This window comes from Pseudorasbora parva, chromosome 22, assembly GCF_024679245.1.
Source record: "Pseudorasbora parva isolate DD20220531a chromosome 22, ASM2467924v1, whole genome shotgun sequence".
Taxonomy (NCBI): Eukaryota; Metazoa; Chordata; class Actinopteri; order Cypriniformes; family Gobionidae; genus Pseudorasbora; species Pseudorasbora parva.
This window is the reverse complement of record NC_090193.1, coordinates 12,733,915-13,008,345: the sequence shown is the minus strand read 5'-3', so window position 1 is coordinate 13,008,345 and position 274,431 is coordinate 12,733,915. Positions and strand designations below refer to the sequence as shown.

Sequence of the window (274,431 nt, the reverse complement as noted above, 5' to 3'; positions counted from 1 at the left end):
TGTGCCATTCTGTTAAGTTAACTGAACAATAAGCTAGTAGTTATGTTTAATTACTGCTGATTTTGCCATTATAAATGGCTAAAATAGTGTAATAAAGCAAATTTGACCCCCTATTCTATAGTGAAAGCTTTATCCTCATCAATTATGGCACTTATTGAGTGATATTCAAGTTCACTAACCAGAATAAGCCAATAATTAAGCCTAACTACCATTAATACATACCAATAAAGGCAATTTATATTTTATTTTATACAATTCCCAGGGAAAGCAAGACTTGACAAAAATGTAAAATGTGTACCTTGAATACAATGTAAGTCGCTTTGGATAAAAGTGTCTGCCAAATGCATAAATGTAAATGTAAATGTAATTTGACCCCCTATACTAAAGTGAAAGTTTTATCCTCCTCAATTATAGCACTTATTGAGTGATATTCAAGTTTACTAACCAGAATAAACCATTAAGCCTAACTACCATTAATACAGTACTAATAAAGGCAATTTGACCCCCTATACTAAAGTGAAAGCTTTATCCTCATCAATTATGCCACTTATTGAGTGATATTCAAGTGTACTAACCAGAATAAGCCAATAATTAAGCCTAACTACCATAAGATAAGTTCTTATTGTTTTGCAGTTATGCGTATTTTTATGTAAAGTGTGGTTCATGAATATAATACGTACAACATTAAAAGGAATAAACATTCTACTGCACACTCGGTTCAAATGATTTACATTAAACAAACTACACCTTAAAACCCTAAAATGAGTAAGATTTCTGTAATCATTTAACAATTATTTATCATGTAATACTTATTTTGCTTGCCATGGGACACAATGCCTAAAAAGTACACCAAAATGCAACATAAATTCACAAAAGACACTAATTTAATTCGTTAGGTGTAATCCACATCTTTAGGATTCATAAGAGGAACTTCTTTATCCAGCGTTCTTCATCTTTGTCTTCAACAGCGACCGTAAACAATTTTTAATTATTTTTTTATTTTTTTATTATTAATGCCATAACCAGAACAATACAATAAGACATATACATTCAAATCAAAAATACAGAGTGATAAAGTAAAATAAAAATAAAAACAGTGCCAGAGGACAAGAACAAAATTATAATAAACAAAAGGACAAGGGTGCTATTTTATACAATGTCATACCTGCTTGCCAAGTTATGAGTTCTGATTAACTTTTTACTTAATTAGGCAATTACACAAAATCAAACAATAAAGCTTGAATTCATTTTTAAAACAAGAAAAGTTAGGTTTGGAGTCCGACCATTTCATTTTATGAATGTGAAATTTTCCCATTAATATTAATAATTGTATGAAGTATGCCTTATCTTTCTCAATCCCATAATCATTTAAGTATATTAATATGTCAAATCCACTCAGCTGCAAATTAATATTCATTTTTTTAAATTAAATGCTCCACATCAATTCAAAATATTTTTGTATATATGCAATGGAAAAATAAATGAAAAATTGTTTCCTTTTCACCATTACAGAAATTACAAAAGAGTAATCAATATCTAATTTAAAGGGAGGGTGAAACACTCAGTTTCAGTCAGTGTCATGTCAATCTTGAGTACCTATAGAGTAGCATTGCATCCTGCATATCTCCGAAAAGTCTTTATTTTTTTTATAATTATATAAGAAAGATGCGCTGTTCCGAGTCTTTCCGAAAAAAGCAGAGCGGGTGGGGGCGTGTCGTGTGAGCGGAGCTAAATAATGACGTGTGCACGCTGCTGCTATTGTGTTGAGTCGAGTGCGTCGTAAAGCTGTGTCATCCCTAACAGCGGGAAAAAAACTTTATTCAAAATAAAAATATGGCTTTTAATCAGATACAGCCATACATCTATGATCCGGAATCAGACCCAGAGGCTGCAGTTGAACAGGAGCAGCAGCAAAAACGACTAGAGCAGGACGTCTCTATGTGGTACAAGTTATACACTAACTATATAATATGCTTAGCGGCTTGTGTTATTTACATATTTATACTTGAATTATATTGTCGTATTTTTGTCTTTGAAGGTGTACATGTGGGAAGTGCAGTTGTGGACGTGTGTTTGTGTGTTTACGCGTGATTTGTGTAGACAATTGTAACGTTATTAAGCGGACTGGTTTTGCACGGCAGGCTAAGTTAGTGTTTACATAGAAAGACACGGAATAGTAGCGCATTTGAATGAAGAAGCGCGCTTATTTAGTTCAACATATTTCCCCCCTCTTTGTGTATTGTTGTTTGGATTGCTTTTACAATACACAAACATAAAGTTACACAAATAGTGGCCAGCTAAACAAATGTACACGCACTACACATCGCATGCTCCATTGATCAATTAACTATACGTGATCATGTTTAGGCTACTTGATGAGCATAGGCAAAAACACAGACATTTGAAGCAGTCTTACTCACCGCCTGCGGTTCTAACGTTGGGACCTTTATCGTTGGGACCCTCCATCCTTCAGCATTAGGCGATCGGAAAATCCTGTGTCGAGCTGGGCCTTGTTTATGAAACAGTCGGCACCGAAATGCAGCGAACAGATATAAACATTCGCGCAACTCAGTTGCTGATCCGGAAAAGCAAATTATATCCACTGTTGCCTTAACGCGGGGTTTTTGGGGAATCTGTGCAGGACTGTCTTGGTCTGGCAACCAAAAACGCACTTTTTTGGTGACATTGTAATTGTGCACATCACCTGTGCAGCAGCCTACGAGCCAGCGCTTTGATGGGCGTAGCCTGTTACTTTCACTCTCTCTCTCTCTCTCTCTCTCTCTCTCTCTCTCTCTCTCTCTCTCTCTCTCTCTCTCTCTCTCTCTCTCTCTCACGCTCTTCCGGTAAAATTGTCCGTAAGGCCCATACAAGGAAATTCCGCCCCCATTAACGTCAAGGGGACGCATGATCGCAAAAAACTTGCCGAAACTTATGACTAACCGGAAGTAGTATTTTTGACAAAGAAATACTCCCATCAAACGTCCACCTTAACTTTTGAAACTTTGTCCATGTTTAGTATGGGAATCCAAGTCTTTAACAGTGTAAAAAGATCAGTATGCATGAAACAGCATTTCACCCCCCCTTTAAAGCGTTCCAGCACATGTTTTACTGGATATATTCTATGCATTATTTTAAAAGACACTTCTTTTACTTTATTATTAATACAGAATTTATCTACTGTTCGCCAGGCTTTATGCCAATTCACATCTCCAAATCACAGAAGACCAGAAAAATCTAGCCGGAGTATAAACAATATTATTAAGTATGTTTCTAATATAATTATTTGAGACTCTACCTTGTAAAATATTTTTATTACCAATAAATATTTTATCCTTGATATCATTAAAATGTAGATCTTCCTGTGATGTATTCCTCAGAAGGATCAAAACTTTTCTGGGGATTGCAACCATTATAACAGCAAATTCTTTGGGTCTGACTGGTATTTTAAATTTATTTAAAAATTCTTTATATGTTAATAAAATACCATCATTATCTAAAAGCTGACTAACTAAAATAATATTGTTCTTGACCCAATAATCAAAAAAGAGAGATTTATTTTTGTATAGGATGTCTTTGTTGTTCCAAATATAGTATCTCCTAGGTGAAAAGTTATGTTTGTAGGCCAGTGTCCACGCCATGAGAGCTTGTTTATGAAATTTTGCAAGCTTAATTGGTATTTTGTCAATTGAATAATTCCACTTCAATAAAAATGAGAGGTCGCCTAATTGCTTGAATAGGTAGTTGGGAAAGGAATTCCAAATACTGTCTTTACTCGCTGTACTCGCCCCTGAATTGACAAATCCCTTTGTAACCACATATTAAACCTCTTATTGGTTTTGTTAATAATTGGATTGAAGTTTAAATTATTATGCAGATATTCATCTTTACATATAACAACTCCCAGATATGTTACTTGATTTGCAATTGGAATATTACAGAAGCTAGTTAAACCACATTCTTTGAGAGGAAACAGAACTGATTTATTTAAATTCATTCTTAGCCCTGATACATTGGAGAATTCTTTTATACATTTCACTGCTTTAATAATTTCATTCCTATCTTTCAAAAATAAGGCAGTGTCATCTGCAAACTGACACAACTTAGATGTTTTCCCTAATGCTGTAATTCCTTGAACATTTCCAGTTTTAATGTGAAGGGCCATTATTTGTGTTGCTAATAAAAACAAAAAGGGGGAGATCGGACATCCCTGTCTAATCCTTCTACTATTTCAAATCTGCCAGAAGTCCCCCTTGCTAATTTTACTGAACTGGTACATCCTTTGTATAAGGTTTTAATAGCGTTTTGAAAATAAATACCAAACCCAAAAAATTCAATTGCTTTAAATAAAAAGGTGTGTCCTATATGGTGTCAAATGCCTTGTGAAAATCAATAGATAAAATAAAACTATCATCTAAAACATATTCATTGTAGTCTACCATATCTAGTATCAATCTAATATTATTACTAATGTGCCTTCCTTTCTAATCCTTTTTTCAGTCTTTTGGCAAAGATTAAAGCAAATAATTTGGCATCATTATTTAATAGACTAATGGGTCTCCAATTCTCTAAATGAAGAATATTTTTGTTCGGCTTTGGAATTAATGTAATAACACCTTGTCTTAGAGAAGAGGGCAGTTCCCCCTTTTCAATAGATTCTATAAATACTGCTAGCAAAAATGGAGCCAACTTATCCCGAAACATTTTATAAAATTCACTAACAAGTCCATCATTACCTGGAGAATGATTATCTTTAAGGTTGCCAATACATTCTTTAACTTCCTCCAATTTCAAATCATTATCACAAAACAATTTCAAATCTTCAATAATTTTGGCCTTATCTTAATTGTCTAGGAAGTTATTCAGATCAGAAGATATACAATTGGAAGTGTATAGGTCTTTGTAAAAGTAACAAACTGTGATATCTTTTTATCATCCTCAATGACTGTATTATTAATTAACAATTTACTAATGGAGGTCAGTTCACCATTTCTTTTCTCCCTGTTCCAACCATTTATATCTTGATCTAATAAATGCACCTTCTGCTTTTTCTTGATAAATTGTATCCAGTTGTACTTGTAACAATGATAAATCCATTAATTCCTGTGTATTCAAATTACCTTGTTGTGGCAAAATGCAAATCTTGGTATAACCATATGTTTACCTTCCCATGTTGTGAGATATGCAGTACATGACATACATGTACTATGAGCTATACATGGGCTACGTGGCATCCTGACTTAAACAACGGCCTGTATGGAAATGTACTGATAGGGGAGGATGCTGCCAACAGTATAAGAGATTGTGATTTCTGTTATGACTTCAGTGTATGCTTGGTGTGGCCTTGTGGTTGCATCAACCGTGCCTCTTTCTTGCAAGAAACTTTTTTATTAAATAAACCTTTATAATTATAATTGGCTAATGTTTGTCTCTTATTCAGTGAAGCGACGGAGTTAATTATTTTGCCATTACAACCTTTACTGGACAGGCGCATTATTTCTTCAATAACACTATATTAATTTTGTCTTTTAACTGAAGCAATCGATTTCCCCATTGAAATAGCTAGATTCCTAATTGTGTACTTCATTATTTCCCAATGTTCACCATAACAATGTGTTATTTTAGCCTGAAACCAGTGCTTGTCAATTAACTTTGATACCATCATTTTAAACTTATGATTATCTGGACACTGTTCCAGTTCATCTGATATTATTATTTCAGAAATATTAATGTAGACTACATTGCATCTGCTGCGTGACCCACTGGACAGCGAAAGATATATACATTCTAGCGAAGCGACGACCAGTATCAATTTAAGTGTAGGCTAAATATGCTGCAGTGCAGTCATATCTATTATTTTAGACAGCACACTGAGTTTTGGACAAGGGATGAAGCTTAAGCTTACTATCTCAGCGCATCTGCTGTTTTGGTTGTTATTCTCTTAGTTTTTTTGTTTTTTGTTGTTGTTTGTTTGTTTTTAGATAATATAGCTTTATATTTTTTTTAGGGCAATAATTTTATATAAATAAAGGCAAGAATTTTAATATTTTTTAAAATATACTTGTCCTCTTTTTATGAATTCTGAAGTGGCATTTAAACCTATTTGCAAACTGTTTTAATGCTGCTCGGAAGATTAATACATAATTACAATTACATATAGTGTTATGAGATTAAAGATTTAAATATAATATTTTGAATAGGCCTAATCTTTTGAAATGCTTTTTATTTATTTATGAAACTATACTTAGATTATGAGAGTTATTAAGACCCCAGTAGGTGGCAGCACATCACTGTCTTAATAATAGGCCTAGTGAGTCAGTGAGTCATTCATTCAACCGATTCGATTAAAACGCTGAATCAGGAATGAAGCAAGTGGATATCAATGGGACATTGAATCATTCACTCAACCAATTTGTTTAAAGAATCAGATTTATTCATGAACAGCACAACAGTTCTGTGGCTTTATTTTGCAATAGCATTAATTAATTAGACTTTAACTTCATCCCTTGTTTAAAACTCAGTGTACTGTCTGACATAAAAGTTGTGCCTACTGCATAGTTACATTTAAATACTGATGCACTTAGCTACCTGTAACTGCATCTGCGTGGGTCATGCAGCTTTTGCCACACAGATATTGATAGTTGGACTCACTCAACAACACCAGTGGTGTGCCAGAGAAGTAAGCCGATGGGTAATGTGGGTGCAGATGAGAGGTAGCCTACATTAATATTTCTGAAATAATAAATGCAGCTAATATTTCTCTTGCACGTTGGTACACGTCAGCGTAACTACACTGTCACTGCAGCTGCAGACGCGCGAGAGTATTGACACTGGAAGCGTTTTTACAGCATCACAGCAGCAGCTCCCACACTAGAGTAGCTAGGCCTACATACTAAACTAAAAGAAAATGTTCATATTCATCATATTTTCTGGCTAGTTTACTTTATTTTTTATAATCATAACCATACCTTCACCCAACTGAATAATTACTGTTTTTTTTTTTATATTCGCTTTGGTACTATTTTCACAAGTAAGGTGTACATTTTCAAAACTCTTAGTACAAAAATCCATGATCACACTTGTTACACAGCTAGTCATTCTTTCAAACCCTGATGTAATGCTTTCATTCAGTTACACATATTTTTACTCCACATAATCATTGTTTCAAACACCAAATTAATTATAATATGTAATTAGAATATTTGGTTTAATCACCGAAACACAATTGTATGATCTTCTTTCAATTTAGTACTTTTAACAATCCGTTCATCCAACAGCAAACAGTGCAAGATACGTTTCATATTGCAGTACTACAGATGCCACATAAGAAAATATGTTTGCTTTACCTAACTTATGCAAATTAATCCATAATATTTGTTATAGTATCTATTTAGTGTGTTATCAAAAGGTGTGATAAAGTTATGACACAGCCATGAGGTTCTAGGTTCTAGTAATCTGTTTACAGTATCACATGGCATACATACTGTAATGTATAATGCTGTATTTGATTCCATCCGTCTTATCCATCCCTTATACTCTATTCTGCATATGTTCCCTCGCACACACAGACTGTTTCCTCATAGAAAGCAAAACATGTCCCCGCAAGGACAAGGATTTAGGATATTCCCATCTTTATTATTGTCCCCATAATGTAGAGTTTTGTGTATTGTACTATACAATTGAAAATATGCTGAAATGTTTGACATTTTTTTTTACTTTGATGATCTGTTGTGGAATTAGTACTATGCGTTTTGAAAATGTACACCTTGCTTGTGAAAATAGTACCAAAGCAAATAAAAAAACAAAACACTGTAAAACAAGTTTAAATGGATACATCTTCTACGGATATTTTGTATTCTTCGTTTTCTTTAATGACATAGGGCCTACTCCAGTTATTGTTAAAACACACCACACGTGCTTCTTGTGTGCATTCTGAGCGCTTTTTGTGTGATATTCTGTTTATTTGTCCATCAAAATTGTGATTTCACTTTACACCGACTGCAGCTGCAGATAGGCTATAGCTACATATTCTTGTTACATACTAAACTAAAAGAAAGTTTATCATATTTTCTGGCTCTTTTGCTTTATATTTTATAATCATAACCATACTTTCACCCAAACATAATAATTAAAACAAGTTTAAATGGGTAAATCTTCTACAGATATTTGTTATTCTTCGTTTTCGTTTTTGACACACTCGTTATTGTTAAAATACACTACACGTGTTTCTTGTGTGCATTTTAAGCACTTTTCGTGTGAAATCATATTTATTTTGTTCCTTAAAAGTGTGCTTTCACTTTAATTGAGCGTCAGCAGCACAACAAAAATAGGCTCGCCGCCGAAACCCCCGCTTCACTGTTGCTCGCGCGCTGCTCCTGCTCCCGGTGTGAATGCACTCATTGATTAACATGGGCGCCAGAAAAATACGCGCTGCTCACGCGCCGCTCACGCTTGCGGTGTGAAAAAGCCTTTATTCTGACCGGATCTGTGGAAACACTGAAAGCGGCACGGGCTGATCTTTGGTTGCCCAATCAGAGGAAAGAGGCGTTATGCCAGCCCACACTTTCGATTCCATTCAAGTTTCATTCCATATATTTAGACATTCATTCCATATATTCAGACTTTCATTCAATATATTCAAGTTTCATTCCATATATTCAAGTTTCATTCCATATTCAGACTTTCATTCAATATATTCAAGTTTCATTCCATATATTCAAGTTTAATTCCATATATTCAAGTTTCATTCAATATATTCAAGTTTCATTCCATATATTCAAGTTTAATTCCATATATTCAGACTTTCATTCAATATATTCAAGTTTCATTCCATATATTCAAGTTTCATTCCATATATTCAGACATTCATTCCATATATTCAGACTTTCATTCCATATATTCAGACTTTCATTCAATATATTCAAGTTTCATTCCATATATTCAGACTTTCATTCAATATATACAACCAATCATATTATAAATACTATAATTTCCTGAACGGCATGCCATAATATATATATATATATATATATATATATATATATATATATATATATATATATATATATATATATATATATGTGTGTGTGTGTGTGTGTGTGTGTGTGTGTGTGTGTGTGTGTGTGTGTGTGTGTGTGTGTGTGTGTGTGTGTGTGTGTTTGTATGTTACGCCTCTGTAAAAGAAAAACATGGACACGATGTAGCTTCAGTCAATCCAATGTTGTAATGTATTCATCATGAACAGCATAACATATATCACACTTAAAACACTTATTAGAGCAAACACTTATTAGCGTACCCACTTTGGGGGAGGCATGTGCCATCGCAGAAAGATTTGACCGGACCCACTCCATTCCTTAAATCATAGGTAAAAATATGTCCTGCTCATTTGTCTTGATAATTTCAGTGCAGTTTTCTAAAAGTAGGCTAAGGGCCCTATCTTGCACCCAGCGCAATTGACTTTGTACACCGCCGCATGTGTCATTCCTATTTTGCACCCGCGCAAAGCGCGCTTTTCCCTCCACAGAAGCACGTCGCTTAACTAGTGAATGAACTTGCGCTCCCTGGGCGGTTCAGCGAAAAAAAGGAGGCGTGTTCCGGCGCAAACAATCACTGGTGCTATTTTGCTGTTCCATTAAACAGTTGCGCCACTGACCAGAAAAAACCTGGTCTAAAGTCAGCGGCGCGTTGCGCGTTGTTCATTATGCTATTTTAAGGGCGCATGCTTGACCAAAATGTATAGCGTGCACAACGCGCATACACTTTGCTCATGAAATCTACACAGATGCAACAGTTATTTTTGCAAATCATAAATTGTTACAAAATATATATATATATATATATATATATATATATATATATATATATATATATATATATATATATATATATATATATATATATATATATATATATATATTAACACATTTTGGTGTGCCACGAAGATATATGAAAAAATAGGCATAAATCTAGCTTACAAATTATTCAGGCTTATTGTAGTAATTAAGGATCAGACCTGTTTGCCCAATAGTGGCAAATATATATATATATATATATATATATATATATATATATATATATATATATATATATATATATATATATATATATATATATATATATAGGGACATCTATATACAAATTGGTATATCCGTCAAGAACCAGGAAAAAAAATCGACTGAAAAAATAAAAAACTTTAACGTTTAAAGTTTAACCGACGCTATTTTGGGTGGGTTTCTCCCATCCCCATACAACACAACTTCTCTGTCTTTCTCTCCCTTACGAAAGAAAAATATATTTACCCATATTACTTGAAATATATTTTAATATATAGTAAATATATGGAATAATATATTGATGGTATTATAAAATTTATTATATATTCATGTAATATATTGCAAAATATACAAATGATTGCCGCTTTCAATATATTGCAATATATTGAAATATATAAATATTAATTCCCATATATGTTAATATATTTCCTAATGTATTGCATGAAATTTTCCAATATACTACGGTGGCCGAGACAGCTCAACACGCAGCAAATGAAGAAAGCACCAGCAAATAAAGAAAACATCTTCATCAGTTTGACAACACGCGCGCTGCAAATGTTCACAACGCATGCAAAAACAAAAACGCGCAGCAAATCCTCACAACGCATGCAAATTCAAAAACGCGCTGCAAAAGTTCACAACACATACACATACAAAACGCGCTGCAAATCCTCATAACACATGCAAATACAAAAACGCCCTGCAAATAACGCAGACCACAACGGAAATGTTTTAAGGGGACTCCTTTGAGTGACGAACCCCTACGGGACCTGCTTACTCGCCTGTCACTGTTGTTGTCACTGACCAGCTGAAAGGTGAGTTTGTTTGTTTTGTTTATTTAAACATCCTGAATGTATGATTGCATGGTCTTTTTTATACAGTGTAACAATATATTTAGGCCAACAATATCCAAACGACAAAGCAATTATACAATCACGATATAAAAGTAAACAAAAAAACCTCACCTTTCAGGTCAGTTTTTGAATTTGCCTGTGTTGTAATTTTTTTGCTGCGCGTTTTTAAATTTGCATGTGTTGTGAGGATTTGCAGTGCGTTTTTGTATTTGCATGTGTTGTGAGGATTTGCAGCGCGTTTTTAAATTTGCATGTGTTGTGAGGATTTGCAGCGTTTTTAAATTTGCATGTGTTGTGAGGATTTGCAGCGTTTTTAAATTTGCATGTGTTGTGAGGATTTGCAGCGCGTTTTTGTATTTGTATGTGTTGTTAACTTTTGCAGCACGCGTGTTGTCAAACTGATGAAGATGTTTTCTTTATTTGCTGGTGCTTTCTTCATTTGCAGCGTGTTGAGCTGTCTCGGCCACCGTAATATACTGCAATATATTTTTGTTTCGTAAGGGCTGCTCTTACAAGAACATCAGTCACGTCGGCTGTGAACCGCTACTGGCGTGTGCCTGGTAAATACGCCATAATAATAGCAATCCATAATGGAACTTGCGCAGCTGCTTTTAAAGGGAATGTTGGATGCCGCTCTGATTGGTTTATTCACGTTACGCCCAAACCACACCTATGAATAATGAAGCTACTTCAGACCAACCCATTTTAGATTTGCGCCGGGCGCAAGAGCCATTTATCCCGCCGGGAAAATAGCAACAGCGCCGAGACCCGCCCACAAAGTTACTTGCGCTCCGCGCTTTGACACTTGCATTTCAGATCGTTAAAATAGGGCCCTAAATGTGAACTGTACTATGCGTGTAGGCTACACTGCTGTGTGTAAACATCATAGACTGTGTGGATGGAAGTCACATCCCTTGTTTCCCTTGTTTGCCTCCAAGTGATGGCTACAGGAACTTCATGAATAGGAAGGGATGGCCCTCCTATATCCTCCAGGGAGTCTGTGATGACAAATACTGGTAAGTGTTTTGCCATTCCCAGCTTTTATATTTAAGTTTATGATGATAATAATTTGTATAATGTTGACAGACATACTCCACTAAGCTATAATAGAACCCCTCCTTAGCATCTATTGAATGTTTTACAAAGTTTTTGAAATTGGAGTTCAAGGAGGTCCACTGTTAAAAAGAAAAATAGAAGTTAAAAAAAAAAAATCACATGCTTCATGTTCAAATTGTTATGATCTGATTATTGACCTGAAAGAATTGGGATTATAATTTTTGCCATAATCAAGCAGCCCCAATTACACTTTAATTCACTGTGATAATTTTTCCATAGCTTCTGGAATGTGAGCTGCAAAATGCCTGGTTCTGCGCATGACGCCAATGCACTCAGGCAGTCCCATCTGTTCCAGAATGCCCACTCCTTCCCAAAGGTAGGTAATGCATGAAAACGTCTCGGTTACGTATGTAACCCTAGTTCCCTGAGGGAACGAGACGCTGCGTCGAAACGCTGTGAGAACGCCTCTGCGTTAATGCGTCGTGAAGCGCCTGTATAACCATTCCATCGGAAAAAAGATCGATCGTCGGCATGATGACGTCATCGACCGGAAGCTATAAAGCGTCCGTGAAAACAAACAGGAACTAACTTCTGATAAAGCCTGAAGTAAGTGATCACGGACACGCCGGGAGTATGGCAGAGCGACGCAGCGTCTCGTTCCCTGAGGGAACTAGGGTTACATACGTAATTTTTCTGCCTTCCCATAAACCTTCCATAGGAGCTCCACCACCTCTGGGTGGAGTCTCCATTCCACGGGCCTCGGCCCCTGCCTCGACAGGCTGTCTGCTTCCTGATTCAGGACCCCCGGGATATATACTGCCCTGATTGACAGCAATCTCCCTTGGGCCCACAGGAGGATCCGATGCGCCAATTTGTCCAGCGGACGGGACCTCAGACCCCCCTGATGATTTATATAGGCGACCACCGATGTGTTGTCTGACCTGACTAACACATGGTGGCCCCTGAGGTCGGGCAGGAACTGTTTCAATGCCAGAAACACTGCGAGCATCTCTAGCCGATTTATGTGCCAGTGCCGCTGATGTTCCTGCCATAGACCCTGGGATGTGGGCCCCCCAGCCCGTGAGAGAGGCGTCTGTCGTTAGCGTTACGCGACGAACATGAGCCCCTAACACGGGACCCTGAGATAGAAACCCCGGGTTTTCCCACATGACCAGAGCACGTAGGCATCGCCGCGTGACTTTGATCGTGCGGAGCGGATTTCCCCTCGGGGAGAATCCCTTAGTTTTGAGCCACCACTGCAGTGGCCTCATGTACAGTAGGCCAAAAGGTATCACGTTGGACGCTGCTGCCATGAGACCTAACAGTTTCTGGAACTGTTTCATAGTGACGGCCCGGCCTAGCTTCTGTTCTTTGACTGCTGCCAGGATCGATGTTATGCGTGTTGGCGATAATTGCGCCCGCATAATTACCGAATCCCAGTTCACGCCTAGAAAAGTGGTTCTCTGACCCGGAGAAAGCACACTCTTCTTGGCGTTCAGCCTCAACCCCAGCTTCGACATATGCGCGAGAACAGCATCTCGATGCTGAACCGCCATCTGTTCTGTAGTCGCTAGAATCAGCCAGTCGTCGATATAATTCAGTATGCGGATGCCCTGCAGACGCAACGGCGCCAGAGCTGCATCCACACACTTGGTGAATGTGCGGGGTGATAGTGCTAGACCGAAGGGAAGTACCCGATATTGGTATGCCTCTCCCCCGAAGGCAAACCTCAGGAACTTCCTGTGATGTGGAAGGATGGAGACATGAAAATACGCATCTTTGAAGTCTATGGTGACAAACCAATCCTCCGACTTGATCTGCGATACAATCTGTCTGAGTGTAAGCATCTTGAATTTGAGCTTGGCCACCGAGCGATTCAATAGCCGCAGATCTAATATCGGGCGTAAGCCCCCATCCTTCTTTGGCACGATGAAGTAACGGCTGTAAAACCCAGACTCCCTGCTGGGAGGGGGAACCCTTTCTATAGCCCCTTTTTGCAGGAGTGTCTCTACTTCCTGTGCCATCACCAGAGCCTGCTCCGGGCCCACCTCTGTAGGTAGGACACCGCTGAAAGGAGGTGGCCGCCTTTTGAATTGAATGGCGTACCCCCTTTCGATTATCTGCAGGACCCAACGAGATATATTTGACAGATGTTTCCATTCGTCTAGAAAATCTACTAAGGGAACCAGCCTCTCGAGGCTGGCCTCTGGTGTACTTTGAACAGCCAGCACAGCGCCCTGAAGCGGCGGACCGGCAGGGAACAACTGACTTGACTGCTCGGGAGCCCCCCGAGGGGGGCGCGGACCACCCTCGGGTGGCCCGCGGAGACCGACTGCTCCCGGCATTGCGGCGGGGTTGGCAGCGCGGCCCCCAGAGGGTGCCGCAAGGAAACGGGTGCCGTTGGCAGGGGTAAACACCGTTTCCCTACGGGGGGAACCACCCTCAGTGTCCTGATGCTTCTGGCGTCAGGAACGCTTCGACGAGGCCTTCTTGGCGATCAGGACTGTCCTCAGATCAGCCCTGCCCCGCGAAGGCCTCGCCTGAGAGCGCCGCCCCTCGTCCCCGCGCTGAGGGGGAGTTCGGGTGGCGACGCTCTGCTTTTGTTGCGTCCTGTGAGCGGAGCTCGTACTCGGCTTGGGCTGCCTGATGTCAGCGGCAGCCCCAGGGACCTGGACCCGGAGAGGGAGAAACTGCTTTAGCGCCGCAGCTTGCTTCTTTGACTCCTGGAACCTCTCGGCGACAGTGTGTACTGCGTCACCAAAGAGGCCGCCAGGAGACAGCGGCGCGTCAAGCAGGAAGCTTTTCTCCCTCTCCTTGATTTCGGTAGGGTTGAGCCACAGATGCCTCTCCGTAGCCACCAAGGCTGCCATAGAGCGGCCCACACATCTGGCCGTCTCCTTGGTGGCCCGGAGAGCAAGATCTGCTGATGTTCTGAGCTCATTAATGATATCACCCCCCACCTCATCACGTCCATCAAGGTCCCTGAGCAGGTCAGCCTGATATGCCTGCATTATTGCCATCGTGTGCAGGCATGCAGCAGCCTGACCTGCCGCCGAGTACGCTTTGCCCACCAGTGCCGACGTTGTTTTTAATGGTTTGGTGGGTAAAGTCGGGGCCTTCAGGGATGATGCCGAGGAAGGCGAGAGATGGCTCACAAGCGTCTCTTCTACCTTTGGCATCGCCCCATAACCGTAGTGCTTCAGCCCGATGATGTTGCTATAGACCGAAGTCTGTGGGCTGAACACACGGTATGACGCCGGTCTCTTCCATGACTTTGCCACCTTAATATGATATTATATTATATTATATTATGATATGATATTATGACTTAATATGATTTCCGAACTGTAAGGTTGCCAGAATAATAATCTTACACGGTGTGTTAATAGGCCAGAGGAGAACTGGCACCTCGACTGAGTCTGGTTTCTCCCAAGGTTTATTTTTCTCCATCACGCCCTGATGGAGTTTTGGTTCCTTGCCACTGTCGCCTTTGGCTTGGCTTGCTCAGTTGGGGACACTAAAAATATGATTAAAGTTATTCAACTTATTATACAAATAAAATGTATGAATTAGGTCTTATTTAATTCTATAAACTATAATACTGATCTGCCAACATTGTCGCTATATGATAAATTAAAATAAGCTGATAACATCACTGTTTTCTCCAGTACGACTGTACAGCCAAATCTAATTTTGTCGCAATATTATCCTGTTTGACACTGTGAAGCTGCTTTGACACAATCGTGATTGTAAAAGCGCTATATAAATAAAGTTGATTGATTGATTGATTGATTGACTATGCTCTAACCAGTTATGCCTTAGTAATACTATTTAGAAATACTACCAGGAGTAGCTGCAGTTGGATTTGATGGCTGTGTAGACTGAGGAGGTGCAGTGGCATCCGATGGAGCATGTGGACCTCCTACACAACCATTCTCTGCATCTGGCCAAAAAAGACACCAAAAACAAGCAAAACGTTAAAGCTTGATGTTAGAAAAGTGGGGAAGGCAATTGTTTGGTGACTTTTCCTATTAAGCTAACCGCTTACCTGTGTTATCATCCACACCATCATCATCCTCTTCTTCAAGATCTAGTGAGCCACTTCCACTTGTTACGTTGCTTGCTGCGTCTGTCAGTTCAAACGTTGCATCACTCTCTGCAAAATAGAAAAAATACTATGTGTCTAAAATTAACAAAAAACAAGAGATGTCTTTTTACCCATCATCATTAGGAGACCGCAAAATAGAAATTGACACTGCCTTACACTGACGTAACTTTACATTAATTTGACGTTTATTTTACTTATTTATCAGGCACAGTGCATTTTACCCATACGCAAAAGAAATATATTTGCAATATATTTTCAGTATATATTTTGGAATATATGCAAATATTTGAAATTGGCCCAATATATTTCACACTTAACATCATATATTTTTGTTATATTTCAGATTATAATTTCAATGTATTTGGAATATATGCCACATATATTTTGACAGTTTTGGGGACCCAAAAATATTTATTGGGCCAATGTCAAATATTTGCATATATTCCAAAATATATACTGAAAATATATTTCAAATATATTTCTTTTGTGTATGGGTTGGCAGCAGGGTAACACTTTATTTTGATAGTCCATTCGTTGAGACTACTAATTATTAGGAGCCATTCAGTATCTTGTCAACAGTGCATCAGTTGACATTCAACAAAACTGTTTCAACAGACAAGTAACATACATTCAACTAACTGCCTATAGACTATAAGGTAAATTTCAAGTGTTAATCTACAGATTTTACAAAAAGTGCCTGTTGACTGTCAGTGTTATTTTGCAAAAGGTTATTTACCAATTGTCAACTAGCATTCTGTAGATTGAGTCACCATCTTCTAAGCTGTCCACCAACAACTTGTCTACCAACAACTCAACATCAATCTGTCAGTTGAAAGTCAACAGTCATGTCAGCATATGATCCGTTTATGATAATGTATATCTTACTCAAGGGGTCTCAAATGCATCAAATTAATGATTATTAAAACTGATTAAAAACTTAATTCTTAGAAAAAAATCTTTAGTTTAGCATTTGTTGATAATCTGTTGATAGTCAACTAAAGATTACTTGCTTATCTGTTGTCTGTCAACAAATATATTGTTTACGATCAGTAGACTGTTAATAGACATTCTCCACTAAGGGTTAGTAGACATCTTTTAGGACTATCTAATTAAAGTGAAAAACAGTTGATATCAGTAGAAAGTCTATAACCTATCAACAGATTGCATACAGGTTTCCATTAATTATATGCAACATATTTACCATTTAAAATGAGTTTTGCAAATCTGACTGAAGTAGAACAAACACTATAGGCAGCATATCAGAGGGAGAGAAAAAAATCACTTTTATTAAGTAGATACAAAAAAAAAATTAAAGCTGCAAGCAGCATTTGAGCGGGGTTCAAGCTTTTAAGGCCTTTTAAGCACATAGGCATTAAAGACATTACGTTTTATTTAGCAAGATTTTAAACACTGAAATAATAGATGGAAAAGTCCATTCACAGCCAATATAGGCATATTACCATAGGAAATGCATGGTTTTTAAAGCTTTTTAACAGTTATAGCGCCACCTATAGTCCGATGTCTTTAAAACGTTGCATGCTTCATCAGCATGTCATGCCACATATACCCAACAATTTTCGTGAATTTTTGAGCTTCCCTTTTGGGTTAGCGCCAACTAGTGGCCGATTTCTTTCAAAATTCTTACAGACCTCTAGGACCATGAGTCAAACATGTCCACTGAGTTTCGTTCCGATCGACCTCCGTTAACCCCATCTAATAGGTGCTCAAAATTCATTGGCTGATGGCGGCCATGTTTTTTGAGATACACCAATGTCCTCATAGACTTATATAGTAACTTGGGCCAAGACACTGCATATCAATTTTCAGGTCAATCGGACAAGCGGTCATTGTTTTTTTCACATTATAGCGCCACCAACTGGTCAAACGTCGCAATTTTTTTATCGAGACCAATAATTGAGCCCATACACATGTGTTCCAAGTTTGGTGTAGATATCTCATTTCCTTCTTAAGTTATAGTCTTTTTAGTAAAATAGGCTCCGCCCACAACTATCTTTTTCCACCCCTTAGCAACCGTAAATTGAAATTTCAACTTTTTCTCAATGAATATTGATATTCAGACTACAGAGAACATTTTGGCACTAGTTTGGTTCCGATTGGGCAAAAAACCAGGGACTAGTTCGCAAAAGTAAGTTTTTAACATAATTGCAAATATTGAATTAATGATTTGACTGACAGCAATGGTTCTAGAGGCAAAGTTGTTCAGTATGAGGAGATCTATCACATGATATGCATATTTTGTGGATGGGTGCCACACCACGTGATTACAGAGCCATACAAATCTTTAGCGCCAACTAGTGGCCGATTTCTTTCAAAATTCTTACAGACCTCTAGGGCCATGAGTCAAACATGCCCATCAAGTTTTGTTCCGATCAGCCTCCGTTAACCTTGTCTTATAGGTGCTCAAACTTCATTGGCCGATAGCGGCCATGTTTTTTGAGATACGCCGATGTTCTCATAGACATACATGGGGCCTTGGAGCAAGACACTGCTTTCCCATTTTCAAGTCAATAAGACTAACAGTCAGGTGGTTATACCCCTTTTTATGTTTTTTTCATGTTATAGCGCCACCATGTGGCCAATCGTCGCGATCTTTTTATCGTGACCAAGGACTGAGCCCATAAATATGTGTACCAAGTTTGGTGACGATATCTCATTTCCTTCTTGAGTTATAGCCTTATTAGTAAAATAGGCTCCGCCCTGAACATCCATTTTGACGCCCTTTAGCAAACATGAATCGAAATTTCAACTTTTTTTCAATGAATATTGATATTCAGTCTCCAGGAAACATTTCTGCACTGGTTTGGTTCCGATTGGTCAAAAAACCAGGGACTAGTTCGCAAAAGTAGATTTTCGACAAAATTCAAAATGGCGGAAAAATTTTCATGACGGAAATGAAATCGGAGATATACGTTTTGTTCGTCATGGTCTCAGCTTTCCAATGATATAAGACACTTGAGTGTGGACCAAACGGTTTAGGAGTTATGAGCCCTTTCGCGCTTTTGGTTGCTATAGCGCCACCTATGGGCCAATCCGGCTCATAATTTGATAACCTCTCCTCGATTTTTGGACTACCTGTTGACAAAGTTTGAAGTCTCTAGCATTTACGGTTTGGTCTGCACGATCGCTTTTACGGCAGAAGAATAATAATAATAATAATAATTAAAGCTGCAAGCAGCATTTAGCGGGGTTCAAGCATTTAAGGCCTTTAAACAGTTAAGGTCTTTTGTATTTAAGGCCTTAAAGCATTAAATTAATTAAAACTGAGATAAAATGAAGATCTGAGCATTCATTGAGGATTTATTAAAGGGTTTCGGGGACACTTGGTCAAGGCCACATATTGAAATGACCCAATTATAGCCATCCAAATGCAAATGCCAGTCATTTTGGATAATTATTGACCTGTCAGAATGAGCAGATCTAACAAATCATTTGAACATTATACGATAATAGATACAAAAGACCATTTACAACAATTACAGGAAATTTACCATAGCAAACGCATCAAAGCTTTTATAGTTATAGCGCCACCTATAGACCAATCTCCATAAAAGTTTGAATGCTTGTTTAGAGTCACTTGTCACATTTACTTTCTCAAACTATTTTTGAGAAGATCTAAACATTTATTGAGGAGTTAAAGGTTTAGGTACACTTGGTCAAAGTCACATTTTGATATGACCCTATTATAGCTATCCAAATGCAAAAGTAATTTTTTTGGATAATTATTGAGAATGAGGACATATGTCATGGTAGCTTGCTGTCACGTGACGAATTGGGCGGTGTCTGAGCCCGTCCACCATTTTGGGATCCTACGCTATCGGTTGCCAGGGGCAACATTGTAAGAGCGATACAGAGATCGGAACAGGAAAGACGGCTTGAGGAATTATCATCACCGCGTTTAAACGGAGAAATGGAGGCCTCTTACAGGGAGAAACTTACTACCAGCGCCAGGCAGAGGTAATTAAGCTGGCTGAGATCAAAAACGTCGACCCATACGAGCTGCCTGCAGCACAATGGAACAGAGACCTAATGTTAGACACTTTACTACCTTCCTGAAATGTTTCTATACATATATTTTCTGTGCATTCTGAATAATAAATAAATAAATCTCCCCACTATCCTGCAGCAGTCCAGTGCTCGTCCTCTCAGTAAGAGTTTTTCTTGTACTGATCATATTTAATACCTGTTGAGTTTTGATTTCTAAATGAATTTGACTAATAAAAAGGATCGCTTGTGTGTGCTGGTGCTTTTAGTCCAGCCTTCTTAAGTAGAATAAATGCTCTGTACGTGCCTTAAATTAATGTAACGTTAGAGGAAAATTTGTCAACTATAGGCCTACTTTGAATATTAATTAAGCGTTTTGGGCATAAACATGTAAATTACATACAGTAAAATGATTGATGGTGAAAATGACAGAATAGTGATCAAAATGTTTAATACAAATAAATAAAGGATCGTATTCATCAGGTGTTACACACTTCAGCTTCGCGGTCACGAGTTTAGACGATGACTGACACCCTGTGGTGAATTATAGCGTATGTTTATCAGCAGCTGCTTTCTCAGCTCGGCTTGGGTGGATTAAAACTTCATGTTACATTGAGTTTAGAAAATGTTGTACTTAATAATCATCAGAATATCTCTTCTCCAGTCTCTGTCCGAATCCACTAAGGCGAGTACTATCCTCCCAAAATGGCAGAAGGGGGAGGATTCCGTGATCTCTATGGGCGGGGCACTGTGTCGTGACGACATCTCATTCTCAATTGATCTAGAGAGTCAGAATGAGCAGATCTAACAAATGATTTGAACATTATATGATAACAGATGGAAAAGGCCATTTACAGCCAATAAAGGGAATTTACCATAGGAAATGCATGGTTTTAAAGCTTTTTAACAGTATAGCGCCACCTATGGTATGATCTCCATAAAACTTTGCATGCTTCTTCAACATGTTATGCCACATATACCCAACAATTGTCGTGAAGTTTTGAGTTTTCCCTTAGTATTTATAGGCTTTTGAATGTATTTTGCCACACCTCTTTTCTAAATGTCCCTGTTATGGCCATCCAAATGCAAAAGTTCAACTTTTTTTTCAAAGATGATTGCTTTAGAGAGTCCAGAGGATTGTCCTAGACTGGTTTGGTTCCAATCGGGTAAAAAACCAGGGACTAGTTTGCAAAAGTAGGTTTTTAACATAATTGCAAATATTTAATGAACGATTTGATTGACAGCAATGGCTCTAGAGGCAAAGTTATTTAACATGAGGAGATCTATCAATTGATATGCATATGGTGTGGATATGTCAAACACCACGTGATTACAGAGCCATAAAACTCGTTAGCGCCAACTAGTGGTTGATTTCTTTCAAAATTCTTACAGACCTCTAGGGCCATGAGTCAAACATGCCCATCAAGTTTCGTTCTGATTGGCCTCCGTTAACCTTGTCTTATAGGTATCAACTTCATTGGCCGATGGCGGCCATGTTGATTGAGATACGCTGATGTCCTCATATACATACATGGGGCCTTGGACCAAGATACTGCATACCAATTTTCAAGTCAATCAGACTAACAGTCAGGTGGTTATAGCCGTTTTTATGTTTTTTTAACATTATAGCGCCACCTAGAGGCAATTCATCGCGATTTTTTTATCGTGACCAAAGATTGAGCCCATACATAAGTGCACCAAGTTTGGTGATGATATCTCATTTCTTTCTTGAGTTATAGCCTTATTAATAAAATAGGCTCCGCCTTGAACGTCCATTTTGACGCCCCTTCGCAAAATTGAATCAAAGTTTCAACTTTTTTTCAATGATTATTGATAATCTGACTCCAGAGAATATTTCTGCACTGGTTTGGTTCCGATAGGTCAAAAAACCAGGCACCAGTTTGCAAAAGTAGGTTTTTCAAAAAACCCAAAATATCTCAAAATTGGCGCCTGAAGAGCGAGCCAATCCGAGGCATGCGTCTGGTCCGTCTCGAGCCAAGGATTCCAACGATATAAGGCACTTGAGGCTACGGCCAACGGTCTAGGAGTTATGAGCAGTTTTGCGCAATTGATCGCTATAGCGCCACCTATGGGCCAATCTGGCTCATAATTTGATAACCTCTCCTCGATTTTTGTACTACCTATTGGGCAAGTTTCAAGTCTCTAGCCCTTATGGTTTGGTCTGCACGATGCGTTTTACGGCAGAATAATAAACCGGCACAAATACAATAGGTTTTCAAGCACTTCGTGCTTGAACCCCTAATAACAGAGGCGTAAAAGGGCCTAAAAAGGCTTATAAAAAAAAAACTATAGGGTCTCAGCGCCTGATTTTTGAGCTGCTGGTTACAAAAACTTTATCAAGCGTTCTGACATGGCCGGCAGAGAGGAACACGGTAGATTTTTGCATTTTCAGCTCATTTATCTTGGAAATGATTTTTATTTTTTATTTAAATTTTTTCCCTTTTAAACTTTAATACCTCTACCGACGGCCCGATCTCCATAAAAGTTTGCACGCTGCTTTACAATAATAGGGTGCACATGCTCAGCTAATTTGGTGAAGTTCTGCGCAGAACAGACATTTTTTAGTCATTTAAATGTCATTTTGCATAGGATAATGTAGTTGACCTTTCTAACAGTTAAAGCGCCACCAAGAGGCCAGTTGCCACGTCCTTTTTCGGGTGACCACAGAATGAGCTCTTACATAGCTGTGCTGAGTCTGGTGAAAATATCTCGTTCCGTTGACGAGCTATAGCCAATTAAGTCGAAAGGGGCTCCTCCCACCTCAAACTTGGCGGCCCTTAGGAACCCTGAACCCAAATTTCCACTTTTTTTCAATGATTATTGACATTCAGACTCCAGAGAATCTGCCTGCACTGGTTTGGTCCCGGTTTGGCCAAAAACCAGGGACTAGTTCGCAAAAGTAGGTTTTTGGAAAAAGCCAAAATAGCCGGACATTTTCCCAGGTCACGAGCCAATCCGAGGCATGCGTCTGGTCCGTCTCGAGCCAAGGATTCCAACGATATAAGGCACTTGAGGCTACGGCCAACGGTCTAGGAGTTATGAGCAGTTTTGCGCAATTGATCGCTATAGCGCCACCTATGGGCCAATCTGGCTCATAATTTGATAACCTCTCCTCGATTTTTGTACTACCTATTGGGCAAGTTTCAAGTCTCTAGCCCTTATGGTTTGGTCTGCACGATGCGTTTTACGGCAGAATAATAAACCGGCACAAATACAATAGGTTTTCAAGCACTTCGTGCTTGAACCCCTAATAACAGAGGCGTAAAAGGGCCTAAAAAGGCTTATAAAAAAAAAACTATAGGGTCTCAGCGCCTGATTTTTGAGCTGCTGGTTACAAAAACTTTATCAAGCGTTCTGACATGGCCGGCAGAGAGGAACACGGTAGATTTTTGCATTTTCAGCTCATTTATCTTGGAAATGATTTTTATTTTTTATTTAAATTTTTTCCCTTTTAAACTTTAATACCTCTACCGACGGCCCGATCTCCATAAAAGTTTGCACGCTGCTTTACAATAATAGGGTGCACATGCTCAGCTAATTTGGTGAAGTTCTGCGCAGAACAGACATTTTTTAGTCATTTAAATGTCATTTTGCATAGGATAATGTAGTTGACCTTTCTAACAGTTAAAGCGCCACCAAGAGGCCAGTTGCCACGTCCTTTTTCGGGTGACCACAGAATGAGCTCTTACATAGCTGTGCTGAGTCTGGTGAAAATATCTCGTTCCGTTGACGAGCTATAGCCAATTAAGTCGAAAGGGGCTCCTCCCACCTCAAACTTGGCGGCCCTTAGGAACCCTGAACCCAAATTTCCACTTTTTTTCAATGATTATTGACATTCAGACTCCAGAGAATCTGCCTGCACTGGTTTGGTCCCGGTTTGGCCAAAAACCAGGGACTAGTTCGCAAAAGTAGGTTTTTGGAAAAAGCCAAAATAGCCGGACATTTTCCCAGGTCACGAGCCAATCCGAGGCATGCGTCTGGTCCGTCTCGAGCCAAGGATTCCAACGATATAAGGCACTTGAGGCTACGGCCAACGGTCTAGGAGTTATGAGCAGTTTTGCGCAATTGATCGCTATAGCGCCACCTATGGGCCAATCTGGCTCATAATTTGATAACCTCTCCTCGATTTTTGTACTACCTATTGGGCAAGTTTCAAGTCTCTAGCCCTTATGGTTTGGTCTGCACGATGCGTTTTACGGCAGAATAATAAACCGGCACAAATACAATAGGTTTTCAAGCACTTCGTGCTTGAACCCCTAATAACAGAGGCGTAAAAGGGCCTAAAAAGGCTTATAAAAAAAAAACTATAGGGTCTCAGCGCCTGATTTTTGAGCTGCTGGTTACAAAAACTTTATCAAGCGTTCTGACATGGCCGGCAGAGAGGAACACGGTAGATTTTTGCATTTTCAGCTCATTTATCTTGGAAATGATTTTTATTTTTTATTTAAATTTTTTCCCTTTTAAACTTTAATACCTCTACCGACGGCCCGATCTCCATAAAAGTTTGCACGCTGCTTTACAATAATAGGGTGCACATGCTCAGCTAATTTGGTGAAGTTCTGCGCAGAACAGACATTTTTTAGTCATTTAAATGTCATTTTGCATAGGATAATGTAGTTGACCTTTCTAACAGTTAAAGCGCCACCAAGAGGCCAGTTGCCACGTCCTTTTTCGGGTGACCACAGAATGAGCTCTTACATAGCTGTGCTGAGTCTGGTGAAAATATCTCGTTCCGTTGACGAGCTATAGCCAATTAAGTCGAAAGGGGCTCCTCCCACCTCAAACTTGGCGGCCCTTAGGAACCCTGAACCCAAATTTCCACTTTTTTTCAATGATTATTGACATTCAGACTCCAGAGAATCTGCCTGCACTGGTTTGGTCCCGGTTTGGCCAAAAACCAGGGACTAGTTCGCAAAAGTAGGTTTTTGGAAAAAGCCAAAATAGCCGGACATTTTCCCAGGTCACGAGCCAATCCGAGGCATGCGTCTGGTCCGTCTCGAGCCAAGGATTCCAACGATATAAGGCACTTGAGGCTACGGCCAACGGTCTAGGAGTTATGAGCAGTTTTGCGCAATTGATCGCTATAGCGCCACCTATGGGCCAATCTGGCTCATAATTTGATAACCTCTCCTCGATTTTTGTACTACCTATTGGGCAAGTTTCAAGTCTCTAGCCCTTATGGTTTGGTCTGCACGATGCGTTTTACGGCAGAATAATAAACCGGCACAAATACAATAGGTTTTCAAGCACTTCGTGCTTGAACCCCTAATAACAGAGGCGTAAAAGGGCCTAAAAAGGCTTATAAAAAAAAAACTATAGGGTCTCAGCGCCTGATTTTTGAGCTGCTGGTTACAAAAACTTTATCAAGCGTTCTGACATGGCCGGCAGAGAGGAACACGGTAGATTTTTGCATTTTCAGCTCATTTATCTTGGAAATGATTTTTATTTTTTATTTAAATTTTTTCCCTTTTAAACTTTAATACCTCTACCGACGGCCCGATCTCCATAAAAGTTTGCACGCTGCTTTACAATAATAGGGTGCACATGCTCAGCTAATTTGGTGAAGTTCTGCGCAGAACAGACATTTTTTAGTCATTTAAATGTCATTTTGCATAGGATAATGTAGTTGACCTTTCTAACAGTTAAAGCGCCACCAAGAGGCCAGTTGCCACGTCCTTTTTCGGGTGACCACAGAATGAGCTCTTACATAGCTGTGCTGAGTCTGGTGAAAATATCTCGTTCCGTTGACGAGCTATAGCCAATTAAGTCGAAAGGGGCTCCTCCCACCTCAAACTTGGCGGCCCTTAGGAACCCTGAACCCAAATTTCCACTTTTTTTCAATGATTATTGACATTCAGACTCCAGAGAATCTGCCTGCACTGGTTTGGTCCCGGTTTGGCCAAAAACCAGGGACTAGTTCGCAAAAGTAGGTTTTTGGAAAAAGCCAAAATAGCCGGACATTTTCCCAGGTCACGAGCCAATCCGAGGCATGCGTCTGGTCCGTCTCGAGCCAAGGATTCCAACGATATAAGGCACTTGAGGCTACGGCCAACGGTCTAGGAGTTATGAGCAGTTTTGCGCAATTGATCGCTATAGCGCCACCTATGGGCCAATCTGGCTCATAATTTGATAACCTCTCCTCGATTTTTGTACTACCTATTGGGCAAGTTTCAAGTCTCTAGCCCTTATGGTTTGGTCTGCACGATGCGTTTTACGGCAGAATAATAAACCGGCACAAATACAATAGGTTTTCAAGCACTTCGTGCTTGAACCCCTAATAACAGAGGCGTAAAAGGGCCTAAAAAGGCTTATAAAAAAAAAACTATAGGGTCTCAGCGCCTGATTTTTGAGCTGCTGGTTACAAAAACTTTATCAAGCGTTCTGACATGGCCGGCAGAGAGGAACACGGTAGATTTTTGCATTTTCAGCTCATTTATCTTGGAAATGATTTTTATTTTTTATTTAAATTTTTTCCCTTTTAAACTTTAATACCTCTACCGACGGCCCGATCTCCATAAAAGTTTGCACGCTGCTTTACAATAATAGGGTGCACATGCTCAGCTAATTTGGTGAAGTTCTGCGCAGAACAGACATTTTTTAGTCATTTAAATGTCATTTTGCATAGGATAATGTAGTTGACCTTTCTAACAGTTAAAGCGCCACCAAGAGGCCAGTTGCCACGTCCTTTTTCGGGTGACCACAGAATGAGCTCTTACATAGCTGTGCTGAGTCTGGTGAAAATATCTCGTTCCGTTGACGAGCTATAGCCAATTAAGTCGAAAGGGGCTCCTCCCACCTCAAACTTGGCGGCCCTTAGGAACCCTGAACCCAAATTTCCACTTTTTTTCAATGATTATTGACATTCAGACTCCAGAGAATCTGCCTGCACTGGTTTGGTCCCGGTTTGGCCAAAAACCAGGGACTAGTTCGCAAAAGTAGGTTTTTGGAAAAAGCCAAAATAGCCGGACATTTTCCCAGGTCACGAGCCAATCCGAGGCATGCGTCTGGTCCGTCTCGAGCCAAGGATTCCAACGATATAAGGCACTTGAGGCTACGGCCAACGGTCTAGGAGTTATGAGCAGTTTTGCGCAATTGATCGCTATAGCGCCACCTATGGGCCAATCTGGCTCATAATTTGATAACCTCTCCTCGATTTTTGTACTACCTATTGGGCAAGTTTCAAGTCTCTAGCCCTTATGGTTTGGTCTGCACGATGCGTTTTACGGCAGAATAATAAACCGGCACAAATACAATAGGTTTTCAAGCACTTCGTGCTTGAACCCCTAATAACAGAGGCGTAAAAGGGCCTAAAAAGGCTTATAAAAAAAAAACTATAGGGTCTCAGCGCCTGATTTTTGAGCTGCTGGTTACAAAAACTTTATCAAGCGTTCTGACATGGCCGGCAGAGAGGAACACGGTAGATTTTTGCATTTTCAGCTCATTTATCTTGGAAATGATTTTTATTTTTTATTTAAATTTTTTCCCTTTTAAACTTTAATACCTCTACCGACGGCCCGATCTCCATAAAAGTTTGCACGCTGCTTTACAATAATAGGGTGCACATGCTCAGCTAATTTGGTGAAGTTCTGCGCAGAACAGACATTTTTTAGTCATTTAAATGTCATTTTGCATAGGATAATGTAGTTGACCTTTCTAACAGTTAAAGCGCCACCAAGAGGCCAGTTGCCACGTCCTTTTTCGGGTGACCACAGAATGAGCTCTTACATAGCTGTGCTGAGTCTGGTGAAAATATCTCGTTCCGTTGACGAGCTATAGCCAATTAAGTCGAAAGGGGCTCCTCCCACCTCAAACTTGGCGGCCCTTAGGAACCCTGAACCCAAATTTCCACTTTTTTTCAATGATTATTGACATTCAGACTCCAGAGAATCTGCCTGCACTGGTTTGGTCCCGGTTTGGCCAAAAACCAGGGACTAGTTCGCAAAAGTAGGTTTTTGGAAAAAGCCAAAATAGCCGGACATTTTCCCAGGTCACGAGCCAATCCGAGGCATGCGTCTGGTCCGTCTCGAGCCAAGGATTCCAACGATATAAGGCACTTGAGGCTACGGCCAACGGTCTAGGAGTTATGAGCAGTTTTGCGCAATTGATCGCTATAGCGCCACCTATGGGCCAATCTGGCTCATAATTTGATAACCTCTCCTCGATTTTTGTACTACCTATTGGGCAAGTTTCAAGTCTCTAGCCCTTATGGTTTGGTCTGCACGATGCGTTTTACGGCAGAATAATAAACCGGCACAAATACAATAGGTTTTCAAGCACTTCGTGCTTGAACCCCTAATAATTAAAGCTGCGAGCAGCATTTAGCGGGGTTCAAGCCATTTAAGGTCTTTAAGCATTTGACGCCTTTTGCATGAAAGGTTTTTAAGCACTGAATGAATTTGAGAGATATCAGGTGAAATGAAGTGATAAACTGACAAAATGTGATTTTAAATATTATAGTAGTGACTTTATAAAGTCTAAATATGAATTATAGAACAATATTAATCAATAGTATGACAAAATTACTATTTTACTTTGCTAACATGATAAACATGTTGCTAGGTGGTTGCTAGGTTGTTCTTGATGGTTGTTATGGTGTTGCTAGGCAGTTGTTAGCTGTCACAGATGGTTACTATAATGTTTATAGAGTTCTTACTATGTTCTTTGCCTGATTAACACTTAGCTAATCACTGCTAGCATGTGTAGCATGTTGGAAGTGCTGTTTGCTAGCATGACAGACAGACACACACACACACACACACACACACACACACACACACACACACACACACACACACACACACCACCTATTTTTGTGAAGTTTTGAGTTTTCGTTCAGGATTAATATGCTTTTGAGCATGTTTTACCACACCTATTCTCTAAATAATCCTGTTATAGCTACCCAAAGTGTAAAGTTCAACATGTTTTTGATAACTATTGATCAGGAGAGTCCAGAGAATCATACTGCTGTGGTTTGGTTCCGATCAGGCAAAAAAACAAAGGACTAGTTTGCAAAACGAGGTTTTTTACATAATTGTGAATTTTTAAATACAGATTTGATTGACAGTATTGGTTATAGAGGCAAAGTTGTTCAGTATGAGAAGATCTATCATAATATATGCATATTATGTGGCTGTTTTACCCCCACCTGATTAACGAGATGGAAAATACCATTTACAGCCAATACAGGCAATTCACCATAGGGAATACATGGTTTTCAAAGCTTTTTAACACTTATAGCGCCACCTATACTCCGATCTCCATAAAACTTTGCATGTGTCTTCAACATGTTATGCTACATATACCCAACAATTTTCGTGAAGTTTTGAGTTTCCCCTTAGGATTTATAGGCTTTTGAGTGTATTTTGCCACGCCTCTTTTCTAAATGGCCCTGTTATAGCCATCCAAATGCAAAGATTCAACTTTTTTTTGATAATTATTGACCTAGAGAGTATATAGAATTGTCCTAGACTGGTTTGGTTCCAATTGGGTAAAAAACCAGGGACTAGTTCGCAAAAGTAGGTTTTTAACATAATTATGAAAATGTTATTAATGATTTGATTGACAGCAATGGTTCTAGAGGCAAAGTTGTTCATCATGAGGAGATCTATCATATGATATGCATATTTCATGGATATGTGCAACACCACGTGATTTCAGAGCCATAAAACTCGTTAGCGCCAACTAGTGGCCGATTTTTTTCAAAATTCTTACAGACCTCTAGGACCATGAGTCAAACATGCCCACTGAGTTTTGTTCCGATCAACCTCCATTAACCTTGTCTAATAGGTGCTCAAAATTCATTGGTCTATGGCCGCCATGTTTTTTGAGATACACCAATGTCCTCATACACAAACATGATAGCTTGGGCCAAGACACGGCATACCAATTTTCAGGTCAATCGGACTAGCGGTCGCGTGGTTATAGCTAATTTCATGTTTTTTCCACATTATAGCGCCACCAAGTGGTCAATCTTCACATTTTTTATATCCTGACCTCAGAATGAGCCCATACACATGTGTACCAAGTTTGGTGAAGATATCTCATTTCCTTCTTGAGTTATAGCCTCTTTAGTAAAATAGGCTCCGCCTTAAATGTACATTTCCACGCCCCTTTTCGTCCATGAGTCAAAATTTCAACTTTTTTTTGATAATTATTGATATTCAGACTAGAGAGAACATTTTGGCACTGGTTTGGTTCTGATATGTCAAAAAACCAGGGACTAGTTCGCAAAAGTAGGTTTTTGACAAAATTCAAAATGGCGGAAAAATTTGCATACCGGAAATGAAATCGGAGATATACGTTTTGTTCGCCAAGGTCTCAGCTTTCCAATGATATAAGACACTTGACCCTTAGGAGCAACGTTTTAGGAGTTATGAGACATTTCGCGTTTTTGGTTGCTATAGCGCCACCTATTGGCCAATCTGGCTCATAATTTGATAACCTCTCCTCGATTTTTGGACTACCTATTGACAAAGTTTGAAGTCTCTAGCATTTACGGTTTGGTCTGCACGATGAGTTTTACGGCAGAATAATAATAATAATAATTAAAGCTGCGAGCAGCATTTAGCGGGGTTCAAGCCATTTAAGGTCTTTAAGCATTTGACACCTTTTGCATGAAAGGCTTTTAAGCACTGAATGAATTTGAGAGATATCAGGTGAAATGAAGTGATAAACTGACAAAATGTGATTTTAAATATTATAGTAGTGACTTTATAAAGTCTAAATATGAATTGATCAGGAGAGTGCAGAGAATCATACTGCTGTGGTTTGGTTCCGATCAGGCAAAAAACCTAGGACTAGTTTGCAAAACGAGGTTTTTAACATAATTGTGAATATTTAAATAAAGATTTGATTGACAGTATTGGTTATAGAGGCAAAGTTGTTCAGTATGAGAAGATCTATCATAATATATGCATATTATGTGGCTGTTTTAACCCCACCTGATTACAGAGATGGAAAATACAATTTACAGGCAATTCACCATAGGGAATACATGGTTTTCAAAGCTTTTTAACACTTATAGCGCCCCCTATTCTCCGATCGCCATAAAACTTTGCATGTGTCTTCAACATGTTATGCCACATATACCCAACAATTTTTGTGAAGTTTTGAGTTTCCCCTTAGGATTTTTAGGCTTTTGAGTGTATTTTGCCACGCCTCTTTTCTAAATGGCCCTGTTATAGCCATCCAAATGCAAAAAATCAACTTTTTTTTGATAATTATTGATCTAGAGAGTCCAGAGAATTGTCCTAGACTGGTTTGGTTCTGATTGGGCAAAAAACCAGGGACTAGTTCGCAAAAGTAGGTTTTTAACATTATTGCAAATATTTATTTAACGATTTAATTGCCAAAAATGGTTCCAGAGGCAAAGTTGTTCAGCATGAGGAGATCTATCATATGATATGCATATTTTGCCGATGTGTGCAACACCACGTGATTGCAGAGCCATAAAACTCGTTAGCGCCAACTAGTGGCCGATTTCTTTAAAAACTCTTACAGACCTCTAGGACCATGAGTCAAACATGCCCACTGAGTTTTGTTCCGATCGACCTCCGTTAACCCTGTCTAATAGGTGCTCAAATTTCATTGGCCGATGGCGGCCATGTTTTTTGAGATACGCCAATGTCCTCATAGACAGACATGGTACCTTGGGCCAAGACATTGCATACCAATTTTCCAGTCAATCGGACTAGCGGTCACGTGGTTATAGCCCTTTTTGTGTTTTTTCCATGTTATAGCGCCACCAAGTGGCCAATCGTCGCGATTTTTTTATCGTGACCAAAGACTGAGCCCATACACATGTGTACCAAGTTTGGTGAAGATATCTCATTTCTTGCTGTAGTTATAGCCTCTTTAGTAAAATAGGCTCCGCCTTAAATGTACATTTCCACGCCCCTTTTCGTTCATGAGTCAAAATTTCAACTTTTTTTTGATAATTATTGATATTCAGACTAGAGAGAACATTTTGGCACTGGTTTGGTTCTGATATGTCAAAAAACCAGGGACTAGTTCGCAAAAGTAGGTTTTTGACAAAATTCAAAATGGCGGAAAAATTTGCATACCGGAAATGAAATCGGAGATATACGTTTTGTTCGTCATGGTCTCAGCTTTCCAATGATATAAGACACTTGACCCTTAGGATGAACGGTTTAGGAGTTATGAGCCATTTCGCGTTTTTGGTTGCTGTAGCGCCACCTATTGGCCAATCTGGCTCATAATTTGATAACCTCTCCTCGATTTTTGGACTACCTATTGACAAAGTTTGAAGTCTCTAGCATTTACGGTTTGGTCTGCACGATGAGTTTTACGGCAGAATAATAATAATAATAATAATAATTAAAGCTGCGAGCAGCATTTAGCGGGGTTCAAGCCATTTAAGGTTTTTAAGCATTTGACGCCTTTTGCATGAAAGGTTTTTAAGCACTGAATGAATTTGAGAGATATCAGGTGAAATGAAGTGATAAACTGACAAAATGTGATTTTAAATATTATAATAGTGACTTTATAAAGTCTAAATATGAATTGATCAGGAGAGTGCAGATAATCATACTGCTGTGGTTTGGTTCCGATCAGGCAAAAAACCTAGGACTAGTTTAGAGGCAAAGTTGTTCAGTATAAGAAGATCTATCATAATATATGCATATTATGTGGCTGTTTTAACCCCACCTGATTACAGAGATGGAAAATACCATTTACAGGCAATTCACCATAGGGAATACATGGTTTTCAAAGCTTTTTAACACTTATAGCGCCCCCTATACTCCGATCTCCATAAAACATTGCATGTGTCTTCAACATGTTATGCCACATATACCCAACAATTTTCGTGAAGTTTTGAGTTTCCTCTTAGGATTTATAGGCTTTTGAGTGTATTTTGCCACGCCTCTTTTCTAAATGGCTCTTTTATAGCCATGCAAATGCAAGAAATCAACTTTTTTTTGATAATTATTGATCTAGAGAGTCCAGAGAATTGTCCTAGACTGGTTTGGTTCTGATTGCGCAAAAAACCAGGGACTAGTTCGCAAAAGTAGGTTTTTAACATTATTGCAAATATTTATTTAACAATTTGATTGACCAAAATGGTTTTAGAGGCAAAGTTGTTCAACATGAGGAGATCTATCATATGATATGCATATTTTGCCGATGTGTGCAACACCACGTGATTGCAGAGCCATAAAACTCGTTAGCGCCAACTAGTGGCCGATTTCTTTCAAAATTCTTACAGACCTCTAGGACCATGAGTCAAACATGCCTACTGAGTTTCGTTCTGGTCGACCTCCGTTAACCCTGTCTAATAGGTGCTCAAATTTCATTGGCCGATGGCGGCCATGTTTTTTTAGATACGCCAATGTTCTCATAGACAGACATGGTACCTTGGGCCAAGACACTGCTTACCAATTTTCAAGTCAATCAGACTAGCGGTCGCGTGGTTATAGCCCTTTTTGTGTTTTGTCCATGTTATAGCGCCACCAAGTGGCCAATCGTCGCGATTTTTTTATCGTGACCAAAAACTGAGCCCATAAACATGTGTAGCAAGTTTGGTGAAGATATCTCATTTCTTGCTGGAGTTATAGCCTCTTTAGTAAAATAGGCTCCGCCTTAAATGTACATTTCCACGCCCCTTTTCGTTCATGAGTCAAAATTTCAACTTTTTTTTGATAATTATTGATACTCAGTCTAAAGAGAACATTTTGGCACTGGTTTGGTTCTGATATGTCAAAAAACCAGGGACTAGTTTGCAAAAGTAGGTTTTTGACAAAATTCAAAATGGCGGAAAAATTTGCATACCGGAAATGAAATCGGAGATATACGTTTTGTTCGCCAAGGTCTCAGCTTTCCAATGATATAAGACACTTGACCCTTAGGATGAACGGTTTAGGAGTTATGAGCCATTTCGCGTTTTTGGTTGCTGTAGCGCCACCTATTGGCCAATCTGGCTCATAATTTGATAACCTCTCCTCGATTTTTGGACTACCTATTGACAAAGTTTGAAGTCTCTAGCATTTACGGTTTGGTCTGCACGATGAGTTTTACGGCAGAATAATAATAATAATAATAATAATAATTAAAGCTGCGAGCAGCATTTATCGGGGTTCAAGCCATTTAAGGTTTTTAAGCAATTGACACCTTTTGCATGAAAGGCTTTTAAGCACTGAATGAATTCGAGAGATATCAGGTGAAATGAAGTGATAAACTGACAAAATGTGATTTTAAATATTATAATAATGACTTTATAAAGTCTAAATATGAATTGATCAGGAGAGTGCAGAGAATCATACTGCTGTGGTTTGGTTCCGATCAGGCAAAAAACCTAGGACTAGTTTGCAAAACGAGGTTTTTAACATAATTGTGAATATTTAAATAAAGATTTGATTGACAGTATTGGTTATAGAGGCAAAGTTGTTCAGTATGAGAAGATCTATCATAATATATGCATATTATGTGGCTGTTTTAACCCCACCTGATTACAGAGATTCACCATAGGGAATACATGGTTTTCAAAGCTTTTTAACACTTATAGCGCCCCCTATTCTCCGATCTCCATAAAACTTTGCATGTGTCTTCAACATGTTATGCCACATATACCCAACAATTTCCGTGAAGTTTTGAGTTTTCCCTTAGGATTTATAGGCTTTTGAGTGTATTTTGCCACGCCTCTTTTCTAAATGGCCCTGTTATAGCCATCCAAATGCAAAAAATCAACTTTTTTTTGATAATTATTGATCTAGAGAGTCCAGAGAATTGTCCTAGACTGGTTTGGTTCTGATTGGGCAAAAAACCAGGGACTAGTTCGCAAAAGTAGGTTTTTAACATAATTGCAAATATTTATTTAATGATTTGATTGACAGCAATGGTTCTGGAGGCAAAGTTGTTCAACATGAGGAGATCTATCATATGATATGCATATTTTGCCGATGTGTGCAACGCCACGTGATTGCAGAGCCATAAAACTCGTTAGCGCCAGCTAGTGGCCGATTTCTTTCAAATTTCTTACAGACCTCTAGGACCATGAGTTAAACATGCCCACTGAGTTTTTTTCCGATCAACCTCCGTTAACCCTGTCTAATAGGTGCTCAAATTTCATTGGCCGATGGCGGCCATGTTTTTTGAGATACGCCAATGTTCTCATAGACAGACATGGTACCTTGGGCCAAGACATTGCATACCAATTTTCCAGTCAATCGGACTAGCGGTCGCGTGGTTATAGCCCTTTTTGTGTTTTTTCCATGTTATAGCGCCACCAAGTGGCCAATCGTCGCGATTTTTTTATCGTGACCAAAGACTGAGCCCATAAACATGTGTACCAAGTTTGGTGAAGATATCTCATTTCTTGCTGTAGTTATAGCCTCTTTAGTAAAATAGGCTCCGCCTTAAATGTACATTTCCACGCCCCTTTTCGTTCATGAGTCAAAATTTCAACTTTTTTTTGATAATTATTGATATTGAGACTAGAGAGAACATTTTGGCACTGGTTTGGTTCTGATATGTCAAAAAACCAGGGACTAGTTCGCAAAAGTAGGTTTTTGACAAAATTCAAAATGGCGGAAAAATTTGCATACCGGAAATGAAATCGGAGATATACGTTTTGTTCGTCATGATCTCAGCTTTCCAATGATATAAGATACTTGACCTTTAGGATGAACGGTTTAGGAGTTATGAGCCATTTCGCGTTTTTGGTTGCTGTAGCGCCACCTATTGGCCAATCTGGCTCATAATTTGATAACCTCTCCTCGATTTTTGGACTACCTATTGACAAAGTTTGAAGTCTCTAGCATTTACGGTTTGGTCTGCACGATGAGTTTTACGGCAGAATAATAATAATAATAATAATAATAATAAAAATCAGCACAAATACAATAGGTGTTCAGCACTTCGTGCTTGAACCCCTAATAATAATAAAAATCAGCACAAATACAATAGGTGTTCAGCACTTCGTGCTTGAACCCCTAATAATAATAATAAAAATCAGCACAAATACAATAGGTGTTCAGCACTTCGTGCTTGAACCCCTAATAATAATTAAAGCTGCAAGCAGCATTTGAGCGGGGTTCAAGCATTTAAGGGCGTTTAAGCACTGAGGCATTAAAGACATTAAGTTTTATTTAGCAAGATTTTAAACACTGAAGTAATAAATGGAAAAGTCCATTCACAGCCAATATAGGCAATTTACCATAGGAAATGCATGGTTTTTAAAGCTTTTTAACAGTTATAGCGCCACCTATAGTCCGATCTCTTTAAAACTTTGCATGCTTCATCAGCATGTCATGCCACATATACCCAACAATTTTCGTGAATTTTTGAGCTTCCCTTTTGGGTTAGCGCCAACTAGTGGCCGATTTCTTTCAAAATTCTTACAGACCTCTAGGACCATGAGTCAAACATGCCCACTGAGTTTCGTTCCGATCGACCTCCGTTAACCCCATCTAATAGGTGCTCAAAATTCATTGGCTGATGGCGGCCATGTTTTTTGAGATACACCAATGTCCTCATAGACTTATATAGTAACTTGGGCCAAGACACTGCATACCAAATTTCAGGTCAATCGGACTAGCGGTCGTTGTTTTTTTCACATTATAGCGCCACCAACTGGTCAAACGTCGCGATTTTTTTTTATCGAGACCAAAAAATGAGCCCATACACATGTGTACCAAGTTTGGTGAAGATATCTCATTTCCTTCTTAAGTTATAGCCTTTTTAGTAAAATAGGCTCCGCCCACAACATTCTTTTTCCACCCCTTAGCAACCGTAAATCGAAATTTCAACTTTTTCTCAATGAATATTGATATTCAGACTACAGAGAACATTTTGGCACTGGTTTGGTTCCAATTGGGCAAAAAACCAGGGACTAGTTTGCAAAAGTAGGTATTTAACATAATTGCAAATATTGAATTAATGATTTGACTGACAGCAATGGTTCTAGAGGCAAAGTTGTTCAGTATGAGGAGATCTATCACATGATATGCATATTTTGTGGATGGGTGCCACACCACGTGATTACAGAGCCATACAAATCTTTAGCGCCAACTAGTGGCCGATTTCTTTCAAAATTCTTACAGACCTCTAGGGCCATGAGTCAAACATGCCCATCAAGTTTTGTTCCGATCAGCCTCCGTTAACCTTGTCTTATAGGTGCTCAAACTTCATTGGCCGATAGCGGCCATGTTTTTTGAGATACGCCGATGTTCTCATAGACGTACATGGGGCCTTGGACCAAGACACTTCTTTCCCATTTTCAAGTCAATAAGACTAACGGTCAGGTGGTTATACCCCTTTTTATGTTTTTTTCATGTTATAGCGCCACCATGTGGCCAATCGTCGCGATCTTTTTAACGTGACTAAGGACTGAGCCCATAAATATGTGTACCAAGTTTGGTGACGATATCTCATTTCCTTCTTGAGTTATAGCCTTATTAGTAAAATAGGCTCCGCCCTGAACGTCCATTTTGAGGCCCTTTAGCAAACATGAATCGAAATTTCAACTTTTTTTCAATGAATATTGATATTCAGTCTCCAGAGAACATTTCTGCACTGGTTTGGTTCCGATTGGTCAAAAAACCAGGGACTAGTTCGCAAAAGTAGATTTTCGACAAAATTCAAAATGGCGGGAAAATTTGCATACCGGAAATGAATTCGGAGATATACGTTTTGTTCGTCATGGTCTCAGCTTTCCAATGATATAAGACACTTGACCCTTAGGAGCAACGGTTTAGGAGTTATGAGCCCTTTCGCGCTTTTGGTTGCTATAGCGCCACCTATGGGCCAATCTGGCTCATAATTTGATAACCTCTCCTCGATTTTTGGACTACCTGTTGACAAAGTTTGAAGTCTCTAGCATTTACGGTTTGGTCTGCACGATCGCTTTTACGGCAGAAGAATAATAATAATAATAATAATAAAAATCAATACAATTACAATAGGGTTTCAGCACTTCGTGCTTGAACCCCTAATAATAATAATAAAAATCAATACAATTACAATAGGGTTTCAGCACTTCGTGCTTGAACCCCTAAAAACACTCCAAATAATACAACCCATTATTTACTATGGTATCAGGTTCACATCGGGTTATGTGACAAAATATATTGAGTTTTTTCAAAATGAAAACTCAATACATGACAAAAAAAAAATGTTGCACTGCCCTAGACCAAGCTAAAACATTATAAAGTTTACAACCACTAAAAACAAAAACAAACAAACTTGCATTTAGTTAACAGCAACCCACTTAACTTATGGGTAACATTTTCTTGCCCACATTCAGTCTTTCCTGACAGAAAAGGGGATGAGCTGTTTGTTGGTTTTCATTTCAATGATCTTTTCTGCAAGTTCACCAACAATTTTTTTCTGACACAGTTGTGCTAGTTGCAAAAGTGTGTATTTACCCTTGATCTGTTCTAGGACACTTTTGTCTACAATGTAAATCTCTGCAATTGCTGCAGTGTCTTTCACAGCATTTCTAGAAACACACGCTTTCTTGAAAGCTGCGGGTCATCCTGAAGCCTCTTTGCACAAGTTTGAGGACACGCCGATATCTTTTCACCACATCTGCAATTGAGGCAACTGAAAAAACAAACAAACAATAATGTAAATAAAATCACCAATAAATGTGGTTGTGTCTTGTGTAGTTTCTTAGGCACAAGGTGAGCCACAATGTTTCCCACATGTTTTCTTTATAAAATGGAGGCTACAACTTGGATAAAGGTGTATGGCTTATTCTATGATTAAAGGTGCACTATGTAGTATTTTTGCAGTAAAATATCCAAAAACCACTAGGCCGGTGTTATATATTTTGTTCAGTTGAGTACCTACAATATCCCAAATGTTTGCAACTATTTTGTAAATTGTGAGAAAAAATAGCTATTTTAACCAAGGTCCGGGACGTTTCAGCATTGCATTTGAGGGAGTCGCCTGTCAATTGCGTCATATCTGCGCTACCTTCGGTTTCGGCTTTTATTTGGCAGGAGCTCTTTACTCTTAGCAGTGTGAACAAGTGAACGCACAGAGTAACGTCATAACATCGTTTTAAACACACTTAAATGTATCTAATATGATAAACAGAGCTGCTTTACCTCAAAATCATAACTGCGACTGTGTCCTGTCCCGTCATAATAAAAGTCCCGGTATTCGCGAGGCGGGTATTTGTTTAACAATCGCTCCAGCAGCTGTGCTCAGGTCCACAACACTCGGTCCTGCTCTGCTTTGGACTACAGTAACGTTAATAACCGCATGCATGAACGTGATTTCTGCCTGAGTCCTATTTTCCACCGGCTGTGAGGTGAAGACCACATCTCCCAAGATGCTGCGCTCACACTTTGTGTCATCAAATTACGCATTTGTTTTGAATAGGCGCGCTCCAGTGGACGGAAAGCTGCATAGTGCACCTTTAAGAACGTTTAATAGTCGGTAGTGTGAGGGCAGTGTGCCAATAAAGTATTTGATGAGTATTGCTATAAAACACTGAGGTAAACACTGTTCAGAACATTCTTTATTTTTAATTATTGATTACCATAATAGGTAAGCACATATTGTGTTGACTTAATTACTTACATAATCTCTAAGAAAGCTGTAGTAAAAATACAAGTTGGATACAGATCATCACTGATATTCATTGAGAATTCCCAGACAATGTAACATAACAGTTAAGCTTTTGACATGTTGATTTTGTGTCATTCGAAAAAGAGATGACAAGACAGATGATGATTGGGTTGTGGGAAAGTGTGACTGTGCACTATGCAACAAATTAAGTATAAAGCACTAAAATAAAAATAATCAGCTAAATACTTCATACCTAACTAAATAGAGTGTGTCCATACCTTGCTCTCCTTTTCCGTTTGACTTCTTCACCTTCTTGTTTTCCTTCTTTCTTTTTTTTTGCTTTTCTTCTTGCCATTCTTCTTTTTACGCTTTGTAAGTGCTGTTGTGCAAAGTTATGTGTATTCGTTTCATAATTCATTCATAATTTCATGTTTTTGATTTATTTCATGTATTCACCTATCTGAGGTACAGTTTACAATTGTGATGTATGTGATAAATACATTCATGGCTCTTTAAGACGTAAGGCTCGCGATAATGCGTCACTATTGCGGAAATGATGAACTGCGTTGCCCCCTGATGGACTGACGATGAGCAGACGCTCACGAGGCTCTGCAAGTTGCATTAAGTTTAAAAGGAGTGTTTTCACAAGTCATACGGACTGTAAAGAGCAAAACGAAAGACTCAAGGATCTCTTTTCATAACAAGCAGCCAACGAGGTATTTGTTTCACTTGTTAAGTGTTTTGTAAGCATAATTTGTATCTCTTTTCCTTTAAGACTATGCATTGTATAATTTTCTGATATGTTTGTGCTATGCTCATTTACAAATACAGTTCTCACGGCGTAAAGATGAGCCAAAGAATTAAACGCCCGTTTCAAAGAACCAACCTGTGTCTGTGTTGTTGTGGAGAGAGCTACAGTGAGAACTCGCCTGCTCGACGACGCGGGTAGGAGAGACAACGAGATCGTCGTGGGTGTCGACCGGATGAAAGGCCATCGTATCAGATAAGCAAAACCCATAACCGATCGTCGTTACAACGATCGCAAGCAACAGTGATTAGACTTTGAAAGTGCAACATATCAAGCTAAAATCAAGAAGTGCTCTGCTACAAGGAAGCTATAGGTGGCATGAGAAGTGATTTAACTTGAAAATTGCGTCAAGGACAAGTCTATTTATTCTGCATACTGTGTTTGGGACAATTTAAAAGATCTGAAAATTTAATATCATTACAACTGAAATCAAGATTTTCCAATTTTGTGCTTATGAGAATGAAACAAGCTTTAAGTGCAATTTAAGTGAATCTTAAAGGGAAAGTGACATTTATTTTGTGGAAAATAATTTACTACGTTTTGAGTTACTTTATCTCCATTTAAAGTTTATAAATTGCCATATACACTGTGAAGAGTAATTTCTAATCATTTGTTTTTCTAGTTCTAAAATTCAAGTCATTTACAAGTAGAGAGGTTTGAACTGATGCAGTATTTTAGTCTGTATTTAAAATTTCTGTCTGTTAGTTCACATTCAGGCCACTGTAGTTTACATTCACATATAACCAAGCTTAATTCAACTGTAGCTCAGTGGTCACATACATTTTACAGTAATTTCAAGATGTCTGACTCAAATGCCGAAGTCTCCCGTAAAAATGCCAAATCACCTTTTCAAGATAAAGATACAGATCAAGAATGTGCAGAAGAGGTGGAAAGGCTGCGAAGAAGTGAAAGAACCCGAACTCTCACAGAAAAGGAAAGAGAACTTCAAGAAAAAAGGGTGAAAGGTGTACAACGGCGGTACAGAATCATCTATGAAAAATGGAGGTATAATGCAAGATTAGGCAAGGAACTATTGTCTGATGAAGCCTCCCAAGACGAATTAAATGAGCTAATTGAGAACATTGAAAGCACCAGCTCTGAAGTAAAGTTAATTTACGAAGAAATGCATCGAGTACAAACTCCTGAACCAGATCTCCGACGTAAGGTTGATACATGCCTATCTCTTTCAGAATTCATAATTCAAAGGGCTCGTAGCCAACTCGAAGGACATGTAGAAAATGAGGAGGAAGAACCTTGGCCTGATGTTGGATCAATCTTAAACTCAACAGGTTCATTATCAAGACCACTGTCTCCATCAAAATGTGGTTCAACCCACTCTAGTATCCACTCAGCCAAAAGAAATGAAGCTGTGGCTGAAGCTGCTGCATCACAGGAAGTTTTAGCAGTATTGGAGGAACAAGAAAGGGAAGTAGCAGAACTTCAGAGGCTAGAGGTCGAAAGTCGACAATGTTTGGCACGTTTTGAGTCTAAGGACATGGTTAGACAACAAGCAATGCAGGACAAGCGCAGGAGGCTTGAGCGTTTAGAAGAATTGAAAAAGCTGAATGCTGCAAAGGCTCGAGTGAAGGTATATGATCAAGTTGAAGGAAATTTTAAAGTAATTGATTTGCTGCATACTGAGACAGAAGGAGAACATCAAGTTCCTAACTTCACAAATCCTTCAGCCATTCCCCAATCTCTACCTGTCATAGCCCAAGTCCTCCAAGCCTCAAGCCCTCCATTTATTCCCCAAAATCTGCCAGTCACAACACGAACCCTCCAGGCCTCAAACCCCTCATTTGTTCCTCAATCTTTCATCTTACCCAGTCGCAAGTCAAGGTCTTAATCTCCAATCTCCGCAATGGTCATCTCAAGCTCCACCACCTTCAATGTATATGCCTCAAATGCAAAACAACTCTGATTTGGTCAGTGCTCTAACAGAAGCTATGAGTGCCAACCGTCTTCCAACGCCAGAACCTGCAGTATTTGTGGGAGACCCTCTGAAATTCAAAGACTGGCAGCTCTCTTTCGAAACATTAATTGACAGGAAAAACATTCCAAAGAACGAAAAGCTGTATTACCTCAGAAAGTACTTGGGTGGTGCTGCAAGGAAAACTGTCGAAGGATTCTTCCTACTAGGCACAGAAGCAGCATATGACTCTGCCTGGCAGCTGTTGGAAAAACGTTTTGGAGACCCATTCATAATTGGAAAGTCCTTCAGAGATAAGCTGCATGCATGGCCAAAGATAAGTTCTAAAGATGGTTGTGAATTAAGAGAGTTTACTGACTTCCTTAAGAGCTGTGAAGCTGCAATGCCCCACCTTAATACATTGGATGTTCTCAATGACTGCAATGAGAATCAAAAAATCCTGCTGAAGTTGCCAGATTGGTTAGTATCCAGGTGGAACCGCAAGGTGATGGAAGCCAGAGAAGCAAATGCTGGTTACCCAAAATTCAAAGAGTTTGTAGACTTTCTATCAAAGGAAGCAGATCTCGCTTGTGATCCTATATCTTCAATACAAGCACTTAAGAGCATGGAAAGTGGGAAACTTAGATATTTACGAAGCCAAACCATTCAAGCAAAGACATTGTACACAAGCACTGCACAGAGTAATGTCTCAACATGCGTTTTTTGTAAAAGGACGGGACATGTCTTGGCTAAGTGCAGAAAGTTTGGAGAGAAGACCGTTCAAGAGTGTGTTAAGTTTGTGCGTTCAGAGAAACTCTGCTTTGGATGTTTGCAGACTGGTCATCATTCAAGAAGATGTGAGAATAAGAGTACATGTGAAAGGTGCCAGAAAAGACATCCTACATGTTTGCATGACGACAGGTTCAGAGAATATCGAAGGCCTTCTTCTTTGAAGGAAGAAGATTGTTCAAAGGACAAAACTGACAGCAAAGAAATAGCTGCGGCAGCAATCACCAATGCAGTCAGACAAGAAGGCTTAAACACACAAACTTCCACAATCATACCAGTTTGGGTCTCCTCTACAAAATGGCCAGATCAAGAAATCCTTGTCTATACGCTCTTAGACACGCAGAGTGACACAACCTTTATCCTAGATGAAGTAGCTCAAGCACTCGATACAAACAAGGAGAGTGTCAGTTTGCAGCTATCTACAATGTCAGCAAGGTCAACAGTCATACCTTGTCAGAAACTGACAAATCTGCAAGTGAGAGGATACAACTCTGAGAAAAGGATTACATTGCCTGTGGTTTTCACACGAGAATTTATTCCGCCGAACAGGTCGCATATCCCAACATCAGAAACTGCTCAAAAATGGCCTCATCTGGAACAATTGGCAGACAAGATTCCACCCCCATTGGATTGCAAAGTAGGCCTTTTGATAGGTTATAATTGTCAACAAGCCCTTCTTTCAAAGGAGATCCTGTCTGGGGAAGAAAATCAGCCATACGCACAACGAACTGACCTTGGCTGAAGTATTGTCGGCTGCTCGTACACATCGAGTGATTTTGATGATGTAATAGGAGTCAGTCACAGAACCTTGGTGCGACGAGTGATGCCAGAAGTGAAGCCATCAGTTGAGCTAAAGAAGGAAGTGCATTTCGTGTGCAGAACTCGCATGAAGGAAATCATTCCAACAGATGTCATAAAGGCACTTGAATTTGACTTCAAAGATCACAGTGCAGATGATAACCCAGTTTCTCAGGAAGACATGCTCTTCTTATCCAAGGTGAGAGAAGGTATAATGCAGAAGGAAGATGGCCACTATGAACTTCCACTTCCTTTCAAGACAGACAAACCTAGTCTCCCGGATAATAAACAATCTGCTGTTCATAGACTAATCTCATTGGAGCGGAGAATGAGAAGAGACAAACAGTATCACAAAGACTATGTCAATTTCATGAATGACATAATAGCCCGAAAGGATGCTGAGAAGGTTCCAAAGTCTGAACTGAATAACCAACCTCCATGGTATATCCCCCACCACGGAGTCTACCACCCCCACAAACCAGGCAAGATCCGGGTGGTTTTCGATTGTTCAGCACGCTTCCAGGAAACCTCTCTGAACGATCACCTCTTGACTGGTCCAGACCTGACCAACACATTAGTTGGAGTGCTTTGTCGATTTAGGAAGGGCCCAATAGCCATAATGTGCGACGTTGAAAGGATGTTCCATCAATTTCATGTTGTGATGGAACACCAAGACTACCTGAGATTCCTCTGGTGGGATGACGGCAATCTGGATTCCAAACCCTCTGTGTATAGGATGAAGGTACACCTGTTTGGAGCCGCTTCATCCCCCGGCTGCTCCAACTTTGGGTTCAAGTATCTGGCATCACAGGGTCATGGAAAGTTCAGTGAAGAGTCCATCAAGTTTATCCAGAGAAGCTTTTACGTCGATGATGGCTTAACAAGCGTATGGTCACCTGCTGAAGCTGTGCATCTTGTGAAGGAGGCAAGAGCCTTATGCAAAACAGGAAATCTCAGACTACACAAATTTGTGTCGAATAACAAGGAAGTAACTGCCACAATACCTCCTGAAGAATGTGCTGAAACTAAAGATCTAGACATGGCTTTAGGAGAACTTCACATCGAGCGAGCACTTGGAGTTCAGTGGTGTGTCGAAGCAGATGAATTCCAGTTCAGGGTTGTAGTCAGGAAAAATCCACTGACAAGGAGAGGAGTTCTCTCAACAGTAGCCTCTGTCTATGATCCACTAGGATTTGTTGCTCCATTCTTGCTAGTTGGCAAACAGATACTTCAGGCGCTATGCAGGGAAAAGGTAAGCTGGGATGAAGATCTACCCGAGCACATTCTGCCACAATGGGAGTCATGGCTCAGAGACTTGCCAGCATTGGCAGTCCTGAAAATCCCAAGAAGCTACCATCCATCAAACTTCGACAAGGTTGCGCTGTCCGAGCTTCACAATTTTTCAGATGCAAGTTTCAATGGATATGGTGCATGTTCGTATCTCCGTGCAGTAAGTGAATCAGGGCAGGTTAGTTGCTCACTTGTCATGGGGAAAGCAAGAGTAGCCCCTACCAAGCAAACGACTATCCCTAGGCTCGAATTATCCTCAGCTGTGACTTCAGTCCGTAATGGTGACGTCATCAGAAGGGAACTTGAAGTTGAAAACCTTCAAGAGTATTACTGGACTGATTCGATGGTGGTCATTGGCTATGTGAATAACGATGCCAAAAGATTTCACACATTTGTGGCCAACCGAATTCAACGTATAAAATCCAGTACACATCCTGAACAATGGCGTCATGTCAGCTCTGAAAACAACCCTGCTGACCATGCCTCAAGGGGGCTGAGTGCCATTCGGCTGAAAGAGTCTAACTGGCTGAAGGGACCCGACTTTCTGTGGCAGATAAATCTCCCACACAAGGAAGAAACGGTGGGAGAAATAGAAATAACTGACCCTGAGCTTCGGAAAGCCCACATTTGCACAGTCAAGACAAAGGAAGTGAATTCAATGGTGAACCGCTTTATTAAATTCTCAGACTGGTCCAGGGCAGTAAGGGCTGTAGCCAGGCTCAAGAGGTTCATCAGAGAGTTTAAGAGAGTTCAGTTAAGAACGAATAAAGCAACTACTCTTGAAGAAAGAAAAGAAGCAGAAATCACCATCATCAAGCTGGTGCAAGAAGACACCTTCACTGAAGATATCCAAAAGATTAAGCTCCAGAAAGAAAGTACCCTGAACAAGCACAGCAATTTACGTCGGTTAAGTGCCTTCTTGGACCATAATGGTGTCCTCAGGGTGGGAGGACGGCTATCACAATCGTCTTTGCATCATGATGTAAAGTATCCTGTAATACTTCCGAAGAAATCTCACTTGTCAGCCTTGCTCGTCAAACATCATCATGAGCGTGTACACCACCAAGGAAGAGGCATGACAATGAATGAGTTGCGTGCAAACGGAATATGGATCTTAGGATGTGGGAATTTGGTTTCTTCGCACATCTACAAGTGTGTAAAATGCAGAAGGTACAGAAGAGCAACTGAGGTTCAACGAATGGCGGATCTACCGGAAGAGAGAACCGAGACATCACCTCCATTTACTTTCTGTGGCATAGATTGTTTTGGCCCATTCATTGTAAAGGAAGGAAGGAAGGAATTAAAGCGATACGGATTGCTGTTTACCTGCTTGTGCTCTAGAGCTGTACACATAGAGACATTAGATGATCTGACAACAGACGCTTTCATGAATGCGCTTCGTGTGTTCATAGCCATCAGAGGACCTGTACGCCAGCTAAGATGTGATCAGGGAACTAATTTCATGGGCGCTAGAAGAGAGTTTTCTGAGTTGCTCAAGGGGATGGATCAAGAACGTCTGCGAGCAATCAGTTGTGAATTTGTAGTGAATGTTCCCTCAGCAAGCCACATGGGCGGAGTCTGGGAGCGCCATATTCGAACGATCCGAAGCATCTTGACTGCCATGCTTGACAAGTCTGCAAGTAGACTTGATACCACAACCTTGAGGACATTCCTTTACGAGACAATGGCCATAATCAACAGCAGACCACTTAGTGTTGAGCATCTTCACGATCCTACCGGTCCAGAACCACTCACTCCCAATCACATATTAACCATGAAATCTGCAGTCATTCTGCCTCCTCCAGGACAGTTTGGCAAAGGAGACCTCTATCTGCGTAAAAGGTGGAGAAGAGTGCAGTTCTTGGCAAATGAATTCTGGCAAAGGTGGAAACGTGAATATCTGCTGAATCTCCAACAACGTCAAAAATGGCAGAAGACATCTCGAAATTCACAAGTAGACGACATTGTGATTCTACAAGATGACAACGCTCAAAGAAATGAATGGAAGCTCGCCAGAGTTGTTGAAGTTCACCCTAGTTCAGATGGCATTGTGCGAAAGGTGAAGCTACTAGTCAGTGACATTACATTTGTTAAGGGAAAACCACAGACTAGACTAGTTTACTTAGAAAGGCCTATTCACAAGGTAGTTACTTTACTTGAATCCAAATAAGTCACACACACAACACTCACTTAGGGCTAAAGTACATTTATCATATTCTTTTCACATTATTTGTTCTAAGGAAAATCCTACATTTTGAGCAAATTAATGATTTTGGTGGGAGTGTAAGTGCTGTTGTGCAAAGTTATGTGTATTCGTTTCATAATTCATTCATAATTTCATGTTTTTGATTTATTTCATGTATTCACCTATCTGAGGTACAGTTTACAATTGTGATGTATGTGATAAATACATTCATGGCTCTTTAAGACGTAAGGCTCGCGATAATGCGTCACTATGCGGAAATGATGAACTGCGTTGCCCCCTGATGGACTGACGATGAGCAGACGCTCACGAGGCTCTGCAAGTTGCATTAAGTTTAAAAGGAGTGTTTTCACAAGTCATACGGACTGTAAAGAGCAAAACGAAAGACTCAAGGATCTCTTTTCATAACAAGCAGCCAACGAGGTATTTGTTTCACTTGTTAAGTGTTTTGTAAGCATAATTTGTATCTCTTTTCCTTTAAGACTATGCATTGTATAATTTTCTGATATGTTTGTGCTATGCTCATTTACAAATACAGTTCTCACGGCGTAAAGATGAGCCAAAGAATTAAACGCCCGTTTCAAAGAACCAACCTGTGTCTGTGTTGTTGTTATACACGCTTCTTTTTCTTCTTTTCTTCATCTGAAGAGTCAGAGATAGAGCTGGACTCAGAGCTTGAGTCAGTGCTGGAATCACTGGTAGTGTCAGTGCTGGAGTCCAAAATCATGGCCTGTGGCTCCTCACTTCCAGTGGCCATTATCTCCAAGTTCCCATCTGCAATATAAACGTATAATGTAAACCTATACCCACTGTAAAATCAAGGTGCTTTTTGAAGAACTTTACTGTAACTATTTGAGTATTTCAGTGAATTCTACTAAAAAAACAATGCTAATGTTGTCTACAGCCACTGCTGTAAATGGAAATCCAATGTGCTATGGCAAGGCAGCAGTCTACAGGCTATACACAAGTGAAGTCAGTTCAATCCTTACAAATGGCAGTAAATAACAGCTAAAGCTCTAAATGTTGTCACCTAAATAAGAGACTATTTGTAATGTAATTATAATATGACTATAATTACTATAATACTATTACTATAATGTAATTTTTTGGTCACACTTTAAATTAGGTGTCCTTAACTACTATGTACTTACATAAAAAATAAGTACAATGTACTTATTGTGCTCATATTGTATTGCAAAACACTGCTGCTTTTGAGGAGGGATACGGGAAAGGTTAGGGACAGGTTTGATGGTATGGATAGGTTTAAGGGTGAGTTAGGATGCACTCACAGTAGGCACAATTGCACAGCGCAATTGACTTAGAATTTGCCGCTTTAATCGCAAACTACATTTCCTGTTCATCAATAAGGTGAGAACCAGACCCCGTTATAAACCTAAACATACTCAAATTAAATGAAAAATGAAGTACATTACAGAATGTAATTACAGAAATTAAGTACAGATGTAATTACATGCAGATATTTTTAAAATATAAGTACAATGTTAAAGCATGTATGTACACAATAAGTGCACTGTATCAAAGTATTATTTAAAATTTTAGTGCATAGTAGTTAGAGACACAATATAGAGTGGGACCAATTTTTTTTAATATATATATTTTTTATCTGATTTTTAATTTTAAAAATACACTAAAAAATAAAAACAAACAATTTAATATCAATTACAAAAACTCCAAACCCTAGCAAGAGAAAACTTTGAGTAGATACCTATAAATGGAAAAACTACATACCTACTGTAGGAAATCATTTTTAGTTGCAATTTAACAGGTGTCCAAAAAGCAGCAGCATTTAGTTTTAAATGCAAATGTTTTCACAAATAACTCTATGGGCCCTATTTTAACGATCTGAAACGCAAGTGTCAAAGCGCAGAGCGCAAGTAACTTTGTGGGCGGGTCTCGACGCTGTTGCTATTTTCCCGGCGGGATAAATGGCTCTTGCGCCCGGCGCAAATCTAAAATGGGTTGGTCTGAAGTAGCTTATTCACAGATGTGGTTTGGGCGTAACGTGAATAAACCAATCAGAGCGGCATCCAACATTCCCTTTAAAAGCAGGTGCGCAAGTTCCCTTATGGATTGCTATTATTATGGCGTATTTACCTGGCGCACTCCATGAGCGGTTCACAGCCGACGTGACTGATGTTCTTGTAAGAGCAGCCCTTACGAAACAAAAATATATTGCAGTATATTGGAAAATTTCATGCAATACATTAGGAAATATATTAACATATATGGGAATTAATATTTATATCTTTCAATATATTGCAATATATTGAAAGCGGCAATCATTTGTATATTTTGCAATATATTACATGAATATATAATATATTTTATAATACCATCAATATATTATTCCATATATTTACAATATTTTAAAATATATTTCAACTGATATATTGGTAAATATATTTTCCTTTTGTAATGGAGTGAAAGACAGAGAAGTTGTGTTGTATGGAGATGGGAGAAACCCACCCAAAATAGCGTCGGTTAAACAGTTTTTTTATTTTTTCAGTCGATTTTTTTTCCTGGTTCTTGAAGGACAAACCAATTTGTCAGATGTCCTTATATATATATATATATATATATATATATATATATATATATATATATATATATATATATATATATATATATATATATGTCTCGCCACTATTGGGCAAACAGGTCTGATCCTTAATTACTACAATTAGCCTAAATAATTTGTAAGCTAGATTTATGCCTATTTTTTCACATCTTCGTGGCACACCACAATGTGTTAATATTTTTTTTTTTAGTGTAACAATTTATGATTTGCAAAAATAACTGTTGTATATAACAAACAGAAAATATGACCATATCACACCCATCCTTCACTCGCTCCATTGGCTCCCTGTTTCATACAGGATTAATTATAAAATCATCTTACTTACCCATCAATGCATCCACGGAAACGCACCCCCCTACTTAAAGGAACTACTCGTCGCAACACAAAACTCTTCACGCAACCTCCGTTCTGGAAATAAAGCCCTTCTTCAACCATCCACAACTAAGCTCCGCACTATGGGGGATCGAGCCTTCTGCTCACCGCGTCTTTGGAATTCCCTTCCAGAAAACCTAAGGGCTCCTCAAGCCATAGACTCTTTTAAGAAAGAACTAAAAACCTTTCTTTTTAAACAAGCATTTTTTACTTTTTGCTAATTCAATTTTTTTTTTTTTTTTTTTTTTTTTTTTTTTTTTTATGTGTAGCACTTTGGGATTGTTTTTAACTATGAAAAGGGCTTTACAAATAAAATATATCATTATTATTATTATTATTATCTGTGTAGATTTCATGAGCAAAGTGTATGCGCGTTGTGCCCGCCCTTAAAATAGCATAATGAACAACGCGCAACGCGCCACTGACTTTAGACCAGGTTTTTTCTGGTCAGTGGCGCAACTGTTTAATGGAACAGCAAACTAGCACCAGGGATTGTTTGCGTCGGAACACGCCTCCTTTTTTGTGCTGAACCGCCCAGGGAGCGCAAGTTCATTCACTAGTTTAGCGACGTGCTTCTGTGGAGGGAAAAGTGCGCTTTGCGCAGGTGCAAAATAGGAATGACACATGCGTCGGTGTACAAAGTCAATTGCGCTGGGTGCAAGATAGTGTGCTATATCTCTCTATTTTTAATTCCACTTTGAGGGTTATCTGCTTTAGAGATCTTACACATTGTCCACCTAAATGTATGCATGTGCTAAATATAATCTAAAAATCAAAAACCTAAAGCAGGTACAAAATAATATTGAAAGGTCAGCAACAATATTGTCAAGCATGAAATATGTGCAGTAATGCTATAGCATTATTCTTCAAAAGCCCATAGAGGTTCCGGAGAGCCATGTGCTCTACCTGTACAAACCTTGTTCTGGTGCAGACTTTTCTTCAAGCTGCTTCTTGAGTAAGTCATTTTCCTCCTCCAGCTCGTTCACCCGAGACTGGAGCATCTCCGCCTTCTTTTTCCAGAGAATATGTTGTTTCACAGGCTTGAGATTGTCCATCCTACTAACTGCAAAATATGACATGAAAAAATAGGAATGCATGTCAGTGGGGTAGAGTGGCTAAACTTTGTAAGAACATTGTCAAAAGTTTTTTTACATTATGTAATTACATCCACAAGACACAACAGGTTTATTTGGTCTCCATTATTGTTATAAATTATCAGATGATAACTTAAGACAGAGGGTAATAAACTTAAGCTAACAAACCAGTAAAACTAATTACTGTACTGTACTGTAAAGTATTATAATATGAAATACTTCAATTGGCAGCACAAAGCGCGCATGCGCTAATGCACATCCCGTGCGCAGAATTATGTGCTTGAATAGCGCGCAGCCATGCACACGTGCAGAGGCAACGCTTCCGCTTCACAACAAGCACAAAGGATGCGTACCGTAGGCCTAATATAGCTTATCTATGCAATAGTTTGTTAAGCCTTTTCTGTAAACTATTTTAAGTATAATTACAGGAATATTGAATCTTCATCGTGTTGACTGTCATAACGCGATGGAGGGAAGAGTTTAATTGAACTTGAATTTATCGACTTCAATATTCATCTGTATCGTTACCTCACATTAAACTATGAAAAAGCTTCCGATAAATGTGTGTAAAGGCTTGAACTTTCATGTACATATTCATGTAATTTCACCATTTCATTAGGGCTGTACTAGAATAATCGAATATTCGAATATTCGTTCGGTGAGGTGGCATTCGATTTTCAGTTTTGAGATTCGAATATTCGTTTTTTTTTTTTTCAACACGTGACTTCCGCCGCGGACTCATTCTCACTCATGCTTGAAATAATAATAATACATTTAAAAAAACACCGCAACATGCTTTCAATAAAAGCATCGCGCATTTTAAAGATTTAAATTAACAAAAAGTCAGAATAAGACAAAATAAATCCCTTATTTAGAATAAAACTAATTGTAATAGATATTACATTTTGTGTGATTTTAAAAACAATTCATTTATTCTTATTCAACTGTTTATAAGCATGCAGTTCATTGAAATCACTGTGTGTTACTAATTTAATTTCTGTTTTGGGATTCATTTGTTTTAAAGAAAGGTTCGTTATTAATACCTTATTAAAGTTCTTGCTCTCAACAGACTTTGTGTTTTGTATCACTTGTGCACTGTCCGTTTTCGGAGCATAAACCTGCCCGTGTAATGCGTACCGAAATGAATGGGAGTCAATGGGATGCTAACAGCAGGTGATGGCTTGGTTAGCAATGGCAGCCCCTATGGGTGGAATGCTTTCCGAGCGCTAGATTACCCCCTTGCTTACGATCCACTGTTAATGAATAATGACAATACTTATTGTGTTTTGTAATGTAATGTAGATTGTAAGAGTGCCAAATTTATCACGATTGTATTTCTATTTTATCTAATCAGTTTGAATAAGCAGCTGGAAGATAAAACAGATATTTCAAGTATCAGCACAATAATCAGTCAATTTATAAAAGATAAATACATCTAATATTTCTCAACATCACACACGTGTGTGTGTGTGTGTGTGTGTGTGTGTGTGTGTGTGTGTGTGTGTGTGTGTGTGTGTGTGTGTGTGTGTGTGTGTGTGTGTGTGTGTGTGTGTGTGTGTGCGTGTGTGTGTGTGCGTGTGTGTGTCCAAGACATTATGTTAAACATTTAAACTTATCATATAATCTTATGTCCTGAAACTTCCAGGGAGTGTCGACGTAAAAGATGTGGACGGCTGAGAAGAAGTGTTCGGACAAACTCACTTTGCAGTCTGTTCACATGGATGAAGTATATACATAGGTAAGCAATGCAAATATATTACATAGTATTTGACATATTACACTATATGTATGGTGTTTTTTGAGTCCACAGAACACAACTACATTACAGCACGTTATAGTTTTTGGTGGCATACAAAAATATGATAGTCAATCTAATAGCATAGCATATTCTATTGCAAAAGCATTTCATGTAATACTGTATATCTCACCCAAAGACACATATGGTGACATATTCATTTTTGTTTGTTTTAATTATTTTTCAGCCAAAAATGTTCGGGATGTCATTTCTCGATACAGAAGACTCCTGAAACTCACACAACGTGGAGCAACCATGACAAAAGCTTTCAGGAAAGAGGGCGTCTCCAGGAATGCAGTGGCCCAGCTCGCTCCAATTGCAGAGCTGTACTTTGCGGACAGGGTCCAATTCAATGACATCAGCTTCACCCCAGGGAAGCTAGCCGAATTTGCGGAGAAGTGCAAAGAACACATTGTGGGGGAGGTTAAAAAAAAAGTGCTATCGATGAAAATGAAAGGTTCACTTTTGCCTTTTTGTTTAAATAAGTGAGTTAAGAAAAGAAAAAATGTGGGTAACACTTTAGAATAATAGTCCGTTATTAATAGATTACTATGCAGGAAGTAATGCAGGACTAAAGAGTAGCACTACATTAACACTTCAGCTACTACTATTAACTAATATTGAAACAAGCTGAACTAATCAGTAAGTAATATTGAATTCAGGACTAAGATAGTTCCTTATTATGTAATTAATAGTTACTGAGTGAGACTGGCGTCACTAATAACTAATTGGTAACAAGGAAAAATTATAAAGAATTACTAAATCATTACTAATCACAACATTAACATGTCTGAGATGTGAGAAATTATCTTTTTTTTACTCTCAATGTGGTCATAAAATGCATCACTAATTACTTAAGTGTTACCCAGTAATTATGCAGGAACTTCTAGTGATCTGGAGCATTATTTTAAAGTGGAAAAAATTGTTAGATCACTAGTAGTTCTTAAAAAATTGTCCTTTGTTACTCTGAATAAAGTAATAAAATGCATTACTAATTACTCAAGAACCCAATCACTCTTCAAGGACTACTGGTGATCTGGACCATTATTTTAAAGTGAAAAAAATATTTTCCACTTTAAAATAATGGTCCAGATAACTAGTAGCTCCTGCATAATGACTAGTTAACACTTAAGTAATTAGTGATGTATTTTATGACTTTATTCAGAGTAAAGAATATGATTAATTACATGTCAGACACAATAATGTGATAATTGGTCGGTTAGTTAATAGTTATTAATGAGGCTAATCTCAGTCAGTCATTATTGATGACTTAATAAGGAACTATCTTAGTCCTGAATTCAATATTACTTACTGATTAGTTCAGCTTGTTTCTATATTAGTTAATAGTAGTAGCTGAAGTGTTAATGTAGTGCTACTCTTTAGTCCTGCATTACTTTCTGTTTAGTTATCTATTAATAACGGACCATTATTCTAAAGTGTTACCAAATGTTTTTTTTTGTTTTGTTTTTTTTTACCAAAATGAGTTTGTTTTCTATGTTTAAATGTCTTTGTTAACTTTTATTTGTAACAGTGTTTGAACCGAAGGAAACAAAAACGTACAAATACTTTATTTTATTTATTTTTGTGTCATTCTAGGCTAAGCAGTTTTCTTAACAAAAAACAATACGTTTTTATTTCCATGCTTAGCTCTTTGTTGTGTTCAAATTTAACGCTGTGCTCCTTTTTTATACAGCAGTTCATTAAAAGCAGTTGGCTGGACAAACTAATGACTCTGGTATTTATTTAGCAGTTGGCAGATATGTACTTGTAGCCTACTGTGGTACTTGTGGTTATTTTCTTAAAGGTTCAGTGTGTAGTATTTATGAGGATCTATTGACAGAAATGCAATATAATATAACTATGATTTCAGTGGTGAATAAATTAATGTACTAAATGTACTGCAAAGTTTTTATTATTTAGAATGAGACATTTCTATCTACATACACCGTGGGCTCCTACAGTGAAGTCACCATTTTGCATCGTCATGTAGCCCTAAACGGACAAACTTCTGTACAATGCGCTAGCCACTCTCTGCTCTCTCCTATGACGACATATTTGTCCCGTGTCGGCCACCGTAGCTTCTCTATGTGCTTTGAAAGGGAGGGGTGAGCGGTGGGTGGTGCAATTCACAACCTCACCACTAGATGTCGCTAAAATGTACACACTGCACCTTTAATATTAAACCCAATAGTTATCAGTGTCGTTAATGTTTGTTGTATCTATTGACTGTCTGCTGAAAAACTACTGACTAGTAGCCTATGATGCGGGCCTGTAAGAGTCTTTCAACAGCATTTCTTTGTTTTTCACTTCATTTTGATGGGCCTAGTGTGGCAACAGAGGAATATATGACTTGAACTCACAGTAAACTGATAGTCTACTGAAAGGTAATTTATATGCAACAAACGGTCAGTAGAGTACTCCTGAAAATCCTTACGAAAGCAGGAGATCAAGTGTAAGTAATATGATATATTCTTAAAGTTCATTTGAAATTATGTTGTGTTGCTACTTATAGACAACTGAATGTTTACTGAAAGTATGTTGATACATTGGTTAATAGTTACATACTGACTACTTAAAAGCTCTTATTTGTGGTACTTAAAGTACTGAGACCTTATTGAGGATTTGTTGCATGTCTGCTAATATGCTGTTGAACATCTACTTATAGACAACTGAATGTTTACTGAAAATATGTTGATACACTGGTTAATAGCTACATACTGACTACTTAAAAGCTCTTATTTGTGGTACTTAAAGTACTGAGACCTTATTGAGGATTTGTTGCATGTCTGCTAATATGCTGTTGAACATCTACTTATAGACAACTGAATGTTTACTGAAAGTATGTTGATACATTGGTTAATAGCTACATACTGACTACTTAAAAGCTCTTACTTTGCGGTACTTAAAGTACTGAGACCTTATTGAGGATTTGTTGCATGTCTACTAATGCGTTGTTGAACATCTACAACCTAAATGGATAACACATTGGTAACACTTTACTGATAGAATGTTTAATAGCTGTTTACACTTTGCATACAGTGTAATTATTGTTATAAAACATTTAATAGACAATCTACAGATTATACCCTGATGAGAGTAAGTAGATATGTACTTGTAAAATAACTTATAGTCAGTAGACTGTCTGTAGACTATCTGTAGGGGGACCATCAAAATAAAGTGTTACCAACGTGGTAACACTTTACTTGAAGGGGTGTGCATAAGACTGACATGACACCTTCATAATCATGACATGACACGTGTCATGAATATGAAGGAGTTTTTGTGCATGTTTATGAAAACTGTCATTAAGTGTCATTCGCTTAATTATGTCATTTTTAATGCAATGATGACATTTCGGAGTTGTCTTTGTTATGACAACTTGACATAAACCAATACATCATAACCTGTCAGTGTCTTTGTCATGACAACTTGACATTACCAAGACAACATAACCTGTCATAAACATGACATAACAGATTATCAAATTTAAGAAACTTACTTAGCTTATAGGGTTAACCTTAAACTGTTATGTGGTTGGTTTTGATGTTGACTGAGGCCATTATAATGTCATACATTTTTTTCAGTGGCACAAGTTTAATTTGTCATTAAAATGTAATTAGGTGTTAATACGCTGTCAAATTATTTTTTAATAACAGCATCATTAATATTTTTCAGTTCATAATGTTTTATTTTATTTTTTAAGTTTAAAAATAAAACCAGCAGCTTCAACAGAAGGTTAGATAATAGACAATTTCAAATGTCTTAAAAATATGAAAAGGAGTTCGAGAAATAAAATCAATCATTTAATTTTTAAGACCTGCCCTCTCACAGAACTGACTCTTAAAAACACAAGATATGAATTTATACACAGGTGACCAGCACCAATTAACGCAAAAAGGGGAAAACACGTACACAAATAATGGCCATTACACAAAATAAACATGTATATATCAACATCATATGCACACATAAACAAACACAGAAAAATAACACTTTGTCAAATGACTTCACTTTATAAATTATCTTCCGATGTATAAAAATAAGAGGAATAGTCTTTAGAGCCCCACCCCGGGCTGAACAAGGAATGGTTACACCAAGGGGGTAATCTAGCACTCGGAAAGCGTTCCACCCATAGGGGCTGCCATTGCTAACCAAGCCATCACCTGCTGTTAGCATCCCATTGACTCCCATTCATTTTTGAGTCACTTTGACAGTGAATAACTTTACATCTGAGACGTTTAAAGACTCCATTTGTCCATTGTTTATTTATAAAGAAACACGACAATGCATAAAAGACTCCATTACCTTGTATCTTACACTATCGGCCCGCAGAAGCTGTTTTTGTAAAAATAGGCTAACGATTGCGTCATAACCAACGCGACTCTGTCGCACAGTTGAGAAATTACCGTATAGACCTGAGGAGACGCTCGCAGGCAATCTTTTACTGTCTATGAGGCAGTCGGGGGGACGCGGAGACATAAAGTCTGATAAAGTCAAGGGGGAAGAATGGGGAGAAGCCCATAGTGAGCCAAAAGCAACGGGAGAAAGTATTTAAACAACGTGATTCAGCTTTCACTTTCCACATCTACTAGAAGACCTACAGCTGTCAAACAGGAGGCTCACGTCACATCTACGTCGTCAAGCTCAGTCTGAGCCTGCGCAGTTCGCTCAGCCATCAGGAAGTGAGTGCTCCTATACTGACATCACTTAATGCCGTAGAAGTCAATGGGAACGCTCCGTCCATTTCTTTTACTGTCTATGGGTTACACTAGATCCTATGCCGGAACATTATATATAGGACCAACGTTTTTGCCCGAACCCCTTTTGACGGTGCACCAGCACACGGGACTCCGCCATAACAAACAGACAAACAAAGAAATGGTAAGAATAAACTCAAACTATTCGTTAAAGAGTGAGCGAAAGTTTAAATAAAGTATATTAAACCCAAAATAACGTTGTTGTGAATTGTTTTTACTTACTGCAAACTAAATTGACATTAAACACCTAAACAAACTAACCTGACTGAGGCTCTGTCAACAACCGTTACAGCGTACACATAACCAGTGGTGCCACCATAGACATCATCATATAGGTGTATGTCTATGCCACTCTATCATTTTGAGTTATATTAATAGTTTTTAATGACTCTGTACGATTTCCTCCATGATGCCTTATTTCAGGTCAAGCTAAATATTCATGACACTGTTATAAAATAATTTGACAGAGTATTGACACTTAATGACATGTTAATGACAAATTCAACTCGTACCACTGTAGTTTAGGTCAAGAAATATATTCATGACAATGTTATGAAATAATTTGACACGGTATTGACACTTAATGACATGTTAATGACAAATTCAACTTGTACCACTAGTTTAGGTTAAGAAATATATTCATGACAATGTTATAAAATAATCTGACACAGTATTGACACTTAATGACATGTTAATGACAAATTCAACTTGTACCACTGTAGTTTAGGTCAAGAAATATATTCATGACAATGTTATGAAATAATTTGACACAGTATTGACACTTAATGACATGTTAATGACAAATTCAACTCGTACCACTGTAGTTTAGGTCAAGAAATATATTCATGACAATGTTATGAAATAATTTGACACGGTATTGACACTTAATGACATGTTAATGACAAATTCAACTTGTACCACTGTAGTTTAGGTTAAGAAATATATTCATGACAATGTTATAAAATAATCTGACACAGTATTGACACTTAATGACATGTTAATGTCAAATTCAACTTGTACCACTAGTTTAGGTTAAGAAATATATTCATGACAATGTTATAAAATAATCTGACACAGTATTGACACTTAATGACATGTTAATGACAAATTCAACTTGTACCACTGTAGTTTAGGTCAAGAAATATATTCATGACAATGTTATGAAATAATCTGACACAGTATTGACACTTAATGACATGTTAATGACAAATTCAACTTGTACAATTGTAGTTTAGGTCAGGAAATATATTCATGACAATGTTATGAAATAATTCGACACAGTATTGACACTTAATGACATGTTAATGACAAATTCAACTTGTACCACTGTAGTTTAGGTTAAGAAATATATTCATGACAATGTTATAAAATAATCTGACACAGTATTGACACTTAATGACATGTTAATGTCAAATTCAACTTGTACCACTAGTTTAGGTTAAGAAATATATTCATGACAATGTTATAAAATAATCTGACACAGTATTGACACTTAATGACATGTTAATGACAAATTCAACTTGTACCACTGTAGTTTAGGTCAAGAAATATATTCATGACAATGTTATGAAATAATCTGACACAGTATTGACACTTAATGACATGTTAATGACAAATTCAACTTGTACAATTGTAGTTTAGGTCAGGAAATATATTCATGACAATGTTATGAAATAATTCGACACAGTATTGACACTTAATGACATGTTAATGACAAATTCAACTTGTACCACTGTAGTTTAGGTCAATAAATATATTCATTACAATGTTATAAAATAATTTGACAGAGTATTGACACTTAATGACATGTAAATGACAAATTAAATTTGTAAAAAAATCATGACATAATAGCCTAATGACAGCCAACGTCAAAACCAACCACATGACAGTTTAATAATAATAATAATAATAATAATAGATTTTATTTATAACGCACTTTTCATTCCGAAGAATCTCAAAGTGCAACAAAGGGAAAAAATAACAATACATGAATAACAAGTAAAAATTACATCTCAACATCATGCCGGACGCTGATGCCTGGTGCAAACCTGGTGCAAGCCTGGTGCAAACTTCAGCCACCATGCAGTTCAAGCCCGAGGGAGACCACCAGTAAGCAGCCAACACCCAGAAGAGAGAGCAGCCGCAGCGAGCAACATCAAATGTCCTTCAAACCAAAACCAACCACAAATTCAAACAAAAACAGAAGAAAAGCGGTGAAAAAACGGTAAACAACTTCCTCTCAGTGGCTGCCAGCAATCAGCAAAAGTCCCAATTGTAGCTCTGACTGTTAGACTAGTCACAAAAATAAGAAAATAAAATCTAAATTTAATAGTAAAGTTAACATGATTTGTGGGTTGAGAAGCGGCGAACAGACAATGCCAGCGTCCTCTCCCCCACGTTGCCTAGCAACTAGTGTAATGTAAACCCAAAAAGCTAAGTAGTTTCTTAAATTTGATAATTAATCTGCTATGTCATTTCATGTCTGTTTATGACAGGTTATGTTGTCTTGGTAATGTCAAGTTGTCATGACAAAGACACTGACAGGTTATGATGTATTGGTTTATGTCAAGTTGTCATAACAAAGACAACTCTGAAATGTCATAATTGCATTAAAAATGACATAATTAAGCGAATGACACTTAATGACAGTTGTTATAAACATGCATAAAAACTCCTTCATATTCATGACACATGTCATGATTATGAAGGTGTCATGTCAGTCTTATGCACACCCCTTCAAGTAAAGTGTTACCGAAGGGGGCAATACTACTCTGTACTACTACTGCTACTCAAGATTGACATGAGATTGACTGAAACTGAGTGTTTCACCCCCCCCCCCCCCCCCCTTAAAAAAGGAGAAGTCTAAAATTTAGAACTGAATGACACTTTAAGCAGAACATCTCAAATGGAGAATGGTGGAAATCCACTTTGAGACGCGACTGAAGCGATGCTTTGAAGCTTCCCATCATTTCTGCATTCAAATCGGTTCAAATGCAGCGCTGCCTTCCCGGAATGCTGTGCTGAAGCGTTGAAGTCGCTCGACGTCACCCATAGGAATAAAGTGGAGCGCGGCGCGCGACATAAGTCTTCACGGAGGACTGGATCTGCTGTTTACGGCGTGCATTTCCTCTCTCTCTCTCTCTCTCTCTCTCTCTCTCTCTCTCTCTCTCTCTAGTCACGCGCGCATGCACCCTACCGGGAGAAGAGCCCGTAAGGCCCATACAAGGACCTTCCGTTCTATTAACGTCAAGTAGACCCATACTCGAAAAAAACTCTCCGAAACTTTTGAGAAATCGGAAGGAGTATTTTTGACACAGAAATACTCTATCAAACGTCCAACATTAGTTTTTGAAACTTTGTCTATGTTTAGGATGGGAATCCAAGTCTTTAACAGTGTAAAAAGCTCAGTATGCATGAAAAAGCATTTCACCCCCCCTTTAAATAAGCCACATACCCTCTATGTAGATATCAGAGAACGATTTAACATATTGTTTCAAATCATTCTAGGGCACCTTTAAGAATGGTTACCTTGTCTGTAGGGTTCATTATCTTGAATGACACCCATCTACTGCTCCACATCGGTGTGATGACTCTCCCTATGATCACATTCTTTGGATGTAATTTAAAGAGGGCTGGTTCAAAAATGACTGCTCAAAAACATCAGAAAAAGCAGCTGTTGACTCAGGAAGCTGAGCCCAAGCAAGACGTTCATGGTGCGGTTCTAAAGTGATCCTCTCCTTCTATCTTAGCAGTGCCCACTTTGTCAGGCATTCTCCACCCTTCCATCGTTCTACATTTGAAGGAAGAGACAGGAATTTTTGACATTCAACATCATCAGAAGTATCTGGATTGGACACAAATCTCCAGTATCCATCGTTATGTTTCATTTTTTAAATCAGCCACTTGATAGCGTTGCTGCCCAGAATCAAATCGTTGGTTTGGCCTGGGACATCTAAAACTGCAACGACCATCTTGCAGGCATAAACTGGGAGCTCAAGTTCATACATCCCTTTTGGAGTAACACGCTGTCCTCCACAACAAATTATGACAACATCACTAGCAGTAAACTTTGGTAAATTTGGCTTGTGCTGCAACAAGCAACGTTCAGCAGCTTCACTCAAGATGCATGCCATGGAGCCGCTGTCAACCATAGCTTTCAGTTGAAGGTCGCCCTATACTGTCACTGGTGTGTAAAAGAGAGTATAAATTCCCTGTACTCAGTGTGTGTTCTGAAAAATGACTGTATTCCCTGCAGGCTCAACAGAATTAGAAAAACTATAAACTGATGCAGGGTCATTCATACAACACTGGTTGGGAGGAATGTCCTCATGAGCTACACTGTCCTTCCTCGAGTGCAGATCTTCTAGTTTCCTAGCCCATGAGAAAAAGGGAATTTCACTCTCTCAGGAGAAACAAAACGGGAATGGTCAGAAGAGTGACACTGCAAGTATAACTTTTTCTCAAGGCAATGTGTGAGGCCAGACTGATTAGGGCTCGAACAGACAGTGCATGGCAGGTCATTGAGGCCTTTTACTCAGGGTAGACTGATTTTAGGCTTTGCACGTGGACTTGCCTCTTTGCTGGTGGACTCTTTCAGCAGGACTTTTTCAAACAGGCACATGACTCGCTCTAACATAGAAGCTTCCAGAGACCTGGACTGCTGGACATCAAAAGTTGGAAGAGCTGCAGATGACAGTTCCACTTCAATTCTGTTCACAGGAATTTTAGTGGGTGCTGCATGTATCAGTTGTTTTAGATTGAAAAGTAATGGCAAGCTCTTTGCAAGGAGAATGTCGGATGAACATTCCTGGACAATCCAGTACTTTACCCTGTTCTTTCAAACACTCCGCAGTGAGGTCAACTGCACGGTTTAACCTGAGCCAGTACTCGTAAGCATCCTCATCTAATCTGGGTAAGGTGGTATAAAAGTCATCCAGTGGAAGAGGAGAGCAAGGAGCAGTTTCAAAGTGTTTCCTGAGAATACTAAAAATAGCATCAGGGTTATGCACAATGTCAGTGTCACAGTTTCCGATGCCAAATTTGGCCACGTCCCTCCCCTTGCTTTCTAATTTATCTAATTCTCCTCTGCTTGCTGCTCTTTTCTCAGATTATTCAGTTTTATGTAGTCTCTCATGCAGTGGCGTAACTTACTAATGACGGGCCCCAGTGTAGGCTATGGGCCCCCTGGGCTGCACCCTAACCTAGCCTATGTAACATTTTAGGTTTAGGTTTCATTTCTATATCAGGATATCGGTTGTTTATTATTATTTACAAATCAAATATTAATGGCGTATTCTGTGTCACCATAATGTAGGGCCTACATCCGTTAATCATAAAAAAGCCACTCTTTTATAATCAGTAAGATTCCAAATGTGAGTTATTTAGGGGGGTTCGGGGGCATGCTCCCCCGAGAAAATTTAGATTTCTAGGATCTACATATGTGCATTTTTTAAGATGTTCTGAAGGCCAAAAAAGTAGATAACAATATTACTAGAGACTCATCAAGATGGACATGTTGACAAACGCAAGACTTGAAAGAGAACTCAATATTTGCGCGCTGTGAGACTGGGCGCTTTCGGATGAGTGCACAGAGACAGATGTTCTCATTCGCGTCTTCTGGCACTACACGCGGGTGATGATGGTGAAAATGACTGTCCATATTCGAACCTAAGGCAGCACTCGCATGCATTGAACAAAGTTTATAAAGAGAGACCGTTTTGCCCACGTTTTTCTTTTATAATCGCTGCAGTGTATCACTAAGGAGCCAGTGCGTGTATCCATCAAGAGAAACATAAACAAAGTATTATTTACAAGTTACAACCCTATGGTTACAACCCATAGATGCATCATCAGATGTGAGATGAACCACATCTTTAGACAAGCACGCAGGTCGTGGTTTCTGTTTGCGTCATCACATTTCTGACGTATTGTTTCGGTGATGAAAGTCTTTCAGCCAAGAATGCACCGAGAATGCACATGGTACATTTCCGGCCGAATATTTGATGCATCCCTAATTAAAATAATGAATAATAATAATAATAATAATAATAATAATAATAATAATAATAATAATAAATGATATTATGGGCTATTATTTAAACATAAATATGAAACTAAATAGGCTACGGTTTCTTTAACCCTCTGGCTGAAGGACGCACCGGCGAGTTCTGATGTTTTTTTCCCCTCACGAGTCATGATGGGGGATATAACTCGCAATACTCCGTAATTTTTGGCCATCAAAATAAATGTGAGACATAAGTATAAACTATTAATTGTCTACTTTTATTTGTGTACACTCACATAACAACAAAACTTCGTGCTTTAGTAAAATAAATAAAAAAAGGTGCGCTTTCTATCTGCTAGAATCTGAAACTCGGTGAATACATGACATAAACATGAAACATACGTCTAAAGAAAGCTTGAAATCACTAGATTTAAATCAAATAATTCACATTTTATAGTGAATTGTGGAGCTCATTGGCATAGAGCGGAATATCTAGCGAAGCGTCACGCAACTGTGCTCTGCTCACATGCTCTGATGAAAAAGGTGGTCAGTATCCTAAGCGCGACGGTAGAGCGCGACAGCCGTCAGATTTTCAAATCTAAAACCAGTGCTTTTGATTTGAAATGTGAGCGTCACAATATTCTGCGGAGTCACTTTGTCGCCAGAGGCCCGTGTGCTGCGGGCCCCACACGGGCCCCAATGCGGCTGCACTGCCTGCACTGTCTGTAGTTACGCCCCTGCTCTCATGACATCTATCCACTCATTTAAATCAACAGCATCAGAAACTTCACCTCTGAAGCTAGGAGGTTCTTTCACATTTCTGGAAATCGACAACTGGCTTTGTACTAAGTCCAGCATTTGAGAAGCTGTTGCATCTGCCGTCACATTTTTGGAGAGACTACATGCTTAATATGCGTCAACTGAATATGTTGGGCTTAATCTGGTGACTATACTATCAGCAATTTCCTGACCAACTTGGCTGATTATGTCATTCATTGCAGTGATTACATCTGCGGGCTGTGTATCAGGGTATGGAGTAGATGAAAAAACACCCTGGCTGCGTTTGGAACGTCATACTCATTGAGTAGGTACTCAATTTCAAAAAGTATATATCCAGATCTCGTTAAGTATGAAGGCGATCTGCACTTTATGCGCCATGTTGACTTTATCATGTGACCCATGATGCTATCACAAGCGCAACAAGTTGTGTGACAGGTTTAAATCATCTATCTTCTATATATAATATTGGTTTAAACTTGCTAATTTTGTGGTCTTGTTTAAGAAACAGCTGCCCTTTTGTTTTATCATTGTAGTATAATAAATACATTTTAACCCTACAAATCTGACAGTTTCTTCCTTTTTTATTCTTGCAAAAACCCAAAATCGTGATCACTTGAATATGTTGTTAATTTCTTTATTTTATATGCAAGAAAATGTCACCCACAAGCAAAAGTGGGCTAAATCTCCTTTATATTTCCCTCTTTTTCCTTGTTAAATTTAACTCCTGTTTCATTCCATGCTTATGAAGTAACAACTACAACAAAAAAATAAATTAAAAAAATGTATTGCATTATGATGATTTATTCAAAGAGTTTTTTTCTGTGTATAGAATGTACATAAACCCATATTTGTTTTATCATTATGATTGTTCATTGTTAAATATACCACCATGTAATTATAAAACAATAAAAGAAGGCTATGAGTGACAGGTGCAGTAAGAGCTCATAGCATCAGTAACTCCACAGCCCGACCTGTATGGTTTCCCTCAGTGTCTGCTCAGAGACGTCTTTCAGCTGCTCAAAGATCTCACCTTTGGAGGAAACTGTTGATACTCGAAAAATGTAAGTATCACTATAAAAAAAATAAGATTACCCCCAGAATGAATTGCACTGCAAACACTTACAATAATAATGACAAATGCTGACCAATACTTCAAATATTACTTTTTTATATCGTTTTAGTAAAACAAGCAAAAGGCAACTTGTCATATGACATAGCGATGCATGCCATGAATACACAGACAAATGTAGCCGATGTGAATACATATAAATTTTCAGTCGAGCAATGAATTAATGTATATGAATGTGGCAAGGGGGGCGTGGTTCAGCGAGGTCTGCAGCGGCAGAGCGAGCCGCAGGACGAGCGGTAAGTGAGTGGGTTGGACGCAGATTAATAACACCTGTATCTTGTTCCAGTAATGGGCGTGGAGAGGGGATAAAACGCCAGTGGAACCGGAGACCAGGGAGAGAGAGAGACGGACGGTTGATGCCCGAACACAGAGACTGAGAAACCGGAAGCCGGAAGTGCCGACCCGGAAGTGATCGTGGTTGTTTTGAGTTTGAAAGAATCTACACACTACTGAGTGTGCCTTGAATATTGAGAGAATAAATAAAGAAACATCAACCGTCCAGCCGACCCCCGTGTCCTCTTCCTTCCTCACATTACGAACGTATTACACTGGTGCCGAAACCCGGGAAGGAAGTAGGACAGCGCCGCCGCCATGCAGACGCCCTCCGCCACGCCGTTTGCGGACATCATCACATCCCTCGCGGCCCTCCACCAAGATCAACACCAGGCTATGCTGGACCTTCGGGCAGACCAAGAGCGCCACTTCGCGGCCATAGTCCAAGGCCAGCAAGAGGACCGCGAGAGGTTCCGGAGCTGGATTGACCGGGAGGTTTGCACCGAGGCCGCCGGGCTGGCCGGCGCACCGGTTCACGTGCCCCTTCACAAGATGGGGCCACAGGATGATCCTGAGGCCTTCATAGACTTATTCCAGAAAGCCACGGAGGCCTGCAGGTGGCCCCGGGCACAGTGGCCGGTGCGCCTGATACCACTGCTTTCTGGAGAAGCCCAGGCGGCCGCCCAACAACTACCGGTGGCAAACCTCCTGAAGTACGAAGACCTCAAGAGGGCCATCATTCAGCGGGTCGGCCGGACCCCGGAGCAGCATCGTCAACCCTAGCCGACCCTTCGCGATGGCCCAACAGCTCCGGAACTCGTGCCGCAAATGGCTCCTGGCCGGCGGAAGCGACGTGGACCACATTGTCGATCTGGTGGTACTGGAGCAGTTTGTCGCTCGGCTCCCGAAGAAGACCGCCGAGTGGGTCCAGTGCCATCGGCCCACGTCGCTGGAGACGGCCATCAACCTGGCGGAGGACCACCTGGTGGCGTGCCCGGGGGTCGGCGAGCCCTTATTAACCTCTCCCTCTCTCTCTCCCCCCTCTGTCTCTCCCTCTCGCCCTCGTCCCTCTCCCTAGGTCCCGCCCTCCGGGCCCTCCTCGCATTCCCCCCAGAGGCCGGGGTGGGATGGGCGCTGGGCAGTTCGGGAGTTCGAGGGCACCGTCCGGGTGGGCGGGGCTGCTGGGGGCGGGTGGGGATAATGGTTCCGGTTCCACCCCCTCTCCACGCTCATTCTCCAACCCACTCCCCGCCGCAGGGGCGGCGGGTAGGCCTGGGCTGGCCTGCTGGCGTTGCGGCGACCCGGATCATTTTGTGAACCGATGTCCTATGATGGACATCGGGACAATGATCCGGGTCCCGGACGTCCAGCGGACCACCCCCGATCAAAAAGGAGAGTACCAAATTCCTGTGAGTATCAAGGGGGGTACATATCAGGCCTTGGTGGATTCAGGATGTAACCAAACCTCGATCCATCAAAGCCTGATGCAGCCTGGGGCATTGAATACAAGCCGCATGGTTAAGGTGCGGTGTGTGCACGGGGATGTGGTGGAATATCCGCTTGTCCCAGTCACGATACAGTTTCAGGGGAAAAAGCATAATGTAGAGGTGGCGGTTAGTCCGCACCTCCGGCATCCGCTAATTCTGGGGACGAATTGGCCCGCCTTTTCGGCTTTATTGGGGTCGTCTTGGGAGAAAAAGGCTAGGAGGGGGGCGGCGCGAGTGCAGCTTGGGGAGACTGAGACGGGACCCTTGGGGACGGCTTCAGAGGAAACGAGCGGGATCGAGAGACTGATTCTCTCGGACCGCGATGACTTCCCTCTGGAACAGTCCCAGGATGAGATCCTCAGAAATGCCTTCCAGCAGGTCCGCTCTATCGACGGCCAGTCTCTCCAACCTGCCTTGCCTTTCACTTATCCTTATTTCGCCATAATAAAGGACCGGTTGTATCGAGTGACCCAAGACACTCAGACAAAGGTAGATACAACCCAGTTGTTAGTTCCAAAGAGCCGCCGTGAAATGCTTTTCCAGGCGGCTCACTCTAATCCAATGGCGGGTCACCTGGGACAGGCGGCCACGCCTGATGACCCGATTTTTTTGGCCAGGCATTCATGACAACGTGCGCAGGTGGTGCGCGTCTTGTCCGGAATGTCAATTGGTGAATCCACTGGCTGACCCAAAAGCGCCTTTGCGCCCCCTTCCATTAATGCAGGTCCCCTTCGAGAGAATTGCGATGGACCTCATCGGGCCATTAGAGCGATCCGCACGCGGGCATCGTTTTGCGTTAGTCATCGTGGACTACGCAACACGATATCCGGAAGCAGTGGCTCTCCGCAACATCTCAGCGAAGAGTGTTGTGGACGCACTGTTTCGACTAATCTCCCGGGTGGGGGTTCCGAAAGAAATCCTACCTGATCAAGGCACGGCGTTTATGTCACGTACGTTACGCGAACTGTACGGATTATTGGGCATTAAATCCATTCGAACAAGCGTTTATCACCCACATACGGACGGCTTGGTCGAATGGTTTAATCGCACCCTTAAAACCATGATCCGTAAGTTCGTGCAGGAAGACGCCAAAAATTGGGATCGGTGGTTAGAACCCCTCTTATTTGCCGTGCGGGAGGTCCCACAAGCCTCCACGGGGTTTTCCCCCTTTGAGCTTCTCTACGGACGCCAGCCACGGGGGTTGCTGGACGTCCTGCGAGAAACTTGGGAGGAAGGACCTTCTTTGGCGAAGAACGAAATTCAATATGTGCTGGACTTGCGAACAAAACTCCACACACTGGGGCGGCTATCCAGGGAGAATTTGTTACAAGCCCAGGACCGCCAGAGCCGGTCATATAACAGGGGTACGAAACAACGCAAATTCACACCGGGAGAGAAAGTGCTCGTATTACTCCCTACGTCGAGCTCGAAATTAATGTCAAAGTGGCAGGGGCCGTTTGAGGTCGCACGACAGGTCGGGGATCTCGATTATGAAGTGATACGATCCGATAGGAATGGGGCGCGTCAAATATATCACCTTAACTTACTTAAAAAGTGGAATGAGGTGGAATCCGTGTTGTTGGCAACGGTGATCGGGGGGGAAGGATGATCTCGAGCCAGAGGCGAGCATCAAAGCACAATCGGTCACACTGGCCCCTGGTGGAGATCACCTCTCACCGTCCCAACTCACGGATTTATCAAAATTACAGGCGGAGTTCGCTGACGTGTTCTCGCCCCTACCGGGACGTACCGACTTAATTCAGCACCATATTGAGACCGAGCCGGGCGTGGTAGTTCGCAGCCGGCCGTATCGATTGCCTGAACACAAGAAAAAGGTGGTTCAGGAAGAATTAGGGGCAATGCTCGACATGGGAGTAATAGAGGAGTCCAACAGTTCTTGGGGCTGGCGGGATATTATAGACGGTTTATACCAAATTATTCGGACCTCACCAGCCCTTTGACTGACCTTACTAGAAAGGGGCTACCAGATACGGTCCAGTGGACGGAGCCGTGCCAGCAGGCTTTCACCCGAGTTAAGGCTGCTCTATGTGGCGGGCCGCTTTTGCACTCCCCTGACTTTTCTCTCATTTACATTTACATTTACATTTACATTTAATCATTTAGCAGACGCTTTTATCCAAAGCGACTTACAGAAAAGGGGAGAGTAATAGAAGCAACGAAACAGCATGGCCAACAACCTGTAAGAGCAGTAAGAAATCTCAATTAATTAGCACAATACACAAATTTTTTTTTTTTTTTTTATAGACATCTACAACAAAAACTCACGTACGCAAAATGCCGAACACTGGATTTTGATAGCTATGATAACAACCCATTAGGACTAAGGTTGCCCCAGCTGTTGTCGGTAATGCAGATTCAGTGGCCCAATGGGTTGGTTTTGTATGGCATTCTAGCTAAACGCGCAGCAATAGCCATCTACAACAAAAACTCACGTACGCAAAATAGAGAACACTGGATTCTGATAGTTATGATAACTATGTAACATACCCGCCTGAAGGCACAAATCCCGATGAGAGACGTAGATATGATCCAGGAGTGTGCGCTTTTTGGTCATTGCTGTGGTGATCAGTAAGTGCTATTCTGTATTGGTCAAGTGCAAATGGAAAAGATGTGTCTTAAGATGTTTTTTAAAAATGGCTACAGACTCGGCAGCACGAATTGAGATCGGCAGGTCATTCCACCAGGTGGGAACGGTCCAGGAAAATGTCCGTGAGAGCGATTTCATGCCTCTTTGGGATGGAACCACGAGGCGCCGCTCGCTCGCAGAACGCAAGCTTCTGGAGGGTGTGTAAGTCTGAACAAGTGAGTTTAGGTATATTGGTGCAGAGCCAGTGGTTGTTTTGTAGGCGATAACTAGTGCCTTGAATTTGATGCGAGCAGCCATTGGCAACCAATGCAGTTTGATGAAGAGAGGCGTAACAAGCGCTCTCTTCGGCTCATTAAAGACCACTCTCGCCTCTGCATTCTGGATCAGCTGCAAGGGTTTGATAGTGCATGCTGGAAGCCCAGCCAGAAGAGCATTACAATAATCCAGTCTGGAGAGAACAAGAGCTTGAACCAGGAGTTGTGCAGCCTGTTCTAATAGGAAGGGTCTGATCTTTCTAATGTTGTATAAAGCAAATCTGCAGGACCGGGCTGTTGCAGTAATGTGGTCAGTGAAGTTTAACTGGTCATCAATCACAATCCAAGGTTTCTTGCTGTCCTTGATGGAGTTATGGTCGATGAACCAAGCTGAATGGAGAAATTTTGATGAAGTGCTGGGTTGGTTGAGAAAACAAGTAATTCTGTCTTTGCAAGATTGAGTTTAAGATGATGCTCTTTCATCCAGTCAGAAATGTCTGTCAGACAGGCAGCGATACGAACACTGACTGTAGGATCATCTGGTTGAAATGAGAAGTAGAGTTGAGTGTCATCAGCATAGCAGTGATAGGAGAAGCCGTGTTTCTGAATGACAGAACCTAATGATGACATGTAGATGGAGAAGAGAAGTGGTCGCTTTTGAAGCCGGATTGGTTGTTGCCTAGGAGGTTGTCCCGTTCAAGAAACATTGAGAGTTGATTGAACACAACTCGCTCAAGGGTCTTTGCAATGAAAGGCAGAAGGGATACCGGTCGGTAGTTTTCTAAAAGTGCTGGATTCAGAGAGAGTTTCTTAAGCAGTGGGGTTACCCGAGCCTGCTTAAATGCTGTGGGAAAGGTTCCCGTGTGAAGAGAAGTGTTGACAATGTGAGTGAGTGCAGGAGTGATGAAGAAGAAATAGCCTGAAGGAGGTGAGTGGGTATAGGATCAAGTGGACAGGTAGTAGGGTGATAGGAAAGGATGAGTTTAGAAATATCTGCCTCGGAGAGTGGAGAGAAGGATGGAAGCGTGTTCGTGTTAGTTGTTGAGATGTGCGTGTCAGTTTGTGATGAGGAGAACTGTTTGCTAATGAGAGCTGTTTTATTTGTGAAAAATTATGCAAAGTCATCAGCTGTAAGAGTTGATGAAGGAGGGGGAGGAGGAGGACAAAGGAGAGAGGAGAATGTTTTAAAGAGTTGGCGAGAGTCAGAGCAATTGTTGATTTTGTTGTGGTAGTATGTTGTTTTAGCAGTGGAGACATTTGTAGAGAAAGAAGAGAGAAGAGACTGATAAAAGGCAAGGTCAGTATAGTTTTTAGATTTCTGCCATTTCCTCTCTGCCGCCCTGAGTCCAGAGCGATGTTCATGGAGAACATCAGACAGCCAGGGGGCAGATGGGGTGGGGCGGGCTAGTCTGGATGAAAGGGGGCAAAAACTGTCTAAGGAGGATGTTAGAGTGGAGCAAAGAGTGTCAGTAGCAATGTTAGTGTCCAGAGCTGAGAACTGAGCAGGTGGAGGGAGTGAAGATGAAACCATAGTGGATAGGCGAGAGGGAGAGAGTGAGCGTAGATTATGCCGAAAGGTAATCTGTGTAGGAGTACGTGTTGTATCAGGAGTCAGTATGAGGTTAAGAGTGATGAGAAAGTGGTCTGAGGTGTGTAATGGAGTAACTAAAGTGTTGTCCGTGGAGCAGTTGCTTGGGTCTAATTGGTTACCTGATCTGTGAGTAGCCGTAGTAGATACTAACTTAAGGTCAAATGAAGTCAGTAGAGTGCTGAAGTCTGCAGCTAGGGGTTTATCAAGATGGATGTTGAAGTCACCAAGCAGAATCAGTGGAGTGCCATCCTCAGGGAAGCTAGAAAGTAACACATCCAACTCCTCCACAAAGTTACCGAGGTGACCTGGAGGACGATAGACCACTACCACATGGATTTTAACAGGGTGAGTAATAGTGATTGAGTGCGATTCAAATGAATTGGCCGGTAGAGACGGTAATGGATCAAATTTCCAATCATTTGAGATAAGCAAACCAGTACCCCCACCCCTCCCAGTAGGCCGAGGAGTGTGTGAAAAAGTATAATTGGTTGAGAGGGCTGCAGGAGTGGCAGTGTCCTATGGTTTGATCCAGGTCTCAGTTAGGGCCATGAGGCTGAGCTGAGAATGAGTACCAATAGATGAAATAAAGTCTGCTTTGTTTACAGCCGACTGGCAATTCCAGAGACCAATTGGAATAGAGAGTAAAGTAGCAGAGGATGTTAGGATATAGCGGCTCCCCGGCCTGAGTCGGGCGGTGGGGGTATGTGGCAAGGGAGGCGTGGTTCAGCGAGGTCTACAGCGGGAGAGAGAGCCGCGGGACGAGCGGTAAGTGAGTGGGTTGGACGCAGATTAATAACACCTGTATTTTGTTCCAATAATGGGCGTGGAGAGGGGATAAAACGCCAGTGGAACCGGAGACCAGGGAGAGAGCGAGAGACGGACGGTTGATGCCCGAACACAGAGACTGAGAAGCCGGAAGTGCCGACCCGGAAGTGATCGTGGTTGTTTTGAGTTTGAAAGAATCTACACACTACTGAGTGTGCCTTGAATATTGAGAGAATAAATAAAGAAGCATCAACCGTACAGCCGACCCCCGTGTTGGGGGGGCGCATGCTCATGCAGCGACCAGCAGCAAGGCACAGGTTAAATGTTTTGTAAATGTTTAATGTTTACGTTACGTTTTTGTTTATTGTTTGTTTATATTCATTTATTTCAAGTAGCCTAGTATGGAGTGGACTATTTTGTTTTTGTGGTGGACGGCGCTACACCTCGTGGAGACGCTGAATGAGTTGCCCAACCCTACGCACATTCGATACAGCAGAGACTTTCTCTTAAAATGGAGTAACTTTCAAGTCAATAACCCTCCCTCGGATTTAATCTTCCCTAACCTGGGCTGTTTCGCCGATAAATCGAGAGGAAAGGGGGAATTTATAGATGAGCCACCCCGCAAGACCAGGAAACGAGGTAAGCGAGGTGGCGTACTTCATAGACTGAGGAAAAAATCTCTTTCCCGGTTCCCCCTGCCTTCTATCATTTTATCAAATGCCCAGTCACTTCGAAATAAAACTGAGGAGCTACAAGCCAATGTACGTTTCCAGCATGAATTCAGAGACGCGTGTTTACTGGCGATCACAGAGACATGGCTTTCAGAAAGGGATTTGAACTCGGAGCTGGTCATTGATGGTTTTGGGGCACCTGTCCGCCTGGACCGAGATGCGAGTGTTACTGGAAGGACGCGGGGTGGAGGGGTTTGCCTATACGTGAATCAAAGATATTGTAAAAATGTCCTTGTTAGAGAAAGCTTATGCACTAAGGATGTTGAACTTCTGTCAGTGTCCCTGCGCCCCCCATACTTGCCCCGGGAGTTTCCCCAAATATTTGTGACAGTTGTGTATATTCATCCAAGAGCAAATGCGGATAAAGCCGCGGAGTCGATATTGCAAGTAACACAAAAACTGCAAGGAATATCGCCCGAAGCACCTGTCTTCGTTCTTGGTGATTTTAACCATTGTTCGCTGAAGAAATGTCTGAGAGACTTTCACCAATATGTTACGTGCCCGACCAGACAAAAGAAGTCACTGGACTTGTGTTACGGTTCTATCAAGGACGCATATAAAGCTCTCCCGCTCCCTCCGCTGGGCGGGGCCGATCATAACTGTGTCCAGCTCATCCCGTCATATCGCACGGCCCTAAGGAGGGGAAAAACTCTCATTAAACACGTTAAGAACTGGACTGAGGAAGCAATCCTGAGTTTACAGGGTTGTTTTGATTGCACCGACTGGGGCATGTTTAAGGACTCCTGTACCAACATAAATGATCTTACAGATGTTGTTAGTTGTTATGCTTCCTATTGTGTTGATAATGTAATCCCTGATAAAATTGTACAGGTATATCCAAACAATAAGCCATGGGTAAGGAAATCACTAAAGCTGTTACTAAACAAAAAGAGGCAGGCATTTAGGGAAGGAAACTTTTTAAAATTAAATGAATTGAAAAAGGAAATAAGAAGTGAAATAAGGAGGGCAAAGCAGGGTTACAAAGAAAAAATAGAGAAAGACTTTGGTGGTAGGAATTTACGTTCAGCCTGGGATGGTATGAGAACTGTTATCGGAACCAGGAGAGAAAAGAATGTCAAGGTTGTGTTAGAAGGGTTTAGTTGTGACAGTTTGCTTGCAACAGAGCTAAACAAATTTTACTTGAGGTTTGATACCAATAATTTTAGTAATGTTATTTTAGAGCAGAAATCACATTTATCTGGAAATGGTGTTGTCCCCTTTTTTGACGAACAAGCTGTGGTCAATATGTTTAAGCACTCTAGGTCAGGAAAAAGCCCTGGGCCTGACAATATAAGTAGTCGCCTGCTCATCTCTTGTGCAGAGCAGTTAGGTCCAATTTTTCATTATATTTTCCAGATGTCCCTAGAGCAACAGAGAGTGCCGAACATATGGAAACAGTCAACAGTTATTCCAGTGGCCAAACTAAATCATCCAAAATTATTAAATGACTTTAGGCCAGTAGCTCTGACCTCCTTAGTCATGAAGTGTTTTGAAAAACTGGTTAAAAAAGTCATACTTACAAAAACAGAGAATCTCTTAGATCCACTACAGTTCGCTTATAGGGCTAAGCGAGGGGTAGATGATGCCACCACTACCTTGTTAAACTTATTATTCAAACATCTTGAAGGCAGTAAAACACACGCAAGGATTTTATTTGTTGATTTTTCATCGGCTTTTAATACAATACAACCACATATTTTAGTCGATAAGCTCTTAAAGAATTTTGATCTCGATTTTAATATTGTAGGATGGATTCTTGATTTTTTAACCGACAGAACTCAGAGAGTGAGGGTAAATGGTTGCTTGTCTGAGGAGATGTCATCATCCACTGGGTCTCCTCAGGGGTGTGTCCTCTCACCTCTCCTTTATATTCTTTATTCTGACGACTGCCGCAGTCAGCATGAAAATAGACATATTTTAAAATTTGCCGATGACTCTGCTATTGTTAGTCTCCTCTCTAATGAGGAAAGTGACCATGGTCCTGTTGTGGATGATTTTGCACTTTGGTGTGATAGGGCATTCCTTCAACTAAATGTTGAAAAGACAAAGGATATGCTGATTGATTTTAGGCGAAAGTCATCAACTCCACAGATCACTATTATAAATGGGAAGATGGTGGAATTCGTAGAAACATACAAGTATCTAGGCAGTTTGATCGACAATAAGTTAACTTTTATCTCCAACACTGAAATGCTTTGCAAAAGAGGCCAACAAAGACTGTTTTGTCTTCGCAAACTGTCAAAATTTCGTGTTGACAAGACTCTCATGACCCTTTTTTATAAATCATACATTGAGTCTGTTTTAACATTCTCATTAATTTGCTGGTATGGTAGTCTCACTGTCAAGGCCAAAACTGCCCTTTCCAATATAGTGAAGGTCAGTAGTAAAATTATAGGTGTCCAGCAGAGTAGCCTTTCTGTCCTGTATGATAGACAGGTAGTTAGGAAGGCCAACGCAGTTATCTCTGATAGCTCCCACCCCCTTCATTCTGAGTTCCAGATATTGCCTTCCGGGTTTCGGTACCGCTTACCTCCTGTGATGAATAACAGATATAAGCATTCATTCGTCCCGAGAGCCATCTTGTTTATGAATTCAGCCCGGAGGAGTAGACAGACTATAACTATTAAATAGTGATGGGGTTATTATTATTATTATTATTATAATATGTATAGTATTGCTTGTTTTTGATGATGTTGTTGCTGAAATGGGGTTGGTTATGAAATTGTTTATGAAAATGTCAGATTTTACTATAACAAGGGCCAGTTACATAAATTATTTCTTATGTGTTTTTGTCTTGTATTTGTGCATCTGTAAACTGTTCTGTGTTTATCTTGCTGCAAAACCAATTGCCCTATGGGGACAAATAAAGTATATAAAGTAAGTGTCCTCTTCCTTCCTCACATTACAAACGTATTACAATGAATAATTATATAAAATATAATTTTATTTACTGAAAACAATAGGAAACATGAATAAGTTCGTTAACTTTGCGTGACAAACAGTTTGTGAACAATCGTCTATATTCTCACTCATCTCGCTCATCGCTGAGAAAAACAACATAACAACACAACAACTCCCTGTTCAGCCAATCAGAAAGCAGAAAAATGAATGCTGAGGTAAATCGAGTTTTTAAACAAGAACACAGATTCCAGCGTTTAACCCACTGTCTCCTTTTTATACCGAAATCTCCCAATTATCAAATACTAATATATAATTGTTAACCTTACATTTATTCCCCCACCCACTTAGGAAATGTTCCTGTTTCTCTAAAATTACATCTACTGAAAAGGGCAAGGAAATGCTAAGGAACAAGAAAAATAAATAATAATAATTATAAAATAATTATAATAATAATAATTTTAAAAATTTAAATACTATGTAAGCCATATATACTCACAGGCATTTAGACACTTTTATGTCAAAACATAGTCCTTTAAATACCCAGGCAGTTTAACAGGCCGTCGACCTTGGCCTGTAGCCAGACCAGAACTTTAACTTTGAATAAGAAGGGGGCTTACAGGCAACTGGTCTGCCCGGAAATAGCAAGTTGCATCTGTGGCAGGATATAGGATACGTTATCTTTTAGATGAAGCAGATAAATGTCAAGTTGTCCATTATAACTGGCTGAGACCATATTGTGCACCTGTCCTTCAAAAAGAGAAACAGCATGCCCCCTTCCCCATCCTTAACTGCTCTATCAGGTGCCTTACCATTCAAACCCTCACAGCTTCCTCTGTGCAAAGCTAAAGGAACACCTAAGGACTCTAAGTGACACCCACATCACCCTCTGACACCAAACAGTCCATAACTTCAAATGGTCCTTTCCAGTGCGGAGCAAGTTTCTGCCTAGTTGTTGAAGGGTCATGCAACCACACAAATTCTCCCTGTTGATAAGGAGTAAACTTCAGACCCTTATCATAGTGTCGCTTTTGCTGATGATATGCATGTTCCCTATTTTTGGTTTCAGCAGTGAATACGGAAATGTAATATATGTACATATATGTCCCTATATCCGAGTAGTGATGTCATATATGTTTCATATAAGGCAATACATTATTAGCGCATATATACATTCTCACGATATATGAAGATATAGGTTTATACCATGTATGAAATACCCATAGAATAATTATTATATATACATATATTAAAATTATTTATTTGATGATTTTTTATATGGTACTGTATGTTAATGCCATAAATGTAAACAATATATGTCGAATTTATACATGTAAGTTTATTTCAACATAATATATGCAAACATTCCGTATGCTTGTATAGGATTTTATATGGATTTATATAGTGGTGTTTGAATCCTGGCATTTTATAATTTGGTTTTGGTCCAGGCTTCGGACATTAAAAGCTCCATGTGTGTTTTTCTCCCCGTTGTAAGTGTACAGTTTGAGCATTCGCTTGGTCTCGTGTGAGCATCTAGTTTTGCTTGGGCAGTATACACTCTTTTGTCCATGTGTTTAGGGTTGTTTGTTTAGCATGCAGCTTGTGCTCATTATTAGCCATGGCGTGTACTTTCATGTTTTGTTCTGTGTAGCATGTAACGGTTACTCTGGGACATGGGTGACATTTTTCATCCTGTCCTCTAGAGGGCAACAAATGGAGGAAGTGGTTTTAAGGTTACGAGTAGCATAGAGGAGAGGCATGGCAATGGAGAATGGGTGAAAATGCCTGGAATCACAATGTGTTTGAGAGTTAAGTGAATTGTACATTCTAATGCTTTACAATCTTGTTCAAATGCACATTTTTATGTACCCATAAAAATGTTAATTCATAGTGTTTGGAAGTTTGCAGAGAAGCTCGCAGAGGACTCTGTTATGGGGCTTGAGTGCACTGATACCTACTTCTTACCTGTGTTGGATTGTGCCAGTGCCTAATCTAGGATTTAGGATTGTATATCTTCATTGCCTGCTGGGACTGGGAATTCTACAACACTCATATAAGACACTTGCATTGCAGACTGTTTATCCTTTTCCCTCTACGGCATTTTGAATTGTTTGGTACTGTTTTTTGTTTGTGTATCACTAGTATTTTGGGTTTGGAATTGATTTACTGTTTATTTGTTTACTTATAGTGTTGAGCTTTGATATTCACAATGCTGTCTTGGATTTCCATCCATGTGCTAATTGTTACTATGTTATCTCATTCAGTGGTTAAATAGATACAATTTATTTTCACTCCCTCATTGAGAATCTTACAGTTAGTTTGAACACAAACTATAGGGCTTGGGCGCCGCGTTGCATTCTGGGACGTTGCGGCCATGTTGATGGTCTCGCGAAAGTAAACATACAGCAAGTCGAATGAGGAGAAGCAGAGTTGGGAGAAAGAAAAAAACATGTTAAAATCTCAAAAGGGATGTGGAATTTACCGGCATACGTTAAATAGGGAAGGCAGGGACCGCTATAGAGACAAAATCGGAACTATTAAAGTTTTGGATCCACATGAATTTCCAAAGAAAGAGCGGAGCACCGACGACGACGAAAACTTTATTTTGTTGGTCCCCAACAGACATTCTACTGACTATAAGTAACTTTGCAACTAATTCAACTTATTCTACTAACCCGAACCCCAACACATAACCATAACCTACCAGTCTACTAATACTCTAATTAGTGTTAGTTGACATGCTGTTGAAAACGTACATAGTTAGTAGAATGTTTAAAGTGGACTATCGAAATAAAGTCTAACCGAAACGTATATATTATTATTATTATTATTATTATTATTATATAAGAAATTGCACTGCCTCCGTTTTTATTTGTTATTGCAATGTCATTGTTTACTATATTTATAATTTGCACTTCCTCCATTTTATGTGTCTTTTGTTGTTATTTAAGATACCTATTTATTTGCTTATATAGTATTGAAAGAATTTATTTTTTAAAAAAGTGTATTTATTATTGTTATATAAAGTGCACTTGCACTCCGTTTTCTGTGTTAATTTTTTATTTGTAACCTTTTACCTTGAAGCATTCCACATTTCTGTTTTCTCAGGTTGCACTACTTGCAAATAAACACTAAAAAACATCTGATTGTGTGACAATTCTTGCTTTTTGCACATCGTACTGTTATTACTTCTTGTACGTGGTTGCGCCTCCAAGCATGAAAGCGGTGGAAAGTTAATCCATTTTCGACATTTCCCATGATGATTATGTGTTGCGCTGTTACACCCCAAAATGCAGCAACGGTTTACCATAGTTGAAATAACGCCAAAATAATCAAATTAAGACACACGACTGAGAGGGAGTACATCTATAAACAGTGCACAGTAATCCGAGTAGCAGTAAAGGATGCCATCAACATGGCCGCCACACCAAGTAATGACGTCATGACGCCAAAGCCCTATTGGCAAAAGTGAATTTCCGTTTTTTTGAGGATTTCTTATTGTATAAAAAACTAAGGCGAGCCAGTTACAAGCATGAAGGGGTTTGATTGTTTCGATTGTTTATTTTTGAAGTCTAATAAAAAGCCCATTAACCTCTGCACCTTTGAGTCCTTCATCTCTTGCCTCCCCTTTTTATATATGTGACATGATTTGTCACATATATAATTTAAACATATATATGTGGACTAAAGATATATGTCAATATATGGAATTTCTGATGCTGTGCATATATGTGCATTTATGTTTTTACTCTATATGAGCATATTAGGATATTTCATATATGAGACCTATATGTCAAAATATGTATTATACATACATTAACATATATAATAAATGGGATACATTTATATGTCAATATATGGAATTGTTCAAATTTCTAATATGTTTCATATATGTTTTTACTTTATATATCACATATATCGCATACAGGGAGTGCAGAATTATTAGGCAAGTTGTATTTTTGAGGATTAATTTTATTATTGAACAACAACCATGTTCTCAATGAACACAAAAAACTCATTAATATCAAAGCTGAATATTTTTGGAAGTTTTAGTTTTAGCTAGTTTAGGGGGATATCTGTGTGTGCAGGTGACTATTACTGTGCATAATTATTAGGCAACTTAACAAAATACAAATTTATACCCATTTCAATTATTTATTTTTACCAGTGAAACCAATTTAACATCTCAACATTCACAAATATACAATTCTGACATTCAAAAACCAAACAAAAACAAATCAGTGACCAATATAGCCACCTTTCTTTGCAAGAACACTCAAAAGCCTGCCATCCATGGATTCTGTCAGTGTTTTGATCTGTTCACCATCAACATTGCGTGCAGCAGCAACCACAGCCTCCCAGACACTGTTCAGAGAGGTGTACTGTTTTTCCTCCTTGTAAATCGCACATTTGATGATGGACCACAGGTTCTCAATGGGGTTCAGATCAGGTGTACAAGGAGGCCATATCATTAGATTTTCTTCTTTTATACCCTTTCTTGCCAGCCACGCTGTGGAGTACTTGGACACGTGTGATGGAGCATTGTCCTGCATGAAAATCATGTTTTTCTTGAAGGATTTAGACTTCTTCCTGTACCACTGCTTAAAGAAGGTGTCTTCCAGAAACTGGCAGTAGGACTGGGAGTTGAGCTTGACTCCATCCTCAACCCAAAAGGCCCCACAAGCTCATCTTTTATGATACCAGCCCAAACCAGTACTCCACCTCCACCTTGCTGGCGTCTGAGGCGGACTGGAGCTCTCTGCCCTTTACCAATCCAGCCACGGGCCCATCCATCTGGCCCATCAAGACTCACTCTCATTTCATCAGTCCATAAAACCTTAGAAAAATCAGTCTTGAGATATTTCTTGGCCCAGTCTTGACGTTTCAGCTTGTGTGTCTTGTTCAGTGGTGGACGACTTTCTGCCTTTCTTACCTTGGCCATGTCTCTGAGTATTGCACACCTTGTGCTTTTGGGCACTCCAGTGATGTTGCAGCTCTGAAATATGGCCAAACTGGTGGCAAGTTTTTTAAAGGGGGGGTGAAATGCTGTTTCATGCATACTGATCTTTTTACACTGTTAAAGACTTGGAATCCCATACTAAACATAGACAAAGTTTCAAAAGTTAAGGTGGACGTTTGATGGGAGTATTTCTTTGTCAAAAATACTACTTCCGGTTAGTCATAAGTTTCGGCAAGTTTTTTGAGATCATGCGTCCCCTTTGACGTTAATGGGGGCGGAATTTCCTTGTATGGGTCTTACGGACAATTCTACCGGAAGCGCGTGAGAGAGAGCGAGGGAGAGAGCGAAAGCAACAGGCTACGCCCATCAAAGCGCTGGCTTGTAGGATGCTAAACAGGTGATATAACCAGTAGCTACTGACTTACCCACTGATAGGCCGGCGGTCGATCTGTATTAGCACTTTCCTCACGCGACGGGCGAATCACTTTCCTCACAGAGCGACTCACTTTCCTCACGCGGCAGGCGAATCACTTTCCTCACTGAGCGAATCACTTTCCTCACAGAGCGAATCACTTTCCTCACAGAGCGACTCACTTCCTCACGCGGCGGGCGAATCACTTTCCTCACAGAGCGAATCACTTTCCTCACAGAGCGAATCACTTTCCTCACAGAGCGAATCACTTTCCTCACAGAGCGAATCACTTTCCTCACAGAGCGAATCACTTTCCTCACAGAGCGACTCACTTTCCTCACAGAGCGACTCACTTTCCTCACAGAGCGACTCACTTTCCTCACGCGGCGGGCGAATCACTTTCCTCACTGAGCGAATCACTTTCCTCACAGAGCGAATCACTTTCCTCACAGAGCGAATCACTTTCCTCACAGAGCGAATCACTTTCCTCACAGAGCGAATCACTTTCCTCACAGAGCGAATCACTTTCCTCACGCGGCGGGCGAATCACTTTCCTCACTGAGCGAATCACTTTCCTCACAGACCGAATCACTTTCCTCACAGAGCGACTCACTTTCCTCACTGCAGCGTGCTGCTGCACACGTCATTATTTAGCTCCGCTCACATGACACGCCCCCACCCGCTCGGCTTTTTTCGGAAAGACTCGGAACAGCGCATCTTTCTTATATAATTATAAAAAAAATAAAGACTTTTCGGAGATATGCAGGATGCAATGCTACTCTATAGGTACTCAAGATTGACATGACACTGACTGAAACTGAGTGTTTCACCCCCCCCTTTAAGACTGCTGCATCCCTCTGCAATATATCTCACTATTTTTGACTTTTCTGAGCCTGTCAAGTCCTTCTTTTGACCCATTTTGCCAAAGGAAAGGAAGTTGCCTAATAATTATGCACACCTGATATAGGGTGTTGATGTCATTAGACAACACCCCTTCTCATTACAGAGATGCACATCACCTAATATGCTTAATTGGTAGTAGGCTTTCCAGCCTATACAGCTTGGAGTAAGACAACATGCATAACGAGGATGATGTGGTCAAAATACTCATTTGCCTAATAATTCTGCACTCCCTGTATATGGATATTTCATATATAGACATATATTACATTTCCGTATGGGGAAGCTTACACATAAGGTCCAAAGCATAATCTGCTGGTGAATCGGATTGAGAAAAGGGTATACAATTTGGCAACATCAGAATGGTTGGTAGTCTGGCTTCTCTACCATGAAAAAGGGAGTAAACCCAGTGGGCATTTGATGTCAATTTTACATCGGTTTGACAACACTGATGTCAAAATTACGTCACAAAATAGGTCTAGAATGAAAGTCATATTGACGTCATTGTTTTGATGTCAATGTGATGTCAAGATTTTGACCTTTGCTGATGTCATTTTGATGTTTAGTTGATGTTGGCATTTGATGTCAGTTCAACATTTATATGATGTCAAGATATCATGATGTTAATGTAGTTTTGATGTAATTTTGATATCATTCAATATCAAGCTTCGATGTCAACTTAACATTTATTTGATGTCAAGATGTCATGATGTTAATGTAGTTTTAATGTTAATTTGATATCATTCATTATCAAGCTTCGATGTCAACTCAACATTTATTTGATGTTAAGATGTCATTTTGATGTTATTTTGATATAATTCAATATCAAGCTTCGATGTCAACATCAAACATTGTCAAAATTACATAATTTATTTACATATATGTTGATATCATTTCAGTGTCAAGCATCACTAAATTTCAACCTAAATGAACAATGACAACATACACATTCAAATGATTTAATTTATATAAAACGTACAGAAATTAGAACATACATTCACATTTTGGGTATTGAAATGGTTTCAAAATGTATCAACGCACAAAATCAATATTAATGTTGGGCATGGCTATGCACATGAAAGGGTTTGTTTTTCGTCCATAGTGCAGTCAGTTAGAGAATAAGTGCTTGATTACCGTACTATGAAGTAACGATGGCTAATGTTAAATGTACTGCAGAAATTGTATTACTTTTTAATTGCACAAGTCAAGTTTCTAAATATGTGGTTCAAGTCAAATTATGCTCCAAAGGAATAGTGGGGTCATCCTGTGTCAAATCAGACAGCATCCCGGAAAATGGTTGCTAGTCTCAGATTTTTCTGAAAGTGTATTTATAAATTCCATTGTTTTCATGCATTTTTTTCACCTTTTTTTGTATAATTTCTACACTCAGAAATGCCTTATCTTGGAGGCCATGTTTGGGCATTTATAGCTTTCTTAAGTTGCCCCAACTTTCTAGGGTGGAAGATGAACATGTTGTTGGTATAATTGGGCCAATAAAAGTTTGTACTGCATACCTGTTAGTTTTATATAAGGCCCTAGATTTAGGAAAAGGAAAAAAAAAATCATTTTGATATTAAGGGTCTTGCAAACAAATGTTTCTGTATTCACATGGCACCAATCATCATTTTATCTGCAAATGCAATACTTTAATGTTAAGGCCTTGTGAGGTCTTTGCAAAAAATGCACATGAAGAAATTAAGAAGAAGGTGTGATTGCATTGTCATACTAAAATGGTATGAAGTACCAAAAACAAGATTATACTACCCTTAAAGGAGAAAACCGGTGAGGTCACAGATCTGTTTCTTTATTGAAGCCATTGGATTACAATACAGTGCTTTGCATGCCTTGTAATTATAACATGAAATAATAAGTCATAATAAACAATACAGTATGAAAACAAATTGTGAACAGGCCGTATTGTAATCTATACACATAATAGCCTACATGTAGAAACATCATATAATGGGGGTGCTTTGGATTCACACTTCAAGGGCTCTCAAGAGTCTGTAAAAGAGAACAAGAAAGCAAACATTAACATAACTAGCACCAAGTACCCTTAGTAGGCTACTCCATATAGACAACTAAACGAAAACCCACATTATAGTCTAATCACATGCAGTAGTTAGAGGTGCAGATATGTACATATATGATAATGGATCCAGTCAGACCTTTTGTTAATATCTGTGGTAAATTAATAGTGTCATATGTCTGGATCTCATTTCACTGCAAGTAATCATTCGGAATTAATTGCACTGAATTGTAAAATGTGAACACGCCATTCATTCAAAGTGAGAGAGCAGCGATTTCAAAACATTAGTTCAGACTCTTCCCTATGTAGGCTAGTGGGGTCTCATTTCCAAGGGGAATATTTTCACCCCTATGTCTTGGCACTTTTCAAAGGAAAATGTGTAGGGGTAAGATGAAGGGGAAGGGGAAGGGGAAGGGGATTGGGTCTAAATATACATCGTTGTTTGCAGCAGCTCCTACCTTCCGGCTCCCAGTGCCTCCTTTTCTGTCTCGAGCAACGTGCAAAAAGTTGGCCATCAGGCTACCAACGGAAACTTCTGTGGTGCCGGACTGTGACTTCTGAAAGGCACCTGAAAAAGTAACAGCAGTTGCCATGTCTTGCCAATACTGATCAAAATAAAAATCATGTAGAGATTACATTTTATCATAAAAATAAAAAAGTGATAAAAGTGGGTCAAAACTGTAGGTGATGTAGGTGCAAAAAAGAAAATATAGACTGAGATACTCAGACTGAGTTACTGTACACAGAGACGAGAAGCGTGTCTCTGGCTGTAACTCTGGGGAGACTGTGAATAAGCTAATTTCACAAAATATTGGTGTGCTCCTTTAAGAATTATTTTCCCCCATGAATAATAGTAGTGTTATATGTAGATAAATTACACACTTTAACATTATTTGAAGTGACTGCATAACCTTGCTAAATAGTTAAGTTTTGGCAGACAGTACACAAAGACAATTTTGCCATCATAACAGAACCGTTATAGCTAACCCCAGGTTAAGTTAGCTAGCTAGCTCAGGTAAACACATGGCAGTGAAAACATATCAACATAATTCAGGAAATTACACACCCCTTAAAATTAAAGGGGTACTTCAGCGCTGGGAAGATGAATCTGTATTTAAACTGGGTCATCATTAATGTAGTAGAAATGTGAAATTATTTTTGAATTTGGTGCTTTCTAGACTGAGAAAAGACAGAAAATCTATTTTTGTCTCATGGGGATGAAAGACTACAATTCCCAGAATGCTTCGCTGCCCTGTGAGGCCATTCCCAAAGCCACCACTACTGGATTACAGTGACTGAGTGAAAGTACAATTAAATACTGAACGTGTGTTCAATATAACGATCGAGTTGCCGCGTGAGTCTCACAGCTGACTCAGATTAGGAGTCAGATTACATTTAACGTCATAAATGAGCTGATGAGCTCTCTTGATGAGAGCTGAGGTAATCGCGACCACATTCGCGGCATACATTCACAACGCGTTTTCAGTTCATGCCTTTGGAAGCTTAACTTTCATAGAAATTAATTTGAGAAGTTAAAACACTTACATTGCTTAGTATCCGTTTAAACTAATGCCTGTAGCTGAGCTGTGCTGTAAGTGTGATCTCCATTCCCCATGCACAAGTTGAAAACATGCTCCCTCTGCTGGCTGTAGTCTTTAGCCTTTGGGCAATCATTCCTCTCGTGACGCAAATATTGTCAATTTTCGTCACGAGAGGAATTTTTCTAGGAATAAAATGCATAAATCTCTCGTCTCAGGGGGATATAAGAGGGGGGAGCACGATCATTTGAATATACTCCAGGGTTTCTACTGATACAAAGCCATATGTTTTATGGTACAATGACCTGGAAAGTTACAGATTTGGTGACTGGACAAACAATTTTTCGACATAGGAGACCATTGTGCAGAGTTAACCTGAAGAATTCTTTCCACAAAGTTCTCTCCTCAAGCGACCGCCTGTTCATCCTCCTATATGATGGTTTGCCGCCTCTGAGCATCCAACTCACCACTTCCTTTAAAACTGGATCTTTTTGCTGCTCTTTGAAACTCAATTCAGAGGTTGCCAACTGAAGAATGAAAGACGAGGTTCTCTCAGTTTCTTGCTCAACACAGGCAGCTGAACCTGGTCTGTCGATCTTTGCAGAGTTGATAACTGACAGCTGCCCTCATTTGACAGTGGTGAGCTAATATCAGCCTTATCAGACAAAGAAGCTGTGTTTGCAAATTCTGAGCCTGATTCTTGACGACGTGACAGGGCGTCGGCATTGCCGCGACTTTGTCCTTTTCTGTGTATGACTGTCGATTCAAATGGATCCAATTCAAGGTCCCAGCGGGCTCGTCGACCAGTGCGATCACTGTCAATAGGGTTTTTCCTCAGACCCAGCAGGGGTTGTCCGTAATGAGGAAGAAGGGCTGTTTGTACAAATAGTGGCGGAAATGTCTGACACCCCACATAATGGCCCAAAGTTCTCTATCATACGTAGACCACTTCTTTTCAGCTTTTGTGAGGACATGGCTGGCATAAGCTACCACTGTATCTTGAGTTCCTTTCTCCTGGGTGAGCACAGCTCCTATAATTGATGCAGAGGCGTCTGTATACAGAAGGAATGGAAAGAGACAATACGTGGATGAGACAGGGCATGTTTCAAATAGGCAAATGCCTTCTGACATTCAGCAGTCCAATGGAATTCAAAAACTTTTTCTGTCAGTCTATGGAGAGGGACTGCATGGTGAGCAAAGTCCTTAATGAACTTCCTATAGTAGGAGCACAGTCCTAAGAATACCCTCATTTCAGTCGGTGAGCATGGAATTGACCAGTCCTGAACACTCTGGACATTTCTTGGATCAGGTTGGACCCCATCTTTTAATACAATTTGACCGAAGAACTCAACCTCACTCTTAGCAAAAGAACATTTGGAAGGATTGAGCTTTAACCAACAGGATTTGAATCTGTAAAAAAAATTGCTCCAGATGCTGAAGATGATCATTAAAAGTCTGACTGAAAATTAAAACATCGTCCAAATACACCAAGCAAGTTTTCCAAGGCAGTCCACGAAGAACCATCTCCATTAACCTTTGAAAAGTTGCTGGAGCATTTGTCAGACCCATGGGCATAACTTTAAAATGGTACAGCCCTACCTGTGGTGAAAGCAGTTACCATGCTGCAGGTCTATTGTGGAGAACCAGGCAGCTCCTGATAAAGCATCTAATGCATCGTCAACTCTTGGAAGAGGATGGGAGTCTTTTATGGTTACAGCATTGAGTTTTCTGTAATCTAGGCTAGTGTTGTCACGATACCAAATGACTAATTGACTTCGATACGATACCAGACTAAAATACTTCGATACTGATACTAAATCGATACCACGATAAAAAAAAGATAATATGAATATGATAACTGAACTTATTATTCATTGTTTTATTTTTTTTAACTAAAAATTCACTTGGCCAGCATGTTCCTGCCCTGGTTTTTGACCATTCCCTTCTGTTATTGCTAAAATAACTGCATGCCAGTGTGAAGATCTTCAGAGATCATCATTATCAATCATGTTATCATTCACTAACCCTTCACTTCTCAACAGGTTGGGATGACCAAAATCTTATTTTATGATACAAGTAATTTAATATTTTTATAAATGTAATCTTATAATTATAATATAGATTTTTAATTGTATCTGTTTTTAAAAATAAGCAAAAAATGCAAATTACAAACAATCTGACAAAAACAGTGCTTTATTTTTCAGCTTCATTAGGTCTATTTAACAGTAGCAAGTCAAGAAAGAAATTAAATAATCAAATATAAAACTGCTTACTTAGTCTTCACTCTATAATTTAACTATACACTGATCCTTAATAAATATATTTGAGTTATTTAGCCAAGCATCTGGTGGTTTTCTATTTTTCATTGGTGTTTGAATAACATTTATCACACAGAAAATTAGGTCTGGCTTAAGACCTGCAGATCTAATTACCTCAGCTGTATACGTTCACTAAACACATATCTGACTGTGTTTATCTCAATACACGCCAGACCGTGAATTTTTACATATGTTTGACCATTCAAACCCAAATAATAATCCGCGAAAGAACTGAATGGCGATCGCATGTTTGTTGTCTGAAAGGCGTGTGCGCGTGCTTCAAGTCAGAGTCCGGTAGCGTGAGCATGTCCCACGCCATGCTTTTTCTTCTCATGCGCGCATATTTCTGTTGCTTTCTCTGTCATGCGCTGCGCGTATATATTTAACTCTTCTGCTACTTCCAATGTTTAGTGAACGGTGTTTCCAGACACCTGCTGTCACACATCCACGCACATTAAGAAATACAGCTCATATTAGTGCTGTCCTCCTTAAAGTATCGATACTAATAAAAGTCCATATCGTACCGTTTGTAATAGCAGGGTATCGCAATACTTTTCTAGTACCGGTATATCGTGCAACACTTATCTAGGCAGAATCGCCATGTGCTATCCCGTTTACGCACCAAGACTACAGGCGCTGCCCAGGGGCTATAACTCTTCAATGACATCTGCTTTTAAAAGCTTTGTCACTTATTGCTGTATTTCTTGTCTTTGATTAAGTGTCACATGATAGGGCCTTTGTTTGATTGGCATGGCCTCCCCTGTCCGAATTCTATGCTCAATTATTCCAGTCCTACCTCTGTCATCAGAGTTTTTACTGAAAACGTCTGAGTACCTAGTAACCAGCTCTGTTAAGGATTTACAATCGTACAATCGAAACAATCGTTTCACTCCATGCTGGTAGTGTGGTAGATGCAAGCACAGAAACATTACAACAGGCTGAAGCTTTGTGGCCTGTATGGAGCTCAACATTCCATAAAGACAATTTCTGATTTGCCACATCAAGGAGAGCATAGTGTTTTTGGAGGAAATCCCAGCCAAGGATGACTGGATGGTGTGTGCCTCTAATCACCTGGAAGTTATGTTGCATTAATTCTTTACCAAGTCTCATGCCTAAAACTAAGACACCTAAGGTGTCCAGACATTGCCCAGTAACAGAACGTGCAATCACCATGGAAGTCTTTATCGGCCGTTTTTTTAACATTGGAAGTGAATGTCGAAAATCTTCCCCCACAATGGAAATTGTAGAGCCTGTGTCGACGAAAGCAGAGACCTCTACTCCTTCCACAATCACCCACACATTTGCTGTCACCTTGTTAGGGGGTTGTGTGTGCTCATTCTATTCTATTAAAACCTGTAAACTCATAGCAGGACTGGGAGGGTGAAGCTGATGTTTGCCCCTCAACATCAGCTAATGGAAGTTTCCCTGTGGTTTGAATGACTGCTGGCTGTCAGGGGACCAAAACCGTTCACTATGTTGGCTCTGAGAGCTCCTATCTCTGCTCCACTGCCGGACAGGACTAGGGCTACGGGGCCATCTGTAGGGGCAGCCCTGGAGAATAATAGCGCCTAGCATTGACACCTCCCTGTGAGTCATCACTGTCAGGTGCCATTGTAAGTTGCCAGTCATTCATCACTGCAACATCCTTGTGCCGTCTATCAGGTGCATAGGCATTATCTAACTGCAGGGTATCTGCAGGTTTCCCCAAGTCAAATTTAAGACTTTTTAAGATCTTTTTAAGACCATTATGAATAAAATTTAAGACCTATATCACGCAATAAAAAAACGCATAGGAAATGCAGAATCACTCAATTAGGCTCCTTAAAATGATATTATTTAATTTATTTAAATTGAACAAAGTATTAGTAAACGTATTATTCATAGCTCAATCCCACTAGGATTAGCACGCATATATATATATATATATATATATATATATATATATATATATATATATATATATATATATATATATATATATATATATATATATATATATATCAATTGACCAAAATTAGTTTTTATTTTGTGGTGGTCACTTCCATAGATTTGCAAACATTGTTTTGTTTTTTTTATAATTAGGATGCAACATTAACCATATTATGTTAGATGCACAATAGTCACACATTGCAATAAAACTGACAAAATGCATGAATCTTGTTTTGTTATTATCAAAAAAGGCTGGTTCAGTTGTGTGCGATCTATCTTTAATAACACGATCGCTTGGGGTGGGAACCAACATCTTAAAAGTAAACCACAGCAATAATTGCTTAATATAAGTAAAACGTTTTCAAGTGATTACGTAATCAAGTAATCGGTCATTAATAAAATTTATTATAAACAAATGACAATAGGACAAATAAATACAATATAAAGATGCATATCTACAAAGAGGAACACTCCACCGTTTTTAGAAATAGGGTTTATTCAACTTCTTTAGACATTTAGATATGTGGGCAAATGCTTTGTCTCAGTGCATGCATCGCTTTAGTTTGGCAGGGTCGCCGCTAGCTTAGCTTAAAATGCATTTCCCCACATATCTAAATGTAGCAAAGTACCAAAGTTGAGTAAGCCCTATTTCTAAAACAGTTGGTGTTCCTTTAAGTGTAAGTGCTGTTTCCCCGTTGTGTTGTTGTTAAGCTATATTAGTTTGCTTTCACTTTGAGAACATACTAATGCGCAGATCCAGCGCTTACTTACACGTCCCAAACTTTTTAACTCAAATCAGGATATAGACAAATGGATAATGTGTATATTTGATCGTTCAAGAGTAACCTTAGGGTAATGAGCCAAGAAATAACACATTCAATACACTCGCGCGAGCGCTGACAGGCAGCAAACACACGCAGCCTGACATCGGAGTTCGGAGTTTACATCACAATGCATGGTGAGAAAGATTCGCCTTCGCGTTCACGATCGCGGAACTGCAAGAACCGTCAGACTCAGCTGAAGAATAAAATCCGTTTTATGCGTCTGCGGGGTACGATCAGAAAGAGGCTCGTGCCAATAACACGAAAGCTGATTGGCTGCAATACACGGCATGCTTGTCTAATTTGTAGTTGTACTAGAGCGAACAATAGTTGGTCTAGCGAAAGAAAGAACTACAAACACCACAGAACAAACACACACACACACACACACACACACACACACACACACACGTGCTGCGGGAGGCGAGAGCATTTCAATGAGGTAGCGTTAGATGAACGTAGGAAAATTAAGACCTGTTAAACATTATTTAAGACCTAGAACGCAATGCTTCCGCGAATTTAAGACTTTTTAAGGCCTTATATTTTAATTTTGAAATTTAATACTTTTAAGACTTTTTAAGACTCCGCGGGGACCCTGAACTGATGTCGTGAAGGGTGGTATGTTGGCGAGGGGCTGCGCATTATCTCGGGCTGCTCCTTAACTGAAGAAATTCTGTTCCTCTCCCAGAACTCCAAACATTCCGTAAGATGAGCGTTTTTGTCTTGTAGCTTGCGCACATGATTTTTCAGCTCATTCACCGTTAGGGTTAACTGTTTAACTGACTGGAGTAATTTCCCATCATTGTGATCTGAATGCACCATAGCCATCTGAGTTTGGGGAGCTTGAGTTGACACAGCATGAAGTTGCAAAGTTGCACGGGCCCTTTCACAGCGGCTTGCAACAATAAGAGCCTCATCAATATCCGTCGCCCTCGCTCATGAATCTTTGCTTGCTATGTTGGATCTAAGCCAGCCACAAAATGTCTGATTTTCTCACCCTCTTGTGCATTATGATCATAATCAGGAAAAGCCTTATACTAGACGAGTAATATCAGCACTGTACACTTCCAAGCTTTCACCAATCCTGCGGGGGTTGTCGAGCATTCACATGAGTTTGGAAAAATGGTAATGAGTGTTGAAGCCCAAAAACTAAAAATGTTTTAGTCTATCTTTCACAGCATTGTAGCTAGTCTTCACAGAACTCGGAAGACTGTCCCAGTACAGGAAAGCAGCATCAGGCAGTCATGTTGGCAATACTGAAGCTAACATCAAGTCTGTACCTTGTGGTGCCATTGCTTTAACAGCCACTTCAAAACGGTGGGCCCAGCTGGAGAATGATTCAGTTCCATCACCCTTAAAAGCTGTCGGGAGCTCGATGTGCAGAATGCAACCAGACAGAGGGTGCAATAGGCGACATTCTGTTCGTGTTGCCACTAGCGCAGGGTGGATTGGCATTAGCATCATCCAACGCAGCACCGTCATTCACAGACATTCCTGTAGTTCGATTTTTTTAAATTATTTTTTTTAACCGTTGGGTTGTTTTGTCTAGTCCTTGCGCAATAGTCCTTCGACGCAACCGGTAACAATAAAGAGCGTAATGTCCACATGGTGCCAATATCGTGTGCACAAAGAAAAGTTAATAAAACTCCACAAAAGTGCCAAAAATGCAAAATAATGACCCAGCTGCTACCAAATGTAAAGTCGGGTTCGTTAACTTTGCGTGACAAACACTCAAGAACAAAATAAATCACCGGACAGACGCAGTTTGTGAACAATCGTCCCCTACACAATCATGGGGAAGACTGCTGACTTGAAAGTTTTCCAAAAGACAGAAGGAAAGGGAAAGAAAAGATGTGGTAAAAAAAAAGAAGCGCACAAGCAATAGGGATATACCTGCACCCTGGAGAGGATTGCGAAACAAAACCCATTCAAAAATGTGGGGGAGGTTCACAAAGAGTGGACTGCAGCCGGAGTTAGTGCTTCAAGAACCACTACGCACATACGTATGCAAGACATGGGTTTAAGCTATCGAGAGAAAACAACTCCCCATTCAGCCAATCAGAAAACAGAAAAATGAATGCTGAGGTAAATCAAATTTTTAAACAAGAACAGATTCCAGACTTTAACCCACTGTCCCCTTTTTATACCGAAATCTCCCAATTATCAAATACTAATATAGAATTGTTAACCTTACAGAAACTTTATTTGTCTGCACAATACATTACATCGTTTACATTTCTTTGTATTTACTCTGTATTTAATATACACTTTTCTTCAATACAATAACTATTTCTGTACTATTAATTTAATTGCAGCATGCACATAGTGTACTGAGAAAGGCAAAATCTTGCAGTACAGTATTACATTTTCAGCATGAAATTGTCTGTTCACTCAGATGATGCTCAGATGGCCATGATCTTCTGTCATTCAGGGAGGAGTGGATCAAGGCATGCCCTCTCAGACTCTGGGAGTTAGCTGATGTGATCTGTTGGAACATTTAACAGTCAGTGACATTCTGTGAAAGTAATTCACTCGCATTAGGCAAAAGAATTGGGACACTCTTCCAGGTGAATTCAGGTGTTTCAATCACTTCCATGGCCACAGGTGTATAAAATCAAGATCAAGAAGCATGCAGACTGCTTCGACCCATTCTTTTACAAATGTCTGTAGCTCTCGAGAGCTCAGTGAATTCAAGCATGGTACCGTGATAGGTTGCCACATGTGCAAATAGTACATTCGTGATTTTTTCTTACTACTAAATATTCTACAGTCAACTGTTAGTGTTATTTTAACAAAGTGTATTATAAACTCAGCCACAAAGTTGTAGGCCACGTAAAATAACAGAAAAAGGGGGTCAGCGCATGCTGATGCGCACAGTGTGCAGAAGTCACTAACTACAGTCAATAGCTACAGACCTTAACTTTGTGTGGCCTTCAGATTAGCTGTTCTTCAGAAGAACATTGCATAGAGAACTTCATGGAATGTATGGCCGAGCAGATGCATGCAAGCCTTAAATCGCCAAGTGCAATGCAAAGTGTTGGATGCAGTAGCAGAGACGTGTTCTCTGGAGTGACAAATCACACTCCTTTGTCTGGCAATCTGATGGACGAGTCTTAGTTAGAATGAAAAGAACTCAATGCTTTAACATACCAAGACATTTTAGACTTTGTTGGAAAGGTTTGAGGAGGGCCCCTTTCGTTTCCAACATGACTGACACAAGGCAAGAGACATGAAGGCATCCATGAAGACACGGATGAGCGAGTTTTGTGTGGAGAGGCTTGACTGGCCTGGACAGATGTGATCTCTAGACTGTACTGAATGTCATTTTTATATTCAATGGCCAATAGGTATTAGAATGAGCTTTGAATGTCTGTCATCATATTTTAGGCCTACATATATATTTTTTGGGTTGTGGGTGTTATTCACATTTTAAAATTTCACATTTAAACAAATCTAGTATTTGACCATGTCTAACATGTATTCAAATGTAAAACCTACAAATAAGTAAGCAGTTATGATCTGCAATACTTTACCCCATGCCTTTCAAAGATTGTATACGGCCTCAGATTACTATTGTTCAACAGTCACTGCTCGTTAAAACATCACACTCTTAATTTATCTGGACAAACTCAATATCATTAGACAGAATAAAGACTAGGGGTGTAAGAAAATATCGATACACGTGAATATTGCGATATTATGTTTGGCGATACTGTATCGATTCTCAAAAACACTGTATCGATATTTATATATTTACATCCAAGATTTGTGGCTTTGTCTTCGGTTTAAACCACAGACTATATAACACCCAACCACTAGATGGCAGTGTTATCTCAGAACGTATAACTGACGCGGAGCCAGAGAAGCGCAAGGTAAAAGTGCGTGAATCACTAGTGTTTACATTAGCAAACCCAGCTCTCAAGACGATAGCATTATTCCGCTCCTGCAGTATACAGAGCTGAAGTGTGGACTCATTTTGGCTTCAGCTAAAATGAAGCCACTAAGGAAATCGACAAGAATCATTTTGTTTGCAAAATAGGCCAAGTTAAAATCGAATACTCTGGAAACACATTGAAACTGAGCTCGCTTAACATCCTGATGTCACCCACGCTGCTGAGAATTCGTTTCGATTGAATGTACTGCACGTTGTCCTCTCAGTAACAAAATAAACACACGCCAAAACTGACAGCGGTGGCAGGAGAACGAAAGATCATAGCGGATATGATGACCAGCTCTGCAGTTCAGTAACGTTACTTGAAATAACACTTTATACAATAGACTGCTTTATAGAAAATAGCTTAACGTTATTACATATATAACAAACAGTCATTCAGTCATGAAATGGACTGCACTTTCTGTTGTTAAATAGCCACTGCTATACTGTGAACCTTTAAAACATATACACTTAAAGAATCCTGCAGTCACTTTACATTTTACTTTACTCAGATTGCACAAAATAGTGATTAGTGATATAAATTATACTGTATTATTTAAATAAAATACTTTATCTCATGTTTTAGGCATATGGTTGTGTTCTTTATTCTTTTAAATGATAAAAAAAAAAGAAATATCGCAATATATTGCCTCTCTTACAATATCGCAATATATTACAATATATCGTATCGTAACACCTGTATCGTGATACGTATTGCATCGCCAGATTCTTGGCAATACACAGCCCTAATAAAGACTCCAGCTTCGATATTTAAACACTGTTTATGATAATTATGATATTAATTTCTTAATTTATGTCAGGAGTGCATTATAATCGATCCGTTATGAACAATATTTTGAATGGAATATCAGACGCACGTTAATTCTCTCTCGTCTGCAGTAGCTCAGCTGTGTTCACACAGATCTCAAAGAACAGCTTTCAGTTTAGCTCTTATTTCAAAAGTACTCATATTTGTAGAAATATTGACATATCGCAATGTTTGCAAAATATCTTGTCAGACAGAACACCATTTCTATTCATTTCTCACTGAATTATTCGATCTAGAAGAGCTAAAACATGCACACAGCTCTCTCTGGGTCTCCTTATTGATATGCAGCATCAGGCGTTCATTTGCTCACTGAGCTGTCAAACATGCTCAATACTGCCCTCTGCATGACACGCTTCTCCTATGTGGACACTTCCTAATTCTGGCTCTGTGAAGAACGAGCCTATTCTACATTTCCATGCATGAACTAAGAAGCTAATAAACACACGATAACTATGGAATAAGGTTTTTGTGTGATTTTTCATGTGATTTCGTCTATTTTATATCAATAATGGATGTTTACATTATGACTGTTAACAGGTCATACAGGGAGTGCAGAATTATTAGGCAAATGAGTATTTTGACCACATCATCCTCGTTATGCATGTTGTCTTACTCCAAGCTGTATAGGCTGGAAAGCCTACTACCAATTAAGCATATTAGGTGATGTGCATCTCTGTAATGAGAAGGGGTGTGGTCTTATGACATCAACACCCTATATCAGGTGTGCATAATTATTAGGCAACTTCCTTTCCTTTGGCAAAATGGGTCAAAAGAAGGACTTGACAGGCTCAGAAAAGTCAAAAATAGTGAGATATATTGCAGAGGGATGCAGCAGTCTTAAAAAACTTGCCACCAGTTTGGCCATATTTCAGAGCTGCAACATCACTGGAGTGCCCAAAAGCACAAGGTGTGCAATACTCAGAGACATGGCCAAGGTAAGAAAAGCAGAAAGTCGACCACCACTGAACAAGACACACAAGCTGAAACGTCAAGACTGGGCCAAGAAATATCTCAAGACTGATTTTTCTAAGGTTTTATGGACTGATGAAATGAGAGTGAGTCTTGATGGGCCAGATGGATGGGCCCGTGGCTGGATTGGTAAAAGGCAGAGAGCTCATGTCCGACTCAAGGTGGAGGTGGAGTACTGGTTTGGGCTGGTATCATCAAAGATGAGCTTGTGGGGCCTTTCGGGTTGAGGATGGAGTCAAGCTCAACTCCCAGTCCTACTGCCAGTTTCTGGAAGACACCTTCTTCAAGCAGTGGTACAGGAAGAAGTCTGCATCCTTCAAGAAAAACATGTTTTTCATGCAGGACAATGCTCCATCACACACGTCCAAGTACTCCACAGCGTGGCTGGCAAGAAAGGGTATAAAAGAAGAAAATCTAATGATATGGCCTCCTTGTTCACCTGATCTGAACCCCATTGAGAACCTGTGGTCCATCATCAAATGTGCGATTTACAAGGAGGAAAAACAGTACACCTCTCTGAACAGTGTCTGGGAGGCTGTGGTTGCTGCTGCACGCAATGTTGATGGTGAACAGATCAAAACACTGACAGAATCCATGGATGGCAGGCTTTTGAGTGTCCTTGCAAAGAAAGGTGGCTATATTGGTCACTGATTTGTTTTTGTTTGGTTTTTGAATGTCAGAAATGTATATTTGTGAATGGTGAGATGTTATATTGGTTTCACTGGTAAAAATAAATAATTGAAATGGATATAAATTTGTTTTTTGTTAAGTTGCCTAATAATTATGCACAGTAATAGTCACCTGCACACACAGATATCCCCCTAAAATAGCTAAAACTAAAACTTCCAAAAATATTCAGCTTTGATATTATTGAGTTTTTTGTGTTCATTGAGAACATGGTTGTTGTTCAATAATAAAATTAATCCTCAAAAATACAACTTGCCTAATAATTCTGCACTCCCTGTATATATATATATATATGAATCATTATAAAAGGGTACTCTTGTCAAAGTTGAGTTTTATATTGATTTGAAGTATCAGTTTTGTATTATCCTACAGTCAAATCTGGACAAAGAGAAAGCATTTCCTTTTTCATACTAACTATATAATAGCTTGATCTGTCTACACAACTACACGATCACTAATCAGAATCAATATTGACAGTGACCAGAACGATGTTTCAAAATATATAATTGATTGTTAAATACCATGAAATGTGGTCTGAAAAAGTTATTCAGAATGGTATTGTTACATGGCTATTAAAGAATGGGAATGAAATGTTTTGATTGTGAAGTTTAACATCAGCTCAGTGGTATATATATATCAATACAATTCCAAACCAATGACTACACCAGCTCGAAATTCAGGATGAAAACATAAGTCTAAAATGCACAGCTTATTAAGCAATCGTTATTTATTTATTTATGTATATGTATTTGTGCATTAAAAGTAAAATGAAGATAAAGATGTGTTCTGGCGTCTGAGGTTTAAATTAACTTGGTTGAACCAATCAGAGAAGAGTAAATCGAGCAGCTCATTTGATTGGCTCCAGAAGAAGGTGGACCCGCCTTCCTCCTCACGCTTGATAAACTCAGTCAGTGACAGAATCGTGCCAAAACTGTAAGCGCAGCTAAAAGAAAGACGGAACTGTTCAAATCGGTTTATTTCGGGAGCCTTTTTTTGCCCTACGCACACAACAAGTCATTTAGACAGTTGCAACAGTTTATTTTTTTTACACAAAAGTTGGTTTTACACGCTCAATCTATTTCGCAGTTCCTGACTCTGTTTTTTCCGCTTGCAAATCGATGTTCACAGGCGTGCAATGCTTTTGGCCGTATTTTGGCGAAAGAAACGTGTCAAAAGGGTAAGCGCAGATAAATGGAAGTCAGAAGAATACAGATCATATTTATTTTGCGTTAACATGAAGCTGCAGTTTCACAATACATGAATTACACTTATGAGTAATTCTAGATTAGGGTGCGTCTAGATTTCTAGGCTAACTATGCTGTACTGTTTACCAAAAATTGCTGCAAATACCTGTATGAAGCTGTTGTCTATTCAAATGTCTTGACAGCGCTGGTTTGTTTAGAACTATTGAGAGCGCCGTGATCATGTGACAACGCGCGCTGCCACGAGATGAACATATGTCGCAACTCTGTTATTCAACGGCTCTAGTTTTAACTGTTATGCCACACTTAATGCGCCAAATGCTATTTGTTGTTTAAATTTCATATTAAAACTTTTTTTTTTTTAAATGTAAAGCTTAGACTTTGCTTCATATCAAAAACAATTTGGATTTTCTTGGCCAGAGTGAGAAGCCTTAACATGTGTGCCAACTCTATTGGCATGTGAGTTGGCAACACTGAGATTCACGGTTGAATGACACACCAAGTGTGAGTGAGTGAGTGAGTGAGTGAGTGAGTGAGTGAGTGAGTGAGTGGGTGGGTGAGTGGGTGAGTGGGTGAGTGGGTGAGTGAGTGAGTGAGTGAGTGGTGCGAGAGGCGGAGGGAGAGCTAAGGAAATGCAGGTACACGAATGCGTCTTTTAAATAGCATAAAAAATTAATGACTAAGAAGTATGTGGTGGGACGGTGTTGATCAGGCTTGTGCACAATTCAGAATTGAATTGAGAATGACTCCTAAATTCCAATTTAATTCTTGAATTTGAATTGAATTTGAATTGATGTCAAAACAGGATGTAGAATTACAATTCAAATTTGAATTAAAGAAAGCAGAATTTAAATGTCAATTTTGCCATAATATCAGCTTCCTTTGCACCTGTTGAGAATCTTTAGTGAATATTAATTAATTAATTTTTGTTTATCTGTACCTATGAGAAAAATATTCACTTTTTGTCAAGAGGTACTATAGACTGCCATAGCAGAAGAAGGTATAGAAGAAGAAAACGTATAAATACAACATGGACCTTTGGTCCAAACCAAAACATTGAAGTAGGACTGGCCACTTTTACTTAATTTGCTATAATGTAACTCTTGAATGGAATAAGACATTTTGATTTTCAACTTTATTCATGTAGTGCTTTTTACAATGTCAATTGTTTCAAAGCAGCTTCACAGTGTTAACAGGAAAATAATAATACAGAATCTGTACAGCTGCCCTGAAGAAACAGTTATGTCATCTAGCTCATTTCAATTATAATATAACGACAATGTGGGCAGATCAGTAATTTAGTTGATATAGTTAATTAAGTTTAGTAATTCAATTTATTTGGATATTTAGTTGAAATTTTAGTGTCCCCAACTGAGCAAGCCAAGCTAAAGGCGGCATTTTAACCAAACATGGCAAATATAAGGCTTAATCTAAGGTAAAAATTAATATTATTCTGAAAAAAATATTAACTACAGAACTCTTAGTCCAAACGATTTGACATTTGGCATGGACTATCTTTGTCCAAGGTGCCATCACTTTCTGTGAGGACATTGACATAACTTGAAAAACATGGCCATCATTGACCAATCATTTTTCAGCAACTTTCAGACAAGGTAACAGAGACCAATCAGAACACAACTTGTTGGGACAGTTTTGACTCATTGATCCAAAGGTCTGTGAGAAATTTAAAAGAAATTGCACATACATTATTGTATTTTATGCAATGTTTCACACATACACACAATGGCCCTCATTTATCAATCTTGCTTAGAAACGGGCGTATATGTTGGGGTAAGATTATGCTTACACTCCTCTCACTGCCTGATTTATGAACAATCCAGGTGTACGCAATACCTGCCCTTGATAAATGCCGCGGCTGAAAACGATCGTCATTAGAATAACGCCCCTATATATTAAAGTCTCCGCTTCGCCCATGCCCTCATTTTACACCATGGACACACGGAAGACGGCAGAGAAGCTAAACTTCTCCGACGTGGAGATCGAGAAAAATCACCAGGTGGAAAAAAAGAGTTTAAAGAGTCGGATTAAAGGCACCCCCAAAAACAAAATATGGACCCAAATTACAAATACTTTTAATAAGTACTTGTACTGTTAAGTACTGTTACGAGTACTGTGTGGGGGTTGAGAAGCGCACTCCAGCAGTTTAAATAGCTGAACAAAAGAGAACTTGAGCGCTGCTGGAATCCCTTGCACCCTCTGGTGCTCTTGGAAGGGTAAATGTTGAAAAAGAATTTGGAAAAAATCCAAGTCCAGACACTCAATAGGATGCAAAAGTGAAAAAGGTTTATTGATAGGGCTAAAACATTAAAACACCAACGCGTATCGGCCTATTGGCCTTCATCAGGGTGTTGGTAACAAACAGACATGATCAAGCACTACTTATAGTTGCATTGGTTTCAGGTGTGCCACTCTGGCACTCGCAACACAACTTTTGGCCACTAGAGGCAATAGTTCAGATAATGGCTAATGCCAAAAGTTAAACCATACAAATACAAGGTAAAATAGATCTCCAAGTGGGAAAAAATGGAGTGACACCAATACAAACATCTTGTGTACTCCATACAATTATGTCCCTAAAGTCAAAAAATGTGAATAGGCTAGTTACCCATCTTACTTCTGAATTCATTGCCAAGATAGTTCTAAAAAGACAGAAGAAAAATGTTATGGGCATTACAGTACATTTAAAAAAGAATGGCAAACATTCACGGACAACAATACACTGTGCCTATTGAGACAACCATTACAAAAAAGGTGAGAGGTCAAAATCTTCATTGAGACCTGGATAACTGGTGGCCCTCAAGGAATAGATCCAATGTGTCTCCCTTTGTTTAAGGCGTTTGATGATATCCCCACCCCTGGCATCAAGGCGAACAGCCTCAATGCCCACTACTCTTAGGGTCGAATCACTCCCATGTTTTGCATCTATATAATGTTTGGCCATTGGATAATTCATATTTCCAGTCCGAATGGCAAATCTATGTTCAGCTACCCTGTCTCTTAGTCGCCTTTTAGTTAGGCCTATGTAAAAACAGCCACAAGTACACTCTAAACGATAAACAACATGGGTAGTATTGCAATTTATAAAACTATTAATACCTATAGTGTAAGTCTTATTGCTAAAAACATCCAAAAATTTGTCAGCTTTAGCGATACTATCACAATAATTACAATTACCACAAGGAAAGTTACATTTGGGTTGATGAAGCCAAGTTTCACGTTTAGGAGCAGGGAGGTAACTTCTTACTAACTTGTCTTTAAGTGTGGGGGCCCTCCTAAAGCTGATCCCAGGGGGTTCCGTGAATATTTCCTGTAAAGTTGGGTCCCATTCAATAATGTTCCAATTTTTTTTTATAATGTGTTTAATCTGGACAGCCTCCTTGCTGTAACATGTGACAAAATAGGGTTTCTGTGTTGATACTCTTTTGGGTCTAGACTGAAGCAGGCTCTTCCTTTCAAGTGATTGGGCTCGATTATGAGCTTGAACAAGAGTTTGTGTTTGATAACCTCTTTGTCGAAAACGCTGCTGCATATCCATAGATTGATACTGGAAATCATGATCTAAATCACATATACGCCTTAGTCTCTGGATCTGTCCAAAAGGTATGTTATCAATGAGCCATGAGGGATGAAAACTATTAGCATGCAATAAGGTATTACGATCTGTTGCCTTTCTGAAGATAGATGTATGTAAAAATCCCTCATTATCTTTTGAGAGCCGTAGATCCAGAAAGTTAATAGCATGTAGATCATAGTCCAGGCTAAATTTTAGGTTCTCATTTAAGCTATTCACATCAAGTCTACAAGTTCTTCTTCTGAGCCTGAGAACATCAAAATCACATCATCAATGTATCTACCCCACCACAAGACTTTATCTTTAAAAGGGTTGACTTGGGAAAATATATAACGCTCCTCCCATAAGCCTAGAAAAAGATTGGCATAATTGGGAGCAAAACAAGCACCCATTGCAGTCCCCTATTCGTGTCTATACAATTTGAAAGAGAAAGATGTTGTTCTTTAATGTCCACTCAGTAAGTTGCACTATAAAGTCACTGGGAGGCATCAAATGTTCAGGTCTGGATGAGAGATAGTATTTTAAAGCCTCTAGACCAGAGATGCCCAAACTAGGGCCCGCGGGCCAAAGTTGGCCCGTGGTAACCTTTGATTTGGCCCACCGAGGTCCGAGAGAGAGAGCCTACATTTTGAAATGATAAACGCTCAAACATTATAATAAGCATGCATGTTTATTTTCCGTCAGTGAAACAACTCACTGCAGCCTGTAAAACAATTAAACAATTATCAGTAAATAATGGTAACCCAAAGAGTATAAGAAAATTAATTATTAGTTAAAAAAAGATTTGTAGATAGATTCCTAGCCTTTTCCCCCTTAAAGATGCGTCCTATGCCGGTCTGCGCTTTGAGATGAATGTGGGACATGAGCTGGATAGACACTTTTCTAATATCTTTGTCTTCATGATGTTGCAAAGCAACACTTGTTGTAAAAGGGCTGAAGAGTGAATTTTATCTTCCACAGGGCCAAGACATTTAGGCTATGTTTGATTATGCACCGCTAGAAAAAGCGAAAGTAAAACCGCTGGGTGCACGTGAACTGCGCTATTCAAATAAACTTGACGCGTAAAACAGCTGGGTGCACGTGAACTGCGCTATTCAAATAAACTTGACGCGTAAAACAGCTGGGTGCACGTGAACTGCGCTATTCAAATAAACTTGACGCGCCTCAAGTCTAATAACAAGCACAAACATAAAATTTAATAAAATAAAATTTGTCAAAAGGTATTCGTCCTACAGTCTTTACCATAGATGTGAATGGGTATAATATACTTAATTATACGCAAACGAAAGGAAGAAGCATTAATATTTTCCTGTGAAAATGAGTGCGACGCGAGTGAAGATTTGAGAAAAGAAACCAGATGTCCATCAAATCGGGTGACCAGAACGCAAAACAGAATTAAAAAGCTGGCAGATCTTAAATTGGGCTCAGCCCACCTCTCTCATCCAGGGCTGCAATGTTACATCTGCGAATTTATTTCCTTTTTAAACAAAGTTTTGTGCTTTTACTCCTGTGGTAATATTCACGTAAAACAGCATTCACATACCAAACACTGGGTTAATGACGAAGATAGAGCTTTAAGTAGAAAATAGTTTTTATGTAAAGAGATAAATTAAAATAAAAAGTGCACAACTCTTCTTAAGTGGAAGGAAGCTACCTTTTTTCCTCATCACGTGGAAACTTGTGCGGGTGTCCTTATTTGGGTTAATAAAATAATGAAATTATAGTTTTTAAGTAGAAAATAGTATTTATGTAAAGAGATATAATTTACTATACTCTGTATTTTATCTTTTTATAAAAATAAAAATAAACGACGATATCATCGTCCATTGCGATGTTTTACTGTAAACATTGTCAACTGCCAATTTAGGGGATATCGCCCAACCCTATTTGCAAACAGTCTGTTCCTTTTTTAAAAGAGTAAAATATCCGTCAACATTATGAATCTGGATCATTGTGTATTTGACAGTGAACCATATTTTACATTGAACACTTGGGGATTGTTGCCCATTTAATTGGTCATTAAAATGCAACACTTTACAAATAAAACTGCATTAGTTAATCAGATCACATTTGTTTTATATTTATTGTAAACATTATAAAATGAATAAACCCATAGCAACTTTAATGTAGGCCTAATACAGTTTGATTTATGATTTTTTTTTAAATTACTTTCGGCCCACGTCTCTCAATCAAGTTTGATTTTTGGCCCTTCATAGGAAAAAGTTTGGGCACCCCTGCTCTAGACCCTCATCATGTACAATATTGCTGTATAAAGACTCCACAGCCATTGTAGTCATAATACAAGAGCCTAAGTTACCTATTTGTTCAATTTTCTTTAAGACCTGTGTAGTATCTTGAATGTAAGAAGGTAAATCTGCCACAAATGGCTTGATAAAATTATCCACAAACTTGGAAGCAGGTTCTGTTATTGAATCATTCCCGCTAATTATCGGTCTGCCAGGTGGATTTTCCAGATCCTTGTGGACTTTGGGGAGCATGTAAAAAGAAGAATAACGTGGGTGTTGACAAAGCAAAAACTCATATTCTGTTTTAGTAATACAATTATGTAATTTTGCCTCATTAAGCAATTGCTCCAGCTCTCTTCTTATAGTATCCATTGGGTTGGATGTGGGCTTTGAGTAATACTGAGTGTTGTCTAGTTGGCGAAGAGCTTCACTTATATACTTCTTCTTGTCCCACGCACAGACAGCACCACCCTTATCAGCACTTTTTATAATTATATCATCTCTCTCTGAAAGCCACTTAAGTGCTTGAAATTCATCTTGTGTGAGATTATGCTGGGTGATCTTTTTTTGTTTACTGAAAAGCTTTTCTACTTCATAGGGCACCTTTTTGGTGAAAGTAGTCAAAATGGGATTTGTGGTGCAGGGTGAGAAAGTAGATTTAGGCCGAAAAGAAGAGTTTACCGTGGTGGTTGGGTAGGTAGCTGAACCCTGTGCAGTACCAGGCCTTCAAATGTAGACTTCTATAGAATCGAAAAAGGTCCACTTTGGTGTCGAATGGTCTAACTGAGTTTGTAGGAGAAAATGAGAGACCCTTGGACAAGACAGAAACGCAAATGCTGTCTGGGGCGAAATTCCAAAAAAGCATTTATGTCATACACATCAGCAATTTTGTCACGGTCATTAGTGACATAGTTTCTGTCTTGTCTGTCTTCTTTATTTTAAGGTTCAGTTATTAACTATTAACTAGTTGCTTTTTAACCATACATATTACTAGTTTATTAGTATTTATAAAGCACATATTAATGCCTTATTCTGCATGACCTTATTCTACATCCCTTAATCCTACCCAATACCTAAACTTAATTACCACAAAAACTACCATACTAACTTTTAATAAGCAGTAAATTAAGAGTTTATTAAGGCAAAAGTCGTAGTTAATAGTGAATACGTGTTCCCCATACTAAAGTGTTACCCAAGATTTTAATAAAACATTAAATGGTAAAATAGCAAAGATAAATAAACGCTTTATAAGTGCAGTTCATTATTAGTTCATGCTAACTAATAAACTTATTTTAAAGTGTTACTGTGTTTGTTGCCCACTCTCTGATCTCTGAAGGCCGCTGTGTAATTAACACCCTGCCTAAGACACATTAGGGGAAGCATTTTAATCCTATGAATGCATATAAGAAAATGCATAATCGAAAATAATCGAATCGTATCGAATTCTAATGTGAATCGTCTCGAATCGAATCGTTCTGAATTGGCAAAAATCATTCTTGAATCGAAAACCTATGAATCGTGAATCGAAATTGATTCGCTGCCTACCCAAAGATTCACAGACCTATTATTAATTCATCCTTTACATTAGGATATGTACCGAAAACGTTTAAGTTGGCTATAATTAAACCACTTATTAAAAAAACGTAACTTGAACCTAAAGAATTAATCAATTACAGGCCAATCTCGAATCTACCGTTTCTATCAAAAATACTAGAAAAGGCAGTGTCTTCACAATTATGTTCCTTCTTAGAAAGAAATTGGTATATGTGAGGATTTCCAGTCAGGATTTAGACTGTACTGAGTACTAAGACTACTGTCATTAGAGTTACAAATGATTTACTCTTATCATCTGATCGTGGTTTTATCTCTCTATAAGTGTTACTCGATTTTAGCGCTGCATCCGATACTATCGATCACAATATTCTTTTGAATAGACTTGACAATTATGTTGGCATTAGTGGAATTGCTTTGGCATGGTTTAAATCGTACTTATCTGACCGTTACCAGTTTGTAACAGTAAATGAAGAGATGTCACACCGATCACAAGTTCAGTATGGAGTACCACACCTCAGTGTTAGGACCGTTGCCTTTCACCCTGTATATGCTACCACTGGGAGATATCATTAGGAAGCATGGTTCGTTAGTTTTCATTGTTATGCTGACGATGTTCAGCTCTATATTTCTTCACACCCTGATGAAACTTACCAATTCACAACATTAACGGAATGCATAGCTGATATTAAAAAATGGATGAATAGTAATTTCCTGCAACTTAATTCAGATAAAACTGAATAATTGTTAATTATTGGACAGAACAGCTCCACAAGTAGTAACCTAGAATACTGTCTAACACTTGATGACTGTTCTGTCAAGCCCTCGTCGTCAGTGAGGAACCTGGGTGTGCTCTTTGATACCAATCTTTCATTTGAAAGCCATGTTTCTTTTTTCTGCATTCTACCATCTTAAAAATATATCTAAATTACAGCACATGCTTTCAATGCAAAATGCTGAACAGTTAATACATGCGTTCATGAGCTCAAGGCTAGATTATTGCAATGCTCTACAGGGTGGTTGCCCTGCTCGCTTAATAAACAAACTCCAACTAGTCCAAAACGCAGCAGCTCGAGTTCTTACTAGAACCAGGAAGTATGATCATATTAGTCCAGTTCTGTCAACACGACACTGGCTCTGAATTAAACATTGCATACATAATAAATCTTGCTTATTACTTACCGTATTTTCCGCACTATAAGGCGCACTTAAAAGCCTTCAATTTTCTCAAAAACCGACAGTGCGCCTTATAATCCGGAGCGCCTTATATATGGATCAAGCAGGCGCGCTGGAAGCCGTTTAATTCCGGGGGGGCTGAAACAAAGTTGGGTCGTAAAATGTGTGACGTCATTATGTTGTCTGTGGCGACCCGACATGTGTTGTAGTAGAACCCCCCTTTACCATCAAAGAGCACAGACGGACCCACAGCCCCAGATTATTGTTGTTTAAAATTAGTTACTTGTTAAAACGCGATCATACCATGGGTGTCGGAAGGAAAACTGTGGGTGGTTTTAGAATATGTTTTTGCTGGAATTGGAATATTATTTGCAAAATGCTTTGTTTTCGCAAACGATTGATTGCGCCAGACAAAATTTCGGAAATCACTGAGTTATTTGCCCTGCCTTTTGCCGAACTCGCTCTACTCCCTTTTCACATCACAGATCAGAAAGGCATTTATTTTCAATAAAAATTGAGAAAATATTAGAAAAGTGGAAAAAAAAGAGTCAAACACCTAATACGTTTTTCTCGGTTAGGGGTAGGTAAACAGACGTGTTGAATTAGTGACGATAAAAGTGAGTGGGTCCAATTTATCATTGGTCTTTAGTGGGTGAGTCTTGTCCTCACGACACACAATGGTTCCGGCGCCCATGGATCATACACACACACACGTTAATCATCACTCATAAAGCATTCTTTTTATTTGTGTTCATAGGCTACATACAATATCCAGCATCTGCCAGGGCTTTTAGTCCATCATGTGCGCATATTTGGAGAAATAATGATTCATAATCACGTTTGTAAAATATCATGTGTCCCGACCTCAGCAAACTGGTGAGAGTAGGCTAACTTACATTTTAACGTCCAGCTCACAAACCTCGCGGATGTCTGAACAGAGTTTGTGTCGGTGTCAAGGTCAGCGTCGTTGTTGTTTACATACTTTATTTGAGAAGATTTCCCAATTTTACTTTTCTTAACCGTGTTAGTAGTAACGTTACTCAAAAAAAGTCTACAAATACGTTTCTGCTGCTTATTGCTAACCATGACCAAACGAGAGTGAGCGAGGTGACATGATGGTGACGAAAGCACTTCCTGAAGAATTATTAAAATAATTATTAATTAGTTTATATCTTATCCACGGCCCATTATTTTAATCCCATTAAAACACAGTATGTTATGTCAGTCTATTTTAATTTATTTTATTTCATTTCATGTTTTACAATATTTTAGTCCACTATAGCGAGGGGGGCTGCAGCCCCCGCAGCACCCCCCTTCCCGCGCTACTGGGATCAAGGCGCTCAGTCAAAATGTTTCAGTATGAAAAACCAATAAAAACGTGCGTCCGCGTCTCTACAGTCACTATTTGAATGAAGGCAACAGCACTACTACGGGGCATGAACATCAATGAATTTCGAGGCGGTCCTTCTTGGTGCTTTCGTTTTATGAAAAGACGTAATCTCTCCATACGCAAACGTACTACCGTCTCGCAGCCAAAAGATTACCAAGGCTGGGAGATATTGTTAACATGCACATCAACGTTTGAACAACGTTACCATGGGAGTGAATGGAGTTGTCAGAACGCTTAATAAAGTTTGACTTAAGCAATATTCGCATGGGATTAGTATCTGGGATTTCTGTGATTTAGAAATTTCTCCCCCACATCTGAGTTTTACGTGGCAGTGGCACATTCGCACATGATAAGCAAACCTGTAATTTTACTCGATTTTACTGACTTCTCCCGGATATAATGTCAGGACTTGTAAATGTTTTTTCGTTATAGCTGTATGAAATCATAAACAGTCGTATCGATATCGTTTTGATAGTTTTATAGTAATACAAATTATTTCACTCAGTTAGAGAACACGCAAATTAAAAACTGAACTGAGCTCAGACCAGCGGCAGGAGTCAGATTTCATTCATATACAGTGGAAGATTGAGTTTCAAAGCTAAATGTAAAAGCGCCCATTTAAGGGGGCTTGTCATTGTAATGTTCTGTTGTTATGTTTTTCATTAAGATTAGTATTGATGTTAATATTAAACACACCATTCAAGCAATTTGCTCCCAAATTGGTACTCATTCAAAAGTGAAAGTATAATCCGTGCGTGAACGGTGCGCATAATGAATGCAGCCTCCATTCTTCGTGAAAGATAATTGATAGAAATGCGCACAGAAAAAAAAAAACCCTTGAAAAAATGATATAGGATCCGCCCAATCCTGGCCAAATCACAGAGATGCCAATTCGCACAGGACTAATATTATCACAGGACCTCGGTGTTCGGCGGTAGGTAATTTGCGGGGGAATTTTTACTTTACAAGTTACAGACATGGACGATTCGCACGGGATTAAGATCACAGACATTCTCTGCAATTATTACAAATCACCAGAGGTCCCCAGATAATACGAGTCCCGTGTGAATAGTCAGTTTGTCTGACTGTTTTGTTGGCATTCCCTTAAGCACAGCTCCATCTAGTGGATGCATAACGCAAACCCAGTCCAACGTTTGACTGCAGTAGTTTCTAGACTATTCTATGCGCCTTATAATCCGGTGCGCCCTATATATGAAAACAGTTTTAAAATAGGCCATTCATTGAAGGTGCGCCTTATAATCGGGTGCGCCTTATAGTGCCGAAAATACGGTACAAAGCACTTAATGGTTTAGCTCCCCAGTACTTAAGTGAGTTCTTAAAGGGTAAGTTCACCCAAAAATGAAATTGATGTCATTAATGACTCACCCTAATGTTGTTCAACACCCGTAAGTGTATTCACACTATACTGTCCATGTCCAGAAAGGGAATAAAAACATCATCAAAGTAGTCCATATGTGACATCAGTTAGGGTGCTTTCACATCTCTAGTTCGGTTCATTTGGTCCGAACCAAGGGCAAACAATTATACATTGTTGCATTTTTCAGATTTTTTGGTTCCTTTTCACACCACACTGATTGCTTTGGTCCGAACCAGTTGAAACGAACCAAAACGCAGGCACATGACAACATCCACATCACTCATTGGCCATGGCGTATTTCCTAAACTGCTTTTCGATTCGTCAGAATTTACATGTGGGAAAATTCCAACAGGAGAGGCAAAGCCAGCAAACTATAATAACACTATGGAGAGACGACTGCGCGGGCCAGTTTTGTCCCTGGCCATAATCTACTACACTGTGTGTATTTACCACAGTATGCAAACAAAACATTTCTATAATGAAGCGCGGATGCGACATGAAAACAACGTTCTATTGCACTGCAGACGGCGAGCGCGCATCGCTCGTCACTTCAAGAGGAGGCGTGCATTAATTATTAACTCTTGACATGCTTCCATCTTCCGAAAATATTGCCAACGATCTTTCAGGTAATAATATCATGCACACAATGTCAGCGCAGCTAACTACGGCAGCTGGTTCAGTCCAAAAATGATCAGTACTTTTGCAGTTGGTTCTGTTCGAGGTCGGATCACGTTCTCACCACAAACAAACCGCTCCAGAGTTCGTTTGAAATCGTACCGAGACCACCTCTTCAAGGAGGTCTCGGTACGCTTGTTTGGTCCGCTTTTGGTGCGCACACGAGTGCGATTGCTGCTTTCAGACCTGACCAAACGAACCGCACCAAAGAGGGAAACGAACTCTAGTACGATTCAACCGAACTAAATGAGGCAGGTGTGAAAGCACCCTTAGTTAATTAGAATCTCTTGAAACATCGAAAATACATTTTGGTCCAAAAATAACAAAAACTATGACTTTATTCAGCATTGTCTTCTCTTCCTTGTTTGTGTTCAATCCTCAAATAAAGATTCAAACGTTTATGGATCAGTGAATCGATCAATGTTTTGGATCGCCAGTGTCGCGTGATTTCAGCAGTTTGGCACGTGATCCGAATCATTGATCATTGAACACAAAACAAGGAAGAGAAGACAATGCTGAATAAAGTCGTAGTTTTTGTTATTTTTGGACCAAAATGTATTTTAGATGCTTCAAGAGATTTTAATTAAAGGTCCCATGGCATGGGTTGTTTTATAGTTTTATAATGTTTCCTGGGGTCTACTTATATTATTAGTATGGTTTTTACATCAAAAAATGTCATAATTTAGAAATAAAAGGCATTTTTTCTATAATGATATTAGCCCTCTGCGAGTCTTCAGTGACTTAGTAGTTTAGTCAGGCACGAGCTGGAGCTGAGCTGCAGCGCTGCCAGTCAAGAGAGAGACAGAGAGAAACGGAGCTGGGGAAAGATTGAGAAAGATCACTGGCTTGATTTACTGATGCATCAAGACAGCCAGCGGTGGAACTTACAGTTTTAAACGATTTAGAAAAAAAGTCTGTGTGAACTTGAATGATTAGCTACACATCAGAACTCACTGATCCCAGATCAGGCATTAATGAACACTGTCACTCACTGTTTGTGGCAGTGCTGTTGAATCCGTATGGTAAAGCCTGTGCTGCTGACATCCACTGATAAACTGAATCCATTCTCTACTAATTCTCTGGACGGGCAAAGCAGAGGAAGGGGTGGAAACCTTTCCTGGTATGACAGGAGAATTCAAGATCAGCTTGTCTGGGCTCTCGTTTTCACAAAGGCAGAGAAAGACAGCCTTTACTCGTTTTACACTGATCAAAATTTCTAGCGACTTGGGGACAATATTCAGGCTAGGGGAACTCATATTAATGTTAAAAAATAAATAAATAAAAACTTCATACCATGGGACCTTTAACTAACTGATGTCACAGATGGATTACTTTGATGATGTTTTTATTCCCTTTCTGGACATGGACAGTATACTTTGTATACACTTGGATATGCTCTTGGACTAAATATAAAATATCTTAAAATGTGTTCCGAAGATGAACGGAGGTCTTACGGGTGTGGAACGACATTAGAGTGAGTCATTAATGACATCAATTTCATTTTTGGGTGAACTAACCCTTTAACACATTAAATAAACTCTGGAATAGTCTTCCTAGCATTCTTTGGGAAGCAGACACACTCTGTCAGTTTAAATCTAGACTAAAAATGCAATTTTTTTACTATGGCATACACATAGAACATTTTTAACTTTCATTATTTAAATCAATTAACTGATTGTTAGGCTGCATTAACTAGGTCAGCCGGAACCGGGGACACTTCCCATAACACCTGATGTACTCGTTACATCATAAAAAGAGTGGAATCTACACTAATGTTAGTCTCTCTGTTTATCCCAGGTTTACTGCAGTCAGCCAGATCCAGGCCATGTCCGGATCAGATGCTGGACCTATGCCCAGACATATGACCAACACATCCTGGAGTGTTTGCTGAGAGTGTGTCAGTTGGTGTCTCCTCTGAATTTGCCTCACCGGCACATCATCCTCAATAAACCTCCGGCGCAATAACTCCGATCTTTCAAGTATTCATACTCTTGTGTGATTGAAGCACCATCCTAAATGAACCCGTCTCTTGCGTGATACCAAGAAATTTTGAATATTCCAATCAAATATGATTTATGACCTTTAAGGTTGCCAGAATAATAATCATAACCTGTTTGATAATAGTCCAGAGGAGAACTGGCACCTTATCAATCAATCAATCAACTTTATTTATATAGCGCTTTTACAATCACGATTGTGTCAAAGCAGCTTCACAGTGTCAAACAGGAAAATATTGCGAAAATATTGCAAAATTCGATTTGGCTGTACAGTCGTACTGGAGAAAACAGTGATGTTATCAGCTTATTTTAATTTATATAGAGAGAGTATGTTGGCAGATCAGTATTATAGTTTATAGAATTAAATAAGACCTAATTCATACATTTTATTTGTATAATAAGTTGAATAACTTTAATCATATTTTTTAGTGTCCCCAACTGAGCAAGCCAAGCCAGTGGCAAGGAACCAAAACTCCATCGGGGCATGATGGAGAAAAATAAACCTTGGGAGAAACCAGACTCAGTCGGGGTGCCAGTTCTCCTCTGGCCTATTAAGACACTGTGTAAGATTATTATTCTGGCAACCTTACAGGTCAGAAATCATATTAGATTGGAATATTCAAAATTTCAGGGTATCACGGAAGAGACGGATTTATTTAGGATGGGGCGTTGATTACACAGGAGTATGAATACGTGAAAGATCGGAATTATTGCGCCGAAGACGGGTTTTGAGCATGTCGTGCCAGTGAGGCAAATTTGGAGGAGACACCATTTGACACGGCTCAGCAGACACTCCAGGATGCGTTGGTCATGTCCAGGCAGGTCCACCATCCGATCCGGACAGGGCCCAGATCCGGGATAAACCTCGGGATAAACAGAGAGACTAACATTAGCGTAGATGCCACTCTTTTTATGATGCAACGAGTACATCAGGTGTTATGGGAAGTGTTCCCGGGTTCCGGCTGACCTAGTTAATGCAGCCTAACAATCAGTCAATTGATTTGAATAATGAAAGTAAAAAATGTTCTATGTGTATGCCATAGTAAAGAGGTGTGTTTTTAGTCTAGATTTAAACTGACAGAGTGTGTCTGCTTCCCAAACAATGCTAGGAAGATTTAGATATTCTAGGTATGATCAACTGGCCAGAGTTTTGAGACCGCAATAGACGTGATGGAGTATAATGTGTTAAAAGCTTGCTTAAGTACCGGGGAGCTAAACCATTTAGTGGTTTGTAAGTAATAAGCAAGATTTTAAAATGTATGCAATGTTTAATAGGGAGCCAGTGCAGCGTTGACAGAACTGAACTAATATGATCATACTTCCTGGTTCTAGTAAGAACTCGAGCTGCTGCATTTTGGACTAGCTGGAGTTTGTTTATTAAGCGAGCAGGGCAACCACCCAGTAGAGCATTACAATAATCTAGCCTTGAGCTCATGAACGCATGTACTAACTGTTCAGCATTTTGCATTGAAAGCATGTGCTGTAATTTAGATATATTTTTAAGATGATAGAATGCAGTTTTACAGATGCTAGAAACGTGGCTTTCAAATGAAAGATTGGTATCAAAGAGCACACCCAGGTTCCTCACTGACGACAAGGGCTTGACAGAGCAGTCATCAAGTGTTAGACAGTATTCTCGGTTACTACTTGTGGAGCTTTTCTGTCCAATAATTAAAAATTCAGTTTTATCTGAATTAAGTTGCAGGAAATTACTATTCATCCAATTTTTTTATATCAGCTATGCATTCCGTTAATCTTGTGAATTGGTAGGTTTCGTCAGGGCGTGAGGAAATATAGAGCTGAGCATCGTCAGCATAACAATGAAAACTAATGCCATGTAACCCCGACTGAGTCTGGTTTCTCCCAAGGTTTATTTTTCTCCATCATGCCCTGATGAAGCTTTGGTTCCTTGCCACTGTCGACTTATGCTTAGCTTGCTCAGTTGGGGACACTAAAATTATGATCCATGTTATTCAGCTAAATATACAAATAAAATTAATTAATTAAGTCATATTTATTTCTATAAACTATAATACTGATCTGCCAACATTGTCGCTATATGATAAATTAAAATAAGCTGATAACATCCCTGTTTTCTCCAGAACGACTGTACAGCCAAATCAAATGTTGTTGCAATATTGTCCTGGTAACACTGTGAAGCTGCTTTGAAACAATCATCATTGTAAAAGTGCAATATAAATAAAGTTGATTGATTGATTGAAATACTGCTCATTAGAGTGCTGTCATTTTTAAAGTACCGGTACTAATAAAATTTCATTTCATACCCAACTTACCCAGTTGACCAATATGTTTAAATGGGGTCTAAAACTTTTTAAGCTTGTCCACTTTCAACCCCTTTCAAAGGTAGTCGAAAACATTTTCAAAGCAAGCAACAATAAAATTGCTCCGAATATTACAGAAAGAACTATTAGTGCATACCATACCTTTACTAACACATAGTCTCCAGGTTTAATGGGGACCATCTGAGGTTTATCCGGCTGAACATGCAAATCTGCTTTAGGAAAATGTACTTTCATATTTCCATCATTTCGACCACAAAGTTCCTCAGAGGATCTTTTGCTCTCCTGTAAAATATCAAGAAAGAAAGAAAAAAACAAAATTCTGTAAGGGATAATCATACATAATGCTTAAGGTTGTAAAACTTTTAGGCATTAAAAACATTGCAAGAGTCTCTCAGAGTAAATCTACAATAATTTACCCTTCCCACTGAAAGCAATCTGTAATCAGATGTAACTGATAAAAAAAAAGATATATAAAAAAAAAAAAAAAAAAATAGTGTCATGGTTCAATAAGGCTATGTTTGAAATAACATACTACCTTCTTACTGATTAAGTATATTACAAAAATTAAGAGACTGTGCCAAAAAAAAATTAATCAGCATTTCTTCATGTATGGCAGCCATTCCTTTCCAGTGTCTACTGAAGTCCAACAAAAGCATGCCTCATTCTACTTAGTTAGCTTACAATTAGATTATAACCTAAACTAAATCATATTTAATCAGGAAAAGTATATAAAAAAACCCTGATGTGGTCATCAGTTTCCTCTTGCAATAGGACCAACTGGTTGAGTGCAAAAAAAAGTTAAAATCTGGCTTTAATATCCACTGGATAACTGTCAACTCATTGGAGTCACTGATGTGATGACATCCAATGACAAAAAAACAGCAGTTTGGGTTAAGTGCATGGTGAAGATAGTTTGAAATAGGCTTCTAGGGGCATGGCTGAAGTTGTGCAAAAACAGAAAGAAGCCCGTCATCAATGAAAAGTAAAGAAGAGCCAGGCTCAGGTTTGCAAAAGACCATAATGATTGGACTATAGAGGACAGAAGTAAGGTAATCTACTCTGATTCGCTGCCCAAGTTCTTTTTTCAAGTTCTGAGTCCAATTTTCAGCTTTGGTCCACACCTGGATATTTAAAGAGGGGGTGAAACACTCAGTTTCAGTCAATCTCATGTCAATCTTGAGTACCTATAGAGTAGTATTGCATCCTTCATATCTCCGAAAAGTCTTTAGTTTTATCATATTTATAAAAGAAATATAGGCTGTACCGAGTCCTTCCGGAAAAAAACGAGGTGTATCGTGTGGACGGAGCTAAAGAATGACAAGCGCAAAGCGGTGACGTCCTCAAGCGTGGAGAAACCCATCGCTATCTTAGCTAATACAGATAATGATCCAGAATCAAATCTGAGGCAGAAATAAATTGAACAGGAGAAACGGCAACATCAGGACGTCCGTCTCTGTGGTATGTAAGTTACTGTATTTAGTGGCCTCTCCACATTTCTGTGTCTTTACTCGCAGTGTATGAGGACATGATTCGGTTTATGGACTATTGTATGCAACTAGACCTTAGAAGTAGCAAGCAAAACGGTTTTGCACGTCAGAATACTGTAACGTTATACAGAACAACAATGGAGTAACCGTTAGCGCATTTGAATGACGAAGCACGCGATTGTGTCGTTTACTGATGTTTACTCACGCGACGATAGCCAAAAGCAGAGACATTTGAAGCAGATTAACTCACCGGCTGCTTCCAAAGCAGGACCGAACCTTTATCGCTGGGACCGCTCCGTCAAAAACACACTTCTTTGGTATGATTTGGTAAAGTCCTGACAGCAGTGGCGTGTAAATCCACTTTGAAACGCGACTGAAACGATGTTGTGAAGCTTCCCGTCATTTCTGCGTTCAAATCGGTTCAAATGCAGCGCTGCCTTCCCGGAATGCTGTGCTGAAGCGTTGAAGTCGCTCGACGTCACCCATAGGAATAAAGAGAAGTGCGGCGCCGCAAGTGTTCACGGACGACTGGATCTGCATCTGAGAGACTGTTTACGGCGTGCATTTCCTCTCTCTCGTATAGTCACACACGCGCGCGCGCGCACGCACCCTACCGGGAGAAGAGCCCGTACGGCCCATACAAGGACCTTCCGATCTATTAACGTCAAGTAGACCCATACTAGAAAAAAACTCGCCGAAACTTGTGAGAAACCGGAAGGAGTATTTTTAACACAGAAATACTCCATCAAACGTCCAACATTAGTTTTTGAAACTTTGTCTATGTTTAGGATGGGAATCCAAGTCTTTAACAGTGTAAAAAGCTCAGTATGCATGGAACAGCATTTCACCCCCCCTTTAATGGTCTGAAGGAGACCTGAATAGGCCTACAACCCAAGATCTGTGATATCTTAGGGTGCTTTAGCAGGAAGGGAATTGGGCAGATTAATCTGTGAAAGATTAATGAATCAAGCCACGTACAAGGTTATCCTTAAAGAAAACATATTTCTTTCTGCTCTGTCAATGTTTCCCAACTCTGAAGAATTTTTTTATTTATTTTTTGTCAGTAGAACAATGCTTCATTCCCCACAGTCAGGTCAAATAAAGGGATGGCTTGTCCAAAAATAGAAAATCTGTCATCCTTTACTCACCCTCAAGTTGTTCTAAACCTGTATGAATATATTTCTTCTGCTGAAACTACAAGAACATATTTTGAAGAATAAGGGTAACAGTTGCAATTACGACTATATCATCCCTGTTCTAAAATCACTCCTCTGGCTTCCTTGTCTCTCTCAGGATCGAGTATAAGATCTCCCTCCTTACTCACCAGTGCATCCATTGTGACGCACCCACCTATCTCAAGGAACTCCTCACCACACAAACACTCACATGTAACCTCCGCTCTGTTTCAACGTATCTTCTTAAAACTTCCACTACCAAACACCGTACTATGGGAGATCAGAAGGCCCCAGTCTGTGGAATGCTCTCCGCGGACCCCACTTGTGGACTGTAGATGCTTTTAAACGTGGTCTTAAAACCCATCTTTTTAGCAGTGCTTTTGTTTGATTTGTTAATTCTTAATTTTTCAGTTTTATTTATTTTTTATTTTTTTGTTGTTGATTGTTTTAAATCTGTAGCACTTTGAGATTTTGTTTAAAATAAAGTGCGTTACAAATAAAATGTATTATTATTATTATTATTAGTTGATGGACCCTATTGACTACTATAGTATGGGGAAAAAACGATGGAAGTCAACGGGGTCCCATCAACTTTTTGGTTACCGTCTTCAAAATATCCTGTAAAGTGAAAACATTAGCATTGTGTTGTTTAAAAGTAAATGCAAAACACTGAAAACACTGCATCTTTTTTGAAATCATATCAGTAGTTCACAGAATAAAATGTCTCGGGTTATGACTAAGTGAGATGACAGTTTTGGGAATTAAGAATATGACACTTCCGGGGGGAGAGAACGCGGGCGCACGTTGGCTGCCACTTCTCCGTCCGTATTGTTATTTTTTTTTTTTATTATTACCATATTTGTTTGTTTTTAAATAATTTAGTTTTTTATTATTATTATTTGGCTCTTTTTGTGCTGTTTTATCGACATTGGAGTTCTACTGTGGAGTTTCTCTCGGTTTTGGGCACAACATCGTGGTATTACTGATCCTGCTGACTGAGAACATTGCGACCTGTCTAATGCAGCAGTGCGATAACAACGCGTCTGGATTCTGATTCTAGTTATTCAATTTGGATACCGCTGCTCCTATAATGCGGATTCCTTCGCTTTGCCATCTTCATCAACATCATCATCATCGACATCATTAGTGTGACCCTGTCTGGGCTTTGTGGAGAGCGGGTCCTTCAACAACAGTTGGATTTCATCATGATGAGGTACTCTTTTTCAGAACTTCTCTCATTGGAACATAATTTGCTTCCCGACGTCTGTGTTTAAAAGACCTTGAAATCATGTCGGCTTTTATGTCAGCCGAAATATTTACACAGAGGATCATGGCGTCATGTTTATACTACTGGGACTGGAAATAAAGTTCTATGGTCTCTATCCAAGGTGTCTGAAACACACAAGCGTTCACTACGTGGTGTTTGCCATGCAAACTTGTGTTACCCGCAACTGACTCATCAGAAAGTGAGGAGTGAAACTGCTCGATTTGCACATCTAAATGTTCGTTCAATGAATAATAAGACTGCTGTAGTTCATGATATCATATCGGACAATGCTTTGGACTTTTTTTGTATCTGTGAGACTTGGCACCAGCCAAACGATTTCATAAACTTAAATATGAGTGCTCCACCAGGATATACATACATTGAGAGACCACATCAAAGTGGCAAAGTTGGCGGTCTCGCTGTTATTTACAGAGCCGATATATCTGTCACGGAAATGACCATTCCCTGTGTATCATCATTTGAATGCATTGCTTTTAAAGTGAACGGAGTCTCACCTGTCCTTATTGAACTCATATATCGACCTCCAAAACCAAATCCTATGTTTTTTAATGAACTCACAGAGCTATTTAATTTAAATATTCCACTTTTAAGTAGTACTCAAAAAAAGCATCATTAGTTTTAGAAATGTCAAGAACCTTAACTATGACAATCTCTCCTGCCTGATCTTAGAGCACTCAGCTGTAGAAACTGTTGATCACTATAATTCTATTTTGTCATCTGCTTTGGATGAATTAGCCCCTAGGAGAAAACATGTTGTTTCATTTAGTAAATCTTCTCCATGGTACCGCTGAGTTAAGGGCTATGAAGATGAAAAGCAGGCAGCTTGAACGTCAATATAAGAAATCGGGTTTGACAGTTCATACACTCATGTACGACGGTCATTTGAGTCAATACGCTGAAGCACTCAAAGCAGCAAGAACAAAGTACTACTCATCTATTATTAGTGATGGTGCTGCAAACCCAAATAAGATTTTTAAGAGAATCAACAGCCTCCTTGCACCAATCAAGTCACCAATTTGTTCCTCTGTACAGGAGTGTAACAAGTTTCTCAGTTTCTTCATGGAAAATTTTTAAAATATCTATAAGTCTCAGTCTGGTACCCTGCTCTGTAGTTCCTGTGATCTTTCCACCTAGTTTTCCTGATAGTGCATTTTCTAGTTTTAGCATAGTCACTAATGACTGTATTCTGAAATTAGTGATGGCAATGAATACAACTACATGTACTCTTGACCCAATCCCAACATCTGTTCTGAAGGGATGTCTCTCGTCAATTTGCCCCCTCATCTTGAACATTGTGAACACCTCCCTCATTACTGGTTCAGTTCCAAAAGCCCTTAAAGTTGCAGCTATTACACCAGTCCTTAAAAAGCCTGGATGTGATAAGTCAGATCTATCTAATTACAGACCTATCTTAAACTTACCCTTTCTTGCTAAAGTTTTAGAACGTGTTGTTGTGGCACAGCTCCACTCACACTTGTCTTCCAACAAGCATTTTGAACCTTTTCAGTCTGGGTTTAGAAAGGGACATAGTACAGAAAGAGCCCTGGTTCGAGTTATGAATGATCTGCTTATCTCAGCAGACTCTGGAGCCTCCACCATCCTGGTCCAGTTTGATCTTAGTGCTGCATTTGATACAGTGTGCCATTCTATCCTGATAAACAGGCTGGAGAGATGGCTTGGTATCACTGGCACGGTACTTAACTGTTTTAAATCTTCCCTCACTGATCGTACCCAGTTTGTTGTTTTGGGAAACAACAAATCTGAACTTGGACAGGTCTGTCATGTTGTTCCTCAGGGATCTGTACTGGGTCCTATATTGTTTAGTGCGTATATGCTTCCTTTGGGACAAATTATTAGGAAATATGCTTTGGGGTATCACTTTTATGCATACGATACGCAAATTTACATCAGCTCCAAGTCTGATCCTACTCTCACCTCAACAGTTCTTTCAGAGTGTGTGCTGGAAATAAAAACATGGATGCACCTTAATTTTTTAAAACTAAATTCTTCTAAAACAGAGGTTCTACTCATTGACACACCAGCAGCTATTCATAAGGGTAGCAATATGAATTTGATTATGGATAACTGTGTTGTACTTTCATCTGCTTAGGCTTGCAACCATGGAGTAATTTTTGACACTCATTTGACACTAGACTCTCACATTAAGAGTATTACAAAATCTGCTTTCCATCACCTAAGAAACATCGCAAGAATTAGGCCTTTCCTCACTCCACCTGACGCTGAAAGGCTTGTTCATGCATTTGTTACTTCCAGGATAGACTACTGTAATGCATTATTCATTGGCTTACCAGCTAAATTAATCAAACGCCTCCAGTATATCCAGAATTCAGCTGCTTTTATTCTCACATATACTCCATCACATCAACATATTACAGGCGTGCTCTATAGTTTGCATTGGCTTCCTGTACAGTCACGTAGTGTTTTTAAAATGCTAACATTAACATACAAAGCTATCCATGGAACTGCCCCTTCTTATTTTTGTGACTTAGTCACCCGATACATGCCTTCTCGTTCCCTTCGGTCTGCTGACTCCCTTATACTTCAACAGCCTTCCCATAGATTAAAATCTATGGGGGAGAGAGCTTTCTCTGTTGCTGCACTCAGGTTATGGAACGCGCTTCCCATTGCTGTTAGAGAGGCTCACACAATAGCCAGTTTTAAGAAGCTGTTGAAAACTCATCTTTTTAAAATTGCTTTTATGGACTGTCAGTAATATTCTGCTGTGTTGTACTGCACTTTTTTTTTTTTTACTTTGTATTGCATTTATTGTAGTTTTTGAATTGTATTTGTTTGTACAGGGTATATGCAGGAATCCTGAAGTTAATTTCAATACCTTTTTAAGACTTTTTAAAGACCTTCTCAAAATATGAGAAGACCTCATCGCACTTCAAGTTCTAATCTGCAACAAACCTTTAATAAACAGTTGTAGTCGAATGTAGACTTAAAATCTCTATCGTAGGCCAATTTTGTATTGTTTATATTGCATATCTGTTTCGCAACGTATGGAGGGCGACACATTACCTAACTGCGCATTTCACAAAATACATGACGTCACCCGTAGACAGCGCTTGCCTGGGATGAAAATTAACTTTTTTCAAAGTCTACCACTCAATGTTTTTACCAGCTACTTTTTTGTTTTTAACTGACAATGTGTAACTGCATGTGAAAATTAATACTACAAGCTCTACAATACTTAAGCAGTTTATTTAATCTCAAGTCTCAATGAAATACTGACATTTTCACGATGATTTGTGGTCTTTTATGGCTTCCAGTTTTATGGTTTTTAGTCCCATGAATGAAACTATTTGTTCTGGCATCTTTGAAGCGTGTTGACAACATACTGAGCAGAACAGTATCAGAATGGGATGCACCGAAATCAAAATTCTTGACCGAAACCAAAAAAGAAGAAACCAAAGCCGAAAACCGAAAAATAAAATTCAAACTAAAATGTTTAACTCGACCTCACTCATGTGTACATTAAATAATAATGTACATGCCTACTGGCCTGCAGAAAGGTACAGAAATTGAATAAAGTAATCAAATGTAAAATAACTGCATATTTAACTGTTTAAATGAAAGATTAATCCTTATTAAACTTACAAAAGCTATTCAATCAAGAGCATTGTTTAATGTCAAACTAAATATAAGGACATCCCTCAGGCAGCAGTAAAGGCTACTGCGCCTTTAAGACCTGATGCAGGAATATGCTCGTCTTTCTCGACTGTGCATACTATACAGTTCACTTAAGGCATATTCAGACTATGTCTGCTAGGATACTCATCAAGATGTACATGTTGACATACTTCTTGTGTGAGTTTGTCCGTGTAAACGCAAGACTTGAAAGAGAACTCAATATTTGTGCGCTGTGAGACGAACGCGCGCTCTCGGATGATGCACAGGGTCAGATCTTTTCTCAGCGCGCGCGAGTCTCACAGCGCGTCTTCAAGCGAGTGATGACGGAGAAAACGACTGGTTATATGCGCACATACGGTAGCACTCGCATGCATTGAACAAATTTTACAAAGAGGTGAAACAGCTCGGTAGGTGAAGCGAGTTTACCCGCCACAATTCAAAAGCAGCCGCATTTGGCTGGTGGCAGTGCTAATTTCCATCCCTGGCACGCGTGCTCCGAGCCGATCTCAGACTGAGCACCCGTTGTTTTTAAAGACTTATGGGGATGAAAATAAATATATTCATAAATACTTTTTGGAGTCAAACTCTTTTGACAAAGCTTGAACAAAATACTTTCAAAATTTAAGACTTTATAAAGCTGTGATAAGACTTTTTAATACTTTATAAGGGTCTTAATTTTCCCAAAATTGATTTATCACCTTTTAAGACTTTTCAAGACCCCACGGATACCCTGTTGTAGCGCTTTGGGTTCTAGAAAAGCGCATTATAAATAAAATGTATTATTATTATGAGGAAAGGTGAGGTTATGCATCATTCCATGTAAAGCAGACTACACTTCCCTTTTTTCACAGGAAGGGGGCGCAATCAGTCGACCTACGATGGCCAGGATGTAAAGGAAGATGTTGATAATGTCGGTGTAGAGGTTATAGTACCTATAGTACTATAGTACCTAATAAAGGTGTGCAGAGTTGTCCATCCGGCCGTTTCCTGCAAAGAGGCTCCAGAAAGGAGGGCCACCAAGGAGGCCATGCCCCTGGTGGAATGAGCCCTCATGGCTATCGGTGAAGGCAAATTGCGCACCTGATAAGCCGTGGCTACAGCCTGGATCCAGTTACTGACTGTCTGTTTTCAAGCAGGCAGCCCATTCTGGGTGAACTCCTCTGCGTAGACTTCTACAAAAAGAACTTCAATGCCCGAACCGGGGGGGGGGGGGGGACGGGACTCTGGAATGAGCCGCAGCCTCATCCTCCGAGCTCCACGGAGGAACCATACAACCAGTTGGTGCCTCCCCAGCGATCCATCACCTATAGGTGAGTGGAAAGCCCTAATGGCAGACACAAACACCTTAAGTGTGTACGGGGTAAGCTCGGCGGAGAAGCGACCTTGGAGAGACTCCAGCACTGAAGCCACCAGGCAGTTAACTGGGTCCACCTCATGTTCGCTACACCGAGTGGAAAACACAACACACCCACCCTCTGGATGGAGTCACCACTCCCCGGACCTCAGCCTCTGCCTCGACAAGATGTCTGCTTCCTGATTTTGTTCCCCAGGGATGTACATCGCCCTGAGGGATGACAGTTTCCCCTGGGGACACAGGAGAACCTGGTGCACCAGTCTGCATAGAGGGCGTGACCTCAGGCCCCCTGGTGAATTAGATCCGATACCACAGCCATATTGTCGGATCGTACCAGGACATGTTGGCCGAGGTGGTCCGGGAAAAAGCTCCTCAGAGCCTTGTAGACTGCCAGCATCACCAGGCAGTGATGTGCCAGGAAGAATGCTGAGTTCCCCACAGACCTTTCGCAAAGTGGCCTTTAATGACCGCACCCTAGCCAGTGAGGGACGCATCTGTTGAAACGGTTCTCCAGCAACATGATGCTCCCAAAACAGCCCCTGGGACAGGAACCAAGGTTTCCTCCATATGATGAGGGAACGAAGGCATCTGCGCGTTACCCTGATCACACGGAAGGAATTTCCCCTCTGGGAAAAACCCTTGGTCTTTAGCCACCACTGTAAGGGTTCTCATGTGGAACAGGCCAAACGGTATCACGTTGAATGTTGCTGCCATGAGAGCCAGTAGTCTCTAGAACTGCTTCACAATGAGGCAGCAGCCTAGCTTCCCTCTGGAGACTGCCTCCAGTATGGACTCAATATGCCTGGGGGACAGCTGTGCCCGCATCGTCATCAAGTCCCATACAACTCCCAGGAACATAGTCCACTGGGAGGGCATCAACACGCATCCCTTTGTGTTAAGTCTCAGCCCCAAGCACTTCATTTCGAATCATCCTTCTCTTGCACGACTTGCTCCAATAAGCCAGTTGTCGTCTCACTAGAGCCAATGCTGCATCCATGCATTTCATCAACGTGCAAGGGGAAAGAGCTAGGCCAATGGGGAATAACCCGAACACTGGTACGCTTCGCCCCCAAAAGCAAACCTCAGGAACTCCCAATGGGCAGGAAGGATGGAAATGGATCTGACTCACGATGGGATAGTGAGCATCTTGAACCTGAATCTCCTCAGAGACCCAACTCCCCATTTCCCTTTTTGGGAACAATGAAGTAGCGGCCGTAAAAGCCGGACTCCCTGTCTGGCGGAGAGATACACTTTCTGGCCTCCTTTTCAATCAGGGAGCACACTTCCTGTTCCATTACCTGCCACTGTGTTGGGCACACTCAGTCACAGTCACCACACTGATGAACCTCAGTGGTGGAACACTGAACTGCAGTCTGTACCCTTTGCCCACGGTACACAGGGCCAAAGCAGATATATTCGGGAGGCATAACCATGCAACGAGATACTCTACTAGGGGAACCAGCCTCTCGAGGTTACCTACAGGGCCTCCTATTCGACCCCCTGAAGCGGCCACCCGGCAGAGCTTAGTCTGGGAGGATTTTCGATGTGTGAACATGTTCACTGCCCAGCTGCAGTTCTTTCTAGTGGCGGCTGGGGCAGCATGCGTTTGCTGGAAATTGATGTGACCCGAGCATCGTAGACAGAGGTTTGCAGCATCGACTTCCAGAAAACCCCACGGAGGAGGCGACCTCCGTCCCTCTCCGGGAGAGGGGGCTTTATCTGATTCGACAGGGTCGCAACAGAATCCCTTTTAGAAACAACCTGTGATAAACCTCCCTTGTAGATGAATATATAGAAAAGTGGACACAATTCGGATAAGTCAGGTTGATAATTTTCATCATTTTTAATTCAGTTGTCTGAGGTCAACTGATGACATTTGTGTGGTTTTTACATTCAAAAACATTATAACTAATAAGTAATAGGCTATTTTCTATACTGGTTTTGAGGCTCTCTCCAAAATGCTGGGTTTTGATGGGGGTGCCACACTGGAGACTTGGAAGTAAATGCCCACGGCTAGGATTGGATAAGATTTGCATCTTTGCATCATGCCCCTTGTAAGTTTAGTTTACTTGAGGGAGGGGTTGATTTGAAAGCGGCAACCGGAGTAATTAAAGTACGTCTTTATCAAACAAACACAATGATTTATTTCTCATCCACCCGCAATTGATTGGACTACACACAAGGCCACACACGATCGTTCAATATAAGCACGTACTGTGCGCGCTCATACAAGCGCCCTTCAAATGTCACGTCAAGAGAGAGAGAATAGCACAGAACAAGAAAGTAATATTACGAGATTCATTGGCCTTTGAATCAGGACGTTGAGCTTTGCGAGCCCTGGCCCATACATGTCTGAGTCCAGCATCCTAAAGCTAAGGTATGTTCTGTTAGACACGTACACATAAGCAAAACGATCTATAAAAATGCAATACTATTACATATAAAAAGCACGTTTTACTCACATAATTGTGTTTTAATCTAAATATGCCTACAAATCCAGCGCCACCTGAGATTTGTTTACAAACGATTCCGTAGTGAAATGAAGCGAACTCACGTACATGTCTTCCCCACGTGAGCTGGAACTTCATTAAAAATAAAGTTCAACTACACATTCCTAATATTATAATCCGAAGGAAGTTTATGCAGTGACTGTGTTCTTCCACTACCAGGAATAGCACAATATCTTGCTATATTCTTCAGCGTGTTTATTGCTGCTGGCTAGTGCAATCCAAACGGCTTCATGAGTCATTGGGCAGGGCTACTGAACTACACATGCTTATTATTCTGTTGAGGTGGTGTTTCGTCAGTCGATAACGTCAAGATTCGAACACGATCGTTTTCTGGGCCTGTTGTCTATAAAAGCTTTTCTTTGACTAACAAGGATGTTTTCAGTTCCAAAACTTACAGGATATTCTTATATTACCATGAACTTTTATATGTCAAAAGCTCAGGGGAAAGTTGATTTTTCAATTTATCACCTCTCAAATGCCACCATAATGACCCATCAAGTGAACATGGTCTGAATGATAGGATGAATAAACATATCTAGCTCCTGAAAGTCAGATAATATGTACATTTTTAGACGTTTTAAAAAAAATATTTATTCATACGGAGTCGTCATCTATACATAAGTGCGAGATTCAATCCGTTTACAACATATTTGACTTTCATCCCGAGAAGAAAGACCACAGGCGCGAGGCTAAAACAAGGCTGAAAGCTCACGGCTGTACGCGTCGAGATATTTCTCAATATACACAGCCAGCCCCCTCAGGAGCTGACTGCATGCCTCGCACCAAGCAGTATCACATGTACACCGATTGTGTGTGCTAACTCCTATTGCAGACCCATAATCTACGCGCTGCCTCGGCAATGCGAGATCAAGCCTTTTATATATCAAAGTGAAGTGGCAAACTCTCGTTTACATCGCTATCTCGATGCTGAGCACATCTGATTCTTGAAATCGTAAATCTTCTCCACCCCGGGGGAAGAAGCCACAGCATGAGCTTCCGCACGGGGAAGGAGAACATCGGCTTGCTACAGGCAGCCCCCTCAAGAGCTGCCCGAGCGCCCTTAGTTATGAATAAAAAAGCATGTTTGGGGCTTGACGTCACCCGCCTCAATGCCATGCACGTCTGAGATGGCTCAAGCATTGGGTTCTCCACCCTGGGGGAAGAAACTGCAGTGCGGACTTCCACGTGGGGAAGGAGAAGATCTGAACTGTAAGATGAGGACTGAGAAGGTACCTCAGCAGTCACAAGACCCACTGACAAGTCTATCTGCAAGCCCACTGATCTACGCCGCCTTGCTGCCTCAACAGATGCGGGACATAACCAGCGAGGCTGCCCGCTTCTCAAAATAATATTTTGGACAAACAACACCAAATAGACAAACAATTCATACACAGAGCGCCTGGCTGAAGTGCAAAAGGCTATCTGTACCATGTTCTTTTGTACCTTCCGGGTATGCCGTCACATACTACGTCATGACTCAACACCAATCAGGATTCGAAATTTTTCCTTCATGCTTCAGAAGTGCTACACTGTACATACACATATACAAAAGTACCCCAAACAGTCATCTCGATGACGCAGCGTGAGTTCCCTGGAAAAGGGAACAAAAAATATAATTCTACTCAAACTCTATCAAATCTATGAATAGTAAATTTAGAAAAACTGATAACTTTGTAGCGGTTAGATTTTTTTCTAGAGCCGTATAGTATGCAAACTGTGTAACTATTACATATTTATGGTATATAACAGAGCATACTTTAAAAATGTCTCACACTCATACTGTTCTAAACCGGTATGACTTCCCTCTGTGGAACACACAAGAAAATCTTTTTTAAAAGCTGTTTTCGTCCATACACTGAAAGTCAGAGAGGATTTTAAGTGCTGAATAAAATTTACATATGTAACAGTTATCTGTTTAGCATTTTTCTATCCCCAAGCAACCCTACAAGCGGTGGGTAAAATAAGGCAAAACATCATGAAGTACGAAGTTATACTCACTCCTTCTACCAACACCAGCTGTGCACTGCCGATTAAAGCCCTGTTGACTTTAGTTGCCTCTTCTCTAAAAACAGAGATTAGTTCCTCCAGACGACGCCGTTTCACTAGCACAGGAACATCATCTTGAAGCCGATGATATGCATGAGTTTTCTAAAGATAAGCAACAAAAAAGCCACAGTAATTTTAATAAATGTTCTTTTTGTATATTTTTCATTAAAATACTTTTTCCTATACCAGTTTTTAATCATTCTGTAGAGATTGCTGGGGATTTCCATTTTATTATTCATATTTATATTTGTTTTCAATGCAAAAAAATTTTTTTGTAATGACAGCCATATTATTATGAAAAGAATTACAAGAGATAAATGAATCTGACACTGTAAAATAGGAAGGGATATAGGATAGGAAAAGCAAAAGGTAGACCAGACCTTCCTCATGCTGTAGGCAAAGAGAAAGCCCATGTTATAGCCCACCTCCCTGAGGAGAGATAGGGTCTGCTGATGGTCATCTTCAGTCTCTCCACAGAAGCCAGTGATGAAGTCACTGCTTAGAATGACTCCTGAAACGAAAAAGAACGATTTATCAGGGGCATGAGGGGAACATCATAAACCACTGCACTTCATTTGCATCACATCTTGACACAAAATTGATTATTTTTTGATTATATTGAGGCATGGGACAAAACATTTAAAATCATTCTTTGACATCTTAGTATTTAGTATCAAAATTATGATACTATTTCTCACCCTTTACCTGCTCAAACTATAACTCAATACTTTATAGTTTGGATCTGAGATTATATATTAAATGGGTCCAATTATGTCCTTTTATGAGATCTTTTTTTATTTTTTGGGGGGTGTACTAGAATATGCTTTCATGCTTGATGTTTAAAAAAAATGTAATTTTGCACATTTTACATAATTACAGCACCTCTGGCCAGAATGTGCCGTTTATTTCCAGTTTCAATGAAATCCTTTCTTTCGATAAATACAAAATGTGCTGTGATTGGTTAGCTAACCCAGTGTGTAGTCAATTTAAGTCAAGTCACTTTTATTTATATATCGCTTTTTACAATGCAGGTTGTTTCAAAGCAGCTTCACAGTGTTAAACAGGCAAATAATGCAGCAGAATTTGATTCGGCTGTACAGCCGCTCAGGAGAAAACAGTTTTGTCATCCAGCTCAGTTCAATTATCATACAATGCGGAAAATAAGTATTTGAACACCCTGCTATTTTGCAAGTTCTCCCACTTGGAAATCATGGAGGGGTCTGAAATTGTCATCATAGGTGCATGTCCACTGTGAGAGACATAATAAAATAAAAATAAAAAAATCAAGTATATCAAATATCAAATATATATATATATATATATATATATATATATATATATATATATATATATATATATATATATATATATATATATATACAGTCTTGTCCAAAATAATAGCAGTACAATGTGACTAACCAGAATAATCAAGGTTTTTAGTATATTTTTTATTGCTACGTGGCAAACAAGTTACCAGTAGGTTCAGTAGATTGTCAGAAAACAAACAAGACCCAGCATTCATGATATGCACGCTCTTAAGGCTGTGCAATTGGGCAATTAGTTGAAAGGGGTGTGTTCAAAAAAATAGCAGTGTCTACCTTTGACTGTACAAACTCAAAACTATTTTGTACAAAAAATTTTTTTTTCTGGAATTTAGCAATCCTTTGAATCACTAAACTAATATTTAGTTGTATGACCACAGTTTTTTAAAACTGCTTGACATCTGTGTGGCATGGAGTCAACCAACTTGTGGCACCACTCAGCTGTTATTCCACTCCATGATTCTTTAACAACATTCCACAATTCATTCACATTTCTTGGTTTTGCTTCAGAAACAGCATTTTTGATATCACCCCACAAGTTCTCAATTGGATTAAGGTCTGGAGATTGGGCTGGCCACTCCATAACATTAATTTTGTTGGTTTGGAACCAAGACTTTGCCCGTTTACTAGTGTGTTTTGGGTCATTGTCTTGTTGAAACAACCGTTTCAAGGGCATGTCCTCTTCAGCATAGGGCAACATGACCTCTTCAAGTATTTTAACATATGCAAACTGATCCATGATCCCTGGTATGCGATAAATAGGCCCAACACCATAGTAGGAGAAACATGCCCATATCATGATGCTTGCACCTCCATGCTTCACTGTCTTCACTGTGTACTGTGGCTTGAATTCAGAGTTTGGGGGTCGTCTCACAAACTGCCTGTGGCCCTTGGACCCAAAAAGAACAATTTTACTCTCATCAGTCCACAAAATGTTCCTCCATTTCTCTTTAGGCCAGTTGATGTGTTCTTTGGCAAATTGTAACCTCTTCTGCACATGCCTTTTTTTTAACAGAGGGACTTTGCGGAGGATTCTTGAAAATAGATTAGCTTCACACAGACGTCTTCTAACTGCCACAGTAGTTACAGGTAACTCCAGACTGTCTTTGATCATCCTGGAGGTGATCATTGGCTGAGCCTTTGCCATTCTGGTTATTCTTCTATTCATTTTGATGGTTGTCTTCCGTTTTCTTCCACGTCTCTCTGGTTTTGCTCTCCATTTTAAGGCATTGGAGATCATTTTAGCTGAACAGCCTATCATTTTTTGCACCTTTTTATAGGTTTTCCCCTCTCTAATCAACTTTTTAATCAAAGTACGCTGTTCTTCTGAACAATGTCTTGAACGACCCATTTTCCTCAGCTTTCAAATGCATGTTCAACAAGTGTTGGCTTCATCCTTAAATACAGGCCACCTGATTCACACCTGTTTCTTCACAAAATTGATGACCTCAGTGACTGAATTTTTTTTCACTGCTATTTTTTTGAACACACCCCTTTCAACTAATTCAACTAATAGCCCAATTGCACAGCCTTAAGAGCGTGCATATCATGAATGCTGGGTCTCATTTGTTTTCTGAGAATCTACTGAACCTACTGGTAAATTGTTTGCCACGTAGCAATAAAAAAATATACGAAAAACCTTGATTATTCTGGTTAGTCACATTGTACTGCTATTATTTTGAACAATACTGTATATATATATATATATATATATATATATATATATATATATATACATATATATATATATATATATATATATATATATATATATATATATATATATATATATATATATATATGCTTTGACTTGGATAACAAGTCCCTTGCTTGAGTCTGGCCTCCTCTTTAAAAGGCCAAACTCCACCCCAACTGGGACTTTTCCAAAAATTGGTAATTATCATTTGTATAAACTCACCCAGGTCACATCTTCATGCATTTATACTCACTCAAGCAGTAACAAAAAAAATCTCAACATACACCCCACAAAATAAACATACTCATTACAAAAACAACAAATTTAACATTTTAATTTTACCCACACATAAACACGGGTACCGCCATCAACCTCACACAATTGTTTAGTCTGCCTTCGGAGCCCTGCATCGACGCGGCACAGTCAGTGACGTCATAACTGATCGCCGTTCGATCGCTCTGTTAAGCCAGCGCAGCGCCTTCTGCCCGGAAAGTCTATCCAACACACTTCCTGCTAACAAACACCAGAAATAGCGAGATAACCATTACGAAATGGAAAATAAAGTGTTGTCTGTATGTGTGAAATGTCTTGCGATGTGAATACTGAAGGAAGGGGAATTGTTATTCAACATGTGCCTGTGCTAACAGGATCGCTCGCGTGTGCACCTGCTCCTCTGCAGCAGATCACGGTAGGGGAACTGAAACCGGATCGTGAATGCGTTGTGTGTGTATGTATGTGTGCCAGCGTTGCTTCCCCAGCGGTGACGGTTACAGCTGCTTTGTCACAGTGCCCCATGAGGAAAGGGAGAAAGTGCCAAAGGCCCAGGAAGACCGCTCTCAGCTCTAGATAGTTTATGTGCCAGGCTAGAGTCTCTCCTGTCCATACTCCACATGCTGGCCGGCCTTCGAACACCGCACCCCAAGCGGTGAGAGAGGCGGCCATCATAATCATCTGACAACGCAAACAAAATCCAGACAAATTCCTAGAGATGGTCTGCTGGGACGGTATGAGAAGACTCTTGTTGGCGTTCACTCTCAGGCCAAGAGACTGAACATGGCGATGTACGACAGTTCGGCAGCTCCCTGGACTGGAAAATAAACTCCTCAGGAGACTTACAAACTGTAGTCACTTTACAGATAGTAACTCACAGCCTGGCTGGGTAAAGTATAACATACTGGACTCCCATCTGCTGTAGCTTTTGTGCTGTGTAGAACTCAGAATGTTTTACAGCTGTTGTACATCAGTTCTCTTTTTGTGACGCATATCTGCTAGCGTCCACAACCCGCTACTTGCCCTGAAAGCTGGGGAAGCAAACAATAAGCGCACAAGGCCTAATTGTGGCATTGGTGTTCAGCAGGGCCGTTCAGACATTTTGAGGGGCAGTGGTCCAAACCAAAAAAGGTGCATTATAAGGGGGTTGAGCATCATCTTAATGTAAAGATTAATAATAATAATAATAATAATAATTCATTACATTTATATAGCGCTTTTCTAGACACTCAAAGCGCTTTACATATAGAAGGGGGGAATCTCCTCAACCACCACCAATGTGCAGCATCCACCTGGATGATGCGACGGCAGCCATATTGCGCCAGAACGCTCACCACACACCAGCTGATTGGTGGAGAGGAGACAGAGTGATTAGGCCAATCATTATAGGTGAATAATGTAATAATAATGTAATTATGTAATGTAATAATGTAAACAAATATTGAATAACAAACCTTTTACAATCATATTGTAAATACAATTGTTAGGCTTTATCAATCAATCAGTCAACTTTATTTATATAGGGCTTTTACAATCACGATTGTGTCAAAGCAGCTTCACAGTGTCAAACAGGATAATATTGCAACAAAATTAGATTTGGCTGTACAGTCGTTCTGGAGAAAACAGTGATGTTATCAGCTAATTGTAATTTATCATAAAGCGACAATGTTGGCAAATCAGTATTATAGTTTATAGAATTAATTAAAACCTAATTCATAAATTTTATTTGTATAATTAGTTGAATAACTTTGATCATAATTTTAGTTAACTTGCTCCCCAACTGAGCAAGCCAAGCCAAAGGCGACAGTGGCAAGGAACCAAAACTCCATAAGGGCACGATGGAGAAAAATAAACCTTGGGAGAAACCAGACTCAGTCAGGGTGCCAGTTCTCCTCTGGCCTATTTACACACCGTGTATAATTATTATTCTGGCAACCTTACAAGTCAGAAATTTCAGGGTATCACGGAAGAGACAGTTTTTTTCAGGATGGTGCGTCGATTACACAAGAGTAGGGTTGGGCATCGTTTTGATTTGAACGATTTGATTTTGAACGGTGTCAAAACATGTCACATCCATATTCAACGCTATTTCCGATTCCACGGGGAGGAAAACGCTGCATATACTGTCAATTAGATATTTAAAAAAAAAAAAAAAAAAAAAATTGGTTGTGTATTGTGCTAATTAATTGAGATTTCTTACAGCTCTTACAGGTTTTTGGCCTTGTCTGTTCCGTTGCTTCTATTACTCTCCCCTTTTTTGTAAGTCGCTTTGGATAAAAGCGTCTGCTAAATGATTAAATGTAAATGTTTTATAGCATTATTTTTTTTTGTCTTTTGAAAGTCTAGGCAATCAAAAATGTCTTCTGAAGAGATCACTTTATATGATAAAGTTTTTAAGCTTTTTCTTCTATATAAACATTGATCAATTACTATTAAAATTATCTCACAAATATTTGCTAACTCAATGTATTTTTTACAACGGGGTAATTGTGTTGCAATAGCTTAAACACAGCACAAGTAAGCTTGATTTCGAATGGTAAATTGAATTAAAAAAGACGACTAAACAGTAATAAAATAAGAACAAATAAACATATTACAAAAAATAGCACAAATAAATACAATAGAATAAAATATGTAAATTAAATTGACTGCTTTATTTTTTCAGGTAGGTCTAACATTCAGGTAAGAAACTGAATTTAAAAAACGCAAAGTGGCTAATTAAATTTAAAATAACATTAGGTAATGTTTTTTGCAAAAAATTAAATAGTTTCATATAAAACCATTAAGTTACACAAGTTGATCAGTCAAGAGCAGTGTGATCGTTTGTCTTTTTGTAGTTTGACTTTGAATAACTGCTGTCCCTTTAAGAACTGCCGCACCCATGATCCTGAACACTGTTCCTGTTACTCATTCTTCATCTCTTCCTGAATTGTTTACGACTGTGTTTACATGAATACTCTTCAAAATGTGCACTGAGAATTTGGTTGAGTGTATTTGACCAATAATAAGCTGGAAAAAAAAGCAAATATTTGCACTTGTATGTCAGAGGGGGCTTTATTACGGTATGTGTGTGCGCTTCAGATGTGAGCTGGAAATCTGCGGGGATTCGTAGAATTTTGTGCAATCCCGCGCGAAATTCAGACCGATCACACACACTAACACTAACACGCTGTCGTAAGGAAAAGTCCAGCAGAACGTGCGTTCGCCGTGCTTAGAGGGTTAACCGGGCTGAGTGAGAATATGTGGCTGCGCGTTAACTCGCTGTCGGTCGGAAAGGAGTGGAGAGGAGAGCGCAGCTGGGATCGATACTGTAGAAACTGAGCAGGCTATCGTATCTTTTCAGATATTTCAGTATCGATATTTTTGACAACACTAGTTGCACTGTGCCGACCCCTGGCTTTTTAAAAGTGAACTAAATCCACACTTCAGAGCGCCGTTTACCGGGCTTCCATGGCTAAAAGAACAAGCGGGCACGCAAGCACCGGAAATCAGGTGGCCATGGAAACCAAAACTTGTGCGTTTGGAACCGATGACCGGAACCGAAAACAAATTTTCTAAACGATTCCAATGGAATTGTTATTTTTTTAAACGGTTCCAAGTTGGTTCCAACTCCCTCTGATGAACACTAGACAAATGGGCCATTAACTTATCCAAATTAAGCAAAGTTACAGAATTGGTCAACCTAGGTTGTAACACGCATTCTGCTGGGACTTCAAAGTTCTACCCCATCACTCCCATTAATGCAAAACTGTCACCCTGAGAAACGGTTAATACTACAGTTGTTTTAGCCTCTGCATGATCACGCAAGAAATACGGCTTTAATAGATCGACATGACAAAACTGCACCGATTTCTTTAAATCAGGGGTAGAAATCAAATAATTCAACTCAGACACCCGACGAGAAACAGTATAAGGTCCCGAGAATTTTGCCCAAAAAGGAGAGCCAGGCAATGGCAACAAAACCAGCACCTGATCGGCCGGAGAAAACTCTCGCGTTTCAGAGTCGCGATCAAATAAAAGTTTTATTTTCTTTTGGGTTCTCTCCAAATGATCTCGTGCAACTTGACCAGCCAAAAACAATCTCCTCCTAAACCCATTCACATAATCCAGTAGGCTTATAGGAAGCACTTCCTCCTTCAGACTGTCCCGTAAAACAGCCAAGGGCCCACGGACCTTATGCCCAAAAACCAGTTTGTTTGGGCTAAAGCCTAAACTCGACTGCGTTACCTCTCGGTCTGCCAAGAGAAGCCAGGGCACTCCTTCCTCCCAATCACGACCTAACTCAATAAAATAAGCGCGCTACAGAGCTTTCAGCGTCTGGTGAAAACGCTCCAGCGCGCCTTGGCTTTCTGGATGGTAAGCGCTTGACTGTTGATGTTGCACCCCTAACTGCTTCAAAATCTCGGCAAACATTCTGGAGGTAAAATTTGTTCCTCGGTCGCTTTGAATAATTTTCGGAATACCAAATATGGCAATAAATTGAGAGAGCTTTAACTACAGCTTTCGTAGTAATTTTATGCAACGGAAAAGCAGCAGGATACCGGGTAATAAAAATGTATTTCCCAATTTTGCGGGAGGCAACGGACCTACGCAGTCAATCAAAAGATGCTCAAACGGTTGCCCAACAGCTGGTATGGGACATAACGGAGCCGGTTTAAGAGACTGGTTCAGCTTCCCCGTCATCTGGCACACATGACACGTTTTAATACATTTTGAGACATCATTCTTTAGCAAGGGGCAATAAAAGTGCCTCAAAATTCGGTCATACGTTTTTTTTTTTTACACCCAAATGCCCTGCCATGGGACCATGAGCTACACTGGGCACTACCTCTCTTAATGTAGTGGGCATTACATTCTGCACTAATGACTCACCCCCCTCATCTTCACTCTGGGATACCATTTCCACAAAAGCATACCATCCTGCACAAAATACCCAGTTGCCACACTCTGCACTTCATCCGCGGGTAACACCATCTCGAACAACCTGGACAACGAAGTGTCCTCCCACTGCGCAGCCACCAACTCAGCACGGGAAAAAGAAGCTGGAAGAAGAGAAAAACCAGGAACAGCATAATTACCAGACTTTTGCAAGGGAACTTGCTCAAAATCTCCCTGAATAGAATCATTAGCCACTTTCACTTTAGAACGAGTAATAGCACATGACGGAAACACATGTGGGAATTCCTCCGCAACAACACGAGAAGTGCGAGTTCCACGTCTCCACTGTCCAGTTTCTGGGGTACATCATAGACAACCACGGAGTCAAGATGGACCTGAGGAAGGTGGACACCATCACCCACTGGCCTCAGCCCACCACTAGGGGTGTCAACAATAATCGATTCGGCGATGCATCGCGATGCGGGGCATGAACGATTCAGCATCGATGCGGCAAAGTGCCATAATCGATTATGTCACTGTTTATTTTCTGGCGGACGATAAAGTTGTGAAGTTTCAAATACTTCCGGTTCCGAGAGAATAACAACAACGACAAGGAAGATGGCTGAGGCGGAGGGAGATGACCGCGATAGACGGGTTATTAAAAACGCGCTAACGACCCGAGGTGTGTAGGATTGTACGTATATATTTTTTGCACAATAATCAATTAATCTATAATGACGAAAAACGCCGCAATTCACCTTTATTCCACAAGGTGGCAATGTCTGATACGCAATGATGAAGTGACGTTTCACTCATAACGTTAGTCACCTCTGATAGAAAACAAAACAATAATTATAATCTGCAAAACTTGAAATGGCTCAGTGATTTACTGCAGAGAGCAAGTACTAAACACAATCATATGTTAGTGTCACTATCTCTTGATGATGGATGTGGTCAAGAAGCTGTCAGTGATCAAAATATTGATATTGAAGACATTGAAAATGAGTTTTGAGAATATGCTGGAGATCGCGAATATGAGGCAGATGCTGGTAAACGAGCTCTGACGAGGTCATATGATGATGGTATTAAACATCTGCTCAAACTGAATCCTTCCAAGCTCCAAAAGGTAACGAAATAGGTTTTATTTTATTCTTCTGTAGCTGTTACTCTAAAATCAGAAGTTTTATATATTATCACGACAGGTAGAGGTCTATCCATGTTAAATATAGATCTGGGTCGCTAACGACCTGAATATGTAAGAATGTTTGGTGAAACAGTCATGCATTTAAGGGCTAATTGCATTTTATTTAATTACATTTTATTTTATTTAATAACTTTTATGTCAAAGATACAGGAGACACATAGCAGCCAATACAATCTGTTGTTTAATATCTGCTTGTATTGCCTCATGACTGATGAAAAATTTGCTTTGTGTGCAGTAGAATTTTGATGCATCACAATGCATCGTAGAATCGAATTGAATCGAATCGTTACCTGGTGAATCGTAATCGAATCGAATCGTGAAGGAAGTGCCAATGCACACCCCTACCCACCACCATCAAAGAGCTGCACCGCTTCCTGGGATTCGCCAACTTCTACCGCTGCTTCATAAAGAATTACAGCCTGCTCAGCTCCTCACTCACCTCTCTTCTCCAGAACCCGCCCAAGTCTCTGTCCTGGACTCCATCGGCCATGGAGGCCTTCCACCACTTGAAGACCACCTTCCAGTCCGCTCCGTTCCTGGTCCACCCCAATTCTCATCTTCCGTTCATCGTCGAAGTGGACGCCTCATCGACCAGGGTCGGAGCGGTTCTGTCTCAGCGGCAGGGGACACCCTCACGACTCCATCCATGTGCCTTCTTCTCCAAGAAGCTATTCCCGGCGGAGCAGAACTATAACATCGGCAACCGGGAGCTCCTGGCAATCAAGCTCGCCCTGGAGGAATGGAGACACTGGCTGGAGGGAGCAGAACATCCATTTGAAGTCATCACCGATCATCATAACCTTGAATACCTTCAAGACGCCAAACGGCTGAATCGTCATTAGGCCCTCTTCTTCACCAGATTCAATTTCAAAGTGACATACCGTCCAGGGAATCAGAACAACCGGTCGGATGCCCTTTCTCGTCTCCACCAAGCCAACCCTGAGCCCGAGCACCTTGAAACCATCCTCCCTCCAGCCATGGTTGTCAGCCCAATCCAGTGGGCGCTCCACGCGCAGATCCAACAGGAGAACGCCCATCAGCCTGCTCCGCTGGGAGGTACAGAAGGGCGCCTCTATGTCCTGCCTCGCCATTGCCTGCCCCTTCTGGACTTGGCTCATTCTTCACCGGGCTCTGGACACCCAGGCTGGAGAAGGACCCTCTAGCTTACTGGTGGCCCATCATGTCTCAGAACGTCTCCTGATTCGTCAAGGGATGTTCAGTCTGCGCCACTGCCAACACCCCGAGGAGACTTCTTGAGGGCAAGCTGGTCCCTCTTCCAATCCCCGCGCGTCCCTGAAGCCATCTGTGGATCGACTTCATGACCGACCTGCCATCATCCCAAGGTTTCACCTTTATCCTCATCCCCTTCAAAGGTTTACCTATCGCGTTGGAAACCACGGAGACATTCTTCACCCAAGTCTTCCGACATTTTGGGCTTCCGGAAGACATTGTTTCCGACCGAGGACCCCAATTCATCTCTAGAGTGTGGACCGCCTTCTTCCATCTCCTAGGGGTATCCGTCAGCCTCTCATCAGGTTACCATCCTCAGACCAATGGCCAGACTAAACGAAAGATCCAGGAGATTGGGAGATTCCTAAAGGGTATACTGTCACCAGAATCAGGAGAGCTGGAGCCAGTATCTGCCCTGGGCCGAATATGTCCAGAATTCACTCCAGCAGTCCACCACAAGGCTCACCCCGTTCCAATGTGTCCTTGGCTACCAACCACCGCTCTTCCCCTGGACGGGTGAGCCCTCAGCGGTCCCAGCGGTGGATTACTGGTTCCGCCAGAGCGAGAGGGCCTGGGACTCAACGTGCAAGTGCAACTCCACCAGGCAGTCCGGAGACACAAGCACCACGTGGACGCCAAACGCGGACCCACGCAGCGGTACCAGCCAGGCCAGAAAGTCTGGCTCTCCGGCCAGAAGGGACATCCGTCTCCAAGTGTCTTGCCGTGAGCTGAGGCCCCGAAAAATTTGGACCATTCACGGTAGACAGGCAGCTGAACCTACAGAATATCACCATTTCATGTGTCTCTCAAGCCCTTCACTGAACCTGTCCCTTTTTCACCCACAGAATCCCGTACCTCCTCGTCCTACCATCGACAAGGTCCCATCAGTCTACCGGGTGAGAGCAATCCTCGACTCGTGGCAATGGGGTTCCCGGATGGAATACCTGGTGGATTGGGTGGACTACGGTCCTGAGGAGCGGAGCTGGATCTCCAGGAACGATGTGCTGGACCCTAATCTTCTCACTCAGTTTCACCAAGACCACCCTGACCGACCCGCTCCTCGGGGCCGTGGTAGACCCCGTCGCCGCCCGTCCCAGTCATCAGGAGCCGCCCGTGGAAGAGTGGGTACTGTCACACCCTCACAGCCATCAGACACTGCCACACCCACTCGTTCCCCATCACCGGCATTCTGATCACCTGTGCACCATCACCAGTCACCACTACATAAACACTCCTCACCTTTACACTCACTGTCTGGTCTTGCACCGATCCCACTATCGACTACCTGTCCTTCCTGGAAGCCCTCACCTGTACCATCTTCGTCTTTATTGTCATCTTCAGCATCTTCGTCTTTATCGTCATCTTCACCATCATCGTCTTCACCATCATCGTCCTTCGTCTGAGTGTCACCATCCATCTAAGTATCACCTGTGTCCGTAACCTCTGATAATAAACGTTGCACTTGCACTAATCCCTCTGTGTCTGTTTCTGACACTCATTCAATCCTTTCAGAATCTTTACTTACTTTTTTTTAAACATACTTTTATATTAGCATATTTGAATATTCATTGAACAATAATACATTATTTATTAATCAAAATAAACAGAAAATACTGCAAACTTTGCTAAAGAGATTGTTTTAAACAAGTAACATGATTAAAAAGCAAATTTTTCTTATGGTGTGTGTGCGGGATTACAAATTTATAAACTGTTATATCAAGGTTCCAATGTAATATATAAACTGAAAACGTTATGTACATAGTAGTTTACAGTTTGAGATGAAGATTAACTACATTCTAACAATATCAATTTAATCAGCCCATGTGTTTGATAGTCTAGTCAACTTTATTTACATAGTGCTTTTACAATTACGATTGTTTCAAAGCAGCTTCACAGTAGGTGTATTTACATTGAGCACTGTAATCAGTTTAAAAGTCAAATCCGAATCAAAATGCTCCATATAAACAATTTGATCAGAATAAAAATGCCCAAACTGAATGAAATTGTAATCGGTTTGAGAGGGGTGGCATAAGCCTTTTCATGAATTGATCAAACGTAAAATTTCACCATGTAAACGACCTGACCCGATTACTTTTGAGTGTGAGTCCTTATATGACGTGATACACAGCACACCTTCACCACTGAATACCTCGCGCCACACTCACACGCAGGCTATAATATTGACAAGAGAGGAACGCTCATTTTTCGTAACGTTAAACTTTTTATTAAGTTAAAGGTGGGGTTAGTGTTATTTCAAAACCGCTTTAGAAAAAGGACTCAGGCCATGTGGAATAACAAACTTGTAGCCAATCAGCAGGTAAGGGGCATGTCCACTATTGATGGTGAGGAGCGCTCGCTCTCGCTCTGTGCACGTCATTACACGTCATTATCATACGTCATTAAAAATAAAGAAAATAAGAACAAATAACTTAAATACAAGCAGCAGCACAAATAAATACTATTGAGCAAAGATACTAAAAAAATTAACAATGCTTTTCAGGTTTTTATATGTCTAACATTATTTTTTAGGTAGAGAAATTGAATAAAGTAGGCTAATCAAATGTAAAATAGCTGCATATTTAACTGTTTAAATTAAAGACTAATCCTTACAAAAGCTATTCAATCAAGAGCAGTGAGTTATGTCCTTATCTTTTGTTTGACATTAAACAGACCGCAGTAAAGGCTACTGCCGCTTTAAGACCTAATGGAAGGATATGCATCATCTTTCTCGACTGTATAAAGCCCTCTTAAGGCATATTCAGACTATGTCTGCTTGGATACTCATCAAGATGGACATGTTGACATACAGTCCCTGACAAAAGTCTTGTCGCTTATCTATTTTGTAGAAATACCTGATATTAACCTGACTTTTATTTAATCAATTGGTGTTAGAAATAGCTCATATGAAAAGCTAAAACTCTCCCAAATGATGTTTAATGCACTGAAATAAATAATTTTCACAGAAGAAATATTTATCATTTAATCAAGACAGAAAGGTCAAATTTTGGCAAGACAAAAGTTTTGTCGCCTATACAGAAATGTAACAAATTTACTGCAAATACAAAAATATGTCAGCAAATTTGTGGCGCTGTGAGATCCAAATTTAATATCTTGTATGACTTCCATGAGCTTGAAGGACTGCATCCATGCGGTTTGGCAAGGATGCATACAATTTATTGATGAAGTCATCAGGAATAGCTAAGAAAGCAGTCTTGCATGCCTCCCAGAGTTCATCAATATTCTTTGGTTTCGTCTTCCATGCGTCCTCTTTCATCCTACCCCACATATGCTCAATGATGTTCATGTCTGGTGACTGGGCTGGCCAATCCTGGAGCATCTTGATCTTCTTCGCCTTGAGGAACTTTGATGTGGAGATGGAAGTATGTGATGAAGCACCGTCCTGCTGCAGAATTTGGCCTCTTTTATGGTTGGGAATATAAGAGGTAGCTAAGATTTCTTGGTATTTTAGACTATTGATGTTCCCTTCCATCCTGCAGATCTCGCACACCCCCATACTGGATGTAACCCCAGACCATGATTTTTCCGCCACCAAACTTCACTGTTTTCTGGGTGAATCTCGGATCCATTCGGGCACCAGTAGGTCTCCTGCAATATTTGCGGCGACTGTGGTGTAATTCAACTGAAGATTCATCTGAAAATCCACCTTCTGCCACTTTTCCAGCGTCCATCCTTTTAGCAGGCTGTGGGCCTTGGCAAATGCCACACGGTTTTTCAATTACCTTTTTTTAGTGCTGGCTTCTGGGCACTGATTCAACCATGGAGGCCATTTCGAGGCAGAATCCTACAAACAGGGAATTCAGGTGACCAGGTCTCGTGGAGCTCTGCTGCAGTGGAAAATGGGCTGGCCTTGGATTTTCGAGCCAACAAACGGTCCTCTCGAGCAGTTGTCTTGTGTGGTCTGCCTGACCTGGGCTTGTCAAAAACGTCTCCAGTCTCTTTAAATCTTTTTTTAATCCTCTGTACTTGATGCTGAGACACATTGAAGGTGTCTGCCACATCAGCAGTGGATCTGGTCTTCAGCCTCTTGATATTCAAAACTTTAGTCTCAGGGTGAATCTTAGGCATGTTTGCAGAGGTCTAGTTGCAGTTGATGTGAAGGTCTAGCGTACTGGGGTTCTTTTTATACACACTTGAGACCTAATTGATCCAATATTAGTCACAGGGGAAGCTCATATGACAAGGTGACAACACATGTCTTTGCAATATTAGAATAATTTTTGAAAGTTTAGTTTTTCACTCAAACATTATCACAAAAGCTGGTGGGATTAAAATGAGCCATTTCTTGTAAAAATATCTTGATTAGAAATATATTTCAGCGGCACTTTAGGTCAATTTGTACACAAGCGACAAGACTTTTGTCAGGGACTGTACTTCTTGAGTGAGTTTGTCCGTTAAAGCGCAAGACTTGAAAGAGAACTCAATATTTGCGCGCTGTGAGACGAGTGCGCGCTTTCGGATGAGACAGATCAGCGCGAGGGTTCTCATTCGTGCCTTCTCTACACGTGGGTGATAATTTGTCATATTTGAACATACGGCAGCACTCGCATGCATTTAACAAAGTTCACACAGATAAAAAAAGCTATTCAATCAAGAGCAGTGAGTGATGTCCTTATCCTTATCTTCCTAGCCCAGGAAAGAACCGAATGCAACAGGCATCAGGGGCATCCTGCGGTGAAGATTCCCTCATGGGCCTTCCCCTAACCAGTAGTCCATCCATACCTGACTGTTCTTTAGGTGTTGCAGGAATTAAAAAATAGGGAAATAAGAAACAACAATAGCAGACTCAGGTTGAACAGAGGAGAAAACCCTAATGTTTGCAGTCTTTTAGAACAAATACTGCTCTGTTGTCTTTTGCTTTCTTTCTTACTCTGTGCAGATACCACTTGATGGCTGTCCCCAGACCCATATATACTGACCTCCTCACCTGTGTATGAAGCCACAACATCTAGAGGACAACTAGACCCACTACCAAGCCAACTATCATTAGAAAAATACACAACACAGAGAATTACATATGGTATCTTCAATCATCCATCAACATGATCAAGAGTGCCGTACTACCAATCATCATGGACATCGCACAAAGTGTAGAATCTAGAAACAATATATTCTTCAAGCTGATGAATATGTCAGGAAACACCTTATTTGTTGAAAAGAACGTTTGAATGCCACACCAGCCTTCAGTAGGAGCAGGAATTCCATGTGGACATTACTCCATCAGCAAGGAGAGAGAAAAATAAACTTAGAAGGGTGTCTTCACAGGACACCATCTCTCCAGAAACTCTTCGCAAATAAATCAGTGGTGTATGATTCCGCTGACGACTGGTACCTTTGATACTGGTTCCTGGGCATTAACTGTAATAGCGCCGTGTTGCAAGGACCAATCCGGTTCGTTTATTTTTCTATAGAGTGTACTCACAAAGATATAATGATCAAGATCAATTTAAAAATTTGCGGGAGTTGTCCTTTAATAATAATGCAATTAATGTCCAATAAAAGTTGGTTTAACACACAATGTAATTTTCCCATTTTACAAGACCTAATGTAAAAAACTATTTACAGTTAATACATTAACAAACCATTATTTAACTCACTATTTGTATATGGTATATTCATTTATTAACTACAGTTTATAAACTATTAATTAACTATTTGCAAATGATTTGCAAAATACTTTATTACACTATACATATAAAGTTTTACCAAATAATTTGGTTAATTACAGTGACAGTGAATGAAAAACTCACTATTTGTACATAGCCTATTAATATATTAATGTAGAGACTACAATATAGTAACTATGAATTAACTAGAATAGCTTGCAAATTATTTATAAGTACTTTATTACTGTATACGTATTATAAAGTGTAACCAAAACAAACTAAGAATACATGGGTCTACCTCTTTTATTATGCTTCACACTTGTCAAATATTAAGAGAAACATGTTTTAAATTAGCCAATATCAGCTTTACAGGGTCACACAGGTATAGTGTGTGACTTTTTTAACCTTGTCAGATTTTTTTTTCTCTATGAAGTCATTTTTAAATAATCCTATAGTGTTAATTTATTTAAATGTTGATTTGGAAAATAGATTTGATATATTGATTAATTGATATAAAAGAAAGATATCAAATAAATGTGTATATGTTTAACAGATTAATACAAAATAATTCCTTTCTAAGTAATAAACAACTATTTGATCAGTTTTGTAGGCAGTTGTGTCCCAGTACTCAAGAATCAGTAATCAATTGGTATACAGAATTTCACAATGACAAGCTACCTGGTATTATTTTACGAATGTTTTCCACAAGCTCAAGATATGCCTCTCGGGTGTAACTGAAAAAGAAAACATATGACAGGTGGGTTGAAGGAAATTTAATTATAGAGCACATCCACAAAGTCTTGGATTTCAGTAAAAAGTACATATTCTCTAAAAAGATCAATTTAATAGATAACTGAAGAATTCAATTTCAAAACAATATATATAGCTACAAGAATATAAAAAGTCAATATATAAATATAAATATATATATATATATATATATATATATATATATATATATATATATATATATATATATATATATATATATATATATATATATATATTATACCGGCACAGCTCTATGTGGTTATGATGTGCCAATCAGAGTATATGGTGTACATCAGAGTATATATACAGGTCCTTCTCAAAAAATGTGCATATTGTGATAAAGTTCATTATTTTTTATTCATTATTAAAGTTTACTATTTTAGATTCATTGCACACCAACTGAAATATTTCAGGTCTTTTATTGTTTTAATACTGATGATTTTGGCATACAGCTCATGAAAACGCAAAATTACTATCTCAAAAAATTAGCATATTTCATCTGACCAATAAAAGAAAAGTGTTTTTAATACAAAAAAAGTCAACCTTCAAATAATTATGTTCAGTTATGCACTCAATACTTGGTCAGGAATCCTTTTGCAGAAATGACTGCTTCAATGCGGCGTGGCATGGAGGCAATCAGCCTGTGGCACTGCTGAGGTGTTATGGAGGCCCAGGATGCTTCAATAGTGGCCTTAAGCTCATCCAGAGTGTTATAATAATAATAATAATAATTTGTTCGATTTATATAGCGCTTTTCAAGGCACTCAAAGTGCTTTACATAGAAGGGGGGAATCTCCTCAAACACCATCAATGTGCAGCATCCACCTGGATGATGTGACGGCAGCCATATTGCGCCAGAACGCTCACCAAACACCAGCTGATTGGTGGAGAGGAGACCGAGTGATGAAACCAATCAGAATAGGGGGATGATTAGGAGGCCATGATGGACAGAGGCCAATGGGCAAATTTGGCCAGGATGCCGGGGTTACACCCCTACTCTTTTTCCGAAGGACATCCTGGGATTTTTAACGACCACGGAGAGTCAGGACCTCGCTTTAACGTCTCAGCCGAAAGACGGTGCTCTTTGTCAGTATAGTGTCCCCATCACTATACTGGGGTGTTAGGACCCACACAGACCACAGGGTGAGCACCCCCCTGCTGGCCTCACTAACACCTCTACCAGCAGCTACCTGGTTTTCCCAGTTGGTCTCCCATCCAGGTACTGACCAGGCTCAGTCCTGCTTAGCTTCAGTGGGAAACCAGTCTTGGACTACAGGGTGATATGGCTGCTGGTGTTGGGTCTTGCGTCTCAACTTTCTCTTCACAATATCCCACAGATTCTCTATGGGGTTCAGGTCAGGAGAGTTGGCAGGCCAATTGAGCAATAATACCATGTTCAGTAAACCATTTACCAGTGGTTTTGGCACTGTGAGCAGGTGTCAGGTAATGGTAGCATGAAGTGCTCCAAAACCTCCTGAAAATATTTTTACTTGTTATTAATATTTTTGTTATTTTTTCCCTTTATTGCACTTTGAGATTCTTCTAAATGAAAAGTGCGTTATAAATAAAATCTATTAAATATATTAATTTTTTGAGCAAAAGGATTCCTGATCAAGTCTTGATTGCATAACTGAACATAATTATTTGAAGGTTGACTTTTTTTGTATTAAAAATACTTTTATTTTATTGGTCGAATGAAATATGCTAATTTTTTGAGATGGGAATTTTGGGTTTTCATGAGCTGTATGCCAAAATCATCAGTATTAAAGGGTTTTAAATCTCCAAAATCAAGTAATATGACTCAAAATTAAAGGGGGGGTGAAACACTCAGTTTCAGTCAGTGTCATGTCAATCTTGAGTACCTATAGAGTAGCATTGCATCCTGCATATCTCCGAAAAGTCTTTATTTTTTTCATAATTATATAAGAAAGATGCGCTGTTCCGAGTCTTTCCGAAAAAAGCCGAGCGGGTGGGGGCGTATCGTGTGAGCGGAGCTAAATAATGACGTGCGCGCGGCTGTTATTGTGTTGAGTCGAGTGCGTCGTAAAGCTGTGTCATCCCTAACAGCGGGAAAAACTTTATTCAAAATAAAAATATGGCTTTTAATCAGATACAGCCATACATCTATGATCCGGAATCAGACCCAGAGGCTGCAGTTGAACAGGAGCAGCAGCAAAAACGACTAGAGCAGGACGTCTCTTTGTGGTACAAGTTATACACTAACTATATAATATGCTTAGCGACTTGTGTTATTTACATATTTATACTTGAATTATATCGTGGTATTTTTGTCTTTGAAGGTGTACATGTGGGAAGTGCAGTTGTGCACGTGTGTGTTTACGCGTGGTTTGTGTAGACAATTGTAGTAAGCGGACTGGTTTTGCACTAGTGTTTACATAGAAAGAGATGGAATAGTAGCGCATTTGAATGAAGAAGCGCGCTTATTTAGTTCCATATATTTTCCCACTCTTTGTGTATTGTTGTTTGGAGTGCTTTTACAATACACAAACATAAAGTTACACATATAGTGGCCAGCTAAACAAATGTACACGCACTACACATCGCATGCTCCATTGATCAATTTCTATATATAGTAATATATATAGTAACTATACGTGATCATGTTTGGGCTACTTGATGAGCATAGGCAAAAACACAGACATTTGAAGCAGTCTAACTCACCGCCTGCGGTTCTAACGTTGGGACCTTTATCGTTGGGACTGCTCCATCCTTCAGCATTAGGCGATTGGAAAATCCGGCGTCAAGCTGGGCCTTGTTTATGAAACAGTCGGCACCGAAATGCAGCGAACAGATATAAACATTCGCGCAACTCAGTTGCTGATCCGGAAAAGCAAATTCCATCCACTGTTGCCTTACCGCTGGGTTTTTGGGGAATCTGTGCAGGACTGTCTTGGTCTGGCAACCAAAAACGCACTTTTTGATGTCATTGTTAATTGTGCACATTACCTGTGCAGCGCAGCCTACGAGCCAGCGCTTTGATGGGCATAGCCTGTTGCTTTCGCTCTCTGCCTCTCTCTCTCTCACGCTCTTCCGGTAGAATTGTCCGTAAGGCCCATACAAGGAAATTCCGCCCCCATTAACGTCAAAGGGGATGCATGATCACAAAAAACTTGCCGAAACTTATGACTAACCGGAAGTAGTATTTTTGACAAAGAAATACTCCCATCAAACGTCCACCTTAACTTTTGAAACTTTGTCCATGTTTAGTATGGGATTCCATGTCTTTAACAGTGTAAAAAGATCAGTATGCATGAAACAGCATTTCAACCCCCCTTTAAGTAATTTAAGCAGGCCAAAGTCAACTTTAATCATATAAAATGTAATTTCCAAACCGCAAAGTTGTGGCCAGTGAAAATGCTGAGTGGCTAGTAACTTTGGAAAACCACTAGCCACGGTGGCTGGTGAGCAAAAAAGTTAATGTCAAGCCCTGTATGTATGTATGTATGTATAAATATGTATATGTATGTATGTATATATATATATATATATATATATATATATATATATATATATATATATATATATATATATATATATATATATATATATATATATATATACAGGGCTTGACATTAACTTTTTTGCTCACCAGCTATAGGTGACAAACTTTATATATATATATATATATATATATATATATATATATATATATATATATATATATATATATATATATATATATATATATATATATATATATATATATATATATATATATTGTATATATGTATTGTATGACTGTTTACTTCAATAACTTTTTGAGAACTTTTTTCTACTTAAATTAGTTAGCCTATTTAGTCTGCAGTGATATAGAGAATTGTACTATTTCACAAAATGTGTATAAAATAGAAACTTTATTGTCCCTATTGTTAAATAAATTACTCATATAAAGTTTGCTCATTTTACCCACTCATAATTGTGTTAAATAAATGTAATTACAATACTGATCAAAATAAACGTGATTATGACTTTTGCCATAATTGAGCAGCCCTGCTATTGTCTGAATTGTATAATAAGTTAAGCTGACAGACCTATAAACGATTCTTACCCACGTCTCATAGCATGAAGAACCTGACTGCTACCACTCTGTGCTGGCAGATGGATCTGCTTGCAGATGTTCCTTCTCTCCTGAATCAAGTGTAACACCTGATTTGACAAAAAAAAAGCATACAGTTAAATGAAATACAATAATTACAGGCCTGCACTAGCGCAACACTCTTGGTGTTAACAACTGTAAGGAATTACTAAAGACATCCAGTTAGAAATTAGAGATGAAAAGATGTGGATGGTAATTTTATGGCTGACCTTATTGCATATGCATTTGTAGCAGTTTCCCTTTCAGACGCAAAATGTATTAATTGTAGAGCATTTATACGCTAGTAAATTTACTGGTATTTCCGCCATTATTTACCACCCCCAAAGAAACATGTCTTAACCCACTTTGCGCTTGACATGGTTGTGATAGCTGCAGGTAGGAGGAGGAGGCACTGCAGGTAACAGAGGGCGCTTGGTAGAGGGGAGAGAATTTTCTCCACCTGCATTTATTTATTTGGAATGCCAGAAGACAATGTTATTGGAACATACTGTTTGCCAAGCCATGTTATTTTCTAATTTGCTATGCTACACCTATGTTGTTAGTAGATTACCCGCATCTGATTATCATTGGCTCTGCTTGTTGCAACTCTTCACTCATTTGTGGCGCTTTTGGTAGTGTAAGGTGGGCATACACTGTGCGATTTCAGCAAGGTTGCCTACTCACTATATGAGTAGATCGCACGCGATGTTAAGATCAACTCTGTGGGGTCCGAACATCGAGCACAATTTGACTGCTCACACTGTACGTGTGAATATGCTTGATCGTGCCAGGTTGTGCTGATAGAGCATATGGTGTAGCCTACTATAGAGAGATAATTATCTCTGGTCAAATGATTCCACTAGCAATTCACAAGGATTTAGCATATCCAATTCATACATGAAATTGTCCTCGATGAAATCGCACAGTGTATAATTTCTAATGACTTACTAATTTCTGACATGCTAAAAATTCATCCGACCATCCAATTCTGAAAGGTTTATCGCCCTTTCATTTCCCTCCATACACAGCATAACACCTCACGACAAACAACGCATGACAAAGTGAAGGTAGTTATATAGCTGTCACAACTCGTGGTAGACAAAGGCAGAGACGACGATGAAGGTTTACAAGGCTCTAATATAATACTTAGGCAAACCAAACACAAGGGTAACATCTATTGTATGTATTGACAAAACTGAACTGACACAAGGGGAACTTATACACAGTGCAAAAAAGGTCATTAACAAAGCACACCTGACCAGAATGACACAATCAACTCACTATAGTCACTCACTATAGTAACTAATTTTGAGTACATCCCCAGTATCTCATATATTGAAGACGGATTTGATGGTTAAAGAGTTTTGAGATCATTCTATACAATCAAACTAATTGCCAGTATACCAATAGTCAATGATCACTTTTGCTTGTTATTCTTTTGTAGTGCTGTGATATTGAGTTCGGGGTGTATTACATGTTGTATGTCATTTGGTGTGCATGAGTGAGAGTAGCAGTAGGTTTGTGGTTAATTTTGCATTGAACTTGAGATACTGGTAGTTGTTTTTCTTTATCTTTTGCCAGTGAATTATCAATCATAAACGTTGGAGACCTGTGTTGCTGTGGGACCAATCCAAGACAGACATTTGTGACCAGAGGGACATCATAACTGGACTGCATTACGGACTGCAAATCTCAATGAACTTTTCTTGTCTCTCTATTTTAAAGTCTATTTTTAATTATTTATTTTATTGGTAATAAAGATTTTTCTGTAAAGTTGATCTACCTCTTGAGTGTCAATGATTGATGAGCAGCCCTTAATTGGACTAATCAAATTAGTTCAATTGAGTCCTGGTTCTCAGTTATCTATCCAGGTGGCATAGTCAGCTACTTTAGCCCTATTCGCATGGAATTAGTATTATCTAGGGACCTCTGTAATTTAGAAATTACTCCTCCACGTCTAAATTTTGCTTGGCACATTCACACAGGATAAGCAAATCATGTGATTTCACTCGAATTTACTGACTTATCTCTCGGCTATGATGTCAAGATGTTTTTTTTCCATTATAGATATAGCTTATGTACTCGTTTTGATTGTTTTAAAGTAATACAAATTATTTTATTCAGTTATAGAACAGACGCTACAATTAAAAACTGAACTGAGCACAGATCAGCGGCAGGAGTCAGATTTCATTTATCATGAGTGAGAAGCTGACAATATACGGCGGAAGATTCAGTTTCAAAGCTAAATGTAAAAGCAGCCATTTAAGCGAGCTTGTAATTGTACTGTTCCGCTGTTATATTTTTCATTAAGAAAAGTATTGATATTAATATTAAACACACCATTCAAGCAATTTGGTTAAAGTAATCCGTGCGGTCACATGGGAATTCATAACTGTGCACATTATAAAAGCAGCCTCCATTCTTTGTGAAAGATTTATTATAGAAAAGATTATATACAATCTTTCTAATCCTGGCTAAATCACAGAGATGCCGATTCGCATGTGACTACTATTATCATAGTACCTTTGTGTTCCACGAAATATGGTAGGTAATTTGCGGGGGAATTTTTACTTTCCAAATTACAGACATGGCTGATTCGCACAGGATTAAGATCGCAGACATTCTCTGCAATTATTACAAATCACCAGAGGTCCCCAGATAATACTAATCCTGTGCGAATAGGGCTTTTATTTCCTTATTGGCAATAGTATTGTTAACCGTAATATGAAGTGCCCTAGAATGAAAAATTTAATTAACCTTGCCATAGTGAAATAATAAGAGTTCAGTACATGGACATCACATACTGTGAGTCTCAAACACCATTGCCAACTATTTCTTATGTAAATCTCGTAAATCAAAAACTCAACAGGAAAAAAGTGCTTCTCAACATAAACCCAACCATGACGTAAGCGTTGGGGATCATTTATATGCACGCCCCCAACATTTGCATGTGTCCAAACAAGCCGAATCTACTGATGGTAAACAAGACATTCGAAGATAGCAAAAACGGCTCTCATGACACATGGTTGAGGTTTATTATAATCGGATATTCATTTGTTCGGCCCATTTCAAGAAAGCTTCACTCAGCGTCTTAAACTGAAGAAAGGGGAAACTATATTCCTGCAAGCAGTAAGTAATTTATCCACTTATTGACTAGCTGTAAACAATTTCTGATTAAATTGAAAGTTTCTTAGAAAGACCGCATTGTCTAGATGATGCAAGATGCTAGTACATTAACAATAGGATACTTCAAGTACCATACAAAACTAAATAATGTGTCTTATGACAAAGGTTAATATTATTTTTTATTACAAAATACAACCGTAGATACTTTGCTTACAGATCGTTCACACGATTCTTCTGGCAAACGTCACCTTTTCCACCATATAAGTTAAAACGATAGTCAATGGAGATTGATAAAATGCAGCTTACTTGTTTATTGGTGTTTTCAGATCACCCGTGCGTGAAAGAGAGCTCGCGTGCATATTGTTGCCAGATTGGACATGTTTAGGTAAAACACTGGATAATATACGAGTTCTTTTCACAGAAAAGCTTTGTTTTGGGGATATAATTACTGAAATCTGGCAACCGCACAAACGCAAGCTCTTTTTGTGCCCGCGGATAAACTGAAAACACCAATAAACAAGTAAGCTGTATTTTATCAATCTACGTTTGAGATGTTTTGCTTAAAGTTTCATTTAGCAGCTCTGTGTTGTGTCAGAACTCACGAGCCGCTTCACTGAACTGCTCTGAGATGTGAGTTGCTGAAATAAGCCAATCAGAGCAGAGCTCAACATTAATATTCTTGATCCTTCCAAATAAGGCAAAAACAGAGCATTACATCCTAGGGACAATTTATAGGGTTGTAAATGGACCTGTAAAACTGTATCTAGACAATTTTTGCCCTTAAATAAGCCAAATACCCTCTATGTAGATATCAGAGAACAATTTAACATATTGTTTCAAATCATTCTAGGGCACCTTTAAATGAGAATAGCAACCCGCGCATCACTGGTGTTCTTTTTGGAGAAAATCTCTGATTGGTGGATTTAAATTACTGAAATCTGCCAACCGATTTGATATTTGATATTTCTTGCTAAAACAAATGTTCGCCAGCTTACTCAGTTAGAAAATAAGATCCAACTTTTACTAAATTTACAAAAACAAAATTTTACGGAGCACCAAGCCACGCGATTATCCACTTTAAAAGAAGAATATGAGCTGCTCTCACAATCAAAGGCAGTGTTTATTTTACATAGGACCAGGCAAAAATATTATCTTGAATCAGAGAGACCTAGCCACTTATTGGCCCTCAGTTTGAAGGAATGTGAATCAAAGGCATATATCAGCGCAATAAAACCCTTAAATGATCAGGTCACCACAAATCCTTTGATAATCAATGGCATTTTTAAAGGTTTTTACACAAATCTATATAAAACTGAAATCGACTATGAGGAATCAATTTGCAAAGAGTACCTAGGTAAGTTAGAACTGCCCCGGATCCCACAGATTGATAAAGACTCTCTGGAGGCCCCGTTAAATTTGGAGGAGCTCCATGAATCACTAAAAAGTCTTCAGAAGGGCAAATCACCAGGCCTAGATGGCCTCCCTCCTGAATTGTATCTAGAAATATGGGATTTGGTAGGGACTCTTATGCTTGACTCATTCAACTTTGCAATTGAGCACGGCACATTTCATAAAGATCAAAAAACATCTTTAATATACTTCTTAAAAAGGGGAAAGATCCGTTAGATTGCTCCAATTACAGACCGATATCACTTATTCCATGTGACCTAAAAGTTTATGCCAAAATTCTTGCCTCTCGCATGGAGAGAGTTATTCATCATTTAGTCAAAGGGGACCAAACCGGTTTTATTAAGGGGCGTCTTGCATCTGATAATATGCGTCGACTCTTTCATATACTTGATTTTGCAGACACCCATCCAAGTCCATGTGCGTTTTTTTCACTTGACGCAGAAAAAGCCTTTGACAGGCTAGAGTGGAACTATATGTGGGCAGTCCTGGAATGTTTTGGATTTGGTGAACGTTACATCTCTATGGTTAAGACACTTTATCAGTCACCTGTGGCATCAGTTTTAACTGGTAACATTATCTCCCCTCCATTCCCTCTACAGCGTGGAACGAGACAGGGATGTCCATTTTCCCCCTTATTATTTTGTTTATCCCTTGAACCTCTAGCACAAGCCATTAGGAAATCTGAGATAGCACCAATTAAGATCCATGATCATGAACATATTATTTTGTTGTATGCCGATGACATTATCTTATATCTAGATAACTTTGACAGGTCAGTAACCGGTATAATCAAGGAATTTGATCGCTTTAGTAGTTTATCGGGGTACAAGATAAACTGGACCAAATCTGCTTTAATGCCAATAAACAATATCAAGGTTAACTCTTCTATCCCCTCATTCGTTCCTATTAAACATTCTTTCACCTATTTAGGTATTACTATATATAAAAACATCCATAAGATTGCCAGAGACAATTTAAATAACATTTTAGCCAAAATTAAGAGTGATACTCAACGATGGAATAATCTTAAAGTATCTCTTCAAGGCAGAATATCTACAGTCAAAATGAATTTGCTACTTCGGCTCAATTTTCTTTTTTCTATGCTGCCGCTTTCCCCCCCTCCAGGTTACTTTAAGGAGCTCAATTCCATACTTTCCCAGTTTATCTGGAATGCTAAACGGCCCAGAATAAAACTTGCCACTTTGCAGCAACCTATACTGTCAGGAGGACTGGCTATGCCAAATTTTGAATTATATTACTGGTCGTTTCAAATCAAGGCCCTTCATAATTGGGTTGACCCTCAATCTAAGGTGTCATGGAGAGTAACTGAAGCGGACAAGGTTAAACCACATAGACTCCAAGATATTCCATTTGCGGCACAGGAAAGAAAAATGATAAACATAAGTTTGGCCCAGTTGTGGCCAACTCTCTAAGGATCTGGAAAAGGGTTGAACGTCTGATGGGAGGGCCCGTTAAATTTTGTAGAGATACACCGTTATGCCACAATTTAAATTTTCTGTGCGGAAGTCGACCATTTGTCCAGCCTTCTTGGTCTTCACTGGGCATAAACACATGCGGTGACTTGTATGCGGACAAGGGACTCTGCTCACTTAAAGGAACTAAGAACTAAATTCTGTTTACCAGCATCCTCATATTTTGTCTTTTTTCAATTACGCTCGGCTCTCAAGGCGTATGGAGTCCCTTGGGTATCCCCTATTTCTCCTCATCCTATGTGGGATTGGATCGCTTCACACTCTGGTCGGCCATCTGTCTCATTAATATACAGTAAAATTAATGATCATATTGCAAAGCCTCTTTCTATTAAGTTTATCTGGAATCGGGAATTATCCGATCTGAACTTATCTGTCGACTGGGAGAGGGTGTGGTCTAATCTAATCTTAACTTCTAAAAATTTGTCTCACCGTTTTATTCATTTTAAAGTCATTCATAGAGCATACATAACTCCTTACAAAAGGTTTAAAATGAAAATGCAATCAACCTATAACTGCCATATCTGTAAAACTGTAGGATTAGGTACTTTTCTTCACATGTTTTGGGAGTGTCCAATCATTGCCAATCTATGGACTCAAGTAAATTTAGTTTTGTCCTCTTTGCTACAAATTGATTACAGATCTAATCCAGGTCTATGTCTTCTCAATGATGATTCTGACTCCTGTTTAACTTTATTACAAAAGAGAATGTTGTTTGCTGGGTTTACAGCAGCAAAGAAGACAATAATACAGAACTGGTTTACCCCGAACATGTGTGTAAAAACGGTAACACTTTAGAATACTGTTTCCTACTTAATGCATAACTAATAAAGAGTTACTGCAGTACTAATGAATAATTCTTCATTAACACTCAAGTCACTAATATTAACTACTAAGGAATGAGTGTTAACTAATCAATATGTAATAGCATTTTTTAATTGTGTTAAGTATCAATTAGTTAATCAGTAACTATTCAATTCAGTTATGCCTCCTTAAGAACTACTATTAAGTAACTACTAATTCAGCTTCACAAGGAATAACTATTAAGTAACTACTAATTAACAGTGATGCACAGTATCAGATCGAGGCCCTTTCTTCTTCTTTAGTACTAATGTTGTTAGATAAATGTACTACTGTTATGTGTACTATATGTAAATATTCATTTACATTCACTCGCAAATGTGCCGAATAATGTTTCTGTCCGTGTGTGTCGCCACGCTATAATGTTGCAGTTCTTGCAGCATTAAATCAGAGAAAACAATTCTAGTGAAAGAGTACACAGAGATTCATGAGTGCACTTGCAGAGTGCACAAAATGTGAGCGCACACGCAATTTCTGTGAGTCCAGTTTTGTGCGAGAGAATGGATTGAGATTCCGCTTGTAAGCAGAGATTCGTTGCTTGTAAACTTGATGTGCTCTCGCGGTACAATATTAATACTACATTAATGAGGATGTTGATGATTTATGTAAGTATTGTCTGCAACCAGAAGTTCAGGACGGAACCCCATCCCCAATCTAAGTGCCTTGCCAACATGGCTCAGGCATTTAATGTTTATGTGATACCAAATGATTTCTGTATTTAAGGCAATGACTGAGGGGAAAATGAGAATACAGGGAACCTATGAGTCATTAAAAAAGAATTACCAAATAGTTCTCAAGTAGTTACTTAGAACCTGGAACAGTCTTCTAAAGTGAAAACAAACCCATTCATAATTATTGAAGAATTACCAAATAGTTCTCAAGGAGTTACTTAGAACCTGGAACAGTATTCTAAAGTGAAAACAAACCCATTCATAATTACTGAAGAATTACCAAATAGTTCTCAAGGAGTTACTTAGAACCAGGAACAGTATTCTAAAGTGAAAACAAACCCATTCATAATTATTGAAGAATTACCAAATAGTTCTCAAGTAGTTACTTAGAACCTGGAACAGTATTCTAAAGTGAAAACAAACCCATTCATAATTATTGAAGAATTACCAAATAGTTAATAGTTAAATAATTAAGCCTAACTACCATTAATACAGAACTAAAGGAAATTTGACCCTCTATTCTAAAGTGAAAGTTTTATCCTCATTAATTATAACACTTATTGAATGATATTTAAGTTTACTAACCAGAATAAGCCACTAATTAAGCCAAACTACCATTAATACAGTACTAATAAAGGAAATTTGACCCTCTATTCTAAAGATAAGTTCTTATTGTTTAGCAGTTATTTGTATTTTTATGTGTGGTTCTACGTGAATCTAATACGTAAAACATTAAAAGCAATAAACATTCTGCTGCACACTCAGTTCAAAGGATTTACATTAAACAAACTACACCTTAAAACCCTAAAATGAATAAGATTTCTGTAATCATTTAACCATTATTTATCAAGTAATACTTATGTTGCTTGCCATGGGACACAATGACTAGAAAGTACACCAAAACGCAACATAAATTCACAAAAGACACTAATTTAATTCGTTCGGTGTAATCCACATCTTTAGAATCCATACGAGGAACTTCTTTATCCAGCGTTCTCCATCTTTCTCTTCAATAGCGACCGTAAACAAATCCCGCGCTCCATCTTTCTCTTCAACAGCCAGCGACCGTAAACAAAACCCGCGCTGGTTAGGAATTCAAACATTGCGTTTTACGGCAGTGATATCAAACGCTCATTGGCTCTCGCCTGCTTCGTCACAGATTGCGACAAGCCGTGTTTTAGTTTTAGTCTGTGGTGAATGAGAAACGCGCGCGCCTTCAAATAGTGGGATTAAGTTTAAATTAAATAACTTAAATTCTCTGTAACATTACCTCATTCAAAACTATATCACCAGAGAGGACTGCGACTGCAACACATCGTCACTCAGACTACTATTGGTACTGCTTTTGACATTTTCACAATAAAGAAATGATTGTGATTACACTTTTGCTAGTTATGTTTTTCTTTATATATTTTTTTTGTTTGAGTGAGATTAGGGGCTCAAAATATAATTGTAATGCTAGATTGCCCATTAACCCATTAAGTTGTATTGTTATTTTTAGTCTCTGTTAAATTGCTATGTTTGTGTTTAGGGAAGTAACATGTATCTATAAAATGGTAAAAGGAAAATTGTAAATTTGTATATGATATAAAATATATTTTATGTATTTTGAGGTAAAAACACCTTTGTTTAAATGTTGCCAATACGTTCATGTTGTACCTTTCACTATTTATCCAAATAGACAAAAAATATGTTTTGTGTCAGTAGAAGCTGCTTATTAACTTATATAAATTACTACCATAATTGAGGATAAAACTTTCACTTTCACAATTCAGTAACTCCTTGAGAACTATTTGGTAATTCTTCAATAATTATGAATGGGTTTGTTTTCACTTTAGAATACTGTTCCTGGTTCTAAGTAACTCCTTGAGAACTATTTGGTAATTCTTCAGTAATTATGAATGGGTTTGTTTTCACTTTAGAATACTGTTCCAGGTTCTAAGTAACTCCTTGAGAACTATTTGGTAATTCTTCAATAATTATGAATGGGTTTGTTTTCACTTTAGAATACTGTTCCAGGTTCTAAGTAACTACTTGAGAACTATTTGGTAATTCTTTTTTAATGACTCATAGGTTCCCTGTATTCTCATTTTCCCCTCAGTCATTGCCTTAAATACAGAAATCATTTGGTATCACATAAACATTAAATGCCTGAGCCATGTTGGCAAGGCACTTAGATTGGGGATGGGGTTCCGTCCTGAACTTCTGGTTGCAGACAATACTTACATAAATCATCAACATCCTCATTAATGTAGTATTAATATTGTACCGCGAGAGCACATCAAGTTTACAAGCAACGAATCTCTGCTTACAAGCGGAATCTCAATCCATTCTCTCGCACAAAACTGGACTCACAGAAATTGCGTGTGCGCTCACATTTTGTGCACTCTGCAAGTGCACTCATGAATCTCTGTGTACTCTTTCACTAGAATTGTTTTCTCTGATTTAATGCTGCAAGAACTGCAACATTATAGCGTGGGGACACACACGGACAGAAACATTAATCGGCACATTTGCGAGTGAATGTAAATGAATATTTACATATAGTACACATAACAGTAGTACATTTATCTAACAACATTAGTACTAAAGAAGAAGAAAGGGCCTCGATCTGATACTGTGCATCACTGTTAATTAGTAGTTACTTAATAGTTATTCCTTGTGAAGCTGAATTAGTAGTTACTTAATAGTTATTCCTCGTGAAGCTGAATTAGTAGTTACTTAATAGTAGTTCTTAAGGAGGCATAACTGAATTGAATAGTTACTGATTAACTAATTGATACTTAACACAATTAAAAAATGCTATTACATATTGATTAGTTAACACTCATTCCTTAGTAGTTAATATTAGTGACTTGAGTGTGTAACAACAACGACTCATGAGTTTAATGTCTCGGGGAATAATTAACTCAAAAGGGATTTAATATTCAATATTCATGAATTTATGAATATAATTTGCCAGTTGTTCATTACGTATTAAAATTTTCCGATAGGGAAAATTGTTTAATTAAATACAAGTAACCCTTTATGAAATTGCCTGAAATTATCCTACTAAGTTTGTCCTGCAAATTAGTTATAGACTTTTCAAATCAATTCTCAATAAAGGGATTACTGCTTTACGAGCGCATAAGAAACATTAACTTTACTGATCAGGATAAGTTCAATATTTCAAATGGTCATACAGTTTACTTTACTAACATAGTAGCATAAGCAGTTAGGTAACGTTTAGATCGCAAGTTTCATTGACTTTGTGTATGTGGCAGAATAACAGATTCAACTCATTAAATGTCTTTCGGAGGTTTAATAAACACAGACTAAAAATAACACTACAATTCACACAGAAAGTACATACTAAATATGCAACAAGAGAGTAGAAGTATAGATATTAACGAAAGAATACATAAAAGAGAATAATGAATAGACTGAAGTTAGAGAGAGATAAAAGAGAGAGAGAGAGACAAAGAGAGTGAGAGAGAGAGACAAAGAGAGTGGGGGAGGGTAAGAAACAGCTTTCCTTCAGTTCAACCAAATACGACCTTCACGGAGTTAATTTATCCCAACGGGAGAATAACACACCCTCTTTACAGCAGTAAGAAATAGAATACTTGCATTCTTTTTGGTTTCGTTTTGGCTTCTCGCTTGTGTGCGTATGTGTCTCTGCGTGTCCGGCGGTCCTTTCCGAGGTTGGGAGGGAAGCGGCTGTTTGCTTTAGCGATGCTTCGTGTTCTTGAAGATCGGATTGTAGAAGAGAAGATTTTTGGAAGAGATGAGGCCTGCTTGGAGGGCCTGCATTGGTGGCCTGGCTTGAGTGCCAGCCCCCCCCCCCCCCCCCCGTGGGTGTTGGCTCCCACAGGAGAGAGAGGAGAAGTGAACAGAGCGGAGTAAGAGAACAAGAAGAGGGAAGAGGCTGTCTTCACTGGTCTTTTAAGGTCTGGAAATAGTCCCACCCTCCAGGGTTAGACTTAACCAATGAGAGTGTTGGGATTTCCCGGCGGGAAATTCCTCAGCAGACTTTATTGCCCTTTGTTTGAAAGTTCGACTCAGTGGGTCTCTGAGTCTTCATACTATAATTAATGCAACAAACACACACTGCATTTTCTGAATAAGTGATATACATGGAAGTGTAAGTCGTGAAGTGAGCATTAATTTGATAGGAGACATGACATATATGAGGTTATCTGAACTAGTAATTTGTTAAGACAAAGATAAAAAGATGCAAAATACCATACAGAATAAACATTTTACAAGACAGTTATGTGTTTACATATAATGTCCTGGGGTGCATGTTCATTTATAGATGGTTTGTCTATAATTTGAGGCAAAAGCTCTGTGTCTTTGTGTCTGAAACTTCATGTGGCCAAATTCCTTTCGGGGCCATAAAAACACCTTATCAGATGGTTTCCAGGGTGACTTAAGAATCTCCCTCTGCTGTGTTGGGGGAAGGTCTGCTAGTGAGCACACTTTCAAAACATATTTGTTAAATGTAACTGGCGATTGTGTGTTTGATTCGCCTGAGTCGCTACATAATCCCCCCTTTCGCTAGTTGTTGTCCCTCCTATGGACAACAACGAGCGATATCAAAGATTCAGGAAGATCAGACACACCATAGCCATGTTAGGCTCCAGTTGTTTGTGTCTCCTGAAGTGATGGTCGTTCCACGGCAGATAAGGCAGACAGTAGCCAGTTCAGGTCTCTGTGCTTGTGCAGCAGGTGTCGAGGCAGCAGGTGCCCTGACGGTGCGTCACCTGTCATCCAGAAGTCCGTTTGTGTGGTGCAGGTGTGCTGTGGGCTTTCTGCAGCCCTGGGTGGAACCATGTTCCTCGCAATGGCCAGTCAGTCCTTTAGGTCTCCTGCCTAGGAAGATGGACTGCATCTTGACACTTTTATGTCCTATACTGACTAGGAACTTTTCAGAGGGTGCCTCGCATTGTGGCCAGGCTGGGTGCCTTCTGGTGATCCACTTTGGTTTCTCTGTTTCAAAGTTCAAAGTCATTGGGGTTTTGAGAATCCCTTCAGAGGCGGCCTTGTGTTCGTTTAAGGCCTTCTTTCTCAAATCACATGCATGACATAGTGTGGGGCTTGGCAGTATTGCCTACAAGGTGACTAACTGGTGTTGGAGGAGAAGGTTCTTGAAGCTGGTGTAAGGTTAGGCAGAGGGCTTGGGCTCCTCCCCCCCTTTGCGTTTGTGTGCAGGGCTGGAGGAGCTTGCGCTGCTGATGTGAAGTTCAGGAGAGTACGTCTTTCTTTTGAGGATTCATTTGCAGTTGGTGATCAGCAGTCCAGGTTGCTCTCTCAGTGCGATGCCCGAGGTTGGACCCGGTGTGATGATGTCTGGTGGTGGCTGGCCTCTGATTGTCTGGAGGCACAGGAGCATGATCACGGCCGCGTTTCTTAGGCATTTCCAGATCTGTTGCATGGCCTCAGTAGTGAAGTGGATGCCTCTGTCTGAGTTGATTCTCAGTGGCAATCTTGACAGGAAAAAGATGTGATTCATCAGGTGGTATGCCGTGGTCTGGGCGGTGTCGTTGGGTGCTGGTTGACACTCCACCCACTTGGTAAACTGGCACACCACTGTGAGAAAGTACTTTTTGCCTTTTGTGGACCTGGGCAGGGGTTCTACCCGGTCGATTTGTAGGTTTGACCATGGGAACGTGGTCCCTCTGTGTTGCAGTGGGGCTCTGTGGTTCGGGTTTGCTGGTTGGAACCGGCAGCGAACTAGCCATTCTCTAACATACTCTGCCGCATCTTGATGCATCCCAGGCCCATATGCCACCTGTTTCAGTGTGTCATACGTGGCTCTGGTGCCGTGGTGTCCAGCACATGGTGTGTTGTGGGCGTACATTAGCATCACCCCCCTTTGCGACCGTGGCACTACAAGCTGTGGCGCTGTGTTGCCATCGGGTGCACACCAGAGAATGTTGTCCATAATACGCATCATGTGTCTGGAGTTATGTAGATGCTTGTGGCTAGAGTCATCAATGAGCTCAGAGTCAGTGATAGGGCGGTTGGAGGGGTCTGAGAGGTGGTCAAGAATTGTCTTTATTGCAGTGTCAGAGGTTTGCATATCCGCAATATCGTTGTTGGAAATTTGCGGAGTTAGCGATAGCAGCTGCAAGGCCGGCATTGTAGCCGGTGTCGATCGCTTGCTGTTAGTTAGCACTGCAACAATGGGGCTGGGTGTGGGGTGCGGGGGTGCCCACATGTCGCCGTGTGGTGTGTTTTTACTGATTGTATTGCACAGTGGTAGACTTTTTGTTGAGTTGTCTGCCCACAGTGCAGGGATACTGTTCGTTGTGACAATGTCATTCAGCTGTAGGTCATTCATGACCTGGGGGCAGAAGGCATCAGAGTCTTTGGATAGCTGAAATGTGCAAAGTAGCGAACTTGAACTTGGCTTTGGGGCTGAGGCTGTGTTGTCACAGTGTGCCGCAGGGGGTCCCGTGGCCTTTGTGACCTGGCAGTTTGGCTCTGTGGGAGTTCCCGTGACCTCTGTGACTTGACAGTCTTGCTCAGACGGTGTGTGTGTCTGAAGGGGCAGAGGGTCACGCACCTGAGCCCAGACTTTCAGCTGTTTGAAGTCCAGTACGGGTTCGAAGCGGTCCAGCAGGTCTTTTCCGATGAGAAACGGATAAGTGTTCATAGGGGAGATATAGACTGGGTGTATCAGCCTCATAGGTCCAATTGTCAGGTGGATGGAAGCTACGTGCTTGAGCTGGATGTCGTTTTGGCTATACGACTGCACATTTAGCTTACAAGTGTGAAGGGTAAGTGTGCGATTTTTCCTCTGTGCTTCAAATCTGAGTCTTTCAAACAGTTGGGCGGATATAAGCGTGAGGTCGGAGCCAGTGTCAACTAGGGCTTCGAGCTTAAATTCCCTTTCCATAGTGATAGTCAGATAGAGTTTTCGAGCCATCCCCTTCTCGATTAGGTTTCCCAGGAGTCTTGGTGTGGGGACCTGTGTGTTGCTTGATAAGCCGTCTGGATATGTGTCAAGTGTCTCATTATGCGTGCAAACAATCAAAACAGCGCTTTCTGGTACGCTGGGCTGTCCCATGATGCTGTCTTGATTAGAGGCTGTTGCTGTCAGCTGTAGTGAGTGTGTGCTGCTGACGTGTGGGGGTGCAACAGTTAGTACACTAGTCCGTGACTGGGGAACAGTGTTCAGGGTGGATGATTCAGTTGCAGGAAGGGCGGGAAGGTTGATTTCAGGTATCATGTCTAGTCGTGCTGTACCTGGTCCGTCCTTCTTGTCTTCCTTGTGAGGTTTCTGTCGGAGGAGCTCTTTCAGGATCTTTATGAGCTCTGTAACTTCAGAAGCAGCTACACTTTCTTTGCCAGACGTGGGTTCAGGTCTGGGCCTACCATTGTCCCGTCGAGAGTGGCCTCTTCGCTGGCTTTTTGGGCGAGGCGGGTCCCAGGATCCTTCAGAGCGATCGCTCTGGTACCGTGGACGGTCGCCATTATGACCACGCTGCCCTTTGCTGGCTTGGAGTGGTTTGGACTCTCTGTTGACGGGTCGGTAACTGTGGTTCTGTTTGGCACCCTCTAGGGTTAGCTTTGGGCGGTGCTCAGAGACAGGGCAGATGGTGGGCTGTTTTACAGTCTTTTCAGAAATGGTTTTCTGTTTGACGTAAGCTTTGTGAGCCAAGTCTCTTAACTGTTGCGTGCCCATGCTGCGCGGGCACGCCAGCACCCCCAGGTGGTAACTGATGGTAGGGTGCAGGTTTTGGAGGAAAAGAGTTTTGAAGTTGATGTCCTCCTCCATGCCTGGGTCGTTACGTGCCCCGAAGTAGGCACGTCGCAGTCTGTTATAAAAGTTCTGTGAGGTCTCACGTCGAGCTTGCTTGAGGTCCATGGCAGTGATGAACCCCTGGTCTGACTCGGGATCGGAGTACTCACGAATTAGAGCTTGTCGTAGATGCCAGTAGTCCGCTTTGATGGCTTCTGGTTGTCGATCCAGAAAGCACCGTACGTCACGATTAGACGTTGCCCTGAGCAGGTACAGTCTGTCCCAGTTGTTCGCGTGAGCGACAGTTTGCAAGTAAAAGTCTATGTCTTTTAAGTATGCGTGGACGTCGTGTCCTCCTGCCGGGTCTGGGCTGAAGGTAGGAATATTTCTGGCCAGCTTGTCAAGGTTCTTTGAAGCTTCGTGGCTGTTGACCTTGACTTCCTGGAAGGGCATCCTTTCCTCTGCTGCTGACGGGGATTCGTGGAGACTGGCGGGTGCTCTTTTAAACAGGGGGCTGTCATTCCCCTTCGTAGCTCTTGCGTCGTGGCTAAAATGTGCGGAGTAACTGGTCAGGGGAAACTGTGTGTTGTGTGTTTCCCCCTTCCGGTAACGTTGCACTATATATGATTGTCTCAGTTCTCTTTGCACCATGTCAAGTTCATTTTTGAGCTCGTGTCTTTGCTGGACGAGCTCGTCGATCTCGGCTTGTGCCGACTGCAAATGTTTTGCATAGACTTTAGCTTTAATGTCTCTGTCTTTAAGTTCATCATGGGCTCTTTCCAGGAGGGATTCGCCATGCCGAAGCTTTTCGTCGAGGTTTTTCCTGGCGTCTTTCTCTGACTGTATTCGTCGGTCGGTGTCACGACGGAGCTCCTCCAGGGTCTTTTGAAGTCTTTCTATTTCTTTTCTTAGTTCTTTGTCTGTTTCGTCGTCTTTCTCTGTGTCTAGAAGCTGATCTAGACGAAGCTGGGTGAGGGCTTGGTCTCTCCGGGCCTCCTTGGCTTGAAGCTTTAGCGTTGCTGCCTCCTGTTCCAGGTTGTCGTAGCTCCCTTCGCTTAGACGTGCCTGTGCGATGAGGACGTGGGCGAGGCTTCCGAGGATCTTGGCCACTTCCTTGTTGGAGTAGCTGTGCGTGGGGTCGTGTGTCATCAGCTGGTCTAGCTCGGTGTCCAGTTGCTCCTCGCTCGGCTGCCCCAGACTTCCTTGACTGGTGGCCGTTAGCGCTTCCAGCCATGTCGTTAGGCGATCCCACGGGACGGCGGAACTGGGTGCACGGAACATTACTGCGGACGAAAGAAACACAGCACACACACACACACAGAGAGAGAGCCAATGCAAGCTTGTTCTAAGCTAACGAGCTATCGTACGGATAGCTGGGAATTTTGGCTAACTGATGAAGACAGTTAGATAATTAGACAATTCAGACAATTAGGTGGGCGGTAGCCCTGGGGGTCACTTGGTGAACTGCTGCTCGGTCGTCCCGGGACTATCTAATTCTCCTTGGGGGTCTCTTGGTGAACTGAAAGAAACACAATCGTGATAGTCTAACAGTGAGGATAGGAAAGAGCACAGTGGAAACAAACACAAGATGAATTGGTCTGTAATGAAAGGAATGTCAGCGTGCGCGCCGGGAGTGTTAGGGAAAATTAATAGGCTTAATGCTCAAGATATACTAAAATTCGGCTTGTACTATGGGTTGTCCCATTTAGCTCATCCGGGGTGAATTGAGGTCGCTTAAGTGGAAGATTAAATATCAAGAGCAATTTAGAAAAAGGCAAAAGTTTCTGTCAAGTAATGATAAAACAAAAGGCACTTTTGATACCGTTTGTAATTACCAGACTGAGCTTTATTCCCAATGGGAGGGGAAAAGAAAACTTTTGCAGAGAGAAAAAAATAAATAAATAAAAATAAAAAAAATAAATAAAAATAAAATAATAATAATAATTTTTAATTAAAAAAATTAATTAAAATTAAAAATTAAAAATTAAAATAAAATTATAAATAAAATAAAATAAAATAAAAAAATTAGAAGCTCAACTTAATTCAAATTAAATTCAAAGCAAGTTTAAATGAAATTTAAATAAGCCTGTAAGGAAAATCAAATAAAAGAAAGCCAATCAAAAATCCTACCCTATAAGGATTAATCTCTAAATGGGAGTTATCCAAATAAAAGAATTAATCAGGAAGGGCGTAGGGATTTAGTGTTGCGCTGCCTTAACAGGGTATAGCCACACGGTGGCGTCCTTCCTTCCAATTGGACTGTCTGTGACTTAAACCTAATTTCACTTTGAGTTAGAGGAAGTTATGTTTCTTTTTTAAACTTCAAATTCGAATAAGGGTGTTTAATCAGCGAGAAAGGAGATTTGGTTGTTGCTAGAAAAATTGTATAAATGAAACTGTGTACAACAGTAAGCAATAAACAATTTATAGGCTCAAACTTATTTTGTTAAGGCAGAATCACATAACGGAGAGTGAAACTATCCGAATTTATCCACACGATGGCGCTATTGCGCCCGCCCTAGACTACAGTTAGTTAGGCGGAAATGCTCACCAGATGGCTTTGTCTGGTTCTAGAGTCGCCCTCCGGCGTGCTGCAAGCGGCGTTGCAATTCTTGAGTCGCCCTCTGGCGGTTTGCAAGCGGCGTTGCAATTTCTGAGTCGCCTTCGCGTTTTGCAAGCGGCGTTGCAATTCTTGAGTCGCCCTCTGGCGGTTTGCAAGCGGCGTTGCAATTTCTGGGTCGCCCTGGCGTTCTTCGCTTTACTGGCTCTTGCAAATCATTTACAAATGACTGGTGCTCTAGATGCACGCGTAACAAGACGGGTGAATGCAGGGATTTTCCGTCTGCCTATTCACGCATTTTACATGGACTCCAATAGACATTTATCAATATGGCTGACGGTTTTCAGCATCTCTGATTCAAATGTTTTAGGTCTCAAGTCTTTGGTTAGCTAAGCCAGACTTAAACCAGGAGTTATCGTTTATCTTAACGATATAATAATTATTCTGAGGCCCCTTATATTGTACAGGAGAGTCTCGTCCTGTCCCAATATTCCGCACAGATAGAAACTTTTTGTAGTTCAGATCAAGCGGGATAACGCAACGTACGTGTCTACAGACATCATCAAAATCTCATTATTTTGATGGAACACATAATATATTGCTCGAGTCAAATGTATGGGTTTCCTACAATACATTTGTTTGGAAATCACGCGGATAAAACCTATTGCGCCTACGGCTGCAGGGGGTTTCGGAGATCACGCGGATTTTCGTACCGTTCATATTTTTATTAATATAATCCGGCTACTTCAACATTTCTCAGCATCTGTTTATGCTTGGGTTCGCCTTGCGCGTACCGTTCAATTCACAAAACAACACCAACACCAAAACAAAACGAAACAAAAACGCGCGTGCAGGTTATTAATACCTCAAAAATACACAATGAATAGAATATGAATATTATTCACACATACACAAACGTTTGAAACTTGCCCGCATTCTCCACCAAATACATGTAACAACAACGACTCATGAGTTTAATGTCTCGGGGAATAATTAACTCAAAAGGGATTTAATATTCAATATTCATGAATTTATGAATATAATTTGCCAGTTGTTCATTACGTATTAAAATTTTCCGATAGGGAAAATTGTTTAATTAAATACAAGTAACCCTTTATGAAATTGCCTGAAATTATCCTACTAAGTTTGTCCTGCAAATTAGTTATAGACTTTTCAAATCAATTCTCAATAAAGGGATTACTGCTTTACGAGCGCATAAGAAACATTAACTTTACTGATCAGGATAAGTTCAATATTTCAAATGGTCATACAGTTTACTTTACTAACATAGTAGCATAAGCAGTTAGGTAACGTTTAGATCGCAAGTTTCATTGACTTTGTGTATGTGGCAGAATAACAGATTCAACTCATTAAATGTCTTTCGGAGGTTTAATAAACACAGACTAAAAATAACACTACAATTCACACAGAAAGTACATACTAAATATGCAACAAGAGAGTAGAAGTATAGATATTAACGAAAGAATACATAAAAGAGAATAATGAATAGACTGAAGTTAGAGAGAGATAAAAGAGAGAGAGAGAGAGACAAAGAGAGTGAGAGAGAGAGACAAAGAGAGTGGGGGAGGGTAAGAAACAGCTTTCCTTCAGTTCAACCAAATACGACCTTCACGGAGTTAATTTATCCCAACGGGAGAATAACACACCCTCTTTACAGCAGTAAGAAATAGAATACTTGCATTCTTTTTGGTTTCGTTTTGGCTTCTCGCTTGTGTGCGTATGTGTCTCTGCGTGTCTCTGCGTGTCTCTGCGTGTCCGGCGGTCCTTTCCGAGGTTGGGAGGGAAGCGGCTGTTTGCTTTAGCGATGCTTCGTGTTCTTGAAGATCGGATTGTAGAAGAGAAGATTTTTGGAAGAGATGAGGCCTGCTTGGAGGGCCTGCATTGGTGGCCTGGCTTGAGTGCCAGCCCCCCCCCCCCCCCCCCCCCCGTGGGTGTTGGCTCCCACAGGAGAGAGAGGAGAAGTGAACAGAGCGGAGTAAGAGAACAAGAAGAGGGAAGAGGCTGTCTTCACTGGTCTTTTAAGGTCTGGAAATAGTCCCACCCTCCAGGGTTAGACTTAACCAATGAGAGTGTTGGGATTTCCCGGCGGGAAATTCCTCAGCAGACTTTATTGCCCTTTGTTTGAAAGTTCGACTCAGTGGGTCTCTGAGTCTTCATACTATAATTAATGCAACAAACACACACTGCATTTTCTGAATAAGTGATATACATGGAAGTGTAAGTCGTGAAGTGAGCATTAATTTGATAGGAGACATGACATATATGAGGTTATCTGAACTAGTAATTTGTTAAGACAAAGATAAAAAGATGCAAAATACCATACAGAATAAACATTTTACAAGACAGTTATGTGTTTACATATAATGTCCTGGGGTGCATGTTCATTTATAGATGGTTTGTCTATAATTTGAGGCAAAAGCTCTGTGTCTTTGTGTCTGAAACTTCATGTGGCCAAATTCCTTTCGGGGCCATAAAAACACCTTATCAGATGGTTTCCAGGGTGACTTAAGAATCTCCCTCTGCTGTGTTGGGGGAAGGTCTGCTAGTGAGCACACTTTCAAAACATATTTGTTAAATGTAACTGGCGATTGTGTGTTTGATTCGCCTGAGGCGCTACAAGTGTTAATGAAGAATTATTCATTAGTACTGCAGTAACTCTTTATTAGTTATGCATTAAGTAAGAAACAGTATTCTAAAGTGTTACCGTAAAAACTTATGGATACATAGCCTTCTTATAATTGTAACTTGTGAATGTACAACAGCACAAATTAACAAGGCTAAACCCAAGACCATTGATGCATGGCAATGTTTTTCCTCCAGCATATTGGAATATGTAAAGGAATAATAATGTAAAGTAGCTCTTTTTTATTTTTTATGTGATTTATTATTATTATTATTTAATTATATAATATATATATATATATATATATATATATATATATATATATATTTATTTATTTATATGTATTATCTTTTTATTTATTTTTCTATTATGATTATTATTATTATAGATTCATTTAATGATGACTCATCTGTTGCTTCCCCTTCCCTGTTGGTTTGTTTGATTGGATTTTATTTTGTTATATGTGAAACAATAAAAAGTTGATCACAAAAAAAAAAAGAAAAGAAGAATGACTTCAGTGCCGTTCTTTCTTAAAAAGGGAAGATGTGTTCGGAGTTTTGCTGACCGGATAAGGCGAATGTTTAATCTATCAACAAGCTCTGTTTCACCTTCGTTGCTCTGGTTGGTGGTAGCGCTATCCTATCGCGTGCAGAGGGAGTTTGAAAGACAACCATTTATCCCGACCCTCAGATTTGATTGTATGTTTTTTGGGGGGGTTTTTTTGTTTGTTTTTACTGTTTATGTTTTTACATGTAATCCCTTGGCAATGTTATTTGTTTGTTATTCGAGCATTAATAAAAACAAATTAAAATAAAAAAGCATGCAAAAAATCATACTTCAGTTCTCAAAAATATAAATATCTATTTTTTTACAAAATGAATAGAAGCCTTGCCAAATGACTATCATTTTAACTTATATGGTGGAGAAGGGGATGTTAGCTATCAGGATCGAGTGAGCGATCTATAAGCAACTAAAGTAGTATGACATCTACGGTTGTATTTTGTAATACAAAATAATATTAATCTTTGTCATTAGACTCACTGTTTAGTTTTCTATGGTACTTGGAGTTCCTATTGTTACTGTAGTATATCTTGCATTATCTGGACAATGCTGTCTTTCTAGGAAAATTTCAATTTAATCAGAAATTGTTTAAAGGGGTGATGAATTGAGGAATCAACTTTCCCTTGAGCTTTTGATATATAAAAGGTCATGGTAATATCCTCTAAGTTTCAGTGCTGAAAACTTCCTTGTTAGTCAAAGAAAAGCTTTTATGGACACCAGGCTCAGCAAACAGTCATGTACTTCTACTGACATTAGTGCGCGACAAAACACTACCTCTTCCACGCGTCTAATTCAGTAGCCTCGCCCACCGACTCATGGAGGGCTTGTGCTAGCTGGTTAACAACAATAACATGCGGAGGAAGATTAAGATATTGCACTATTCCTGGTTGTGGAAGAACATGGTCGCTGCATAAGCTTCCATCTGATCCTAATATGAGTGGTTGAACTTTATTTTTAATGAATTTCCAGCTCACGTGGGGAAGACAAAAAACACTTCAGTTCACTGCGGGATTGTTTGTAAACAAATCTCCGGTCGATGCTGGATTTAGATCCAACAGGAATGGTGCAACATGTGAGTAAAACGTGTTTTGATATGTAATATTATTGCATTGTTACAGATCGTTTAAAAAATTAGCATATGTGATAAAAGTTCATTATTTTCCATAATGTAATGATAAAAATTAAACTTTCATATAGTTTAGATTCATTGAACACCAACTGAAATATTTCAGGTTTTTATTGTTTTAATACTGATCTCAAAAAATTAGCATATCATGAAAAGGTTCTCTAAACAAGCTATCAACCTAATCATCTGAATCAACTAATTAACTCTAAACACCTGCAAAAGATTCCTGAGGCTTTTAAAAACTCCCAGCCTGGTTCATTACTCAAAACCGCAATCATGGGTATGACTGCCGACCCGACCCTGTCCAGAAGGCCATCATTGACATCCTCGAGCGAGAGGGTAAGACAAATAAATTTCTGAACAAATAGGTTGTTCCCGGAGTGCTATATTAAGGCAGTGTGAAGTCTTTGGGAAGGAAAAAGTGTGGCAAAAAACGCTGCACAACGAGAAGAGGTGACCGGACCCTGAGGAAGATTGTAGAGAAGGACCGATTCCAGACCTTGGGGGAGCTGCGGAAGCAGTGGACTGAGTCTGGAGTAGAAACATCCAGAGCCACCGTGCACAGGCGTGTACAGGAAATGGGCTACAGGTGCCGCATTCCCCAGGTCAAGCCACTTTTGGGATACAGAGAAGCAGCACTGGACTGTTGCTCAGTGGTCCAAAGTACTTTTTTCGGATGAAAGCAAATTTTGCATGTCATTCGGAAATCAAGGTGCCAGAGTCTGCAGGAAGACTGGGGAGAAGGAAATGACAAAATGCCTGAAGTCCAGTCAAGTACCCACAGTCAGTGATGGTCTGGGGTGCCATGTCAGCTGCTGGTGTTGGTCTACTGTGTTTTATCAAGGGCAGGGTCAATGCATCTAGCTTTCAGGAGATTTTGGAGCACTTCATGCTACCATCTGCTGAAAAGCTTTATGGAGATCGGAGATTTCGTTTGTCAGCATTACCTGACACCTACTCACAGTGCCAAAACCACTGGTAAATGGTTTACTGACCATGGTATTACTGTGCTCAATTGGCCTGCCAACTCTCCTGACCTGAACCCCATAGAGAATCTGTTCTTTTATTGGTCGGATGAAATATGCTATTTTTTTTGAGATAGGAATTTGGGGTTTTCATGAGCTGCATGCCAAAATCATCATTATTAAAACAATAAAAGACCTGAAACATTTCAGTTGGTGTGCAATGAATCTAAAATATATGAAAGTTTAATTTTTATCATCACATTATGGAAAATAATGAACTTCATCACGATATGCTAATTTTTTTTAGAAGGACCTGTATACGGCCTCAGATTACTATTGTTCAACATTCACTGCTCGTTAAACATCACACTATATTACTTTTTCTGGATATCAGAAAGAAGACTCCAGCTTCGATATTTGAACACTGTTTATGATAAAACTGGGTTGCAGTGACATTAATTTCCTAATTTATGTCAGGAGTGCATTATAATCGATCCGTTATGAACGATATTTTAAATAGATTTTCACACGCACGTTCATTCCCTCTCGTCTGCACTGGTTCATTTGTGTTCATGGAGATCGCAAAAAACAGCTTTCAGTTTAGCTCTTAGTTCAAAAGTGCTTATATTTGGAGAAACACTGACATATCACATGTTTGCAAAATATATTTTGTCATACAGAACACCATTTCCATTCATTTCTCACTGAATTTTTCCATATAAAAGAGTTAAAACATGCACTTAGCTCTCTATGGGTCTCCTGTTAATGATATGCGTCATATATCAGTCATCAGGCGTTCATTTGCCCTCTGATCTGTCAATCTATGATATTGCTCAACACCACCCTCGCATGACGCACTCCTCCTGTGTGGACATTTCCTTATTCTGGCTCTGTGAAGAACGAGTCTATTCTACATTTCTACGCGTGAACTTAGAAGCTAATAAACACACGATAACTATGGAATAAGGTTTTTGTGTGATTTGTCATGTGATTTCGGCTATTTTATATCAACAATGGATGTTTACATTATGACTGCTAACAGGTGTAGCGATTAGCTCCATATAAAATGATAAATATAACATGTTTTACCATCACCATTTGAATGAAAATCCCATTAAATCACGACAGGAAACCAATAAAATCACTCGATGGAGGTCTAAAGTGAGATAAAGAATGAAGGTGTAATTTCAATGTTTTAAACTGTGTTATGTAGCTTGATGCTAACTGAAGCTCTGATACACCTGTTGGAGCAGAGCTTTGTCTATTTCTGTTACAATAATTCACAGAATGAGCTTTTAGTTTAGTTTTTATTTTTATTTTTAGAAAGACAAGCTAATGTGGAGTACTATATGAAATACTGTGCTGTTGATGGGTAATTTAGGCATGCATAACGTTACGTTATAATCAGGGCTTGACATTAACTTTTTTGCTAACCAGCTACCGTGGCTAGTGGTTTTCCAAAGATACTACAACTCAGCATTTTCACTGGCCACAATTTTGCGGTTTGGAAATTACATTTTATATGATTAAAGTTGACTTTGGCATGCTTAAATTAGTTGATTTTGAGTCATTTTACTTGATTTGGAAGATTTAAAACCCTTTCAAACTTTCAAATGCAGAGTGACCACCCAAATCAAGACTACATTGACTAAAAATGACTAAAGAGAATAAAATGCAGAATGTTTCCTGTGATGGGTAGGTTTAGGGGCAGGGGCAGTGTAGGGGAATAGAAAATACGGTTTGCACACTATAAAAACCATCTATGGAGAGTCCACACAAAGATAGTAAACCAGGCGTGTGTGTGTGTGTGTGTGTGTGTGTGTGTGTGTGTGTGTTCTATCTCCATGGAAAAAAAGTTTCATTTATTCGTCAAGAGGTGGCCATGCAGGACCCCTATGCTTTAAATAAGAGGTTTTTATTCAACAGACACAATAGATTCTTTTAAAACTTTGCACTGAAGACGATTTCTCTTTTGTCACCGCACGGATGACGCGCGTGCAACAGCGAACTGAGCACTCGGAAACAAACGTCAACTAGATAGTGCGCGTATACAGTGCACGCGCCGAACCCGTCTTTCCGCGCTCACTGCCAAAGCAGTCCTTTGGAAGGTTCACGCGCAATGTGAAGTATATCGGCGACTTGGCAGGTGTGTTTCCAATTTGAGCTTGATCTTCAGAAATGCTTGGGAAAGTGCAAACGAAAAATTTAGTTAATCTAGTAGCGTCACTACTTGTAGCGACACTGAACTGATAGCGCGTGTGACAGACAGAGAGCACGCTTCTGTTGTGTGTCATTCAGCGCGATTCCGCCTATCCCGCCTTCACTTACTGCAAGTTGATCGATAAAGAATTGTAATAAAATTTTAATTTTGTGATACAACGGTCTTGGCATTTCATTTGGCTGTAGGCTGAAATTATATTTACAGTACCATCCTACGAAGTACCACAACGTCCAATAGGAAAATTCAACTGCAATAGCTACCGTTCAACCTTAAGAGGGCAGCACTAAGACGTTTTTACACCATATATTATAGAATTAAAACACTTTATACCCAAATGTCAAAACATTTACTCTAATCAATAAACAGCAATAATAAAGCCCCAGTCTTGCAGATCATTAACTAAAAAAAGTTGGTTTAGGGTTTAGTTACCCTTTAATAAAATTCAATATTGATGGAAAAAGTCATTAATATATAAATTAATTAATATATTACATTTCAGTAGAAAATCTCTAACTTAAATTATTAAAATTAACTTAAATCATTAATCCAGTGTTTCCCAACCTTTTTTCAGTCATGGCGCCCTTTGAAAATGTTCTTAAAGGGTTACTTCAGCGATTAGCATATGGCTTTGTATCAGTAGAAACCCTGGAGAATATTCAAATTATTGTGCTTTCCCCCCTCATATCTCCCTGAGACGAGAGATTTATGCATTTTATTTCTGGAAAAATTCCTCCTATGATGCAAAATGACGATTTTTGCATCATAGGAGGAATGTTTGCCCAGAGGCTAAAGACTACAGCCAGCAGAGGGAGCCATTTCCGCATGTTTTGAATCCGGCATTGGGGGATGGGAGATTACACTCAGCTTGCAGGGAGAGCTCAGCTTGCAGACAGGATCATTTAAACGGAGCTATGGTGAGCAATGTAAGTCTTTTAACTTCTCAAATTCATTTCTATGAAAGTTAAGCTTGCAAAGGCATGAACTGAAACACACCAGACTGAACTTGCGTTGTGAATGTATGCCGCGAGTGTCGTCGCGATTACCTCAGCTCTCATCACTCCTGCAGTTAGTGCTCAGTGCTGTGAGACTCGCGCGGTGACTCACTCATTATATTGAACACACACGTTCAGTTTTTAATTGTAGTGTCTCTAACTCAGTCACAGTAATGAAGTTGTTGGCGTTGGGAATGGCCTCACAGGGCAGCGAAGCATTCTGGGAATTGTAGTCTTTCATCCCCATGGGACAAAAATACATTTTCTGTCTTTTCTCAGTCTATAAGACACCAAATTCAAAAATAATTTCACATTTCTACTGCATTGATGGCCCAGTTTAAATACAGATTCATCTTCCCAGCGCTGAAGTACCCCTTTAATTTTGTGGCACCCCCTCAAAACGCTAGGGGTGTAACGGTACAGATTGCTCACGATTCAGTTTATATCACGGTTTTAGGTTCACGGTTTCTGTATGGTTCGGTATGTTCATGGAAAAAATGACTACTGTCAAATAAAAATAAAGAAAATAAGAACAAATAACTTAAATAAAAGCAGCAGCACAAATAATTACTATTGAGCAAAGATAGGCTACTAATAAAATAATGCTTTTCAGGTGGGTCTAACATTAGATTTTAGGTAAATAAATTGAATAAAGGGTTAGGGTACATGTAATTGGTCAAATCGGATATTCCCCAGTAAATGCGAGTCGTACATCATTGAAAAAAGGACGGAGGCGAAAGACGTCAACTCAGGTGGAAACAAACTGCGATCCAGTGTTGGCAAGTCTGCGGTTTTCATGCGAAATTGGGCTACTTTAACACAGTTTTGAGTTGCAATTGGGCGGGTTTTGTTGTGAAAACCTGGCAACCCCATCAAAGGCTCTCCTCCGCCTTAAGAGAGAAATGTTTTGCCGACCTTTAAAAATGTGTGGAACTGTGCAGACAGCAAAACATTGTGCAATCATTTTGTCTGCTTCCATTGCATATCGGGCTGTTTTACTTCCTTTCACCGGTTAAGAACGTCTTGGGCTGTTTTGCCAGTGTACAGTGTAAATGCAAATATCATATACGGGTCGCTTTTGAAAAGATGATGTAAGCGGGTCGTCAAAAAAATCGGATATAGTCACCAAATCGGAATTGTGCATCAAGACCTGCAGTGTAAATGCAGCCTAATAGACTGTCATTTTACTGTGGCTTAAGCGTTCACTTTTACACCTAGCTATCGTCCAGAAAATAAACCTCTCTAGAAATGTTATAAACAATTACAAAAAATTGTATTGTATCCCTGCCTCAAATGTAACTTCATGGTACTTACCTCATCAGGAAAGTCTTTAGGATGTGGTGAGGTAAAGCGTATCCTCATATCGGGATCAATGAGAGACACTCTATCCAGAAGGTTGGCAAAGCGAAGGCCTCCCTGTTTTGTGCGGTAGACTGTCTTAAATCCTCTGCTGAGCTGAGTGTTGCCCTCAGAACAGATGACCTGGTCTTCAGACAGGTCCCTATAGCTGTTCACATTTTGCCCCAAGAGGGTTACCTCCTTCACCCCCTACACACAAACACACGCATTAACTCACCATCAAAGATCTGAAAAAAACAGTTGGCTTTTAATCTAGGATTATTACATACTGAAAACTTTTACCATTCTACCTGATCTGAAAGCATGCGGACCTCCTCCACGATAGAAGACAGAGGTCTGCTCCTCTCTCTGCCACGGGTGAAAGGCACTATACAGTAACTACACATGTTATCACAGCCACGCATGATGGACCTGCAAAACCAACCCAATGGATGAGATTTTCATTGTTGAATGTGATAAAATATATATGATATTATATATTTAAATGACACATTTTAATAAATATTACAATTTAAATATTATATATTTAAATGTCTGATGTCGAAATGCAGTAAATACAAATACAAGGAATTTTGAAAAAGGTGTCCTTTTAACGGTGTCATTAACTGGCTTTTTAATTTTTTTTTATACTCTTTTCTGAGGTCAACTAATGACGTTTGTGTGGTTTTTACATTCAAAAACATCCTAATGAATAAAAAATAGGCGATTTTCTACACTTGTTTTGAGTCACTTGTTGTACATTTATCGTCTTAGCGACCAAGAATAACGAAGTGAGACATTGCTTAAATTTAGACGTTTAATAAAGAAAAAAAACGAGTAAATACAGTGTGTGCTTGCTTAGCAAAATCATTAACAAGATGGCTCCTTGTCAAATTTCCCAAACATTAACAAACATCAAGTCTGTTTTTAACCACATATGAATCTGACACATAAGCTGTTAATCTTAGTGTTGAGTATTAACGGTCAGTATTAATGTTAACTTATTCATTTTAACTGATTAACTATTCTTTTAAATAGTCTTCTAACAAATAAATTCTCATCATCTCTCTCCCGAACGCTGGGTTTTGATGGGCGTGCCGTACTGGAGACATGGAAGTAAACGCCCATGGCTAGGACTGGATAAGATTTGATGAGCTTAAGCTCCCCATTCAGTACACATGAGGGATTGTTTTGAAAGCAGCAACCAGAAAGATTCTCTTGATCACAGGGTTCGTAAACATCTTTATCAAAAAAACATAATGGATATTTTGTGTTCGTAAACATCTTTATCAACAGGGTTCGTAAACATCAAACAGGGTTCGTAAACATCTTTATCAAACAAACATAATGGATGCAACATGGTGGATATTTATCATCCACCCGCGATTGATTAGAATATTAATTTTGTATTACTTGGCCCACCAAATTGGAGGATATAATTGCAAACCGCACGCACACACACACACACACACACACACACACACATTTAAATGTCAAGTCAAGAGAGTGAATAGCGCAGTTTAAGAAATTTATATTATTTCACTATTTAAGATTCACCGTCCTGTCATCTGGCTTATGTTATGGTAGCCTGTCTGGAAAACACATAGCACATTGTTTTAAAATCGGCCCATTACTATACAAGTTGTTATTTAGATTTGTTTTGCGCACAAAAACTATTCTCGTCGCTTTATAAAATTATTGTAGAACCACTTTAGTGAGATGGGCCTTTTACAACGACTTTAAGATGGTATAGCAAAGCATTACGTTAGATCTTTTATAACATAGCTCAGGATCATCTTTAAAAAAGTTTGTTTGTCGTAACTTAAAAATAAATCCCATCGTTTTTGCCTATAAATGCAATTTCACTTCATTAATTTTTTTTAACTGGTGTCAACTACAGAGGACATATCATAACATATGGATACAATATAATTTTTCAAAAAAATAAATGTGTCCTTTGTTTCTTGCTCTAAACCAGGGATTCCCAAAGTGTGTTGCGCACACCCCCAGGGGTACGCGAGCTGCCACCAGGGGGTTTGTGAGAGGAAAAATGTAATGGCGGTCTGTTTTTTTAATGGGATTTTCCATACAATATTTAAAAAAAAGGACAAGATGATCGCGGAAGATTTGGTTTCAAAGTAAAATGTAAAAGTGCCTATTTAGGTGAGTTTGTCATTGTGTGTTGTTGTGTTTTTCATTAAGAATAATAGGCCAATTAACCTACAGTTCAAGCAACCCGCCCCTGAATCGGCGCTAAGTCTAAACCGAAACTAAAATCTGCTCAGCCGCACAGAGCGTGCATGTACTGACGAGCTGTCAATCACGGTGATTAACCTTATTCAAATTTCAGATGTTTTTTCTGTTTTGAATGAGACATGTCCTCCTGGCTACTGTTATTTCCAAGAAGCTTGTAGCTCTGGCCGTGGTGGTGGCCTGGCTGTTTTCTACTGCAGTGATTTGGATCTATTCCCTCTGGTCCTCCCTGAACTGACTTGAATGTTTGGGATTTAATTGTAAGAAACCTGAAAAATATTAACAAAGAAAACCTGAGCTTAAGCCTTCAACAACTCGATTCTGCACATATCCCATCAGTTACTGAGTCTGTGGAATTCTACAATAAGACACTGAGCAGCATTTTGGATTTCCATGCACCCATTAAAGTCAGAACAGTCACATTTCCCGCTCAGCTCCCTGGTTCACAAGTGACTTGCGGAAATGAAAGGCAACTGGACGTGACCTTGAACAATGGTATAAAAACTCAGAGCTAACTGTTCACAAGCTGGCCTACCGGGACCACCAAAAAGCTTATTTGAAGTCAATCAAAGAAGCACGGTCAAGGTATTATTCAAATATTATTCAAGATAGTCCTGGCAATTCTAAACGGCCTAAAACCTTAAATTGCTCCTCTCATTGGGTCAACAGAAGAACAATGTAACAATTTCATGACCTTCTTCAGAACAAAAATTATTCAAATTCGTTCACCCCTCTCCGTTTTCTCCTCAACGTCTGTTCCAGCTGCCAATCCGCAGCTTGGTATCTCAAGGCTATTCTGCTGCTTCCCAGAAGTTACTTAACTTGAGGTTGGGGCAACCATCAGTTCCTCCACCTGCGCCCTTGACCCCTTCCCTACAGCTCTGGTGAAAGAAAATATTTCTGCCATCAGTCCCCTCGTCACCATGATAATAAACCAATCCCTTCAGTCTGGTCAGGTACCGTCTGTCCTAAAACCGGCTATAATTAGATCGTTACTCAAGAAACCCTCCCTCGATCCTCAAACTCTTGCTAATTATAGGCCCATATCCAACTTGCCATTTATTTCAAAGGTTTTGGAGAAGGTAGTTGCCAGGCACCTCGAGGACCATCTCAATGACAACAACATTTTTGAAAAGTTCCAATCCGGCTTCCGTTCTGGCCACAGCATGGAAACAGCCTTAGTGAGGGTTAAAAATGACCTGCTAATGACAGCTGATGCCGGGTCACCATCACTCCTTGTCCTCCTGGAGCTTTCTGCAGCATTCAACACGGTTGACCATGGGATACTTCTCAAACGACTGTCTCATTCTATTGGACTTGATAACACTGTCTTGCAATGAGTCATACCTCGCAGACAGATCTGAATTTGTGGCCATGGGTAGCTCAAGGTCCCTTTCACATGCGGTTGGTTGCGGAGTACCTCAGGGCTCAGTTTTAGGACCTCTCTTATTTAATCTCTACATGCTTCCTTTATGTAAAGTCATCATTCGCTTGAGAATTTCATTGCATTGCTACGCTGATGATACACAATTATCTATGAAAATTGACACTCATTCATCATTATCCTCATTGTCGTTATCATTATCAACACTTTCTGCCTGTCTGGAAGAGATAAGGACGTGGATGAACTACAACTTTCTCAAGCTGAACAGCTCTAAGCCAGAAGCCATCCTCATTGGTTCCCCAACGTTATTGTAAAACCACCCAAACATAAACCTAGCGTTCTCACAAAGCGTACTTTGTCATTACTCCATTGTTGTTCTATGTATAACGTTACACTTGTCTGACATGCAAAACCATTTTGCTTGCTACGGCTAATGTTTAGTCGCATACAATAGTCCATAAACCGAATCATGTCCTCATAAATTGTGAGTAAACACTGTGACGGGTCTCCTGTTACTATTGGTGTTGCCGACCGGTGGGTGTGGCCTAGACTCATCGGGAGAACGATGTGCACCTGGGCAGGCTCTTTGAGCAAATTATGTGCACCTGTTTCTTCCTCTATTTAAGTTGAGCCTTTGAGAGTCAACGGAAGGGGGACTTGAGGGACTTTGAGATAGCTACAGCTTGTGCAACACCGTCATGAGACCGTCCTGAGTTGGTTGCTACCTTTTTCAGTTTTGTTATGATTTTGTTTATCTTCTTTTTGATATTACTTTGAATTTGGTTCTGTTTGACTTTCTCATCATTTGTTCACCATAGATTTCTAGTTATTTTGCCTTGATTCAACATCTTATGTTTTATTACTTATGTAAATAAACCTTATATGTTGCAAAACCTCACCAACCTACTATGTCCTCCACTTATTTGTCGTGGCTTTGAGCCGGTCGTGACAACACACACAAATGTTGACAGGCCACTAAATACAGTAAATACCACAGAGACGGACGTCCTGCTGTTGTTGCTTCGCTCCACAAACACGCATCGACTCAATCCCCCTTGATTAAGACCCGCACCATTGGGGACAGAGCCTTCTGTGCCGCAGCTCCACGCCTGTGGAATGCCCTCCCTGAACATCTGAGGGCTCCACAAACAACGGATATTTTTAAAACGGGACTTAAAACGTACCTGTTTAGAAAGTCTTTCAATGTTTAAATTAATTAATTATTGCTATTTTATTTTATTTATTTGTTTATTAGATGAGTGAGTCGTGGGGGAGAGGACGCTGGCGTTGTCTGTTTGCCGCTTCTCCACCCACAAAATCATGTTGTACTATTAGATTTAGATTTTATTTTATTTCCTTATGTTTGTGACTAGTCTAACAGTCAGAGCTACTATTGGGGCTGTTGCTGATTGCTGGCAGCCACTGAGAGGACGTTGTTCGTCGTTTCGCCGTTTTCTACCGCTTCTAGTGTTTACGTTTGAATTGCTGCGGTTGGTTGGTTCTGGTTTGGAGGACATTTGGTGTTTCTCGCCGCGACTGCTCACTGGTGGTCTCCCTTGGGCTTGAGCTGCATGGTGGCTGAAGTTTGCACCGGGCTAGCGTCATCTGGGCCATCGTAATCGGCGTCCGGCATGATGTTGGGATGTTCCGCTTCTCGGCTGCGCCGCTGTTCCGTCCTGCATTGCGGCCGTGGAGCGGCTTGGACTTCTGCGCCGACCCCGGTGTGTACACAGAAGTGCCCGGAAAAATGTTCTGCCTCCTGCATGGTGCTGTGGCGATCCCAATCGTCTAAATCGTCATGAAGACCCATCATCTGGTCTTCAGCTGTCCTGCCTCGGCGATGTCATCAGGACACACTGCCGCTGGGAGAAACTTAAAACATGGACTACAGTGTGCTGCAGAGCTAACAGAGACTTCCACCATCAGCTGTTTTCTGTTCACCATCAGCTCTGTTTCTGTTCTGTTTTCTGTGTTGGTTGATTGTTTGTAGTATTCTATATTTTTACTTTTTATTCATTTTTTGTGTTATCCCCCCCCCCCCCCCCCCTTTGTTGCACTTTGAGATTCTTCGGAATGAAAAGTGCATTATAAATAAAATCTATTATTATTATTATTATTATTATTTTCCTCTATCTGTAGCACTGAGATTTTCTTTAAAATGTAAAGTGCTTTATAAATATTATTATTATTTTTATTATTATTCTCTTTAATGTTGTGGATTGTTTGTAACTTCATTGCAATTTAATTCAATGTACTGTCGTTCTAATTTCCATATATTGAAACTTTTTTAATGTTGTTATTGTCATTTGTGTTCTGGTTATTGCGCATGATTAAAGGAGTCGTTATATGGCGATAAAAAGCTTGGTTGGTTTTTTTGTTTTTTTGTTTTTTGAAGTGGGTATTGGGGGTGCGCCAACCCATTCGGGACATAGAAGGGGTTTCCCCAGGTAAAAAATGTTGGGAACCGCTGCTCTAAACATTCTAACGACATGAACAAATACAAAATTCGAAAAACTTTTTTTTTTTCTGGGTCCCAAGAGGATATACCTGAATATAAGATGAGGAGACGACCCCCCAATTTTCCAAATGTATTTTTGGGGGGGAAATATGTTTTTGTGGAAAAAATCTGGTTTTTAACAAAAAATACTTTTATTTGAAAATTCTACTGATAATTCATTGAAAAAAAAAATGTTTTAACATGATTCATTACAGGGCTCAACATTAATCATGTTCAAGTAAATCGGTCATTCAGTCATCTGAGTTAAAAATTTGCTTGTCTGGAAAAAATATTTAATTTTGTAAATATAATTTATTCTGAAGCAATATTCTCATCAGTGTTCAATCAGCTTTGACATATTGAAATCTGCATGTGTGATATGTTTACCTCTTTTCCCCCTAATCTTATATAATATACCAGTTTGGACGTTTGGACACATTACTATTCAAATTAATGTTTTTAAAAGAGTCTCTCATACTCATCCCATTTTCTGTTGAGAGTGGACATAATAATAAGGTTAATACAATAGTTGCTATGATCGTCACAGATTTTTTTTCTTCTTTTATCTCACAGATTAGAGAAAACTGTATCAGAACCACAGGGGTTAATTCTTTCCATCCATCTACCTAAATCTAGCATTCATCTATCCATCTATACCATAATCTATGATTATATGATGGGCAACAGAATATAGCACAGCATAGTTTGAAACCAAGGATTACGTCTCCAGTGAAACTGGATTCGCCGCCTTTCTGCATTCAATTCACATGGACTGACCATCCCACACTTGCAATGCAAAATTTCATTAGATAATAATTTATCTAGCACATGTCCTCATTTTTTGTGAACCTTTGAAATAAAAGTAACAATACTTCCAGCATGCTCGGCCACCAAAAAGGCTACAGTTATTTGAGGGTAGCAGTCTTCTGGGGATCAAATTTCCATAAGAACACGTAATGCAATATCTAGTTTTCTGTGTTCTCGTGTTTCTGAGAGCATATGAAATTAAATGTCCAGAATCATTTGTCGTCATATACAGTTACTTGAGGGTGGCGGTGTTCTGGGGATTATATTTCATTAATAACACATCAGAATATGTTGTAATGTGCAATGTGAAAATAAATTTATTTAGCCCTCTATGTGCTTGTTTATTTATATTTGTTTTAAAAACCTATGAAATCAAATTAAAAAATGGCACATCTAGTATGCTCTGTCGCCACATGCACTATATTGCCAAAAGTATTGGGACACCCCTTTAAATCAGTGAATTCCGTTGTTCCTATCACTTCCATGTGTATAAAATCAAGCGCCTATGCATGCAGAATGCTTCTACAAACATTTGTGAAAGAATGGGTCTCAAAATTTCCTCACTACTAAATTATTCACAGTCAACTGTTAGCAGTGGTGGGCTATCAGGCCACGATTCTCTGCTGGCCCTATCAAAATCAAAAATATATATTTTTCATAATTAAATTATTTAAAAATCACAAATCAATCTGAGCGTAGCTGACACTTCCTGGGGCTTCATCTGATTGGGCAAATAGTATAAACAGGCCAGCCATGTCTTCAGGGCTAAACATGATAGGTCAAATGTAGAGCTGCAACTAACGATTATTTTTTCTGTCGACTAATCGAACGATTATTTTTTCGATTAGTCGACTAATCTAACAATTATTTTTATTACAATAAATAATTAATATAATGTTCTTTTTTGTAATTAGCTCATGAATCCTTTGGGTAACTTTACAAAATAATATATAGGTACAACTTCTTATATAATATTTCAACCTTTATTCATTTTCAACCAATGTGGTTGAAGTTTTTACAGTATAAAATAATAAAGAGGCAAAGAAAATTATTTTACTATGGTAAATATGAGTTTATCATAGCGTTTATAATTAAACCACAGTAGCCATACATTTACAGTTGTCTGAGACGTCATGAAATGTTCTTTAGCATCACAAACCATAAAATGTAGTCAGGGTTCTGCTATGGTTTAGCATGGTTTCCAGAGATCTGGAGCTGATTCGGGCAATCAGCTCGGTAGCTCGGTGGTTTGTGACTGTTGTCTCGCGGTGCGCTGTCTTTTAAGGGGCCGTTCACATAATCACGTCTTTTGCGCGCTCAAGTTCATTATTTCCGATGTAGGCGGGCGATAAGCGCGCTGTTGTTAAGGCTGATGTCACGCGGCAGCGCTTCCGGGTCCAAACGCTCTTATGCCACAAGAAAAACTACAAAAGGTGCTAATATACACCCACAATGTGGTGTAATACTACAAAAAAGCTATAATCATAACCTTTTTCTCCAGATGGCCAGAGAGTGATTTATCTTTTTTAAATCGTTAAAATATTAATGTATGTGGCGCTGTGAGCACAGAGACTGTTGTGCAGACTGTAAGTATTTCAAATGTTAAACTTTTTTAAACGTTTGATGTTTACTATGAATAAATAGCGCTCATAAACGGGCGTCGATGGCATTCTCAAGTGAAACGAGTTGAGGCTTGGACCCAGAAGCGGCGTTCCTTACGTAATGACTTAACAAGCGGATAATGGAAGCGACGCGCTCGTTTTTTTCAGGCTCGTCCGCACCGCATCGAGTTAAAAACATCTAAACTTTTCAGAATGCCGCAAGCGCAAGAATATCCGACCTGAACCAGGAAGTTATTCACCAGATCACACGGAAACCAGTTAAACTGTAACACCGGAGAGCGCCGAGATGTTTTCCTCTGAGGTGTTCGCGCATCGCAGTTGTGCTGCCGTGGTACACCATATCGGTTTTGCTAAGGGAACAAAGGGCCATTTTATTTGTCCTCTGTTTAAAGTATTCCCATACGTTTGATAACAGCGGTCTCTGTTTTTGTGATAGAATGCAAGTTTCTCCATTCCCTGTATGCATTACGCGAGATGTAAACAAACAGTGTGACGCGTCGCACGCGCATTTCATGCACGTCGACGTATTTTTGTAGTCGACGTAATCGATGACGTCGACGCGTCGTTGCAGCACTAGTCAAATGTTTATTAGGCTATTTGTCACATGTAATAAACTGTTTCCTTTCGCTCCAGACCGCCAGAGGCAGTGCTGAAAGCACTAGTGGAAAACTCCTCATGTTCACGCTTGATCGAGAATCGAATGACACCTTGTGACTCGTGACGTGCCTTGAACTATAAATAACCCTTTAGCAAGTCACCTCGATCTCTTTCTCATTCTCGCAATTGACTATTTTTGCGCAGCTTGCTGCCGAAGAGCTCTTCAGAATTTTTCGTGAGCTGTTTTGTCTTGATTACTTTGCTTTAGCACACCGATCGTTGATTCCACACACATCTCGCGGTGCGCCACGATCGCATACACGTATTGCATCACACAGGGAGCTTCAGCTTCTGGATGCTGGCAAGTTTGAATACTTCTGTGATAATATTACACTCGAAAGCCCTGGCTGCCTCAGCTGAGAGCGTATACGGGCCTGATCGCGAGTGCTGGATTTATTGACTTTAGGGTGAGTATTGATCAACATGGATGTACATCAATGTTCTACATGCCCCAATCTAATGGAGATTATGGATGGACATCGTCAATGTCCTGCATGTCTTGGTATGGATCATCTTAGACAGGCACTGACTGAACCGTGTCCAGAATGCGGCATTATGCCGCTCGCTGTGAGTCATGCTCGTCTGGCGGGTCTAGAATCAGCTTCGGATAGTTTGCTACCGGCATCCGGCATCACAACAGCTGACCGTAAGCGTAAACAATCATCTCATGGTGAGAAGACAAAGAAAACTAGATTGTCTGATTTAGAATGTAAAGTTGATCAGCTGTCTTCTGCAGTAGAGCTGTTATTGCCACTTCTGTCTAAAGCTCAGGCTAAAACAGATGTACAAATTCAGCCCGAGTTATGTATGACCTCCCCACCAGTGATGCATACAGGACAGGATTTGGATGTGATGTCAGTGGCTGCCTCTGACTCAGTTTTTGAAACCATTCCAGACGTTACTCCAGGTGTGGAGGAAAATCTGCCTGCAGACCCATGCACAGCAATCTGACAGTGAGTCTGACAGGTGAATCATCTTCAGTTGTTGCATCCCTGGAAGGAACATTAAAAGCTATGCTTTCCCGCATAAATCTAGATTCCCCTCAACCAACAGTGGGGTCTGAGAATATTTTTTTACACCGTGCACAGAGAACATCTTTTACTATGCCTCAGTGCAATGACTTTACATCTGTATTGGTGTCTGCACTGCAAAATTAAACAAAGGCAATGCGTCCAGGACAGTAGGAACAATTTGCGGAGATTGCCCTTGGTACCTGGTCGAATTTTTGTACCAGCAGCACAGGAAGCTTTGGATCGGCGTGTGTCAGTGTCTGAAACTCGCTCCCGTCATGTGGGGACTGCCCCAGGTCTCAGACCTTCCTTAACAGCCTCCGGTGCTCGTTTTCACAATGTTGGTGTGAGACCCAATTATAGATCTTCTCAACATTTCCACCATCGGAACTCTCAGACTGCTCCACCACCTGCTTCACCTTCCCGTTGTGGTGGGACTCAATCACGCAGTCATCATTCTCACATCTGCCCGCCAGATATCTACAACAAAAACTCAAGTACGCAAAATGCAGAACACTGGATTTTGATAGCTATGATAACAACCCATTAGGACTAAGGCTGTTGCCCCAGCTGTTGTCGTTAATGCAGATTCAGTGGCCCAATTGGTTGGTTTTGTATGGCATTCTAGCTAAACGCGCAGCAATAGCCATCTACAACAAAAACTCACGTACGCAAAACATGCCCGCCTGAAGGCACAAATCCGGATGAGAGACGTAGATATGATCCAGGAGTGTGCGCTTTTTGGTCGTTGCTGTGGTGATCAGTAAGTGCTATTCTGTATTGGTCAAGTGCAAATGGAAAAGATGTGTCTTAAGATGTTTTTTAAAAATGGCTACAGACTCGGCAGCACGAATTGAGATCGGCAGGTCATTCCACCAGGTGGGAACGGTCCAGGAAAATGTCCGTGAGAGCGATTTCATGCCTCTTTGGGATGGAACCACGAGGCGCCGCTCCCTCGCAGAACGCAAGCTTCTGGAGGGTGTGTAAGTCTGAACAAGTGAGTTTAGGTATATTGGTGCAGAGCCAGTGGTTGTTTTGTAGGCGATAACTAGTGCCTTGAATTTGATGCGAGCAGCCATTGGCAACCAGTGCAGTTTGATGAAGAGAGGCGTAACATGCGCTCTCTTCGGCTCATTAAAGACCACTCTCGCCGCTGCATTCTGGATCAGCTGCAAGGGTTTGATAGTGCATGCTGGAAGCCCAGCCAGAAGAGCATTACAATAATCCAGTCTGGAGAGAACAAGAGCTTGAACCAGGAGTTGTGCAGCCTGTTCTGATAGGAAGGGTCTGATCTTTTTAATGTTGTATAAAGCAAATCTGCAGGACCGGGCTGTTGCAGTAATGTGGTCAGTGAAGTTTAACTGGTCATCAATCACAACTCCAAGGTTTCTTGCTGTCCTTGATGGAGTTATGGTCGATGAACCAAGCTGAATGGAGAAATTTTGATGAAGTGCTGGGTTGGTTGAGAAAACAAGTAATTCTGTCTTTGCAAGATTGAGTTTAAGATGATGCTCTTTCATCCAGTCAGAAATGTCTGTCAGACAGGCAGCGATACGAACACTGACTGTAGGATCATCTGGTTGAAATGAGAAGTAGAGTTGAGTGTCATCAGCATAGCAGTGATAGGAGAAGCCGTGTTTCTGAATGACAGAACCTAATGATGACATGTAGATGGAGAAGAGAAGTGGTCCAAGGACTGAGCCCTGTGGAACCCCAGTAGCTAGATGATGTGACTTAGACACTTCACCTCTCCATGACACCCTGAAGGACCTACCAGAGAGGGAAGACCTGAACCACTGGAGAGCAGATCCTGAGATCCCCGTCCTCTTAAGTGTTGACAGGAGGATCTGGTGGTTAACTGTGTCAAAAGCAGCAGACAGATCCAGCAGAATGAGCACTGAGGATTTGGAAGCTGCTTTTGCCAGTCTCAGTGCCTCAGTTACCGAGAGCAAGGCAGTCTCGGTCGAATGGCCGCTTTTGAAGCCGGATTGGTTGTTGTCTAGGAGGTTGTCCCGTTCAAGAAACATAGACAGTTGATTGAACAAACTCACTCAAGGGTCTTTGCAATGAAAGGCAGAAGGGATACCGGTCGGTAGTTTTCTAAAAGTGCTGGATTCAGAGAGGGTTTCTTAAGCAGTGGGGTTACCCGAGCCTGCTTAAATGCTGTGGGAAAGGTTCCCGTGTGAAGAGAAGTGTTGACAATGTGAGTGAGTGCAGGAGTGATTGAAGAAGAAATAGCCTGAAGGAGGTGAGTGGGTATAGGATCAAGTGGACAGGTAGTAGGGTGATTGGAAAGGATGAGTTTAGAAATATCTGCCTCGGAGAGTGGAGAGAAGGATGGAAGCGTGTTCGTGTTAGTTGTTGAGATGTGCGTGTCAGTTTGTGATGAGGAGAACTGTTTGCTAATGAGAGCTGTTTTGTTTGTGAAAAATGATGCAAAGTCATCAGCTGTAAGAGTTGATGAAGGAGGGGGAGGAGGAGGACAAAGGAGAGAGGAGTGTTTTAAAGAGTTGGCGAGAGTCAGAGCAATTGTTGATTTTGTTGTGGTAGTATGTTGTTTTAGCAGTGGAGACATTTGTAGAGAAATAAGAGAGAAGAGACTGATAAAAGGCAAGGTCAGAATAGTTTTTAGATTTCTGCCATTTCCTCTCTGCCGCCCTGAGTCCAGAGCGATGTTCACGGAGAACATCAGACAGCCAGGGGGCAGATGGGGTGGGGCGGGCTGGTCTGGATGAAAGGGGGCAAAAACTGTCTAAGGATGATGTTAGAGTGGAGCAAAGAGTGTCAGTAGCACTGTTAGTGTCCAGTGCTGAGAACTGAGCAGGTGGAGGGAGTGAAGATGAAACCATAGTGGATAGGCGAGAGGGAGAGAGTGAGCGTAGATTACGCCGAAAGGTAATCTGTGTAGGAGTACGTGTTGTATCAGGAGTCAGTATGAGGTTAAGAGTGATGAGAAAGTGGTCTGAGGTGTGTAATGGAGTAACTAAAGTGTTGTCCGTGGAGCAGTTGCGTGTGTAGACAAGGTCTAATTGGTTACCTGATCTGTGAGTAGCCGTAGTAGATACTAACTTAAGGTCAAATGAAGTCAGTAGAGTGCTGAAGTCTGCAGCTAGGTGTTTATCAAGATGGATGTTGAAGTCACCAAGCAGAATCAGTGGAGTGCCATCCTCAGGGAAGCTAGAAAGTAACACATCCAACTCCTCCACAAAGTGTCGCCCCATCTTGGATTTAAGAAGCTTAAATCGCTTTCTCAAGTATCTGCCGTTCAGAATGTTACGGACAACATATGCAGGCCATCATGCCTCAAGATTGGTTTGTGACTATAGACCTGAAGGACGCCTATTTTCATGTTCCGATTACACCAGAGCACAAGCGGTTTCTTCGATTTGCCGTAGGAGGTCAAATATTTCAGTTCAACTTTCTTCCATTTGGCCTGGCTTTGGCACCAAGAGTTTTTTCGAAGTTCATTCAGACAGCATTGGAACCACTCCAGAGGACTGCATGAGGGTGTTACCATACCTAGATGACTGGCTTGTCTGTGCAGCATCACCCCAGCAAGTAATAGACCAAGCTCGTCAACTGCTGGAACATGTCACAGCATTGGGGATCATTGTGAACTGGGACAAATGCAAGCTTGTTCCAACACAGTCCACCAGTTACATAGACCTTGCTCTAAACTCTGTAACAATGTCAGCTTGCCCGACAGAGTCAATTCTGAGAGATCTAAAGAGGCTTCGAGCGGGTCACACTCAGCGCTATGTGTTTCTCTTGAGACTCTTGGGGAAGCTCACAGCGGCAAGAGCAGTAGTACCACTCGGGTTACTGTGGCTCAGGCCATTCCAGCGTTGGCTCATTAAAAAACGACGGTGTCCAATACAAGACAGATACACAAAGATCACAATCACACATCGCTGTATGCAAGCCCTAGCACCTGTCACAGCAGCGGTTGCTTCTCTGAGGAGTCCCATTAGGTCTTAGGTCTAAACTTGAAAATGTACATGATGAAGCCCAGGTTGCTGCTGCACAAATTTCAGAGAGTGACACCCTTTTGAACGCTGCCCAAGATGTTGCCAAGGCACGTGTCGAATGACAATAAACAGATGAGGGAACAGACTTTTCTTGCAGATTCAGATTCCTGCAGATTCCTGCAGTAACTGTGGTTCTATGACTAAGTGGAAGACAGCTAGATTCTCTGGTCACTCGGGTGTTGCGAGAATGATCTAAGAGATCGAGGTGACGTGCTAAATGGTTATTTATGGTTCAAGGCATGTCACGAGTCACGAGGTGACAACTTTGTCATTCGATTCTCAATCAAGCGTGTTTTCCACTAGTGCTTTCAGCACTGCCTCTGGCGGTCTTCCACTTAGTCATAGAACCACAGTTACCTCCGTAACCAGCGTTTTCCATTATTCATCGTGACAGGCTGTCTTCAATGTCGTTCGATGTCGCGATGACGATGAAAATTCGATGTATTGTTCAGCCCTATTGGTTATAATGCTCAACGCTGCAAAAAGCGGTGTAAATCGAAACCTTTGATGTTCTCCAGAGCGCAAATAAATAATTTTCGCTAATATGCTATTATTTTTACTATTCTAATTTTAGCTTCAGCTGAGGGTAAATTCAGGGTCTAATTGAACTAAGGGTAACATTAGCAAACAGACAGGGTAGACAGCAAAGTTACTAAACTTGATGCATCTACTATAATCTACGTATATTTACTAGGGGTGACCCCTAATAGTCGAAGATTCGATGCATCGATATGCAGGACCGGATTCGACCACCGGTCTCACGGTCGAATCTTCGCGGGTGTTATGAAACGAGGATCATACCATTTTGGCAATATGAGGGTGCTCAATATTAATGGGGTGCATCTCAATCAGCTCCCTAGTTCAGTAGTCAGGGCACTGATCAGGGAGTCAGCCCATTGACTTATGTCCTGATCAGTGCCCTGACTACTGAACTAGGGAGCTGATTAAGATGCAGGCAGTGTTATAAAGATGTGGTGCGGCGTTGAGCGATCCCTTTAAGGGTGCTGAGCTTCGCACCGGACGCACCGCGCCTATAAAATTCGAACACTCACACACACACACGTACACACCGGCGGCGGCATTCGGCGCCTGTCCGCGGCAATTCAATTTATATTAGCCTATATTTCCCTCAAATTGTGAATGTACTGATTTCACCCTGTGCTACAAGATACACTCATCATGCAGCTCTTCTGTCAGAGGTCGATTCAAAATTGAGCTTGCGAGTATTATGTGCGCGTCTGGTGTGAGAGACGGCGCTGAGCTTTAGTCCGATGTGCGACCCCCTTTAAGCACAATCGGCTTAAGAACATGCATGTAAACGCACTCAGTGCTCTTTTCCTCTCTAGGCAGGTTTTTTTTTAGGTTTATTTATCAAAATGTTCTTTTATATATTTGTAGGATGTTCTGTATTTCGATCACGGCTTTAACATGTTATGAGAAAACGGTTTACGAATGTTTATCCACCACATTACCTTTTATTTAAACCTAAATAAGAAAGCCATTGTCAGTTCGTCTGTCAGTTGGCAGGCAGTTTTGGTCGCTTTATTAAAAGTTGTTGCTGTGTGCAGTGTGTAAAATAAAATAAAAATAGTTTTACCCTTCTGCTGACAAGTTTCGTGCCCCTCCCAACCCATTCACACACACAGATGATTCGACTATTGGTCGACCAAAGAGAGATTCGAAAATTCTGATTCGAATGTCTAAATCCTTAGTCAAGGACACCCCTAATATTTACACATACAAATACAGCTACAATTATTACATTTAAAGAGAAAAGAGATTTAAACCAACATAAAATCTATTTAAAATAATTTAAATCTAATCTAACTCTTAAAACTACAGTAGTCTTCATCATAATCTGCCATTTCTCATATACTGCATTACTCACACAAAAGCACTATGCCCCTCCAGAGTCTGATGAACAGGCATGACATCAGCATAGGTCTCCTCTAATGATAACAACACATTGCTGGCCCTCTGACCTCCATGAGCAAGAGACAGTAACCGGGGCAGATCTCTGTATGCGTCGGGCCCTGCCAGAACATCCACCAACTTCTCCCGCTCAAGTAATTCAGACTTCAGTCTTTCTGCCATGCAACCTACAGCAGGACAGAAGATATGTGTATTAGGGTTTGACAAGAAGGATGGCCATTTGATGGTACTTGCTCAGTCTAGGCCAGCACTGCCAACAATTCAGTTTATGCAATTATATTCAGTTTATGCAAAAAAAAAAAAAAAATGAACGGGCCGTACACACATATAACATGTCTGTGTCAAAACACAGCTAGACATGACACAATAGAACGTAACAACACAGGGTCTCAAAAATGAAACTAGGGCTGGGCGATATGGCCCAAAAAAATTATCACGATATAATTTTCCATATCAGTCGATATCAATAAATATCACGATAAATGTAAAATCTTTATTTCTTTAAAGTTTAAAGGCATATTTTTGCTCCTGAGTGAAATATGTAGAAAACAGACCGTTAACTGTGGTTTTAAACTATCCTTTATTGTCAAAACATGACAAACACTTCCCAAACAGCTGAACAATTTATTAAAACTAAGGTAGATTTATTCATTAAAATCTTTATTGTGGTCAGCATTTTTTTACTCTACACTGTATATCAATAATATCATTACTTAACTGTGTAAGTAGTAAAACACTAAAAACGCAAATGGGCAAAAAAATGGTCCACTGTGCATCTCTCTCTCTCTCTCTCTCACCGGCACACACGCACACACGCACACACGCGCGCACACACACACACACACACACACACACAGACACACAGACACAGTGGGCTGGTCGCGAGAGGAGGGAGAGAGCAAAGTTCAGTATTTGTGGATCTCAAGTAAGGGCTGTATAGTCTGTTTTATTCATTTTAAAGTCGGACGACATCATTTCTCTTTTGATACAGGCGACGCTGAGTCATTAATACATCACCAGAGACAAACAATTATTATGATAGCGATCATGTACAAGTCCGATGTTTTAGTGATTATAGTTTGGTACAGTTAGCGTTAGCTTGTTGTAAGTCACCCACCGCAACTAACACGGTAATAAGCCTGTGTGTGAATGTAGTTAATGTAGATTTACCACTGTGTTGGGCTCAATGTTATATGGAAGAACTTCGAAGAAGCAGGATAATTTAATAATTAAATAATTCCGTGTGGTGAACGTGAACCGTCTCAGGTTACGTATGTAACCATGGTTCCCTGAGAGGGAACGAGAAGCTGCGTCGAAACGCTAGGGGACGTCTCTGCGTGCCATGTCATGAAGTACTTGTGTAATCAGTCCAATAGCGGGACGATACGTCACGGGCGGGTGACGTCATCGACCAGGAAGCTATAAAGCATACCCGGACCAAACAGTCACTAGCTTCTGGAAAAAGTCGAACAAATCGATCACATGCATGCCGGGAGTATGGCATCTCGACGCAGCGTCTCGTTCCCTCTCAGGGAACCATGGTTACATACGTAACCTGAGACGTTCCCTATCTCGAGGGAACTTCGAGCTGCGTCGAAACGCTAGGGGACCTCAATACCCACGCCGCCAGAGTCCCAAATGTCTGTATGTGTGATTTAACCCAGGAACACCCGGGACCCCGGAGTAGAGGCTACGTCTAGATTGTAAAACCTCACAAATGTATGCGGAGAGGACCACCCAGCCGCATCACAAACCTCTGACAGTGAAACTCCCGAAATAAGAGCCATAGAGGCAGCCATACTCCTAATAGAGTGGGCACGGACCCTCATAGGTGAAGGATGTCCGACCGACTCATAAGCGAGCGAAATAGCCTTGACTATCCACTTGCTAAGCGTCTGCTTTGAAGCCGATTTTCCCTTACTCGAGGACCCAAAACATACGAACAACTGTTCTGACTTTCGCCACAGGGCAGCTCTATGGACATATGCATCTAGGGCCCTGACCGGACATAGCAGATTTAGCTTCTCTTGGTCTTGACTAGTGAACAGAGGCGGACAGAAAGCCTGCAGCATTACTGGTCCCGGCACGTTGGTCGGGACCTTGGGAACATATCCTTCCCTCGGGAAGAGAAATGCTTTCACCATTCCTGGTGCAAATTCAAGGCAAGAAGGTGCTACTGATAGAGCCTGTAGGTCTCCTACTCTTTTCAGTGATGAAATCGCTAGGAGAAACACTGTTTTTAGTGTGAGGAACTTTTCCGACACTTCCTCTAACGGCTCGAAGGGAGCCAACATAAGGCCTTCCAGCACTATGGCCAGGTCCCAAGTCGGCACCCTGGAGCGTGCCGCAAGTCTGAGCCTCAAGGTACCACGGAGGAAACGCGTGACCCACGGGTGTCTCCCTAATGATGCGTTATCTAATGGATTATGATACGGAGATATCGCCGACACATACACTTTCAGAGTCGACGGGGATAACCCTGCGGATAATTTTTCCTGCAAGAACTCGAGAACTGAACCAACCGGGCAGTTAACAGGGTCCAAAGTCTGGTGCGTACACCAGGCGACAAAAACTCTCCATTTGAGTGTGTAAAGTCTCCTTGTGGATGGTGCTCTGGAGTGCAACATGGTCTCTATCACCTCAGTCGATAGACCCGTGTTTATGAACTGGGCCCCCTCAGGGGCCAAGCCCACAGTTTCCACAGTTCCGGGCGCGGGTGCAGTACTGACCCCCCGGCCTGCGAAAGAAGATCCCTCCTGACTGGGATTTCCCAGGGAGGACCCTCTAGGAGAGACATGATGTCTGAGAGCCATACTCGGCCCGGCCATAATGGGGCTACCAATAACAGCTGAACCCCGTCCCGGCGGACTCTCTCCAGCACTCCTGGGAGCAACGCCAGAGGGGGAAAGGCGTACAGACGCAGCCTCGGCCACGTCTGTACCATTGCGTCAAGCCCCAGTGGGGCTGGATGTGTGAGGGAAAAGAATGCTGGACAGTGTTTCGTCTCTCGAGACGCAAACAGATCCACCTGGGCTCGCCCAAAGCGGATCCACAGCTCCTCCACCACCTCGGGGTGGAGCCTCCATTCCCCCGGCACCACTTCCTGCCTCGACAGGGAGTCTGCCGCTACATTCAGGACCCCAGGGATGTACATCTCCCTGAGCGAGAGCATCTTGCCTTGGGCCCATATTAGAATGTGATGCGTGAGCTTCCACAACCGACACGATCTCAATCCCCCCTGGTGATTTATATACGAGACCACCAAAGTGTTGTCTGACCAAACTAACACATGGCGGCACCGTAGGTCTGGGAGGAAGTGTTTGAGTGCTTGAAACACAGCCATCAGCTCCAGCTGGTTTATGTGCCAGGAGAGCTGATGGCCCCTCCACAGACCTTGGGCTGAGCGGCCACTCATGACCGCTCCCCAGCCAGTTAGGGAGGCATCCATCGTTAGCATTACGCGATGACAAGGAGCCCCCAGAACTGGACCTTGGGAAAGGAACCAAGGATCTTTCCACTTCACCAAGGCACGTAGGCAGCGCTGCGTGACCTTGATTAAGCAAAAAGGGTTTCCCCTCGGGGAGAACCCCTTGGTCCTGAGCCACCACTGTAAGGGTCTCATGTACAGCAGGCCAAAAGGTATCACGTTGGACGCTGCTGCCATCAAACCCAACACTCTTTGAAAGTGTTTGACAGTGAGTGACTGGCCTAGCTTTATCTGGTTGACGGTATTTAGGATCGTTTTTACCCTGGGAGGAGATAGCCGAGCCGACATCGTTCTCGTGTCCCAAACTACTCCCAGAAAAGTAATGCTCTGCTGTGGTGCCAACATACTTTTCTTTTCGTTCAACCTTAGCCCCAACACCTTCATGTGGGTGAGAACAGCATCTCGATGCTGAACCGCCAGTTGTTTCGACTGTGCTAACACTAGCCAATCGTCGATGTAATTTAGCACGCGGATGCCCTGGAGTCGCAGCGGAGCCAGAGCTGCATCCACGCACTTCGTGAAAGTGCGGGGCGATAAAGCTAGACCGAATGGCAGCACTCGATATTGGTACGCTTTTCCCCCAAAAGCGAACCTGAGGAACTGTCTGTGCTGCGGAAGCATGGAGATGTGGAAGTACGCATCTTTTAAATCTATCGTGACGCACCAGTCCTCGGACCTGATGTGACACATGATCTGTTTTATCGTGAGCATTTTGAATTTTTATCTTTTTACTGCTCTGTTTAGATGACGTAGACTAAGATAGGCCTTAACCCCCCATCCTTCTTTGGAACTATGAAGTACCGGCTGTAAAACCCCGACTCTCTGCAGTGGGGAGGGACCCGTTCTATAGCCTGTTTTCGCAGAAGAGTCTGTACCTCTTGTTCCATTACCAGAGCCTGCTCGGGGCTTACTACCGTGGTAGTAACCCCGTTGAACACGGGCGGGTGTAATCCGAATTGAATTCTGTACCCTTTTTCTATTGTACGCAGGACCCATTCTGAGACATTCGGCAGAAGTTTCCACGCTGCCAGAAAATCTACTAAGGGAACCGCGGGAAAGTCCCGGCTGAGCACGTCGCCCGGACCCCCGTTCTCTCTGCGGGGGGGCCCCGAGCGGCCACGCTCTGTCTCTGTTGCGCTCGATGCGCTGCGGAGGAGGACGTACTCGGCTGGGGCTGCCCCCGCCCGGCAGCCCCTGAGAGATATGATTTGCGGAGGAGAAATTTTTAAAACGCCGCCGCCTGCTTCCTGGCCTCCTGGTAACGGTCGACGACCGTTGTTACAGCGTCACCAAAGAGGCCAGTAGGCGAGACGGGCGAATCCATAAGAAACTTCTTATCCTTTTCTTTTATGTCTGACAGATTTAACCAGATGTCTCTCCGTGGCCACCAGGGCTGCCATAGAGCGGCCGATGGATCTGGCCGTCTCCCTAGTGGCACGAAGAGACAAATCTGCCGCCCGCCTAATTTCGCCGATCGTTTCTCTCCCCACCTCTTCGGTCTCTTTTATATCCCCCAATAAATCGGCTTGATAAGCCTGCAGGACGGCCACCGTATGTAGACAGGCGGCCGCCTGCCCTGCTGCCGAGTACGCCCTGCCCACCAGTGCTGACCGAGCAAAACCACATCAGGGCACAGAACAGAGAACTCACACTTGTCAAACGAACCGGGCTTTCGGGGTTAAACGCGCTCGTGGACAGTTTAGAGCGCCTAGTGTGAGTACACCCTTATTGCTAAAATATCTTCAAAATGTCTCTTTCAACATTTTATATTTTCTTTATTCTATTGTGAAAAAAAATATAAATTTATGAGATTTGTAAATTGTAGCATATAATTATATATATAAACACACACATATTTATATATATTAGGGGTGTAACGGTTCACAAAATTCACGGTTCGGTTCAATACGATACACTGGTGTCACGGTTCAGTACAGTTCGGTACGTTTTAGATACAGCAAAAATAAAAAAAAATTGGCATATAAATTACCTTTTTTATTTTTTTAAACTAACAAAGTATGATTTTTTTTTTTTTAATTCACATTGAACAAAGATGGAGCTATACTTTACCCATCTTCTATGTAGTTACAGAAATAGACATTAGCTCACAATAGCTCTCTCCACACTTTTTTCACACACTACTGCTTCTGTCATCCCTTTGGCCAAATCCTCAACAGGTGTGACTCTCAAGGGGGAATGTCTGAAGAACGTGGCTGTTCAGCTCCCATTCATCGGTAATGTAATGTGCTGTTACATTCAGGTAGCTTTGTGTAGCCCTTGACGTCCAGCCGTCTGTTGTCAGAGCAACCGCTGTTGCTTTGGCCAATTGGTTCTCTATTTGGGCTTTTGTTTTTTTAGTACAAAGCAGGAATTACTGGCTGAAATGGGCTCATGAAGGAACATTGTAACGGGGCTCAATTACTGTAAGCACGTTCTTAAAACTCCGTCTGCAGTGCGTATGCGTTGCGTTTTGCACTGCGTATGCGGTGCAGGAGCCGCACGCCCTGTTGTCCTTTCACATATGTTGCGTTTTCAGTCCGCAACCGTTAACATGGGTACAGAAAAAATACGCACCGCATAGGCTACGCACTGCAGACGGAGTTTGTGTAAAACGGGCGTAAGGTCTAATATCCGCGGCTATAAATGTCTTTTGCCATTTGAATAAGTTGGAAATGTCGGTCTAAATGCTGCGGGGATAGTTTGTGGGATAGTTTGTGGCTGTTTCTTCTTTTTATCGTCTTGTTGTCGACGTAAATGAGTTGATTGACATGACATGAATTATTCCCGCTGCTGTACCATCATGTAGCAAATGCGACATACCGTTGTTTTTTAATCCATCACTCTTGCCAACACCATCATAGCTTACAGAGAATCCAAAGTTCACCAACACACCAGACCCGTTGGTTATTGGAGGATCTTCTATTTCTGGTCTGTTAAACGCAATAGCCATTTTGCAATGAGCATTCAGCGTGTACTGAGTAAGCGAGCACCTGACTGAGCAGTCTAAAACATACTTGTTTTTTGTTTTTTTCTCTTAGTCAGGGGCATTGCCTGTTACGTCGTTTTGGTTATTGGCTTCCTTGTTGAACGCATAATATTATATTATACATACTTTTTTATTTTTCCAAATCTAATTAATTAGACCAAGAACTGCTCGGTACATAATGCGTACCGCGTACCGAACCGAAAGCCTCGTACCGAACCGTTCAATACGAATACCGAATACCGAATAACGATATATATGTATGTATGTTTATATATATATATATATATATATATATATATATATATATATATATATATATATATATATATATATATATATATATATATATACATTTACATTTACAGGGAGTGCAGAATTATTAGGCAAATGAGTATTTTGACCACATCATCCTCGTTATGCATGTTGTCTTACTCCAAGCTGTATAGGCTGGAAAGCCTACTACCAATTAAGCATATTAGGTGATGTGCATCTCTGTAATGAGAAGGGGTGTGGTCTAATGACATAAACACCCTATATCAGGTGTGCATAATTATTAGGCAACTTCATTTCCTTCGGCAAAATGGGTCAAAAGGACTTGACAGGCTCAGAAAAGTAAAAAATAGTGAGATATATTGCAGAGGGATGCAGCAGTCTTAAAATAGCCAAGCTTCTGAAGCGTGATCATCGAACAATCAAGCGTTTCATTCAAAATAGTCAACAGGGTCGCAAGAAGCGTGTAAAAAAACCAAGGTGCAAAATAACTGCCCGTGAACTGAGAAAAAAGTCAAGCGTGCAGCTGCCAAGATGCCACTTGCCACCACCAGTTTGGCCATATTTCAGAGCTGCAACATCACTGGAGTGCCCAAAAGCACAAGGTGCGCAATACTCAGAGACATGGCCAAGGTAAGAAAGGCAGAAAGTCGACCACCACTGAACAAGACACACAAGCTGAAACGTCAAGACTGGGCCAAGAAATATCTCAAGACTGATTTTTCTAAGGTTTTATGGACTGATGAAATGATAGTGAGTCTTGATGGGCCAGATGGATGGGCCCGTGGCTGGATTGGTAAAGCGCAGAGAGCTCCAGTCCGACTCAGACGCCAGCAAGGTGGAGGTGGAGTACTGGTTAGGGATGGTATCATCAAAGATGAGCTTGTGGGGCCTTTTCGGGTTGAGGATGGAGTCAAGCTCAACTCCCAGTACTACTGCCAGTTTCTGGAAGACACCTTCTTCAAGCAGTGGTACAGGAAGAAGTCTGCATCCTTCAAGAAAAACATGATTTTCATGCAGGACAATGCTCCATCACACGCGTCCAAGTACTCCACAGCGTGGCTGGCAAGAAAGGGTATAAAAGAAGAAAATCTAATGATATGGCCTCCTTGTTCACCTGATCTGAACCCCATTGAGAACCTGTGGTCCATCATCAAATGTGCGATTTACACCTCTCTGAACAGTGTCTGGGAGGCTGTGGTTGCTGCTTCACGCAATGTTGATGGTGAACAGATCAAAACACTGACAGAATCCATGGATGGCAGGCTTTTGAGTGTCCTTTCAAAGAAAGGTGGCTATATTGGTCACTGATTTGTTTTTGTTTGGTTTTTGAATGTCAGAAATGTATATTTGTGAATGTTGAGATGTTATATTGGTTTCACTGGTAAAAATAAATAATTGAAATGGGTATAAATTCGTTTTTTTGTTAAGTTGCCTAATAATTATGCACAGTAATAGTCACCTGACACACAGATATCCCCCTAAAATAGCTAAAACTAAAAACTAAAACTTCCAAAAATATTCAGCTTTGATATAAATGAGTTTGTGTTCATTGAGAACATGGTTGATATTCAATAATAAAATTAATCCTCAAAAATACAACTTGCCTAGTAATTCTGCACTCCCTGTATATATATATATATATATATATATATATATATATATATATATATATATATATATATATATATATATATATATATATATATCTCTTAGGACTGGACAAGTTAACACGTTAATTAATTAACGGCGACAATTATTTTATCGCGCGTTAACGTAGTTATTTATTATTACCGGTATATTGAAAGCCCGTAGCTCACTGCCTCTGAATACACTTACAAGACAAACCATTGGTCACAGGAGAATACAAGGCTGTCTCTAAGCCAAGGGCTTGACATTCTTTGTCTGGGACAAATGGGACAAATAAAATATAAAAATAACCAGAAATGCGAGAATGATTCAGATTTTGTTGTTGTTTGATATTATTATATTCAATGTAAACAGCGACTGATGATAGTGTATCTCTGCCTCTGTTTTGTTACTGAATGATTCAGTGTTTTGAATCAACCATTTGAATGAACGACTCAGTGACTCACTTATGAAGACGATCACTTGCTGCCCCCTACTGGCAGCTATGTTTAGAAGTATGATTGCATGTTTTATTTAGAACATCAATCTTATAACATTATTTATTGCTGTTTTTTTTTGCAGTTTAAATTATTTAATTTGATTGGTAACAGCCTACAGTGTCTTTACTATTATACCTGAATTTATTAATCAAATGTAAGAATTTAACATTAAAGATGATGCATAAATTTAATAAGATTTTTAAAAATGGGGTGTTCATACAATTAAAGGTGCACTATGTAGTATTTTTGCAGTAAAATATCCAAAAACCACTAGGCCAGTGTTATATATATTGTTCAGTTGAGTACTTACAATATCCCAAATGTTTCCAACTATTTGTAAATTGTGAGAAAATTGCTATTTTAACTAAGGACCGGGACGTGTCAGCATAGCGTTTGAGCGAGTCACCTGTCAATCGCGTCATATCTGCGCTACCCTCGGATTTATTCTGCAGAAGCGCTTTTCTCTTAGCAGTGTGAACATGTCACATCAGCGCCGAGCGAGCGCACAGAGTAACGTCATAACATAATTTTAAACACACTTAAATGTATCTAATATGACAAACAGAGCTGCTGGCTTTACCTAATAGTCATGACCGGAAAAAGCGGAAGTGCGCACGCCCAGCGACTGTGTCCCGTCCCGTCATAATAAAAGTCCCGGTACTCACGAGCCATGTGTTTGTATAACAATCACTCCAGTGGCCGTGATCAGCTCCATAACACTCGGTCCTGCTCTGTTTTACACTACAGTAACGTTAACAACTGCATCCATAAACATTATTTATGCCCGAGTCCTATTTTCCACCAGCTGTGAGGTGAAGACCACATTTCCCAAGATACTGCGCTCACACTTGGCGTCATCAAACCTACGCCTTTGTTTTGAATAGGCGCCCTCCAGTTGTCGGAAAGTTGCATAGTGCACCTTTAAATAACACCCTGGGATGAATATCACAAATATGTAGATTTAAGTAGGCCTATGTAAAAGCTGACAGAACGCTGATGAGAATATTACTTCAGAATCAATATATGTATACGACCAATTTAATTTAATTTGAGAAGAAAATGTCAAAATGCCTGAAGTCCAGTGTCTAGTACCCACAGTCAGTGATGGTCTGGGGTGCCATGTCAGCTGCTGGTGTTGGTCCACTGTGTTTTATCAAGGGCAGGGTCGATGCAGCTAGCTATCAGGAGATTTTGGAGCACTTCATGCTTCCATCTGCTGAAAAGCTTTATGGAGATGAAGATTTCGTTTCTCAGCACGACCTGACACCTGCTCACAAAACCACTGGTGAATGGTTTACTGACCATGGTATTACTGTGCTCAATTGGCCCGACAACTCTCCTGACGTGAAACCCATAGAGAATCTGTGGGATATTGTGAAGAGAAAGTTGAGAGACGCAAGACCCAACACTCTGGATGAGCTTAAGGCCGCTACCGAAGCATCCTGGGCCTCCATAACATCTCAGCAGTGCCACAGGCTGATTGCCTCCATGCCACGCCGCATTGAAGCAGTCATTTCTGCAAAAGGATTCCCGACCAAGTATTGAGTGCATAACTGAACATAATTATTTGAAGGTTGCCTTTTTTAAAAACACTTTTCTTTTATTGGACAGATGAAATATGCTAATTTTTTGAGAGAGGAATTTTGGGTTTTCATGAGCTGCATGCCAAAATCATCAGTATTAAAACAATAAAAGATCTGAAATATTTCTGTTGGTGTGCAATGAATCAAAAATATATGAAAGTTTAATTTATCACTACATTATGGAAAATAATGAACTTTATCACAATATGCTAATTTTTTGAGAAGGACCTGTGTGTGTGTGTGTATATATATATATATATATATTAGGGCCGGGACTTGATTAAAAAAATTAATGTAATTAATTAGAGGGTTTGTAATTAATTAATCGTAATTAATCGCATTTTAATTGCATATAAATATTTGACCTGAGAACAATGAGAAGTCATTTTTCACATGGATTTTTAGTATACCATTGAATAATGACTGAAAACATAAGCTTAATCAACAAAATATTGTTTATTTATTTCAGTCCAGCAGACCAGCGCAATGTTTGCCATTAAAGGGGTACTTCAGCGCTGGGAAGATGAATCTGTATTTAAACTGGGTCATCAATGTAGTAGAAATGTGAAATTATTTTTGAATTTGGTGTCTTCTATACTGAGAAAAGACAGAAAATGTATTTTTGTCCCATGGGGATGAAAGACTACAATTCCCAGAATGCTTCGCTGCCCTGTGCCATTCCCAACGCCACCAACTTGATTACAGTGACTGCGTTAGAGAAGACACTACAATTAAAAACTGAACGTGTCTGTTAAATATAATGAGTGAGTCACCGCGCGAGTATCACAGCACTGAGCACTAACTGCAGGAGTGATCAGAGCTGAGGTAATCGCGACTACACTCGCGGCATACATTCACAACGCGAGTTCAGTCTGGCGCGTTTCAGTTCATGCCTTTACAAGCTTAACTTTCATAGAAATTAATTTGAGAAGTTAAAAGACTTACATTGCACACCATAGCTCCGTTTAAATGAGTGCCTGTAGCTGAGCTGAGCTCTCCCTGCAAGCTGAGTGTAATCTCCCATCCCCCATGTGCGGATTCAAAACATGCGGAAATGGCTCCCTCTGCTGGCTGTAGTCTTTAGCCTTTGGGCAAACATTCCTCCTATGATGCAAAAATCGTCAATTTGCATCATAGGAGGAATTTTTCCAGAAATAAAATGCATAAATCTCTCGTCTCAGGGAGATATGAGGGGGGAAAGCACAATAATTTGAATATACTCCAGGGTTTCTACTGATACAAAGCCATATGCTAATCGCTGAAGTAACCCTTTAAGTGTAGCAAAAGCATATTTGTGATATTTGAGGCTCGATGTGCTGCGGTTAGGCATGTGCCGATATCAATTTTTCATGTTGCGATTAATTGATGAAGTTTTATCACGATATTGAAATAAGTTGCAAAAAAAGTGTTGCCATAGCATAACAGCTTTAAGAACTATTTTTGTAAGAACAAAAATAACTGAATGTTTAAATACAATAATGCACCAAAAATATATACAGCTCTGGAAAAAAAAATTAAGAGACCCCTCATTGAGAAATCAATGTTAAGTGGTCTCTTGATATTTTTCAGAGCTGTAAAAGTACAATTTTCAAACAGATTAAATTGCAAAAGAATTAGGCTATAAAGAACAACAGGTGGGCTTACACATTACAATAAGGTCTCATTATTTAATGCATTAACTAAGATTGAGCAATAGCTACATTTGGTACAGAAAGTATAATGTTTTTGGTAATGTTAGTTAAGAAATACTGATCATTGTTAGTTTTATCTTAGGTCCATTAAAAAAGTTATTTTGATTTTGATTGTAATGTTATTAAACAGTAACTAAGAAATTAACTTAGAATGATTCATTCTTTTTAAGTGTTTTTCATTGTTAGTTTGGTAATAATGAATTAACATGTTAACTAATGAAGTCGTATGTCTCAAAGTTTTACTGAACAATAACAAATAATCAGATTAGTTCTAATTATTAGGGCATGTTGTAGTCCAGATTAAAACATAAAAATGTTTAAATTTGAAAATAAACAGCCTATTAAGTCTTTAAGTATTAAGTAGTTGGTGCTGTGGTGAACAACATTGAGATTACAAAAAACGAATGGCTGTTTTAAAAACTACACGCGTTTTGTTTGTTTGCGGGTTACCGGGGTAACTGCTGCATTCTGCCGTTCATCAGCGCCCTCTGCTGTCACTGAGCGGCACTTCAGCAGCGCGTCTCCTTCACCAGTTCAGTCATGTGCAAACGCACGTTGGGCTTGTTTACACCTGAGCGCTTCCCTTTGACGCAGAATACAGCGGTGTTGAGCATTTATACGGTTGATGGGCAAAGTATTCTTGAGTGCATTATAAAAAAATTATAAATTGTTAATAAATTATTATTTACGATATTTTAAAGTGCCCACGATAACAATATCTTGCATATTCATTATCGTGATAAATCGCATTATCGAAAATCGGCACATGTCTAGCTGGTGATACGCAGATTCCTTGTTGTATAGCTTGCACACAACCATGCTCTTGACGACGCTTCCTTTCTTTCGTTTTTTAAAACAAAATTTCCCATCAACGGGGCCAAGCAAAGCGGTCTCATCAGCTTCTTCGTTCATGTTCACTCATGGCTTGTTGTTGTGGTTGTCGTGACTCCGGAGCGCTAGTTGGTGTTCCAGTATAATCGGTCCGTCGAAACTCATTCATTGAAAAACGTTCCGCAGTGCAAAAATAAGTGTGGTTAAATTTTTATTTATTTTTTTGCGTAATTAATTAACGCGTTAAAGTCACGTAATTAATTAATCTTAATTAACGCGTTAAAGTCCCGGCCCTAATATATTATATATATATATATATATATATATATATATATACAGTGCCCGCCACAATTATTGGCACCCCTGTTTAAGATGTGGTCGTGGACTTCTAAAAATTCTCCCTTTTTTTAAAACAACATAAAACCCAAATGCAAAAAAAGAGAAAATCCAACTTTTCATTTAAGTACATTACTTTGGTGGTAAAAAAAAAAAACACACATTTAGGGGAAAAAAAAACTTTAAATCATGTGTCCCACAATTATTGGCACCCCTAACAATTCCTCTGAAAAATGTAATTTATTTTTTTCTAAATATATTTTTCTGTAGTTGCTAAAGTTGGTTAGGGTATCTAGGAAATTTTAATTAGTAATTCATGAGTTCCTGCTTCACTGGGGTATAAATATGATGTGACACAGAGGCCTAATTCTCTTACCCATTTGTCAACATGGCAAAGACAACAAAACACACCATTCAAGAAAGGCAGATGTGTGTCGACCTTCATAAGTCAGGCAATGGCTACAAGAAAATAGCCACTCGCCTTAACTTCCCCGTATCTATAGTCGGAGGAATCATTAAGAAGTTTAAAACAACTAAACAGTGACAAACAAGGCTGGAAGAGGTCCCAGTTTATCTTGCCACAACGCATAGTGAGGAAGATGGTAAGTGAAGTAAAAAAATGTCCTAAGCTCACTGTCACAGAATTGCATCAAAGAGTGGAATCTTGGGGTCGCAAAGTCTCCAAAACAACCATCAGATGCTCTCTACATGCCAACAAGCTGTTTGGGAGGCATGTAAGGAAAAAGCCTTTTCTCACTAACACTCACAAGCGTAAACGTCTGGAGTTCGCTAAGCGGTACTGGGACTTCAAATGGGATCGTGTGCTTTGGTCAGATGAGACTAAGATTGAGCTTTTTGGCAACAGACACTCTAAGTGGGTCTGGCGTAAAACAAAAGATTACTATGCCGAAAAGCACCTCATGCCCACCGTGAAGTATGGTGGAGGATCTGTGATGCTGCGGGCCTGTTTCTCTTCCAAAGGCCCTGGGAACCTTGTTAGGTTGCATGGCATTATGAATGCTTTGAACTACCAGGACATTTTAAATAAAAACCTGATGGCCTCTGCCAGAAAGCTGAAGATGGGTCGTCATCACCAGGATAATGATCCAAAAAATGTGGCAAAATCTACACAAAAATGGTTCAGCAGTCACAAACTCAAGGCACTCCCATGGCCATCTCAGTCCCCAGACCTCAACCCAATCGAAAACCTGTTGGGCGAGCTAAAGAAGAGAGTGCATAAGAGACGACCCATGACACTATGATCTAGAAAGATTGTGCAAAGAAGAATAGTCAAAGATCCCTCTCTCTGTGTTCTCCAATCTTGTGAAATGTTATAGGAGAAGATTAAGTGATCTCTTGTTGGCAAAAGGGGGTGGAACAAAGTATTAACATCAGGGGTGCCAATAATTGTGGGACACATGATTTCAAGGTTTTTTTTTTCTTTCCAAATCTGTGATTTTGTTACCACCAAAGTAATGTACTTAAACAAAAGTTAGGATTTTTCTCTGTACGAGGCACTGTATGAGAGAGAGAGAGAGAGAGAGAGAGAGAGAGAGAGAGAGAGAGAGAGAGAGAGAGAGAGAGAGAGAGAGAGAGAGAGAGAGAGAGATAGAGAGAGAGAGAGAGAGGGAGAGAGGGAGAGAGGGAGAGAGAAAAAAAAAGAAAATCATAATAACAATCATAATAGTCGCTGTATCATCTGTGAATTATAATAACGATAATAGTTTTAGTAATAATAATAGTTGTAGAAGTAGTTTTTGTGATAGAGGTAGTAATAAAAAGTAGTATTCATGATGATAATAATACCAGTAGTGGTAGTACTAGTAATATATAATAACAGTAATATTATTAGTAATAATAAGAAGAATAAAACCTTTAGAATTAGTCAGTAGCAATATTGTAGATATACATTATTTAATTTTATAGGTCTAGGAGCAACTCCACAATTGCCAGTGAGCACAACCAACAGACAACCCCAAGATAGACATGGTCCCCTCTCTCCATTCCTCATCCCCCAACTCTCATGTATTGCTGTTTTATCCTCCACAAAGTATGCTGGGGCACCACAACAGGCCTATGCCTATGCCAAGGCCCAGGCCTGACCCAGACCATTTTACAAAAAGTATACAAATAGTAAATATTTATATGTTTTCTGAAATGTTATTTATTAGACTAAGCAAAGGAACTATGACAAATAATTTTATAACGTTAATACCAACACCACCATCCATTTTAACGGCACTAAATTTAATAACGTGCGGTAAGGCAGCGCGCATTTTCTGTTTGATCCGTGGCATAGCCCGTAGTTGGAAAGGTGAGAGCAGTCAGACGCGAAGGATGCAGCAGCAAACATTAATAGGGAAAGAAAAGGGTTGACATTAACATTAATATTCTAAACCAAAAGTGCAGTTATTGCCTACATAAGCTACCATATTTTCTGTTTAACTTTTATTAGACTTGTATCTTGTATCTTACACTATCGCCCCGTATAAACTGTTTTTGTAAAAATAGGCTAACGATTGCGTCATAACCAACGCGACTCTGTCACACAGTTAAGAAATTACCTTATAGATAGGAGGAGACGCTCAGAAGCAATCTTTTACTGTCTATGAGGCAGTCGGGGGGAAGTGGAAACATAACTTGATAAGCTCTTTCTGACATTCTTGCATGACAAAAGATTACTTGTTTTATAATCACCTAGCAAAGACAAATTTAGCACAAAAAAAGTTTCCATAATAAGACACTAAAATTGAGCTGAAATGCAGGACTGTGTTCTGGGGGAAACTGGACATCTGGGCATGCTAAGTGGAGTGGGATAAATGGGTCTGGGAGGAGGAATTTCCTCTTCGCTCCTGCTGCCGCCACCATGTATTTCACATACTCTGCGTACTGTTCGGTGTGTCTTGAATTTAAATTATAAACTTGTACAGCTGTAAGTTTCTAGACAATTCAGCAGAATAATGTCTGCAAATGGCCATTTCTGCATCTTTCTCTGACAATGAGAAAGATGCAGAAAATCTTTAAAATGCTTCCACACTGCGACATGTTCGCTGTATTCTTTGTTTGTTTGTTTTTTACATTTTAATTTCTAACATAGCCAGGGTAAAATTCTGAACTGCTTCTTTCTGTTGAGCCCTGTGCATGTACATTCACACACAAAAAAATTCTCTCTAGCAGAAGAAAATAAAGAGGAATTATAATAGTTACCTAGGACACCTATTTTTAGTGAAGACTTGTGTTTTTGACTCTTCTTCTTTAAGGCAGTAAGATGTTTAAGTCGATTCCAGATTGTTTGCTCTGCCTTATCTCTGTCAAAAGAGAAAACCATTAAACCCTAGAGCCGAAAGCAAATTGCATTAAATATACTCATTCTTTGCTTTCGTACCTAATGGAGCAAGTGACAAGCAGTACCACATCTGCCTGTAAAATAATATCAGATGAATAACATTAAATCCTTGATGCAATTAAAAAACATTAACCATATTCTGCTATTCTGATTGTATCACACACCTTACTAAAATTTACCATGTCAACCTGGTGTGTTTTTTTATTGTTAATTTTTATTAGGGAACGTTTGCAGTACCTCTGGAAGCTCATGTGTCCGTGAATATCCTGCTTTCTGAAGAATGGACCAAGCTGTTTCAGTGTCACTGACATTCATCTGACAGCCATATGTCTCAAAATATACTGTAAGGCATTTCATACATCAACATTTAGCATAAATATTCTCTAAGAAATAATTTAAGACTTAAAAATCAGTATAAGTGAAACAAAATAACACATAATTAGCTACTGCTTAACCTTCAACTGATATACACAATTTTTAAATCGGTTATGATCTTTTTAATATTGTGTCTACCCACCGATGAAAACAACATACAGCAATGTGCGTCAAGTCAACTGTGCGTTCACCAGGAAACAATGGTTCACACAGCTAACTTAATGTAGATTAAATAATAAATAAATCACAGTAAAATGTAATCAAATGTATTCAGTAATAAAGTACATCAAATCATTAACAAACTATTAGAATATGGTTAATATACTACAGTCTCCACATTGTTAATATATTAACAGGCTACAAATAGCGAGTTCTTAATTCATTGTCACTATAAACAATTATTATTATTATTTAATTAGATCATAGTTAAGGAACTGTTAATAAGTATTTAGGAGTTAATAGTTCTCACTTTGATTAGGTCATAAGGAAATAGGAAAATGTAATTAAGTGCTTTTAACCAATCTTTATTAAACCAACCTTTAGATACATTAAAAACACACACAACATTTACTGGAACTCTCCATAGGCGTAATGGTTTTTATACTGTACAAACAGTTTATTCTATCCCCTTACACAAACTCTACCCATACATATATTTTTAAAGAAACATTTAATTCTAATAAAAATTAATGTCTAGTAACGGTAATTTTAATTGACTTTTTTTCTGGCATAATCTAAAAGGAAACTGTTACAATTAATAATGTGTTAACAAAGCATAAAAAATATTATCTAACTCTTTACATATGAGCTAATTAAACAATAATTGGCCATGAATAAATAACTCACTAGCCTATTAACATATTAACAATAGAGACTACAATACATTAACTATGAACTAACTATAACTAATAGTTTGCAAATAGTTTTACTGTATTCTTATTAAGTTATACCATGGATAATGACTTTTTATTGTTGTAATTTAATAATTATTTCGTTATTGGGCTACTATTGCACCAAAGCAGAATAACTACGTCATATGAAACGAATAACGTTTATCGGACATAAAATCTTTCGATTTATAGAAAATCTTCCTTACCTTTCTGTGAATGTGCTGTTGTGTATTCAGTAATGTACTCCTCATATTCCTCATTACAGTTATCATGGCTCTTGTCAGAACTCTTGATGAAGTCCTGAAAACTAGGACCACTTGCCAGTTTACTCTTTAGCTGCATCACTCTGCTTTGATTGGCAGTGGAAGATTCAAAGCAATAATATCGGTGATACGTGTCTCTGTAAAGGCGTCGAGACAAACATTTCCTAAGGGCAAATCTAAAGAGTCGGAAACTGCAGCTGCTGCTTCTGTTCATGTCTCAATAGTTATAAACACACTTAACAGCTAAAAAGAAAAGAAGGCAAATGCATCACGGACTCATGACGCTATCATAAACAATGTATTGCAATTAATTAATCGAACACTTGGTGAGAAGTAGAGAAGACTCTACTGAGAAAGAGAATCAGCTTAAAACGCTTAGCACGTGTGTAGTAGGACGATGTAAATATGGCGACGCCGTTGAAATATTTCAAAATAAGAGTCAGGCTAAACTCGATAGATTCAGCAAAATATAGTTGGCAGGGTTATTTTTTACTACTGTAAGATAAAATAAATTATATTAGAGACTCTTTTAAAAACTTCCTGAATCTCTATTTCTATTTCTTCTTCTTCTTCTTTTTATTTTTCTTTTTCTTTTCTTTTTCTTTTTCTTTTTCTTCTTCTTCTTATTATTATCATTATCATTATTATTATTTCGATTTTGTTCTTGTTGATGATAACATTGGAAAATGGGTTAAACCAAAGAAAGGAAATCTTTACATTTAAAGGGTGGGTGAAATGCTGTTTCATGCATACTGATCTTTTTACACTGTTAAAGACTTGGATTCCCATACTAAACATGGACAAAGTTTCAAAAGTTAAGGTGGACGTTTGATGGGAGTATTTCTTTGTCAAAAATACTACTTCCGGTTAGTCATAAGTTTCGGCAAGTTTTTTGCGATCATGCGTCCCCTTTGACGTTAATGGGGGCGGAATTTCCTTGTATGGGCCTCCCAGCAAACACGTTTACGTTGTGGCAACGTCTGTGGCACGTTGCATTTCTACTATGGCAACGTCGCATGTCAACGTGCTCGCAACATTGTAACAACGTAGAATTGTAAGACGCGACGGGGCTGTAGCAATGTTGTTGCGCAACATTCAGCAACTTCAAGACGACATTCTGACAACTTATTTTTTTAATGCTATATTCACCATTCCCTTAGTGGTTCATTTTTAATTTCAGTTATTATACTTTTTATATGCCTATTGTTTATCCTATTATTTATGTGCCTAACAGTAAATTCATTATAATCAACACCTGCAACACACTTTTGAAGAATAAAAACTACATACAAGTTTATTCAACTAATTCAACTTTATTATAACAGCATGTGGTAAGCGACCATACAGATACATTTTTTAAAAATAAATAAAATAGAATAAACAAATATTTAGTTTAAGTGTATTACATCAAACACAAAAAAAGCAAAGATAGGCCTAGGTCAGAACATTTAAGAGCAAAACCGGGTTTTGTAGATGGCAGAAAATCGTATTCAAAAGCCTGCTGATGAGGTCGGTAAGCGGAATCATGTCCAGGAAATATCAACAAATCCAAAGGAGAAATGCAAGTCCAGAAACCAGCAGGTATGAGATGTTGAACACTTTCTTAACGGTAAGGATCTGAGTAAATTTGGTAGCCTAACGTTAAAAGAAATAGCGTTATGATGGTTATACACAAAATCGCAACTCCATGAATAATATGATTTGTCCGTTTATTTTATTTTTAAAAAAAATTAAGTTTGTAAAATAAAGAACGAATGAATGTCACGTAGACACGGAAATTGTAGCTTGTTTGAATATTTACATATCAGCTAAGGTAAATTAAAAGCAATACTCACGGATCCGCGTATCAAGTTATTATAGCCTACTCGTTGAAGAATGAGACGGTTCAACTGTCAGTTGAAATTTAAAAGGCTGATATTCACGCTTCAGGACAGTGATGACGAGTATAGGTCGCCCAGTGGTTGTCCAGATACCTTGGCACAACTTTAAGCAATGGTCCGGACGGTGGTTCAATGTCAACGTTGTGACAACACTGTAACAACCTTCACCACACAACGTATTATAGCAACCTTTTGGCCATGTTGTGTCAACGTTGTTAGAAGGTTGAGTACGTTGTGCCAACGTTGTGTGTTTGCTGGGCTTACGGACAATTCTACCGAAAGAGCGTGAGAGAGAGAGAGAGAGGGAGAGAGCGAAAGTAACAGGCTACCCCCATCAAAGCGCTGGCTCGTAGGCTGCTGCACAGGTGATGTGCACAATTACAATATCACCAAAAAAGTCTGTTTTTGGTTGCCAGACCAAGACAGTCCTGCACAGATTCCCCAAAAACCCCGCGTTAAGGCAACAGTGGATGTAATTTGCTTTTCCGGATCAGCAACTGAGTTGCGCGAATGTTTATATCTGTTCGCTGCATTTCGGTGCCGACTGTTTCATAAACAAGGCCCTGCTCGACACAGGATTTTCCGATCGCCTAATGCTGAAGGATGGAGCAGTCCCAACGATAAAGGTCCCAACGTTAGAACCGCAGGCGGTGAGTGAGACTGCTTCAAATGTCTGTGTTTTTGCCTATGCTCATCAAGTAGCCCAAACATGATCACGTATAGTTAATTGATCAATGGAGCATGCGATGTGTAGTGCGTGTACATTTGTTTAGCTGGTCACTATATGTGTAACTTTATGTTTGTGTATTGTAAAAGCACTCCAAACAACAATACACAAAGAGGGGGGAAATATGTTGAACTAAATAAGCACGCTTCTTCATTCAAATGCGCTACTATTCCGTGTCTTTCTATGTAAACACTAACTTAGCCTGCCGTGCAAAACCAGTCCGCTTACTAACGTTACAATTGTCTAAACCACGAGTAAACACACGTGCACAACTGCACTTCCCACATGTACACCTTCAAAGACAAAAATACGACGATATAATTCAAGTATAAATATGTAAATAACACAAGCCGCTAAGCATATTATATAGTTAGTGTATAACTTGTACCACATAGAGACGTCCTGCTCTAGTCGTTTTTGCTGCTGCTCCTGTTCAACTGCAGCCTCTGGGTCTGATTTCGGATCATAGATGTATGGCTGTATCTGATTAAAAGCCATATTTTTATTTTGAATAAAGTTTTTTTCCCGCTGTTAGGGATGACACAGCTTTACGACGCACTCGACTCAACACAATAGCAGCAGCGCACACGTCACGCTACTTCTAACGCACTGCCCAGAATAGGTTAATTATTCAGTGATGCAAACCAGGCTTGTGCAAAATTAAGAATTTCAGAATTGGAATCCATTCAATTCATGAATTGGAATTGACTCCACCCCACAGGAAGTTGAACTTGAATTTGAATGACAGGAAGTAGAGTTAAATTCATGATAATTCAAAGAAATTCCAAAGTCACACACACATACATTCAGTGTTAGGAAGGTTACTTTGGACAAGTAATTGCTTACTGTTTTAAGTTACCCATTATACATGTGGTCTGGATTACTTTATCAATGCAAAGCAATTTCCTTTTAATATGATTAGTAACTACTTGAATTACAAAATTTTACCTCAGTAATACAACAATTACATTCATTTTGTAATTTAATCATTTTATTACACGTATCTACACTGTAAAAATATTGCACAGTATCTACTTTAAAAAAATGATGGTAACAATATTATCAATTTTCAATTTAAGTTGATTTTGAAATACAGATTAATATTAGAGTAAAAGGAAATTACCTGTTTATATTTGACTTTCAGTTATGTTTTCAATTAATAGTCTGTTTCAAGCTGGCACAAGTAGAAACAAACTTGTATTTGCACTAGCATTAGCAAAGTTATTACTCATTGAGCAATAACATTCTAAAAATAATAATAATAATACATGCAGTTATTCACATCACAGCCTAACCATAAGCTCTACTCTTCTGCACAATGGTAATGGTCAAAACTTCAACAAATTCTTTTTAAATGTCAAACATAAATGAACATTAAACATTAACAGATGTTTCCCTTCACTCAAAAACACATTAAACAACACTTAATTTCAATATTGTTTTCCATTTCCAGCCATATGCTGGAAACTAACAATGGTGTCTCTAAATAAAACTGCACAATTGAGCTAATTCTCTTAAAATAAACAAGTCATCTTCTGAAGATCTTTCCTGCAACACTAAAGATACTCCCAACAGGTGCAGATGAAGCTGATATGGCAAGATGGACATGTATATGAATTTCTTTGAATTTTCCTTGAATTTCTTCCTTTAATTCAAATTTGAATTTAAATTCTACTTCCTGTTTTTGACATTAATTCAAATTCAATTTAAATGCAAGAAATTATTTGGAATTTAGGGGTCATTCTCAATTTAATCCTGAATTGTGCACAAGCCTGATGCAAACACAATTTAATCCTCCTGTAAACCAGGTCTAAAAAGAAAATAGTGTCCTTGATCAGCTGAGTTTGGTGTTCATATAGTTCAGTTCAATGACTAAAGTTAATCAGATATGAAATAAATTCAATTCAGCTATAAAGCAGCTCTGTAGAAAACAGTGATGTTAATTTCCAGTTCAGTCAAATCAATAATATTGCTGCATATTATGTGTCCCTATCTAAGCAAGCCATAGCTGACAGCCCAGTCAACACGTGAGATCATGCGATGGTCACAGTGACATCACACCATTCTCATTGAGTGCATCTCAATCATGTTCTGCTCGGTATGTCGGCAACACGCTTCAGAAGATGCGAAAACTAATAGTTTCATTGTTGGGACTAAAAACCTAAAACTTGAAGCCATAAAAGACCATGAAACATCCAAATGCCACATCCAGGTAAAAAAGAGAGCACAGGGAAAAGCAGCCCCGGAGAATACGGCTGCCATGAAGGCACTTACCAGCCTGAAGACGGCTCAGTTGGATAAGATAATAATACTGTTTAGGAATGCCCACGCAATCGCGAATTTATTTTTATTTTTTTTGTCTATGCAATGTTGAATAGTACATTTTTGATTAAATACTGAATAAGGTCAGAAGAATATAACGCCCATGTAACTAATGTCAGCTAGATAGGCTAGTTTATATGCATAAAGTAGCCTATAATGTTAGTGCTATGGTACGAGATTTACTTCTAACTTTACTTTTCATTGTTTATTTTTCCATTTCCATTTTATAGATTAGATGAGAAAAAGGGAATTAGCACAGGTAACACATACGTGAATCGGAAGCAAGCCAGGGTGTTTATTAAGCACATAGCTGCAGCTGAGAGGAAGACCCTTCAGTCAAAGATAGAGACAACGAAATTTCTCTCCATTATGTCTGACGGGTCTACTGACACTGCTGTGATGGAACAGGAAATGCTGTATACACGCTTGTGCAACCGAGGCAAGGTGGAGGTCCACTTTGTAGGGATACAGGATGTGGAGAAAGCAGACGGTAAGAACATCGCTCAGGCAATAGATAACATGATGAGGGAGGTCTGTGGAAAAGAGTGGCGGGCCAAGTTGGTGGCAAGTGCAACTGATGGTGCTTCGTTGATGACAGGGACACGTAAAGGAGTAGTGAGCAGGCTGAGAGGAAGTAACATGCACGTCCTGGGTATTCACTGTATGGCACACCGCCTGGAACTAGCTTTCAAGGATGCCATTAAGAGCTGCTCTATGGCAAAACAGATTGAAGATGTGCTGTCAGGGCTGCATACATTCTATTGTAAAGGTGCTCTCAACAGGGCAAACCTATAGCAAACCTATAAATGGGTTTCTCACCTCTTTAGGGCCATTGACCATTTTTTGAGGGGTTACCAGGGACTTACCCAGCACCTAGACCAGGTAGGCTAAATAACAGAGTAGAGAACTTGAATGTTAAGTTAAAAGGTTAGGTCAGTTTACTGTCAGGAATTTGTTCAGTGTAATTTAATAAATCAAACTAACTTACACTTATGAAACACTTATATAAAAGTAATAAATTGACTAATGACTTTTCTTTATTGATTTGACGGATTTTGTATAAAGATTCAGTCGCAGAAGAGCAAAGCACGCCACTACTTCCAAACCTGCCGGGATCCAGCATTTTTCATGTTTTGCAACTTCATGCATGATTGTCTGACTCACCTCAGCAGCCTCTCTCTGACTCTTCAAACCTCAGCTATCACAGTGGCTGAAGTACACAGCTGCCTGACAGCCACCCAAACAGTGCTCACAAAATACAAAACCAGGTGAGTGTCAGAGTCAAAACTGAAATGTTGTGTTAATGTGTTTGCTGCTTAGCTGAATATCTTAAAGGGTTACTTCAGCGATTAGCATATGGCTTTGTATCAGTAGAAACCCTGGAGAATATTCAAATTATTGTGCTTTCCCCCCTCATATCTCCCTGAGATAAGAGATTTATGCATTTTATTTCTGGAAAAATTCCTCCTATGATGCAAAATGACGATTTTTGCATCATAGGAGGAATGTTTGCCCAGAGGCTAAAGACTACAGCCAGCAGAGGGAGCCATTTCCGCATGTTTTGAATCCGGCATTGGGGGATGGGAGATTACACTCAGCTTGCAGGGAGAGCTCAGCTTGCAGACAGGATCATTTAAACGGAGCTATGGTGAGCAATGTAAGTCTTTTAACTTCTCAAATTCATTTCTATTAAAGTTAAGCTTGCAAAGGCATGAACTGAAACGCGCCAGATTGAACTCGAGTTGTGAATGTATGCCGCGAGTGTAGTCGCAATTACCTCAGCTCTCATCACTCCTGCAGTTAGTGCTCAGTGCTGTGAGACTCGCGCGGTGACTCATTATATTGAACAGACACGTTCAGTTTTTAATTGTAGTGTCTTCTCTAACTCAGTCACTGTAATGAAGTTGGTGGCGTTGGGAATGGCCTCACAGGGCAGCGAAGCATTCTGGGAATTGTAGTCTTTCATCCCCATGGGACAAAAATACATTTTCTGTCTTTTCTCAGTCTAGAAGACACCAAATTCAAAAATAATTTCACATTTCTACTGCATTGATGACCCAGTTTAAATACAGATTCATCTTCCCAGCGCTGAAGTACCCCTTTAAATAATCGAACTAATGTAAATTACCACAGACCTGGGCCCAAGCTAAAAGCCTGTATGAAGCAGCACAAGAATGATGAAAGCGTCCTAAACCGTGTCATAAAGGCCAAGTTTGAGCTGCTCGACAAACTCTGCCAGAGTCTGCAAAGTCGCTTCACCGACATGACCATAGGGATTCTCCAAGCTACAAAGTTAGTGAATCTGAACAGCTGGCCTGACGCAGATCGCTCTAAAGGTATGTGGTTTAGGTTCATACATAACATTTCATCAACAAAGTCATGAAAGCATATAACTTAATGTTGTTTCATTATGTCTGTCTCTTTTCAGGATTTGGTGAATCAGAAGTGGAGGAATTAACTACACACTTCCAGAGCATCCTGACATCCTCGGGGGTCGCTGTTGAGCTCATCCCAGATCAGTGGACCATTCTCAAGACCAGACTGTATGAGATGGGAGAGATCGTCTCCACATGAAGACCTGGCCAGAAATTAACAGGTCTTTGCAACCGCAATGCCCCGACATCCTCAGCCTGGTTGACCTCATTCTCACCGTACCAGCCTCTACTGCAGACTGTGAAAGAGGCTTCAATCAAATGAAGTTAGTGAAAAGTGACTGGAGGTCCCGTCTTACATCAAGAAGCCTCTGTGACCTACTGACTGTCCAGCTACCCAGTCCCTCTATTGAAAATTATGACCCCACCTCTGCTATCCAGCTCTGGCATCAGGCTAGCATCCGGCCTAGAAGGCCACAGTTCATGGAGGGGAAGAAGGACGCTCAGGAAAGTACCTCTGAAACTTCAGAATCTGATTCTGATGAGTAGGAATAAATTGGACTGGAAGTGGGGTGGATGGGTGGAAGAATTTTATTTAATCTGCCAATCTGCCCTCCTCATTTAATGAAATGTATATCAGTTCATGGTTTGTTTGTGTGTGTATATAAGAGAGAAAGAGAAAATGTCAGTATTTAATTGAGACTAAATAAACTGCTTAAGTATTGTAGAGCTTGTAGTATTCATTTTCACATGCAGTTACACATTGTCGGTTAAAAACAAAAAAGTGGCTGGTAAAAACATTGAGTGGCTGGTAGATTTTGAAATCCACCAGCCACAGTGGCCGGTGGACAAAAAAGTTAATTTCCATCCCTGCTGGGCAACCACGCAATAAACTGCTCCAGTGCCACTTGATCCACGACCTGGTTCGACGGTCGACTGTTCCGCCCTCAGCCATCTGCAGCAGGCGTCACGGAGCTGCTGGGCCATCACGAAGGGCCGACTATTCTCCCCCAGGGTCAGTGACCGGAATCGCTAGCGATGTTGTTTGGGGGAGAGCCTGACCCGCTGAAGGATGGCCCGTCGTAGGTCGTCATAGACCAGGAGGTTCGGGACTGGAAGTTGTTGGGCCGCTATCTGCGCCTCACTGGATAACAGCAGGATGAAGTGCACCAGCCAGTCCAGTCGCGGCCACCCACATGCTTCCGGGGACCACTCGAATAGGTCCAGGAAGGCTTCTGGATCGTCCTGTGGACCCATCTTGTTGAGCTGCATGCGGGTGGCGCTGGCCGGGGTTGATGATGTGTCCCCGGCAGGAACCGCCTGATCGATGCAGCTCCGGAACAGCTCGCGGTCCTGCTGCTGGGCCAGGAAGAGCGCCTGAAATCGCCGTTCCTGCTCCTCCCTGATCTCCAGCATAGACTGATGTTGTTCCTTATGCAGATTTTTGCATGGCGGGGGCTCCGGTCTTCTTCCTCCCGGGTTTGGGCACCACTGTAACAATGTTCGTGTATGTGGGTGTTTTTCAGCTCCAGGGAGACAACTGTGTGAACCTAAATGATTAGCTACACATCAGTGTCGACCTGTGTCTTGTTTACAAACGATTATCTTGCTAATGCTATCTTTGGCGTGTTTATTGCTCTGAAGGACTCCAAGATGGTGAGAAATAAGATTCTCTGGTCTGATGAGACCAAGATCAAACTTTTTGGCCTCAATTCTAAGCGGTATGTGTGGAGAAAAATATCACCTGTCCAATACAGTCCCAACAGTGAGGCATGGTGGTGGCAGCATCATGCTGTGGGGGTGTTTTTCAGCTCCAGGGACAGGACAACTGGTTGCAATTGAAAGTACAGGGATATCCTGGACGAAAACCTTCTGCAGAGTGCTCAAGACCTCAGACTGGGCCAAAGATTCACCTTCCAACAAGACAATGACCCTAAGCACACAGCTAAAATAATGAAGGAGTGGCTTCACAACAACTCTGTGACTGTTCTTGAATGGCCCAGCCAGAGCCCTGACTTAAACCCAATTGAGGATCTCTGGAGAGAACCTAAAATGGCTGTCCACCAACATTTACCATTCAACCTGACAACTGGATGGGATCTGCAAGGAGGAATGGCAATGCCAAATCCAGGTATGAAAAACTTTGCATCTTTCCCAAAAAGACTCATGGCTGTATTTGATCAAAAGGGTGCTTCTACTAAATATTAAGCAAAGGGTCTGAATACTTAGGACCATGTGATATTTCAGTTTTTCTTTTTTAATAAATCTGCAAAATGTCAACAATTCTGTGTTTTTCTGTCAATATGGGGTGCTGTGTGTACATTAATGATGAATTAAGGGGATCCGAATACTTTCCGTACCCACTGTATAACAAAGGCTCAAAGGAAAGTTGATTTCTCAATTCATCACCACTTTAAAAATGTGTGTGTGTGTGGTAGGGGAACAAGCCACTTTACAACACATACAATGGTGCACATGGGTATATGTTCTATAGGATTTTACAAAATTGCAAAACACAAAAAAGAGTGTGCATCAGAGATATAGGTGGAAAGAGAGAGAGAGAGAGAAAGAGAGAGAGAGAGAGAGAGAGGGGGGGGGGGTGACTCCTAACTGCTCTTTTTCACCTGATTAGAGAAGCTGAGAATGAAACCAAACCGTGTGTGAGAATAACCAACATCTCATCTCTGTCATAATTTATTAAAGACCTTCAAGGAGCTCATCACCGACCATGCATGGTAAATGATTAAATTTTTTTCTCCTCCTGTTGAAAGGCTATTCAACTTATTAATTAATTGTGATCATTTATTTATTAAGTATTTTGAATGTAACAAAAGTATTTGCATTGGTTTTTTGCAGCACAGATACATCATCATTAACCTTTTTTTTTTTTTTTTTTTTTTTTTGGCTGTATATAGTTCTTTGGAAACAAAAAGCTTTTTAAAAAACTTCTTTCTTGGATTACAGATTTTTTAGATCTGTTAATCAGTTTTTTTAGTTCCTGAGGTTTGAGCTCTTTATCATATGACACTGTAAAACAGTTTTTGATTCTACATGAAACTTGTTCAAGAGGTAAATAAGAATTGTTTTAATAATAATAATAATAAAATATATATTCAATTATTTAAATGTAACAAAAAAAGAGTAACATAAGACATAATTTGAGTTCAATGCAGTTAAATGAAATGTATTAAAAAGTAATAAAATGTATTACTTGGATATGAATCGTAATGTGAACTGTTTTTTAGTGAGGATGATGCAGAAAACTGCCTTGCTGGCACTCTGCTGCCTTTTACTGTCAGTAAAATCTTCCCCAATCTATCCAGCAGTGAGGTAAGATAGACACCAATTCATGTATACACAATTAATAAATAATACTTGGTGTTTTAATTAATATTCAATACATATTCTTCATTCATTGGTTTTATGTGAAAGTGCTTCAGAAAAATTATGACTAGATTTAGTTAGCATGTAATCCATAACAACTCGTTGCTATGGATTACATGCCTCAAATAGTTTGTTAACAATATATTTAAATATACATAAATTAATATTATGCAAATATTGTATAGTTGTAATTTATCAAAAACATATTTTATATGCAAGTAAATGTTTTAACAGAAATGAACATAATAAAATATAAAATTGCTTAACATTTAACAAATCTTTTACCTTTTAAAACATTTTCAGGAAAAAAAAAACATATTTGACTTGGTTTTAATGACACAGAGTTATTAAAATTACAAAAATTGACTTATTACAATTACAGTGTCATTGTCTTTTTTGCAGCAAATGTATAACAAGAAACAGTTGCATCATTTATGATTACAAACCCTTTTAAATGCAAAACTACTTGAAATCTTCGACATTATTATATAATAGCAAACCATTCCATTGTGTTTTTCTCAGAACGTCATTTGCAGCCATTGTTGGTATACAACTAATTAAAAGTGTATGACTCATTTTTACACTAATGTAGATACACACCTCTATACAAACACATGGACAGGTGTGAATACTAACAAAGAACAGCTGCTTATGAGAGCAGCGAGTGAACTGGAAAGCCTGTGCAATGCTTCGGAGCGTATGTTCAAAATCTGTCACAGGTCACATAAAACGACAGAGCCTGAACTCTGCTTTTGTTATGGGTCAGGGCTTCTCATTAAACTAAACACTGGACATTCTGAGAGCATCTTATTTATCTCCCTTGCTACATGTAAGCTATAACAATGTTTTTTTTTTTTAAATTAAAAAAAACAAACATTTTTTAATGTTTTTATGTTGGGGGGGGGGGGGGGGTGACAATTCACAAATTGTTGCTGAATCACATTATTTGTGATTTGTAAATGTAAATGTTGTGGTAGATTCCACTTTAAATATGGTATTTATTTATTTTTATTTTTTATTATTGTGTCTTTGTCAATAAACTACAGATTCAACCCATATAATAACAGCCTCATTGTATATTAATGTGTATTAAATGCACTGTATATTTTTGTCAGTAAAAAATTATCCAAATGCTTTTTTTAGCCAAGACAAATCGACAGCCAATTACTGAAAATATGACTAAAACAGCTCCTATCTAAAAAATAAAAAAAAGTCTTCAACGCATAAGGCATTTTAAATTGTTCTATGTAGAAGAGCACTTACTTAATCTTATATGGTATGTACCACTTCATTCTACAGTGTCCTTGTTACATGTTACATGTACTTACCATAGTAATAACAGTAAATAATGCATAATTGCATGCAACTAACCCTAAACCAAGCATTAATCCTGCCCAAACCCTATAGTAAGTTAGTAATATTACTCAGTACTTAAAGGGGTACTTCAGCGCTAGAAAGATGAATCTGTATTTAAACTGGGTCATTAATGTAGTAGAAATGTGAAATTATTTTTGAATTTGGTGCTTTCTAGACTGAGAAAAGACAGAAAATGTATTTTTGTCTCATGGAGATTAAAGACTACAATTCCCAGAATGCTTTGCTGCTCTGTGAGGCCATTCCCAAAGCCACCACTACTGGATTACAGTGACCGAGTTCAGAAAGTGCAATTAAATACGGAACGTGTGTGTTCAATATAACAATCGAGTTGCCGCGTGAGTCTCACAGCACTAACTCAGATTAGGAGTCAGATTGCATTTAACGTAATAAATAAGCTGATGAGCTCTCGTGATGAGAGCTGAGGTAATCGCGACCACATTCGCGGCATACATTCACAATGAGTTTTCAGTTCATGCCTTTGGAAGCTTAACTTTCATAGAAATTAATTTGAGAAGTTAAAACACTTAGATTGCTCAGCATCCATTAAAATTAATGCCTGTAGCTGAGCTGAGCTGTAAGTGTGATCTCCCATTCCCCATGCGCGAGTTGAAAACATGCGGAAATGGCTCCCTCTGCTGGCTGTAGTCTTTAGCCTCTGGGCAAACATTCCTAAGGTGACGCAAATATTGTCAGTTTGCGTCACGAGAGGAATTTTTCGAGAAATAAAATGCATAAATCTCTCGTCTCAGGTGGATATATGAGGGGGGAGCATGATCATTTGAATATACTCCAGGGTTTCTACTGATACAAAGCCATATGCTAATCGCTGAAGTAATCCTTTAAATATATAATTTCACTGTAACAATGACACCTTAAAATAAAGTGTAACCTTTACGTTTTATGAATGTAACAGTAATAAACACAGTGCTTTATGTGTTTGCTAGGTTTGGTCAGCAAGCGGCTGCGATATTGATGACCTCCTCTATTGAGGATCCAATGCAGTTGCCAGTAGACACTTCACTGCACGCACCAGATGCAGAGCTTAGGTCATTCATTCATTCATTCATTCATTCATTCATTCATTCATTCATTCATTCACAAGCATTCACGGCTCAACAATAAAAACAAATTCTACTGTCCAATAGTTCAGATTTTTACTTGCCCTGATATTTCCACTAGCCCAGCTACAAAAATAAATAATCATGCCTTTTTAAAAAGCGGCTTTGGCCCAACTGGGCAAATTACTTATCATCCAACGTTATCTGCTGTTTTAGAGGTTATTGCTGCCTTCACATGCTATCGGAATTATCGTAAATAATAAAATAAAAATTGCACATGTTCATGTGCAACAATTGCTGATGTTGTGTTTACCACTGGGAAGTTCAGAAATAATTTTGATACCCAAGTTCCCGAGATAGCCGTGGCATAACCGCTAAAAATGGCGGATGGCAGACAAATTTCTGCTATGGCAGGTGTTTTATTGTTTTTTGTTTTTGTTTTTTTCACAACAATTTTATTGTCTTGTCGTTAAAGTAGTACATATTTACATAAATTAGTAATCATTTGAAGCATATGGTGTATTTTAAACACATCGAAAATTGCATGTAGTTGACCATCATTCCAGAATAGTGAGCAAGCTGACAAGCTGATCTAGATGTGTGATAAAAGTGTGATAAAAGTAGCTATACAATAGGATCATGTATGGCTGAAAACTATTGCCATTTAAGTCTTTAAACAGCCTTATCCTGTCTACATTATGCTTTATTGTGAATTTGATTATAAACAATATGCTTTTGTGTTGTGCTCAATCAATCAATCAACTTTATTTATATAGCGCTTTTACAATCACGATTGTGTCAAAGCAGCTTCACAGTGTCAAACAGGATAATATTGCAACAAAATTAGATTTGGCTGTACAGTCATACTGGAGAAAACATTGATGTTATCAGCTTACTTTAATTTATCATATAGCGACAATGTTGGCAGATCAGTATTACAGTTTATAGAATTAAATAAAACCTAATTCATAAATTTTATTTGTATATTTGGTTGAATGATTTTGATCATAATTTTAGTGTCCCCAACTGAGCAAGCCAAGCCAAGCCAAAGGCGACAGTGGCAAGGAACCAAAACTCCATCAGGGCATGATGGAGAAAAATAAACCTTGGGAGAAACCAGACTCAGTCGGGGTGCCAGTTCTCCTCTGGCCCATGAACACACCGTGTAAGATTATTATTCTGGCAACCTTACAGGTCAGAAATCATATTAGATCGGAATATTCAAAATTTCAGGGTATCACGAAAGAGTCGGGTTTATTTAGGATGGTGACACAGTTGACACAGTCTCAGCAGACACTCCAGGATGCGTTGGTCATGTCCAGACGCAGGTCCACCATCCAATCCGGACATGGCCTGGATCTGGGATAAACCTTGGGATAAACAGAGAGGCTAACATTAGTGTAGATGCCACTCTTTTATGATGTAACGAGTACATCAGGTGTTATTGGAAATGTTCCCGGTTCCGGCTGACCTTGAATAATGAAAGTTAAAAATGTTCTATGCGTATGCCATTGTAAAGAAATGCATTTTTAGTCTAGATTTAAACTGACAGAGTGTGCAGAGTCTGCTTACCGAACAATACTAGGAAGACTATTCCAGAGTTTAGGTGCTAAGTAGGAAAAGGATCGACCGCCTGCAGTTGATTTAGATATTCTAGGTATTATCAACTGGCCAGAGTTTTAAGATCGCAATAGACGTGATGGAGTATAATGTGTTAAGAGTTTGCTTAAGTACTGGGGAGCTAAACCATTTAGTGCTTTGTAAGTAATGAGCAAGATTTTAAAATGTATGCAATGTTTAATAGGGAGCCAGTGCAGTGTTGACAGAACTGGACTTATATGATTATTGATTATTCTGATTATTCCTGGTTCTAGAAAGAGCTGCTGCATTTTGGAGTTTGTTTATTAAGCGAGCAGGGCAACCACCCAGTAGAGCATTACAATAATCTAGCCTTGAGCTCATGAACGCATGTACTAACTGTTCAGCATTTTGCATTGAAAGCATGTGCCGTAATTTAGATATATTTTAATGATGGCAGTTTTACAGATGCTAGAAAAGTTGCTTTCAAATGAGAGATTGATATCAAAGAGCACACCCAGGTTCCTGACTGAAGATGAGGGCTTGACAGAGCAGTTAACAAGTGTTAGACAATATTCTAGGTTACAACTTTTGGAGCTTTTCTGTCCAATAATTAAAAATTCAGTTTTTATCTGAATTAAGTTGCAGGAAATTACTATTCATCCAATTTTTTATATCAGCTATGCATTCCGTTAATCTTGTGAATTGGTAAGTTTCGTCCGGGCGTGAATAAATATAGAGTTGAGTATCGTCAGCATAACAATGAAAACTAACGCCATGCTTCCTAATGATATCCCAGTGGTAGCATATACAGGGTGAAAAGCAGCGGTCCTAACACTGAGCCTTGCGGTACCCCATACTGAACTTGTGATCGGTGTGACATCTCTTTATTTATTGCTACAAACTGATAACAGTCAGATAAGTACGATTCAAACCATGCCAATGCAATTCCAGTAATGCCAACATAATTTTCGAGTCCTTTCAAAAAAATATTGTGATTGATAGTATTGAATGCAGCCCTAAGATTGAGTAATACTAATAGAGAGATACAACCACGATCAGATGATAAGAGTAAATCATTTGTAACTCTAATGAGAGCAGTCTCAGTACTATGATACGGTCTAAATCCTGACTGGAAATCCTCACATATACCAATTTCTTTCTAAAAAGGAACATAATTGTGAAGACACGCCCTTTTCTAGTATTTTTCATAGAAACGGTAGATTCGAGATTGGCTTGTAATTGACTAATTTTTTAGGATCAATTTGCGTTTTTTTAATAAGTGGTTTAATTATAGCCAACTTAAACGTTTTCGGTACATATCCTAATGTCAAGGATGAATTAATAATAATAAGCAGAGGATCTATGACCTCTGGAAGCATCTCTTTTAGTAGCCTAGTCGGTATAGGGTCAAGCATACATGTTGTTGATTTTGATGATTTAACAAGTTTAGCCAATTCTTCTCCTCCTAAAGCAGTGAATGAGTGTAATTTTTCCTCAGTGACACTACAATGCTCTGTCTGAAGTGATAAACATTGTATTGCTATGTTTGCCAGTGATTCTATGATTTTCTGGGACTGGGAAATGAATGAAATGGTTATAGTGTTAAAATAACAATATACCAAGACGCACAAAAGTATGAACCTGGCGTCCTCCATTCTTTCTGACAACAAAGCACCTGAACACAACAAGCTCGCAATCACGACTTCTGAAGTGGGAAGTAGGAAACTTCTGATAGCACATGAAGGCAGTATATGGCCTATAACAATGAACATTAATATGTATTACTGCATTAATGTTGGTACTGTGTACTGTTTATCGTCATACTATACTGTTGTAAACACTTCACAATCATGCATCTGCATATACTGTTGTTGTTTTTTTAAGTACTCTTGCACAACCTCACTTTATAACACCATGCTGTAGTTGCACCACTGTTTATACTATATTGTTTAGATTATATTTATATTATTTATTGTTAATTATGTTTTAAACTTCTTCTTTTTTTTGGGGGGGGGGGGGGGTTGATTCCTCAACTTTGTTAGATGCTGTGTGCATATAATGAAAATAAAGATTGTCATTCTTTTTATTTTTAGGTTTGGAAGACATGCTGATGCCATCTTTACCAACAGCTACCGAAAAGTTCTGGGTCAAATATCTGCCAGAAAATTCCTTCAAACTGTTATGGGCAAAAGACTTGGGTATGTTTTTTAGACATTTATTTAAACAAACAGGGTCATTTCATTTATCTTTTATTATTATTATTATTATTATTATTATTATTATTATTATTATTTAAATAGTTATTTGTAAGTTATTTTAAATAGTTTATTATTTATTACTTATTTTTAAGTTAATTTAGCTATTTAAGTTATTTTACTCCTCTCTGATCCACATTTGTTTCTTTAATGTTTTTGCTTCTGCTGTGCCTTTAAGATTTCTGATCATTGACATGTAAATATGGCCATTTATGTATTGGTGTCTTGGGTTCCAAGGATTTAAGAAGGCATCATTATAATTAATTAAATGAATAATTTTATTTTCAAATATCAATATAATATTTATTCGTACTGTTTTAGTAGCCATGAGGTTTCAATTATTTTTATTTTTGTCAACAGACCAGAAACTCAAAACTATGTAAAACGCCAATCCGGCATATATGGAGACACCTACAAGCAAGATGTGGATATGGATGTCATTGAGAGGGAACAAAGTTACAGAGAACCACAAAGACTTAAGTTTTCAGTAGCTAAACACTGATGAAAACATTAACAAAAACAACTGTGAGCTGTCTTTATACTTGCATTTCACATCTCACAATGAATTTTTTAAACTCTGTTCAACCCTCTGTTACTTTATTAAGAAGTCCCTAAATAAAATTATACAAAGGTTTAAATCACTGTATTTTACATCCACGCCTTAGCAAGTGCATATGGTTGTATATAGTGATAGGCTATAGTCAGCCATTCTCAGAGCACTTCCTTAAAATGGAGTTGGCCCTTTGTTTTTATAACAGCTTCAACTCTTCTGGGAAGGCTTTCCACAAGGTTTAGGAGTGTGTTTATGGGAATTTTTTTCCATTCTTCTAGAAGAGCATTTGTGGCACTGATGTTGGATGAGAAGCCCTAATAGTTTCCACTCTAATTCATCACAAAGGTGTTTTACTGGGTTGAGGTCAGGACCAATGGACAGTTTTTAACTCAACAATCAACAGACAAACCTCCACTCCACACCGATCTCTCATCCATATCTTTATAGACCTTGCATGTTGGAACAGGAAGAGGGCATCCCCAAACTTTTCCCACAAAGTTGGGAGCATGAAATTGTTCACAATGTCTTGGTATGGTGAAGCATTAAGAGTTCCTTTCACTGGAACTAAAAGGCCAAGCCCAACCCCTGAAAAACAACCCATCATCATAACCCCCCACCCCCCCCCCCCCCCACCCCCCTCCACCAAACTTAGCACAATGCATTCAGTCAAGTACCGCTCTCCTGCAACCACCAAACCTAGATTTGTCCACCAAATTGCCAGACAGAGAAGCATGATTTGCCACTTCAAAGAACATGTCTGCACTAAAGTCCAGTGGTGGCGTGCTTTACACCATTGCATCTGATGCTTGCATTGCACATAGTGATGTTAGGCTTGGATGCAGCTGCTCAGCCATGGAAACCCATTCCATGAAGCTCTCTACACACTGTAATTCAGTTAATCTGACGACCACACAAAGTTTGGAGGTCTGTAGCTATTGACTCTGCAGAAAGTTGGCAACTTCTGCGCACTTCAGCATGCGCTGACCCAACTTTGTGATTTATGTGGCCTACCACGTCGTGGTTGAGTTGCTGTATTCTGACGATACTCAGCATTATATTTCTTCATAACCTGATGAAATTTACCAGTTCACAACATTAAGGGAATGAATAGCTGACATAAAAAAATTGGATGAATAATAATTTCCTGCAACTTAATTCAGAATTTTTTTATTTTTATTATTGGACAAAAAAAACTCCAGAAGTAGTAACCTAGAATACTTGATGACTGCTCTGTCAAGCCCTCGTCGTCAGTGAGGAACCTGGGTGTGCTCTTTGATACCAATCTTTCATTTGAAAGCCGCGTTTCTAGCATCTGTAAAACATTACACTAAAACTGCATTCTACCATCTTAAAAATACATCTACATTATGGCACATGGTTTCAATCCAAAATGGTGCACTCTAAAAAATACTGGGTTAAAAACAACCAGAAATTGTGTTGTTTGAATGGGTCCATTTACTAGGGTTCAAACAACCCTATTTCTGGGTTTGTGATTTCAAGCCCAACTTGTTTTTAACACAGCATTTCTAGAGTGTGAAGAGTTAGTACGAGCGTTCATGAGGTCAAGGCTAGATTATTGTAACACTCTACTGGGTGGTTGCCCTGCTCGCTTTATAAACTCTAGATGGTCCAAAACGCAGCAGCTCGAGTTCGTACTAGAACCAGGAAGTATGATCATATTAGTTCAGTCCTGTCAACACTGCACTGGCTCCCTATTAAACATTACATACATTTTAAAATCTTACATATTACTTACAAAGCACTAAATGGTTTACCTCCCCAGTACTTAAGCAAGCTCTTAACACATTATACTCCATCAAGTCTATTGCGGTCTCAAAACTCTGGCCAATTGATAATACCTAGAATATCTAAATCAACTGCATCCTTTTCCTATTTAGCACCTAAACTCTGGAACAGTCTTCCTAGCATTGTTTGGGAAGCAGACACACTCTGTTAAGCCCCTTTCACACTGCGATTCCGGCAAATACACGGATAACTAGATTTGGTCCATTCACACTGCCAGCGAAATACCGTAATATGTGCACTTTTCACACACAACCTGTAACGGTCCCGGGTCGAGTTGACACGTGACATCCTGATGTGGCGGATAATGGCGAGCGATCTCAGCTTCAGCGCGGATAGTAAGGAGCTCTGTGGTCTCGACTTGTGTCCAGTTTGCGCACATTTCTGCTTGTTTAATTTTAGTTTCTTTTGTATACGAACACTCTCTGCATTTAAAACACAGACTAGCTCTTCTGGCACTGCAGGGTTGTGTTATTCAAATAACTACGTACACGTTGCAGCATTAGTTTCGGCTTTTGTTCACACAGCGCTCGTCCCGGGTCGAATACCGCAATATTACTAGGTCCCCGACCCGGGTCGAATTCGGTAATCAATCCCGGGACGTGGTTGCTTTCACACAGAAGGCGACCCGGCAATGTTCCGGGAATATTGCGGGTCCGACGTGCAGTGTGAAAGGGGCTGTTAGTTTACATCTAGACTAAAAACACATATCTTTACTATCGCATACACATAAAACATTTTTACGTAACTTATATTATTCAAATCAACTGACTGATTGTTAGGCTGCATTAACTAGGTCAGCCGGAACCAGGAAAAATTCCCATAACATTTTTACATGAATTTGCCTCCCTTACACATCATCCCCAATAAACCTGTCTCCGGCGTGATGTCTGCGATCCTTCGAATATTCCTATTTTTTTTAATCGACACTTCGTCCTCAATAAAGTCTCTTGTGTGATACCTTAACTTTCAAATACTCCGATCTAAAATGATTTCTGACCTGTAAGGTTGGCAGAATAATAATCATACACGGTGTGTTAATAGGCCAGAGGAGAACTGGCACCCCAACTGAGTCTGGTTTCTCCCAAGGTTTATTTTTCTCCATCATGCCCTGGTGGAGTTTTGGTTGCTTGCCGCTATCGCCTTTGGTTTGGCTTGCTCAGTTGGGGACACTAATATTTTGATCTAAGTTATTAAACTAAATATACAAATAAAATTAATTACTAAATTAACTGTATCAACTATATCACTGATCTGCCCACATTGTCATTATATGATAAGTTAAATGAGCTGATAACATCACCGTTTTCTACAGAGCAACTGCACAGCCGAATAATATGTTGTTGCCTGTTTCACACTGTGAAGCTGCTTTGCAACAATCATCATTGTAAAAGTGCTATATAAATAAACTTGACTTGTTATCAATTGCTTCCAATTTGTTATATCACTAACAGTTAACCGTAGAATATTTAGTAATGAGGAAATGTCACAATTGGTATTACTGCACAGGTAGCAGCCAATCATGGCATACCATGCTTGAGTTCCCGAGAGCGACCCATTCTTTCACCAATGTTTGTAGAAGCGTCTGCATGCCTAAGTGCTTGATTTTATACACCTGTGGCCATGGAAGTAATTGCAACACTTGATTCCAATTATTTGGAGAGTTGTCTATGTGATTTCAGATTCAGCCTATATCAAATTTCCAAGTAGAAACTCAATGCAACAAAAGTAAATACAGCTGTGACTGACACAAATTAGAAAACCTGTATTCGCTGAAGCAAAATGTTGTACTGCGATTTCCAATGCATGAACACGTTGATAAAAATGTCCACCAGGGGCCTAATTTATAAAACGTGTACGTTAAAAGCCACACCACACCAATATTCATATTCATAAAAATTTGACTAGGAAAAGTGATTCGCTCTAAGCAGACATAAACAGAGTGCTTGCAGGTACTTTGATACATCAGCAATTTTTGCCGTTCTCCATTCTCAAGTAAAGGATTTGGACATTAAGTGGTGCTCTATATTATAAATATATTTATTACACGGCTCTGTGAAATACTTGATTCTGATTGGTCAATCGCGCATTCCAGAGGTATGTTCTCTTTTGAGAGAGGTTCCTCGTATTGCGTATGGGAATAACTCCTTTTCTCGGGAATATGAAGCAAAAATTTATTAATAAAGGTATCCATGTAAAGCGCAGTGCAGCTATACGGCCATAGCCCAGTGCGAGGAGCGCTCTGATTGGCCGGGCTGCGGCAACTGCAGGAACCTATGGTGAGGCGGTTGAGAGGAACGAACCAATGGGGGCGTTCCAGAAAAAACGCAGAAAAAGGTGCTTATATTTGCTTATATTACACCTCTGCCCGCCTTCCTCCAGAGGATGGCAGGCCAGGGCCCAGCACCCTTTCAAGCCCTGCTGCACCACCTCTGCTCTCGCCGGCCGAGCATATGCCTCCGCTGGTCAGGCTTCCGCGGCCCTTCATACCATGGCTGTCCTTCAGGTGTTCCAGGCTAGACTTCCCCGCTCTCTGGACGACTCTGTCCCTGACTCCGAAGCTTTGAAGGACCTTCGCAGAGCGACGGACTTGGCCCTTCGTGCTACTAAGGCAACTGCGCAATCCATTGGAAAGAATATTGCTAACCTGACGGCCTTAGAGAGGCACCTTTGGCTGAACTTGACCGAGATGAAGGACGCGGATAATCCTTCCTGGACGCCCCCATCTCTACTACCGGTCTCTTCGGTCCGTCAGTCGTGGGCTTCGCGGAGCGTTTTACTGAAGCGCAAAAGGCTTCTCAGGCTATGAGGCACTTCCTACCCAAGCGCTCCAGCTCTTCTTCACGGGGGCGCCCTCAAGGTAGACCTCAGCCCTCTCAACCCGCTAAGCCGGCTGCGTCACCTTCTCGGTGTATCAAATTGGGTTGTGAACATAGTAAAAAGGGGCTACTCCCTACAGTTCGCTCGCAGGCCCCCGCGTTTTCGTGCTGTGGTCGAGACCTCGGTGAAGAGCAGCATTGGTCATGTGCTTTGCACGAGATTTCGAAACTGTTAGAGAAGGGTGCGGTGGAGCCCGTTCCCCCATCCCTAAGCGAGTCAGGCTTCTACAGCCGATACTTTCTCATTCCGAAGGACGGAGAGCTCAGGCCCATCCTAGATCAAAGGCATTTAAACAAAGCTCTGATGTCTCGCTCTTTCAAAATGCTGACGGTGAAACAGATCCTCACGCACATTCGCCCCGGGGACTGGTTTTTCACGATAGATCTGAAAGATGGGTACTCTCACATTCAGGTAGCCCCCACCACAGGCCATTCTTAAGATTCGCCTTCGAGGGGCAGGCTTATCAGTACACGGTCCTGCCATTCGGGTTATCCCTGGCACCCCGCACGTTTACGAAATGTATGGACGCAGAATTAGCCCCGCTCAGGCTGAAAGGGATGCGGGTAGCTTCGGCAGCTGACCAGCTCTTCGTCTGCTTCGGCAGCCGCACTAAAGGTTGTGCTGTCACGAAGCAAAGACTCTCGCACTGGATAGTGGACGCAATCTCGCTGGCATATAAGTCTAAAAATCTGACTTGCCCTATAGGCGTTAAAGCCCACTCCACTAGAGGCATGGCCTCATTTTGTGCTTGGTCGTTTGGCATTTCTTTGGAAGATATCTGTGCGGCGGCAGGCTGGGCCTCTCCGTCCACTTTTATCAGATTCTACAAACTGGAGGTCCCAGCTCTACAAGCAGATCTTCTCTCCATCTAGGCTCTATCTTGACCCTGGCAACAGATTGCCTTACGTTTCGGCCTATACACATTAGTCCTTAAAGCACCATTCACTCTATCATAAGAGCCGACTATGTCCGATCAGTTGTTCAAACGAACCGACTCTTCCGGTTCTTCATTCCCCTTATAAGCCACCTCTATCAGTCTCTCTGGGTTTTTTTGACATGTGCTTAGGGAATACTGGGTCAGTCAGCAAACACGGGGCTTTACATTGTGTTCCCATAAGCAATACGAGGAACCTCTCTCGAAGGGGAACGTACTCGGTTACTTTTGTAACCTCGGTTCCTTAAGAGAGAGGAATGAGTATTGCGTTCCGTGCTGTGTTCATGCTTCTTAGGTATCGCTTCAGTCGATCTTAAAACCTGACACCTATGGCGAATCAGAGCTTTATATAGCCTCCTGTATGCAAATATAAGCACCTTTTTCAGTGTTTTTTCTGGAACGCCCCCATTGGTTCGTTTCTCTCAACCACCTCACCATAGGTTCATGCAGTTGCCACGGCCCGGCCAATCAGAGCACTCTTCGCGCTGGGCTATGGCCGTACAGCTGCACTGCGCTTTACATGGATACCTTTATTAATAAAGTTTTGCTTCATATTCTCGAGAAAAGGAGTTTTTTTCCATACGCAATACTCGTTCCTCTCTCTTTCACCGAGGTTACAAAACCGAGGTTACGAAAGTAACCGAGTATGTTATTTCCAGATAACAACCGCTCATACGGGTAACGAGCTAACTTGACCGGTACTACTTCTATGCTTAACGCTGGCGCCATTTTGTGGCTTAAACAGCCATGGTTTATAATGGAAGGTAGGTAAGAGGCAGGTTTCCTTTATAACGTTTTTAATATAGATATTTTTCTTACACAAATGCATCGATTCGAATCAGAAGGCTCTATTAACCCATCAGAGTCGTGTGGAGCACGTTATTTGACTGACAGCAGCATTTTTTATGGACTTCAAACACAACTACAGCTTGGATTAAGGTTACCCTTTTTAAATATAACTCTGATTGTATTTGTCTGAAAGAAGAAAGTCATATACACCTATGATAACTTGAGGGTGAGTAAATCATAGGCTTGGTTTCATTTTTGGGTGAACTAACCCTTTCAGCATTCATTTTCAACATTTAGCAAGGGCATATGGCAAATCTTCAGCAATAGATAAAGGCTTAAAGCAGGTTGGAACTGTTTTTCTTTGCGGAAGCTTTGCGTAAGAGGTAATATTTTAATCTCAAGACAATATTTTGTGTCTAATAATTATTTATTTGAGACTAGTAGCCGTGTAATAAGCGGGATAATGTAAACCCAGCCGGTTGTTATCGCAGAATAAACCCCTTCAGAGTGATGCAAGACCCTTCCGCTTTGCGTTGGGGTCCTGATCACTCTGTCGGGGTTTATTCTGCGATAATAACCGGCTGGGTGTACATTATCCCTTACATATATATTTTATTTTACAAAATAAAAATATAGACATCATCCTGTTCAAAATTTCTCAACCCTGACCTCAGTCCGAATTCACACATCTTTTGATTCACTCAATCATCCAAAACACTAAATAAGCACACATTTTCATTGTTTTATTTATTTTAAAAAACAGCGTTAGCCATCTGTGTTGTGATGGCTGGGAGAATGATTCGACAATTTAGTTTGCTTGATGGCAAATGAAACCCACTTGCTCCCAACAGGAACATGCTTCACTATTCATTACAAAAATCTTAGGACAGGAATTTGTATTCAAAAACAAAAAAACCAAGAGAGAGAAAACAACAGTAGAACATCATATGTTCATATTTGCATTATCACCAAACAAGACTCAATGTACAAGCAACAATCATCATGTATCCTCAACGTATCATTTATCTTACAGTGCTTTGTTTTCAAAAAAAAAAAAAAAAAAAGGTTTCTTAATTTTGTCAATTTCAATTGTATTTTTGACAATTTCAGACATTCCGGCCTGCACCTCTGTTTCTCTTTTAAACCACCACCAATACGTATCTTCCCAAATGTCTTAAATAAAGAAAAAAAAAAAAACATGAATATGAAGCATCCATGGTAATCTTCTCTTGATTTTGCCCAGCATCATTTTCTTTCAAGTCTGAAATAGAAAACATTAAATTGATTAAAACTAGATTTGTACTTCAAAGAAAAGCAGTGCTTGCAATGCAACAAAACACTGTTGAAGTTTGTTCTTCATATTCTGCAGTGCCATACTAAATGTTCCTGCTGTCAATCATCACATTTCCTTAAAAAGGTTAAACAGATGCAGGAAAAGACCATAACTACACAGTATGCAAATATCCAGTTGACACCATCTATTTGTTTGTTTTTCGAATGCGAAGTTCTAACAAAGTTAATGGGAGATTTCAAACCCTTAACAGAAAACTTGAAAAATGTCAGTCTAGTGCTGCATTGCAAGCACTGTAAAAGAAACATATTTTAAAATGGAGCAATATCGCACAACTTTTATCAAGACCAATCCTCTCAGTATTCAAAACAACTTTAGGAAGGGAAAGTAACAAAGAATACATTTCATGCATTGAGTATTTATTAGCATGCCCGTGACCGTGTCTACAATGCAGCACCTGATTCAAAAACCTATGCAAATCTTGTATTGGTGCAAACACTAAACATAATTTTCATTCTCAGATCAGTTTAGTGCAAGGTTAAGAGGGATGCAGCAGACTATGCTGATCTAGCATACTTTACTGGAACTGAACAGAATAACATCCTAAATACTAATAATTAACGCAACCAAGCATTTAAGTGTGCTAAATAAATGGACTCGTAAAAGTTGATGGAGAAAACACTCCACTTCATTTGTTGTTGATGTTAAAGGGTGATATTTAGCGCAAATTAAGAAAGGTTCGTACTGCCATGTTTAAAAGTAAAATCAGTTGAGAACAACAATTTAGTTTACACAAAGGCAACGGTGCATATATTGTGCCAGGAAACCAGCACCACCACTTGTGAATCCAGAACACTCTTTAATGCCCCTTATTTGACAAACAAACCATTTGAGGGAAACAATTACTTTAAACCATTTAAGTTTAAGTTAAGTAAATGTTTTACTAATGTTAACTAATGTTTACAAGTACAAGTCCATTAAATACTGAGCTGAAAGTTAAAATTAAAACTTAACATAAAAAATTTGAATCTTTAAATTAACTTAAATATTGTACTTTTAACCACTAGTTAGCAGTAGCACAAGCACACTTGCATGCACAACAGTAATTAGCAAAAATACCATCACTGTGGTAAAGTGTGCACAGTGCTTTGTAAATAAGCAAAATATGATCTTAATAGCATTTGACAAATCATCAATCTGACCTCACACAATAAACCTTAATGACGTCATCACTATAGTAGAACTTATCATAACTTACCTTTATTTAAAATATCAAGTTGGCATAACGCAAACAGGATAGTTTAACTTAACTTATAATTGTATTTTTGTTAATTGATAAAATAGTCAATATGCTATTAAATCACTATTTTAAATCTCAGCTATGAAATGCAAGGTATCAAACCATAAAGGCCCCTTTGTAGTCAATAATTTTATTCCTTAAAAACTCATGTTTGATCATTAATATGACATTTAAAGGTTTTTGTTTTTCTGTGAAAAAAAGCCTTAAAATATCAGAATGTAACCACCTTTTTTTCCATTTAGTACATATGTAGGTGGATCAATGAATATGTAAATTAGCCCCAACTAATCACAATTACACCAGCTCAGAGATCTACTGTTAACTTAACTCACTGATACAAGTGCTTGAAATGAATTAGATTCAATTAAATACTACAGAAAAAACAAAAATGTATAATAGGTGGCCTTAACTACTGTGTACTTACATCAAAAAATAAGTACAATGTACTGTATGTTGTGTTCATATTGTATTGAAAAACACTTTTGCTGATATTGAGGTGGGATACAGGTAAAGTTAGGGACAAGTGTGCTGGTATGGGTAAGTTTAAGGGTAGGGTTAGGCGTAAGGGATGGGTCAACAGTGTAACTATCAATGTAACTACAAAAATTATGTACTTTACGAATTAATTACAAAATTAATTAAATAATACAATGTAAAAACATGTACACATTAAGTGCATTGTATCAAATGATTAAATAAAATGTTAGCGCATAGTAATTAAGGCCACCTTATATAAAGAGGATCAATATAATTACAGTAATTAGCTAAATAAAGTTTGTTCATAAATTACACTTTATAATTTCTACATAACTTTAGTTCAGGCAAGAACTAAAAACAAAATATAAAATTAAGTAAAACTGCTTAACTTTTCTGATACTAGTGTTCCCATCATGCACAGGGGCTTGAATAATTAATGAGATTTTTTTTGTGCTTTTTTCCAGCTGTATTTACACGGTTTTATCATTGCTTTTAGGTTTAGTAACTTGCCATTTTGTGACATTTGGAGTTAATTTTCTACTCAAAATGACACATTTATACTCAAAAACTATCCACTGAATTTTAACGCCATATTGTACTTATAAGTATTGAGGTCTCTGTGTTCATGTGCAGTGTTGTTACTTTTATGTAGATACAGTGTCTACAATATATATTGCATTATTTACTTAGATGTTTCTAAGTAAAGCATACGCTGTAAAAGCATGGTTTAATCGTTTGAGTAAAAATTATTGCAAAGAAAACAAACCTTTTACTGGCCCAATTAAAATGACTAATTTTCATTGTTAATTTTACTTAACTTAGTTAAGTAGAGTTGACTTGATTCCAAATGTGAAATTTACTTCAAAATATGCATGTAAAAACCTGCAAATAAATAAATAACTTCATTTTACTTTTCAGTGTGCACAATGGCAAGTGGAAATACTGGTTTAATTCAGCCATGTGTGTTTGAACCAGAAACCAATTCAGAAGAAGACAAGAATTATACAGGGTTGTCTACAAGTCGATGTATAAGTATGGTGATACCTTTTATGCATCAATCGTTACAATGTCAGACATATAACAGTAATTAATATGATTATCATTTTGCTTGACTACGTTATCAAAAAGCTATGCAGTCTTTGGTTCACTGCAGTTTTGCTTAATGCAATCAGTTTATTATACTTAAAAGAAAAAGTTACATGAACTCAATAACTAAGTAATATTAGAGTAAAATCAACTCCTTTATTTAGTATATCTGACTGTTAGGTTTTACTGTGCAGAAAGTAGTCATGTTGGCACTAAAAACAATAGTTTAGTGAATTCACTCCTTGGAGTTTGTAGAGTAGTTGCTCAAGCAGAACTTTAATCAGGAAATTCCATGATTGAGTAACTTTCACATTGACAAAAAGACCTTGGGACTAAATAAATATCAAATCTCAGATCAAGCAATTTATCACACAGGGCCTGAACCGTAGTTTAGTGGTCCGTCACTGCACACACTAATGAAGTGAAACAAGCGTACACAAAAACAAGTGACCACAACACTCCGATCAATAAATAGCATGGCATGAAAAATTTTGCTTGACAGTCACAAATGGCCATTATGCTTCAGAGGAGCATGAGTTTCACTTCACAAACACACCGACATAGCCATGCAGCAGGTGTTGCCATGGAAATGTTGATGCAATATTATGGGATGCACAGGTGGCAATAGCAAGCCTTACTTCAGCCTGAAGACTGGCATTTCTTTTTGTATAACATACAGGCATTTACCGCAGACTCCTATATTTTGCCAACCTACTACTTTGTTCTGCAGCGATCCTAAAGGAAGGGCAAAGAAAGGGCAAAGAAAGAGAAGGAATGGAAAATGCAGAAGAGTTAAAGAAACAAACACAGAGACTTAAGGTCTGTTCACACAAAGAATGAAAACTATAAAAATAATTATAGCGATAACTATATTAGAATCTACACCAACAGGTGATAACGTTATGTTTTCATAATCGTACACTGCTCTAATGTCATCTGCTGCTTTAAATGCTAGATAATGCTAAATAAAATGCTAAATAAAAGCTATTTTAAGCCATGTAGATTCTGATTGGCTGTCAATTTATGGTACAGCAGCTGAAAAAAAGTGCTCTGGAAGTGATTTCAATGACACTGCTCCTTGGTTTCTTTATTGTTAGATATATGGTGTGGACTTCCCTATTATCAAAGAATTAGAATGATTATTAAACCTTTGTGGTCATAGTTATTATGCTTGGTGCAAAAGGCTCTTTGACTTTAACACTGGAAATTACCAGGTTGCTGTACTGCTGGTTCGTTAGGCATTTCTACTGCTAAGCTACATTCCCAAATATAATATTAGTGTGCTTTGTAACTGGACATCACTTTTAAAACCTGCCAACTAAGTAAGTCAAGGCAAGTTTATTTGTATACCACATTTCATACACAATGGCATTTCAAAGTGCTTTACATAGAAATTAATTAAAATAGTTATAACATTTGCATATGAAATAAGAATACCATGATTTTTCAACTCAGTTGCATCAACTGTCACTAATGCCAGCAGAAATCACCCTTATCAACTCTCATTAGCTGCATTTCCAACGCAGGAACTAGTGACTTTGGGGTGGTACTCTGTGTGTTTCGACCACAGGAACCAGGGTCTAAATGAAGTTCTGGGTAAATATTTCCCCCTCAAATGGTACTATTTCAAAGTTCAGGAACTTTTGGGGGTGGGACTTGGGCGCTGAACATGCTGATTGGTTGAGTTCACGCAGCATTTTATTTGAACCACCATTTTTAAAAGTCTGTTGCAGTGCGTGCTGTAAGAGTTCTTTGCTATTCGAATAAAAAAATGAAGTTTAAAAAATATGAAAGATGGACCGATGATGAGATTCAGGCTTTATTAAGTTTATATGCAGAGGACAAAACTGGAAAGTCATGCGCAGTCCAACGTCACCGGACTAATCTTCACAGTACTTTAGACAGCGATGGAAATTGCAGACAGCAACAGGTCTGGGGGAAAAAAGTTCCTAGGACAAATGTTTCCATGTAATTTTGGTGGAAACTGGACTATTGCTAATTAATGACTTTTGGTCACTTTGCTGTGAATTGCTGCTTGCATGTATGTCCCTTTGCAAAAGAGATGATTGATAAAGGGATATGTCCTTTTAAGGAGATGTATCAAAAAAAAAAAAAAAAAAAAAAAACTGCCCACTTAAAACTAAACTGAATGGGCAATTACATTCTCCCTATGGTCTCTCTGCAGGCACTACAGATTAATTGAAAATGACCTACTGTTAATTAGCAGGTCATACTCATGGAGGTAGATTCTAAATTTATGAAATAATCTACTCCCAAAAGACAGAAAATGAGAAGAGGAAACCACTTTTGAGCAAAACAAGCACACACTACAGACAACACACCCACAAGTTCAGCAAATCGTTCTGTGTGAAGACACACAAGAGGCAGAGAGAAATTAAAGCCTCTCATTTGTCAAATAGTGCAATTAGAAGCTGCCTTTAACCATGTCAGAAATAGGGCTGGGCCATATATCAAATAATTACAAAATATTCATAATGATATTGATGGTGATATACAATTAGCAACACAATCACTTTAAATGTACATTCAATATGGACTTAAAAGGTTCCTAAAGATTGCAAATAAGATTATCTTCATAATCCTAATATGTAAAAACAAAACTTAGCTTCTTTTTGTAAGGGGGATGTCCCACCTTGACATTCTGTTTCAGTGTAAAACCAGTCACATAAAATAACGGCATTTCAAGGCAGAGGGATTTTAAGAACTTGCAAAACAATACTATGATGTTGCTGACAAAAGTAGGCAACATCATAGAGACAACACACATTTTTTTATGCACAAACGTGTTTGAAATTTTGTAAAAATATGGATAGATACTGTACCTTTTCACAGCTTTCTGTGCTAGCATGCGGTTCCCAGCCAGGAATGTGAGGCTGCCTATAATAGCCAGATACTTCAAAGTCTGGAACATGTCCAAGTGAGTCCAGTACACATACATCAGACCCAACATTGCTGCAAGTGAAGAGAAAAGTTATTAAGAGAATATTCAATTTTGTCTCAGAAGTATTTCACATTACATAATTTCTAGATTATTTTAGATATTTAATGTGTAAATATGGTAAATAATGAATACATTTCAACATGATTAAATTAATTCAAACCTGTTAAATAATTTTTTACCTGTTAAATACATTTGTTTCAATTATTATTCTCAATTACAATGTTTGATTCTGAGAACATTTTTGTTTATGTTTGTATGCTAAACTGCTTTTGCAGTGAGCTAGATCCTGAAATGTCCAACGTAAAACATGGGTCCTGAAGGAAAAAACAACCACTGGCTTATGTCATTGTAAAATAAAATTCGATTTCTCTATGAAGAAAATTATTTTTGAACTTCCTGAACCCTACTGCTGCACTCGATTGATTGCAATGAAGTACTGCAGAGTACTTGCCTGCATGGCCTATGTGGAAGAGAATAGTGCTGGGTGACAGTGTGAAGTTTGAAATATTGGCTCCAAGTTTAAACCACTGAATAGGAGAGAGAGAAAAAAAAACAGCATGAAAGAGTGGAAAAATAATAGCCTGGATACATAGAAATGTGACATCCCACCATTCATTAACAAAGATTTAATTTAAGGCAAGTCAAATTTTAAATGTAATCATAATAAAGGGTCAGAAGATCCTTACCAGTATGAGCAAGAGCAGAAATGGTGAGAGGACCAAGGCAGTAAACGTGTTAGATACAACTGTGGGTGGCTTCTTCTCTGGCTCTCTAAACAGATGCTGTAGAAACAAGTATTAATGAAAACAACAAAAATGAGATGACGTATAGGACAGTGATAGAAAAAAGAGAGAATAAAAATATTGTTTTTAGCCTTTAAATATAAAATATTGTCAAACGTTTTGTATGTGGTGAAAGTATGGATGATAAATGCATGTTGATGTTTTTTCATAAGGTCTTAAGGTTCTCTCTCTGTTTGGCATTGTTGACACATTATGATAAACAAAATTTCCTTAATTAAAACATGTACCTCTGTTTTTAAATCTGTAGTCAATCTATAATGAATTTGTAATTTGTCTCAAATAAATCAGGGATTAAAAACAAGTTGGTTCGTTCTGCTTGACTAAAAATGAAAAGGTTATTTTTCTCATGTTTTTAGAGCTCCTTTGTGTCCTGAGGCCTTGTATGTCCAAAAAAGCTGCATTATATATTTGGAAAAAGGAATGTTATTTGTGTAGGCATTTTATTTTACATCTTATTTGGCTAATTAAGAGGCTGTGACGTCAAGCAGTGCTAGAATATGTTTTGCGCGCACAAGGCACTGGCGCGATCACTTGAACTGCTTCACTGTACCAGTGAAAACTACATAAAATACTGTCATTAATGGTCATTTATATAAACAGTAAATCGTTTAATATCTGTGTACACTCACAATATATTGTTTTAGTAAAATAAGAGCTGGCACTTAATTTCTAACATCCGAGTTTCCTTATCTGTGACCTGTGAAAATGAATAAAAACTTATTTTCAAAATGGGTCAGAGACACTTTCTAACTTAATTCTAAATAATAACACTAATCTATTTTAATTCTAATTTATACTATTTCGAATAAAACCACAATGAACGGTTATTAATGGTTTAATAATCACATTTTAATATTAATGTTCATCTATCGAAAACGTCAAACGAATATTGAAATGTTAATTTTATGACAACAAACAGGCCTATTTGATTCCTGGCCTTAAAGCTGCACTGTGTAACATTTCAGTCCGTTAGAGGTCACCTATTCAAAACAAAGGCTTAGTTTGACGAAGCAAGTTTGAGCACAGAATCTTGGGACATGTGGTTCATCTCATATCATGAAATCATGTTCATGAATGTGATTATTAACATTACTGTAGTATGAAGCAGAGCAGAACCGAATGTTAAGGGAGCTGAGCAAGGCCACTGGAGCGTTTGTTACGCAAACACACGGCTCACGAGCAACAGGACTTTTATTATGATGGGACACAGTTGGCGGTGCTATTTCCGGTCATGAGTATGAGGGTGCTTTCACACCTACCTTGTTTGGTCCGGATTTTCGGACTTTTCAGTTTGGTACGAACCAAAATTACAGATGTGAAACCTCCCTCGGACCACGGTCCGGACCAAACAGACAAAATTTGGTCCGACGAAAAGAGGTAGTCTCGGTCCGGACCAAACTGAACAAAGGTTCGGTTCATTTCTTGTGTGAAAGCATTTTCTGTATCGTTCAGACCATATACATAAACTCACAGCACGTGCAGTGATGGTCAAAATCGTTTCTGTCTTTGACATGTATTGCACATCTGTGCACGTTTCATAATCAATATAGCCTAGATTAAATTTAAAAATAACATTATAATATTTAAACCTAACTATAAAACAAAATACATTGTTTGGCTAAAAAAGTAGCCTATAGTCTTCCTTTCCTGTCGGCGCCGATAATGCACAACGAGGACGTTGGCGAATTTGCCTCGAGTATAGTTGGTGCTGCAGATAGTAATGCCATAATATTAACAGTATTGGCAACGATGCACGTCTGTTCATTCATTCTTGTCAAAGTTAGCCGCTGAATTGACAACACACTGACATCAGACGCACATCCGCTAACAAACCAATCAATGTCAAGATGCAGCCCACATAGATGATGACGACAGGACGGCAGTGCGTCATGTAAAGTTATTTAGTGCGCTTGCATAACTGCAATGTGAAAGCAAACCAAAACGAACCAAATGCAATACAATGTATCAAAACACAAACTTTGGTTCGGACCTCGGTGCGGACTTTCAGGTGTGAAAACGCCCTGAGGTAAAGCAGCTCTGTTTATCATATTAGATGCATTTAAGTGTGTTTAAAAGTATGTTATGACGTTACTCTGTGTGTTCGCTCAGTGGCTGCTGTGACACTTGTTGTGACAATTTAGACAAAATGTGTCAATACTAATATATTATATATATATATATATATATATATATATATATATATATATATATATATATATATATATATATATATATATATATATATATATATATACATACACACACACACACACACAAAATAATAGCATTACTAGGGATACTAGGGATGTCAACGATTAATCGATGATCGATTAATTGTCGATAAGACATTTGATCGATAAGACTTATCGATCATCGATTAAGCAGGGTCATGCGCGTGCGTGAGGAAACGGGAGGAAAAATGATGCGAGCGCGCCCGAGTTCTATTTGGAACCATTTTACAGCTGGAGTTACACCTTCATCATGACTGCAAGCTTGCATGTGCATTCGCAGCCTTTTGTTTTGTGCAAATGTAAGTTGTAATATTGTGTTTATTTTGTGCAGGCCAATCTTTAGCTGATTTATCTCATAAGTATGCATTTGGTTAATAATTAACGTTAGAGGAGCGGTAGTCAAAGCGTGGCGGTGATCAGCTTCAGCGTGCAGCTCCAACAGCACTAATAATGACTGATTGGGACTGTCATATTACACAACATTAATGAGAACACTATTGTAATAAAACATTGTGATTGTTAATTATTTGGGTTTATTTGCCGTGTGTTTCATTGCGTTGATCCAGGAAGAGCGCATGCACAACATGAGTCACGCATTCTGACTCGCGCATGTAACTTAGTTCAAGTTCACTTGTGCATTCGCATCAGATTGTGCTGAAGTAATTTGTAATATTACATTTATTTTGTGACGTTATATATGTGATCAATCATATAGGATGCGTTTCTTTCAGCGAAATAAAACACACTAACAAATGGCTTCAGTCAGTGATGGCTACCGGTTTTCATTCAGTGCTTCGGCTTTAGCGCATACAGAGCAATGCATAATAACGATGATTGGGACTGTCATATTATATAACAGAAATGAGAACACTATTTTAATAAATGGTTGTAAAGTCATTGGGTTTAGGTGCCGTGTTCAGAGCGTTGTTCCTAGAGCGCGTGAACACCACGCGTCTCCCATTCTGAATATGAATATCAGCAACTCAATTCAAGTTCACTTGTGCATTCGCATCATTTTGTGAAGATATATAATTTGTAATATTTTGTTAACTTTATATAAATCTGATTAATCTCATATAGGAAGCTTTTTGTTGAGTTAAATAACGTGCTAGCAAAGTTTCAGTGTACCTTACCGGTGTTGATCAAGCGCATCAGCTTCAGCTCGCGCAGTTCAAACAGCAACGCACGACTAATAATAACTTTGATTGGGACTGTCACATTACATAACATTAATGAAAACAATATTTTAATAAATCGTTTGGGTTTAGGTGACGTTTCAGCACGTTGCTCTTGCAAGTGCGTCCACAAATTCTGAATAACAGATCTGAGGCGGCGTTCGTGTTACATGTTGTATTCGGTTATTAAGTTAGTAATTTAATTAAATTATAAATAACATCGACTAATTTTAGAATCCCATAGCTCTTTGTTTAGATAAAAAAATCCTTCTCATTCATTTGGTGAAGAACATGGCGTTTTGAGCAGCATTGCACATAGGCCTACTGTCATGCTGTCGGCTATAAGCCACTGCTGTAGACGCATATTTCAGTATTATGGTTAACAATTAATCGATTAATTGATCGTTAATTTAAACGACGATCGATCATGGGAATTTGTGAAAATTGACATCCCTAAGCATTACCATTAGTGGCTACCATTAGTGGACTGTTCTGCGGTAAATATGGCTGTTTATGTATTGCTGTTTTTTAAACTCCTTTCATTAAATATTTTGAATTCAGTTGATTTATGATGATTGGTTGAAATGATGGTTCCTCATAGAATATCAGAGCACATATACATAAATATTAATATATATATATATATATATATATATATATATATATATATATATATATATATATATATATATATATATATATATATATATATATATATATATATATATATATATATATATATATATATATATATATAAATAAAATGAGCAACACATTACACATAATAAAACAAGTGGCAGGTTTGTATTTACACTCCAAAACTTAATGGACAGATCTATTTTTTGTCCTCACATTTGTATGGCCATAGCAGTTTAATCACAATCCCACATTGCAGTGTGTACTTAGCAGAATGAACAAGTAACTGACTCAAAATGTGACTGAATGGTTATATAGAAAGTTATTGATAAATCACTGAAGCTATCAATCATTTCGGTTCAGACTGAACACGATCCTGTTATAATAATAAAAAAAGCCATTTATGCTGCAGAATGAATCTCTTATTTATGTGCTGATTATAATGAGAGTATGTAGAACAATGAGCTTGCATTGACACTTCTGTTTGGCCATTGCACTCATGCCCTCAATGCCATGTCTCAAAGCTTCAAAATACACTGTAAATAAGTCTCTTCACAAAGCGTGCACAGAGGAGTTTGAAACAGCCACCTATCAAGCAGGTACTGGATTGAATTGGTACAGTAGAAATGCTAGTGTTGTAAAAAAAAAAAATCAGTATATAAGTACATTTTATTGTACTTACTCTCATATTTGGGGAGCCATTAGACAACCAATCCAAAAGGAATGACACAGAAATATACAGTGCAATGTAATCATTATAAAAATTAAGCTACATCATGGATATCACCACAAAAAAAATAAAAAAATATTCTAAATCATCAACATCCAATACAAATGACTAAACCCTATATGCATACTATTTATGATGCTGCTGTTCCAGTCACTGGAGTGCTTACCTGGATTTCTGGTTTGGGTATGTACAAAGTTTTAGCCTGAATTGTTGAAGGTGCCTCTTCATCCAAAAACTTCAGCACAACATCAGCCTTTAAGAAGAATTTAAAATAATTTCAACAACTGAATCGATCTCGTTTTGTCAGAATAAAAGACAAATATAACAAAGCTCCTACAAAAGTTTACTTCAAGATCCCAGCGTTCTTCAGTGAAAATAGCTGCCTTACCACATTCCACAAAATAGGGTTCTCCAGTGTAGCATCTCCCACCATCAGGTAAAGAGCGTAGGTGCCAGAGATGGAGTCAAACTCTGTCTTTCTCTCAGCTGTGTCCAGCTCAAACTTGTACAAGTTCTTGCTGTCAGGTTCAGCCACAAACACAACCTCCTGACCCGTCTTCTGGTTGTGTAACCTCACAAAGGTCTGAGAAAAATGACTTGGATCAGTTTATTTAAATGCTTTTGAACAGTGATTTTAACCAGGGTTGCCAACTTTGCTTGCCTGGCTGAAGTGAGATATTGATGACATGGACGGAATCAATGACACGCCCCTATTACAGGTTACAGATCCAACCATTCATTTTTCAAATACTTCAACCTAATGTTGTACTAGATGCACTTTTTATAGTCAGAACTTATTAACTTTACCTGTCATATTTCCTACTGAGCATTTTATTAAAAACCAAAAAATATATTTGGATGCAGAATTTTTTTTTAAGAACACTCATTCAGACCTCTGAAAAATGTAACATTACTGTAATTTATTGTTCGTGTAGGGCCTAAATGTAAAGGACTCTCGTTACCGTTACATTTACTATTAAAACATTTTTGCATGCATATTATGATGCAAAACTATTGCAAATTTTTTTTTCTGTCAAGCTCTCTTTACATACATGCACATATTTTGAAAGTTATGTTTATACTTTGTTCAGTTACAGGGTTATGACAAACTGTTAACATGCACATAATTGTAACATTATTCGCTGGGGAATGCGGTTACATTAAACAGTAAAGAACACTCAGTCAGATGCAGTAAAAAGCTCAAATTCAGCTTTATGAGTTCCTTTGAAGTTTGTCCATTTGTTTTGTGCTGCCTTGTTATTTGGCATGAGATTTAGTTGGGTGGCGTGAAGGCAAGGGCATGAGATAGAGCTTGAAAACCTGGCAACCCTGATTTAACTTTACTGGTTATACATGTAATTTCACATCTCAAATTATACATACAGGCCCTTCTAAAAAATTAGCATATTGTGATAAAGTTCATTATTTTCCGTAATGTAATGATAAAAATTTTACTTTCATATATTTTAGATTCATTGCACACCAACTGAAATATTTCTGGTCTTTTATTGTTTTAATACTGATGGTTTTGGCATACAGCTCATGAAAACGGTTCATATTTCATCTGACCAATAAAAGAAAAAAAGTGTTTTTAATACAAAAAAAGTCAACCTTCAAATAATTATGTTCAGTTATGCACTCAATACTTGGTCGGGAATCCTTTTGCAGAAATGACTGATTCAATGCGGCGTGGCATGGAGGCAATCAGCCTGTGGCACTGCTGAGGTGTAATGGAGGCCCAGGATGCTTCGATAGCGGCCTTAAGCTCATCCAGAGTGTTGGGTCTTGCGTCTTTCAACTTTCTCTTCACAATATCCCACAGATTCTCTATGGGGTTCAGGTCAGGAGAGTTGGCAGGCCAATTGAGCACAGTAATACCATGGTCAGTAAACCATTTACCAGTGGTTTTGGCACTGTGAGCAGGTGCCAGGTCATGCTGAAAAACGAAATCATCTCCATAAAGCTTTTGAGCAGATGGAAGCATAAAGTGCTCCAAAATCTCCTGATAGCTAGCTGCATTGACCCTGCCCTTGATAAAACACGGTGGACCAACACCAGCAGCTGACACGGCACCCCAGACCATCACTGACTGTGGGTACTTGACACTGGACTTCAGGCATTTCCTTCTGCCCAGTCTTCCTCCAGACTCTGGCACCTTGATTTCCGATTGACATGCAAAATTTGCTTTCATCCGAAAAAAATTACTTTGGACCACTGAGCAACAGTCCAGTGCTGCTTCTCTATAGCCCAAAAGTGGCTTGACCTGTGGAATGCGGCACCTGTAGCCCATTTCCTGCACACACCTGCTCACGGTGGCTCTGGATGTTTCTACTCCAGACTCAGTCCACTGCTTCCGTAGGTCCCCCAAGGTCTAGAATCGGTCCTTCTCCACAATCTTCATCAGGGTCCGGTCACCTCTTCTCATTGTGCAGCGTTTTTTTGCCACACTTTTTCCATCCCACAGACTTCCCACTGAGGTGCCTTGATACAGCACTCTGGGAACAGCCTATTCATTCAGAAATTTCTTTCTGTGTCTTACCCTCTCGCTTGAGGGTGTCAATGATGGCCTTCTGGACAGCAGTCAGGACGGCAGTCTTAACCATGATTGCGGTTTTGAGTAATGAACCAGGCTGGGAGTTTTTAAAAGCCTCAAGAATCTTTTGCAGGTGTTTAGAGTTAATTAGTTGATTCAGATGATTAGGTTAATAGCTCGTTTAGAGAACCTTTTCATGATATGCTAATTTTTTTGAGATTTTGGGTTTTCATGAGCTGTATGCCAATATCGTCAGTATTAAAAGAATAAAAGACCTGAAATATTTCAGTTGGTGTGCAATGAATCTAAAATATATGAGTCTAATAATTTAATTTTTTGAGAAGGACCTGTACATGCAGTGGAAAAAAAAAAGATTGTGCTGCAGTTATCTTAATGAAGGCAAAAAGGGAAAAGCCTACACAATAGGGCACAATTGATTTAATTGCCATGCTTCATGATGCAAATACAAGCTCGACATAAAACATTTTTTCAATTTGTAATAAATCACCTGGTGAGGAGTGAGTTCCACTCCTGTGGTCTCATCAACTAACTGGAATGTCATGGCAAAGTTTTGATGGCTGTCTGCCATAAAAGACGCTTTGGCTTTAGTTGGATATTCCACCCTGAAGCACAGAATTTAGCATATATGTTAGTACAGTTTTCAAAAAATAAAATAAAAATAAATACAAAAAAGAAGCCAATTCATGCAATAGTGCTTGATAAATGCTATTCTTGCCTTGTGGTTTTGGGGCCAATGCTCTGATCCTTGTCCACCATAGACAAATCCATGTTGTTGATTGCAACCCGAGTAGAGACCTTTACTTTGAGCTGAGAAAGTAAAACTAGTTTCAATCTTAGGATTTAAAATGACATACAACTAAGAAATTGTTGTAATACATCAAAATTGACATTTGTATATGCGAATATGCTGGGATATGGGAAAAATACAGCAATTACAGTAATTGTGTCTTTTTTTACTTTCAGTGAAAGAGGCCTATGAATTCTGAAAATCTTAGCAAATGTGACATGCTCTTGACCTTATAATTGTGCACTGAACAGTCAGAGCAATTATTCTTTACATAGCTACAATGTGAATGAACGCTCGCTTGACCAATTCAACATGAATGTTGAGTGAATAAGGAAATGAATCACAGTTCTTTGCAACAATTAAGAGTTAAATGCTGAGGTCAACTCTTTGTCCGAATGTGTGAACTATGAGTAGTCATGACAAGACATGACACATAAGCTAAACAGGTCCAAACAACTCAACTTTTTACCCCAGGTCAGTACATGCCAAAAATTCAATTAATTACCTCAACATTGTTGGCAACAAATCGGCTGTCACCAGCAACGGCAACAGAGAACTGATAGTAGCCACTTGCTGGTTGGTTGGCCATGAAATTCAGCTCAAAAACCCCACTGTGAAACACAAAATACTTTTTTAATAAAATGTATTTATTATTGGTGTCAAACTTATTCACAAAAATCTGGAAATCTTTTACAATGAATGAGCTAATGATTTCAAAAATACAGTTTCCATAATAATACTAAAATATCAAACGAATTATATAAGATTATCATCCATTCTACGGTATCAGTATTCCCAATCAATGCATTGTGTACTTTTTCCACATTAAAATGTAGTTTTTGAGGTAACTTACCCAGAAATACAAAATATTCAAGCACTGTACACACCATATATTTAAATAGACTTTGAACCTTGATTGATATGGATTAATTTACAATGTCTTTATGTATTTTTTTGAAGCTTGAATGCACATACTTCCAAATGGATAGCTAACAATTATGGGAGGATATTAAAAATATCATTTGAGTTCAGAAGATTAACAAAAGTCATTGATTTGTAACAGCAAAAGGGTGAGTAAATTAAGAAATTTAAGTATGTTCTATCTATAACATAGTTTTTGCTGTAGTTTCAAAACTGTATGGCTAATCACTGGTATTGGTAGCAATACCAAACATTTCACTGGTATTAACAACTAACATTTTGGTATTTTGATAACAGAACAATAAATATACATTTTAAAGTCATCTACAATGTACATACTCTCTGAGGGTGAATGGTGCCTGACTTAGGATAGCAGATTTTGTCGACACAGCACTGGCAGACTCCACTAGCACACTGGCAGAACTGAGCGGCTGGCACAAGACATCCGTCACCTGAAGCTGCATTGACAAACACAGACAGTATAGATCCTCTCAGGTTACTGATATGGGAATTGGGAAAAACAAACCTTAGTATCATTATCTAGATTTATTACAAGACCAGACAACAGAAAGAGGTCTGAGTTTGGTAATACTCTTTATAGAGTAAAAGTGGGCAAATGGATTTTGAAAGATTAAAAATAAATGTCCTTGCCAACGAGATTGGCAATGCGGTTTCTTTCAATAAAAGGATAATTCACAAAACAGTCTGTTGTGAAATGTAACGAACAAACAAAAACATCTTTCAGTCGCTGTGGCACGTCTTTACAAATGCCTGGCTGAAGTTTACATTTTTAATGCTCAGATCTAAAGAAAGACTTTTGAGGGTCTTACTCAGCATCTTTATCCAACAGCAAGAATCGCTCTTGTGCCTGATGAACAGACATGAGCTGTTCAGAATTGCGTTGCACAATATACCGGTACTAGAAAAGTATTGCGATATCCTGCTATTACAAACGGTACGATATGGCATTTTATTAGTGCCAGTACTTTAAAGAGAACAGCACTAATAAGAGCTGCATTTCTTAATTTGTGTCGAAGTGTGACAGCAGGAGTCAGGAAGTGAGTGCAGAGCTCTGTTTTTAGCCTTCACTAAATATTGGAAGCAGAAAAGTAGGGTTAAAACTAGGGCTGTGTATTGCCAAGAATCTGGCGATACAATACCCATCACGATACATAGGTTACGATACGATATATTGTAATATATTGCGATATTTCTTTTTTGTGTGTTTTTTTAAAAATAATTTAAAAGAATAAAGAACACAACCATATGCCTAAAACACACGACAAAGTATTTTATATCACTATAGAATTTATATCACTAATCACTATTTTATGCAATCTAAGTAAAGGGAATGTGAAGTGACTGCAGGATTCTTTATGCGTATATGTTTTAACAGTTCATAGTATAGCAGTGGCTATTTAACAACAGAAAGTGCAGTCCATTTCATGACTGAATGACTGTTTGTTTTATATTTAATACAGTTAAGCTATTTTCTATAAAGCAGTCTATTGTATAAAGTGCTATTTCAAGTACTGAACTGCAGAGCTGGTGCATCCATATCTACATCGCTATGATCTTTCATTCTGCTGCCACCACTGTCAGTTTAGGTGTGTGTTTATTTTGTTACTGAGAGGAAAACGTGCTGTACATTCTATCGAAACGCTTCTCAGCAGCGCGGGTGACGTCAGGATGTTAAGCGAGCTCTCAGTTTCAATATGCTTCCTGAGTATTAGATTTAAAGTTGGCCTATTTTGCAAACAAAATGATTCTTGTCGATTTCCTTAGTAGCTTCTTTTTAGCTGAAGCCAAAATGCGCCCACACTTCAGCTCTGTATACTGCAGGAGCGGAATACTGCTATCGTCTTGAGATCTGGGTTTGCTAATGCAAACACTAGCGATGCACGCACTTTTACCTTGCGCTGCTCCGTCTCCGCGTCAATTATACGTTCTGAGATAACACTGCCATCTAGCGGTTAGGTGTTATACAGTCTGTGGTTTAAACCGAACACAAAGCTACAAATCTTAGATGTAAATAAATAAATATCTATACAGTGCTTCTGAGAATCGATTCAGTATCGCCAAACATAATATCACGATATTCATATGTTTTGATATTTTATTACACACCTAGTTAAAACTAACAATTTTTTTGATAATCGATTAGTTGGTCGATTATTTTTCCTTTCTTCGATTAATCAATGAATCAGATAAAAAGGTTATTTATTTTTTTATTGACAAAACACTATTCCACATCCTGTCCAATGCTGTCCTTCAAACAAACGTGTCAGCTGAGTGCTATGAACACACACATAGTGAATACATCACCATTAAAAAAAAAGAACCTTTTTTTATAATAAACAACAATAAACAATACACAACAAACTAAAATAACATTAACAAATAAATAAATAAATAAATATATATATATATATAAGGGCTATTGTAGTTATTCAATGGTAACCACAAATTAACTATTGTTTTGCTTCAAAGCCATAGTATAATTATATTGTATGTGTGTGGTTATACAAATGGTAATCAATACGGCAAAAGGTTTTATTATATTAAAAACATGGTTTGACTACTTAATATAACCATGGTTCATATACGTAAGGGTGTATCTGTGGTGTAGCCTACATTATTTGTAAAAAAGTTACCAAGCATACGTAAATCCCTACATTAAAATTATATTAAAGAAAAACAAACAAATTCAGAGCTAGCAGGGAGGATGTTCTGCAGGAACACACACTCTCTCTATGGACACAGTAACTGTTATTTAGGGCTGCCAAAATTGCTCATAAATGACGTTCGAATATTCCCTCTAAAAAAATACACACGAATATTCGAACATATGGTTGCGCATTTTGTCAATGAGGTCGACAAATGAATACAAAGAGACTACTTGTGTATGTATATATATATATATATATATATATATATATATATATATATATATATATATATATATATATATATATATTTTTTTTTTTTTTTTTTTTTTTGGACAACGTATTGCTTACACAAAAACAAGTAAATTAACTAATGGCCAAGACCGCAGAGCACAGACCCCTCTCTCTTTCACCCTCACCGCAAACTTTGAGTGCTGATCAAGAGTTTCGTGCAAGACTCGCGACTCATCCCAAATATAGCAGGCTTCATTCAGTGATTGAAACAAATATTATTAATATTAGTTGAAGTTTTACAGCATATTGAACGCTCCGAGCGAGCTGTGCTGTGCTAAACATGGAACTTTTCCTTGACATGAAACGGTAAATAATCACACCAGGGGAAGCAGTGAATTTATCATTTATTCATGCAATATCTCTTCAGTCAGTACAGTAGCCTACACTTTAGTGTTTGTGTTTAATTTTAAATAAAATGAGGCATGGTATGCTAACTGTATCTTCCATAGCTTGCATACAACATCTCGCAAAAACAGAAAACCATCACGTTTGGCTAAATAACTAATATATATTTATTAAGAATCGGTGTATAGTTAATTTATAGAGTGAAGACTAAGTAGTATTTTTATTTGATTATTTAATTACATTTTTGACTTGCTACTGTTAAAGACCTACTGTAGCTGAAAAATAAAGCACTGTTTTTGTCATTGTTTGTAATTTGCAATTGATCCTATTTTTTTTTTTTAAAAGAAGATAAAATTAAAATCTATATTGCAATAACAGAATTACATTAAAAAAATATTAAATAACTTATGCATCATGAAATAAGATTATGGTCATCTCAACCTGTTCAGAAGTTAAAGTTTAGTGAATTTTAACATGATTGATAATGTGATTGTTGCAAACATCTCTGTAACGATGTTCACTCTGGCATGTGATTATTATTGCAATTAGAAGAGGGAATGGTCAAAAGCCAGGGAAGGAACATGCTGGCCTATTGAGTTTTTATTTAAAAATAAAATAAATAAAACAATGAATAATAAGTTCTGTTGTAATATTATTCAATTACATTTACTGGGTTTTTTTTTGGCTGTGGTATTGATTTATTATTTGTAGAGAGGTATTTTAGTCCAGTATCTTATCGAGATCATAATTTTGGTATCATGACAACACTAGTTCAGAACACACCTTCTTGATTACATATATTACAATAATAATTCTGTAAAATCACAGTTCTCCCGATTAAAAATCAGGACATTTGAAAAAGGTAGAAAATAATTCATATTTTAATCTGGAAAGTTAGTTTTGAGTTCTGAAACTTGCAGTTTGTTCTTTTAATTGTAGAGTAACATATTATAGTGTAAATATCAAGACAATTTTTATCCTCATTTCATGACTCCTACATAGATATTTACTGAGCACACACTCAAAAATGAGGCCTACCTGGAGGAAAGGTTGGCTGTGGGATACAGCAGCAGGGCCCTGGGCACTCACAATAACCGGCACATGAAAGTGATTGTTGGAAAGCGCTGCAGCCGCACTGGCCACACTGAATGCCTCCGAGAGAGATTCCCAAGACTTCTTACTGAAGATTGAATTCACCAGCTGGATTACCTGATCCTGTAAAGGACAAGTGTAGCAGTTATTTATCTTAAGACAGCACTTCAATTACTTACTGAAACATCAAGTGGTGAAGCACTAAAATAATAATTATTGGCCAAAACCAAAAATTCAGAATACACTTGACCGAAAATCAAAACTAAAAGTTAACTTAATAAATTAAACAAATGGTAACAAATTTAGTAATCAACATTCAAATAAAACAGTTGAACAAACATTTAAACTGCAAATTGTTTTTACATAAACTTTTTAATATAATTAAAGTTTTACACTTTATTGTTGATGAAATTTATTTGTTGATGAAATATAACTTGAAAGTTAAAATGAAGACAACACTATCAGGTTAAGTAAAAATATAATGAATATGTAATAAGTGCACATAATAAAATGCTTCTCTCTATAGAATATTTTTTTCTAGCTTACTAATGGGTTTATGCATAATTAAATAGCTTTCTATTAATTAGTATACAAGCTGTCAAATTAGTTTTTCATTGGCTGAAATACCAATTTACAAGACTAGCTAAATTAATTAGTTTTAAAAATTTATTTAATTAATGACTTTAGTGATTAGCAAATGGCTTTGTATGAGTAGAAACCCTGTTTTTATATATATTTGAGTATATTTGAATGATCATGCTTGACCTCCTCATATCCCTCTGAGACGAGAGATTTATGCATTTTATTTCTGGGAAAAAATCCTCCGATGATATGAAATTGAAATTGATGAAATTGATGATATTTGCGTCATTGGAGGAATTTTTGGCCAGAGGGTAAGGACTACAGTCAGTAGAGGGAGCTATTTCCACATGTTTTTCAGCCTAAGCATGAGGGGGTGGGATAGCACTTACAGCACTTGGCTCAGGGACATTCATGTAAACGGAGTGAGTGTTTCAACATCTCAAATTAATTCCTAAAAAAGTTAAGCTTCCAAAGGCATGAACTGAAAACGCGGCAGACTGAACATGCACTGAGAATCTAAGCATTTTGGGAATTGTTGTCTTTCATTCCCATGAGACAAAAATAATTTTGTCGTCTTTTCTAGTGTTTTCTGTGTTTGTCTAGAAAGCACCAAATTCAAAATGAATTTCACATTTCTACTACATTAATGACCCAGTTTAAATACAGATTCATCTACCCAGCGCTGAAGTACCCCTTAAAGTTGTAGTTTATTTCATCATACCTTCTGATGTACATTTTGTTTACTTCATGCTGTAACTAGTTGTAAAGAAGAAGTCATTTGAAAGTTTTGAAAGACAAAGATCGATCATGAGATGTGAGAATGCATATCGTTATCAATTAAAATTGAGAAATCAATATTGTTAATCGATCACTAGTGTCCACACTGACATGTTTACATGTTGTTTATCCACGTTGTGTGCATGAAATATCAGAAGAGCACTAGTTAAACATCACCGTTTCGGCAAATTATTTCAACCCACTAAAACCATTTAGACCGAAATGGAAATTGCTGTTTCAGAAAAAACTTTTGGTGCATCACTAATATCAAGCATACCGTGCTCACACCATCTGTACTAGAATAAAGTATATTTATTTTAAACTCCAAACCTCTTTCAGGGGGGGCTCCATGTCCACATGATCAGACAGGGCGTATGCAGCAGAAACAAACAGTGCTGTTGCTTCCAGCCCCTCCTCAAACTGAAGATACACTCCTCCTAGATCATCTAAACGGGCAGCCAGATCCTACAATAAGAGTACAGAAATCACACCATAATCAAATAAAATAAAATACAAAAGACAATGCAGGTGACAAAACTAAAAAGTTAGGAATACTAGATTTGTCTTTGGTTTACTTTTAAAAACATTGCTGGGTCATATTTCATCCCAAAATGTACAAATTCTCCAATGTTATTTTAGTACTTCTGTAATCTATTCTCCAGCTTAAAGATGATTGGTCCATGGCTAATAAATCAGAAATTATGTGCTAAATTCTCACACCTCAATCTCTTCCAAGATATCTCCAAGTTCAGCTTGTTGAGAGAGACGAGATGCAGTTTGGAGTGCCAGAATGATTCTGTCAGGAAGAGAGAAAATAAGAGATGTCTCAAGAATTAACTAATAAAGATTGCACAAAGAAAGGGATATGAAGGGATATGTAGGATATGTACTTACGCCAAAACATTATCTTCTTTGGAGATGCGAGCTTTCAGGGCACTGACCACTTCCTGTGAGGCCAGAGGTAACCCAAGCGAGCTGAGAGCACTAACAGACTGATGAATCTGAGATGCAGTGGAGTCCTCACTCACAGTAGCCAACAGCAAATCACGCGTGTCATTTGACACAGAAATCTATCAGGATCAAAATACAGCAAACAAAAGTTATAACAGGACCGCATTTCACAGAAGAGCATTTCACTTCAGCATTCATGAACGTGCATGCAGATTCTTGTACGTCAAGCAAAGATTTTATGCACTTTATGCATACCATATTTGATGACCTTTATGTAGATAATTTGGGAGCAGACATCACAGTTACATCACTGCAGTTGTGCGTGCAGAAAAACAGTGGTAACAAATGAAGGAAAACTGAGATTCATGTAATAAGAGGGGGGAAAAGTCTTCTTGTGCCTTTGGATGTCAGAATTGGAAGACAAAAACGATGGTCTTCATTTTTACAGAATACTGCTGTCGAAGAGACTAAAGCTTGATTTAAACTCGCCATAAAAGTGGCGTTGTTGCAGTGTGGACATTTTGCATGGCAATGTGCACAGCATTTTTTGTAACTTTGATGCAGCTCTGCTTCCGAAGACGCGCGACTTTGAGGTGATTCTGGACGAGCAGGTACATGTGTGCCGGCATCTTACAGGCACCCAGTTTGTGCTTGACTAAATGAATTGCTTACATTTACTAAATGAACCTACACTAGCAGAAACAAGCCATTTTAATTAAAAAAAAGATTCATGTTTACAATTTTTTTTAAATTAGAAGATTAAAAATATTGCCGTAATTTTTACGTGACTATTTGTTTTTTTTTTTGGTGTGGTTTATAATAAATTAAGTATAATTAAACAAGCACCGTCAACATGCATACCTTACACCAGGAATCAGCAATGAAAAGTAGGTTTAGAGGACAATTACTCAGAGTAGCCCCGTAGTTTCAAAGAATGGTACAACCTCAAGAACGTCAAGTGCTCGTAAAGTCAGCAGAGGCTCATGCAGCAGAGCCAGGTGAAAGTATAAACAAGACTCAAGATGCAAGCGTTTATGATTGTAAGCCATTAAATGGACAACCCAGCAAAAGAGTGACTTTCTCTGTTGACTTGTTCTCTGATTAAAGGATTAGTTAACCCAAAAATGAAATAGATGTCATTAAAGGGTCATGAAACCCCAAAACACTTTTTGAGATGTAAACAGATAAACAGAAACAGAAAACACTAAGGGTACTCATTAATGGCATTGATATGTGAAAATAGTTTTTTTTTTTGCATTTTTCAGAGCGATTTCTGTCTTTCGGTTTGAAAAGCTTAGTCGGAGCAACGTCACAAATGCTGACGTTAGCGTGTGCTTTTCGGCCCAAGTATGGGTTGCTGGGGACATGCTGACGTCAACCGCTCCAAACACTGCACTGTAGTATGCATACAAGATGATTTAGTTAATATGCATGAGACAGTCACTTCGGTCAGGCTCGTCTTCCATCATTATTGTAGAGACATGGTGGGGAAGTTTTGGAAGCAGCGTACGGAAAAGTCAAGGAGGAACATGAGGCGTTATGCTGATATGAAGTAACGTAAGGGCGCCGAGTGAGCTGTAAGCGGGCGCCGTCTGTGGAAGCCTTTGCTACAAAGGCTCGGTAAAGTAAAATTAACTTGAGCAATCGCACGCCAAACCTGCAAGCGTTGACTATCTAATTTATGTCAGGAGTGCAAAATAACAAATCTGTAGGCTAATGAACAATATTTTTGTTGAAATATCAACAAGAATCAAAAGCCACGTCCTCTCCATTTTATTTGTGGTCACAGACATGCACTAAACCGCATGTGTTCGGGCTCTTAGTGAAACAGTGTGCATCTTTGGACAAATATAGATTTAGCTGCCGAGTGACAGCGCAGATCGTCACGGCAACCCAGCGTGCGTTGCTCTGTTCTTCAGATGCGTGGTCGAGACTATGAAGCCTCAAACCCCTCGCTTTTACCCCGATCTAGAATTTCACATCTCTGTCGCATCGCATGTTCATGGGTGGTTCACGTTCTCTTATGTCTGCGCGTTGTTCATCTTGCCAAACAGCGTGCATATTTGGACAAATATAGTTATCACGTTTGCAAAATATTTCATCATGCAGAATAACATTTATTTTAATTTCTCACTGAATTATGCTGGTTTGAAGAGCTGAATGATTTGCGATCTCTGCTGCACGCCACTCATAGCTCTCTCATTCGCTGTACTCATCCCTCATTTAATCTCACTGTGGTAAACAATGCCAACGTGAACCAAGAACATGTCTCAATACCGCTGTAACTGCTGCTGTTGGTATCGCTATTCTTAATGCACCTAATGACACTCCCCTATTTATGCAAACCATTCCCTCTTTCCACACAATACCATCCCACCTTTTCATAGTCGACCGCTCCTCTTTTTAGAAGCCTTTTCAAATCGAAGGTGTGAAAAAACAACACTGCAGCAGGGGGGTTTCATGACCCTTTAATGACTCACCCTAATGTCGTTCCTCACCCATAAGACCTCCGTTCATCTTCAGAACAGTTTAAGAAATTTTATATTTTAGTCCCAGAGCATATGCAGTCTATGCACACTGTACTGTCCATGTCCAGAAAGGGAATAAATTATCAAAGTAGTCCATATGTGATATCAGTTGGTTGATTAGAATCTCTTGAAGAATCAAAAATAAATTTTGGTCCAAAAATAACAAAAACTATTACTTTATTCAGCAGTAGTCTACTCTTCCGCGTTTGTTTTCAAACCTCAAATAAAGATTCAAACTACCAATCAGTGAATCGATCAATGATTCGGCTCGCCAACTTCACATGATTTCAGCAGTTTAGATCACGTGTCAAACTGCCAAAATCACATGACATTGGCGATCCGAATCATTGATCGATTCACTGATTCATGGCCGTTTGAATCTTTTGTTGAGGTTTGAAAACAAACGCGGAAGAGAAGACTTAAATTCGTATTTTTTGATCTTTCTGTACCAAAATGTATTTTCGATGCTTCAAGAGATTCTAATCAACCAACTGATGTCACATATGGACTACTTTGATGATGTTTTTATTCTCTTTCTGGACATGGACAGTATAGTGTGCATAGACTGCATATGCTCTGGGCATAAAATATAAAATATCTTAAACTGTGTTCTGAAGGTGAACGGAGGTCTTACGGGTGTGGAACGACATTAGGATGAGGAGTTAATGACATCAATTTTATTTTGGGGTGAACTAACCCTTTAACATGACAGATGGCAGCAGTTATATTAAGCTGCTGTCAATTTAAGAGCTTACACACAGATCTGATATACTGTTCCACAACTGAAATATGCTAATGAAACCTGCAATGATTACCCTACAATCAAAGCAAGAACATGATCAAAATGTTCACATATGCAGTTCATTGGGGACTTAATCTATTAACCCTACAGTTTTAGTATAATATAATATTCAATTTTTTTTTTTTTTACATAGATAACATTTAAACCTTTTCAAATTAACATTTAAAATAAACCATCTCCCAATTCTGACTTTTTTTACTCGCAACTGCAAGTTTATATCACAATTCTGAGAAAAAGAATTGCAGAATATAAACAATAAATATGTGGGTATTGAGCATAATGTTACTCATTCCTGCAGGTTTTGCGCGTTTGGAGATACACAAATATGGACCCTTACACAAACTGTGATGATGCGTTTGGGTCATCAATATTATAAACCCTGCAACGGTTTTTGTATTTTCACTTTTTTAAATGTTTATGTACATTTATAACACTAACAGTTTGTATGACTTTTGCATCAAATTACAATAAACAACTTACTGCAGCTGTTAGGGCGTTTCTAATACAGGTCTATGGGAGTGATGGTAAAAATAACATCTTTCTCTCTTTTCACTACCGTTATCAATCTTACTCTTTTTAAAAGTTGTGAAATAAAACTGGAAATGGGTCTGTTGCGTCATTGACTTCAGACCCTGGTTTTATTGGTCAATGGCGCAGTGGTTTTCAATTGCCTCAAAATAGCAACATGCCAACAATGCACCTGAACGCACCTTTTTTAGACCAGCACGCCCATGGCTGCAAATGCATTTGCTACTTAAAGGTGGGGTAGGTGCTTTCTGGTAACTGTTGTTGTTATTTCAAATCACCAAAACAAACATGTCCCTACCCCCCAAAAGGGTCTTGGCCCTATTTTGATAGCTCTGCCCCACATATACGTAACCCAAGCAATGCTCGATAGTACACAAGCATGACAGTCCACCTAATGGCATATTACAATTATAACCAGATTAAGTTATATAGAACATGAAAAGAGGAAAAACATATATTAGGAGTATAATATCTTACTTGTCGGACACATTTTGTGAGCTGACGCTTGAAGCAGACAGTGAGGAGATTAAGATGCTCCATACAGTGTGGAAATGAACGGGTATTCATCATCGCTGAAGTGAGCCACAATACAAATCGCAAATGGACAAACAAGCGAACATGACATGCGAGCATATTCAAACAAAAGACAGCATATATTAATTATCGGCTAATGTCCGTCATGCGTGACGTGTTTTGAATAATTACGCCCACTGAGCGCTCTCTCATCATCATTAGTAGACACGCCCCTTACCTGCTGATTGGCTACAAGTTTGTTATTGACTCGGCCCGAGTCAGTTTTGTAAAACAGTTTTGAAATCAATCAATCAACTTTATTTTTATTGCGCTTTTACAATGACGATGGTTTCAAAGCAGCTTCACAGTGTTAAACAGGACAATATAGCAACAAAATTTGATTTGGCTGTACAGTCGTTCTGGAGAAAACGATGTTATCAGCTTATTTTAATTTATCATTTAGCGACTGCACCCCCTGGTGGCAGCTCGCGTACCCCACTTTGGGAATCCCTGTTGTAGAGGCTTGTTTCGCCACTAGTTGACGGCAGCAGGGTATATACAGCAATCCTTAAGTTAAATTTACTACTTTTTAATACCTTTTTTAGTACCTTCAGAATATTTTTTTTAAAACCATCATGACACTGAATTGCAGGTGATAATCAGGGACCTTTCTATTATTTACACAGATTTGGACATATATAACATACAAAAAAGAATAGATTTAGAATCGACACCAGGAGGAAATCTGTTATCATTCAGACAGTAAAATACATCTCAACATTCACAAAGGTTGGTTAAGGAGAAGCATTACTGCATACACATCTGATTTACATTAATAATTAGCAATTCAGCAAATAAATTATTTGGTGTTTTTTTTCCAACAACAAAATCTGAGCCAAATATTACATTTCTATAACTGTGATAAGTTGTTAAATTTTTTCAAAATACTAAAAACTAGTCAATCGATTAAAAACTTTAACTAAATTAATCACACATTTTTTCTGTGATTAATCGCAATAAAAAAATGTTTTTGTACGTCGTTTTTAATGTTTTTTAATATAATGATTTCACAGTTAATCAAATTAATGTAGAAACAACATAAAGACATTATATTACTTGTTTAAAGGGCATCTTTTTATGAATGAAGGCCAGTTTTACTGATATTAATACAGCTACTGATTTTTTTTTACATTTATTATTAGGCTTCAAAAATATAACAGTTTTTAATTTGAGTAAAATTAAAACAATGCTAACATAAACCCACAATAAATGTCATGTTTGCCCTTCCTGTCTTAAAGGTTAGGAAATATACAGAAATTTAATAAAGTTATCAAAGTTATATGCAGTCTGCACTGCATAAACTATAAATTAAATAGTTAATCCTTATTAAAGCAACAAAAGTTATTTAGTCAAGCGCAGCGAGTCATTTTCTCTGTTCCCTTTGTTCTTTAACTTTACTGACAGGAAGCTTTATTGGCTGCTGTCCCTTTAAGAGCAGACAGACACGCGGATCTCACTGTTTACTGTCTATGGATCGCGCCTCATTCTCTCACAACTCTTTTTGTTCATTTTAGACTTTATATAAATCATTTAAGATTGCTCTTATGAGGATAGTCGTTGAAGATATGCCTTGAAGCAAGTCTACAATAAAACGTAAGCCAGCCACTTCTGTTGAGCGCGCAGTGCTCTGAGATGATGCCGAACGACCGCTGAATATGACGTCAGCAACAAACACACGTTGAGACGGAGACGAAAGATCTTTGATTATGTGCCCAGATATGCTAAAGCCCATATTTAAACGAACTAACGTGAATTTGATTTATCACTTTTTAATACTTTTTAAAACCCTGCGGACACCCTGGGCTGGATGAAGCACACGATTGTTTCTGGGCCTGGTGTCTATAAAAGCTTTTTTTTGACTAACGAGGAAGTTTTACAGCTCTGAAATTTACAGAATCTTATATTACCTAGCATGACGTGGTCATACTCAATTCTAGTCAAAATATGTCTGATACTGCTCCATTGGGATGTAATCATGGGGCGTGTTTCAACCGAACAAGGAAAGACATCAATTGGATAGACCTACAACCAATCAGCGCAACAAACATATCGTGTGTGTGTGTGATATATATATATATATATATATATATATATATATATATATATATATATATATATATATATATATATATATATATATATATATATATATATATATATATATATATATATATATATATATATATATATATATATATATACATACATACATACATACATACACACACACACACCCAGGAATGCGAATTTTAGCAGGCAACCTTGCCAAAATAACACACTTTACCCCCCAAAGACATTGCGCCCCATTAGATTTATGGGTATGGCCTTTCATTTTTACATTATATTTTATTTTCATTTCATTGAAACACTAAAAATGTTTATGAATATTAGCTGTACTATTGTCTGTACCTTTCACTGAGAGAAAGCACGTTATCAGTATGTTTTGGGGAGCATTCTGATTAGAGCTGGAACTCAACCAACTCGAACCTTGGAGAGACTGTATCTGTGTATGTGCGTAATATTCTGTGTTACAGATCAGTATTGGAGGTGGAATACGGGCATTCTTAAAAGATGGGAGGACTTGTTGTTCTGGGCAAGCTGGCACCTGCTCCAGAACTGGAAGTTGCCTAATTCCGAGGTGACATCGTCAACAAGCGATCCATGGACACGTTGCATCGGATTTACTGACTATGTGTGGAAATTTACCATGACAGTATTTTCTCTTAGCCAATCAAAATCATTCAACTTACAGCAATGACATGACTAGACCTTGAAACTGTTTTAATAGTACATTTTTTCTTTAATTAATTGCACTCCTGACTTGTTCTTCATTTTTCATAACTGGTCTTGGGTCTTAAACATTTATCCCCTAACAGCTTACTCTTTAAGACAGTGACTTACAGGCATCTACAGGCCATTTTAGTTTATTTACAATATCACTTAAAGGAACACTCCACTGTTTTTAGAAATAGGGCTTATTCAACTTCTTTCCTACATTTAGATATGCGGACACTGGGCAAACATTTTTATCTCAGTGCATGTATTGTTTTAGTTTGGCAGGGTCGCCGCTAGCTTAGCATAATGAATGGAATCCTATGTTGCCAGCTAGCATGTCCCGAGTAAGTGTGATCAAAAATCAAACAAATATCTAATTACTTCTTGTGGCCTGCATATCCACAATGAGTACAAATAGTGATGCAGATTAAGACTAGGCGATTTCCAAGGCAGATATTGACTTGGGACTATATAATGGGGAAGCACAGGCGAAGCACTGCTACCTGGGCACAGAGATATCACGCAACACATTGGATCGCTCAACAGCCAGAGGACGTGAGAATGAGAGCCGTGATATCTCTGCACCCAAGTAGCAGTGCTTCATCTGTGCTTCCCAATAATATAGTCCCAATTTAATATCTGCCTAGAAAATCGCCTAGCCTTAATCTGCATCTATTTGTACTCGTTGTGAATACGCAGGCCACAAGTAATTAGGTGGGGTTTTTTTTGGATCACTGTTATTCGGGATATGCTAGCTGGCAACATAGGATTCCATTCATTATGCTAAGCCAAGCTAGCAATGATCCTGCCAAAAAAATGCATTTGCCCACATATCTAAATGTAGGAAAGATGTTGAATAAGCCCTATTTATATAAACGGTGGAGTGTTCCTTTAAATTTACCATCATTGCATATTTCTCTATTGAATTTTTTTATTATTTAAAGGGATACTCCACCGTTTTTTCATATTAAACCATGTTATTTATTCCCTTAACTAAGACGATTTGATACATTACCCCTCTCGTCTCAGTGCGTGCACTTAAACGCGCTGTGACATTTTGATAGCACTCAGCTTAGCCTACTAAGGCCAGTTCATTCATTAGGTACCAAACAGAGATCAAGTTAGAAGCGACCAAACATCTCCACATTTCCCCTATTTAAATACAGTTACACGAATATTTGAACAACCAAGTATGTTGACAAAATAAAACCTGGTGCTTTCTAAGTGGGTTAAAAAGGATAACTATAATGTATGACGGAATAGCATTTTTCAGAGTACTTTGACTTTGCACAGTAAAAAGTCACACCTGAAAAATCCTCCCCCTATTGACAGAAACAAGAGAGTGAGGCCCCGTCCACACGAAGCCAGCGCTTTCCCAATCCGATCTTTTTTCCCCCTTGTTTCAAGTCATATCTGCGTCCACATGAGATTAACGAAACTGACTAAAAACGATGTATTTTGCATGCCAGGCCAGTGTGTGGCGCTGTAATTCTGCCACAGAAATACACTAAAAACGGAGAAGAAGAGTTGTGGCTAGCAGGGGTATTGCAGTGGTCGGAGGTGAGGCAAAATCTCACAATAAAATAACAATAAATAAATTTGCTACTTAACAGATGTGTTTTATTAATGCCTACACATACCCCAACCCAAAACATACCCTTACAATAATGCAGATACGTTAATTAAATGACGCGATATTGATGTGCGCATGCCCAGTGCCCGTAGTTGTATCCCTTAACTCTTTCACCGTGCTGGACGTAGTGTGATGACATCACCATTTCAGAAAATATACGGATTCGCTGTACACACGAAAACGGGAGATGTTTTCAGATTTACCCACTTTGGGACCCGGTTTCAGAAAATATCAGATTCATGCTTCTAAAACGCCGGATCCGTGTGGACAAAACGCTGATATGGTACAAAATGTATACATATACAGCTAAACGCGTCTCCGTGTGGACAGGGCCTGAGAGAGGATTTTTCAGGTGTAATTTTAACTGCGCAGAGTGGCAGTACTCTCAAAAGTGCTATTTCGCCATACATTACAGTTATCCGTTTTAACCCGCTTAGAAAAGCACCACATTTTATTTTGTGTCACCATATTTGGTCGTTCAACTATTCGTCTAACTGCATCTAAATAGAAGAAAAACATAGAGGTGTTTGGTCGCTTCTAACTTTATATCTGAGTCTGTTTGGTACCTAATGAATGAACTAAGCTTAGTAGGCAAAGCGCTATCAAAATCAGAGTGATTAAGTGAACAATGGACCAACGAGAAGGTTCAGGCTTTATTAAGTATATATGCGGAGGATGAAATCCAGTGGGCCCTGGGGCCTGTACCATGATGGTAGTTTAACAAACTCAGGGTTAAAGGATTAGTTTCGAGTTGACAAAACCAAACCATTGTATTAAGGCTTTGTTGGTCCCATGATGCTGATCATCAGCTTTCTTTGTCAACTCAGGCTTTGATCCTGACTTCAGGAGTTTAGCTGTGACATCAGCAGTGAACAGCCAATCACACGCTGTGGAACTGAGATTCACTTCTCGCGAGACAATCAGTGAGATTAATTTCTCTCTTCTGCAGAATATTGCATGATTGAAAAATATTAAGAATAAAAAATAAAAAAAATACACAGCAAGAAGAAAAGCTGTTTATGAAAGAGGACAACTTTAAGAAAAAATTGTATACGTCAATGCAAGTAAAAGTTATGAAGTTAGTTTAGTTGATATAGAGAAAATAAAACATTTAAGCTCAGTGAGCATCTTTTTTTATAGGCTATTTTTATTTATTGATTTTAAAACTTTGTCCATATGACTTTATGCAGGTGATGTTATTTATATGACTTATGTATTAATTTTAACAAAGTGCCTATTAATGATTGATTAACTAAAATGATAAATGTGTAATTGATTTAAGGTATAATAATTACATAAATTATAAGTAAATCATTCAAAATTAATATTATTATAAATAAGCATTGTTAAAAGCAAGACGCTTTAGTCTTTAAAAACCATTTGCTATGTAATGACCTTTAATTTGGAGCAGAAACAGGGGGAGTGGCTTTACTGCATCAGAGGTGTGTCACTTTACTCACAGCTGATTGGCCCAATTTCAGTTTGAGATCTCTAATCCAGAACATAACCTGCCCTGGAGCAGGTTAGCCGTGGAGCATAAGTTACTATGGCGATGAACACAGCTAAAAGCCAAACCACTTTAATGGTACCTAAAACCCAGGATTGGCACAAACTAAGCTTAAACAAATCAGGCTAGCCAGCTAAACCAGCTTCATGGTACAGGCCCCTGGTCTGGAAAGTGGCAAGCAGACCTACGTCACCGGACTAATCTTCACAGTACTTTAGATTGCGATGGAAATACAGACAGCAGCAGGTCTGGAGGGAAAAAGTTCCTGGGACAAATTGTTTACGGGTAATTATGGTGGAAACAGGGCTAATTTAAGCATTGATGCTGACTGGGTTATGTGGCACAATTTAGGATTTATTTAGGGACTGAATGTTCTAAGATTGTGCAGTTGAAACAGCCTTTAAAATGGCTGACTCACTGGTGAGTGCCCTGACTACTGAACTAGGGAGCTGATTGCAACAACCAGTAAAAAAAGGAGAGAGATTATGTATTTTACCTCACATCCAGAGAGAGCTTGGCTGGCTTCTGCCGCATAAAACAGCGACTCAATGCTAGAGGGTTCCAAGTTTGACTTTATAAACCTGCATGTCTCCTGAGGTAGAGGAAAGACAAAATCAGAGATAGTGATAAAGGCTTACTAACAAAATACAACACTATTAGAAAATTAGTATTTCACCAATATGAAAGTTTTTTTTTTTTTCTTACATCTGCATCCGCAACAAAGATTCCCAACTTGCTAAGTCCAACAACAGAGTAGTAAGCAGATTTGAGGTCAGTGAGGGGTTGGCTCAATACAGCCTGGAGTCTGGCCACATCGGTGGTGGTCAGATGATGGGACGGCGTCAGGGTCTGGGTCTCAAAAACCAGGGACAGGACCAGCAAGCTGAACAAACCTTCAAATGGATACATGTGTAAACTGAATGCAGTTCATATGATGACACATCAGCCTTTTAGGGAGACTACATGCAAGGAAGCGTTTAGCTGCTAGGAAGGCATAAGGTGCATTTTGTGGCTGTGGAAAGAGCTGGGTTGTTTGAAACCAAGTGAATTCTGCAAATTGGATGTCTGATGGAACTTTTTTTTTTATATATACTTTTGCCCTCACAGAGTATTTACTAGCAGATTATATATTCATGCATATTCACCACAGAAACACACAAGACTTTTCCAGGCCTAGAAACCAAAATATTCAAATTCCCAGCTGGAACCTTAGAATAAGTGACCTTATATTTAGCCTTTTATAAACCAACAAACATAAGAACTTTACGAGTTAAATAACAGAAATGACACGAGCACTATATGCTACCATAATCAGAAGCTAACGTTATAGTACTACGTTGCTACTGATAACGAGACTGCACATTTATAATAAAATTGCTACTGACTTTGGACAAATACTACTTTATAAATAATAATATGTATTAATATATAATATGTATTAATATAAGAATAAATTAAAGTAACGTTACTGATAGACTGACTTGTGAAAGCTGTCTGCAAGTACTGTTCGACTAAAATTTGATAAACTGCATTCATTCACAACAATTTAAAAGACATCAGTAACGCATGACAGTTTGTTCTTAATTTGTTTTAATAAACAAATATTAAATAACAGCATGAAAACGTGCAAAAATGACACTTACTGAGATGAGCCATGTCTCCTACTGCAGCGTCACCAAAAGCTCAAAGAACTTCCGGGACACGCGGATGAAACCTATTTCACCGGTGTAGGGTGAGCTATGTGTTCATGTGATCTACTCAAATGTATCAAAAAATTAGAAATTAGAAAAATTACCAACTCAATGATATAGACTATTTGTACAATACAAAACGTGTATTTAATAAAAATCTAACTTTGCAAATATGTAAAAATGTCGGAAACGGGGATAACATTGAGCCACAAACACCCCTACATGCTATATGTGGTGTGAGCCAAGTCATACAACAATGAATGAAACATGAGTGATGTTAATACATGTATTTATAAAGGTATTTTGTATAATATTGTACATTAAAATTAATATCTTTCAGAAATTATCATGATGATACAGTTTTCGTGAAAATTAAAAGAGACTCTCGCACCGGAGGACCGAGGGTGTCCGCGTTGTGCTTTGTGTCTGTTTGTGATTGGCCTCTTCAGTACTAGTTCTCCTTCCAGCCAACCAGATACGTTACAGGATAAATATGTATGGCAAGCCGTTTTAACGTTTAATCCTTAAAACTTACAAGTTTTCATTGTCGGGGCTAACACGTTACACTTGTGTTACGTAATCAGATTGCTTTCATTCAGGTATACAACAAAATATCTGAGTTATTTTTTCAAATGAGTAGCCTAATGCCAGTTATTTTGTTTTCCCATTTGTTGAGAAAATTGTAAGTGCAGAGGCATTGTGTATAAACATCAGGGCTCTACATAGTGCCCATTTTGGGCACATTTACGCCTGAAAATTACTGTGTGCGACTAAATAAAAATATTTAGGCGCACAGGTGCAAGTGACCCGCTCGATTCTCATTAATGGATGTGTGTAATACAATCAGAATAAAAACTATAACTCCCAAAGTGCATCAACACTGAGAAACTGTTAGGCTACATTTCCTACTGCAATCAACTGCTTTTCATGCCTTCAGTGAGCAGAATAAGTGCAAAAACGTGTGCGACGGACAGACTACACTTCAAACAACGATTGTTTACAAGGTGAAATGGGTCTGAAGAGGCAGCCATGCGCACTTTAGCTACCAGACGCCTCGTTATGATGATTTACAGCCAAATCAAAATTAACTGGAAATACCACATTTGGATTATCATAAACAAGCTCAGAAATGAACGGATGCTTGGGGCAAAAATGCCATCAAAAAATAATGTATTAATAATACATTTAGAAAGCCCTTGAGTTCTTGAGTTTAATCTTTATCACACATGCTGTTTAAAAAAATTACTAAATTTAAAAAATGAGTAAGTATATCATGAAGATTTTTTTCCAAACCGTGTTTTTGTCTTATTCTGAATCACTATGGTACACATAAAACAAGTTTTTATATTCCCGCTGTGGATTAGCACAGAATCTGCACGACTCGCCATAGACACAAACAGAGAGAAGTAGATCCGGCTGCAATGTTTTTGCGCAAGACGCATGCGGTTCTGTTTATGAAGCGTCAAAAGTCACGGCTTAATTGCTTTTGCTCCGAGTACTGGTATGATTGCATATGTGGTACTGATCTTGTACAAAAGTCCAATAGACAAGTTGATATTAAGTAACAAGGTTTTAGCCACAACACTGTCTATTTAGTGAAAATCAAAGCCTCACCAGTCCAGAACTAATTCGCATATCAAAGCGATTCGATTCAAATGAACCTGTGTTTTGAACTATTGACTGAATGAATTCCTGCCACCTACTGGCGGTTTTATTTTCATATTTATACTTTGCATGGACTTTTTATTTAAAATATTAAACTTTTAAAGTTTATTTTGTACATATTTCTAAATTAAAAAACTTACATGTAAAAAATTCATACAACATTATTTACACATGTAAATGTATCTAAATCCCACTTCAGATGGATCTGAAAAATTGATCTTTTGATGCATATCTCATTTGACTGGAAACAGTCTGATTAGGTCTAATTGTTGCAACTGAATTTATTGTTTAAATTAACATTTGTCGTGGTAAAATTTTAAGTGTTTGTGTAGAGTCATGCAGAGCCATGCACAGTCATGCTTAGTCATTCAGAGGTCAAAAGGTCTTGAAGCATCTAGCCTGATGTTGGAGGGAGACTCCTTCCTTAAGGGGGATTATATCTTGAACTAACGGGTTGACTATGTAAGATACATGGTGTGCGTGACATACATTGAACCTGTGAGATGAGATACATTGGGGTGCGTATGATCAGATATATGGCCTATGTGACATCCTGACTTAAACGGCCTGTATGGAAAGTACTGAGGGGGGAGGATGCTGCCAACAGTATAAAAGATTATGACTTCTGTTATGACTTCAGTTAACACTTGGTGTTAATTTGCATTTTAAACTGCACTTTATTGACCAATGTCTTGCTGCTGACCTTCAATAATTTAGTTAAACCAAAAATTACTTTTTTTTCTGGTGAAGTGTTAATATTTTTCTCCTGTGCCCCATTTTTCCTTAATCCAGAAGTGTAGCACAGCTGAAAGGTTTGTTTGAACTGCGCCCTCTAGGCATAGCTCACACAATTAAGCTGTGCCTGAGGCTTATTATTTCAATTGTGGTGTGAAAGGGTCTTTACATTTGTTCAAAAATATAACTCTTTTGTTATATAAAAAAAGAAACAGCCTAGGTGAGTAAAAATTGTGCAGGAATGACATCACTTTGTAGGTTCCCTTTCACTGGTTCCCTTGAAAAAATCTAGTAATATTTTCCCATATGCTTTTGGATTATCGCAAATAATAAGCTCAATGATCGCG

The 274,431-nt window shown here is 39.3% G+C and overlaps 3 protein-coding genes and 1 pseudogene across 8 annotated transcripts; 1 reads left to right on the top strand and 3 right to left on the bottom strand.

Annotated features, from left to right (window-relative positions):
- Nucleotides 1-38,238: 38,238 nt before the first annotated feature.
- Nucleotides 38,239-51,449, bottom strand: LOC137058889 (coiled-coil domain-containing protein 106-like; annotated as a pseudogene).
- Nucleotides 51,450-83,877: 32,428 nt separating this feature from the next.
- cdk5rap1 (CDK5 regulatory subunit associated protein 1) lies at nucleotides 83,878-212,451 on the bottom strand. Of its 4 annotated transcripts, XR_010900538.1 has the most exons (15): nucleotides 212,016-212,451; nucleotides 210,782-210,885; nucleotides 210,584-210,618; nucleotides 210,406-210,506; nucleotides 193,842-194,052; nucleotides 178,007-178,127; nucleotides 177,672-177,905; nucleotides 149,975-150,072; nucleotides 145,813-145,868; nucleotides 129,291-129,421; nucleotides 128,863-129,012; nucleotides 115,538-115,678; nucleotides 93,832-93,952; nucleotides 85,320-85,429; nucleotides 83,878-84,836 (listed from the first exon to the last, which is right to left on the bottom strand). XR_010900538.1 is itself a non-coding variant. In XM_067430986.1 (14 exons), exons 1-13 carry the CDS (start codon nucleotides 212,284-212,286, stop codon nucleotides 93,836-93,838), a joined length of 1,770 nt encoding a protein of 589 aa, XP_067287087.1. In that variant the 5' UTR covers nucleotides 212,287-212,451; the 3' UTR covers nucleotides 85,255-85,429; nucleotides 93,832-93,835. The 4 variants fall into 4 exon arrangements, 3 of the variants coding, with proteins under 3 accessions (XP_067287087.1, XP_067287086.1, XP_067287088.1); XM_067430986.1 differs by lacking the exon at nucleotides 83,878-84,836 and having other exon boundaries at nucleotides 85,255-85,429; XM_067430985.1 differs by lacking the exons at nucleotides 83,878-84,836; nucleotides 85,320-85,429 and having other exon boundaries at nucleotides 93,649-93,952.
- A 9,535-nt stretch (nucleotides 212,452-221,986) lies between these two features.
- ghrh (growth hormone releasing hormone) lies at nucleotides 221,987-229,530 on the top strand. Its single transcript, XM_067432385.1, has 5 exons — nucleotides 221,987-222,108; nucleotides 222,619-222,703; nucleotides 225,079-225,180; nucleotides 228,867-228,971; nucleotides 229,389-229,530. Exons 1-5 carry the CDS (start codon nucleotides 222,102-222,104, stop codon nucleotides 229,528-229,530), a joined length of 441 nt encoding a protein of 146 aa, XP_067288486.1. The 5' UTR covers nucleotides 221,987-222,101.
- A 7,179-nt stretch (nucleotides 229,531-236,709) lies between these two features.
- Nucleotides 236,710-271,765, bottom strand: rpn2 (ribophorin II). 3 transcript variants are annotated; one of them, XM_067431218.1, is made up of 18 exons: nucleotides 271,637-271,765; nucleotides 270,699-270,886; nucleotides 270,490-270,585; nucleotides 259,591-259,766; nucleotides 259,417-259,492; nucleotides 259,027-259,161; nucleotides 257,284-257,460; nucleotides 253,280-253,398; nucleotides 252,525-252,630; nucleotides 251,948-252,039; nucleotides 251,720-251,834; nucleotides 249,067-249,261; nucleotides 248,845-248,931; nucleotides 243,790-243,885; nucleotides 243,555-243,630; nucleotides 242,985-243,114; nucleotides 240,829-240,876; nucleotides 236,710-237,248 (listed from the first exon to the last, which is right to left on the bottom strand). In XM_067431218.1, the coding sequence occupies exons 1-18, from the start codon at nucleotides 271,647-271,649 to the stop codon at nucleotides 237,233-237,235; spliced, it is 1,941 nt and encodes a 646-aa protein (XP_067287319.1). In that variant the 5' UTR covers nucleotides 271,650-271,765; the 3' UTR covers nucleotides 236,710-237,232. The 3 variants fall into 3 exon arrangements, with proteins under 3 accessions (XP_067287319.1, XP_067287320.1, XP_067287321.1); XM_067431219.1 differs by having other exon boundaries at nucleotides 240,780-240,876; nucleotides 271,637-271,747; XM_067431220.1 differs by lacking the exon at nucleotides 240,829-240,876 and having other exon boundaries at nucleotides 271,637-271,747.
- Between the last annotated feature and the right edge of the window lie 2,666 nt (nucleotides 271,766-274,431).

Coding starts and splice junctions, on each gene's coding strand:
- ghrh (XM_067432385.1), top strand. Junction 222,704..225,078: donor CCAATCTATCCAGCAGTGAG/GTAAGATAGACA, acceptor TGTGTTTGCTAG/GTTTGGTCAGCAAGCGGCTG. Junction 228,972..229,388: donor GTTATGGGCAAAAGACTTGG/GTATGTTTTTTA, acceptor TTTTGTCAACAG/ACCAGAAACTCAAAACTATG.
- rpn2 (XM_067431218.1), bottom strand. Junction 259,767..270,489: donor AAGCTCTCTCTGGATGTGAG/GTAAAATACATA, acceptor TGATCCTGATAG/ATTTCTGTGTCAAATGACAC. Junction 251,835..251,947: donor ATTGGCCCCAAAACCACAAG/GCAAGAATAGCA, acceptor TCTGTGCTTCAG/GGTGGAATATCCAACTAAAG.
- cdk5rap1 (XM_067430986.1), bottom strand. CDS start 212,286: ATGAACAGAAGCAGCAGCTGCAGTTTCCGACTCTTTAGATTTGCCCTT. Junction 210,507..210,583: donor CTTGTCACTTGCTCCATTAG/GTACGAAAGCAA, acceptor CTCTTTTGACAG/AGATAAGGCAGAGCAAACAA. Junction 178,128..193,841: donor GAGGGGCATAGTGCTTTTGT/GTGAGTAATGCA, acceptor TTGGTTTTGCAG/GTCCATCATGCGTGGCTGTG.